The sequence below is a fragment of the Rhipicephalus microplus genome, chromosome X (assembly GCF_043290135.1).
Source record: "Rhipicephalus microplus isolate Deutch F79 chromosome X, USDA_Rmic, whole genome shotgun sequence".
Taxonomy (NCBI): domain Eukaryota; kingdom Metazoa; phylum Arthropoda; class Arachnida; order Ixodida; family Ixodidae; genus Rhipicephalus; species Rhipicephalus microplus.
Window position 1 is genome coordinate 393,086,922 of NC_134710.1, and position 288,358 is coordinate 393,375,279.

General features: G+C 45.6%; 4 protein-coding genes across 8 annotated transcripts; 2 read left to right on the forward strand and 2 right to left on the reverse strand.

Annotated features, from left to right (window-relative positions):
• Positions 1 to 2,416: 2,416 nt before the first annotated feature.
• LOC119161005 (Poly(ADP-ribose) glycohydrolase) lies at positions 2,417 to 124,427 on the reverse strand. Of its 2 annotated transcripts, XM_037413307.2 has the most exons (18): positions 124,187 to 124,427; positions 123,961 to 124,123; positions 123,814 to 123,877; positions 123,647 to 123,721; positions 123,440 to 123,517; positions 123,246 to 123,335; positions 123,037 to 123,171; positions 107,575 to 107,661; positions 106,498 to 106,572; positions 102,076 to 102,168; positions 101,845 to 102,005; positions 74,334 to 74,419; positions 61,395 to 61,531; positions 60,317 to 60,464; positions 39,739 to 39,817; positions 31,459 to 31,567; positions 20,725 to 20,962; positions 2,417 to 2,706 (listed from the first exon to the last, which is right to left on the reverse strand). In XM_037413307.2, the coding sequence occupies exons 1-18, from the start codon at positions 124,281 to 124,283 to the stop codon at positions 2,600 to 2,602; spliced, it is 2,022 nt and encodes a 673-aa protein (XP_037269204.1). In that variant the 5' UTR covers positions 124,284 to 124,427; the 3' UTR covers positions 2,417 to 2,599. The 2 variants fall into 2 exon arrangements, with proteins under 2 accessions (XP_037269204.1, XP_075736275.1); XM_075880160.1 differs by lacking the exon at positions 20,725 to 20,962.
• On the forward strand, positions 57,260 to 58,269 carry LOC142777039 (zinc finger BED domain-containing protein 4-like). The gene has a single exon (XM_075881342.1). The coding sequence runs from the start codon at positions 57,400 to 57,402 to the stop codon at positions 58,267 to 58,269; it is 870 nt and encodes a 289-aa protein (XP_075737457.1). The 5' UTR covers positions 57,260 to 57,399.
• A 9,997-nt stretch (positions 124,428 to 134,424) lies between the features above and the next one.
• LOC142776452 (uncharacterized) lies at positions 134,425 to 135,402 on the reverse strand. The gene is made up of 2 exons (XM_075880158.1): positions 135,085 to 135,402; positions 134,425 to 134,956 (listed from the first exon to the last, which is right to left on the reverse strand). The coding sequence occupies exons 1-2, from the start codon at positions 135,221 to 135,223 to the stop codon at positions 134,652 to 134,654; spliced, it is 444 nt and encodes a 147-aa protein (XP_075736273.1). The 5' UTR covers positions 135,224 to 135,402; the 3' UTR covers positions 134,425 to 134,651.
• A 33,506-nt stretch (positions 135,403 to 168,908) lies between these two features.
• On the forward strand, positions 168,909 to 209,293 carry RpS24 (ribosomal protein S24). 4 transcript variants are annotated; one of them, XM_075880163.1, is made up of 6 exons: positions 168,909 to 169,019; positions 169,410 to 169,478; positions 183,631 to 183,840; positions 187,189 to 187,305; positions 198,992 to 199,054; positions 209,215 to 209,293. In XM_075880163.1, exons 1-5 carry the CDS (start codon positions 169,017 to 169,019, stop codon positions 198,995 to 198,997), a joined length of 405 nt encoding a protein of 134 aa, XP_075736278.1. In that variant the 5' UTR covers positions 168,909 to 169,016; the 3' UTR covers positions 198,998 to 199,054; positions 209,215 to 209,293. The 4 variants fall into 4 exon arrangements, with proteins under 4 accessions (XP_075736278.1, XP_075736279.1, XP_075736276.1 ...); XM_075880161.1 differs by lacking the exon at positions 168,909 to 169,019 and adding an exon at positions 169,099 to 169,182; XM_075880164.1 differs by lacking the exon at positions 198,992 to 199,054.
• Positions 209,294 to 288,358: the final 79,065 nt, after the last annotated feature.

The following is a 288,358-nucleotide window of genomic DNA, read 5'->3' on the forward strand; positions in this document are numbered from 1 at the left end:
TGCTTTCAAGTGTGAAGTACGCCCACTGGCTTTGTGGTCACACGCATTGGTTCAGTCACAATCACTGCAAGTCATTTCGAGCAGCCTTTTCCCTTCATTACTACCGTTGTTCCTAAACTTTTGCCGATTACTTCATTTGTATCTAAGCTACCCTCATTTCTTACACTGAGCAACAGCACTGTTCGAGCTTTGATGCGAGTCACTGTTTGTGAATGCCTTTGATAGCGTGTGATGGTTATGCAGCAGCTTTGTATACTTCGACGGTGCTGAGTGAGTCTGGAAAGAAAAGGTTAAGAATTATAGGAGTGTTTTTATGGAGATTCCACAGCTGCCAGCATGCACTTCGAGTGGTTGTAAATAGTGATGCAGTTTGGTTCTTGTACATAGCTTTTTTTTCTTCCTGATACAGTAACATTACAAATACAAGTTAAAGTGTTAGATCTGTTGAGCGTGCAAAGGGAACAGAAAACATTATGGCCTTATTGTGCAAACCTTTGCACAAGTGGAACATGCGTGAGTGCATGTAAAATTTTTTAAAAGTTTGGTCAGAAATGTCGCATTAGAAAAATGTTCAATTAATTTGACCAAATTCTCGGCCAGTGCTTAAAAAAAACGGTATGTCGTCCAAACCATACCAAGATTGTTGTACCAAAACTGTGTTGACTGAGTGTAGTTGATAACCAATGAAAATGTTCTACGGAATACAGGGTGCCAACTCAACTGTTACTCTGCCTTCCAAGCTGGTCTGGGCTTGCTTCCTTTTTTTTTTGTTCATACAAGTCAATGTGTGCAAAAGCCTTAAAACTGTGTTAAAAAAGAAAAGAAAGGGGCACCATTCATGTTATGCACGATATTGTAAGCAACACAAATACTGCTCTTGAAGTTCCACAAGAACAGCTAATATTTACCTCGAGTGACTCTACCTTCCAAGTGTGAACGACGTGCTGCCTGCATTTGAAGTCTGTGTTGTTGGTAGGTGGGGTGTGTGTGTTTTTAATGGCCAGGGTGCTTAGAAAGAGTCAATGGCAACACAAAGCACCATGGTCAAATGTAGCCAAAAAAAAAATTTAACACATCACTGATGTTCCAGTGTAATTTTGCCCATGGCCCCCAGTTAGCCGACCCTCATAACATGCCAGAATTACGGGCTGCACTAAAATTATACAAAACAACAAGTGGGCTAAACGAAGGAGTCCCTAATGGAGTCAACTACGAGGTGCAACTGCCAGAACGTTGCCAAATGTGACCCCATTGCTGCAATTGTCATTTAAATAGTGCGATAGCCCACCGACTGGCCCTAATAAAGGGAAGAGCGAAATTTGAATTCGTGAGGCTGACATAGAAATAGCAATAATTTTTCAGAAGGAAAAAATGCCCCAAGCTGACAAGAAGGGGCGTTGAGGCAGGATATAATCTTATTACATACGTAAATGGGAGGAAGTTTCGGATGCTAAAAATAGCACTGAGCAGTAAAATATATTTTGATGCCATTAAAACGGAACCCCTAGAGAAAAGAAAAACACCAAGAATGGGAAGGAAGAAAGGTTCAACTCTTGGTTTTTGCATGCAGATAGGTTGTTGTGCAAGTGGCATGCAATTTGCAACTTTTTTTTTTTTTTCACGGTAAGGTAGCAACAGAATTACAGGTGCAGTGGTTTGTTGCCCAACTTTCCTAGGGCACTGCTTCCGAAAACCTGTGCATGAGACACTAAAGACTTTTCTTTGAAATCTGAGCAGTGCCAACACAAAGCATTGTATTTGTGAGCTCAGGGAGCATGGGAACACTGCCTTCATTGTTGGTATTGTGTAGAAAGACTTGCTATACTCTGCCAGAAAAATACTGTGTGACTACTTTTGGTAGACAGAGTATTGTTTTAAAGTCAGTAACTCTGGTGTTTCCAGTTTTTTTTTTTTCAAACCTGTTTGAATGTGCGCGAGTCTTGAAAGGCAGCTCTCAACCAGTGCTGCATTTATGAGTGACAAAGAGAAAGACCGCATTCATAGCATTGCATTTTCTTTTCATTTGTTTTACATTTTAAAGCACACTATTTTGCATTTTTCACTCCCTTTACTAGCAGAGTGGCATCCACTGAAACAGAAATGTTGTAAAGCGATGCTATACCCTACTTCGTTGTTTTTTTTTTTTTTTTTTCAGATATCATCACCTACACTTGTTACGATATGAAAAAAAAAGTGTCATTCACTGGAAACGTGTGCCATATGTTTCATAGCACATTCGGATGCATTTTATTTATTAATAAAATAAAAGTCGGTTATATGAGGTTGTTTTTTAAAGTGATTAAAACCGCTTCATCCAAACCTGCATCACTACACAGAAACACATACATATAGTACTTGCAAGGTCTGCTCACGCAGCTCACTTGCAGAGAAAACCTTTTGCAGAAGGAAAAAAAGCTTCAATGAAAACATTTATTTACAAACACTACGCAGACTCGAATGCACACATAAAAACAAAGAATCATGGTGGAAAGGCCCAAAATGAGAAAGCCCAGAATCACCAAGTGGCTGACAGCAGCTGTAGGAGTGCGTTTTTCAAACAATGCACTGCCAGGCCTGGTTTCACAACACGTACCCACATCTAAAGGGCACAGCTGCGGCGCAGATATTCGAAAAGGCGGAATTTGCCCATTCCTGCTTGTGGTGGCTGGTGTTGGCTGTACTGTACCAGAAGCTCATAAAGGCCACCTGGGAAAAAAAAATCATAACTTAGAAACCTATCAGAGACAGAAGACTTGAACAAAACAACATAGCTAGCAAAGTTGTGAACATTAGAACTAAAAAATCTCCCAGGAATGACAAAAGGTGACAGCCCACCCTTCAAGAAAGTTTACCTTCACCACAAATGTCTAGCAGTATACAGGGGTACACACACAGTTCATCGACAATGATTTACCCTTACAACGAAGTACAAAGCCAACGGCAAAATTAGTGCAACAGAGGCCAGCAAGCAATGCACCACATGTAGATCAGCGACTTATCCATTGATTCAATGATGCCATAGGACTGAAAAGGACGGAACAGAGGAAAATGACGCGACACGTACATATCCAGTCGTCGTCTTTTGTCTCTTCGGTGCTATGGCCTCACTGAATGTACCCAGAAGCCTATTACACATGTTGCCCTATCCCACAATAAACTTGTCTAACAAACTTGCTCAAAACAAGCATGTCTTTAATGTAATCGCATATTAGGCAGTATAGGTGCCATTTCCATGTCTTTCTTGTGTGCATTCTTAGTAGCCACGGACTGCCCCTTGCTTAAATGCCTTTAAAACTTTTTTCTTCCGTTTGCCAAATTTATTTTTCATAACCCTCAGTACTACCTTCGAAAGACTACAAACTAAACCCAAACACTTAAGCTTTACAAAATATTTGAGAGAGCTGGCAGGTGCAAGATGACCATGTGTGAACGTAATTGCAGTCGCCAAGGGTGGAAGTGGACTTCAGTGTTTTGGAGCAGCTCAGGGAGCAGGAATAATGACGTTTTGGAGCAGCTTTATAGAGTCAAACATTGTGAATCAAAATTATTTCTGGTAAAAAATAATTCCACTGCTTTTTACCAAACATCAGTACTAACTAGCTTACCAGACTTACCACCCACAAAGGTGTGTGCAATCGTGTGTGTGTGTGTGCATGCAATACAAAACATACTCATTTATTACTCTGCCTGAAACAGAAAGAAAAATATATTCTGGGTGGTAAAAACATGGAAATATTTTTTTATGCAAATGCATCTACTGCAAGTAATCTTCTCTAACTTCTGAAGCTTTGTACCTGATGTGTGAAACAGAGTATAAATAACTGCGTCACATTTCACTTGGCGGAAGTTTGTTATTCCCATGCTAATTAAACACACTACACTGCTCATCTGTGCTTGGTCTGGAGCGAAGTCGGGACGACCAATTCACACAGCAAATCTGAGCGCACGGTGCAGTGAGCCGCCCAGCACCGACGGTGTGGGCAGCATAGGCGCCGTGCTGCACGAAACTAAATAGGAGATGATCAGAGTCCACCTGACCACTCAGTGTTTGAATGAAACTGTCAGTTGTCGTAGTATAGAAGTGCACATATGTATCGCGAAGGGCCGATAGTGTCCTTTTTGTAGCTATTTCAGTTGCTGCATATCCTGGGCCCTGTAATAGTTTCGAAATGCTCCTTGACATTGCCACTGCACGCCATAAAACGATCGTGCAAGAGTGCCAGTCCAGTATCTTTTCCGCACTTAGGCAAAAAGGAAGCACTTTCTGGTGGGTGCTTCCGGAAATATCTACTGTGGTGCTGTATTTGTTTATTGGTTGCGATGGGGCGGCGCGTCAAGAGATGCACATTTTTACTTGTAAGCGCGCACAGCCGTTAAGTGCATGATCATGCTGCATTCCCAGCTGGTATAAATTATTGAGGTTTCACTGTACTACCAGATAATTCACAGTTGCTCACACTGGTGCCACCACTTTTGTAGAGAAATCACGGTGATAACAGCGATGAGATGAGCCTTAGCAAGCCCCACAAATGAACAAAATTACAACGTGATCGAACTGCACTGTATATGGATGCGGCCACGTCCTTTGTGTAGCCAATGCTCACTGTTCCTCGGTCAACGATAATAATCGGCTAGACTTGGCGGTTTACACTTTGAATGGACAATCATCACGGAAACTGTCATTTATGCGCAGCAGGTCATAAATGGCGCAGCACTTCCACCCCTGAGTCACACATGAACAGAGTGCACCGAAGAGAAATGAAGGCAGCTTTCGTAGCTGACTCACCTCATGTAAATACTTAACCACTCCTACATGCAGCCTAAAACCTCTTGTACCTTTCACTACAAAACACCTGCATTGCATGTTAAACAGCTTGTCAAATGTACTGACCATGAGTGTAGCAAATCAAATAACAGTTCATAATTACAGAGCTCAACACCAACAAAACAAGATAGAGTCTGCAATGGATATTGCAGAGTAATGTTGACCAATATGGGTTCATTAGTGTTTACCAATTAGTATTATACACCAGCACTTTCTGCATTATGTCCCCAATGAAATGATGTGGCCAACCTGGCCAAGACCCATCGTGGTGGTCTAGAGGTTGTGGTATTTGACTGCTGACCCGATGGCTGCAGTATTCAATCCCGCCCATGGCGGCCGCATTTCGAAGAAGGCAAAACACTGGAGGCTTGTGCACCTCAATTTAGGGGCCCGTTAAAGAATTCCAGGTGGGCGAAATATCTGGAGTCCTCCGCTACGGCATTTCTTATGATACTGTCATGGTTTGGGGACATAAAACTCCAAGAATCATTATAGTTAATAAACCCAGTAAAGAATCAAGCCAGCTTTAGTGAAACACTACCGCAAACGACGCTGCCATTGATTTCCCATGAAGAGGTCATGCAAGACGGTTGAGATGGTAAATAAGCCAGTTAACTAATTAAACGAACGCTGTCACGAATACGTGAACATAATATTATACCTCTTACAATGCAGCTGGGGTCCCCAAGGGCCGCTTGTTAAAGAGACGGCCAATTCTTTCACTCAACATCCACAGATATTTGCTATAGCTACTATGGCATTTTTCGCATGCACTCACAGACACGATGGCCAGTGCACTGCACCTCTGCAGACGTCAAGATCACAGAGTAAGATAAAAGAGGAGTGCCGACTCCGCTCGTCTGGAAAAGACACATCTTGCAACGCCGCTTGATGCTTCGCGGTTCGTCAGCCAGGTGGCGCTACGAATGAAGGAAAGTGGCTGAGGACAGGCGCTGCCCTCGAGCAGAGCCGCAGGCGGGGGCTCCATTCGTCGTTGCCAACGGCACAGACACACGCTTGGTCGTGTTCATGGGTCTGCTCGCCTATCCGTTTTGTCTTCTGCTCCGTGCATGCCTTACGTCTACCAATTCTTTCCAGTAAAGAGTGTGACTATTGCAGTTTGCGGATTGACATTATGAGAAGATATAACCCCAATGCATCGTTTTACTTCTTTTATTCGAAACCGGCCAAATGCCTGACATTTTTAACGTGAACCACACGTAATTATACAATGCCACTACAACGTACATCATTATAATATATACATAAACTTAATACTTGAGGTAAAATTGCAAAATGTGAGCTTCGATCTGGGCACAGAGAGTCTCTGTTGTCGCTTAGAGCAGTAGAGCTGCTTTCACCACTTTCTGCTGCACATTGTTCATTGGAAGGCTCCCCAGAGCTGTTGTCTTTTCTTAGTTCATTGCCAGGCGACCAAGTGAAGGAGTCCTCTTGTAGGCAAGGCTGAGAATTTTCATTATCTGGGCAAAGACAGGTGCCCACTTTATATGCGGTTGTGGACAATTGATTGATTTGACTCATTGATATGTGGGGTTTAACGTCCCAAAACCACCATATGATTATGAGAGATGCCGTAGTGGAGGGCTCCGGAAATTTCGACCACCTGGGGTTCTTTAACGTGCACCCAAATCTGAGCACACGGGCCTACAACATTTCCGCCTCCATCGGAAATGCAGCCGCCGCAGCCGGGATTCGAACCCGCGACCTGCGAGTCAGCAGCCAAGTACCTTGCGGTTGTGGACAAAGCGATGTCCTCTCGCTCATTGGCACAGGTGTCCGTTGATTCCTCAATATTCAGCATCATTCAGTTGAACCACGCTTACTCCAAGGATGGAAGTAATTGCTCCCTCTCAATGTCGAGGCACTTTTTTTACATCTAGTAGAATGTTTCCTTTGTGTTTGCTGAAATATCTATCAAGCATCAAGTGCTTCTGGAAGTGTCGAGCACATATTTTTTCTTTTAATTTCAGGGGTCGCATACTCGCGGGCACTTTTTGACGCCACTCATCAAGTAGCAGCAGATCAGATGGGGCCGTGAAGAGTGGAATCTTCTCCCACCCTTTGCCATTATGAGACTTGCAATCGGGAACAAAACACTTCATTGCCCTCAGTCCGGTTACCCCGCGTCTTCACACACAAATACGAAAATATTGTCGCGACGTGAAAATAAAAGGATACAGGACGCGGGTGCGATCAGGAAAGACAAGGTCTGTATTGACAGAACAAAGGAGCAGCCGCTTCGACGTCGTCTTTCTCGGAGCAACCGTGCGTGCAGCCCACGCTCATCACTTCGTCGTCCCACGCTCATCACTTCGTCGTCCTCTTTCCCGACCTTTAGCCATGACATTAGCCTCCCTTTCAAGTAAGCATCATCCCGATGCTTTATAGTCACAGTGGTTCGTATCCGCTGGAAACACACGAGTTCATTCGGAGAAATAAGGTTTCATACGAACAACGTGCACAACTTCTGGAGCACACCTTCGACACCTTAATGAGTGTGCAGTATCAGGAACAACCTCATAATTAATGTCACTGAGACGTCGCAGAACTTTATATGGCCTGAAGTACCGTCTTAGGAATTTTTCCGAGAGGCCACGGTGCCGAATAGGAGTCCATATCCAAACTTTCTCTCCTGGCTGATATGAGACTAGTCGGTGACGAAGGTTGTACCGTCTTGAATCGTAGTCCTGCTGGCGACCAATACGTAGGCGTGCAAGTTGTCGGGCTTCTTCGGCAAGCTGGGTGATATAATCAGCATCCGTCTCGACGTTTTCGTACTCAGGTGGCAGCATGGCATAGTGGTGACTTCTCGACCATGAAGAAGGCAGAATGGCGTTGTTCTTGTTGTTTCTTTATGAGCCGAGTTATAGGCGAACGTGACATACGGCAAGATCTCGTCCCATTTTTTGTGCTCCACATCGACGTACATGCAGAGCATATCCGCAAGTGTATTGTTGAGACGCTCCGTAAGACCATTCGCTTGAGGATGATACGCTATTGTTCGCCGGTGGGATGTGCTACTAAGTCTTAAAACCGTCTGTAATAGCTCGGCTGCGAATGCAGTTCCCCTGTCAGTTATTACCACTGACGGAGCGCCATGCCTCAGCACCACATTTTCCACGAAAAATCGGGCTGCTTCACTTGCCGTGCCCCTCTCCAGAGCCTTGGTTTCGGCGTAACGAGTGAGGTAGTCGGTGGCTACTATAATCCATCTGTGACCTGCCGATGGGGTGGGAAATGGGCCCAAAAGATCCATTCCGACTTGAGCGAATGGAGTAACAGGCAGATCAATAGGATGGAGGCGGCCTGCTGGTTTGACGGGTGGGACTTTTCTGCGCTGGCATTCAAGGCACGTCCGAACATAGTGTTGAACGGTCGCCGCAAGTCTTGGCCAGTAGTATTTCTGCCTCACTCTGCACAGCGTGCGCGTGTTACCCAAGTGGCCGGATGTTGGTTCATCGTGGCATGCCTGTAGTACTTTACTCCATAGAGATGTTGGCACGACAAGCAAGTAGTCGTTTCCGTGTGACGTGAAGTTCATCTTGTACAAGACGTCGTTGCGCAAGCAAAATGACGAAAGCCCTCTCGCAGACAGTCTAGATACAGCTGAAGTGTGACCCTCCAAAAAATGAAATATGGGTTCTAGTTCCAGGTCGTCTCGTTGCAGCAGTGCGACAGTAGCCGTGTTTACAACTCCGACAAATGCTGTATCATCATCTTCTGCCGTTGCACGTTCGTATGGCGCACGAGAAAGGCAATCGGCGTCTGAATGTCGCTTCCCCTATCTGTAGACCACCGTCATGTCAAATTCTTGAAGCTTCAGGCTCCAGCGCGCCAACCGTCCTAAAGGGTTTTTTAAAGTTGTCAGCCAGCAGAGGGAGTGATGGTCGCTGACAACATTAAAAGGACGACCATACAGATATGGGCGGAATTTCATAACGGCCTACACTACGGCAAGGCACTGTTTTTCTGTGGTGGAATAATTTTCTTCCGCACGTGAAAGAGTTCTGCTCGCGTAAGCTATTACTCATTCGGCGCCATCCTGACACTTCACGAGTACAGCTCCTAAGCCGACATTGCTAGCGTCGGTGTGCACTGTTGTCAGGGCGTCATCATAAAAGTGCGCGAGGAAAGGTGGCTTCTGAAGGTGTTGCCGCAGCTCGTCGAATGATTTTTGCTGCTCTTCATTCCATACGAATGCCACGTCTTCTCTGGTAAGGCGGGTCAACAATGAGGCAATGCGCGAGAAGTTTTCAATGAAGCGTCGGTAGTACGCACACAGTCCTAAAAATCGTCTGACCGCCTTTTTGTCAGTTGGCGCATGAAAATTCGTAACGGCAGCTATTTTTTCAGGGTCAGACCGTACACCTTCACTGCTGACAAGATGCCCCAGGAACAAAACAGAAGCTCGGCGAAGCCGAAGTGGCATTTTTCTGGCTTAAGTGTTAGTCTGGCGGAACGAATAGCTTGAAATACTGAGTGCAGTCGCCTGACGTGTTCGTCGAATGTGGCAGAAAATACGATGACGTCATCTAAATACACTAAGCACGTCTGCCACTTGAGGCCCGATAGTACGGTATCCATTAACCGCCGAAACGTTGCCGGTGCTGAGCACAAGCCAAATAAAAGTACCTTAAGTTCAAAAAGGCCATCAGGTGTCACCAAAGCTGTTACCTCCCGGTCTCTTTCATCGACTTCTATCTGCCAATACCCACCCCTTAGATCCATCGACGAGAAATAACGTGCATGCCGTAGTCGATCGAGTGAATCGTCGATACGCGGAAGTGGGTCGACGTCTTTTTTTGTCACCTGATTCAGCTTGCCGTAATCCACGCAGAAACGTGAGGTGCCGTTTTTTTTCTTCACTAATACAACCGGCGAAGCCCAAGGGCTTTTCGACGGCTGAATAACATCATCTTCAAGCATCTGTCGCACCTGGTTTTCGATGGCTTCACGTTCCCGCGGAGCTACCCGGTACGAGTTTTGCCTGATGGGTCTGGTCATGTCGTCCGTTAGAATTCGATGTTTCGTCAGTGGCGTTTGACGGACCCTGGACGTCGAAGAGAAACAATCTTCAAACTGTTTAATAAGCTGCAGGATACTTTGCTTCTGCGCCAGCAGCAAACTTGGGCCAATATCAACAGATAGAGGTACGGGGTGCAGATCAGTTGAATTATCTTTCTCGAGAGTTAGGCAGTCCGTCATCTCGGCGAGCTCTTCCATGTACGCGACTGCCATGCCCCTCGTCAGATGTCGGCGTTCAGAGCTAAAGTTCGTAACAAGGACGTGCGTGTGTCCGCATTTTATGCTCAAGACGCCTCTTGCGATAGATAAACCATGACTGAATAGCAGTGTTGGAATTTGCTCGGCGATATTCTCAGAATTGTTCGACGTGTCACATGTCACAGCCACGAATGCTCTCGACCGCGGCGGGATGGTCACATCGTCGTCGAACGTCACTGGTCTGTACAGGGCTCATCCGAAACTTGACCTGGGGCCATCCAGAACGTAACCGATCTCTCAGGAATGTTGATAATGGCGCCGTATTCACGCAGGAAGTCCATGCCCAAAATCAGGTCTTTGCAGCACTCCGATAAAATTATGGAAGTAGCGACGAAATCTGAACTGCCGATATTAATTTGAGCAATACATTAATCCGTCGGCGCTACTAATTGACCCCCTGCGGTTCTTATGTTCGGGCCCATCCATATTGTTTTGACTTTTTTTAGGCAGTCGGCGAGTTTACGGCTGATAATAGAGAAGTCCGCGCCAGTATCTATCAGCGCTGTTACTGGGCGTCCGTCTATACAAATGTCTAGATGGGCGCTTACGATTTCCGTTGATGTCGGTGGCGTCGTATTGTCCTTGGTATCATCCGTCGTTCGATCCGTGGTATCATCCGTCGTATCGCATCGTAGTGAAGATGTTGGGGGTGTGATAGCATCTCGACGGGCGGCAACCTTCCCCCCAAAGGTCGCTGCTGTTAGTTTCCCCGACAAGGGCTAGGGGATCTGCCCCGGGTCACCTCAGCGTAACTGCGCTGCTGCGGCGAGTTAGGTGCAGGAGAAGGAGAGCGGGGTCGGCGATACGGCACATCAGGTTGCTGGGCTAGCGGGCCTGCACTGCTGTCACGGCGGTTGTCGAAATAAGCACAAGGGGAGGTTTGTAGAAAGTTTTGATGTCTATGGTCGTGGTATGAGCAAATGTGGAAAACGTGGCCGGCTTCTCCGCAGTGGAAGCAAAGTGGTCGACGGTCGACGGTGCGCCACAAGTCCGTCTTACAAATGAGTGGTCGACTAGTGGGCATTCTTTGCGACCAAAATGCAGATGCCGGCAGAGTGTATGTCGGCGAAGTTTGCATAGGTATGTTAGGCTGTGAATATGGCAGCGGCGAATTAGAAGCTGGGGCCCACGGCTCGTTGTAAGGCCCTTGGCTGACGTCGCAATAAGCCAGTGGTGTCGAGTTGTACGTCACTGGAGGGGGTCGACGGACAGCCGGTGCATGGCTCACAGACCGCTGGTCTGAAAGCGATTCGGGCAGCGAAAATGCCTGGCGGAGTTCTTGCCGCACAACTTCTGCAACGCAAGCAACGGTATTTTCTTGCGGAGTCACCAGGAGGTTTCAGACCTCCTCACGAACGACCTCACGAATGAGCTTCCGCAGAGAACACTCACTGCTCGCAGTCAAAGCGGAGAGGCTGGAAGATGTGTTGTTTGGTTGTGGTATCGGCACCATTGCTTATACCACAATATCTTGCCCCTTTGAGTATAAATACGCACATTCAAGACATTTTAAACAAAGGGTGTAACATAAAAATGTCCGTCCAAAACTGCCGCTCAGGCGTCCAGGCGTGGGAAACAAGCGTACATCTGCTCTGCCGTTCTTTTTCACTAGAATTTTTCGTGTTTTGAATAAATATCTGTAACAGTGTTTTGCATATGTGTAAAAAAAGTAATACAATATTTTTATGTCATATTTTATTATGAGTATACATATATACCTTTCGTTGTTGTCATACTGAGACAGCCGAGCAAACGGTTTTCTAGCAGACTACACACTCCACTCTCGCCACTTCCTGCTGCCGCTGATTTTTGCCAGTTCCGGCATGCGCTAATTCACACAGCTGCACAGGTGGCATTACGCGTTGCGATACGTGCCAAGAGAGGTGAAAACATGTGCGAAAGCAGGAAGAGAAGCGGAGGACGAAAGTAAAGGAATGAGTTAGACCACCGCGTGCGCATTGCACGATGTGTCCCACATGTGAAAGTGTGGGGAGGCAGCGGAGTCAGCACTCCTCTCATATCTTACTCCATGGTCAAGACCTCAAGCAAAAGGATGAGTAGACAAACTTATTCATTGGCGAAGAAGTGCTGCCATCTGATGGCAAAGAACAATATCCCTGTTACAATACTGCAGTCCCCAAGAATGAGCTATTCCGGTATAATTGTGGGAATAAAGCTCTGCTGATGGTGGCAAGAGTACGAAGAATACAGGGTGCGGCAGCGCTTCATTCAGTTTAGTAAAAATGACAGAAAAAAAAGCAAAGGCTTCCAGGTCGTGGCAGTGGCCCTATCCGGCTGCAAATTAGCATTCTGTTTGTACAAGGTGAACTAAGGAACTTGTGCAATGAAGCTGTCACAGGTATTGTTGTAGCAATTTTCAGTTACATTGTGGTCAATATAACTCAGCACTACCACCCACATCAAAGTCCTCAAGTTTAAATTTTTCTTGCTTTCAATCAATAGTTAGCGAACAAAGGCCAAACACCTCGCATGAACAACAGCTCCATTACATATTTTTCTTATTTAGCCAGTAATCAGCGATTTTATTTTCCTCATGGCATGTTCTACTACATAACCATTGGCGCTTCATTAGGAGCAGATATAGCTGTTCCAGCAAATAGCAGGCAGCAGTATAGCCTACATGACAGCTCTGGAGTGGCTGTATGACCAGAAAGTCAGTGAGCATATGCAAAGAGTGAGCTGATGAATGATCGCTAGGCATACCAAATAAACATATGAATGGTGTGAGAACTCTGTTATACAGCTTCATCGTATTTACATACACTTATGAAGAATATTCTTTAATGAAAAATATTCACGAGGACAATAAATACTAGCGAGCCCTTAGTACGAAATGCACTCCACAAATTATTAAAATGTCACAGCGCCCCACTAAAACCTGGATGGCATTTCAAGCCACCTGTACACGTGGCTTGGGGTCACATTTTTCTCAGATCTAGACGCTGCATTTTTGCTGCAAGTTGCACTTGCTGAAGAAAAACAGCGGTTGTAGAGCTCTTAGAATGATTTAAAGCCGAGGGTTTTATCGGGACTGATGTCCCCCACCCTCCTTCCAAGTCAATAGAGATAATTGATGAAGCAGCCCACAAAAGGACCCAATCATGCACACATAAAATGATGCAAATACAGGTGCTGTACAGCACCGCAGCCTCATGTCACTGCAAGCACCACAGCCCCAAAATGGTCTGTTTCAGCACTGTTACAGGTGTTGGCACCAGAGAAAGAAAAATAATTTTGGTGCAATGTTTGCAAAATGAATATGCATACCTAAAGAGGAAACTATCAACTTTATTACGTTTACTGCCATTCTTCAAAAACAAAAGCACAACACACTGTCTGCTCTAAGAGGCAATCTGCATATTGCATTGACTAAACAACTCACACAATGTAAGCATGTCATAAGCCTGGAATGCCATGCAAAAACATGCAATGCTGTTTACTTACAAAAGCTTTGCAGCCTGATTGGGTTGGTGCAGCAGGTCCCATGTTTAATTTTATATATGAACACATCAGGCTGGAAATCTCTTGACTCTTTTGTTACCACGCAAAAGTGGTTATTTTTCATGTCTTGGGAAGGTCATTTTTCGAAGTTTGAAAAGTACTCCAGCACGCATTGCAGAATACCCAATTTTGCGCAATGAAATGCTCTTTCCAAAAAATACATGTTGTAGAGCAACAAAAATATTTTGGAATGATAAAAATGTGAAAAGTGTGTAATTTCCAGTTGCCAGCTGCTAAGAAGTGCAATAAAAAACCCCATATATGCAAAAATATTCAAAACAAAGAAAATTCTGAATATACACTTTGAAGATAAATGACCAGGAACCAGTATGTAACGTTCAACTCTGAGACAAGACGACGATGAACACTTGGCTGGGCCTCGCCATGACGAATGACCCCTGGCCGTTTATTTGCTGGGCTTAAGTAGCCGCCCTCACAGCGGGAAAGGGGAAAGAAAGCAAAGGAAGGAAAGTAAAGCGCACGAAACGGTGGAGAGGAGGAGGAGACAATATCGCCTAGGGCGAATGCTGATAGCAGATAGTCCAGTCTGTTACATCTTCTCTTCACACATTTTCAAAACACTGATTTCTTTTGCACTCATTTACTTGATGGAAGGATGGCCCGTAGTGAAGGCGCTTGGAAAGGGGAAAGAAAGCAAAGGAAGGAAAGTAAAGCGCACGAAACGGTGGAGAGGAGGAGGAGACAATATCGCCTAGGGCGAATGCTGATAGCAGATAGTCCAGTCTGTTACATCTTCTCTTCACACATTTTCAAAACACTGATTTCTTTTGCACTCATTTACTTGATGGAAGGATGGCCCGTAGTGAAGGCGCTTCGGTTTGCTGCGCTGGCGTCCTGACCTGCGCAGGCCAGCCAGTGGGCTTCCTGGAGTGTCTGGAGAAATGGTGGCGTTATAATCTTCCTCTGGCTGAGCTGGTTGCGCCTGGCGACTTCCCAGTGGGTCGTCCGGCGCGGTGTTGCCTCGGTGTCCATCACTGAACTTCATCGGGGGCCTCGCGTCGGGGTTCGGATTACCCTCGGGGCTGACCTCGTCGTTGAAGTTTTCGTCCGTTCGCAGCAAGTGTTGTGGGTTCCGTCTCAGGAGCCCATGGTCTTCCGTTCTTACCACGTATGATCGTGGTGCAGTCTCTTGTACCACTTTCGCTCGGCGTAACCAGCTTCCATGTTTGATCCGGACCACGTTTCCGGCTTCCAAGGGTGGTAGTGGCCTGCCTCGGGAAGACTGTCGCTGTTTCCATACGGGTATGCCTCCGTGGACGTTGTATTCTGGAAGAGTGGCGTGCAGGCGACGACCTTGCAGTAGTTCTCCGGGTGAGTGACCGCTGTCAAGGGGAGAAGATCGATAAGCCAACAGACCAAGCCATACATCACCCCGGGACTCGTGGGTTTTCTTTAAAATACGCTTCACGATCTGTACCCCCTTTTCAGCTAAGCCATTTGACCGTGGGAACTCTGTACTTGAGGCGATATGCTCGAAGTCATATTGACGCACGAAGGACGCGAACTCTCGCGATGCAAATTCAGGCCCGTTGTCGGCGCAAACTTGGTTGGGAATGCCGTATCGCGAGAAGATAGCAGATATCTTGTCGATTACTTCCGCCGCCGTGGTACCTCTGAGTTTCTCGACGTCAGGAAAGTTAGAATGGGCATCAAACACAACTACGTAGTGTTCTCCAGCGAATGTAAATAGGTCTATGCCTACGCGATGCCACGGTCGGTCAGGCGTTGGCTGTAGCAGGAGGGGTTCACACGGTTGACTGTATGCGTACTTTCGACATACGCTGCACGTTCGCGCTCGTTGCTCAATGTCACTGCTCAATTCCGGACAGAAAACCAGTCTACGGGCTCTAGCTTTGCACTTGTTCATACCCAAGTGGCCTTCGTGAATTCGATCAAGAATTTCCGCACGCATTGATTTAGGCACCACAACTTTGCAACCCTTTAGCACCACTCCATTGACCACGGATAGCTCTTCCGCATACGGTTTCAGTACACCGTCTATTGCCATGCCATCTTCCATTTGTTTCATGGTGCGGCTGAGAAGCGGATCTTCGAGGGTTTCGTTCTGCAGCCGCAACATAGTCACTTTGCTTATGATGCTGGTGACTACTTGCGTTGTGTGGACGTTCACGTCCTCAACTTGGTCACCTCCGCCAGTTGGTAGTGCGGTACGAGACAGCAGGTCTGCGAGTAACAAGTCCCTACCAGGTACAAACTGCAACAAAAAATCATATTTCATAAGACGGATGAAAAACCGCTGTAGCCTGGGTGGCATATCTGCAATGTTCTTTTCGGCAATCGGAAGTAATGGCCTGTGATCAGTTTCTATCGTAATGCTTCGTCCATACACGAACTGATAAAATTTTTCACAAGCGAAAACAATTGCCAGTGTTTCCTTTTCTATCTGGACGTATCGCTCTTCACTCGGCGTCAGCGCTCTTGAGGCGTAGGTCACTGGGCGCCAGTCATTCCCGTGTCTTTGCAATAAGGCAGCGCCAATACCTGTTCCTGAGGCTTCCGCAGTTATCTTAGTGTTTCTTTTTTCATCAAAAAGAGCCAGCAATGGAGGATTAGCGAGCGCTGCGCAGATCTGGTCCCATTCGCGCTCATGGGCTGTTGTCCACTCAAACACCGATGCTTCTTTCACCAGGCTACGTAGCAACGCCGTTTTGTCGCTCAAAGCTGGCAGGTATTTCCGAAAGTAGTTCACAACCCCGAGTAATCTGCGCACACCCTGTTTATATTTTGGGGCTGGCATGGCACGGACGCTTTTGATTAAGTCGGGGTCAGGACGAATTCCGTCTCTTCCGATAACGTCGCCAAGGAATGCAACCTGCGTGGTGCAGAACACGCATTTAGCTGGATTAAATGCCAGCCTTTCCTCTTGCGCCCGCCTTAGTACTGCGATGACGCGTTCGTCGTGTTCTTCCTTTGAGTCGCCCCACATTAAAACGTCGTCTACGTAGACACGCACTCCCGGCAGCCCTTCGAACATCTCTGTTAGAGTCTTCTGGAACACCTTGCTGGCTGAGGAAATTCCGAAAGGCAGACGCAAAAAACGGTACCGCCCAAATGGTGTCGCAAAAGTGCATATTCGTGAAGTGGCCTCATCTAAAGGTATCTGATGAAAGCCAACATTAGCGTCAAGCCGGGAGAAGTATTGTGCTCCTGCCAGCTCGCTCTCTATGTCCTCTCGTGAAGGCATAGGATAGTGCTCCCGCTTAATGCTCCTGTTCCCTGCTCTAGGGTCCATGCAAATGCGAAGGGTACCATCCTTCTTGTGCACAACTACCAGGGGGCTCACGCAGTCAGTTCGTTCATCCACCTTGACGATGATTGAGGTCTTTTCCATTCGTTGCAGTTCTTGTCGCAGGCGTCCTTTCAACGCTATGGGTACTCTGCGGGCAGGCTGCACGACTGGAACAGCATCCTCTCGTAGCACCATTTTGTAGGGTCGCCTGATGCAGCCGGTGCCGCTGAAAAGGTCAGGAAATGCAAGCTGGAATTTCGTTTGCTCATCGCCTACCTTCACGGCGTCCGGTGTCACCGGTACCAGACCAAACTGCTGGCATGTCTTTGGGCCAAGGATGGCTTGGCGCCCCTTTTCCACGATAAAGAACGAGATTGAATGCTGTGCTTCGTTTATCTCGAGATCTTCGGTCGCCACGCCAACGTGTTTGATTGTACTGCCGTTGTAGGCGGTGAGGACAGCGGCGCTCTTTCGCGGAGTGCTTGCGTGGGCGATTCGGTTGAACAGGGTTAGGGGCAGCAAATTTGCCTGAGACCCGGTATCTACCTTGAATTGTATCTCCTGACCAGCTATTTTTCCGTGAACCATCCAATCCGCTCCTATATCTCCGGTTCCGTAGTGGTGATGAACAGCTGCAGCTTCTGCTTGAATACCAGCCAGTTTTTCCTGATGTTGTCGGACAGTTGCAGCGGTTCCGGGGGCTTGACGAAGTTCATTTCGAACGTCAGAATCCTACTTCTGACACCATGTAACGTGTTTAACTCTGAGACAAGACGACGATGAACACTTGGCTGGGCCTCGCCATGACGAATGACCCCTGGCCGTTTATTTGCTGGGCTTAAGTAGCCGCGATCACAGCGGGAAGGGGGGAAAGAAAGCAAAGGAAGGAAAGTAAAGCACACGAAATGGTGGAGAGGAGGAGGAGACAATATCGCCTAGGGCGAATGCTGATAGCAGATAGTCCGGTCTGTTACACAGTATAAAAATAATAAACTTTGTACAAGAACGTTTATATTCACATAGACAAAACAAATCAGAACCGAGGTGCTGCCTTATTACTTATGTCATGCAGTGAAGACTTACTTGGTTTCTCATGAGACACAAGTAAAGTCATTCACTTTTCTCAGTAATTTTTTTTTTATAAGAGCCTGAAGGTGTTCTAATATGATTGATGCCTGTGATGTGAATAATTCCTTTATAAATCAGATGTCTGGTGAACTTCGCTATTTCGTCCAGCGGCACCTCTTCTCTTTTATTGAGCAACCTCACTCCTCTGAGGTAGGCATTCCTATATACATGTATGCATCACGGTGCAAATATACTTTAGGTGAGTGAATGCCAGGACTACCCGCTGCCCAACAATATTCTGCTTCGCTAGGAGTCTGGGAGATGCCGCTACAAACTTTGCCCCAACTTCCCCTCGTCCCTTGTCGGTGTAGGAAAACCCCATGATGTAGGAAAGTAGCAATGCTCATTTATCGTCACCACAACACCCTCGCCACACCGTCAACCTCCTCCCTTATCACCCCCTCTTTCGCGACACCGCTCTATGCGTGTCGCGTGGTTGATATCACGCGATTACCCGGTTTTCTCAGATTTGGAAACTGTCGCCCACGTGCCGGATGTGCTTTGCGGAATTCGCCAGCAACCCACAATGGTCCTCAGTCCGGCAAGCCATCTATCGACACGCCGCAATCGAGAACATAATCGGTACCTCCCCGCCAAGCGCTCGCTTTGCAGCGTTCGCTCACCTAAAGTATTCTTGAACCATGATATGCAACCAAATATATTTCTTAGCCTTTTCACATCATATTACAAAAAGAACAATATCGCATGTAGTTCTAAAATGTTTCATGTTGCTCCATAGTCAGGGCCAAGATGTGCTTTGGGAACCTTCTTGTCGTTAGGGAGAAGCCCTGCAGTCTGCGCCAGCACAACCTGCTCCAGCGAAGTGTGGACCTCGCACATTACCAGAGTAGATACAAGATTGTGCACAAAGGTGAGCAGCTCGCACTTACGGCAGAGGAGACAACTTGAAACCGTAATTGAAACAAATACATGAATGGCTGCAGATATATCAGGCTGAAACAAAACATCGTCGCCATAAAATTTAAAGCTGAGGTGCTGTCATGCTCGAACTCTAAGCTCACCCTCACTCAATTCATGTGGGACTGCAAGACAGTTTTGAGCGGTGCGTTTGTTTTGCAGCGCTGGCGCGCCCCCATGCGCGCGTGGAAACGATGCCACAGAAGTGGCTAGTGACACTAGATGTGGCCCTGTGTCTTATATGACGACACAAGAAAAACTTAAGCTGCTGGAAGCTCGCTGAGAAGGCCACCTCGAAACTTCAAGTATGCGGCAGACCTTCAGAAATAATTTTTGTTGAACAAATTTTCCCTAACTCCCTGCAACAGTTGAATAGCTGGCCTAAATTTCTGGCAATTTTTACTTCTGAACAATGTCAAGTTGCGAAGCTCACACTTTATTTCAACATTTGACTTTCAAAAGTTGTTGTGACTACAGAACTTTGGTGTTATTATAGCATAATCATCAGAGGCGCGCACTTTTGTCAAGTTTACCAGCCTAGTGCATTTTTTCCACAACACACGCACATTGGTTCATGCAAAGGTCTGTCAAAAATCACTATGTTGACAAAACGGGTAAATTCAAACTGATTATGAAATTTGAGTGGAAGTTGAGTCGCAGGACTAGCTACTAGAAGGTGCAGAGTGCACGAGAAACAAATTTAACATGCCAGAATCGACGAACCAAAGCATCGATCACTGGTGATCGATTTGAATAGGCATGATAACAAAAGAGTTAAATGGAAACCTCTTGATAAGATTTTCTGCTTACATGGAACTGCCTCTAATATGGTTGGTCTCTTAACTATATTTTTCACCCCTGTTTATCTTTCAATAAAGAAACTCTTGTTAAAGGGACACTAGAGAGAAACAATGACTTGGTGTAGATTGATAAATTGCACTCCGAGAAATCTAATGCCATAAGTTTGACTGTCATAAGTTCATTAGAATAAGCGAAGAAAATCAAGGTTGAAGCTTCATTCTTAAATTTCGCATCGAGATCTCCATGTGAATAAATAACAAAATGTATTTTTCGTATTTTTGTGACATTGAATAGATGATATTTTCTAAAGCTTCGTATTCTAGGCCTATGGCACTCACACATGAAAATGTACTTCCTTTTTATCAAGTAGAAGCTATGCAGTACCCAGTTGACGCCTTCAAAACTTACTACATCCCGGAGTTTGGTACGAAAATTTCAGGATGGCATTTCCACCCGCATTTTCTTTTTGCATTTTCTCGCTTACCAAGTATCATGTCGTGGTAGAGTGGTGTTTTCGAGATTATGAAATTGCACTTTACTTGTACGCGAAAAATCATTTTGCTCTTTAGTGTACATCTAAACATAGTTTTATGGTCCCTTCAGGCTACTTTTAGGGGGAGTATACTGCACAGGATGCTTCGAGAACTGAGTCAGAAAAATTTATAAATTTAAGCAAATGCTATATTCGTTTGCTGGCTTCATAGTTACTATTCCAGTAATGGCAGACATCTTGACATCACTCGAGACATCAATTATACCACTAATTAAAAAATCAAGTTATTTAGCTTCTTGGTTACATTAATGTTTGTATTTAATGATGTACGCATATGAACCAAGAGTCATTCAAAATGTGCAAGTACTTGAAAGGCCAATTTTCTTGCGCTGTGTTTGTTCCTCAAAAAAAAAGACAACGCTGGCTATATGCACGACATATCATTAAACGTAATGTCCTTACCCACAGTCATCTGACAGTTGGTGAGTAAATGATACGCTGCCCGCAGTCTTAGACACAGCTGCTTATCACCAAAGGTAAAGTACACGAGGTCCCGGCCTGCAACGGATGCTGCCATAAGCTGAATAAGTGCCTTCAACTGTGGGTCACCACCAAAGGCACCACAGCCCCAGTTTCCCGTGGCAATGGCTGCACGCTGTGTGCGAGGTATCTTCGGTGGACTGAAGAAACCGCAATATGCCTGTAAAGAGAGAACTACTTACTGAAGAGGACTTTCACGGAGTCAAATTATTTTTAAAAATTAACCAGAGTCAAATTAAGGGAAGTTTACAGCAACACTTGCAAATATAAGCTTTGCTGTGAACGCGTCTTTGGTTTTCTCTACAGCTGCAGAATATTAAATGAAACGAGGCATATGCAAAATAATTTTCTAGTTGCTTAGTTACATCTGATAATCTATATCGCATAGAGATAATATCCATGCTTGCATAGCAGTATATATGGAGCGTGAAACTGCACACAACCCATTGTGAGTTATTTAATTGACTACAGGACCACAGTGGTCTCACACTGTGAAATATCTTCAATGAAGCAGAAATTTTCAATTTACTTTCTTACATCTGATTATCCATTCAGCACACACTCTTATATACAGATCACATTCACACTGACATGGCAAGTATATATATATTGCCGCGACAGGTTGGCGACGTTCAAGTAGCTCGCCGCAATCATCGTGGCAAGAGCACAAGCAAGACCCGGCTGGCATGTGCCACGCGTTCATGCGCTCCGGCAACGAGGAAGAGGAAGATAGTTGGATCTGTGCGACTCGACTACTCAGGCTGGACGACCATAGTCTTTAGAATCGTGGGCACAAGTTCGCCCTAATAAATAGGCTTGTTTTTTTAACCTGTCTGCCTCAGCATCGCTACATTTTTGGTGGAGGTGCTGGGTTATGAATCGAAGCCCCGTGAGCTCAAGACAGCGTAGCCCTGACAACCAGCGTATCAACCTCGTGGAAGTGACTCCTGTACACCAGAGGGCAAGTCGCCGTCTTTGAGGTGACTCACCTGAGTTCGGTCCTCTTCACTTCACACCAAGGGGAATTCAAACGATGGATGCCACCACTATGACTAGCCAGGTAACACCGGCACAAGTGTTCATTAGCAAACCGCACCAGCCGCCAGTATTCCACGGCGACTCGTACGAGGATGTTGAAGATTGGTTGGACCTGTTCGAGAGAGTGGCGAGCTTGAATGGATGGGACGAAAGAGAGAAGCTCCGTCGCGTATACTTCGCCCTAGAAGACTTCGCAAAGACATGGTTTGAGAATTATGAAACCTCGTTGTCTACCTGGGAAGTATTTCGACGACAAGCGGTGGCTACGTTCACGAACATAGACCGGAAAGAAAAGGCGGAGGCTGCTCTTCAATCGAGGAACCAGCTCACGAACGAGAGTGCTGCTATGTACAATGAGGACATGGTCCGTCTGTTCAAGCGTGCGGATTACAACATGGCTGAGGATAAGAAGGTGCGCCATTTAATGCGTGGAGTGAAGCAAGAGCTGTTCGCCGTTCTCGTCCGCAACCCTCCAAGCACAGTTGCTGAGTTTTACTCGGAAGCGACAGCCATCGAAAAAACACTGGAACAGCGGGCTCGGCAGTACAACCGGAATCTTAACTGCGCATCTGCACAGGTATTCTCCGGAGGCGTGCGAAATGACGTTGAAGCACTACGAGACCTCATTAGATCAGTTGTTAGAGAAGAACTGAGCAGACTGCAAATGCCCCAGACTCCAACTGCACTATCCGTTACGGACGTTGTTCGTGACGAACTGAGGCAGGTGATACGAGAGCCGGAGCGTGAGCTGCAGCCGGTTCGACCTATCCGAACACACTCTGAGGTTGTCAGACAACCCACCGTACACAGCAATGCAGCAGTTGCGATAGCGACGACTCCTCTCCCACCTGCGGCACGCAGCGCACCTCATCCACGGGAACCAACAGCTACCTATCTGCCCCCAGGAGCACGTAGCACACATCACTATGTGGAGTGTAGGCCCAGGAAAAGTGACGTCTGGCGTGATCACGAGCGCAGGCCTCTGTGTTTTCATTGTGGGGAAGCGGGTCATCTGTACAGATTCTGTCCTTACCGACAGACTGGATTAAGAGGCTTCCAGTCATATGCACCGTGCCCCCGAAACGGCGAACGACCAGTGGAGATTGAGGAGTACTTGTCCACGCGCCAGAACTCGCCAACTCTATGCCAACACCGGTCACGGTCACCATCGCCTACGCGCTACCGGTCCTCCAGCCCACGTAGACCTTCAAGGCAGCCTGGTCACCGCTCTCCAAGTCCACTCCCGGAAAACTGAAGCAAGCGACCTGTGGAGGTGAGGTCGCTGATAACGTCAGTTACGAAGATCCTCCAATATGGTTTGAGGGTGATGACAATGTATTTCCGGTAGATGGGTGCAGCAACGAAAACGTTACTTCAGATTTGCGGTTGAGAATGGAAGGATGGGAGTTGAATGCCTTAATCGACACCGATGCTGATTATTCAGTGATAAGTCACAAGATGGTGAAAAAGCTAAACAAAGTTGTGACACAGTGGAGTGGATCGCAGATACGCACGGCAGGCGGTCACATTATTACGCCCCTTGGCAAATGCACTGCAAGACTTGAAATACGGGGCTTTATTTACGTGGCCGATTTCATTGTGCTGCCAGAATGTTCAAGGGAACTCATTATAGGAATGGATTTTTTGCGAGCTAATGGCGCCGTAATTAACCTGCGTAGATCCAGCGTGTCATTTTCGACTGCACGAGCTATACCTGTGGAGGAATCTGAGGAACGACGCCTAACTGCTCTACGCGTTGTTCATGATGACGTAACTGTGCCGCCACGCTGCAGTATAATGGTGCTTGTAGGAAATGACGCATTGTACAACCGCGAAGGCATAGCGGATACAAATGTAGGGCTGTTTTTGAACAAAGGTGTCTGCGTAGCTAGGGGTCTTGTTCACTTGACGAAAGGCCGTGCAGATGTCCTACTCACAAATTTCTCCAATGAACTTCAACACATTGCTCAAGGCACGGCTATTGCCTATTTACACGACTTCTCTATGGCGACTGAACTATGCAGCTTAACGACATCAAGCACTCAACCAGTGGCCCGCAGCATCGACACATCCGTGACCGTCAATCAGAGCCTTCCGGACAGTCAAAAGAAACAGATTTACGCCTTGGTAAAAGAATTCTCTGATTGCTTTTCAAGTGCCTCGAAGGTCCAGCGCACGTCAATCACAAAACACAGAATTATAACGCAAGACGACACGAGGCCTATATGCCAGCATCCATATCGGGTGTCACAGAAAGAATGGGAAATTATCAAGAAGCAAGTGGAGGAGATGCTTTCGGATGATGTCATCCAGCCTTCGAATAGTCCATAAGTGTCTCCCGTAGTGCTCGTTAAGAAGAAAGACAACACACTTAGATTCTGTGTCGACTACAGAAAACTGAACAGTGTAACTAAACGAGATGTCTACCCCTTGCCACGTATCGACGATACACTAGATCGGTTGCGATCCGCAAAGTTTTTCTCCTCCTAAGATCTGAAAAGCAGATATTGGCAAATAGAGGTCGACGAGCGGGACCGTGAAAAAACGACATTCGTAACACCAGATGGCCTCTACGAATTTAAAGCGCTTTCGTTCGGCCTCTGTTCCGCACCAGCAACGTTCCAGCGAATGATGGACACTGTCCTTGCCGGATTGAAAAGGCAGTCATGCCTAGTGTATTTGGACGACGTGGTGGTATTCTCTGCAACGTTTGACAAACATCTAGAGCGACTACGCACAGTATTGGAAGCCATCCGGTCAGTAAAATTGACAATCAAACCCGAAAAATGCCACTTCGGCTTCGAAGAGCTGCGATTCCTTGGACATGTCATTAGTTCCGATGGTGTTCGTCCTGATCCCGAAAAGACAGCCGCTGTTCAGAGGTTCCCTACACCCAGAGACAAAAAGTCAGTGCGTCAATTTTTGGGTTTATGTGCCTACTATAGGCGATTTGTTGAAAATTTCTCAATGATTGTGGATCCTCTTACAAAACTGACGAAAGATGACGTGCCTTTCACATGGGAAAGCGAACAACAGAAAGCTTTCGACGAATTAAGAAAACGACTACAGTGTTCACCAATACTTGCCCATTTTGATGAGACAGCCGACACCGAAGTACATACCGATGCCAGCAATGTCGGCCTCGGCGCCATCCTTGTCCAGTGGCAAAATGGTCAAGAGAAAGTGTTAGCCTATGCCAGCCGCAAACTATCAAAAGCTGAGGCTAACTACTCTGCAACTGAAAAAGAGTGCCTCGCAATCATCTGGGCAATAAACAAGTTTCGACCCTACCTTTATGATAGACCATTCAGAGCTGTCAGTGACCACCATGCTCTATGCTGGCTGGCAAATCTCAAGGACCCGTCAGGTCGACTAGCAAGATGGAGCCTCAGGCTGCAGGAGTATGACATTACGGTCGTGTGCAAATCTGGAAGGAAACACAGTGATGCCGATTGCCTGTCACGCTCTCCCGTCGATCCAAGTGTACCTCAAGAGGAAGACTTCCCGTTTCTAGGCGTTGTTGACGCATCCGAAATCGCTCAACTACAACGAGATGACCCGGATTTGCTGGCGCTTATACAAAACCTGCAGGGTCTCGATGTTCAAGTCCCTTGCATATTCTTCAGAGGGCTCTCCGCGTTCTGCCTTCGAGGAAGTGTCCTTTACAGGAGGAACTTCGAACCTAATGGTGAAACGTTTTTACTAGTCGTGCCTACAGCCATGCGAGACGAAATTCTTCACGCATGCCACGACGAGCCAACATCTGGACACATGGGTGTGAGCCAAACATTCGCCAGGATTCGCCTGAAATACTATTGACCTAAGTTGCTCACATCAGTGCAGCGCTACGTGAAAACTTGTCGTCAATGTCAACGGCGCAAAACTCCACCCGTAAAACCAGCCGGCCTTCTCCAGCCAATAGACCCTCCAGATGCCCCATTCCAACAAGTCGGCATGGACTTCCTAGGACCTTTCCCGACATCATGTGCAGGCAAGAAATGGATAGTCGTAGCCACAGACTATCTGACCCGTTATGCTGAGACTGACTCTCTGTACAATGCGACAGCTGCCGAAGTCGCCAAGTTCTTTGTGAACAACATAGTGCTCAGACATGGTGCGCCCATCGTCGTTATTACGGATCGGGGCACCGCATTTACTGCAGACCTAATGCAATGCCTGATGCCCATGACAAATACCGATCACAGAAGAACAACGGCGTATCACCCTCAGTCAAATGGCTTAACCGAAAGCCTCCACCAAACTCTGACCGACATGCTATCAATGTATGTTGATGTTGAACATAAACAGTGGGATGAAATATTACCCTACATAACATTCGCATATAATACAGCCGTTCAAGAAACAACCCACGTTGCTCCTTTCGAACTAGTATTCGGCCGAAGAGTGACCACCCCACTGGATGCCATGTTACCCCTACAGGACTTAAGCAGCTATCCACCTGACTTAGATGACTTTTTGCAAAGAGCCGAAGAAGCATGGCAAATGGCAAGATACCGAATACGCCACCAACAGCACGTCGATTCTAGTCGGTACAACAAGCGACGCAGTGACGCACTTTATCATCCCGGTGACAAAGTGTGGATATGGATACCAGTGCGCCGCCGCAAACTCTCTGAAAAGCTTCTTTGCCGATACTTCGGCCCTTATGAAGTACTCAACCGTATCAGCAACGTCACTTATGAAGTCAGATCCGCGGGACACGTGAGCTCAAGACGCCGCAATACCACGGAAGTGGTACACGTAGTCCGCATGAAGCCCTATCATGACAGATCGTCGAAAAACGAGTGAGAGTACGCATGTATCTTTTCACTGTCTTAAGCATCGGGACGATGCGTCTGAGGAGGGGGATAATGCCGCGACAGGTTGGCGACGTTCAAGTAGCCCGCCGCAATCATCGTGGCAAGAGCACAAGCAAGACCCAGCTGGCATGCGCCACGCGTTCGTGCGCTCCGGCAACGAGGAAGAGGAAGATAGTTGGATCTGTGCCACTCGGCTACTCAGACTGGACGACCATAGTCTTTAGAATCGTGGGCACAAGTTTGCCCTAATAAATACGCTTGTTTTTTTAACCTGTCTGCCTCAGCATCCCTACAATATATATATATATATATAGAGCGTTAATTTGCACACAACACATTGCCATGCCTGAGTATGGGCCGTGCCATAGTATGGACCATAAGTAGGCTTGTGCAAATATTTTAATGCTTCAAATATTTTAACAAACAGTAAAGTATTCAAATTTATTTTGATTCAAATTTAAATTATTGAAAATTTAAAATTAAACAATGAACGAATAGGTGCACAGTAGTCCGCATGTAACTCCCTGTAAAAGGTGGTTTCACAGCAGTGTATGGGTACTAAGCCGTGAAAGCTCGGCTTAGAGAGAAATCCGCTCTACCGTGAAGCCAAACTTTAAATTCAAGCGGGCCCTGCAACACTTTTTGAGCATGGTCAGAAAACGCTGCCGATCGAAAGTTGAGGCTACCAAGAACACATGAGCCAAACATTATAGTGCAGCACGCGGCCTGCAATGCACATAAAATTCTTAATGTCAGTCAAATATTGCTCTCTTTTCTCGACAAATGACGCCACAAGCTCAAAAATCACACATCACAGCCATTGCATCAGACATTGGCTGATTTGAGCATGGCGCGCTCTGTTGTTACAGGGGCTGCCACGGGAGGCTGCAACTTGTCCACGCGTACTTGCGTAATCGCACTGAAAAGCTGTGTACTCGAAAAAAAAAAAAAGAGAAAAAGTGCTCAAGATTACGAGACGCTAGTGACATTTTTTTCCCCATGCCATCCCTCTCTCCTTGACTTCCAGCGCTTTCGTCGGGACGAGAGAAGAGAAAATGCAATCGCAGCGTGTGACAAATCTTTGCAACTCTGCTTGTACTGGACGGATTCTAAAAATTTTTGTGGCAGTGAATTCATGAGGCAATAAGCTTCTTTAGTGAATCCATTCCATGGCTACTTTAAAGGTGTTGCAGGGCCCTTTTGAAAGAACATATTACCCCCAAATCAATCACCAATTTGTTAGGCTTAAAAGCTTGTTACACCGTCTTGTATGCTTCAAGTATAATATATTTTAAAAGTTACGCATTTCGCAGGTTATCACTTGCATCTTACCAAAAGTCAAATCCTTATACTCAAAGTTGTTTCGACTTTCTTTGAACGAAAAATAAAAGACGTTTGTACAAAGGCATTATTTCAATTTTTTGAAATATTGTGCAAGTTAGTTAGATTATGATAAACGTGCCCATTTTTTTATGTTATATATACTAATCAAATTCGATTTGCAATTATTCAACCAAAATCACTATTCACATCAAACCTAAAATGCCCTATTCACACAAGTCTAATCATAACCCCCCTTTTTTTTTTTGGACAAAATTATTGACAAAAAAAATTATTTATGCAATAGTCTCCCTCACCTTTTTAAAACACATGCCAAATTCAGCCACATGGCCATGTTTACTCTGCAACCTACGAACCCCAGTACGAAGCATTTTCTTAGCACTCGAAGTGCAATGACTTGTTAATCTAGTGCTGCTATGAAGGCATTTGTTTCTACTAGGGGTGTGCGTATAGTCAAAGTGGTGCTTTGTCAACAGCGGTTATATAAGACTGTTATATAAGTATTAAGCAAGTTTCAGTACTTAACATTATTGTGAATGTCATGGTAGTGCATTGATATCCGTCATGTCATGTAGTGGATTGATGATGCTGTCGTTTCGGCTACTCTTAAGTGTTATAAACAAAAACGCTTTCATCCTGCAATCAACATTGTGCCAATAGTCCTGTAAGGCTGTACACATCTGGGAGATTCTGGGGTGAAAACAAGTTACCCCTTAGTGTTCCAATGTATCATTCATTCGAGCATTGCTTTTCATTGCTGATTATTTGAAAAATATTAGAATGTCCAGTGTTTCAAATGTGCACTATTCAATTCAAGTACCGAATTCAACAGAACATTATTTGATTTATCATTTGAAATTTTCAAATATTCGCACACCTCTAGTTCCTATGCCTGGCAAGCAATCACTTCTGGTGAAATGTTCACAAGATTATAACAAGATGCGTCAGTGTCTCTAAAAGACTATGTTCCTCCACTGCATTAGCACTGTTGGCACGATGTAAGACTGCCCCGGTCCGTAGCCAGTCAAGCACTTCACAAAAGTACCTCTAAAAGCCATCATTAAACAATAAGGCCGTTGCGTTAGCTCCCAAAAACAATGGCAACGTGATCAGAATCAGACTGGGAAGCGTGCTGTCACATCCAACAGTGATGACGACAACAGACACAGATCTAAAAGGCATTACTCTACCTAAAATGTGTCATAGGTACCATCTTCTAACTTCAAAAAGAGATCTCGCAAGCTATGCTTTTGCTCACAGGAATCCAAAAAACATCATTAGTGTTGTGTGCAATGATTCGACTGAGATCATTAAGCTGGAAATAAAACAAAAACTGCTTTTAATATCAAAATTAAAGGTCTGTGTTATTACACAAGTGCGATCAATGTGCAATGAAATAACAGTCTCATTAATGTGAAAAAAATGTGTATAAAACAAAACCAAGAAATTTCCACACAAATTTCTTTATGAAAGAGCAACCCTTACATGAGTCTTCAAGGTGCTCAGGTACAGTTGTGTATAGCCAACATTTCTACGAGCTTGAGGATAAGTAGAGTTCCGCTATACGGTTCGACAAAATTTCAACTACAACAAATAGTTTTCAATTCCCCGTTAACAACTCATAGACGCTCATAGAAAATATTGGGGAAAATGTCTCGTCCCAACGAATACTTTTCCTGAATAGTACTTCCGTTTTAACGAAGTTTTTGCGAGTACTGCGGCATAATGAAAAAAAACTTGCCTAGAATTGCTGCGAAATTCCGCTACCAACTAAGCCATTTCTCGTTGACTCGTAACACTCGAGGGTGTGACCGCATCGCAACCCAGATGTATTCATTGGAGGCACACTTTCTGCCGGCCACCACATGCGCATTGCGGTATTTTTCGTCGTTAAAATGCTCAGCGACCGACCCTTCTCCTTTCAAAAAGAGAAGGGTCTCTCCTTTTGAACAGAGAGACCCTTCTCCTTTCAAAACCGCATGCGGAGAGAGAGGAAAAAAGAGAAAGCTGTCATGGAAAGTCCTCCTTTCTCGGTGCAGAGGGTAGCAGCCATGGTAGCAGCGGAAACGCAGTCATTGCTGTCGTGAGAGGGAAATCGCTTTGCACCGCGGCACTGCTTCTCAGTAATGTGACCCGCTGAGCGCTTCCTCAATCCTCTCCGCCGGCTGTGCGAAGAGGACGGCTCTCTCGGCCGTGTGGGGCATGGCTGTAAGGTCGGCGCGGGAGTTTTGAAAGAGTCACGCCTAACAAGCGTCGAACTCCGCAGAAAACAATATACTTAACACACTACGGTCGTTTTTTTTTTTATTGACTATTTGATAGACTGTTTGACAGACTAATTTAGTTTGTTATATTCATTTACCAGTCAATTTTACTTCTTTACAATGAGGTTTAAAATTCAAAGTACTCAACGCAGCTTTCAAAAGAATTTCATTTACTTCGTTATATCCATTATTTCGTTATATCCCATTACATTATAACGAAGTTTGAGTGTATTTTGTAACCCTTTTCCTGCTCTCTATAAGGAATGAGCCGTTCTGCGTTCCTGCCTCTTCTTGGTATGGCCACACAATTACCTCTTCACTTACAGCAAAAGGTTGAGCGCCCTCACAATGCATGCATGCACAGACGACTCTGTCACATCAAGCCTGCTTGCAATTGTCGCACCGTCTTTCATGACAAATTGAAACTAGGCTTGTGTGAAAAGTGAATTTTAGGTTCGGAGCATTTTCGAAGCGAATAATAATTTTGGTCAAAATAATTTTGATTAGAATTTGCATAGTATACAGCACATGTTATAAAATTATAAAGGAAAATGGGCATATTTGTCATGACTGTGCAAGCAACTTTTTTTTTAAGAGAAGTGGAAACAACTGAATAGTGGCAAGACTTGATTTTTGATAGAATGAAAGTGATAACCTGTAAAATACGCTACGTCTTAATATTTACTATGCTTAGAGCATATAAGCCAGTACAACAAGCTTTTAAACGTAAAACATTATAAATTATGTGAGGGAAATATGTCCATTTAACTTTGATCTGGGGCTTCGTGGCAATACGGATTTCCAATAGGAGTTTTCAAAGCTTAGCACTCCACTACAGTGAAACCACCTTTACAAAAGTTACACGCAGACTAACCTACATTTATTTGTCCCTTTTGAATACTCCAAAATTTTCAATAATTTTAATTCAAATCGAAGCGACTTCGAATACTCGCACAAGCCTACTCAAAATGATGAGTATTCTTGGCATTGATTCCCATGCTCCATGCGTGGGCCTCTGAAGAGAATGATAGTCGACTAGAACCGTCAACCCTCAGTTGGTCATTGGGCATAATATGTACCCCTGGAACTGCTAGCAAAAAGTGCCTCTAGTGCTCAAGGGGACATAGACTCAAAAACAGACTAAGTTAAACAGAGGAATTTAATAGCACAGAAAGTGTTTTGCAATTAGTTACCTTGTTCAGTTCCCTCCTAATGTGCTTGGGTTTGTACTGCTCCTGGGACTTTGCAAAACAAAGTGCGTCCATGGCGACCACCTCTGTGTATCTCCTCTCCCAAGGGTCCCTGGAGAAACACAGCAATGCTCAGACAACCACAAGGCGAGCATAAGGACACGCAAGCACAAATAAAAAGGCACTAAAGAGAAAAACTATTTTCTTGTATTAGTAAATTATTACTCTTTTACATTTCCAAAACCACTATGCTCACTGTGAACAGACGGTCGGTAAGCGATGAAATGTTCAAATAGAAAATGCAGGTGGTGATGCCACCTTCAAATTTTTCCACCAAACAACACGATATCATGGATTTTGACAACGTCTACTAAGTCCGTTGCAGTTCTTAGACAGTGAAAACGAAACACATTATCCTCTGTACTTTATACAATACTACTACTACTACTACTACTACTACTACTACTACTACTACTACTACTACTACTACTACTACTACTACTACTACTATATTACAGTACATTATACTCAAGTCAAGATGATTAGTTAAAATACCAAGAACAAAAAAAACTTTTCAGGGCAAAATCCCCAAATTATCAAAAATGTACTATGAAATCTGCGATGTCACGTGCAGAGTTTACAGCACAAACTGTGACCTTGATTATTGCCTCTAATATTAGACCTATCATAGTAAAATTAACAAGATTAAAGCTCTCGGAGTAGAAATTTTTATCCAGTGGCCGTGGTTAACCAATTCATTATTTTGATTTATTGGCCCTTTAAACCGCTGCTATGCTTTGGTTGGAATCAACAGTAAAAGTTCCAACAGACAAGCCCCTACACAAGGATTTTTAATGAAGTTTTGGCTGCTGTGAACTGCTTCTCAACCACCAAAATGTTACGCAACAAGCTTATAAGGGGGCCATCCACTTCACACAAACCTTTGCATGACTCAGTTAGGTTGTAACATATGGAATAATAAACTGAACCACAGCAAAACTTCCACCCACCCTAGTACATAAGCATTTGTGCTTTCCTACTTCGCTGAAATGTGGTCATTATGGCCGAGAATATAGATCGTGGCCAACAGAACATTGCCACAACCACCGAATCATAAACAAAGCCAAAGCTTGGTGCGATAATAAGTTCTTTTAACATGTACACATCGCTCGCTTACATTATCACACAACATGATCAAAGATGCCAACTAATTCTGCATGCACGGTGGTGAAGCTTGCCTGTCTAGTCAAGATGAAGCATAGTGAATCTACTAGTTGATCACGCTGGCTTAACAATGTGGCTAAACAAATACAAGCACTAGATATCCCATGAGATAACCGCTTTCATCTGCCGACAGAAAGCAGGGCAAGCAAAGTGATTCAACAAGATAACAAAAGGAGCTGTTATTTTTATGAGCTAACACTCACACAAGAAACACCCGAGTAGATGGAATAGCAAATGAGAAATTGATTTAAGACAATGCACGTATTTCTTGAAAATAGGCAAGGGTCAATAATAAAAGCAAACAAAAGGAACGCGGTATTCACTGCAAGCAATTGTCAGCAACATTAGCAAAGAACACGTTTGTTCCCAATGCATGGTAACAAGCACAATCTACAACATATTGCTTGGAGTTTGTCCAGACGTAGTGAACTTTTCTTTTTAGAACATTCTTTTTTATTATTGTTAAAGTATCTATGAATATCCTGAATTCAAGTTTATCCTCAAAAACAATTCAGTTGTTAATACTCTTAGATTTCACCTCTTACATAGTTTTTCACACCTTTATTGTATTTAGAGCACAGGTAAGAACATTTACAATAAAATGATGCCAGTATATAGCAGGTTTGCTAAGGTTTTATGCGCCAACATCCACCCCATTTCACAGGTAAGCATAAAATAATGAGAAGTGTTCGAGGGGCTTGTTTTTTTTGTTGTAGTTGTTATTGGAGATGACTAATGAAACCAACAGGCAGTTAAGCTAATAAAAGCATAGCAGATATTACCTATTGTTTTTTCTAACTGCAGTATAATGACTCTTGCCCTAAACTGAAAGAAACTAAAGTGAATGAAAAACCACACCCTTTCAATCACTGGGATCAGAATCCACAACTCTCGAACTACGCATCTGATGCCCAACAAATCGAGCTAAGATGGAGAGGATCGTGTCCTCCACCTTGTAAAGTATATGTTGTATTTACTCGCGAAATTCTCGTACTTTTTATTCGTGGATGAAAAGTGCGAGACTGCGACAATTATGTGAAGAAAATTTTTCATGAAAACTTAGAGCGCTAAAAAAAGAAATGAAAATGAAGCTGCCGCAAATTAAATTTGTCATGCCAGCAACTAACACAAGCTTTGAGAAGTACAGTGTAGCCCATTTATAACAAACCCACTTACAGCAAAATAGTGATAACGAAGTGATATCGATTTTCCATTCTAATTTCTCTATTTTCAGTGCCCTTTACGCCCAATTTTAACGAAGTATATAAACCAAACTCAGCGAATATAGCAAAGCATTTTTTCGAGAAAAAATAAAAATGCCAAAACATTTTTTTAGCTTTTGCATGAATCAAAACAGTAAAGAAATCGCTGATTCTTGGCTTCCAACAGCCTTCCCTGTCCTCCAATGTGTGACCCCAGCATCATTCGACCTTTCACTCGGCTCTTTTATGAAGGCTTGCTTCACCGCATCACACGGTCACCTGGTGGCCGTCGTCAAAACAAACGAACACTTCCTATTATTATTATTTTTTTTTTTGTGCCAGGCCGGCCGACTGCCGGGTAAAAGATTGCTGGTATTTTATCTCGTCACACTGCATACTATATCCCCTGGCTTGCTTCACAAGAACGCCACCCCACGCTTTGGGCCTTAGAGCCATCCTGGAGTAGCTGCATATGCTAGCTTTAGGTAGCAGAGTTGCGCCACTGTTTTCCGAGCACTGCTCATTTGGCCTTTGAGGATTTCAGCAACACTATTGGTAGAACACCATCATGTGGCCATAGGTGGTTCTTACGCACTGCAGAGCAGCCAGCACTACGAAGACGACACCGATGCTCCGCAGATTCCAGGCAGCTGAAGCGCAGTTAACATCGGCTGTTCTTGTTATTCTCACCGCGCTTCATCAGTACTGTAGCCACATTTCCTGTTAGTCACGAGAAATGTTAGCAAGTGCATTCTGTGTTGAATTGTACTACGCACAGCCTATGTGATTAGACGAGGGTGCTGCGAATTAGTGAGAAAAGAATAAACGCTCCGATCCTTTTTATCTATCCCTGTCGCCACAAAACTTGCACTATTTGTATTAAGGTACGAACACACTGGCGGGAAGCATGCCGCGGCGGCGTACCGCTCGTCGGTGCCTCCGTTCGGCAGCCAGCGGCACGCTGTCCACATTGGCGGCGCCGCGAGAAAAGCGAGGCTAGGATAGACATGTCGAGACGCGCGCACCCACCTGCTAGTTGCCGCCTCGCGGCTTGTCTTCTCTGCGTCAGACGGAGAGAGAAAAAGAAGTGGGTGAGGAGGCGCAGCCGATGTGAGAACGAAGGAAAAGCAGGCGCTCATTAATGGTTTGCTTGCGCGGTAGCCAGCGGCAGCAGCAAAAATAGCCCAGTGAGCGATTCAGTCGGCGGCAGAAATTCCACGATGCTCGGCAAGAAATTCCTCGACGCTCGGCGGGAGAGAAAAGCGGCGCGCAGCGAGCGGAGAGTGCGACGCCGCCAGTGTGTTTGTACGTTTACCTACAGATGCAATGAATACATTTCACACACAGAGTTGGTCAGCATGTGTCGGCTGCATATGTGCGAATTGGTCTGATGGAAAAAAACGCTACAAATAAAGGAAGATCTCGAAGTTAAACTAGAATTATTTGAATCAGCAAGCTGTCGCACCTATCGGGTAAATTTAATGCCATTAATTTAATGCCATTAATTTAATGCCATAAATTTAATGTCATTATTAAGTTAGTGAAGAGTGGCCGATTGCAGGCTGACGTGAGCAAGGAGTTCGGCATTTCCAAGCAAACAGTTTCCGATTTCCTGAGGAACAAAGACAAGATCTTGGAAGCGGCCGAAAAACCATCTGGTGCCCAAAAGATGAATGCAAGCCAAGGTGTTCATCCAAAGCTTGAGAACGCTCTCGTCGTGTGGCTTAATTCAATGATTGCCAAGCGGTTGCCAGTCTCAGGCTGCATCTTGAAACAAAAAGCGGAAAATCTCGCGCTTCAAATGAACATCACGGATTTTAAGTTCAGTGATGGATGGCTGAGAAACTTTAAGCATAGGAATGACCTCAAGTTCAAGAAGATGTGTGGCGAAAGCCGCGCCGTCGACAGTGCAGTTATTGTGCAGTACCGCAGTGAAAAACCCGCTGTCGGCTGCATGCATTCTTTTTTAACGGCTCTTTTCAGAGCTACCCTACTGATGCTTTGGCAGAGTTCCGGAAGTCTGGTACTTCGATTTTGACCCTTTTGATCTGAGAAATATCAATGAAATGGTGCATTTTTTGCTTGCATTGAGAAATATTAGCAAAATGGTGCATTGTTTTTGCTTGCATTGAAAATTATCAGTAAAATAATCCGTTTTGTTTTTTCCTTGCATTCACGTTTTCGGACTGCCCAAATTTTCGGACGGTTTTTTGCTCCCAAGAGGGTCCGATAATACGGCAGTTGACTGTAATTTAAAAAAAATCACAGGTGCCACATTCTTGACACATACGCCGAGAGAGGGATATCTACAATGCTAATGAAATGGGGCTGTTTTTTCAGTTACTGCCGGCAAAAACTCGTGGTGAAGACTGATAAATGCGTGGGAAGAAAAAACAGCAAGAATCACATCACGATGTTGGTGTGTGCGAACATGGATGCAGACAAGCGGCCCCTATCGGTGTTCGGCAAGCATAAGAAACTGCGGGGCATTACCAAGGTGCTGTCAATGCTAGTAGCGTACCCACACAGCACCAAGGCATGGATGACGGACTTTGACAAGGAAATGAGCTGCTCGTGCTGCCGTCGCCAGTAGCAAACCCAAAACTCGTCGACTCTGAGGTGCTTACAAAGGCAGCCCTGTTGTCGTTGTTTATTGCATGATTAATCACTTTCAACATGAAAGCAGCTGTGTAACAATCGTGTCGCCCCATTGCGTAACCACCGACCGGACACAACGTTCAATACACACAGCAACGCGTACTTGCCATTTTGGCTTGGCTTAGATTAGACTGAGGCTCGTGCCATGACCTCTGAGATCGGTAGCGCAGGCCGTTATCTCGAAGGCCACGCTTGTGTGTTGATAGTATGCAGCATGCTTAAGAGATGGCACCAGGCTTTTGTGCGCTATCATCATCAGTGGTTTGAAAGACTAGACGACATTTATTTTGCAATTTCTGAGGGTGCGATAATTGCTTGCATATTTTTGCTAAGCAATGCAGGGGGTGCGATAATTATGCAAGTGCAAGGAATGCATGAGTAAATACGGTATTTGCAGACACTAAAGCCACTAGCAAATAGTGTCTCAACGGTATCAACGCTGAGACCTTTGACGTAATCAAGAAGTGCCACCTCAACCTGCAGATATTTCCCAGTCGTTTAGGCTTGACCCGCCATGTTGGTGGATTTCAGTTGCTAGTGCTGCCGTCGCCAGTAGCAAACACAAAAGTCGTTGACTCTGAAGTGCCTGACAGCGGTCCTGTTGCCGTTCTTTAGGGCATGATCAATCACTTCCAGCTTGAAAACAGCTGTGTATTTTCCGTATCAACCTATAGCGTACCCACAGAACAGACTGAACAACATACACTAAGCCCACTACATGCACGAACACACGCCACAACAAATCTTGCTACTCGAGCACTTGCTACTCATGGCTTGGCTTAGATTCGATTAGGGCACTGTGGATGAACTGAAGGTACAGTCACTACACAGGACACTGTAAAACTATCTCCGGAGACGAAAAATGTCATTAAGAGATGACAAAGCATGAAAGCTTCAAATACAACCGACAAAATAGAACTAGTGGAGCTTTCGAAGTTAATCAATAGGCGTAAGGTAGCCGACATCAGAAGGTATAACATGGAGAGAATCAAACAGGATGTAAATAGTGGCCATATTCATACTATCAATCAGGTAATAGAAAAACGCGCGGACTACAACCAATTCCTATACATAGCCTTCATAGATTACGAGAAGGCATTTGATTCAGTTGAGACATCAGCAGTAATGCAGGCACTACACAATGAGGGAATCAAAGAACCCTACATAAACAAACTGGAAGAAATCTACAGTGAATCCACAGCCAACATAATTCTCCATAAAGAAAGCGACAGAATCCCAATAAAGAAGGGTGTAAGGCAGGGAGACATGATCTCACCAATGCTATTAACGGCGTGTTTACAGGAGGTTTTCAAGACCCTAGATTAGAAAGAGTTAGGGATAAGAGTTAATGGACAGTATCTTAGTAACCTACGACTTGCCGATGACATTGCCTTGATGAGTAATTCAGGGGACAAATTACAACTAATGATTACAGAGCTGCACATGGAAAGCAGGAAAGTAAGCCTGAAAACAAATATACACAAAACTAAAGTAATATGCAACAGCCTCGGCAGAAAACAGCACTTTGCGATAGGTGGAGAGACACAGGAGGTTTTAAAAGAATATGTCTACTTAGAACACATAGTAACCATAGAGCCGAACCATTAGAGTGAATTAGAAGAATAAGGATGGGGTGAATCACATTCGGCAAGCATTCTCAAACATTGAATAGTAATCTGCCACTAACCCTCAAGAGGAAGGTGCATAACAGCTGCATCTTGCCAGTACTTACCAACAGAGTAGAAACCTGAAGGCTTACAAAGAGGACTCAGCTTAAATTGAAAACGCAGCGAGCGATGCAAAGGAATACGATAAGTGCAACCTTAAGAGACAGGAACAGAGCAAAGTGGGTCAGTGAACAAGCCGGGGTTAAAGATATCATAGTTCAAATCAAGAAGAACAAATGGACATGGGCCGGGCACGTAGCACGTAGGCAGGATAACTGCTGGTCATTAAGGGTAACTGACTGAATTCCCAAAGAAGGCAAGTGCACGAAGTAGAAGAAGAAAGTTAAATGGCCGATGAAACTAAAAGTTCACAGGTATAACGCGGCAACAGACACCTCAAGACCGGGTTGATTGGCGGATTATGGGAGAGGCCTTTGCCCTGTAGTGTGCATGGTCAGGCTGATTATGATGATCATGATGCATTAGTAGTATGCATCATAGAGTTTCCTCAAATTAACTAGACGGGACTCTGGCACTGCAATCATTCAGCCACCATGGGAATGGTAGGTAGTACACAAATTTGCCTAGTCTTTGTGCTTGTGGGCTTCAAATGTACTTGTAGCTTCGGTTATTATTGTGTATTGGTTTTATTTCGAATAAAAGAACGGACTCTTATGAACTTCATGATCGGATTTGAATTAGTGAGACTGAAAGTTCAAGGTGGTAAAGCGCAACTACAAAATATTTTTGATGGTTGTTTCATCAAAGCAGCTCCAAGCCACACTAAGCCAAAGGGAGCCAAAAGTATGAAGACTAAACTAAGTTGTGTACTTCCCATAATTTCTATGCTGCTTGAGGTGCCACGCATTCCAGCTCCCATAGACACTAGAGCCAAACTTCCCTCTAGTGTATTTGTAAGAAATTCTACTGTGTGCAGGATGCTTAAAAGATGGTGTTAGGCGGTCATGTGCTATCATCATCAGTGTCAGTGATTGGAATTAGCAAATGACATTATTGCTATAATTTTTGGGATGCAATAATTAGTCATGGAAAAAATTGTTTGTTTATTTGTTTGTTGGCCAATGCCGGGGGGGGGGGGGGGGCAAAAATTACGTGAGTAAATACGGAGTGTGCTTTTAACGTTCGCAAGTGTTAGCCAGTGTCACTTGTAGCCCAGGCAGTAAGAGTGGACCCCTCTTTTTGCCAGAGAGCATCACGTGGCGTGTGATCTTCGCATGATGTGACAGCCGACCAATATTGATCCTCACATGCTTCCTTAGGCATTAAGTCTGCCGGGATGAAGCTCTTACTATAAAGATACGAAAGAAGAGACAAAGGGCAATTTCCAGATGAGGTCTTTCACTAATGCCCAATACATGATTAAACAAGGCAGATAATCATGCACAATCCCCTGAGTGAGGGTTGGCCAATTAAACGCCAGCTGTGAAATCTTTCAGCAGTATTGCAACTGGTACAAGCAAACATGAAATATCTTTCATGCCTGTCACAAACAATGGAATACATATATTCACCTTGGAATGTCATCTTTGAAATCATCCTTCCACGTGAATTTGTCAGCATACCCACAAGTAGCATTGAACTGCTCTGCACCTGAAGCATAAAAGGTGGAAAATACAAGTTTATACAAAAAACCAACAAACAATGCTGCAATTAAGTTCTGAGAAGAACATCAAAACAGCCATTGATTGATAAAACAGTAAAAAAAAAGCTTTTGTACTTTTCTGATAGCAAAGCATAGATAATTAGCTGACCACCAAGCTTTCTTGCATTGCCTTTTTAATCTAAACTACTTTAGCTCACAACGTCCTAATGATGTAATGTACTTTCCCAGCATGTCTTGTTTTTTCAAAAAATTTACGCCACCGAAGACAACCATAACTATGATTGCTGGCAATTATAACAACCAAATGAACACTCTGCAGGAAGCTATCGTGGGAGTATGATAACACACTTACAACAAGCAAGCTACTACTTTACTCATTAGTCCAAGTAAACTGTTTGGTATATCTTGTTTATTTCTGAATGCAATCATATAGTATTTTGATTGTTAATAAATGATCAACTAGCCTCAATTGCACAGTGTAAACACTTGTTCACAGAGCCACTGAAAAAAAAAGACATCAAACCATTAAAACAAAACGTAATGAATTAGGTTTACTTGAAACACATACTTGTGGTGCATGTTCTTACAATAACTTATTTTACATTTGAGTTTCGACACATTCCTCTGCCCTTAATTGAGCAAACAGGTGATCTTGCTGGCATATTCAATGTACCTCATGAGAGTTCTAAATGGGTGTTGGGCTTAAGTGTAGGCACAATCAGGTTTTTTTAAATGAAAATCACTATGTGGGGTTTAACGTGCCGAAACCACCATATGATTATGAGAGACGCCTTAGTGGAGGGCTCCAGAAATTTAGACCCCCTGGGGATGTTTAACGCGCACTTAAAAATCTGAGCACATCAACATACAGCATTTCTGCCCCGTTGGAAATGTAGCCACCGCAGCTGGGATTCGATTCCGTGACCTGCGAGTCACCAGCCGAGTACCTCAGCCACTATACCACTGCAGCAGGGCATTTTTTTTTTCAAAAAAAAAAAAGGAAGAAAAGTACAAAGAAAATACATAAACATATCAATGGTAGCCAGTGAGCGAGTGAGTAAGAGGAATCAAGGAATAGATCAATCAGAAACTTGATTTGTACAAAATATCTTATTAGGAGATCCCCTGGGTCCATTGCAGTGACGTGATCGACCAGAGCCACTTCAGCGCAGCTTCTGGAGCAGCTAAAATATTGCAGAGGAGCAGTGTAACAACCTCTTGAAGCAGTCCCAAACGTTTTCTAATGCAAATACTTGTTGCTGAGCTTGATCAGTTGTATTGCATGTTTAACAAAATGAACATATGCACAAACACATGCATATTTACTTAGAATACCCCAAAAGATAAAATTCTGTTCCTAATCACCATTTTTTTGAAGACGGGCCTAACTTTCTTTGGAGGTAGGAGCCGCAATTTTGAAAGTGCTTGGGGCCTGTGTGCCTAGATTTAGGTGCACATTAAGGAACCCCAGGTGGTCCAAACTTTCAGAGCCCTTCACTACAGCATCTCTCATAATCATGTGGTTGTTTTTGGACGTTAAACCCTAACAATTATTATTAACTTTCCTTGAAGCCACGACCTTAAGCCACCTGGAATTTTCTCAGAATCCACTTTCCCAGATGCTTCAGATATAGTACTGGATGCACAATCTGTAAATAATTTCTAAGAACTCTGTTTATTATCCAGAAAGAGTATTCTGCAGATGTTCATACCTTCAGAACAACCTAGGGCTTCGCTGTGTGGTGAAGTGAGTGATATGCGGGGTTTAACGTCCCAAAACCACCATGTGATTACGAGAGACACCGTAGTGAAAGGCTCCAGAAATTTCGACCACCTGGGGTTCTTTAACGTGCACCCAAATCTGAGCACACAAACTAGAGCATTTTCGCCTAAATCGAAAATGCAGCTGCCGCAGACGGGATTCGATCCTGCGACATGCGGGTCAGCAGCCGAGTACCTTACCTACTAGACCACCGCGGCGAGGGGTGTGGTGAAGTGCTCATGGTAGTGCTTTAAGGAGTGAATCATGAGGATCCCAGTTCATAGACTGTTGATAATATACAGGGTTTAATAATTGGTCCTTTTTGTCAAGAAATTTAATTTATGCTCCACAAAATTTGCAGTAATGCGGTGCTTCGCATTTAACTTTGGCAAGTTTTCAAAAACGAAGTGTTGCTCCATTTGAGTAACATGACTATAATACCGGAATGCTGGGACACCATGCCTTCTCAGCAACATCACACGGACTAGTGCAGTGAGTGGTATTGTCGACCAAGTCCAGTGATTATACAGTCAGATACAACATTAGGAACCTTGCAAACTTCTATAGAAGTTTATCACAACAAATAGTACAATTTGTTTACAGCAAACTAACTATAATGAAATAGTACATTCAAGCACACGCACTGCTCAATGTAGCTTGGTCTGAAACAGTTGGAAGCTACCTCACTGAGCATTAATGTCAAACAGTAAGGCCTCGTAGAAGTAGTATAAAACTTTAAGTGAGCACCATGGGTGAGTGAGTGTAAATGGCAGGATTAGGTCTAGCAACTACTTTAACCATGGAGTTTCCTATTAATACACTAGAGAGAACTCTGGCACCAGTGTCTATGGGAGCTGCAACACACAACGCTTCAGCCAGAGTAGAAATTATGGGTAGTACATGGATTTGTCTGAACTTGTTTTTTTTCGGCTCCATTTGGCCTTGTGCTGCCTGCATCCACGTTGTCGCAAAACGAAGTTCAGCAAACATTCAGCAGCTCCACTTCACCATAACCTTATTAGGCTTACCATTCAAATCTGGTCTCCAAGTTCGCGGTGGCCCCCTTTTTTTTTATGCGTAACGAACACCTAAACAGCACAATAAACAAATCCACAAGTGTGGTTGAAGCCATAAACACAAAGATCAGGCAAATCCGTGTACTACCCATCATTCCCATGGTGGCCGAACGAACGCGGCATTTGAGTTCCCTCTAGTAAACATTGTAGGAAAGTCTACAACTTCAACGACATTGTGCACATTAGTATGCTCCAACGAGCCCTTGAAATTACAGTGGTAGCTTAGAGTTTGCAAGAACACTCAGTGTTCTTTTATCCGAAAGACAGCTGAAAGAGGTAATAGCGCAGGCTCGGCACAAATTATGTGATTTCTGCAAAAATGTACCAGAATGCAGCGAATTTTACCTCGTGGGCCCAGTTGGCATGATTGGCACAGCTATCTTTTCATTGCAACAGTCAAGAAGCTCGTGCTATGTGTACAGCCTAGCACCAAGATTGTGCATACGTACGAAATGCAGAGAAAGCAAGAATAATAAAATAAGTGTTGGGAAAACTACACTTCAATCATACAATACTCATACACTAATAAATACATGTTAGTATTAACAGAATAGTATAAGCAGCCCACTTCGACAGGTTCAGCTTGAAAAGTAGTGCATGACGTGGCTGCTATGCTGGCATGGCATGCAACTCAACTGATGTCAAATGACTTTGATGTCTCCGAGGCACACCAAACAATTTATTGTGTGGTGTCAACAATCGAGATTTGGGTTTACTATAAAGTCAACGCAACAAAAGCACATCATTCCCATCACACCTGAAGTACTCAAGAGAGAAATACCTGCTGGCAAAGTCATGGCAACAATTTTTTGGGATAGTGGGAAACTTCTACACGATTTATGCCACATAGAGTAACCCCGTGTTTTGCAGGAGCCTATTGCAGGAGCCTTTGCAGGAGCCTATCATATGAAATGGACAGGAAAAGGTGATGGCAGGTACGATCAGTTCATCGAGATAATGCTCCGTTAATTCTATTGCTATTCTAATGCTCCGTTAATTCTTGAACTTAAAATTCAAGAAGTTTGGCTTCAGCAGCGGATCCGACTCATGCCACAGTCCTGGTCAAGCTGTCTTTAAAGCGTGTGTCTCAAACTCTACACAAAAACTTCTGCACTTACACTGCTCTATCTTCAACTGCTGAAGAAACAGCATAGCTGCAGAGGTCTTGTTAGTCAAATGCAACAATTTTACTGTGACATTTGTTAAAAACACAAGACTGGGTTCAATGTGGCTGTTTATCTACCCTTTCCTGTCTCTGCCATATCGTTATTACTAAGCTGTCACCATTCACAGATCGTGTTTTCCTCCTCAGCTTTGCCATCACTTTACGTAGAAGAAAAGTGCAGCGTTGGCAAAAAACCACTATCACCCGCCCATCCCCTTATCACTAGTTAGCAAGCCAGCCCCAATGTACTCGGCTGTCATTCGTGTCTCACGTGGTTTCAGACTATAAAAAGACCATGTATCAAGGAATAAACTGTTCAGTTCATGTTGCCACTACGTTGCGTCACTTCAGTGGCGACGAGAGTGGGACCGAGGCCGCCGAAGTTTGACGAGGCAGCGAACAGCTGGGATGCCTACCGGGTGCGTCTCGAGGCCTACTTTGAAGACAATGATATCACGGACTCCTCAAAGCGCCGGGCACTCTTGGTAGCCTCACTCAGTGACAGCGTGGTTCGAGTCAATCAGGGACAATGCTTGTCGACACCCGTGAACAGCCTAACGCACGAAGATGTCTCAAAGGTGTTGGGAGAACACTACAAGCCGCAGGTGAACGAGACTGCGGCAAGTCACGCATTTTTTGTGCGGAGACAACGAGACGGTCAAAGATTTTGTCGCAGACTTGCGACGTCTTGCAAAAGACTGCAACTTTGGCAACTTTCTGGGCAGAATGTTACGTGACCGGATAGTGTGTGGCATACAAAAAACGTGCCTCATTCCGGTATCTCAATATGATATAAATAGAATTTTAACAACAACAAAACGTGAATTATGCCTGTCTACCTGGTTCACAGAAAAAACAACAACAAAGGAATCGATCCTATATTCTGTTGATCCTAATCTTCAATATCAATTAGACCGTGACCTCCCAAGCCGTATCGACACACTCATTCATCGCCTACGACTCGGAACTGCTTACACAAAGCACTTCCTACTTCATATTCATCGTGCAACATCGTCAGCATGTTCATGCGGCCACGACGACGAGGATATCTGTCACCTCTTGTTCGACTGTCCGAAACACAACACACACCGAAGGCGACTAGAACAAGAACTGCATAGGTTAGATCCTGAGAGACCATTCGGGTTGAATAAAATACTAGGTCCATGGCCATCCAAAACAAACGGCAAAGCAGTGAAGGTGCTGCAACAGTTCTTCAAGAAACGAAGATTTGTGACGAATACTGAGCGGACAAAAGCTAAAAGTGAGCGTGTCGTCTACGTATTTGTTCTGCTCATATAGGAGAACTTTTGCTCTCACCCATGTAGGACTGTATATATGTATGCATGCTATTTTTTTCATATTTTTATTTGTACCAATTAAAAGGAAAGGGGTAGCCGTCACCAAGTAACAGTGACAAAAACTCCTTCGTTTATTTTCTATTTCAATATAAAAAAAAAGGCCAGGCGGTTTCCGCTGACCCAAAGGAAGCTGACTGTGCAGGAAGCTGAGGAATTCGCCATGTCATCAGAAACAGCTGACTGTAACGTCCGGTCCATGAAAGATGTAAACAGCGGGAACGACGCGGGTAACGTGCACCTGGTTCAAAGGCGTCGTAGCAGCGGACAAAAAAGACGCAGCGGGTGCGACACAGGCGCACCGCGTCAGTCATGCTGGAGGTATGGCTCCAACCACTCAGAACACGAATTTCATCATGTTGGGAAGGTGTGCCACAAGTGCGGCACTAAAGGACACTTGGCTAGGATGTCCCAGCGCAGGCGCAGTGGCCGGCAAGGATCGTACGTGCTCAGAGAACTTTCGAACAGAGAGGACAGTAAGGAGGAAATGCTTTTCGCCCTATCTGCCCAGAACAACATTGGCCAGCCAGATACACGGCCCATCGACCGGAGCCTTCTCTGGGGCAGCAGGACACTGCGAATGCTGATCGACACGGGTTCATCAGTTAGCGTGATTCCAAAAAAGGTCTTCAGGAAAAACCGTAAGTGGTGGCCAAGACTAGAAAAAATGCCACTTCGGCTATCCTGCTTCCTCGGTCCTCTTCCAGTGGTCAGCAGAGTCATCATGAGCGTCGAATACGACAAGACTCGCGTGAATAGTTCGCTCCTGGTAGTGGATTGTGACGGTCCACTACTGTGCGGCCGAAACACCATTCAGGCTTTCCGTGAAGCGGGCGTGTCATTTTTAGAAGAAAGGACTCTTCCGAGTGTCTACGCCCTGCAGGCGGAAGTTGACTTGAAAGGCCTGCTGGAAAACTTCTCAGACTTATTGCAAGATTGGCTCGGCTGTTTTAAAGGTCCGCCTGTCAAGCTGTACAAGGAAGAAGGGGCCGTGCCTCGGTTTTTGAAGGCCCGCCCGGTGCCTTCGCGCTTCGCAAAGCAATCTCAGCGGAAATCGACCGCCTCATGCAGCAAGGTGTCTTAACTCCGGTGAGCGTTTCCGAATGAGCTGCTCCCGTCGTACCAGTGGTGAAGAAAAATGGAGACATCAGATAGTGCGGTGATTTTAAGCTCACCGTGAATCCGGCCACTCACCTGGAACAATACCCTTTGCCTAAGGTGGATGATATTTTTGCCGCGCTTTACGGGGGAGAAGTCTTCTCTACACTGGATTTGAGCAATGCCTACAACCAGCTCCCGCTTGAAGAAGCCAAGACGATGACTGTCATCAATACGCACCAGGGCTTGTACTCGTACAACCAACTAGCCTTCGGCATCTCGTCAGCTCCCGCATTGTTCCAGCGGCGCATTGAGTCATTATTCCTGGACTTGCAAAAAGTATGTGTATACCTAGACGACATCATAATCACCGAGAAAGAATGGGACACTGCCACGCTTAGACAGGTTTTCCAGAGACTTCGTGACAATGGCCTCCAACTGAACAAAGCCAAATGTCGGTTCCGTGAAAAAGAAGTGCAGTTTCTGGGGCACAAGATTGATGCGACCGGCCTTCACCCACTGCGGGACAGCCTCGAAGCTGTAACAGCTGCTCCAAGGCCAGCATCGGTAAGCCAACTCAAGTCATTTCTGGGGCTCATAACCTATTACTAAAAATTTTCGCCGAATAAGGCCACGACCTCGGCTCCGCTCTATCGCTTACTGGGCAAGGAACAATGCTGGCATTGGGAAAAAGAGCATCAAAGAGCGTTCGAAAAAGCGAAGCCCGCCTTGTTAAGGCGAATTTTCTGGTTCACTACGATCCGCAGAAAGAGTTGCGAATGGAGTGTGATGCTTCATCAGATGGCTTAGGGACAGTATCATCGCATCGCATTGATGGCGTGGATCACCCGATAGCTTTTCGTTTCAAGAACGCTGACATCAGCAGAACACAATTATTCTCAAATAGAGAAAGAAGCGCTGGCCTTGGTGTTTGGAATTTGCAAATTCTGCGATTTCTTGCTGGGGAACCGTTTCACGCTGGTGACAGATCATAAGCCACTCACCGCGCTTTTCCACCCCAACAAGCCCATCCCGCAGATGGCGGCAGCTCGAATTCAGCGTTGGGCGCTTCTTCTATCAGCTTACCATTACAATCTAGAATACCGCAAGGGAACCCAAAACGGTAACGCAGATGCCCTCAGTCGCTCGCCTTTGCCAGGAGACCATGAACGTGGAAGTCAAGAAGTGACAGAATACGTACTGTATACGCAGGGTCTGGACGCAAGTGCACTTCCGTCTAACCGAATCATTACTTTAACCAAGGAGGACAGCACAGTTCAGCAAATCCGGGAGTGGATCGAGCAGGGCTGGCCATCACGTCTTACAGGACAGCAGCAGCATCTGCAACCGTACTTCACGCGCTGACATGAACTTGTCGTGGGCCATAGCCTCGTTTACTGGGGTGATCGTGTGGTCGCGCCAGAGGCAGCCCGTCACTGCCTACTCAACGAGCTGCACGAGACCCACCCAGGTGTTGGGGCCATGAAGAGGCTCGCTCGCACGCTGTTCTGGTACCCAGGATTAGACAAAGATATGGAAAGGTTGGTGCAAAACTGTCCTCAGTGTGTGCAACGGTGGTCCATGCCGGCGGCGCACGTGCCATCACTTTGGCCTAAGACAGGAAAGCGGTGGTTCCGAGTTCACATGGATTTTGCAGGTCCTGTTGATGGGTACCTAATTTTTGTCCTAGTTGACACGGAAACAAAGTGGATAGAAGCAATGCCGCTAAAAACAGCTACCACAGACACAACTATTCACTTGCTTAGAGAAATTTTTGCTCGTTTTGGTATTCCACAGTGTGTGGTTTCTGACAACGGCCTCCAGTTTTTGAGTGCGACGATGGCAGAGTTCATGCGTGAAAATAGCATACGCCATGTCCGGACGGCACCGTACCACCCTCAATCAAATGGACTAGCGGAGTGAGCGGTGCGAACAATAAAAGAGGGCCTCAAGAAAAACAAGCACGGCACATTGCAAGAAAAATTGTCTCATCTTCTGTTCCATTACAGATCTACGCCTCTCGAGAGTGGCAAATCACCAGCTCAACTGCTACTAGGATTCGAGCCCCGGGCAAGGTTGTCCGCCCACTTTCCAGCAGAGGCAGTGCCTGCAAAGGCCGAGGCTACCCGAGAACGACCTTTGTCGGTCACAACGCCACCCCTTTTCCCACCCGGAAAGCCCATCTGGTCCCGCCAATTTCAACAAGGGCAGGAATGGCTTCCAGGGACAGTAATAGCAACAGACGGCAAACGGGTGGTGAAAGTGGAGATCCCCCTGGGGACCCATTGCCGGCATGTCGACCAGCTGAGGGCACGGCTGACGTCAAGCACGCCGGAAAAGAACCCATCGGCAACCGGCACAAGTCCAGCGGAAACTCAGCCGGCCCTACACGCTCGAGAAGCCAGTCCAGCAACCATTGACTCCAGTCCAGCGACCCCTCAGTCGCCAGTCTCGACGCGAGCAACCAGGGTGCCAGAAGCAGTCCCAAATCTACTCCGTTGTTCAACGCGAACACGACACCCTCCAGAACGACTGGGCATTTAAAGGGGGAAGATATGCAGCGTTGGCAATAAACCACTATCACCCGCCCATCCCCTTATCACTAGTTAGCAAGCCAGCCCCCATGTACTCGACTGTCACTCCTGTCTCACGTGGTTTCAGGCCATAAAAAAACCATGTATCAAGGAATAAACTGTTCAGTTCGTGTTGCCACTACGTTGCGTCACTTCAAAAAGCGTTGTGCTACTTGTGCCTCTAGCAAAAAAAAAGACTAACTAACTGACTTAATGATCAAATGCAATAATCTAGGGGTTCTAAGATGCATTTCGATCCACGTAGAAGAGTGTTATTATATTCTGCCCGTATCGGAATGAAGTAACGGTGGCCATGATTTGATCCCTTCACCAGGATCTCAATACCCCCAATGCCACAGCCCCTGAGCTAATATGGCAGGTGGCTAATGCTCCATACAGGTATAAGCCATCTTCTGAACAGCTGTAGGAGTAACAAACAAGTTAACTCTTTTGTTACTGCACGAAAATGGTTATTTTTCGTATGTCTCGGGAAAATAGTCTTGGCCAGTTTGAAAAGTACGCCAGCACGCATTGCATCATACCAAATTTTATACAATTAATTTCTCTTTCCAAAAAAAATATATGTTTTATGGCAACAAGAAGATTTTGAAATGAATAAAAATGTGAAAAGTCTGATATTTTTGGTTGCCAGCTGGTAAACAGTGAAATAAAAAATGCTAAATATGTTAAAATATTCGAAACAAAGAAAATTCAGAATACACACTTTGAAGATAAATGACCCAGGAACAGTATAAAAAACAATAAATTTAGTACAAAATGTTTCTGTACATATAAACAACGAAAATCAGAACCGAGGTGCTGCCTCATTGCTCATGCCATGCAGTGAAGCATTGCTTGGTTTCTCATGAAACACAAGTGAACTCATACACTTTTCTCAGTATTTTGTGTGTGATAACAGCCTGCAGGTATTCCACAATAGATGGATACCCATGATGTAAAAATCCCTCTAAAAATTAGACGTGCAATTAACTTCGCTATTTCATCTAGCATCACCTCTTTCTTTCTTTGAGCCACTTCAACCCACATATGTCGGTATTCTAATGTATAAATCTAAGCATAATTCCTTGCATTTTTGCACATCGTATTAAAAAAAGAACAATATTGCATCCAGTTGTAAAATGTTTCACGCTGCTTCATAGTCAGGGCCAAGATGTGCTCCAGTCGTATTCCTGTCATTAAGAGAAGCTCTGCAGCCCGCGCCAACACACCACGCCCCAGAAAAGAGTGAACCTTGCATGTAACCAGGGTAGCTATAAGATTGAGCACAAAGGCCAGCAGCTAGGCACACACGGCTGAGGAGACAATTTGAGACCTTAAACAAAAGAAACCCATGAACGGCTGCGGATGTATCAGGCTTACGCAAAACATCGTCGCCATAAAATTTGAAACTGAGGTGCTGTCATCATCGGACTCTAAGCTCGTCCTCATTCACTTCAGGTGCGAATGCAAAAAAATTGCAAGCAGCAAATTTTTTTTTTTTTTTTTTTTTTTTGCAGTGCAGGTGCGCACCCATGTGCGTGTGACGCCGCTGCCATAGGAGCGACTACTAGATGCAGCCCGCTGCATAGGAGCGACTACTAGATGCAGCCCTGTGTGACATATAACCATACACACGAAACCAAAGCTGCTGGAGACTGGCTGAGAAGGCCACCTGCACACTTCATTTATGCAGCAGACCTTCAGAAATATTTTTTGTATTATAGATTTTCCCCTACCCATAGTAACAAATCTCTGTTGAATAGTTGTCATGAATTTCCGCAATTATTCAACAACTCAACATTGTCAGATTGCAAAGCTGACCCCTTAATTTATTATTTTGACTTGCAAAGGTTCTTTTAATTACAGAACTTTGATGTTACTGTAGCATAACCACGAGGGGCACACACTCCTGTCAAGTTCGCCAGCCAAGTGCATTTTCTCAACAACACACAAACATTGGCTTGTACAAAGCTCTGTCAAAACTCACTATGTTGCCTAAACTAGCGAGTTCAAATTGATTCTGAAAGTTAAGTGAGTGAACTAACTACTAGGAAGTACTAGATGCACGAAAAAGAAATTCAACATGCCAAAACTGACAGTCCAAAGCATTGATCACCGGTAATAGATATAAATAGGCATAGTATTGAAAGAATCAACTCCTGTTGCTGTTGCAGTGACTTCAGTCAGAAAAAAATTGTTAATTTTCGACCATAACAAGAAAAAACACTATCTTTGTCAAAAAAAAGTGGGTTAGTCGCATCAAGCTATCAGAGCAGTACTCTGCAGAATGAGGTAAAAATGTTACACACTTCTTGCAGCAGAGAAACAAGGTTAGTATTTGCCTATGAACAAACACCTTTGTTACTGCATATTCATTTCTTTGGCTCTTAAGCAGATCAACAAGTAATGCTTGTAGTATAAAACTTTTCAAAATAATGCAGTCGCATGGCTAACCACTGGCTTCTCCCATGTTCCTTCAGAGTTAAGCTGATGGCTATGAACAAAAATGAGCTGGTGATAGGATGTGAGAAAGCACTTTGATCTTCATAAGTCATGTGTCGTGTTGGAAAACTAATGTCCTGTGCAGTAATTGAAAAATCTTAGGTTGGGTGAAAATTGCAAAGAACTGTGCTTGAGCACATTTAAACTTCGATAACATGATGAATGCTAGCATGACAAATTCTCTTTTTTTAAGGGCCCTGCAACAGCTTTCGAAGTTATCATAGAATTACCTTACTACAGTAAAACCTCATTATTTCCTACTCGGTTATTTCGAAATCCTGCTTAATTCGAAGTATTTCCGTGGTCCAGTATTTTGCAATGTAAGTTTGAGCAGATAATTTAAAGCAGCGGTTAGCAACAGTCCAGTTATTTCAAAGACTTTGGGTGCCGTGTACCAATTCCCGATCCTGATTTCCCCGCAAAACAGCGAGAACAACAGCCCTTAAGAACCACTATACAATGTACTGTAGTCATACTGATGAGTGGCAACTGAAGCACGCTAACCTTGATACTTCCCATTCAAAAAATAAGATAGTAAAAAAAAGAACGGTCGCGTGATCAACTGAAATGTGCGCCTGCGGGAAAACAAGTAGCCTTGTGCGAATGTTCGAGTGCTTCGAATATTCGAGTGAATATTAGAGTATTCGAATTCGCTTCGACCCGAATTTAAAGTTTCAGATATTTCGAAGTATTCGGGGTGAACGAATTTCAAAACTGCGTGCAAGTTCTATCAGGAGTTCCGGTTTCGTTTGGCAAGCCGCAGTGCCATTGACGTCAGGCCTACATCTCGATTACATCTGGAGCCAAGACAAGCTAAGCTACATTTAGAGCGTCGTTAGGGCGGCTAGATGGGGAGGTGAGATGAGCGCGGCGCTTTTCGCTTGCCGGAGAAGGCCCTTCGGCACGCTGATGCCACTAGGGGCGCTGATGGCAGCGGCGTGGGTAGTGAGTGGCGCATTTCGCAGGGTTTTCCTCGGGTGCGCTCTTTTTTTTTTCACAGGCGATAGCTGCTTTACAAGTACTTCGTCAATCGCTGATTGCGCTGGGTTTCTCTGAAATGCCTGAAGGTGTCAATGACAAAAAAAAAAAAAAAGTAGATCTAGCGTCGCTGCATTATACTTGTCTGCAAAACTTAATGCTTCAGCTCAGCCTCTTGAAGAGACCCAAGGGTGGCAACGCGGATCACTTAGTGGTGGAGTCTCTCTATCTGTAAAAAAAATGCTGCAAAAATGCTGAAGACTTCGAAATACTTCCATCTGATGCACTAGCAGTGTCTGTCGCCCATAAATTGTACACCGCTGAGCAGCGGATTGTCACCCTGAATATTATGTGGCAAGATGTGCTGTGAGAAATCTGGTACTTCGTAATAATTGTGATGAGTGCAAGAACGGCTGTTTGTTGCAGAGTGTTGGTGGTTACGCGTTGTAAGTAACAACGCTACTGGTACACTGTAGCACGTTACTTCGGCAATTAGTATTTGACACACTCGTTATACATGTAGAAATGAGCTACTGCTTAAATTGTGCGAGTTGTACTTGTCAGCAAGTCATTCCTGCAACACGGTAGTGCTATTTATCAGTTCTGTTCCCAAAATAAAATTTGCTTCTGCTGATAGTACAGGTCGCAGAGCATTAAGTTTGCAGTACCTGAAAAAGCAAGGCTCACATTTCCATCAAACAGTTGCAATTCTAGCGAGCCCTGTGTAGGTTAAAGGGGCAAAAATTATTTACACTGCAAGTACCTCCGATTGTTGTCCACTAGCAGATGCAAGCTGTCAAAATTACTGTAATTCTTTTGAGGTCAGTGATCATATCTTTTCGGAGAAGGTTGACGAAATTTTTTTTTAATAAATGCATGTAAGGAGAGGTTGGTGCCAATGCGTGGCGCCGGCTACTCCTCTTCTCTTTCACGATGAAATAATATTTCGGATTTTTGTGACAATGAGAGATAGATTTAACATGTGCCACGGCCTTATAAGCCATCACATGCAACTCTCCGGTGCACATTAGGCCACTGTGTTACACGTCCGGCATCTCGTGCAAAATTTCCTAGTTTAATTCACCTAAATTAGCTATAGTTGTTTTGGTCAGAGACTTTATTCCTTTTTTTTCAATAGGCCGAGGGGCACGGGAATAAAAGCTCGAGGAATCGACAAAGTACTGACCCAGTCACACGTTGGCAAAGCAGCAATACACGACATTCATACATGTAGAATAAAAAATAAACTTTACAAGCATAAAATGACATAAAGTACGAATACAAAAGGAATGAAACAAAGCTCCACAAATAGCGAGCGAGGGAATACATATGTATCATGACTTGGCATGAAAATGAAAAGCAAAAATTAATAAGTAGAGTAGCAAAAATTAATAAGTAGAGTGACGAAAATCCGGGAGATGTACTATATTCGGGAAAATGAATGAGCTGGACGAAGCATCTAACGTGACGATTTCGATTATGTAAAATTACATATATCTACAGCGCCATAGTTGGGTATTAATTGTAACGAATTAATTACACATATTATTATAATGAAGTACCAGAAATCATCAGGATCAAAACTGTACACTGGTACACAGAGACATCACAGTAAAAGATACAATACAGTAATAAGAATTGTGGAAAAAATGCGCAAAACAGCCAGTTGTTGCGACGTTTCTCGCAATATTTAAATAGATTCATAGGAAGTTCTCAATGGCAGAAGGAAAGACGAAGTATCAGTGTCTTCATGGTTTCAGGTGGTCAACAGATAAGGTAGCCTGTAGGACAATGTTCATCTTAGATAAGGTAGCCTGTAGGACAATGTTCATCTTAAACGCTTCTAAGGATAGGTAAAACCCACGTTTAATTCTTTGTGCCTAGTGAGACAAACACTTGGGTTTATGTTTATCTTAGCAAGATTAATTACGGTACTAGAACCATGTTTAACAAATGCTTTATGACATGTCAAATATAAATACGAGGTTTATAAAATGATATTCTGGCTCCTACAGTGCAAACGCATTGATTCAAACTTCTGATCTTGTATAATCGATAGAGAACACCAGGTGGTCAAAATTTCTGGAGCCCTCCACTACGGCGTCTCTCATAATCATATGGTGGTTTTGGGACGTTAAACCCCACACATCAATCATAGAATATATTCGAAGAAGACGTATGTTAATTTTATTTCGGTAACGGTAATCCGTTGCCTTTCTGGTAGGCAACATAGGATGGTAACGCGAATATTTATCATTAGCGTAGCGAGTAACCTGCCTGGTTACTTTTCTTTGGTAATGTATACAACACCACTTGTTTCTAAACTAAATGCACCAAGAAATCTCTCGGTCCAGGCAGAAGTGGTATCTCAGTGGAGCTTTGCAGATCCATCAAATTCCCTTAGTGCAATGTTATTGACTCGCTCGATCCCACTTCTTTTTTAAAAAGTGTAAACCAACCATAATAATAAAAAAGAGCAAGCAGTAAAGCTATGAGTGTTGTAGTGAATGAACACCTGACATGCATGAAAATAAAGTGTTTTTGTAAAAACTGTTCACATGTGTGCTGCTGGAAACATGGTTATTGCGTTATTTGTGTGTAACTGTGATCGATTGATCGATCGATCGATCGATTGATTGATTGATTGATTGATTGATTGATTGATTGATTGATTGATTGATTGATTGATTGATTGATTGATTGATTGATTGATTGATTGATATGTGGAACTTAACGTCACAAAACAGCAATATAATTATGAGAGACGCCGTAGTGGAAGACTCCAGAAATTTCGATCACCTGGGGTTCTTTAACGTGCACCTAAATCTGAGGATGAGTAACTGTACGCCACGAAAACTGTTACATTCGGTGGCCGATCTTGAACGCTAAGTGAGTATTCAAGTTGCGGCTTGCGCAAGATTATGCGTTCGGAAAAGCGAAACGGGGCTCTGATACCAAAGTTTACACTCATGGTTGAATGAATTTGGTATGTTCAAATTAATATCAAGCCTTACAGTGATTAACATCTCTCGGCGCACCTGCAGCTCCACCGCCAATAACCACAATATCCTTATAGGCAAACTCCGGCAATTTTTCGAGGTCAATGAATTTCAATGAAATTCGCTAGGTACGTTTCTATCTACATTTTCGTCATTTATACGAATTTATATGCTTGAGAGATGCACTAATTCTTTGCAAATGAATTTCAAAGATTTCCTCGCAAAGCTCACTTCGCTTGCCAGGATTATTGGCAACATTGTCTGGCTGACGTCATGTTTGGCATGTCAACGGAAGTGACGCAGCTGATGCCAATGCTACTTTGGCCGCTACAGCGATTATTGTGGTGGCCACAAGGTGATGGCGGAGGTGTCTAACACGGGTATTGCAGAGGAAAGCTTTCTTCCTTCCTGAGTGGTGTTTGGCCAGTGCTTCACTTGCTTGGCTTTCACAGTTTTGATACTACGCGCCGGCGGGACCAGTATACGGCCTCCGGTTCTTAACAAATAGTACGTTGTACGCAGAAAGGGCACCCGTTCGGGTTTTAGTTTCGCACATTTTTCCTTATTAAAATCATTTGCGAATTTCCCGAGCATTTCAGCTATTGGTCTCGTGACAAGAGTATCTCAGGAACATAGAAACACTATTACCTTGACATGGTTGAAAAATCACCGAAGTTGGCCTTTAAGTCAATGAAAGTGGGCGTCGAGTCTTGCTCGTAGGCCATTTCAAGAATGGTTTTCAGAGATGAGACTTTAAAGGGCTTAGGTGCCACGTACTGCCCTACACTTGCTCGATCAAAATGATTTTATCGAAAACGGGTCACCAACACACAGCGTGGGAGCAATTTTTGTGGAGAGCGGCGCGTGCCATCTCGTTTGTCTCCTCCGCATGTTTACCCGCGCCGGTGCGTGCAGTGCGCCAAGCGGCATCGGCGCACTTCGAGGACCGGTTTCGGCAGCCGCTTTTCACACCTCCCCATTCTAGCCACCCTAGCGTTGTCGTAGCCATCTTACACGTGCACGTTCGTCAAGGCTCCCGTTTCATTGTTTGGTTAGCCTGTGGCACGCGTGCAGTGAGCAGCTGTTGATCGCACTCCACGCTTGAACTTCAGTGTGCATCAGTTACTTCCAAGTGACATGGCCAACGCGTCCATGGGTGCCAACCCATATGGAACTTTTTTTTGTAAAGGTCCCGCCTGGCCAAGAAGCTCAGTTTCTGAAGTGCCACTCCATTCTGAAGACGACGACTCTGGTGACACATTTAAAGAGGCACCTGGATGTTTTCGTGACATATGAAAAGGAATGTTGGGCACGGAAAAGCGTGAAGTCTACTGCTAAGCCTGACGTGCAGGAGCCCTCAGTAGCTGACCGGTTCAAGCCGAAGCTGAAACATACGGCGCCAAAAGCACAGCAAATGACAAAGGCCATTGCCGGATTCATAGTGCGCGGGATGCATTCCTACAGAGTTGTTGAGGAGCAGGGCTTTGTGGCCGTTATGAACGCTGCTATGCCCGAGTACATTGTGCTGTCGCGGACAACGTTTTCCCGAGCAATAATCCCGGAGCTCTATGCTTCGAAGAAGCAAAACTTGATGAACAGCCTTCAGGCGGTGATTGACGGTGGAGTCGAGGCAATTTCAATAACAACGGACAGTTGGACATCGCGTGCTAACGAAAGCTACTTGTCGGTAATATGCACATCACGGACAGCTCATTTCAACTTCATGTGCACGCACTGGCATGTACAGAAATGGCAGACGCTCACACAGCCGGAAACTTGTTGCTGTTTCTAAAAAGTGTGATGGAGGAGTGGGCACTTCCCGATCCAGGTACTGTACCAGTGTACGTAGTTACACATAATGGAAGAAATTTCACTGCAGCAATTACACAGTCGCCTTGGATAGGCATAAAATGTTTCGGGCACACACTGCAGTTGTGCGTGAGTGATGTCAAGCGGGATGTACCTGGATTTTCCCAACTGTGCACGAAGGCCAGGGCTATCGTTGGCCGCTATAATAAAAACTCAAAGGCTCGGGCGCGCCTTGTGTAAGTACAAAGGGAAATGCAGCTGAATGCCCTGGAAGTGGAGCAAGATATTCCGACGCGTTGGAATAGCGAGCATCAGATGATGACTAGGCTGCTCAAGCTTCGCAAACCAATCACCGTGAAGCTTTCAGAGTGCGATGCAGTTGATAACTTCACTGCAGCTGAATGGAAGCTGATGACTGCCGCTGTGAAGGTACTCGATCCACTTGCTCAAGCCACAACAGAGCTATGTGGGTACAAATATCCCACGTTGTCTCAAGTAATTCCACTGCTGAAGTGCACTGGCATTGTACTTGCTCGGCACACAGCTCAATCAGATGAGTCATCAGCAATTGCTTCAAGTCTGGCATGCAGCATCAAGGCAAGGTTTCCGGGTGTGAAGACATCTGAGAATACAGCCCTAGCGATGTTGCTAGACCCAAGGTTTAAGGATGCCTTCTATACAAAAAGGGCAGAGAAGAAGTGGGCCTGCAGTGTTCTTACCAAAGCAGCAGAGGGAACCCTGCAAGTTTTAGGCTGCAAAGCATCAACTGAGAGTGATACAGGTTTAGATAGCTCCCAAGATGCTTCTGTGTGGGGGGCGTTTGCTAGTATTGCATCAGATGGTTCTAAGATAACTGGTCCTTCCATCAAAGATGATGTTCAGAAGTACCTGAGAGCTCCCCTCCTTTCTCGCTGTGAGGACCCACTCGATTGGTGGAAGAGCAAAGGCAGCCACCTTCACCCGTCCCTTGTAAGGGTAGCCCGCAGATACCTCTCAGTGCCAGCAACCCAGACAACAAGTGAAAGGTTATTTTCGACAGCGGGTGCCATTGTGACCTGCAGGCGGAAGCACCTTCTTCCCCAGCATGTGGAGCAACTAGTTTTTCTCCATGATAATTTTTGACTTTCATTTTGTTAACTGTAGAAGGCAACACCTTTTACTTACATATAGAGCTGTGATACTTTTTTTATTGAAACATGTTATCAAACGGTCTTTTTTTTCTGTGTGATATAGCATTTTAACTAGTAGAGGGTGGCACCTTCTTCACTGCCTGTGGAGCTGCTAGTCTGAATGCCATTATTTTTTTACTTGAAATATATTACCGAATGGTTTTCTGTGATGTTTTATGTATATGTGTATGTTGTAGGTTTGTTATCAGTGTAGAAGGGAGCATCTTTTACAACTAGTCTACATACAAATTTTCTACTGGTTAAGATATGTTATTACAAGATTATCTGTGATTCCTTTGTATGTTGCAACCTCAAAAATAAAGAATTTTTGCATAAACCAACTTTGAACTGCTCAGTTTTGTTCTTCGGACACCTGACAACTATTCGAATTCACTTCGAAAGTATTCGACCCCAAGGGCTATTCGCTTCCAATTCACTGCGAACCAAAATATTACTATTCGTACATGCCTAAAAACAAGACATGCTTCACTGCAATACAGTGTGGACGCACGAACAGCATGTCGCATGCTTCTCTATACGTCAGCGCGTCATGATGAAGCCATTCTTTCTTGGAATATAAACAAAAACAATAGTAATAGACAGTCTGGTAGGATTCAGGATGTATGTGAACCTTTGAGTGCCGGTTGCTCCACCAATTTTGGCACTTGCACTGCTGTCCGAGTTCTTGCCTGCAACGCCTACTTCGAAAACTCGGTTTGAAAGCTTCACCAAACACGTTTTGCAGAAAAAACACGTCGCGAATTTCGTCACACTGTTCATTATTTAATTCTTTATTTCACTACAAAGAATGGGTTAATGGTCACATCATGACGTGCTGACGCAGTGAGGTGCAGGCGACATGCTGCCCACGTGTCACTGCTGTATTCCAATGAATATGTCTTGTTTTTCGCAGGCGAGCATTTTAGTTGAACCATGACGTGTTTTTTTTTTTTTTTTTTTTTTTTGCAGTTGCAGCAGCGAGGCTTAATGTTTTCCCTTGTTTGTGACGAAATCGTGACCTGGTATTGCTGAAAAACGTAACCATTGGAGCCGCAAACTAGCCGGCACAGTAAACCACCAGCTCTGATTACTTTGAATAATTTCAAGATTGATTATTTCAAAAACTTGTTTAATTCAAAGATTTCTCACGGTTCATGTGACTTACAATTAACGAGGTTTTGCTGTTTTTGTCTCCGTTTCCCCATAAATTTTTTATTTGGAAAGATTTTTAAAATCATGTTAAGTGAAGTTGTCGTCTCAAGCGAGCGTTTTCTTCTGAACGCGCTTGAAATTATGCAGGGAAGGCTATGGTAAGGGCATGACACATCACCCAGAAGTTTGTCACTGTGAATTATGACCTTACGCATTTGCCCCCCCCCCACTTTTCTTTGCTGTATTGACCACTTCTTTAGGGTTCAGACATGCACAGCACTGGTACGTGACAGAACCCTGTGGGTAGCAGTGATACCTACGCAATGCAGTACATGGCCTATGAGATCATCCACTGACATACCATTCATGAAACTCGCCAAACCTGCAGCATCTGTTTGCTGCATAGCTGTGCCTAGTAGCTTTGCATAGTTGGGACAACATCGCTAAGGAGAAGGCAAGCAATTTTTCGCTGTCTTTTGCATGTCACCTGCTGAATACAGTGCATATATTTGGCCCATATGTTCACAGGTTCCCTGTTTGAAAGGTGTTGCACAAACCTTTTTAATGTTTATTATACCTTTGTTACAAGAATGTTGAATACTATAAAGAATCATTTACACTGTTCTACAACAACCAACTCCAAAAGTGGCCAGAAAACAAGATCAGTGGAAACTGTGCCAGTTTATGAAATACTATGAATCACATCTCCCTTTCTATATGCATGTAAGGCCACACATTCAGGGTTAAGAGTCACTATAGGGTCCATAACACAGCTGAAATGCTTGCAGTGCTTCTGGAGAGAAAGATAACTTGAATAGAAAACTTCAACAGAAAGATAATATTCTCACCAGTAATGACAAGGACTTCCCTAGATCCAAGAGCTTCGGTAAACAATCGAGACACGATCAGCTCGGGGCACATCATGAACCGGATCTCTTCTTGCACGCAACCGCCACCCAACACACCTCCACCAATGAACTTGTTTGCGAAGTCAACCTTCAGTTATGGTAAATGAAAGCACAAACATGAATGTTACTTTATGTCGGAAAACTGATTTTTAACCACCATCCCAGCCCCGGAAAAAAAAAATTGCTTTATTTATTATTTCTATGGTGCATGCCAGCTGTGAATTAGGAGGCTGTTTTTTTTTTTAACATTACCATCACCAGCTTCACAGGTCAGTTAACACAAGCTTTGCTTGAATTGCTATGGCCAGCAACATAAAAACCAACAAACTATTTCAGTAAAAGCAGTAAGCTATCACGTTTGCATTTCCAATCGAAAGGTGGCCCTATTTCAACATGATTCCATTTGGTTAGAATTCTACCAGCAAGACTCACACTCCAAAACACCCACATAGAAGAGTGTGAAGATTTGTACAGATCACCTCTCCAAAGTGGCATGGCTTCTACATGCAGTACATAATCTGTATGGAAGCATATGTAAAGCTGATTGATATGTGGGGTTCAACGTCCCAAAATCACCATATGATTATGAGAGACGCCGTAGTGGAGGGCTCCGGAAATTTAGATCCCCTGGGGTTCTTTAATGTGCACCCAAATCTGAGCACACGGGCCTACAAAATTTTCGCCTCCATCGAAAATGCAGCCGCTGCAGCCGGGATTCGATCCCGCAACCTGCAGGTCAGCAGCAGAGTACCTCAGCCACTAGACCACTACGGCGGGGCATATGTAAGGCTAAGTAAAGCTTCTTCTCAATTACTCATAGCTGCCTCCCTCTCTATTATTACCTTATTTAACAAGTTATACAGACAATGACAACAATCGACAAAAATCATGTCCCACTGACCGCTTAAGCTTAGCTGCAGTTTAATCAGTAAACCTTAACTTTGACTGGTCGCCTGGTGTATATGCTACAAAATTGTATTGTGTTGCCTGATATCACAAATCAGTAAAACTCACTCACCTGCAGCATGCCCTGCCCCTCGCGTTCAATGAACCCCGACTCGGACACAAAAAGATTTCCCAGCTTGTGTTCAGAACTGCTCCACTCATAGGGCTCAGTCAGACACTTCCTGTGAAATGTCAGCATCCCAGTAGGCTCTACATGGTTGGAAAATAGATAAAGCATCACTGAACAGTAACAAGTCAATCTCTTAATTACAGTAGATCAAAGAACAAATAAACACACCAAAGAAATGTTAAGCACCCCTGGTAGAACCCACTAATTAAATTCTATAAACACTCATAGTAATGGCAATCCAGTGAAATGCACAAAACTGAAAATCAGTCTTTCAATTCCTGCCTTAGCTTCCAGTCACGTCGCCAGGTTTGGACGTTGAATGTTAGGGCGTCACTAATCATTTATTGACAAACAGGGATTACAATAATTTAAAGGAACCAAGCATTTCACTTAGTAAGCTCTCTTTTTCTTTTTTTCTTTTGCCACAATACTGTTCAAATATGTAAACAAAGAACTCAGAAGCTCGTGACATCATGTAGGAGGGTTGTTCATTTTCTGTGCCAGTAACTAGCCTTTTATACATAAAAACAAAAAGGCAGGTCACGAAATCACATCGCATGTAATGAATGCCCAAAAACGTGGCAAGTAAACGTTTAAAAAACTTGAACCATGTCCCCGAAGGGAACCATTATGGGATGCAAAGCAGCAGCATTGCACATGGGTCGCGTCACGGTTTATACAGCTCTAGTGCGGGTGCTGCAGTAAGCGCTGGAAGATTCCTTTCAAGCGATGGCTGGTGTAGCTCTTGTAGGTGACACATACAGAGATGTTTCAACGCGTACATTGGGCGCACCTCAGATTTATTGCGCGTGAACCGACTAGTCGGCGGTGTAGCGAGCTGAGGTTGCGGCAGCTGCGGGTGCCGCGACAGGCGAGGGAAACAGTGACATCAGCGCGCACTGCGAGGAGAGCGTGGCATCAATGTGCAGCAGCAGCGTGACCTACTTGGCACTGTGCCAACACCTGCGGCGCCGGCCGCGTTTGTACAGAGGGACAGCATTACACAGGCTAGTCAAAGAGCTGCTTCGAATGTAAAAACCCCACATGATTGAAATTTCCCGTGTTCTCCGCTGTAAAGTGCCTCATAATCACATTGTAGTTCTGTAATACAATAACCCAATAATAATCAATAAAGCAATCAAACATTTATTTAACATGCCCAAGAACAACCATAAGGTCCTTGTGCAGGTGCTTGCAAAAAATAAAACAATAAAATAACAATACGATACAGTCTTCAGAAAAAGAAATCAACTAAAAAGTGCGAAAATCCAGACTAAAAAATCAATGCTATATGGCATTAGTAGAAAGACAAGATGAGAATCATGGAGTGTGAGTGACTAATACTGATATAGAATATACACAACTATGTGGAAGGCTTCCTGAAGGAAGGAAAAGGAAAAAATCTGTACATTGTACAAAACCATGTTAAGACTGTGCAGAGCTGAGACAAAAACAATGACTGTGGGCTACGAAAAACATCAAGATCAAGAAAATTAACACTATATAGACTCTGTATTCTGTGAACGACAGAGTGTTGGAAGAAGCTGTCGGGTACATGAAACAGTAGATTCTCACTGGTCGAACAAGAGGGAAGTTGAAACCTTAACAGGTTGGTTGTTTGACAGAGGTCTAAGACGTTGCCTCTGCAATTGACAACTGTATTATGCTGCAGTAGAAAATTGAACACCAGAAAATCCAAGAGCAGGCTGCACTTTTTCTCAACGAAATGATTATAATGAGAAAAGGTAAGCGTGCTCCAGTGAATTCCAGGTGCACCAAAGTCACTAAGAACAATCATTCTGTGCCTACTATGAGACGAAATCACACGTTCAATGAAAGACATGGCATCATGAAACAAGGCAGAGGAAATGCTGGGTGCTAAATAGATACATCCAATCAACAATTTTTCTTGGCGCTCCAGGCGGATATCTAACCAGATAGATTCTACAAAAGATTCCAGGTCTTTCCGTCTAACCGATTTTAGTGAACTGTCAATGGCAATTGGCACGCCACCGCCTTTCTGTTTGGTTGCACTGAAATCTCAGTCGCTGCAGAAGGGGGTGAAGGTCAAGGGGAAAAAGTCAGATGAGAGAATATCAGGGCCCAGCCAGATTTCAAAAATAGCGATAATAAGAAAAGAAGACGAAAAAACATTAGCGAAAAATTTGTTTGTCTTGGTACCTAGACCGCAAGCATTCTGGTAGAGAATGTCTATTACACAACGCTTTCGACACCAGCCACAAGCTCAGAGGGATAAAGCATGTTGTCGTGCAGTACCCCATGAAAAGGCTTCAAGAGGCATCCCTGAGGCCACATCGAAGAGTCATTCAAGCGCTGTAGAGTTAACTTGTCAACCTCGATGTAAAAAGAAGAATAGGTCTGAAATTCAGTTTGAAAGTGCTGGCAAGAGATGAAAGACAGATCCATTGAATGAATGAAAGAAAAAACTTTTTTTCAGTCCTGCTTAGCAGCGGTGGTGTCCTGGCTCAACTTTGAAACAAAAATGGCTTTGGGCCACGGCGGCCGATGTGGCGGTTGAGCAACAGAAAGAGCCGAAGTGGTCATTGCCCCAAACGAGGCAGGTTTCTTCTTTCCTTCACGTGGAAGAAGAGCTGCAGAAGAGGCTGTCGCAGGAATCACGGTGCGTGGCTCGGACGTGTCTTCAGCTGGTGGCGAATTCGACGGGAAAAGTGGATTTAAGAGAGGTCGAGTGCACAGGTGGCTTAGAAATCGCAGGTCAATCACCGTTCTCCCCCACTGGGAGGGCCACAGCTGCCTTTACTGGCACCGTCGCAGTACGGTTCGTCGGCACCCCAAGCAGGAAGCAAACCTCTCCCCGAAGGGAGGCGATGAAGCGGGCCTGCTGTTTCGCACTCCGAGACTCATCCTTACGCAGGTGCTCGTTTTCTACGCATAGTTGGGATAACTCGTTGCTGAGGAATGACATTCCCTCCAGCGCGTTGAGGAGGAGATGGCACAGACCGGCAAGAACACCACTCGCAAGGGCACAAGAGGGTGGGGGGAATCGGTTTGAGAGCTGCATTGCTCACCGCAGCAGGCCGCCGAGTCGTCTTCACTAGGCTTACCATCAGCATGGCTCGGATCCCATAAATTGCGGCAAAAGTAGCGTGATCCAGACAACAGAAGTTGCAGCTCTTCAACATGTCAGGTTACACACTTTGCATGAAGACGTTTAGAGCAACTTTCACAATGGGAAAAACTGTTGCGTACCTAAAAACGGGCAGGAACACAGCAAGCATGCGTCCTGGCTCGAAGCCATGGTGCAGAAATAATAATAATTATTATTATTATTACTAATGTTATCATTGAATCTGGCAAGGTGGGCTTTTGATACTCTATAAAAATAGTCAGTCTGTGTAACACTTATGAGCTGAGCAAGTTCTACATGATTTCCTTCCATAGTGGCATTTATTTTTAATGCTTATTGTGCAACATTGTGTTTCTCTTCCTACTACCTCTGAAACAACAAGAATTCAACAGGGCTAGTTGACACCACTTTTGTGCATTGTAAAGATTACAGTGCTAAGCCATTTCTAGAACTGACTTAATAAAAAGCTCACTTGAAGTTGCAGATTACCAAATGCTCTCAACCTCCCTTCCCCACCTTTTTTTTTCTTTCACATTTATGGGAAAGATATGACAATGTCCGCCATAAGGTGCTTTCCATTATTACTACACACAGCATGCGACACTGTAAAATCTATGCAAGTCACTCTTACACCAGAAAGTATGTTTTAAAAACGACGCTCTTTCTTTGATTACATGAATGTAAAATTTTGGTCTGTCTGTCTATCTCCCACAAGATTCAGCCATCCGTCCAAAGTTTAGGCAATTGCTGAATACCCACCCATTTTGAACAAGTGGTTGCGTTCATACTTATGAACATTGTTAAACAAAAAGCAAATGTTACGCTTACCCAAGGCACAACTTCAATCCCTATATATTAGGTGGTGTGTTCCTTTACTAGAAAACACATAAATACAAAACTCTAAAGACCCTAGTGTTTCTAAAGTTGTGCTGAAAATGCGACGCTATGCACGCAAGAAGGCCGGCTGAAGGCTATCGTATCTCGACGAAATCTGCAGCAAAGCAAGCTGAAATACGGCGAATTTTTTTTAAATCTGCAATATCTTTTACAAAATGACACCTTCTCAAATTACCCTCACACCTTTCGGATGCAAGTTTGCATTGACTCAGATACCATAACTCACATTTTTGTTATTCCAACAGGCACCACACTATGTTCTCATAATACGTGCGGTTGATACACTGTGAATATTGGCCAAACAGGCGCGTGAATCCACTTAATTCGCATAATATACCATAATTACTCGAATCTAACGCACACCTTTTTTACGGTTACGAGAGTTCATAAATCGCATGCGTGTTAGAATCGAGTACGAAAAAAAAATGAATGCGGTTAATCTATTGCCATCGGCATTTCTAAAATGGCCGCCCCTACATGCGTCAGCATGGCGCGTCGGCTATTTCTGCCTATGTGTTTCCCATGTGCGGCACTTCGTACGTGTGCTGAGGAGTTCCTCATCTTGTAGTGCATTAGCATCGACGGCGCGGAAGGGCCGACTCCAAAAACTCGAGTGCACCACGATGCCGCTTTTAAAAGAAAAGTCATCGCGTGTGCAGAAGCGGAAGGAAATCGGGCCGCATCGTGGTCGTTAGGAGTTCCCAAAACGTGCGTGCGGGACCGGCGGAAACAAAAGCAGAAGATTGTCGTTAGCAAAGCTTCACGCAAAGGCTTCACTGGACCACAGCAGGATCGGTTTCCGCAAATTAAAGAGCTGCTCGGCGAGTATGTGCTTGAGCAGCGAGCGGCACAGCGGCCCGTGACGACAGAACTGCTCCAAGTGCGGGCTATGCAATTAGCCTTAGAAAAAGGTCTAATGCGGAGCCAGTTTAAAGCGAGCAGGTGCTGGCTAACTAACTTTATGAAGAGGAAAGGCTTTTCCCTCCGAAGGGGAACATGCATATGCGAAAAGTTTTGCGGAGGAGTACGATGAAAAGCTTCACAGTTTTCAAAGGTTCGTCCTAAACTTGCGGCGCAACAACGGCTACCTGCTTGAGCAAATCGGGAATGCCGATCAGACGCCTCTTTACTTCGACATGCCTGGCACCACAACCGTCGAGAAGAAAGGGGCGAAGCAAGTTCGCGTGCTGACATCGGTCCACGGTAAAACTACAGTGACGGCAATGGTCTGTTACACGTCAGATGGGCACAAGCTTCGCCCGTACCTCATATTTAAATGGAAGACGCTCCCGAAAGGAGTCGTTTTTTCGAGTGGTGTGATCGTGCGGGTCAGCGAGAAAAATGGGTGCGCGTTGCAATCGATGTCTTACGGTTTTTTTTTTTTTTTTTTTGTCGTGGAAATCGGTTGCGCGTTACAATGGAGGGCGCGGTAGAATCGAGTAAATACGGTAGGTTCAGATTTTCGATACCTTCTGTGTAATAATTGTGTAACATTTGGTAACATAAGAGCATGATAGTAAATTTTACATTGCGCTATATAAAGTACAGAAAAAAGATTTTCTTGTTACCACATGTCATATTTTTCTTCATAGTTAAGGAGTGAGCAAAGTAGTAAAACTCAACCTTCTACCCATTCCCTCTGTTCCCTTGAGCAGAGCTCTCTCAGCTGCGTAGCGGCTGAGAGAGCTCTGCTCAAGGGAACTGAAAGAAAGGTTGGTTGCATGGTGTCTGTCTTGTCGTGACTGCTGCTGCTTGTGAAGGATGGAGACCAGTGCCTTTCGTTAAGTTGCAATAACACGACTTTATGTACAGAAACTTATGTACAAATTTAGAAGACTGCGCCACCGTTGGGATCGTCACATGTTGCCTCGGCAGAGCCGATAGTGCAGAGCACTCTTTGCTGCGACCAGAACGACTGTAAGAAAATGGGAGCCAAGTTTTAACCCCTCGGTTGCCCCTCCCAATTCTTCTCACAGCCAACCAAAACAATTCAGTCTGTTTATAGGACAGACTAAACAAACTTGTTTCAGTCCTTTCCTCTCGCTCTCTTATTCAAGCACTCGACCTCTCAGTCGGAGAGAGAGAGACGAAAGGACCGGCCTGCACACGACCTTCCGCGAGCTGTGTAAATGCACACGATGGAGGCGCCATTCAGCTGCGGGCCCCTGCCATTACTGCGAGCTGGCTACACTGTCCAGCGTGACAGCCCTCTCGCAGACTCAAATCAAGATGGATGGGTGTCGATACACCGGATGTCTTCCCGTCGCCCGCCAGTGCTCTGCTGGCCGACGGCCACTTAGCTGGTTGTTAAAAGCAGCGACCGACCATGGTCTTCTTACTAGAACGGGCGTCCTTATGCCGGGATTATCGTTTCCCGAGAACCGGCTCCTTGGAAAGCGCACCCTTTTGTGACTAAGACTCACCCCCCCTTTCCTTCGACGCCAGACCTTACACGCCCTTCCTAAGATTAGTGCAAGCGCTCAAATGCAGCTACGTGAATAACAACATAAAGGGATAGCGCCGAACGTCTCCAAACCCTCCCACCACACTTCGCAGTTCCCTGTACGCCAGAGGCGTTTCTGCAATAAGCACAGAATCCTCTCTGCCTAAACCTCGGGACCCCACCAAACGGGCACCACCACAAAGCAACCAAAAAAATAAAAACGACACGAGGTCACTGGGTACACAAGTACAATCGATAAAGCAAGCAAATCAAAGAACAACCAAACTCCTGCATGCTTCTAGTCATACACATACACAAGAAACACTCCACTAACGTACACACCCTTCCACACATGGTGCTCGTCAAGTCAATCAAAGAATGCTTACACACGCACATACACACACAAGAAAAAAAATACCCTTCACTGAGACACACACACATTTCAACGCATGGTGCTGTTCAAGTGTCTCCAGGTTGGCGCACGTCACTCTTAACTAAAGGAGTGTCCACCACGTGCCTAGTCCTCTAGTGTCTCAACGGCCCCTGAGGCACCACTGCCATTTCTTGAGCGACCATTAGGTGCTTTCGACAGTGTGCATGCGTCGGCAACAATAGTGGGTGGCGGCCACAGACCATGGTCATCAGTGCGCTGAAAAGCTATAAATTGAACGCTCCTGAATTCCAGCTGACTGACAAGGAATTAGGGCAGTGAGTTGGAGAAAACCTGTGCCGTGCAAACGCGATCGATGCCTGAGCGTGGCTCTTCGCCCGACGCGATCGGTAGACCTCAGAGGTGGCCATGGACAAGTTCCCTATGAGCCAATATGGCTTTTCTGGATCTACTCTTATCCATGGCGCCGCCTCACACAGTGTGGCTCTGTGCCACCAAGATGCCCCCATCCACCCATGCAATTTTGTCCGCAACCCGCTCTCCCGTTAGCTCAGAGAACGGCCAAGCTACCTCCACGTAGTTTAGACGTAGCTTAGATAGTGTCCACACGATCCCTGAAATTCGATCGGCTCCGTCCCTATAGTTGGCACACTCAACCTCTTGACTACCGCAAGCTCCTCACCGTCAGGCACCCAACAGGGAGAACCTGCAACACGCCCTAAGTAGCTCTCCAAATGACTCTCCACGCAACACTGTTCCCACTAGAGAAGTCTTCCCACTTTCCTTTTTACGCTTCTATGTGGATGCGAGTTTTTTCAGGTTAACTTCTCTTCTTCAAGAACTTCTAGTTGCCGCACCGAAGTTGCATTAGGTTGGCCGCCAAACGACACCTCGTGCTTACTGGAATTCTCGCGGACTCAGTTGCGGTCTCGTTCTCCAGCATCGGCCGACTGATCAGAAACCGAGCAAGTACCCTCAGCACACACTGCTGCCGGCCGCGGTTCATAATCTGCATCCCTAAATTCCACGTCTTGCTCGAACGATACGCCAACTGACCCAATTTTTGGGCAACAAAGGCGCTATTCACTCATGTCCCCCTGCTCTCAAGGCTCCACCGGCTCCTGTGCCACGCACAAACGCTTGCAGTGTCACTCAACAATGCCTTCTGCGCCCTCCTCGGCTATCTGCGGTTTTACCTCGGCATACACCTTTTCGCGGAACTCCTCAGGTGCGCCTGTATCATTCCTGCCTGCCGCTCGCGATCCATCAGGCGACGCGCGGCTGCCCTGGGGTTGGTCGTCGTCCTCGCTTTCTACGACAACATGTGTGGTCGTACCCTTTATAATAGCGGTTTTCCCCTGGCTTTCAGGGCTCTCTACTTCAAACTGCCGCACTTTGCTCGTGTTCAACGGGCCACTTTGCAGCGTCAGCTGTGTGCCGCCCGTCTCCTCCGTGCCTTTCAATATGCTCTCGGAAGTGGACTCGTCTTTAGGCGATTTCCACGCTTTTTCTGACAACAGGCAATCCGCTCGTGCTGGCAGTCGGTCAGTTAATGTGAAAAGCATGAGAACCGTCCCCTTTAGGTCAGTGCTCACGCCGCTTTCACTAGACATCGTGAACGGGACCACCGCGAGCTTCGCCTTCACTGTACAACCAAACGCACATGTTAAAAGGACACTAAAGTCAACTATTCAGTCGACGTTGATTGTTGAAATCGTGGTTCAGAAACCTCGTGGTGTTACTTTTGTGCCAAGGAAAGGCGTATTTTGAAATAAAATCACCTTTTAGTGGTCAGCATCGCGTTAGCGCACTTCAAGTTACCCGCCTCAAGAAGCGGACCGACTGGTCAGTCTCACGTCACTGTAGCCGTGCACAATGTTGCCCGGCTTTACTGCGCTAGCAGCAGCATACCGAAAGCAGTGGGAGCCACAGCAGCAAAAACGACCATCGATCAATTTCCCTCCATTGACTCCGATTGATTGATGATTGATTGATATGTGGGGTTTAACGTCCCAAAACCACCATATGGTTATGAGAAACGCCGTAGTGAAGGGCTCCGAAAATTTCGACCCCCTCCATTGACTCCGAGAGTGCAGATGCTTTTGTTTCAACTGTACCCCACTAGATGGCACCACCTGTCCTGTGTAACCACGCGAAAATTGAATTTTCGAACCACTCACGCCATTCCTCATAGTAACATCTGGTGGTTCTTTTTTCCATGAATCAAACAGAAACAAACAAGCAGCATTTTATTGCGCCTCTTGATGCCCGCAAAGTTCTTTATTTATTGCAGTTAGATCGATTACTAGTGATTAATTGTAGGCGGTCCGTCTTAAGTCATCGGGATCATTTTGAAAGTGTCCTACTGTGGCCCTTGTGTTCTTGTGCATTTACCTTAATTTCTTGGTAAGTAGGGCACTGTTGTTGATAATATTGTCGTTTTAGGTGTTGTCATACATTGAGCGTTCACTCTGACGTAAATTGTTATTTGACTTTAGTGTCCCTTTAAGTTAATAGTGCCTTGCGGCTTCACCATCTCCGGTGGGATAGCGCTCTCCCTCAACACGGTGATATCCACCCCCATGTTCAAAACCGCTCCGATTAACTATCCTTACAGTCGAGTGACACGGCGATAAGGTCCCCGTGCGCTACCACCGGCTCCCCCATCATAACATGCACCACTAAACTCTCGCTCTCAGCGCCCGGAACCCCTTCAGTCAGCTGTTTCTGACGCTGAGGGCAATTTCATTTTCGGTTCCCTATGCTACCGCAACTGTAGCATGCCCTGGACTTACGTTTTCGCTCCGCGCCTAGGCTTTCTCCGGCACAGCGGCTCTTCGTGGTTTCATTTTAAGCTCTAGCCTTGCTCGGGTCTTGTGAATCCGCCGGCTTTTGATTCGCCTGTCTTGCCGCACTGTTCGACCCCTGCGCTTCCTCAAACGTTTGCAGCAACGCGGATGTCTCTGGGGCGCTCATCCACGTTCTCCCTTCATGGAGTGTCACATACCGCACGGCCTCCTCCGACAAATTTTTCTTCAATTGGTCGGCAACCAAAAAGCTTAACCAGGCCCTCGAATGTCGACACCCGCCTTGCCTCAAGGTAAAAGGGGAGGTAGCTCTCTAAACGTGTCGAAAAAGGTCTCCACCCTTCGTTCGCACGCTTCCCTGACCTTAAGAATCTTCTTAGAAACTGCCCTGCCGAAAGTTTGAGCTCGTCAAGCACCGTTTGCTTGATTATCTAGTAATCTTTATGCTCTGTTGGGCTTAGCAGCGTGGACGAAAATGGGACTCTTTCCGCTACCAACGAGAAAACCAAACATACCCAAAACTCCCCCAGTACCTCGTACGCTTCTAGGGCACTTTCCACGGACTGAAACCACACCAGTGCTTCAGCCTCGGCTGAAAATTTGGAAGCACCCCTGTGAGGACATTCGAATAGCGTCTCAGCTCGCTACATGGATCCCGCCTGCTGATCTCAGATCCACTCAACCAAGAGCTTCCACTCATCATCTGCGACAGTTTCTCCATCTCCAACCACAACTCCTGCAGTCGACGCTCCAGCGTGAGATTTCCGAAACGATCATCTCTCTGGCTATCTCACACACTACCCTCTTCCGGGCTTGCCGCATCGCTCTCGTCGCCCGACTCACGACTCATGGCCTACGCTCGCCTGTCCAGGTTTAAGTGGGTAAACCTCGTGTCCATAGGACGCCTTAAAACTCACGAAAGGCAGCAGCACCCCTGAGATGTAAGAACACCAGAGGACTCACCACTTGTGAAGCTGCTGCTCGCTGCCCTCTCGCCTTGCCTGCTGTCAGCTGCTCGACATCACCCGATGTCACCTGAGTTGTCACTGGATCGGTGAATTGGGATGACCGCTGCTGGACCGTTGACTTCCTCGGGTCGATGGCTGCCGCACTGTCGCCTCCTCAGCTCGGTGGCTTGCTTCTTCGTTGGAAAAGCCGATATCTTGGCTTCCGTCTTGCGTGTCCTCCGCAACACGACGAACTCCTTGGCATGCAGAGCGCTCCTTGTCGTCGTTGTCTCAATCTTATCTGACCGCGCCAGCAAAAACTCAACCTTCTACCCACTCCCACTGTTCCCTTGAGCAGAGCTCTCTCAGCTGCGTAGCTGCTATTGCTATAGAAGGGAGTAGAAGGTTGGTTGCATGGTGTCCATCTTGTCTTGTCGTGGCTGCTGCTGCTTGTGCAGGATAGAGACCAGCGCCTTTCGTTACGTTGCAACAACATGACTTTATGTACAGGAACTTACGTACAAATTTACAAGACTGCGCCACAGCTGGGACCGTCGCATGTTGCTTCGGCAGAGCCGATAGTGCAAAGCACTCTTTGCTGCAACCAGAACGACTGTGAGGAAACGGTAGCCAGATTTTAACCCCTCGGTTGCCCCTCCCGATTCTCCTCATGGCCAACCAAAACAATTCAGCCCGTTTATTGGACAGACTAAACACACTTGTTGCAGTCCTCTACTCTGGCTCTCTTATTCAAGCACTCGACCTCTCAGTCGTAGATAGAGAGACAAAAAGAACAGCCAGCACACGACCTTCCGGGAACTGTGCGAACGCACACGATGGTGGCGGCGTTCGGCTGCGGGCCCCTACCATAACTGCGAGGTGGCTACGCTGTCCAGCGTGACAGCCGTCTCGAAGACAAAAACTAAGATGGATGGGTGTCGATACACCAGATGTTTTCCCGTCGCCTGCCGGCACTCCACTGGCCGCCGACCACCTAGCTGGTTGTTAAAAGCGGCGACCGATCGTGGTTTTATTACTAGAATGGGCGTCCTTATGCCGGCATTATGATTTCCCGAGAACCAGCTCCTTGGAACGCGCACTCTTTTGTGACAAAGAAGACTGACCCCCCTTGCCTTCGACGCCAGACCTTACAAAAGTCTTCCGCATCGCCTGCTGTGTGTATGTTCAGCGTCACGCTCTTATGTCACAAAATAGTATATCACTAAAAGAAAAGGGGTAAATATAAAAATTCTGAATACTAATTGAATACACTGCATCAAACATTGAATAAATACATACAGAAGCATTCAACAGTAAGCTTCTGAATTTTAGCATGCTGAAACGTTGAAGTTAGGGAACAGCACTAAAGGTGAATTCAAGAGCTCGTCTAATCCTCAGGAATTCTGACTAATCAACAATTCTCACTGTCTGGCTAAGCCAACCTGCGAATTATTACATAGCATCAAACACCCTCTAAGTCAGATGAATTTGATCATACACTATTTGTCAGTCAGCATATTTACTAGGATCAGCAATGCAGATAGCACTGCATAAGTAATAGCTAATGAACAAGACAAAAGCTGCAAATTAACTGAGGAGGACTGAGGGGTAAAGTGTGTCACAACGCCGATTTAAAACACGTGCCCTTTGTAACCTACAGGCTCATTTTCCTGCAACGCTCAGCCCTTCGGTCGCTCGCTTTCCTACATGTGGTGAATTCTGTAGTGACTGAAGCATGCTAATTTGAACAAAATCAGAAGCACATTCACAAATTAAGATAAACAGATACAAAGAACCACTCCTACACATGCAGCAATTTATTATGATTCTTTCAAATGTCACTCAATAATATGTATATTTGAAAATTGAAAACAGTATTTCTTTTTCACAAGAATAACGACCTAAATCTATTGTACCTCATCAGAACCAAAGGCTAGTGCTGCAAATATATGTTCATGCAAATGCATAATTACATGTTCTGATTGATATGTGGCGTTTAACGTCCCAAAGCCACCATATGATTATGAGAGACCCCGTAGTGGAGGGCTTCGGAAATTACGATCACTTGGGGTTCTTTAACGTGCACCCAAATCTGAGCACACAGGCCTACAACATTTCCGCCTCCATCGTGAATGCAGTTGTCGCAGCTGGGATTCGATCCCGTGACCAACGGGTCAGCAGCCGAGCACCTTAGCCACTACACCACCGCGGCGGGGCTGGTTACATTTTTTGACAAACCTTGGAAGCACTAGGAGACACATAAGAATCATATTAGCCAAGCTACTGACCTTGCTTCGTAATTCTTCGGAAGTAATTAACGATGCACTTCAGCTTCTCCATCTTCCGAGCTTCGTCGTAAGGTCCAGAAAATAACCTGAATGTAAAGAAGTAATTTTAAGTCTCCTACTGAAGTATGTGTGAGTGTCGTGTGCATGTGCGTGAGATGATAAATTTATGTATCAGCTTGAAGATACTGATCTATCAAGTTTAGTTCACAAGAAAAGAGATCCTAAATTTAGAACTACAAGCATAGGAATTTCTAAAGGAGCACTACAGAACTGCAGCTATTGCATCTCTGAAAGGCTCGCACTGTCATATGCATGGAAGAGTGTAACTTGGAAAAGTGCCGGTGTGTTTGCAAACACTGAGGACAGACTACTACGCACGCATAAATTTCACCCTGTGGAATAATAAAGCAACTCCCAACGACTGTCCTTTTACATCCTCACTACCCCTAAGAAATGAATTACACCAAAAGCTCTTTTACTCAGGGTACACAAAGTCTGGTACTTGAATACAATAGCCCAAAAGTCAGGACCAAAAAAATAGAAAACACAACGACGCTGTGTTTTCCAACCTACATTTCAAGTACTATGCATCTTAACAAACTCGGCCAGTCTGCCATCCCATTACACAAAGCCTTTTAAACAATGCCTAAACAACCGGGGACACCTTGAACCGGTTGAATGAACATGACATGTACAAAATGGTGCTAATATCACCCCTCATGAACACAGCAGCATTGCACGGGGTGAAAAAGCAACAAATAAAACACAAAAAATGCGTCTTATCTCTGGGCTTTTCCAGCACCCTCTTCAGACGTTGAGAGTTCAACCGAGTCAAACACGTGACGTCACTAGCGTAAAAGCTGTTGAATGATCTAGCTATGAGGGATGTCAGTTGTCTAGCATGCTCGCTCTTCACCGTCACTTGCATGCCTTGCATGCGCAATCATCTGATCTGACCGCCTGCAGCATGTTTGGCATGGCGTAAGTGGTGGAAACTACATGTAGCAAATTAAAAAATATATTTAATTCTCATGCAAGTTGATAGTGTTGTCATGAAAAAGTGTGCCAGCATGATGTTAGCAATTATGTAGTGTTAGGACATACTACAGAAGCATGCTGCAAGAAGAACAGTGCCTGCGAGAAGAGGAACAAAGGTGAGAAAGATCATTCCAATTGCCATCATGCTCAGAGTGATTACAAAATGCTAACTTCGAAACAGTATTATTTAGTTATTTATTTATATGCAACATATTGCAAGTCTTCAATCAAAGACTGGGTACATAGAATGTATCACGAAAATAAATAATTATGTATATTACATGTGATCAACGAAAAACTACAGAAAGCCAACATAGTAAAACATTATAAAACACACTGCAGTAATACATAGAAAAAAATGCAAAAATAGCAGCAGTAGACAAATGTCAGGTAAATACACCAGCTAATAAGAGATTCTGCTGCATAAAAGGACATATAAAGGAATGTGCGCTTGAAGAGACGAGTGCATGTAAAGAATGAGGTTACAATATTCTATGATTGATTGATTGATATGGGGGGTTTAACGTCCCAAAACCACTCTATGATTATGAGAGACGCCGTAGTGGAGGGCTCCGGAAATTTAGACCACCTGGGGTTCTTTAACGTGCACCCAAATCTGAGCACACGGGCCTACAACATTTCCGCCTCCATCGGAAATGCAGCCGCCGCAGCCGGGATTCGAACCCGCGCCCTGCGGGTCAGCAGCCGAGTACCTTAGCCACTAGACCACCGCGGCGGGGCTACAATATTCTATGACCGTATATTCTTGTTCGACTTAATAGCAGTTCTTGCATGAATGGCTAAGGGTAGCTGAGTGTGTTAATTTATTTAAGGCATGATACATTATTAGACGAAACATACCTATTATACGTGCCACAAGTTAAACGAGCAGCTTTTCTTTTGGTGACCCAAGTTCTTTTTGAATGTCTTTTTTAAAGGAAGATGCCACTCGGAGACACCTTTTTTTTAATATTCACCTTAGAGAAATTAAACTTGAGCTGTTCATATAACTTTTCATGCTGACTTTAAATATATAATTGGTTTTCTTGCAAGTTGCTTATTTAAACTTTGCTACATGACAAAGTGAAAACCTTAACTCTTTTGCCTCCCCCCCCTCTTTTCATCACTAAACTTCCATAATTTTTTACCGTTCATAGTATTTCAAATAAAGTTTAAAATGGAAGTAACTAATTAAGAAGCCCATACAATATATGTAATATACGTGAAAAAGTCCATATTTTTCGGACCCTAGTAAAGATTTACATAAAATTTTTATTATATGATTGAAATGTTAAAATTTAAACTAGATAATTTCATTCGTCATACTTTGAAAGAAATTTGGGCAAAGTTTCATGCTGATTGGAGCAACAAAATTATCCGAAAAAAGAGGGGCACATTAAAAAAAAAGCAAAATCTGTGTTTTGAAAACAAAAAGAGTTCTAAAGTTAAAATTAAATTTTTATTTATGAAAGATGTCATTAAATACGATGAAATCTGCATACAAAAGAGAACAATCCTTCTTCTAGTGGCCACTGCAGCTAAAATTCACCAGCACCATAGGTTTCTGCCTCACGGCTCTTTCGAGCTGACTCCTCACAGACATTTCGCGCTCAGAGAGGGCCATGAACTTGCCAAACTTTTTCCACTCTATCTGGCTGAGCCTTGTGCCGACTGCAAGCGGAGGAGAAGTTCAACAGGACTGCGAAATCTAAACTAAGTCCAGTGTCGAGGGACAGAACAGTGCCAATGCCATTTTGTGCCTGCACTTGTGCCCCGTACCGTCGTACATAACGACAATGTCGTCCCCACTAACTTCCCTCGCCTCGCAATATTGGCACTGACGTCATGCATTGCCGCATCATGGACTTTCCGGCTGATGGCAGTGAATGACTTTTGATGCATTAGCTTTTACAAGCCAACGAGTGCCGCAAATCGAACCAGCTGCTCGTAGCCCATTCTCACAGAGTGAGCCACCACAACAGCTTTCACGCACGAGCTACAGCTTTCTTCATCCATAACGAAGATAAACACACGAGAAAAGTGTTCAGGTACGCTGCTTGACAAGACATGGACCCCGCAAGCAGGCTTCACAACACATACAGGCGTGCAGCAGCTAATGGCGGTTTTCGATTCGTACCACGTGATTTAAAAGTCAGTCGCCGCGCTCGAAAAATGCGGCAAAAGTGTGCTTCCTTTTATTATTTCTTGCGCCGCATCAGTGTGGGAAACAGTTATTTGAAGAGTTACGCTCAACTTTTTGCCTTATGCAATCGACAATGGTGAGCGGCGGCGCATTGTCAGCGGAAAGGTGCTCAAAGGCTGCTCACTTTCAGCTTTTTAACAGCCACCTTGTGCTCTTTAGACACAATTTTAAAACATTTGTAGGCGAGTCTCGACATGGATTTTTTTTTTTTTTTCAGAACAGTAGAGATACTAATCGTATCAAAACAGGTGAAGATATAGAATCGGTAATTTTTAAGAAAACTCGCGTTTTTTGACTCGCATCTCCCCTTAAAAGGAGTCTTAACAGCCACATATTTCGGCTGAGGCTTCACAAATTTCGAGTGCACCGCCTTACCTACTCGGCCACGACTGCACTGAGAGGGAAAGTACAGGAATTCAGAGTTCAGCTTCAGAATAGATTCGAGGCACTAAATGAGATAACTGACGTTAGCATTGACGCAAAGAACGATAATCTGACTAGTATCATTCAGGAGTGCGCAATAAAAATCGGGAATACAGTCATTTTACAGGACACTGGCAAGCTATCCCAGGAGACGAAAAACTTCATTAAGAGACGTCAAACAATGAAAACATCAAATGCAACCAACAAAAAAGAACTGGCGGAGCTTTCGAAGTTAATCGATAGGCACAAGGTAGCCAACATAAGAAGGTATAGCATGGAGAGAATTGAGCACGCTGAAGCATAAAAGCTGTGAAGGCAAAAGTGTGCATAAGCAAAAATCAGATTGTATGGATTAAAGAGGTGGTGACATCAAGTTTTGAGGCTAAAACAAGCCACTCCTCGGTTTCCTCTGTATTCTAAGACACTACACACGAATGGTCGGACACAGCAAACAATTAGAACATATTTTAATTCATCTCCAAAGTGTACCTAAATGATCATTCTCCCGACCAAAGCCCATTGCAAGCGCGTCTAGAAGTGTCCTAGCTCTGTAGGATGGGCAACGAAAGTTGCAGTAACGTCACACCACTGTAGTGAGCGTAGGCATGCGTAGGTTTCCCCTTCAGGGGGCATAAAGGTTCATCGCAGCGCACTCTCTCCCTATTATGCCAATGCATGGATCTGACTTCACGCCCCCTATCTAGTATGTCAATGTGTGGGGCTGTGCTTGCACCCCTCCCCCCTCGTAAATGACTATGGGAGTGGCCGCCCAGCGTAGGCATGCGTAGGTTTCCCCTTCAGGGGGCATAAAGGTTCATCGCAGCGCACCCTCTCCCTATTATGCCAATGCATGGATCTGACTTCACGCCCCCTATCTAGTATGTCAATGTGTGGGGCTGTGCTTGCACCCCTCCCCCCTCGTAAATGACTATGGGAGTGGCCGCCCCCTTACCCCTCTCCCGTGTGCACGCCTATTGTAGTGAGGTCAGTGACTTTCAGTGACCTCCGCCACAAAGTACTGGCAAAGCATCGCAACCTCTACACGCTTGTTTCGCAGGTACTTGTGCAATACGTGTGTGAAAGAAAGCCAGCGAAAGCAGACGATAATCAGCACGACGTGCGTCACAGCCTTGTGTGGCCACGTGACCAAGCTACACCGCTATCTTACAGCCCAATTCGGCACCCAGAAACCAAAACCGAAAACTGTCCACACAGAAAAGGTGATATTTATTTATTTAGCATGTATTTATTATTTAGCATGTATTATTTATTCAGCATGTATTTAGCAAGGCCTGTTGTATGATGACAGAGAGAGTGAGAAAAACTGGCCACCCTGTATACGAAGTGTCTGATGATCACGAGGGTATTATAATCCTGGAAGAATGCCATCATCATCTTAATCCATAAAGGGACATCAAGGACTTGAAAAACTGCAGGCCGATCAGCTTACTGTCTATTGTTTACAAGCAAAACTGACAGCTAATGAAATTATGACGACATTAGAGTGTAATCAACCAAAGGACCAAGCAGGATTTCAAACAGGGTACTCCACAATAGACCATATTCATACTATCAATCAGGTGATAGAGAAATACGCGGAATACAATCAAACCCTGTACATAGCCTTCATAGATTACGAAAAGGCATTTAATTCGGTCATTATCAACAGTCATGCAGGCACTGCAGAATTCGGGCATCGACGAAGCCTATATAAGCATACTGGAAGAAATCTCCCTCCCAAGTACTGACCGAGCCCAATGCTGCTTAGCTTCGGTGATCGGACGAGAACCAGCACATTCAGCATGATATGGCCGATGGCTGGAAGAAATCTATAGTGGATCCACAGCCACTACAGTCCTCTATGATATGTGGGGTTTAACATTTCAAAACCACCATATGATTATGAGAGACGCTGTAGTGGAGGGCTTAGGAAATTTGGACCACCTGGGGTTTTTTTACATGCACCCAAATCTGAGCACACGGGCCTACAGCATTTTCGCCTCTATCAAAAATTCAGCCGGTGCAGCCGGAAATCTATCCCGCGGTCTGCGGGTCAGCAGTCGAGAGACTTAGCCACTAGACCACCGCGGCATAACCACAGTCCTCCATGAATAAAGTGACGAAATCCCAATAAAGGAGGCTGTAAGGCAGGGAGATACAATCTCTCCAGTGCTATTCACCTCGTTTTTAAAAGAGGTTTTCAGGGCCCTAAATTGGGAAGACTTGGGGATAACAGTTAATGAAAAGTATCTCAGTGACCTATGATTCACTGATGACACTGCGTTGCACTCAGGGGATGAATAACAGATCATGATTACAGAACGGGACATGGAAAGTAGACGAGTAGGTTTGAAAATTAATATGCATAAAACTAAAGTAATGTGCAGCAGCCTCAGCAGAGAACAGCGCTTTGTGACAGGTCGTGAGACACTGGAAGTTGCAAAGGAATATGTCTATTTAGGACAGGTAACCTCAGAGCCGAGGCATGCGAGTGAAATAACTATGTAGTGGAGCATACGCACTAACGCGTATGCGCCTTCAAACAGAACAAAAAACCCCGTGCTCCGATTGGGCGAGAACCTGTGCCACCTTTGCCAGACTTGCCGTACGCCCATTTTCCGTCCGACCTCGCTGCGACTCCTCTGTTTGAATAAACATCATCGCTTTTGGTGGAGGCTGCTGAGATCCCTAAGCAGACCTGGAGCTCCGCTCTCCCAAGTTGGCCGAAAGACCACCGTACAACATGACTGACGCAGTCGCCAACCAGCCCATCCCAGCACAGCCAGCACCATCGGCTGCCCCGTCGACTTGCCCCAGCGCTACCCGTCAGCGAGACCCACCAATCTTCAGTGGCAGTGATGAACAAGACGTCGCAGACTGGCTCTCCTTGTATGAACACGTAAGTGCCAGCAACAAGTGGCACAACGACTCTAAGCTTGCCTATGTTATCTTTTACTTGGCTGACGTCGCTAAGCCATGGTTTACCAACCGCGAAATTGCCATCGCCAACTGGTCTACCTTTAAGACCCTCGTGACCGAAGTGTTCGGCCGACCAGAGGTCCGCAAACTCCGCGCTGACCAGCGTCTACGCCACCGAGCCCAGCACCCTGGCGAGACTTTTACTAGTTATATTGAGGATGTGCTCGACCTCTGCAGGCGTGTTAACCCATCCATGCCTGAAGAAGAGAAAATTCGACAGATTCTCAAGGGCATCAAGGATGGCGCATTCCAGATGTTGCTGGCGAAAAGCTTGACCACAATGGCAGTCCTCGTAAGCCTTGACTGTTTACAAGGCGCCGAGTACTTTACATCCTTGCATCTGCGTTATGGGTATTGGCAGGTGCCAATGGCTGAATGTGATCGCCCTAAAACAGCCTTTGTAACGCCGGATGGCCTATATGATTTCAAAGTCATGCCATTTGGGCTCTGCAACGCACCTGCCACATTTGAGCGCATGATCGATACCATCTTGCGTGCCCCTAAGTTAAAAACTTGCTTGTGTTACCTGGACGACATCGTAGTCTTTTCATCTGATTTCCCGACACATCTTGTTCGCCTCCACGAGATTCTGACGTGTCTAACTTCTGCAGGCCTACAACTTAACTCCAAGAAGTGCCACTTCGCAGCACGGAAACTGACCATCTTGCGACATGTCATAACAAGAAACGGTGTTCTTCCGGATCCCGATAAGCTTCGAGCTGTCGCTGACTTCCCTTTGCCCACATCACTGAAAGCTCTACGAAGTTTCGTCGGTCTCTGCTCCTACTAACGTCGCTTCGTGCGCAACTTCGCGTCAATCATCGCACCTCTCATGAGTCTGCTTTCCAACAGCAAAGGTATATCTGCATGTTCACCTGCATGTGACAACGCATTTCGCCAGCTGCGCCGCCTGCTGACCTCACCACCTATTCTTCGTCACTACGACCCCGCTGCTGCCACAGAAATTCACACCGATGCAAGTGGCATCGGTCTTGGTGCAGTTTTGGCACAACGGAAAGGCACCCAAGCCGAATACGTAGTCGCCTATGCAAGTCGCGCTCTCGAGAAGGCTGAATTGAATTACCCCATGACAGAGAAGGAGTGTTTGGCCATAATCTGGGCATTGACGAAGCTTCGCCCGTACCTACTACGACCGTCCTTTCGACGTGGTCACAGACCACCACGCTCTATGTTGGCTGTCCACCTTGAAAGACCCGTCCGGACGCCTGGGCCGTTGGGCACTTCGATTGCAAAAATACGACATCCGTGTTGTATATCGTTCAGGGCGCAAGCATGCGGATGCCGATGCACTTTCGCGATCGCCATTAACACCAGATGTGGCTTCTCTGTCACCCCTTTTTACCACCTTGTCACCAATCGACACCACTGACATGCTTTCGGAGCAGCGTAAAGACCCATACCTTGCATTGTTACTCGACTACCTTACCGATCCGTCTGCTGTCCCTTCCACGAGAGCGCTACGCCGACAAGCAGCCCACTTTTCCGTGCGAGACAACATTTTGTACCGCCGCAACTATATGCCTGGTGGTCGGAAGTGGCTCCTTGCTGTCCCAACTCATATGCGCTCTGACATCTGCATAAATTTCCATGCAGATCCCCAAAGTGCTCACGCAGGTGTCCTGAAAACCTACGAAAGGCTGTGCCAACGGTATTACTGGTGAGGAATGTATCGCTTTGTGCAGAAATACGTTCAGTCTTGCACCACTTGCCAACAGAACAAGACACCTCCGCGGCATCTTACTGGCATGTTACAGCCGCTCCCATGTCCGGCTCGCCCATTCGACCGCGTGGGTATCGACCTCTATGGCCCCCTCCCATATAGGCGCTCTGGAAACCGGTGTCATCAGTGTCAATGATCATACATGCAACGCTGAGACTGCAGCTCTACCAGCAGCGACCGCCCGCGAAGTTGCACTCTTCATTTTGCGCAGCTTCATTCTCCACCATGGGGCTCCACAGGAATTACTCAGTGATAGGGGTCGAGTGTTCCTGTCGGAGGTCACCCAAGCTATTCTCGCTGAATGCAACATCATCCACCGGAAATCTACCACATACCATCCACAGACGAATGGTCTCACTGAACGGTTCAACCGCACACTCGGCGACATGCTCAGGATGTACACCTCCTCCGACCACACTAATTGAAACGCTGTATTACCTTTTGTTACCTTCCCTTACAACACCGCGACGCAAGCGACTACCGGGTTTTCCCCAATCTTTCTGTTGTACGGCCGCGAACCATCCCACCCACTCGACACTATGCTACCGTACCGCCCTGATGCATCTGAGTGCTGCCCGCTTTTGGAAGTCGCCAGATACGCTGAAGTGTGCCGTCAGTTGGCTCGGTCTATGACAAGTGAGGCTCAAGGTCTACAAAAAACCTGACATGACGACGTTCATCACATAGCGCCTACGTTTCGTACTGGCTCCCTTGTTTGGCTTTGGGTGCCCCCGCAGGTTCCTGGCCTTTCTTCTAAGCTTCTGGCCCGGTACCATGGTCCATATCGTGTCATTGACGCAACCTTGCTGGTGAATTACATCATCGAGCCCCTAACACAATCGCCAGATTTGCGCCGTCGAGGACGCGAGACCGTGCACGTCGACCGTCTCAAGCCCTACTACGACCCCCTCATTCTGCCTACCCCCTGAGTCGCCAGGATGGCTACTCTTCACCCCGGGGGTATTGTAGTGGAGGATACGCACCAACCCGTATGCGCCTTCCAAACAGAACGAAAAACCCCAGGCTCTGATTGCGCGAGAACCTGTGCCGCCTTCGCCAGACTTGCCGTACGCCCATTTTCCGTCGCGACCTCGATGCGACTCCTCTGTTTGAATAAACATCATCGCAACTAGAAGAATAAGGATGGGGTGGATCACATTCGACAAGCATTCTCAAATGATGAATGGTAATCTGCCACTAGCCTGCAAGAGGTAAGTATATACCAGCTGCATCTTGCCGGTACTGACCGACGGAGCAGAAGCATGGGGGAATATTCTTGCTCAGTGCCTGGAGGCTTACAAGGAGAGTTCAGCTTTATTTGAGAACGATGCAGTGAGCGATGAAAATTAAAATGATAGGTGTATCTTTAAGAAACAAGAAGAAAACAGAGTAGGTATGCCTGAATAAACCAGATTTAAGGATATCATAGATGAAATCACAAAGAGGAAACAGACATTGGCAAGGCACGTAGCGCATAGGTAGCATAACCACTGGTCATTAAGGGTAAATTACTGGATTCCAAGAGAAGGCAAGCGGGTTAGGGGGAGACAGAAAGTTAGGTGGGCAGATGAGACTAAGAAGTTAGCAGGTATAATGTGGCAGCAGAAAGCACAGGACCGGGTTGATTGGCGGAACAAGGAAATCTTTTAGCCCTGCAGTAGGCATAGCCAGGCTGCCGATAATGATGATGATTCACAAGTTAGTTATAAATGAGCAATTTCACATAAGGTAGTGACTTTCTAAGTTGGTAGCAAAGTAACACAAGTAGCAGCATGCAGCAGAATAAGCTTTGATGATGTGGTCAGACCACTAGAGGCAGTAATAGTTATACCTAAATAGTACTGGACTTGAACTTTCACAATTACTCCAAAGGGCAGTCATGCAGTTTGTAGGTAGTCAAGCAGATTCTTTCATTATTAGCCACCTGTAGGAATGCTTATTTATGAATATTTAAGCACACATGCCACTTGCTACACCATTCGAAAGTACACCAAATATTGGCCTATAAACATGTCTAAACATGAGAACTATTAGTGATACTTTTGATTAGAGTACACTCGTTAACAAGTAATCTTAAGTAAAGAAATTGCTTAAAACTGTGATGCCATCATTAATGTAGATTAATGATAAGGTGATACAAAGGATACCTCTTTGAGGTAGTAGTCTGGAAGTAGTAAAGCCAGAGCAGCGGCGTTTAACTTGAACGTGTTTTTCATAATAAGAAAGGTAGAAGCAGATACAGACAATGAGATCTCAGAAAGCCCAACATTATGGAGCTTATATATTAATTTAGTGAAAGAAACAGGTTGTATACATAATTGCAATCTAAAAATACCATGTCAGCCTGCGCTGCGTAGTCAAGCGACAAAACTAACTCGAGAACCGTTCACTACAAGTGAGAGTTGATAGACCCTTTCAAAATCCATGATGGAAAGGTGTAGGTCACCCTTTCCTATCAAAAAATTAAACAATGTACTCTGATATGATGCCCCACGGCCGGTCTGAAGGCGTGCGCTTATTTCCTTTACGTTCTGCACACAGGGGGGGAGAGGAGGGGGGCTGTTTACACCTACCGCCGCAATCTCGTGGGGGTGCTCCGAGCCAACTTGCCACCAACCGTTGCGAAGCTAGCGCGCCCAAGTCATGCTCGGGTTCCTCCCTGCTGTTGTAGTTCTTGGTGGTACCAGTGTGATGGAGACATGGTAGCAAGCACAAGCGTATATATGACAACCCTGGTTTTGGGAGAGTATCAACGCGGTCATAGCACAGCGTTCTTTCTTTTCCGTTTTTGGTAACTTCAAAAAATGAGTAAAACGATGAATATTCTGTTTTCGCACATGTGCCACCGTTCGACATGTTCAGAAGGCTCGGCCACATGATCCACCACCGACCGGCACAAGAAATGAGTCAAAAGTGACAGAAAACTTATTTTTTTTTTTAAGCAAAAGAGCATTGAAAACATTTACTTCAAATGCACATACGGGCAAAGACTGTCCTTGAAAATCATAAAGTTTACACGTTTTTGTCAAAAGTATAATATTTCGTGCTCAAATATTAAAATAAGTATTTCCAAAAGGATAAAGTCAAGACATAATAGGGATGGCTACTATTTTCCCTAGGTAGTCACGAACCGCAATCACAGTAGCATGAATAATAATAATAATAATAATAATAATAATAATAATAATAATAATAATAATAATAATAATAATAACATTGATAATGATGATAACAATATTAATAATAGTGTCAATAACAATAATATTTAAAATAAAAACACACAAGGTAAAAGCATAAAACAGTGTTTATTGATATAGTTTTAGGAAGTCACTATAGCGTAGAAAAAAGAAAACAAGCCCAAGTCAATCGCAACACACACCACCCTGAGTGCCTGTATACATACAGAGTCCCAAGCCCGCACGAGCCCAGATGCTGTCTTCAGTGTGCAGGCGAAAAGATGAGAAACATTTTCATATGAAATAAGGCAAGCCTGAGACACAGGGGAACAATAAAGTTTCGGAGAATCACAAAATATTCTTCTTAGTATTACCATATTTTGATTGCACCTGAAAAACTGAAAAAAGAAAAAGGCCCTGCTGGTAAAACACTGTCATGACGCTTTCAGCTAAAGTAACCAGACTGTTGACAGCATGAAATGCTTCCGTTCTCACAAGTGAACATTGCCGCGCACTCACTAGTGTACATAACCACGCTTTGCGAATCCATTCGTTTATGCATGCCGTCTCTACTTTTCCAAAAGTGCTAACAAAGCAGCTCCGAAGTAGTGAGGTTACGCTAATGGAGAGGACGGTGTGAGGATGCCTAAGCTAGTCTATAGAGTGTTGACTTGACATGAGATCAAAGGAAGTGCACAAAACAGGGCTATTCAGATATTACAGAGGTTTAGTGCAGGGAACCTTAGCTACCCACACTCTTGCGTTACTTTGCGCCCCCAGCTGCACCCATGGAGAATATGAAAACCGTAAGCGACTTTTCTGCCCTGGCACTAAAATCCTATACACATGCAGCAGTGCCCATATGCTCAGCTGCTACAATGTGGCCTGTAATAAGACCGCTATGGCAACCGAAGTTATGATGGTTCCAAGAAAGAGCTTGACAGCACATGGCGAAGCAGATTATTATCCCAAAACCACAATGTGATCATGAAGGATGCCGTAGTTGAAGGCTCCGGGAATTTCAACCATATGGGGTTCATTAATGTGTACATAAATGATAAACTAAACCACACGAGCCACAAGCATTTTAGAATTCATCGAAAATAAGGTTTCGAGCCTTAAAAAATTGGATTTTCGTAGAGATGCGTGTGCGTATTCACTGCCCAACGCATGAGTATCAAGAAAGTCAGACTGTCCTCACACGCACCTCTACTACTCTCATCGCTTCTTACAGGCGCAAGGAGTAATTAGCACAAGAAAGTGACCGGTACAGATGACTTACAATGAAAAGAATGTGCGGCAAAACATGCTTTGACAGGTTGGCTCGCGATGCCCTCACTTAGAGCACGCCGTCGTCACTGTATAGAAACAGCTCCATTGTACTCGCGGCAGCTACTTAGGCCGTAAAAGGAGGGAGCGAGCCCGCGCCTCTAGACTGGCCGTGGATGCACTTTAGTATGTTTACAAGCAATGGAAGCAAGTGAAATTGGCCAGCGATAGACACGACTCAGGCAATGCATCAATAATCGGAAAGAAAGCACTCCGTCCAAAAACAGGCAACATAATTGAGCCAGAATATGCGGGAGAGGTTCGATACAGTGGCAAAGAAAGGACCTGACTACTTTGCTCAGTCCATGGAGTAAGACGAAAGAGGAGTGCTGACACCACCACTCGACGCATTCACTCCGGACAAACTGTGCAGTGCGAACGTGGCCGTCTCCCTGGTTCCTTTGCTGTCCCCCTTTTGCTCTTTACAGTTTCACACATGCTCTCTCCTCTCCTTGCACTAATCACAACACATAGCACTATCTGTTGAGGCGCATGGAAACCATTCTGCATCTGCGTTTATGAGCACAAGCGCTGACTCACGGAGGTTGGCGGCAGCAAACTGCAAAACAGGTAAGCAAGCAGGCGCTGGAACGCGACGAAGCATGTCTGTGCACTACTGCTATAGCAACACCACAGAACCCCCTACCGCAGAACCGCTTAATGACTGGTGCCTCTCCATTCGTAGAGCCATCCGGTGAACACACCGTAAAGCAGAAACCAATGTTGCGCAATGTGTTCTTTGCTGATGAGTGGGGTCCGCACTCCTGTCTTATATCGTATTTACTCGCATAATAGGCGCACTTTTCTTTTCAGAAAATCCGACTCGAAGTTGGGGGTGCACCAATTACATGGGGTAAAGTTTTCGAAAATTTTTTCGACTCGGTTCTTGTGCTTTATATTTGCACATTTCTCAAGTAAAAAGTGACTTTATCGTTTACTAATTATTTCAGCATAAAACAAACATAGCCTTTTTTCTCGCTCATGGTGGCCTTTTTTTTTCAAGTTTTATTTCGACAAACACATTGCTTAGGTTGTTGCACTTCAATTTTTTTTATTCACTCGTCGATCTGCCTTCTTTTTCTCTTCAGGGCACGGGGACCGCGTTCCAACTGTACCGCTGGGGGGGTAGAATCGTTCCTGATCACAGCCAAGTTCGGGGTGCGCCTATTATGCGCGGAGTTAAAAAAATTGAATTTTCCGTGGACAAACTAGGGGTGCACCTATCATGCGAGTCCGCCAATCATGCGAGTAAATACGGTATTACTCTGTGGTCTTGTCCAACTAATGAAGGCTTGAGCTGTGCGACAGGCAACAAGTATGAACGAAAGAAAAGGAATTTTAAGGGTTTGTTTTTCAAAACGAGAGGAATAATAGAATAATAATGGCTTGTTTCTTCTTTGCCAGAAAAAAGAGCCCTTGAAATTCCTCTTAATTCGTTCATTCATAACGAAGGTCTTGTTCTGGCAAACAGCATGCCTTGTGGGAATCAACGCTAGCCCACCGCCTTTGCACGGGCTTTGCCGCCTCTTTCTGCCGTTCTCATGTCCCAACATGACTCCCCTTTTCCGCTGTCTGCCGCGCTGGGGGAGCGAGGAGTGACGTTTAACCCTTCTCACCCCGTAGCGGATGTCGACTTTGGCGCCGCGCGCAGAGTCTTCCGGGATGCGTGCGTCAGGAGTGAGAGAGGTCTCTTTGGGACAACTGAGGGTGAGCACGCATCTCTTTACCGTCCCTTGACTCCTATTGTTTGGGGCTCGTCAGACTTCGCCAACGGCGCTTTGTGCTTGCGGCGAACGCTCACTTTTTGTTGCCCCTTTGCGAACGCTAGGCCGAAAAGCAGTGCAGTGTCCAAGTGCGTGGCCAGGCTACGCCAACCCGCATCTCTCAGAAGCCAACGCGAGCACGTTTGCCCTCGCTCGAGCAACCAGGCCTTTGTCCAGGTGTCTCCATGAATCACTTTTACCACACAGACGTGCTCGTGGCATCTCTGTGTAGTACTTCTCGCCCGTGGCGTGGATAAGCCCATTTCCTTTCCCGCCGTGCCTTTATAACGGGCTCTGTACTGCATTTTTGTAGTTGCCACAAAAAATTAAGTTTTGCGACCTTGAGCAGTATCATGTTCTTACGACGGCGACGGTTAACGCATGCCCTGCTGCTCGCTAAGACAGGACCCACGCTAGTGGCCATACTCCTTTGGGATATGTGTACACTACACTGGCGCCCAATGTGCGTCACTACACTGGCGCCCAACTTGGTATCAAAAGCTCTAAGCTTTTGACTACTCTTAGCGAGTCCGTTCGCCTGCGCGATTCGGGCTCATACCAACATGCCTGCTTCGTTACATTTTTGTCCGCTCACCCGTTTAGGCGGATGCCGCGTTGCACAAAGAGTCCATCGCCTTCATCGACGGGCAACCTTCGGCACCCGTCCGCATCGTCATCCCCTTTTGTGGTGAACCCACAACCAACAGACGCGCTATCTCGTGCCCCCTGTATCTCTGCCGAGAACCTTGATTCCGGTGTGACAGTTGTTCGCAGTGCCTTAGCACATGCAAGTGTCGGGAGCGAAACAGCGGCAAAACGGAGGAGTCCCCATGCGGAGGACCTTGGCTGCTATCTAGGTAAGTGGCGCACCGCGTAGCGGCCGAGCGGAGGAGCTTTCCAAAGGCCACAGTGCCGAAAGTGAACCCGTGACGCCATGCCCGCGGCAGTTGCTGCAGTCTTGAGTGGGAGTGATATAAGACTCCCCCTTTTGAGAGAGTGGGAATCGCTTTCGGCAGCAAAGAGCTACTGAAGGCTCAGCAAAATGATCCGTTTCAAGTCTCGGAGAGAGGGAACGCCGTATAAGCTGCTTGCTCTGCGGCGGGCGTCCATAACGACCGTCTTGAAGAAATGCGGAGCACCGTTACGCTGCTTGTTGTGCGGCGGGCGAGCATAGGGCGCTGAAGCAGCATGTGTCGCTAAGTCCTCAGCGGATTCATTTTGCTGGACCATGACAGGCTCCTGGTGATCTATATAGCCATCGGCTAGAAGTCTGCAGATCCGTTTAAGGTGGCTATGCCCAATAAAATATGAGAGCCGCACTGTTGTGATCCTCTCACTACGAACTCATGGCCGGTCACCTGAGTGGCTCGGAAGTTTTTGCCGGCTGAGCAACGTTGTGACCTGGCCCGGCACGAAGCGTGACATTTATCGCTATTTCGTGCCTGCCACAACTGACAAACGGTGGAACCAAGGGTTGGCAAGCCGCCCGGTCTTATGAAGAGATTGTCAGTGAGCGTCCGTGGCACATACTTGCTGAAAGATCCCCTTTTTGAAAAAACTCATCCGTGCCCACATCGCAGACTTGAAGCCCTTTGTCACGGTCTGATGAGCTCGCGCCAGCGCCCTGCGTCACTTCTTGTAAGCAGCAGGGCACACCCGGAACGGCGGACCGCATTTGACCCCGCACCGGTATAATCTGAGAAAGCGGTTACTTTTGTGATTTCGTGCCGAACAGAGGACTTTTCCGCAACCGAAGGCCCTCAGTTTACTGTCTAGCCTCAGTATGAGTTAGCTTCTTTACGGCCTGCTCTCGTAAAGAAGTCGACCTCGCCCAACTTGCTGCCAGTGTTTTTTTTTTTTTTTGTAAGTATTAATTTGTATTTTATGTTTTTATTTTCTTTTGGCCACATATTGAGTGTCATTTCGTGCTGTGTTTTACTTTTTCTACCGTGTTTACTTTGTCTAAAGGCGAAGAAAGTTGTCACCTTGAACACTGGAGCATATGCGTGGAGCATGGCCTCCGAGATTACGGGCACGCGGCTTGGTTCTCTCTGGCTGTCCCAATCGCCGCGCTCCCCAGCAAAACCAGCAAGTATCGCCCCATGTGCCCGGCAACCGCTAGGGGGCGCGTTTAATATGGGTTCCTCGAGGGGCGGATACCATGAAAGAAAGTAGAGCATGCGGGATTTCAGCGTGTGCATGTTTTTTTTTCTCACCTGTGAGCAAAAATTACCGACATATCTTCTGGCTGCACTGAAGGCAATTAATTTTTCTCTCTTACTGCTTTTATTTTGGTCCAATTGACGAATAAATGAATGGCAACTGCTGAATGGTTATTGTATAGATCATTGCGAGTAGGTATTATTTTGTCTGTGACAGAGGCATTCTAGCATTCCCCCTTTCTGGAGGCGCATATGTGGGTGAGAACTGGGCGAGTTATTGTCGTTGAATTATATTGCCCTCCTATCGTTAGAGATCACTTTACCATTTTATTGTGTACCAATATTTATCAGGTGGTCAACCGAATGCTACTCACGCTCTAGATAATTAAGACTGCTGATTGTGCCCCTTATTCATGTGATAAGTAATTTTGCCGGAAAATTGTGAAAGGCTACGATTAGCCGATCTACATTTACTTTCTACGTCCTTCACAGTGAAAGTGCTAGAGTTATCATCTTCTTATTTCGTCATCTGTATTTAATTATGTTTTGGTAGCACAATGACAATATCAGTATCGTGTTCTTTTACAGATATCTCTACTGCATCCAAATCAAAGGGTTGCACATACGGCTGAACAGCATCTTTCAGAAAACCAAGTATTTGTCAAGGTCGACTACTGGAGAAAACGCACAGTGTTTCATACAAGATACACAGAATTCTGAAAGCGTGTGGCGTTCTTCTTCAACAAGCAAAAGATCTCGATGCTCGTTCTTACATTCCCTAACATATCCACTGAACACCATAGAACTCACAGTGCGCATGGGTGACCATAAGTGACCAAAGCGCACCTCTTAACCGTGTAATGTGGTCGTCGCAGAGCCGGTGACGTTCAGTCTAGACGTAGTCTAGACCTCCTCCCTGTCTCGGCGCAGCGCAGGGTACTTGGAAAGAGAGAGAAACGAGAAAAAAGGAAGGCAGGGAGGTTAACCAGATGCTAGTATCCGGTATGCTACCCTATAGTTGGAAAGAGAAACTGGGGAAGAAACTGGGGAAGCTTTGTGGGCTAGTGCGAAGCGTTGTACGCTTTGAGAGCGCGGCTTTCGCGCCACACTTCACGGTGTGAGCACATTGCGAGAAGAGAGCAAGACAGTTGCTGATGCTGAGCGCTGAGTTTGATTGGCTCAGCGACCGTTTCTCTCCAGTGGGTGCTATTTCTTCGTAACGCGCTCATGCTACGCTGTTCACGTGATTACCTTGCGAGCATGCGTCGCTGCCATTCTGCATAGAAGAGAGAAAATTTTGGAGTGGAAGTCAAAACGAATGTTTGGTTCAATAGTAGCGATTTATTCATTAAGCTGCCGACTGGTTACGATTTATACAATTGATACTATGTCAATGCTGTAGTTTTTTCCTGCTATAGAAAGTGATGTCAGGTCTTGTTTCTTCCACTTAATTTCAGAAATATGTCATACTGCTGCGTGCCCTTCTGCACGTCAAATAGGAAAAAAAAAACTTGGGCACAAGACGTCAGCACGCACAGTGGTGGTGTCAACACCGCCGTCGCCGAATTCGCGAGTAGGTGCGACTATCAAATACTCCACATTTAATAAAAACTGACAGCCCAGTCCACAAGCTAAATCAAAATGCCGCATTCTGCGCTCACGGGTTACGCGCAAATAAATGGGTCACTTTCTTGTTTCTTCGTGGAATTACCCCTGATTTAGATTGTAACGCTGTTTAGAGAAATATTGAAGGCACACTGACGTAATCCCAGCTGCGATGCGTAGTGCGACGTGGTTTTCCTGCTTTTAGGAACAAAGCTCTTTATAGCATCACTTGGTCGGTCATCATTCTATTCAGCGTAGCCAGTATATCCACGGAGTGATTGATATGATGGGTAGGGCAAAGCGTTCGTGCATCTGATGCGTGCTGTAGTGTGATAGGAGTCGATCGACGCATAGACGAATGCACAGACTGACGGATGAACGGACGGACGCTTCGCCCCACAAATCATTTACTCCGTGGTTATGCTGTGATTTTTTTTACTTATTTCTCGCGCACCAAACAGTGCTTTGCGACTCGTTAAGAAGACCCACTGAATGTGCCTCATCTATAGGGGAGACCAGTTGTGGCGAGCACAGCTGGATGGCTGGCGTGCCAGCCTAAGAAGCGAAGTACGCTTCTAAGAAGCAATAAAACCATGTCGCGGCGCAACTATGATTACATTAGGAGGTATGCGAAAATTCTGGAAACAGCGTTAAAATGAAAAGCAGTGCTAGTTCAATAAGAGCCAGAAGAATCTATTCAATCGAGTGTAAAAAGTGATCCATAGACGTAGAACGTGGCACTCTTCTGACCTCGCTTGCGGATAGAGCAGCCATTTTTCTTTTCACCAGTGCCCCCCCCCCCCTTCTATACAGCACGCGAACTTCGAAGTATAGTTTTGAGCACATGTGGATCTCTTGTAGAGACGACGCAATTTTAACTGCTCTAATATGGGGGGTGCCAATCTACAGCAAAATAACCACCCCACTTTAAAATAAAATGCCCCAGCGTTCACTTTGCCTCTCTTACTCATTGACCCTACATTTATAAATGAACACAAAGTTATATAAAAGCACAAAATTTTTTTTTCTTGCCACATAGAAGCTTCGCTGACAGTGCAGCAGCCTTTTCAACCGAAACAAAAAGCGCCGCGGTGCGGAGAAAAGCGCGGGCCACGCCCACCTCTGGAAACCCGCCCTGTCCGTGTGAATGGGAGGGACAAAGAGAAACACGCCGCGCGCCCGCAATCTAGGAGGCCATGCGTGGAGAGAGGGACGAAAGACGCTTCGCGCCTTTGCTCGCGCTGGCGTCGGCGGTGTGTGTATGTGCGTGCTTCTGTGCATATGCATGTGCGTGGCGCTTCTGTGCATGGCCGTGAAGAGTGCGCGTCGTAGCTTCGTTCCTTCGACGTGGACACTACAGATGCTCAGGGCCCTGACCCAATGACGTCAGACGATCCGGCTGTGCTCTGCTCTTGGCCGTCGCTGAGAAGCCCTGCTGACTTTTCCACCATGACTCCTGCGCGAGGCCAGCTGACAGCAGCTATTTGCTGCCGGCCAATACCAGGGTCTTGGCAGCCAATTCCAGCTTGGCCTCCCTGATCACCACAGAGGCCCGACTTCCCAGCAAGGTTCCCCCGTTTTCCATCGAGAAATGTCGGCCTTCCGAACCCCCACCGAAGTGGCGTTCGTCGGACTCGCAGTTGAATCGTCATTATGAGCCAAGAGCCATCAGTGAGCCCCTTCCGTGACTCCGACCTCGCACACGGGCATCACACCCAGCAGACATTGTCCCGCGCTTCCGCCCCTCCGCACGGTGGACGTTATCCCACCTTAGAACCACGAACACTAGCCCTACTTCCCTGTGCTCCCTTTCACAAACATTTTTATAGTGTCATGTGTTTATTTTCTTATTTATGTTTTCTCCTTTATCATCAATTTCTTAGTGGCAGTTTACAGGGCTGAACTGAGGTTAGCTGTTGCTCATAGCAGTGTCATTTTAACTGCATTGGGTGACATCTGGCTGCCTTTGCAGACCAGTAAAGGGCAAACTTGAGAGAGGATGTGGGAGTCGAGGCTAGCCCGCCACCTTTGCGCGGGATTTGTCGCCTCTTTTTGCTGTTCTAATGTCTCGACATGACTCCCCTCTTCCGCTGTCTGCCGCGCTGGGGGAGCAAGGAGCGACGTTTAACACCTCTCACCCGGTAGCGGACGTCGACTGTGGCACCGCACACAAAGTTTTGGGACGTTTTGCGCACGTGCGTTGGGAGTGAGAGAGAGATTTCTCAGGGATGACTGAGGGTGAGCACGCATCTCTTTTCCGTCTGTCGACTCCTATTGTTTGGGGCTCGCTGGACTTTGCCAACGGCGCTTTGCACCCGTGCCGAACGCTCACCTTTTGTTGCCCCTTTGTGAACGCTAGGCCGAAGAGTGGTGCGGTGTCCTAGTGCATGGCCAGGCTACGCCGACCCGCATCTCTCCGAAGCTAATGCGAGTACATTTGCCCTCGCTTGAACAACCGGGCCTTTGTGCCGGTGTCTCCGTGAATCACTTTTACCATGGAGACGTGCTCGCAGCCCCCTGTGTAGTACTTCTCACCTGTGGCATGGATAAGCCCATTTGCTTTCCCGCCGCGCTTTGCAACGGGCTCTGTACTGCATTCTTGGTGTTGCCCCAGACAATAAAGTGTTGCGACCTAGAGCAGTATCCTGTTCTCGCCACGGCGACGGTCAACGCGTGCCCTGGGGCTCACTAAGACCGGACCCACGCTAGTGGCCGTATTCCTTCGGGATTTGTGTACACTACAGCCTTCAGGTAGTATATGAGGAACTATTGATCAGCTGCCAGCTCATAAAAATGATTACATGCTTCATGATGCCGACTCTTCACGAACACTATGCTGTGCCCAACAGCCCTCAAACATTTCGATTCCGCCTTTCAGCTGCTCACACTTAGGGGAGAAGTCTTTGGACATCTACCACATAGTGTGGGCCTGCCCGTGGAACCCTGCTCTACCCCCTATCCCCAACTCTACCCGGGATGAGTGGAAGGCGACCCTGCTTTGCTGCTTTAACCTTCAGGCCCAAAAAACCTTGGTTCGATGAGCCGAGGCAGCAGCCAACGCCAATGAGGTCCCATACTAGGGACCCCACCTACTAGTTGTGGGCACCATCCATCTAATAGGCAGTCGCTGGATACCTTCTTTGTTTGTTTGTTTTTCCACCACCCATGGCTGCTAGCATAGCTGAATAAACACTGGTGCACACCGGCGACTAGCTGCGGTCTTGCGACCATTTGCGACTGATGACCAAGAAGCGACTGGTGTCCACACCGGCAGAGGCTGCATGCGAGCGACAGGAAGTTGCAAACCCGGAAAGTCACATCCAGATCTCATTATCAGTGAGAATTCTGGAGACCGGCGCCGATCAGCTGATCGCCGCTACTTGAGCGAGCAGAGCGAACCGAGCACGCCACATTTATTGTTTTCGTCCATTCTTGCACAGCGTTCCCAGCAGCATCAAGGAGTTCAAATCAAACGAAGAACAAGAAATTGTCATGGCACTGACGCGCTATGCCATGGTGTTAGTACTGTCAGCACAGAAGTGCCCAAAGAAAAAAAGCCGGTGGTGGGTGTGACCGTCCCTTCGCTCGCGAGAGTTGGCCGGCCATGCAAGCCACCTATCTCCCAAGCTGCGCTGAGACGACGAGGAGTATTTCCGAGAATGGTACGTATTCAGAACGAATCCTTGAATATAAGGGGGCAGACTGGTCTTAGACATTTTTTGTTTATTTCTTTTGTGATCTTGATCAAACTGCACAGGATTATGCAGTTTTTTTCTGCTGATTTCAAATATTTCATCAGTTTTCCTGTAACTCAACTTGTTCCTGAGATAACTTTATTTATTTATTTATTTTCCAAATACTGTTAGCCTTTCGGCTGTTACAGGGGTGGGACATACTCAGAATGACAAACATCAATACATTGAAATCATACAGCAATTTAAACAGCAACACTTGAACTTAGAAATGTTACATGACATACATTGGAAACACCGGCATTGAGGCTGAAGGAAAAACAGTGCAGTCGTAGTAAGCATACAAATAAATTGCAATAAATTAACATAGTAGACCATGCTTACAGAAAAATATCTCTGAGCCTTTCCTCAAAATTTTCCAGTGAACCACAATGAACCAGTGGTAATGGCAAAGCATTCCACTGACTAATTGTTTTTGGAAGAAATGAATTCGCATATACATTGACACGCTGTTGTGGCACTTCGTATGTGTAATCGTTTACACTTCTTAGGTTTCTTCCACGGCGTGGCATTAAGTATCTTGTTGTGTTTATGTTTAATTTATTTTTTGACAATAAAAACAAGAACTTCATCCTTGCCAATTGCCGTCGTTCCGCTAAAGTGGGCAGTTGAAGAGAGCGAAGCATTTCTGTTTCTGACTCAGTCGAGGAGTACTTTGTTCACCCCCTATTGTTTGAGGCTGCCATAGAAAAAAGTGCTTAATTAAAAAGTGATATTTAAAATGTTCCAACATAGACTAATGACTACGGAGTGGAAGTATGCAAGAGTTTTTTTTTTAGGCTTTTCTTGGTTATTTTATAGCAAAATGAACTATCCATTTTTAAAAGCAGTTGGAATTGTATTACAACTTTGATGAGTAATTAATTTAAAAGACTTGCACTCTCAATTCTGCTCCCATACTTGCGTTCTATACACATACAGGTTTCATCTCCCACATACAGGTTTCCATTGCAAAAAGAATTATCATTTTACCTGCATAGCTGCAAAGATATTGAGGCCTCAAAATTGAACAGTCGTAAATTTACTCTTTTGAGAAAAATGGAAAAAACTGAAAACACACAGCTTCTTCAAAAAGCAACAATCATAGTGCGCATGTTTTGAAATCCTCATAAAGGTGCTCATAAATTCGTAGCAGAGCTTCTAACACAGGTGCCCGCCAATCATAAAGAAGCCTCGAAGTCTGTTCCCCATTTTTTTTGCAGGTCCTACATGTTAACAGCACCAAGAATCTGGACAGTTAGAATGAAATTACAAAAAATACCACTTCCTGGAGTGTGAAAATTTGCAGAGAAATAGAAAAAAACTTGCAGAAACCAATTATGTCAATTTTAAAAAATGAATTTTTTGTCACTTTTTGGTCCCGAAGACCAGTCTGCCCCCTTAACTTGCTACAGCCTACAATGCAGCACAAACACGTCTCGAACGCGGTGTCTTTAGTCGGTGCCAGGCATGAAGCACAACCGTATTCCAAACGCGCTATATTGAAGACGGTGACAAGTCAAGTTCAAGACAAAAAACGATTCTGGTTACGGGAGAAAGATAGTGCACAATCCTTTTTCTCTTTATTTTGATGGTGTTTAGCTTTTTGCGAATGCCGCCGCATAATTTCTACACTTTACTCAAGCTGCTCCGCCCCACCATCTCCAAGCCAAGTACTCTGTGGTGGCCATGGTGCCACAAACCCAGAGGAACGCACTCGTTTTGTATCTGGCGGCAGAAGGCACACAATTAAAAAAAAAACAAAAAACTGGGCATCCTGATTAGTTTCAGTAGCTTTGCGACTGCAGTTGCGCGACTGGAAAATCGGTCAGAAAGTGACTAGCCAAAGCAGTCGCTTTGCGACCACTCACGACTGTTAGCAACCAGTCCCAAATGGTCGTGCGACCACTGCTAGTTGCCAGTGTGCACCAACTTTAACACTTCCATGTTTAAATGCACATATAAACTCAATAAAGTGGACGGGAGTATGAACGCTGCTGTGGCTTGGTGCAATGAATGCTTTATGCAAAAATTGTAGGTCTGGTCCCTGCCAGCGGAGAGTTTAGCTTTTCGTCCACTTTAACATTTCCCTCACTAATACAAATGACATCCCCTAAACTCTCCTTGGTTTCTCGCCTATTATACTTATAATTTACACCGTGTACTGTCGAGCCCGCTTATAACAAACCTGAGGCTGACGTGGCATCCGTTTGCTGTATCCCGAAGTTCGTAGTAAATGAAACACAGCTTCAAAAAAGTTGCGAGTGAAAACACAAACTTTTTTTGCCCAAAAAAAGTCTGTGACACATGCGTTTCGAAGAGCAGAAGCATTAAGAGCAGTCTCGAGTTTATTTCAAATGGCAGCATGCCCGTTCGCCGAGGCCCGTGGCATAAGCTGCATGAGGAACTGGCTCCAAAATTTCGTTGTCCTCGCAATCCGATTCCTCCAAATTGCTCTTGCCATGTACTTCAATCACAATGCCCAAATCCGTGCACGGTTCTACGGTATCGGCATCATCATCGGCCGTAATGAAACCATCGCAACAGAACAGACTTCCCACCCGCTCTACCATGTCAGAGTCGATGGCGCGCTGCCACAAATTGCCGCCGCAGTAGTTCTGTTCAGAAGCTTCAGGCTCAGCATTGGGCCCGATGTCGATGACGAAGTCGGCCTCGCGAAAACAGTTTCGCGTGCATGTAGCCATCACCGCCGCCCACGAAATATTCACCATCTCCACAGCTGAATACCGAAACGCCCGAAGCGGTAAGTTGGCTGCCAGATGATCAACAGCTACGAGCAAGCACTCCGCAACACGGCACCTAACGCACGGATTACGCTCAAGCCAAGCGGTCACATTTCCGACGTTTTGTTGAGCAGCAGGGAAAAGCATGCAAGTCCTCCCATCTGCCATCGTGACCACACATGCACGCCAAGAGCGAGCAAGACGTGCACACGCGACGCATATACAAGAACGCGTGGAACAGCTCTGGGCCCGTTTCTAGTTAGAAAACGAAACTGATTCGAGCCAGCGTGGCTGGCATTGCACAGCCGTGGAGACGGGCGAAGGGGTTGTGATCAAGAGAGGAGAGCAGATTTGCAAGAGAAAGGCAAGGAGTTGCGATAGAGTGAAGAGAGGGGAGGATACGGCGGGAGGGCAAGCTTGAAACCAAAACACACGGGAAACAGGCAAGTGGGGTAGCTTACTTGAAAGGTCCGCGAAACGCGCAACTCGCGCGTAGAATAACTTGGAAAAGAGTGCCTGCGCGTGCAGAAGTCAAAGCACAGCGGCCTGGATCAGCCCGCGCAGCGGTGTTGAAAGAATCGGCGGCCATGGTCAAAAAATTGTTTTGTTGCGCCGGCGGGTTTGCGCAGCCTCACCGACTTCGATATTTCGCGATTCGTTTCGCACAAATGAACAGCCGTTTTCCCGCTTCTGCACGCATGTTCGTTCTAAACGAAAATTCGATTTAAGTGGGGCCGTTATATGTGGACTCGACTGTATGTGACACAGCGAAGCAAGAAGCATTTATGCGATGTGGTATCATTGACACAATGTTAATATTGTCTTGCAGCCTCGAATAGCTCATAAGAGGAAAAGTGTGTGCAGGTTTTCGCTCGAGTTTTCCAGTGTTCTTTTGACATACATCAATACAGAACTTGGTAGAACCACTCATGAGTGCGTGACTTTGTGCATCTATGTCTTGTTTCCAATGCCCAAACATAGTGAGAGGCCTCTTAGAGGTACTCTGAGATGGCATTTCCAACTCTCTATATTTTTTTTGCATTAAATGAGTACTAGACTTCGAAACTTATAAAAGATACTGAAAAGCCACAGTGTGTTCTAAGAGACGCACTCCTGAGAAATGAAACGAATTCACACAAAAGCTATACACAATACAGCAAAGGCTTGTTTTTGAACTAAGTTAATTCGAACTTACGGCTAATTATAACTCACCCCTTGGTCCCAGCAAAGCCCTGCATATTTCTATAGGGTAAAACTCCCAATAAAACGAATGCATCAGTGTCCGTAACTGTTAACTCAAACTGAGAGCCCCCGATTTTTATCCCATTTTCGCAGAATTCGGTGACCCAAGTGGTCACAATGGGTTACTGAACAAAATCAACCTAAATTTACTACAGATGTTCAACAACAAAAAAGCAGCAAGAATATTCAGTTAGTTTGAGCGAATGAGACGAGCGAGTAGGGCGCGGGCCACACGGTTTGATGTACGAATCCTTGTTTATTTTAACATGTTCATGGTGATTTAGGTATAACATTTTAAGCCTTTCTCGATGGCGTCGTATCTATAGAGGTTCAAGGTTCGTGTCTTGTAGTGAACCACTTACGGATGTGTGACAATGATAGGAATTGAAAATGAATCTAATTTTCGTTGTATGCTCTCGATTTCACTTGTGGTTGACTGGGTGTAGGATCCCCAGACAGCACCAGTAGTAGCATATTCTAACAGTTGCCTAATGTATGCCTTTGGAAGTTCACATACATCGCAAATTTCGCCAGACTCTCCTTTAATACTTTCTTTGTATCACTACTACTTTCTTAGTAGTGATATCTTCCACTGAAAAAAAAAAGTAAAGAATGAATAGATAAATGAAAATAAAAAAATTAAGCAACACATTGCAATATTACTGAAAAAAAAAAATGTGTTGAATGTGAAGTTTCACACTCCTTTCTTGACTTTCCCTCCAAACACCTTTCATCTACCAGCCCTGCCGTAAAGTCTTAAAGTGCCTACATATGCATGATGTGGTTCAAATTGCACTCAGCGATGCATGGATATTAAAGGATTTTTGCTTCCCTGAAAAGTGGCACACACCCACTGCAATATATCCCGTGTAGCCAAGTTGGACCAACTTTTGAACCCAGTTACATCAGCAAGATAACCCTATGCGGAGCCTATTTGAGCCTGAACCACCCAGTGACCCAAACAGGGCTCAATGAGATCAGATACGCATGAACAGATGAACTGCACTCGCGTATTCAAACACGACATCCTTTTGCATGCCAGTATAACAACTGGTACAGGCAATGTCTCTTAATAACCCCATGATGTCACAACGAATCTGGTTTCTGAAAATAATGTGGGCCCTGATCTACTGGTTCGAGTCCAAATTATGCCAATATAACCCGAACTGAAAACAGTGGGAAAAAAAGTATGCCCGTTACTTATCCCTAAATTGTCCTGTTTGAATTCACAAGTACCGTCCAGCAAACCAGGTGAACTTCTCAAACAGAGCTCATCATATTAAAATGCAATGTCATTAGCGTTCCTTTGGCTTCCCCACTAGGGCAAAACAAGCAGTCACAAGTTGTCACAACATCACAAATTCATTATGCTTACCTAGTGAAATTGATGTCGGGGTAATTAACGTACTCCGAGTTGCCTTTAAATGTATTTCTTCTTGGAAACGTGCACAAGAATGCATTTGCCAAAAGGCAACCAACTTGCAGTTGACTCATCGACAGCAACTGCTCGTCACCCTGTCTGAGAAGGGGAATTGGCTGGAAAAATGGACGCAAGAAATTGGGATTGTCAGCACTAGCAACACAAATGGTGCGAGGGTAATCTTACATGAGTAATTAGTGCTGGAAGGCGAAGAGCTAAGGCAATTATTTTGGGCAGCAGCACATTGAAGAAACTCTCGGACTCTCTGGGATCTAGTTCCTGGGAAAAAACAATAAATACCATAACAATTTATGGCAGCCATAAGCAGCCATGATAATGGCATATGGCAAAACAAACACACAAGAAAGGAAAAGACATGGCAAGCACAGTCACTCAATAAGAAGAATGTGGCATACATATATAAAGAAAGCATCAAAACAAGAACTAAAGAAACAAAAAAGAAAAAGTTTGTAAATGCTGACATCTCATGCAATTCTCCTGCCATATTTCAAAATTTCCTCAAGCACATCCTTGAGCACAACACCAAAATAACTAAATTTACATTATTGGGTGGCATCGACAATGATTCCAGTAAATCTAAACAGCATCTGAAACCGTCCTGCCTTACAGTTCAAAACGTTTATGCCAAGAACATGGCGCTGATTGATATCAAGGCCAAGGGTAACAAAATTTTATTTTGCCTGAATTGATTGATATAGTAATAATTTCTAGCATTTCATGTTCTAAAACCTCAATATGATTATCAGGCAATTTGTAGGGATGGGCCTGGGAAATTTTATACCACCTGGGATTTTTTTTACTGTACACTTAAATTTAAGTACACAAGCCACTACCATTTCCGCTCCATTGAAATACAACCGCAACGGCAGGGACAGAACCCGCGACTTTCAGCTCAGCCCCTGATTCAGCTTTGTGTACAGTTGCCGAGTACTACAACCCCCACCTCAGCAGCGACTGAACTTGTTAAAAATAAGTATAATATGCGATAGAAAGAATTTTGGAAAAGCTCCAAGGCTAGTAAACGTCCACCCTTCTTTCATTAACGAAACCGAAAGAAAGCGGTAGGACCATGGTTAGAATTGGTTGTGCGGCAGTTAGTTTGATTTTATTTACTTTGTGTTGTAAGCTTGGGGAGGCATGTCAACCGTTGGCAAGCAGCATTGCTTTAATGGCACTTGGTAGAAGCGTGTCCGACCGGATTTGCCGTGATAACGCAGACAGTATGGCGCCAGTATGGTACCCCGCGTAGTTCAGCAGTGCCAGAGACTGCCGAGCATTTCGAGTTCCTGCAAACAAAGGAAAAAGAAACCGACCCCCGCGTGTGCAACAAAAGGGGTGCGACTGATAACACCATTGTGACCTCCTAATTACCTCAAGGCACTTTCAATGGGCCTCTTCCAAGACCCATCGCGGCGCGGTGACTCCTCACATCAGTGGAGCTGCGGTCCAGCCACATGCTGTGTTCACGCACGCTGTTTCAAGGCAGCGCATGTCGCGAAAACCCAGAGATAGCCGAAAACCTTTTGTCCCAGTCCGGCTTAGCTGGCATGTCTTCAACTTAGTGGCATGTCTTCAACTTCTCTGCCTTAATCCTTGCAAATGAGCTCATAAATGGAGCCACGAGCAGTCAGCGAGCAGTTCCTCTCACAGCGCACAGGCGGATCATCCCCGTCATCTAGAAGTTGACAAGTTACAAGGAAGCCATCCTATGACCACATTTCCCAGTACGTGTAGCTCAGTCTAGATAATTGTGCACCACGGAGCTTGCCCATGCCTCTATGACACTTTCTAGTTTTGTTTTATTTATATTTTGGTCGTGTTATTTGGGGAGAGGGCATGAGCCCGCACGCGCATGAAGGCAGCATCCTTGTGGCAGGGTTTTGATTGACCAAATGTCCTGTTTGTCACCTGTTTGTCCTATCAAAGGACAAACAGGCGACGATTTGCCGAGAGTTGTGTAAGCGCGGAGCACCGAGGAAATAAGAAGAGGCCCCGGAGCTCTGCCAGCAATTCTGAACCAGGCTTGAGGTGTTAGGCACCGTCGGCTCCATAGAATCCCGTACAGTTGCCCTGCAGAAGTTGGTTAATTTCCTGTTTTTCATTTCTTTTTTTGTAACTTTGATGTTCGTACTTATGTAACTTTTGTACAATCTGTAAAAACAAGTTTTTCTCAGCCTACTAGAACTTCTCCAGTGTGTCTGCTTTATCTTCAAGCGATCAGCAAATCAATCGCCGCTATTTGCATAGCGGCAGAATGTTTCTTCTTCCACTTTGCTATACCATCTTGGGTGGTGCGTCTCGGGCACCGAGTGGCGAGAGTTGGTTCCTAAATCGCAAAGAAACTGAATCTTACTAAAGCATGTAAGCAGATGACACGTACAACTCATTAGATGTGATGCACATTGCGGTGTACAGTTACCGAGATTTTTCAGTGCGCCATGGGAGCTGTCCAACTTGCACAGACACAGGAGATCCACACCCCAGGGCCACATATACACGTTATTTACAAGCTGTACACACAATGCGGTTCACTGGCAACGTGTGATAACAACACATAGTGTCATGCAATGAAGCTAAATGCCAAGTCAGATAAATGTACATTTGCCACAACCGCTACTCTGGGAAAGAGCAATGCAACAAGAGCTACTATGCCTGCAGGTGCCTCCTCATTCACCTTATTTAGGGTAGCTGGCTAGCCCAACTCGACAAAGCCTTCTTTCTCAGTTTATACTGAATATACACACATGCGTCAACAGCTGTAGCAGATTGTCCACATTCATACCAGAGGTGTGCCATTAATTAAAAGCCTACCTTTATAAACCTCTGCATCTAGTCTGGCCGCTACATAGGCTGCTACGTCTATGCACACTGCGAAAAGTAAGCTTCATAAAAGTGATAAGTTGTACATTGTGTTACCAAAGACCTCCCAAAAGAAACTAATTACTAATTAGGATTTCTTGCACTGCCGAAGTCTCTATGACAGCACCAGCACACCATAGGACAGGCTTTTTGTAGCCATTCCTCTTCTAATAGACCTTTTTCAAGCAATCCCAAAATGCCCTGTGGGCGGAAAAGTGTGTACACCAAGCAAGCCGACTGTTCTATCGGTCATTCGTCACTCACTGCGCCGTGAGAGTGCAAAACACAAAGAACGCGATGCCGCTTACTGACTGCTGTTAAAACCTAAATACTACACATGTCCGAAGGTGCCTGGATGTATCGCTATGTATGAAATGTGAAAAGAGTAATGCATTTAGTCAGTGTATAGCAGTTTAAGGGGAGATGCTGCTCGAAGACACTTTTTTTCAATATTCACCCTAGAGCAATGAAACGAGCTGTTTATGGAACTTTTTACGCTGATTTCAAATATACAATCAGTTTTCTTGCAAGTTGCATACTTTTAGCTCTGCAACATGACAAATAGAAAACCTTAACCCTTTTGCCCCCCCCCTCTTTTCGTCCCTTAACTTTCATACCTTTTTACTGTTGATAGCTCATAATGCTTCAAATAAAGTGAAGAATGCAAATAACTATCTAGGAAACGCATACAAAATATGTATAGAGGTCAAAAATAACAAACGTGAAAAAGTCCAGATTCCTCCAACCCTATTTCTCATACGCGGAACGTTAAGGAGCACTAGAATCATTGTGCACACAGGCACACGAGCGGGTTTGTCACGTGGTATTTTTTGTATTTTGCGGGCATTTGTAATTAACAGAAAAATACTAATACCTAACAGATATAAAGTTCTAAACTGTCTAATCAGACGTTCGCAAACTGATATACAACTTTCTCAATGAAATTTTTTATCTATCTTCGTTTCTTAAAAAGTTCGTTGATTAAACATATCCAATAAACAATATTTGAGAACACTGAAAATTGTCTGACTAACTCCAGGCAATGGTGAGCAACATGCATTTGGTCGCGTCGTGATTATGTGTTCTGGCATATTTTAAAACTCTGGCTAAAGTTACATGGGACACCCTGTATAGTACCACGATGTTATGGTATGCAAGCTACAAAATTCGTGATAAACTGAAAGCAAGCAAGTCCTTGGAAGCACACGACTGACCAGTCGGCTTGTTCAGGAGCGCATCATGATATGATACATATGAAAGTAATGGAGGCATCAAGAGGGAACTTTGATCATGTCCAAGCTCAACTACAGCCTTTTCCTCTTACCATGCCAGAGGACACGGTTGTTGTATTGCTTATGGGTAAAAGCCAACTAGAAAATCTCACTCTGTCCAATTTTTTGTAAAGACAGTGCTCCTACACTGCTAGCGTATGGCTTAGCATGCTGCTGCTACTACGTGACAAAATTATACAGATGGAAATTGCCCCAATTAACAGGTGGCAATCACTGAATAATGTTAACATTGAAAAATTAAAAAGAAGTGCTTTAACTACTATTTTGGGCTATCATATAGCACTTCAAATTAACATTGTGCAGACTAAAGCTTCCCTTTAAAACTGAAATACTGTAAAGGCACAAGCTTGCTGTCGACGTGGTATATTCTCTCGTATCTGCCAAGTTGTAAATCAATCTGCAAAGCACCCTGCCATCAACCTCAATGCCGCAGTACCTCGTTAAAGAACTTGTGAAGGCACTTGAAGTTCCAAATGGGAGAAATCCGTCCATTGTACTGGCGAATGGCTTTCTGAAGGTAGAAAAACGCAACACTCCATGAGCACAGAAACTTATGACACTAAAAAAAGGACTGGCAGAATTTTCTATTTAAAACTGTGACAAAATGATGCACAAGGGCGCCTGCTTAAATGTGCAAAGTGAACCTGTATACGTGGGAGAGCCATCTAGAGACACGCTTCGTAGGAATAAACTTATCTCTTACACCACTTCAAAAATTATGTTGTATGAATTGAAACCACTTGCAGTTCCCCTCGCATTTATGAGGCTTTGAAGGAACACAAAAGAGAAAAAAGAGATTTTTCAAATATTAGTAAAACACAATTTCACTGTCCCGAAAACACTACTCTTACCCCGAGACGAAGCTTGGTATGCGAGAAAATGCGCGAAAAAAAAATATATACATATGCTGGTGGAGACGCCACCTTGAGATTCCTGTACCAAATACCGTGATGTCATAGATTTCGACGCCGTCTACTCGGTCCCACGTGCTTCATAATCAGTGAAAATGAAGGACACTGTCATCTGTGGGTACCACAGGCCTTGAATACAAAGTTTCAGAAAGTTTCATCGAGCCTCTGTCGCAAAATATGAAAAAACAATTTCAAACTAGGGACGTCATGCGCAGAGATTTCGGCACAAAATTTAAAAAAGTAACTTCAACCTTGACTCTTTCCACTAATAATTAACTCATGATAGTAAAACTTGCGACATCACGGTTCTCAGAGTTCAGTTTATTCGTTTTGATCCATCTGAACACTTAACACGGTTGCAACATAGAAATTCAATCCGCCAGAAGCGGTTAGAACATAAAAACTGCCGAAAGGTGCATGCAACACGTGCTTGGTACTGGCGGGCAACCATAAAATACTAAACAGTTTAGCCATACGCAATAAACGTGTGCCGAGGCATTTGTTTATAATAGCAGTTAGATGTTCTGTCATTCTAAACTTGCTTTCTTTACAACTTTCATTCTAAACCTACATTTAAGAGCACGTATAAATTTGAAGCTTACCACAAGGCTGTAAGAGTCATTGATAGGCCCCAACAGTGTGTTTTCGATCAGCTCCCATCGGCTCCCAAGTTTTGTAATTCCATTGCTCTGTGATGGCAACAAAGCAAATGTAACCAGCAAAACAAAACAACTGACAGAAAAAGAATCAGAAGTTAAAGATAGTCACATTCAACTCGGGCATCTGTAAACACTGAAAGACTGGATCCTGAAAAAATCGTTTATCAATGTCACATACCCTCATTACTTCGAACAAATATAACAAAATGTGCAACAAGATTCGTTGATAACGCATGCTCGGAATGTGTGCTAAAAAGCTACAGTGTGAGAAGAGTATTTTTTTTTTGCCAACAAGATATTCTCTGTGCTCACAACATGTTGACAAACTATGACACCCCATTAAAAAGAGCTAAGTCACTATCAACATCACCAGACTGAAAGCCCCATTACTTCCTTCATTTGCTGTCAAATATCAGTCACACCCACTTCAGTGTTAATTTTCTTGTCATGAGGCATGGACACCGCCAGAGACCTTCTTTTGCGCAAGAAAAAGATCTGCTGGAAAATACTACACCATCAAGAATGCTAATATCCACTTGCACATGGCGCATTGTCCGGAAGAGGTCCTATATTACCTACCTTAAAGAGTATTGAGATGACGTTTCTTACACTTCCTTGAAAGCACCACTAACACCAAAATTTCAAACTTGAAATGTTTGTGTTGCTGTATTCTTTTGCATGCATAGACACCTATGACCGAGAATGAGTAGTAAACATAGCCTTGAACATATCGAGCGAAGGTTCTGCAAGTTAAAGATTATGTTGGCAATGGTGGCATAGTTTGCAAAAGAACCCAGCACCGTCGAGTGTCTGGATAGGCGGGTGCACACAAATGAGAAGGCTCACTGGTCACGTGCGTACTCATACACATCATTTTCCAAAAACTGATGCTCTCTCAATGGCGCACTTGTCTGCAATCAGCCATTATGACATGGATACATGATCTTTCATAGAGCTCATCTGTCATGTCACGTTACCATATTTCACTGTTGCCTTTCATTGTTTGGCACATAAATGACATTGTTGCCTGTAGCATTAGAAGTGTTACAAAGTTCGTAAAGGTTTCCAAAGGGAAAATTCCAGGATATTCAAGGGCTTTCCAGGACCTGTTTCAAGTCTTTCTAGGACTCAAAGCGGCATGCTAAGTTAGAATTCTTCCCTATAAAATTTTCAAAAGTGACCCAATTTCATTGCATTTATAATATATGAATATCGTAGTTATAAAAAAAGCGTAGTATTAATAACTTCTCGCACCCTCTCCATCGGGAGAGAGCACAATTTCACGTCTTAAAGTTACGTGCTGATGGCCTTCCACACACATCTGTAGCCAGTCCTTAAAGGGGCCATGCCACAATATTTGTGGCTTCAAACTTCACGCACCAAGATTAATTTATTCTCTCTATATAATTTGTTGCCTTTTTGATATGACACTTTTAAGTTCCTGTTTGTGGGGACTGAGTTGTGCAGTAACATAGCAGTATAGCTGACTTAGTCACGTTATCACAAAGCTTTGCACGCGACGTGCTGGATATTGTCAGCTCTCACACACATGTGCCACACAAGCACCTGCAAAACAAACTCGCCGCTACCTGCAGCCGCGATGCTTTACTGTTATGTACGGGACAGAAGTCCGTAAGTCACTCAGCTGACTACAGATCTGGTGTGACGTCACTAGAACTTTCTGTAGAGTTAGTCTGTGCTGGACGCGCTCGCGATCGGCCTCGATTAGGAGAATGAGCATTTAAGTACACTTGGGAAGTGACTTAAAATATATTCTTAAACCCACAAGGTGCTTGCTATAGCCTTGAAATTTGATGGCACCACTCCATCAAGAGTGCCGGCTTGTGCACAGTTGACACTCGCAGCACGTTGCTCAACAACCAAGACGTAACAACTGTGACAGTGGTTAATTTACACTCATCCTGCGGATACATGAGTGTTCTTTTCTAGCACCGTTCTTGGTTTGTTTTAGCAGTACGCTTCCAGTGTGGAGCTATGACAGTCGTTCATCAGCACTCATCCTGTGCGCTTTCTTTTCGTGCGTCCTTCGTGCCTGAGCGGCGCGTTGCATGTATGGGGTTGCTTAGCCTTCTTCGTGTGACATCTAATTTCTTGCCATCAAATTCACTGTTTCACCCTCGTCACAGACTAACTTTTTTTTTTCACATGCACTTTTGCAAAACGGGATCACGCCGCATTACTTCTTCAAAATTGGGGAGTTTGACAGGTTCACACACCTATGTACTACATTTAAGAGGTCGCAATGTCGATATGAGAGTGCACTGCACAAGTAATTCAAGGATTTTCAAGGATGGAAAAAATTTCAGGACTTTCAAGGGCCTTGAAAGTGCACTTTTAAAATTCAAGCGTTTTCAAGGATTTCAAGGACCTGTACGAACCCTGTGTTGTATTGCTAAGCACCTTCGTGAAGGTCTGGTAACCAGCATGGAGGAAGGAAAACGGTTAGGAGGGAGCATTAGGCAATGTGATAGAAAGAAAGAAAAATACAGTAGACTCGTTAAATGGAACCTGAAAGAAAGTGGAAAATGTGTTCCATTTAACAGGAGTTTTGTTCACCGAAAAATGAACAGGGGGGTGCGAAATACAAGTACTAAATCAGAAACAGTTGTTCTACTTAGGCAGCAATTCCATTTAACAGATTTCGGTTTACTGTGAGTCTACTGTGGTAGGTTAGGCATGCACACACTAAGCTTCGCTTGCCCCCATTTTCCTGTTCACATAATTTTTTACAATACAGCTCGGAAAAAAGTTGGCACAACGTAACCACATCATTCATCCCTATGACACATTTAGTGGCTGATGAAGCTTTCTATGATATTTTGCCTGTTGCGCAAGTATCCTTGACATCACAGACATACAACTTTCCGCCAGAGAAAGGTAGGAGGGAGAGGGCGAGGGGGCTGCACGCTACACAACTTTGAGCAGCCTTCAACATCAGGCTGCTTACACCAGTTGCATTTTAGGGAACATTACGAGGATTTTTTTTTGTTCTTTCAAAGGGGCTAACTTTTCAATCCTGAAATAGACGTATCACTGGTCATTGGGTGCTATATGGCCTAAACTAGACAGATGGTCCACCACTTGGCTTATATCGCAGGTACACAGTTTCATTCCTTACTCCATGGAAGGCCCTGGTTCGAAAAGCATGCGTTCAACCCACTGAATTTCGATGGCACTCCACAGCAGTGAGGTGCCAGTTGGTTGTACTTTTGGGTGAAAGTTTTAAAGTTGGAACAAAATTGGTCATAACTAATAAGATTAGCTATAATTATGTTTCCCTTTCGAGAATTTAGATTCAAATTTGTGATTGTCAGGTGCAGATGTACTTGCTAAAGCATAAAAGTCACAATAAAAATTTGACTGTCAGAGGCGACTGTCAGTGGTCCTCCAATGTCCCAAAACTCAAGAGACTATTCGAACTACTGGCAAGCACCAGTGTTTCAAATAACATATTGAAACAGTTTTTGTACAGTCAGTTGTAGTTTTGATTTTCAGGAGGGAAGTGACTTATGTGGTGATGCCAAAGGTGGTCATGTAAAAACAGGACGCAGTGTTGATTCGGTGTTCATGCCAGCTCACTCGTCCCCTCTGGTGCTGCTACTTGTAAGGCCTGGTGAAACAGCATAGCGATCGACTGATGAGCTAGAGCGAGTATTGAAACATTGCGATGCCCTGCTCCTGTGCGACCACTTTCTGAACCAAGAAAAACAAAAATTCTGAGGTTTTACTTGGCAAAGTCAAGATATGATTACGAGGCATGCCGTGGTAGGGGACTGCAGATTCAAAGGACCTTCTGGAATTCTGTAATGTGTACCTAATTTCAAGCACACGTCCAAGTTCGCAATTCACCGCAGTGAAATACAGCTGCCAAGAATAAAACTCGCACAGTTGTGGTTAGTGTCCGAACACCAAAATCACTAGAACACTGCAGCGGCTCTGCATCAGGACGATGGAGAAACAAACTGACTACAGAGAAGCTACCACAAAAATTACTAAGAATGATTCGAGACTCGCCAGTGCTTTTTGACATCAAGGCTTTTGTAAACGGAAAAAACTTTTTGAATCTCGCCATCTCCACGAAGTAAATGATGATGAAGGAGCTTGCTCAGAACTGATTGGTATAACTCGTGAATCCTCCGTGCAAGTCCTCTAAGATCGTATAAAGATGTGACATGTTGTTGTAAGTGTGATTCTATATACGGGGTTGTAACAGCCGAAATTGAATTTGGAGCAATTTTTGGAGCAGCAAAATGTTACTTTTGAAGCACAAAAATCCTAATTTGAAGGAGGTCACGAGGGGAAAAAAACAATTTTTTATAAGGAAAGACCTCATTTAGAGCAGTATAAAAAATAAGTATCTAAAAAAATGCACAAACAATTCTACATCCTTTAAATCCCGCAGAGTGAATATGAACACTGCTATTTCAATAGAAGTAGTATTTTGAACCATCCCACTCAGCAAACAATCATAAAGTGCACAATGGCATTTGCCCCACCTGTCAAATCCTTTGACAGACTCTAAAGATTAAAATGTGGGTTTGCCAAGCTGGTGACCCTGAGGTTGAGAGATTCATAAAACTGAGGAGTAGAGACCGTGAAAAAAAAAAGGTGGTGCACAGTTTTCTTTGGTATTGTAGGGCTGCAGCAATATCATACAGTGTCTAAATAATTGCCAGTAACATTTTTAGATGTCAGCAATTATATTAGTACTGATAATTATGTGGCATATACATGCATGAGTAATTGAACAAACTGTGCTATGTCCCATTACTATAGCACTAACAGCCCCTTCCATACCTTACAATGCTTTTCCGCAGGCCACCAATGTACTGCGGCAAAGGTGGCTTAAGTGGCGTTCTGCATAGGTTATAACAAGGCCAAGAAGTTTTCAAACCTCTACACTCCCCCCTCCCCTTTTTATTTTGATGATGGAGTTAGGTTTAGGCCACAACTTCTCAGCTTGCTTGCAAGATGCATTTGACTAGGTAAGGTAACACCAGATTGCGCCCATTGGCCCGGCGACGGCACCGCATATCTATCGTATGTGCCCTTGCTATGGTAACCAACGTGGTCGCCAGCAAAGCCGGTATTGACAGCACATCAAGTTTGTTCTCGCGCAGTAACAGCGGCATACGCTGGCAACTTTAGTTCCTAACATGCCGTAACTGCGTTTGCTGACCCGCGAAGTGTTGCTGGCTACAGCAACGCATTTTTGTCAAGTTGCGCCGTCCCGCCGATAAATATCTGCACTGGTTAGCGGACCAGTGGGCGCGCGGCTTTGTTACTATTATCTGAGCGATCACCTTTCACAAGGTCCTGGTTTAGCAGTGGTTTAGGGTTAGTCTCTGTGCGCCTGAATCTCTGGATTGATTGATGATGCAAAAGTACAGATGAGCATTGTGGCCTCCATTTCTCGCTAAAATTAGTGCAACTGAGACAAGTTTGAGACTGGTCAGGCATTTTAGTGCAGCGTGGCACAATTTTGGCACAGCTTGGTGCGAAAATGGAAAAATGTACCAATTTGGCACAATTGGCACAGCTGTTGCACCCCTGTATATACACTTATGTATACACAAGATGTAATGATTTACATATCAATGCACTCATATACAAGGATTACATTACTGATTACAAAGCTATCCGACGTGTTTTCCTTCAAAGATTACAATTATGTGGTCAGTAAAGTATGTGGCAAGAGGATCTTCAATTAGAGGTTGCCGTTGAAAGTTGGAGAATGCAATGTCGATAGAGGTCCCAAGTAGAGGTTTTCTTGCCGCCACTTGCGCGCTACCTCTCCTTCACAAACTCTCACTTCGCGGTCCGCCTGTCACTGAGCCTTTTTCACAGCACAAAGTGCACATGATGCCTTGCAGATGTGTAGTGGGTACCTCGCTTATCAGCAGAATGACGAATGGCATAGTGGGTGCTTGCCTGCTTCATGAAAGTTACGGAGGGCACTGCACAGCTGTGCCTCTAGCAAACGCACCAAGAAATGTGCTCTGAGCATGAGGAGCTTGGCGGGCGAGCTTTTAAAAGATTAGAAAGCATCACACCAGTACACCTATAAAGCTATTTAACTAAATTATGTACCTTTCTATGAGGTAAAGTTATGGGAAGTGTTAAAATGGTTGGAAAAAAGGTCTATGGGCCAAAATATTTGTAGGACTGCATATCATGCCGTGTCCATCACAGGCAGAACTTTTGAGCCATCTACAAGAAAGCATTGGCCACCTGCATAGCCAAGGCAATGCTGAAAGTGACTACTATACTCGGCGACAATTTATCTTGACAATGTAGCGATCGCTACGGAAGTGGGGCTTCCACTCATTCATGCTCCTCTGAAGTAGTACGGCAGCTTACGCTGATTTCGGTTTTGCTCACTCACACCATAAAAGCGTTTAAAAAATAATACGCATGAAAATGTGAATGGGAGAAACATTTAAATTGTTCAGTATATGGTTTAGGGTCATACTACGAGTATATTTATTCTTGGAGAACTAAACAGCACGTTTGCAGCCGCACGATTACCTACTATGTCATGAACACCATGGTTACTTTTAAAGACTGCCGCACTGAAATGAAAAGAAAGGCCCACTTGCAAAGGGAAGAATTACCATATTTCTTTACATATGACTTCCTGCAACTGTTTCAGTCTCATAAAAAGTCAAGCAGCATTTATTTTTGTGAGTCAAATCAGAAAATTATCAGTAAATATAAGAACTGTTTTTGGGCGAGGTAGCAGGGCATGCACTTCGGTTCTATAGGTTCTCGGGTGCTGTCAAGAAAAGTTGTCACCGAGTGTAGTGATCCTACCGCAACAGAGATCATGTAGTAAAAAGTGAGCTGTCTACGAGCTGAAGGACTTGAGCCAGCATGATTGCCTTATTTTCAGGTGTGTGGCGGCAGGGAAAGCACGGTAAGGGCCTCAGAAGTTCCTTCCATCTTTCCATGCAACACAATGAAAGTGACTACTACGAAAACTACTAGTGAATCCTAGAAAATTTTAGCGAGTGGTTAACCCAGCTGACAGCTCTCGCATTACCCTAACTGACACAAACGGTGAACCTATACCTCATGAAGAATGTGCTAGTGTGCTAAACAATGTGTTTTCTGATGCATTCTGCAACAATCCCACTTGTCTACCCAGTTTTAAAAGCCACGACTACATACCGATGTACCCTCTGCAGATTGACCCTAACGGAATAATTAAAATAATTGACTCCCTTAAAATTTCTTCCAGTTCCGGTATAGATGGTATTAATTACAAATTCCTGAAAAGTACTAAACAAAACTGTTTTATTATCTTAGCGAACCTTTTTGAACAATCCTTAGAACAAAGTAAAATCCCTGCTGATTGGCAAGTAGGGAAAGCGGTGCCAGTCTTTAAATCTGGAGACAGAGAGTCCCCCTTTAATTACAGGCCAATATCTATTACTAGCATACCATGTAAAATTTTGGAACACATCATTTACTCTCGTGTTGCCAACTTTCTCGAATCCAATTCATTTTTTGACCCTGCATAGCATGGATTCCGGAAGTATTTTTCGTGTGAAACCCAGTTAATTTTGTTTACTCACAAACTTCACTCTATTCTTGACAACCGTTCATTTGCTGATAGCATATATTTCGATTTTGCTAAAGCATTCGACAAAGTTCCACACACAAAACTCCTATTCAAGCTAAGAAATATTGGTCTCGATACTAGATTATCAAATTCGATTGAGCGTTTCTTAGTACATCGCCAGCAATTTGTCACAGCTAATGACACCAATTCATCTCTAACCCGGTTATCTCAGGTGTCCCCCAGGGCACCGTCCTTGGGCCGCTACTTTTTCTTATCTATATCAATGATCTGCGAAAATGTATCTCATCTTCAATACATTTATTTACTGACGATTGTGTCATTTTTTAGGAAATTATTAAAGATAGTGACATACACGCACTCCAATCTGACATTAATGCGTTATCCCATTGGTGCAATACATGGCAGATGGTTCTCAACACTACAAAATGCAAATCAATGAGAGTTTCTTGCATCACTACTAACGCACACTCGTATTACCTTGATGTAACATTCTTGAAGCGGTTACTCAATATAAATACTTGGGCATTCATATCACTACTGACCTATCTTGGAATCTTCACATTGAAAGCATCACCAACAAAGCCAACCGCATGCTTGGCCACATAAGACGAAATTTTAGTTTCGCCCCTTCTTCGATAAAAGTGCTCCTTTTCAAATCTCTTGTACGTTTGCAACTCGACTATGCATAACGATATGGATGTACTGAAATTCTTAGTCATCAACTCGAAATTATTCAAAACAACGCCACACGTTTCATTTTTTCTAACTATCAGCGAGCAACCAGCGTATCCGGAATGAAAAGTAACTTGGGTCTAACATCTCCGACGCCACGTCGCAAAATTGCACGGTTGTGCTTATTCCGTTAAAGTATTCTCACACAATATGCTTCGCCATGCTTTACTTACTCCACCTTCATACATATCCTCGCGTTTAGATCATGTTCATAAAGTTGGCGTTCCCTCTTGCAACACTACGGCTTTTTTCCATTCATTCATTCCCCATACCTCTAGTGACTGGAACCACCTTCCTTCTAACATTGCTACAATTTGCAACCCAGATGTGTTTCGTACCGCTGTGTCTAATATTAAATTTTAGGCCATTTGATTCTGCATAACGTTGCATTAATATTTGTGAAATTCACTTGTCCAATGTATGTATGCTAACCACGGCCACATTTTTTTCGTTGCAGCAGGAATATTGCAACCTTTCTGAACCGTATAACTTGTTTTGTAGAGGTTATAGCTACTTCTGTTCTGCTGTTTGTACTGCAGTTTCCTGACTTGTTGTAATATACTCAACCACTCCTCTTTTCAATGCGATTGCCTTGAGGGTATTCAAAATAAAAAATAAAAATAAAAAAATAAAAATGGCAGAAACTCAACAAGGCAAACTACACTCTGCTTCAGTAGTTCTGTGCAGCACTGTGGAAGCTGCAGTCCTTCTCGACCTATCAAGAGGGCGAGTGCATCTAAATGCATCATTCCGCACCCTGTCATCTGCAAGCACTGCAAGCAGTGAGCTGGCCAGCGCAGCATCGGAATTTCCTTCCTCAGACCGAAGTTGTGCATGACTCTCCAATGCACCCAGGTCGAAGTCATACAGCTGTTTTTCTTGATTGCGGTGCCAGTATTCAAAAAAATGTACCGTCAACCCAAGTAACGTCTCCTCATGCTGGCACCTGGACAAATGGTGCCACCTACTGAGGATTAAAAAAACTTTCAAACGTGCAATGTATGCCCTCCAAGATTGGCAACGCCACTCGCGATGGCTACAGCATTAATTGCTTGGGTGTGGCTCTCAAAAATAGTGCCGAATGGATTTGAATACTGTGCTGTCGAACGTTAAGGACATGAATCTAAAGAGAATGGAAGCATCAGCTCGGAGCTTAGAAGCCACAGAGTGCACGGTGGCCACTTGATAGATTCGAGGTGGGCAAACTTCTTCCCGCACTTCCTGCAGTAAAGCCATGTTTCTCATACCTAATGCCGGTTCTTCAGGGAGGATGTGGAGTATGTGCCGACTAAATGTAAAATTTTAGGCAGTGTCTAACTAACAGTTTGTACTTTAGAGATGAAACCTTGATATATATGAGGCACAGTTCAGTTTTTTTCTTCCACCATTTGCATGTTATAACACGAACAAGCGAGAACTCTTTATTCCGTATCATAGCGCCACAAAAATTGTTTTCTTTGAAAAATGGGAAAAATTGCCAGGCAGATCGCATTTCCAAAATGCAGAGAAGAGTTCAAGTAAATGTATTCAGATGAGACTATTTGTAAAGATCATGAGGAAGGGCAACGGGTTCTGAACATAGGCACTACATCCCGCTTCGCAAAAATCTGTGCTCGAAGATCGTATAGCCTTGGCTCTGCTGCATGGAACTCATGAAACCGAGTATACACCAGCACAATACAGTCAATCCTTGATATAAATTTAATGAAAGTCTCTATATAACAAATTGTTTCAATTTCTAATCATTGAAAACAAACAACTTCTTTTCACTATTTAACACGGTAATTTTACGACACAGTCTCGATATAACAAAGCTTCTGACTATTTCAGGCATATTTAAAGACTATGGCTTCCAACTTGAGCAAAAATCTAAAGTTTGCCAGTGCAGAAGGCCACCTGCACATGTCTTCTTGCATGAAGTGTTCAATCAGCAGTAACCACAATGCACACTTAGTACATTCAAATTGTGCATGCAGGAAATGCCGGTGTGCCATCTGCCGTGGTCAATGACTGAAAGGCCACCCACAGATCGGAATACCAGACGCTCATTTCAAAGACCAGGTGAACACGGCGTGTGGCAACCCGACATGATTTGATCACACTGGTTTGGAATGAAAGCAGCAGCTCTCGGTAAACATACTGTGCTGTACCAAGGTGCTGCAAGTCATTTTACAGCTGGAAAAGCTTATGACCTAAGATGCTCAAGCAGTCGCAGCTGAATCATTTGACGATAAAAAAATAGTTGAGAGCTTAAAAATGAAACACATGCCAAACAAAGATTTTCATGAGCCGACAGACATTCAACCTGTGGCGAGTGATATTCATCATGCCTCTTATGTCTTACATTCGAAGCTCACATTCAAAAAAGAACAGGCACTCATTGCAAAGTGATTTTACGAGCCAGCCATAACAACACACATAAAAAAAAAACTTTAGATGAAGATGACCGACTTGTTTAAGCTAACCTGAACTGGAATGCTCTAAATAAAAGTGTCAGCACTTGACAGCCCTCTTCCAATCCAATGCAATCAAGGTAAAACTACAGTTAAACTCCGCTAAAATGAAAAATTCACAATTCTCCGTCAGCAGTCTATAGGAGTCAATACATAAATATTGTCGCCACAACGAACACTTTTTGTTCAATCTTCCCGCTTCAACAAAACTTTACGACGCAATTTCAGGCTCAGGTACTTATTGCTAAGCAATAAACCCAATCTTTAACATTCCGATGCATTTTCAGAGCCTAAAATTGCGTCAACAAAGTCTAAAATACGCGTTGGCATCACCAGACACCGCCGCTATAAAGGCGTTGTTCCAACAAGCACGGGCGCCACCATGGCTCGATATCAATGACAATGAGACTGCCCAGCTTTTGCCACTGGCTTATTTCGAGCCGCAGACGAATCCAAAGCTGACGCTCAGTTCATGGTTTCCTTCACACAGCTGCTAGGTGAAACCGCGGAACCATGGAGTTTCCCAAAATTAACTAGAGAGCACTCTGGCGCTGCGATCGTTCAGCGACCATGGGAATGATGGGTAGTACACACATTTGCCTAGTCTTCGTACTTGTGGGCGGCGAATCGTACTTGCGGCTTCGTTTATTGCTGGTTAGGGTTTTGTTTTGAAAGAAAGAACAAACCCTTTTGAACTTAGTGACTTGATTCGAAATGGTAAGCCCAAGAGAATAAGGTTGTGAAGCGCAAATGGTGAACATTTGCTAATTTATGTTTTCGTGAAAAAACAGCTCCAAGCCACACGAACACACACAGAGCCAGAAGCAGGCCAGTAGTATGAAAATTAGACAAATGTGTGTACTACCCATCATTCCCATGCTCGCTGAAGCGCCGTGTGTTGCAGCTCCCATAGACATTAGAGCCAGAGTTCCCTCTAGTGTATATTAAGAAACTCCATGCGCGTGCCTTTTCCAATGCCTATCATTATGTTCGACAAAGCGCCTTCGGCGCCACGCTTCCTGCCTATCTGACAACGGCACGTTCGCGCTTGGCCAGTGTGGTAACTAATCAGAGCGGCTGTTCGTCCGCATTATCAACAAAACCAGCTAGTCGCGAGTGATGAATGATAATATTGGCATAGAATAATGCAAAAGTCGCTGCTCCACGATACCCTGTTTTCATATCGGTGTTGTCGGAGCTGTTGGTGTTAACGTGTTAATGCACCTGTTTGGTTCGCTCAGGAAGGTGGTTTTAGGCGTGTTTCAGCGTACTTTTCACCATGGCCTCGCTATGCATGGGTGAGAATGACGTCGTGACGCTGCTGAGAAAGAATAGGAAGCAGAGGACATTTTTTTTTTTTTTTTGAATTTTGAGAATAAACGTTCCTTTGTTTTGCTAGCTCAGATCAGCTATATTTTTTTGGATTTCGCTTCAACGAAATTTTTTCAGCGCCCCGTCAGTTTCGTTGTAGCGGGGTTCGCCTGAATAGCTTGAGGAGACCAAAAAGACTGCAGAAGGCCAAGAAAAAACGCAGGGAGTCACTTGAACAAGCATTTTACGAGTGTCATAATAACAAGATCCCCAATATTTGTGTCAATAGTTTTGACACAAAAAGGCAATGGCGGTCATAGTGCAAAACTTTTGGGACCATTCAAGGTGACGAAAATGACTACAAAAGACGGAATACATAAGACCACCAGCTAAATGACAAAAGATGTCATGGAAATAGCTGCAATCAGCAAAGTATTCAGTGGAGGGACAACACAAGACCATGGAGAGTGTAGTGACACAAAGGCTACAAAGAACTACTTTGACAAGGAACTGGGAGCAGAGAATGAGGAAGAGTAAAATTTTTTGTCTTTGTCAATGCTGGAATGTATGAAAACTGCAATTCATTGGATTAGAGTTTCTCTACAGCTGTCTTTAAAATGAGAGAACTATCTAAAATGGCTCCAAAAGCTTAGTGTGGTTAATCCCTACATCGGAGATTTCTGGCTATGGTGTGAGCGAAAAGCCACAATCAGATGACAAATGTCTCACTAATGCTTTGCCTTGAGAATCGTCTGTGCTGTGGGTGTTGGCATTCCTAATCACACAATTAGGCACAACCTTCTTACAATAATTTCTGTACAGGTAGCTACTAATAAAATGTTAACATCAGAAATGACCTTGAAGTTATGGTGTTCTTTCTTTCACTGCTCGAAAATCAAAACCATGATTTAACAAAATTAGAGATATACAGTAAAACCTCATTAATTTGAACACTGTTATTTCAAAATCCAGCGTAATTTGAAGTATTTCAATGATCCCGTATTTCACAATGTAAGTTTGAACAGATAATTTGAAGCGGTGGTAAGCACTAGTCCAGCTAATTCGAAAACTTTGGGTGCAGTGTACCAATTCCCGATCCCCATTTCACCATGAAAACAAGAGCCCTTAAGAGCCACTAGACAATGTACTGTACAGATACTAATGAGTGGCAGCTGGAGTACATCAGCCTAAATACTTCCAGCACGAAAAATAAATTTTAAAGAGTGATCTCATGATCAAGTGAAATGTGCGCCTGCGGACACAAGACGTGCTTCATTGCAACACAGCAGCGATGCGCAGGCAGCGTGTCACATGCTTCTCGGTACGTCAGCGTGTCATGATTTACCCATTCTTTCTGGGAATAGAAAAAAATTAATAAAGGACAGTCTGGCGGGATTCACAATATATGCGAACCTCCGAGTGCTGGTTGCTCCAGCAATTTTCGCACTTGGCGGAGTTCTTGCCTGCCACGCCTACTTTGGAAACTTTGTATGAAAGCTTGAATAATCACGTTTTCCAGCCGAAACATGACAAATTTCGTCGCACTGTCTACTATTAAATTCTTCATTTTACTCATAAAGAATGAATGAATAGTCCCATCATGACGTGCTGATGCAGCGAGGAGCAAGCGACACGCTGCCCGATTGTTACTGTATTGCAGTTAAGACTTTTTATTTTTAGCAAGCACGCATTTCAGTTTATCACGGCGTTTTTTTTTTTCTGTTCTTTTTTTTGCGATTGCAGCAGCGACCCTTAGAATTCTGCCTTGTTTGCTGCATGTGACCTTTTAGTGCTGAAAAACATTACCTAGGAGCTGCAAACTAGCCAGCACTGCAAACGACCAGCTCTGATTATACTTTAAATAATTTCAAGTTCCTTGCATCCCACTTTTGTATGTTCTATTAATTCAAAAACCCACTTAATTCACCAATTTCTCACAGTCCCTGTAACTTCAAATTAATGAGGTTTTCATTTAAGCTGTCTGCTACAAGTATGAGTTTCATTATACTTTTAGCATTGAAATAGGAGTTTCACGTATTGCTTCAGCTACTTTAACATGTGCATGCACTGCATAGCATTGAGGCCAAGCACCAAAGCAAGCACTTCCACATATGTTCTTACATGCCTAAACGATCAGTGTCAAAACTGAGTCCATGTAATACCAAAGTAATGGAGTAAATACGCAAAAAATGTTAGCGAAGAGTGACGTTCGCAACGAGATATACAGAGCTTCACTGGGCTAAATGGCCCCAAGAGACCACTACTTCGTCAGTTACCTCCCGCAAGTGTTTGCTTTTTTTTTTTTGCACATTTGACCATGTCTCGATGCTACAAATACTCCCTCAAATTACATAATGCACACGAGAAATTATACGCCCAATGAAGTCTGCTTACTAGAGTGCACTTGCTACCAATCAGAAGTTACAACTTCTGATCTCCTATTGGTGAATCTACAGCTGGAAAAAAATATTAATGCCACTTGCCACAATAAACAGCAAGTAAAAATTTCACTTTAAAGAGCAGCTCTTACAGGTCACCCTTGACTTTTGAGGATCAAGCAGCGACTTTTGCAAAGGGTGTGCTGTTTCACATTTCCCCATTCGGAAAGCTGTTAGTGCAATAGTACTCTAGTAATAGCACACTCACGCACACATACCAGAACATTATAGAAATCATTACAAGGATTACAAGCATGGTATATTCACTGAAAAGAACACCAAAAAGAAAAATAAGCTGAATGGCATAACTTGAAAACTACGCTGAATGGCATTAGCAAGTTATGTGAACAATACAAATAAAAGCAAGGCTTATTTGTGGCAGAAGGCTCAGCAAGCCACAAAAATACACAAAGGCAAAATGCAAGGGGTGCCACTGCATATATATTTCCGCACCAGCTACCATTGTGAGATGAATTACTATATAACGGTGGCTGTTTCAACCTAGTTAATATGGTTAAATACAGACACGTTATTTGATCAGTTTAGTAATTGGCTTCCAGAGAAGCCAAGTACTAAATTGAACTCGGTAAGCATTGGGAGCTTTTACTGCCCCACATTGGGCCAAATATGGTAAAAATATTTAAGAATGCATGGCATACATTGACAGACTGTCACGAAGATTTTTGGAGCAAAAAAAAAAGTGTTTGGCCTCGACTATGCCTTCTAGTAGTTAACCTCTTCGTTCAAAATTGACAATACAACATTGAAGGAATTTGCTATCAATCTGAACTAAGTTTTTCTTTAGTGTCCCTCTCAAGTATATTCAGCTGAAACCGCATAAAAAGTGTAACAAAAGCATAATTACTCCTTGTTCGAGAGGGTACTTGCTCTGAGGAGAACATGGCATCCGGACGTGCACACCATCCCACTTGTCAACAGGAACAGCTGGGTATGGTATTAGGGGGCATGGCTTTACATCACCGTTTTCACTCCGCACAACCTGCCACATGGAAAAAAAAACGCAAAAATAAACCATAAGCGATGATGCGGACTTTAGAAAAAATTGAAGCCAACCTTGCAGAGAATCGTGTGATTACGGCTCATAGGTGGGAAATGGGTTTCACAATGTGGCATGCGCCTGAAGGTTTCCGGGATGGCATTGTACTGCAAAAAAAAATTATAATGTAGCTGCATGCTGGGCTTCGCAACTCCATAGCAAGAACAATGGCGAAATAAGAAAACTTCTAAACAAATGGTCCTACACTTACACTAGGAATACTTTCCTCAGACCCTGACGAGTGCTGCGAGCTTGGCGTAGCTTCACAGCTCTCAGGTGTTGTACTGTCCTAGAAGTATATAAGAGGTTTCGCAAATCAAGCCCACGGAATTTCAAACCTTGTACTACGGACAATTAAGTAAACAAACGAGAGAACATCAAAGAACTAGGGAGTGTAAAAATGGTGACTTGATCTTACGTCCGGACTGTCGGTTTCTGAAGAATAATGTTCTTCTTCACAGTGTTCGGCACTCTCACATGGCATATCACTTGCCTGCAATGAGAAGCCATAAAAGGCAGTACTATTGGTAATGTACTTGAAAAGCTTCTGCACAACGATGCATGAGACATTAAAGTAGAGCTTACGTTAAGAGCCGTTTCTTCTGAACAAGAAGCTAACTTCGATTCTTGAGGATCAACAGCATCAAACCTGCAAACACACAAGAAAAGCATTTGTGAGCGTTGTACACGGCTTACGTGGTGTCAGAAGGCATAAACATGCAAGTGGCATACTCGGGGAACAGTTCTTGTGATGAGTTGACATCTTCCAAGTCGTGCGCATTGAACTTGGTTTCCACATCCGGCGAATCCTTCGCAGCCTCTGTACTGCTTTGGACATCTGAGGACTGCATGGTTTTCCCAGGACTTGACTGTTTTCGTGAATTTGTTTGTGCCTCTGTAAAGGAAATAAATGGTTCGTTTCCTTTCTGCAGTTCACCGTAATTTAGGGCAACTGCACCATTGGACGACGGATGTTTTTCCAGCGTTTCGAAAACAAACCAGTCCAGTTTGGATTGCTTAAAGCGCTTCTTGCTGGGTCCTACGCCATCGCTCATCTTGCTTCAGGACATGATCAGCGCCAGGTTTCGCACCTGCGCTGTGCAAAAGCGCTTCTCACGGACCAGTTGTAGTACTCCCAAATATTCCAAGGCCTCGATCGCGAAGTACCTGTTACGCACGTTACTGAGGCCCACGAAAGAATCAGCGGTTTTTAACGAGCGACTTGTGCTGACTACATGTGTTTTCTGCCACTATGACGCACCTCCTTGAACGATTATAAGCAAAAAACGCAAGCGCGCGCACTCAACAACGTAGTCGATGGGCATGTGGTCACAGAACAGAGAACGGAAACTGTCCCTTTGGGCTGTTGTATCATAGCCTCCTAAATTTTTATTGATGATGATGATGACCTCTTATGGATGGCGCTCACCCACAGAGGGGAGTGGGCCAAGAACCAGGCGGCAGGATACTTAAATAAAACTAAAATGAACATAAAGCCAATCTGAAAAAGTAGTTTAAAAATAATACTACCAAAAGAAAACAAAAATGTTTGCTGAGCAAGCGGTCAAACTATCTCTTGTTTTTGATAGACATAACTACGAATTATAAACCAAAGATCTGAAAAGGTTGGGGTTCACTAGCACGGTAATCTTTTAGTTGCGTTGATGTAATCAAACACAGTGGAGCATACATCCCTGTGGCAGTAACCAAATGAAGTTCTGCCAAGTGATAAAATTACTGGTAGATTTACTTGTATTCCTAGCTTTTGTAATGGGGCTACTAAAGATATTTTTCTCTGATAAGAATAACGATGGCAGAATAAAAAGAAATGTTCAATTATTTCAATTTCGTTGCACCAAATGCATAACGGTGACGCCTTGAGTCGAGCTTTGTTAAGGTAATCATTTAGTTGTGGAACTGCACAGCGCAATCTGGTATAAGTGACCTCTAACTGGCGAGATACACACCACTGTTTATTCCAGCAATAGCTCAAATGCTCGAAATCTTTGAATTTATCCAAATTTCCTTTTCCCCATTGCAGGCAAGCATTTCGGAACCTTAGCGCTGTCACGTAAGCCGTATCTGGCAAAACTGGGATGGTGGGCCCACCCAGGGATACTGCTGCTAAAGAGTCCGCCATTTCATTCAAATATAATCCGCAGTGGCCGAGTATTCTTAGCAAATGCAGTTTTTTTTACGTTTTTCGGTACTAAATGCCGAAACGTATTCATCAGCTCTGCATTTACTGCCACAGAAAGTGCATTACAAACTGATAACGAATCTGTAATGATAACTGCTAATGATTCGCTTGAGGGCGATTTGCGTAGGGCAAGAACAATGGGCAGTAATTCTGCAATGAATACAGGGGTATAATCTGGGAGTCGAATCGAAAAGGACCAGTCCAAAGGAGAGAAGATGCCAACCCCAGCCTTTTTTTTTTAACACAGATGCATCAGTCGCAATGATATTGCTTATGTCTGGGTGAGCTAGATAATCTGCTAACTGGTCATTTAAATATCTATGCCTGCCGGATTATCGGAGGTCGCTTGGAAAGCGGCCGTCGTGGGAACTATGGTGGTAGCGCTACCTAAGTAGAGGTGTCTTCAAATAAGCTTTTACGTTTTTGGAGCTTATATGCGACAAAAATTACGTAAAAAGTTTTAAAAAGGCGTAAACGTAATTATAATTACCCTACGTAAGTGACGCCATTATAGATAACAGCTGTTTTGCGCTCATTCAGTAGGAAACTCCTTTAATACAAGGCATAGCCTTTGAGTTTAGTAGCAAACGCTAAAATTGCCGATCTCAAAGGCCAAGTACAAAGACCCTTACTTCTACGTAGGTAGCGCCGCCATAAACAACGGGCCTTTCGCGCTCATCCAGCAAGCAAAGGAAATCTAGGAGGCTATGGTTGTATCAACATGCAAAACGTAGCGGAGGCGTACTGCTGAACTGCAATACCGCGAGGCGACAAGGCGCTGGTATACTATCATCATCAATAAACAAGCGCAATTCTTGTTGCAGATCACAAAGGAAGAAAAGGTAGGAGAGGGCATGCTCAGCCGGCGCGCGGTGTGAAAAGTGTGGAGGAAATCATGGAGTTTCCCACGGAGGACGTTTTTCCTTCCTCCGTAGAGTTTCCCAAAATTAACTAGAAGCACGGAGGAAGGAAAGGTAAGGAGAGGGCATGCCCAGCCGGCGCAGGGCGTAAAAAATGTGGCGCAAATGACATCATGGCGGCCATATTCACTAGGCACAATGGCGGCGTTGTTATGGTTACGTGTTGTGCAGTGGAGCTGGTCTAGCAGTGAGCGGCCGCGGCTGGCGGCGGAATGTGTGCCTCCCCAGGTCTCGTGCTGAGCCGTGGCGGACAATATCTGTGCTCTGCGCCGCGTTATTGGTTACGCAGTGTTCTCCTGGCTGTTACATTACTCTTAGCAACGTTTACCAATCCCTTTGTCCATCACGGGGTTTCAACAGTGCGTAGAACAAGTGCATATCCAAGTGTCGTGCGGCGGATGAAGCAGTTAGTGTTCAGCGAAATTGCGTTGGGCACCATCACGAAGCTGAATGACGACAAACGCCTTGCAGGTCAGTGACGGTTGAGCAGTGCTCCTGCTTGTGACAACGGACGACGCGGTTGAGCCCATCAAGACGCCGTGAGGACCATGTGCACATACGTAGTTTCGTGTTGTGTGTGTACAGTAACAACTTGCATGTGCGTATTAAACCATCTTTTCTGTTCCGCTTGGTACACTCTCCACCAGCATTGCATGTAATCTCAACGTAACAGCAACCACGTTCAACTGTCACTAGCACCGTGCTCAAAGTCAACACGGAATGCGTTGACACCGGGGAGTTTCACGCGGAACACGGACACAGTGGCCGGACGCTGCATCGGCCGCGTGGCGGAAGGCAACCGTAGAAGGCGCACGACCGATCGTGTTGTCTGTACAGTTGCTGAATTAATGACGTGAAAGCACTCGCCGTTGTCAGTGCATCTAGCGCGCGTTCTTTCGTAGTTGCTTCGTTGTCAGTGAGCTGTTACTCTTTGTTATTACTCGGACGAAGCGATTTCGCTGAAGGTGTCGCGCTGGCTCTGAGTGATGAGCCCAGTTCCATTAGTTTCGGATCGTCACGACACACGCGCTGCGCAGCCCACGTGCTTTCCGAGCCGGAGAGGGAGTCGCGCCTTCTGCTTCGCATTCATATGTAAACAAGAGAGGAGAATTTGCCTACTCAATATGGCCGACTTCCGGCTTCATCGCGGCTTCACAACGAGTGACGTCAGGGCCTCTCCTTACCTTTTCCTTCCTCCGTGGCCTCTCCTTACCTTTCCTTCATCCGTGACTAGAGGGCACTCTAGCGCTGCGATCGTTCAGAGACCATGGGAATGATGGGTAGTAGTACACACATTTGCCTATAATAGTCTTCGTACTTGTGGGCGGCGAATCGTACTTGCGGCTTTGTTACGATTAAGTTTTGAAAGTAAGAACAAACCCTTTTGAACTTAGGTACTTGATTTGAAATAGTAAGCTTAAAAGAATAAGGTTGTGAAGCGCTAACGGTGAACATTTGCTAATTTATGTTTTCGTGAAAAAATAGCTCCAAGCCACGCAAACACACACGGAGCCAGAAGCAGGCCAGAAGTACGAAAATTAGACAAATGTGTGTACTACCCATCATTCCCATGCTCGCTGAAGCGCCGTGTGTTGCAATTCCCATAGACACTAGCGCCAGAGTTCCCTCTAGTAAGTATTGTCAGTGCCTTCTCTATAAGTTATAGAGAAGGCAGTGGTATTGTGGGAAACTCTATGGAGGAAATGACATCATGGCGGCCATAATCACCGAGCACATTGGCGGCGTTGCTATCGTTACGTGTTGCGCATTGGAGCTGCTAGGTCTAGCAGTGAGCGGCCGCGGCTGGCGGTGGCATGTGTGCCTCCCCAGGTCTCCGTGCTCTGCGCCACGTTATTGTTTACGCAGTATTTTCCTGGGAGTTACTGTACTCTTAGCAACGTTTACAAATCCTTTTGCCCATCACGGGCTTTCAACAGTGCGTAGAACGAGTGCATGTAGTACCCATGTGTCGTGCGGCGGATGACGCGGATGAAGCAATTAGTGTTCAGCGAAATTGCGTTCGGTACCATGACGAAGCGGAACGACGACGAACGCCTTGCAGGTCAGTGACGGTTGGGCAATGCTCCTGCTTGTGACAACAAACAACGCTGTTGAGCCCAGCAAGACGCCGTGAGGACCATGTGCACATACGTAGTTTCGTGTTGTGTGTGTACAGTAACAACTTGCATGTGCGTATTAAAACACCTTTTCTGTTCCGCTTGGTACACTCTCCACCAGCATTGCATGTAATCTCAACGTAACAGCAACCACGTTCAACTATCACTAGCACCGTGCTCAAAGTCAACACGGAATGCGTTGACACCGGGGAGTTTCACGCGGAACACGGACACAGTGGCCGGACGCTGCATCGGCCGCGTGGCGGAAGGCAACCGTAGAAGACGCATGACCGATCGTGTTGTCTGTACAGTTGCTGAATTAATGACGTGAAAACACTCACCGTTGTCAGTGCATCTAGCACGCGTTCTCTTGTACTTGCTTCGTTGTCGGTGAGCTGTTACCCGCTGTTAATACTGGGACGAAATGATTTCGCCGAAGGTGTCGCGCTGGCTCTGAGTGATGAGCCCAGTTCCATTAGTTTCGGATCGTCACGACACACGCGCTGCGCAGCCCACGTGCTTTCCGAGCCGGAGAGGGAGTCGCGCCTTCTGCTTCGCATTCATATGTAAACAAGAGAGGAGAATTTGCCTACTCAATATGGCCGACTTCCGGCTTCATCGCGGCTTCACAACGAGTGACGTCAGGGCCTCTCCTTACCTTTTCCTTCCTCCGTGGCCTCTCCTTACCTTTCCTTCCTCCGTGACTAGAGGGCACTCTAGCGCTGCGATCGTTCAGAGACCATGGGAATGATGGGTAGTAGTACACACATTTGCCTATAATAGTCTTCGTACTTGTGGGCGGCGAATCGTACTTGCGGCTTTGTTACGATTAAGTTTTGAAAGTAAGAACAAACCCTTTTGAACTTAGGTACTTGATTTGAAATAGTAAGCTTAAAAGAATAAGGTTGTGAAGCGCTAACGGTGAACATTTGCTAATTTATGTTTTCGTGAAAAAATAGTTCCAAGCCATGCAAACACACACGGAGCCAGAAGCAGGCCAGAAGTACGAAAATTAGACAAATGTGTGTACTACCCATCATTCCCATGCTCGCTGAAGCGCCGTGTGTTGCAACTCCCATAGACACTAGCGCCATAGTTCCCTCTAGTAAGTATTGTCATTGCCTTCTCTATAAGTTATAGAGAAGGCACTGGTATTGTGGGAAACTCTATGGAGGAAATGACATCATGGCGGCCATAATCACCAAGCACAATGGCGGCGTTGCTATCGTTACGTGTTGCGCATTGGAGCTGCTAGGTCTAGCAGTGAGCGGCCGCGGCTGGCGGTGGCATGTGTGCCTCCCCAGGTCTCCGTGCTCTGCGCCACGTTATTGTTTACGCAGTATTTTCCTGGGAGTTACTGTACTCTTAGCAACGTTTACAAATCCTTTTGCCCATCACGGGCTTTCAACAGTGCGTAGAACGAGTGCTTGTAGTACCCATGTGTCGTGCGGCGGATGACGCGGATGAAGCAATTAGTGTTCAGCGAAATTGCGTTCGGTACCATGACGAAGCGGAACGACGACGAACGCCTTGCAGGTCAGTGACGGTTGGGCAATGCTCCTGCTTGTGACAACAAACAACGCTGTTGAGCCCAGCAAGACGCCGTGAGGACCATGTGCACATACGTAGTTTCGTGTTGTGTGTGTACAGTAACAACTTGCATGTGCGTATTAAAACACCTTTTCTGTTCCGCTTGGTACACTCTCCACCAGCATTGCATGTAATCTCAACGTAACAGCAACCACGTTCAACTATCACTAGCAGCGTGCTCAAAGTCAACACGGAATGCGTTGACACCGGGGAGTTTCACGCGGAACACGGACACAGTGGCCGGACGCTGCATCGGCCGCGTGGCGGAAGGCAACCGTAGAAGACGCATGACCGATAGTGTTGTCTGTACAGTTGCTGAATTAATGACGTGAAAACACTCACCGTTGTCAGTGCATCTAGCACGCGTTCTCTTGTACTTGCTTCGTTGTCGGTGAGCTGTTACCCGCTGTTAATACTGGGACGAAATGATTTTGCTGAAGGTGTCCCGCTGGCTCAGAGTAATGAGCCCCGCTCCATTAGTTTCGGATCGTCACGACACACGCGCTGCGCAGCCCACGTGCTTTCCGAGCCGGAGAGGGAGTCGCGCCTTCTGCTTCGCATTCATATGTAAACAAGAGAGGAGAATTTGCCTACTCAATATGGCCGACTTCCGGCTTCATCGCGGCTTCACAACAGGAATCTTCGATTTGGCTTGCACTAGTTCAGAAAAGTGCAGGTGCAGAAAAAGCGGTGCCAAGCGGTGCAGTGAGCGTGCAGCGCCGGTCGAGCAAGTGCAGGTGCAGCCTCAACCACGCCTCGGCACTAGCCGACACTAGCGCGCGACGGCTACAGCCAAAACGAAGGCGTGAGTTGACGTGAGTGCAGGCCGGAGAACACCTTGTAGTGTAAGCCTAAAATAGCCGCCTCCGCCGCCTTGTCCGATCAATACACGGCCGTGATGGCACTTCTTGTGACTGCGATGGAATTGCTGGACTCGAGCAGCGACGACGATTCCGTCAGCGGTGCCGTTTGCAGTGACTGCGACGATGAGTACGACGATGCGTGCATCTTGGTCGCGTGCGCGTTGGTGCGCGACGATGCCAACCGTGTACCCGGGTACGAAAGCATTATCGGCAGGTACCATGAGTATGAATTCAAGCGCCTCTTCAGGCTGTCCAGGGAGACTTTTGATAGTTTCAGGGCCAAGTTCAAGACTTCAGCCTTCTACCCAAGGGCAGTGCAAGGCCGCCAACAAATCAGTGCCGAAAAAACATGCCTCATAGCGCTTGTGTACCTAGGCTCACAAATATCTATGTACGCCATAGGCGACAAATTCGATGTTACCGAGTCGTCTGTTCATGTTTGTGTGACACGGGTCGTTCACTTCTTACACGCTATTAGCGATGAGATAATTTGCTGGCCTAGTAGCGCGGAAGTGACCCGCATAAAGAACGGCTTCCTCGCCAAAAGTAAAGGCAAGGGCCCAAGAAACACCATCGGCTGTATCGATGGATCACACATCGGGATACTCACTCCAAGCGAATCTACGCAGTCTTACTTCAACCGGAAAAAGTGGCCTTCGATAATCCTGCAAGGAATCTGCGACGACAGGAACAAGTTGCTGAACGTGTTTATTGGGTTTCCAGGTTCGGTTCACGACGCCCGTGTCCTGAGGGAGAGCCCCTTCTTTGCACGCGCAATTCAGGAATGTGAAGACAATTATATACTGGGTGACAGTGCATATCCACTGATGCCATGGCTCATGACCCCATTCAAGGACAATGGAAGTTCTTTTCCTACGTGGAAAAAGAGCTTCAATAAACGACACAGTCAACAACGAGTGCTTATTGAGAACACCTTCGGCCTGCTTAAACAGCGTTTTAGGAGGCTCTACCTTGTTGATGCAAAAAGTGTGCAACAGTGCTGCTATATAGTTATGGCTGCGTGTGTGCTACACAACATGTGCAACGATGAAAGGGACTTCCTTGAGGAACTTGCAACGCTTCCCCAAGAAGAAGATGTGGGCAATGATGAAAGTGAAGGAGATTTTGATTGCAGTCTGCCAGGCTACAGTCAGTCTCTGCGAGAGTTCATTGCAAAGGAACAGTGCTAGAAGTTCATCTTTGCTTCGCGATTTATTCAGTGTGCAAATGTTTTGCGAAGTGGGGTGCCGCGTCTAGAAGCAATGTTTTTTTTTAACAAATTAGATGGAGTAGACACTGCTAGTGTTATAAAAGTTTATTGCCCATATTATAACCCGTCCTTATTTGAGAGTACGTCGATCAACCGATCGAATCGCTGCATGCGCTCATCATGCCGCTTTGCCTTTGCCTCTTCCCATTTTTTTCTTTCCTCCAGTTGTTTCACTGCTGCCTCCTCTTGCTTAGCTCTCGAAGCTTGCATTTTTTCTAATGCCTCCAAGAGCGGCGTGACTTGGGACCTACTCTGGCGCTTCCTTTTTGGCGTTGTGCTGCTCCGAACTTTGGATGCTGTGTTGCACTCGACTGGGACTGCTGCATCTTGAGGTGCTTCAGTGATGCTGGTGCTGTTGAAAGTAATTGTACAGGTGCCATGTCATTTCCAGGCTACAGCACAAATTAAGTAATTTTTACTTACTCTGGACTTGCACTAGGCAGGATTGTTTTTCCAGGCTCCAAGAGCAGCCTTGGATTTACACTATGTTCTTTTTCCAAGACTTCTGCCAGCTCTCTGTAATAGACACTATGAGAATCACTGAAGATATGAAGACACAATCGTAACTTACTCTTCATATTCACAGTTCACACGGTGGTGACCTGAAGAATTGTTGTCTTTTTTTGACTTTTTATATGCTCTGTCCAGCGACTTCCATTTGTTTTCCACTTGTGTGGCAGTCACGTTGCACAAGAACTCCGTATTGATGGCCTCAGCCAACTTCTTCCACAGAAGCCTTCTTGTGCTAAACAAAAAAGCAAAGCACAGTTAGTAGGAAAGAAGGAAGCGACGTAACGTGACCCAAGTCTTGCAGTAGCACATGAACCTTTCCTTAGTACTTCATATGTGTAGCTTTCAGGGATAATTGCTAGGGATGTTCGATTATTCGAAAATTTTGGATAATGAATCAAACAGCACTGTATTCGGTTCCTAAGTCGAATCGAATTGCACATATTCTAAGTAACAAATATTCTTTTAATAATCGGCACTGGCGGGAGAACCCCAAAACAACGAAACAGCTACAAGTCATTCTTTCAATCCCTAATGTGACCTGTACGCAGCCCAAGCTTTTGCAAGACTACCTACACTATATTGATTGTCGAATGAATGCGCTTCTGAAAGCTCCATTCTTGCTCAATTTTTACTGCACTTTAGCTGTATCGCATTTATCAGCTCCTGTCTTCGTCTTGTAATAACCAAAGGTGGGAACTACGAGTGCTTGCAGCTTCACGACTAGCAACAGATACAAGTTTTGCGTTTGCGTAAATTGTTCTTGCAGATGTAAATTTCAACGCCCATTGTTATCCGCTTTTAGTGCGCAGGCCATGTTGTGATGACGGGTTGATCTGCTCCGTTACATATTTAGTTGTATCTGCAATGTTTGGTTGTAAATTGTTTTGTTTTTGTGTCCCAATTTTATTTAAAGTGAGGTGACAAAGTCTCACGTTGATAACGCTAGTCAATGCCGTAGTTGAACCTACAATTACAAAATGTTACGAATATTCTAGTTCCTGCTGCATACGAGATTACCTTAGTTTTCGTAATTGTGGTATTTTGAGTAGATTCAAACTGACTGTAATGGCCTTTGTCGAAAGTTTGTGACTATTTGTTTCAAATAAAATGTTCTGTTCTAAGGCTGTTTTGAAAATGGTCTACTTACTATTCAAACAGTATTCAATTACTATTTGTATTCTATTTGGTGCCATTACTATTTGACTCTTACTTGATTAGGTTCCGAAATTCACTATTCACACACTTCTGATAACTGCGAACGTTCTTTTTGTGCGGGAAGCATTATGTTGGAGAAGTTGAACATTGTGTAAATCACTCTTTTGGATCATAAAGCTTCACTAAGGAGACAGCCATATTCTAACCTGTCTTTGCATTGTAAAACATGCAGCTGCGCAACCTTGTTTGCTGACACGACGGCGCAGTCTAGGTTCAAAGATAGGGTAGCACGTGTCAAGAAGCATATCTCTTTTAACAATGAGCTGCACCATCTTGAAAAGTGGCAGTGCGAGAGAAATGCGGACAGACAGTGAAGACACAAGGACTGCAGGGCGAGACTTGCTAGAGATGTGCCTCAGAATAACAACATGCAATTCCCTCTAGTGCAAATTCTCAAGGCAGCACTACACTTGCAACATGGCTTGAGCTTGGAGGTGCTGCACCTTTTCGGCAAGACAGCGGTTGTGCAATGCCCAACACAAAAGCACCGTCGCTGTTTTTGAAGATCACTTGACTTAATGAAACATTACGAATGCCTTCGTTGTGTATATATGTGCGTGACTATACATACTGTTTGTGTGTATATGTAAACGTATATGTCACAGTCAGGCGCATAGCCAAAATTTTTTTTCAGTGGGGGGGGGCAGTAAAATGTAAATTGCTGGCAGTAAAATGTAGGCAACAATAACCATCGCCATTGTGAACTTCATGCGCCCTTATCTTGTTGGTGCTTGCCTAGAGTGAAACGGAATAATAAAAAGCTGCAAATAATTTTGGACATAGGATGACATACCGAAGTGCCCTGGTTTTTCCCACCAAGTCCTTCATTTCCGAGTATTTGGCGATGAAGAACCTTGTTTTTCGGGCGCTCCAAAGCTCTTCCACATCTTCAGCCGACGCGGCTGCTGCTGGAAATGCGGCTAAAGCCCCATCGCTGTCAACGTCGCCGTCGCAGGCAGGAGAAGGCGTCGGCGGTTGTGCCGGAGGGGGGTCATTTTCACGATTCCCTGCCATGAACCGCAACGTAACGCGCTTGCCGTCTGCAAGGGCGAAAACCAAGATTAAAAATACCGACATAGCATAAGCAATGCTACGAGGCTGTTTGCTGACCGACTACGACTCCTGGCCGCTAACCACGTTTTTTGGCAATGCATGCAGCCTGACTTACCTGATGCCTCATAGACGTAACCGTTGGCGTCCGTCATAAATGACCCGTCGGGATTGTGAAGTGCCTTAACTTCCTTTTGAACGCCCTGAACAACTATTTGCAACGTCGTCTGCTCTGGCCTTGGGGGGACGCCCGCCATGCTGCACTACTCTGCACCTGCTTTGGAGTGCGTGCACGCCGGTACAGAACTCGTCAGGAACTAGGCTTACACCTAGACAAAACGAGGGAGCCAGTGCAGAGGGTGCGACAGAGGGCGCGCGCTGCTCCGGCAAAACGAGGACGAAGGTGCTGCACCCTTTGAACTGGTTCAGCCGGTGCAGCCAAAACGAAGAGACCAAACGAGTGACGTCAGGGCCTCTCCTTACCTTTTCCTTCCTCCGTGGCCTCTCCTTACCTTTCCTTCCTCCGTGACTAGAGGGCACTCTAGCGCTGCGATCGTTCAGAGACCATGGGAATGATGGGTAGTAGTACACACATTTGCCTATAATAGTCTTCGTACTTGTGGGCGGCGAATCGTACTTGCGGCTTTGTTACGATTAAGTTTTGAAAGTAAGAACAAACCCTTTTGAACTTAGGTACTTGACTTGAAATAGTAAGCTTAAAAGAATAAGGTTGTGAAGCGCTAACGGTGAACATTTGCTAATTTATGTTTTCGTGAAAAAATAGCTCCAAGCCACGCAAACACACACGGAGCCAGAAGCAGGCCAGAAGTACGAAAATTAGACAAATGTGTGTACTACCCATCATTCCCATGCTCGCTGAAGCGCCGTGTGTTGCAACTCCCATAGACACTAGCGCCAGAGTTCCCTCTAGTAAGTATTGTCATTGCCTTCTCTATAAGTTATAGAGAAGGCACTGGTATTGTGGGAAACTCTATGGAGGAAATGACATCATGGCGGCCATAATCACCAAGCACAATGGCGGCGTTGCTATCGTTACGTGTTGCGCATTGGAGCTGCTAGGTCTAGCAGTGAGCGGCCGCGGCTGGCGGTGGCATGTGTGCCTCCCCAGGTCTCCGTGCTCTGCGCCACGTTATTGTTTACGCAGTATTTTCCTGGGAGTTACTGTACTCTTAGCAACGTTTACAAATCCTTTTGCCCATCACGGGCTTTCAACAGTGCGTAGAACGAGTGCTTGTAGTACCCATGTGTCGTGTGGCGGATGACGCGGATGAAGCAATTAGTGTTCAGCGAAATTGCGTTCGGTACCATGACGAAGCGGAACGACGACGAACGCCTTGCAGGTCAGTGACGGTTGGGCAATGCTCCTGCTTGTGACAACAAACAACGCTGTTGAGCCCAGCAAGACGCCGTGAGGACCATGTGCACATACGTAGTTTCGTGTTGTGTGTGTACAGTAACAACTTGCATGTGCGTATTAAAACACCTTTTCTGTTCCGCTTGGTACACTCTCCACCAGCATTGCATGTAATCTCAACGTAACAGCAACCACGTTCAACTATCACTAGCAGCGTGCTCAAAGTCAACACGGAATGCGTTGACACCGGGGAGTTTCACGCGGAACACGGACACAGTGGCCGGACGCTGCATCGGCCGCGTGGCGGAAGGCAACCGTAGAAGACGCATGACCGATCGTGTTGTCTGTACAGTTGCTGAATTAATGACGTGAAAACACTCACCGTTGTCAGTGCATCTAGCACGCGTTCTCTTGTACTTGCTTCGTTGTCGGTGAGCTGTTACCCGCTGTTAATACTGGGACGAAATGATTTCGCCGAAGGTGTCGCGCTGGCTCTGAGTGATGAGCCCAGTTCCATTAGTTTCGGATCGTCACGACACACGCGCTGCGCAGCCCACGTGCTTTCCGAGCCGGAGAGGGAGTCGCGCCTTCTGCTTCGCATTCATATGTAAACAAGAGAGGAGAATTTGCCTACTCAATATGGCCGACTTCCGGCTTCATCGCGGCTTCACAACGAGTGACGTCAGGGCCTCTCCTTACCTTTTCCTTCCTCCGTGGCCTCTCCTTACCTTTCCTTCCTCCGTGACTAGAGGGCACTCGCGCTGCGATCGTTCAGAGACCATGGGAATGATGGGTAGTAGTACACACATTTGCCTATAATAGTCTTCGTACTTGTGGGCGGCGAATCGTACTTGCGGCTTTGTTACGATTAAGTTTTGAAAGTAAGAACAAACCCTTTTGAACTTAGGTACTTGATTTGAAATAGTAAGCTTAAAAGAATAAGGTTGTGAAGCGCTAACGGTGAACATTTGCTAATTTATGTTTTCGTGAAAAAATAGCTCCAAGCCACGCAAACACACACGGAGCCAGAAGCAGGCCAGAAGTACGAAAATTAGACAAATGTGTGTACTACCCATCATTCCCATGCTCGCTGAAGCGCCGTGTGTTGCAACTCCCATAGACACTAGCGCCAGATTTCCCTCTAGTAAGTATTGTCAGTGCCTTCTCTATAAGTTATAGAGAAGGCACTGGTATTGTGGGAAACTCTATGGAGGAAATGACATCATGGCGGCCATAATCACTGAGCACAATGGCGGCGTTGCTATCGTTACGTGTTGCGCATTGGAGCTGCTAGGTCTAGCAGTGAGCGGCCGCGGCTGGCGGTGGCATGTGTGCCTCCCCAGGTCTCCGTGCTCTGCGCCACGTTATTGTTTACGCAGTATTTTCCTGGGAGTTACTGTACTCTTAGCAACGTTTACAAATCCTTTTGCCCATCACGGGCTTTCAACAGTGCGTAGAACGAGTGCTTGTAGTACCCATGTGTCGTGCGGCGGATGACGCGGATGAAGCAATTAGTTTTCAGCGAAATTGCGTTCGGTACCATGACGAAGCGGAACGACGACGAACGCCTTGCAGGTCAGTGACGGTTGGGCAATGCTCCTGCTTGTGACAACAAACAACGCTGTTGAGCCCAGCAAGACGCCGTGAGGACCATGTGCACATACGTAGTTTCGTGTTGTGTGTGTACAGTAACAACTTGCATGTGCGTATTAAAACACCTTTTCTGTTCCGCTTGGTACACTCTCCACCAGCATTGCATGTAATCTCAACGTAACAGCAACCACGTTCAACTATCACTAGCACCGTGCTCAAAGTCAACACGGAATGCGTTGACACCGGGGAGTTTCACGCGGAACACGGACACAGTGGCCGGACGCTGCATCGGCCGCGTGGCGGAAGGCAACCGTAGAAGACGCATGACCGATCGTGTTGTCTGTACAGTTGCTGAATTAATGACGTGAAAACACTCACCGTTGTCAGTGCATCTAGCACGCGTTCTCTTGTACTTGCTTCGTTGTCGGTGAGCTGTTACCCGCTGTTAATACTGGGACGAAATGATTTCGCCGAAGGTGTCGCGCTGGCTCTGAGTGATGAGCCCAGTTCCATTAGTTTCGGATCGTCACGACACACGCGCTGCGCAGCCCACGTGCTTTCCGAGCCAGAGAGGGAGTCGCGCCTTCTGCTTCGCATTCATATGTAAACAAGAGAGGAGAATTTGCCTACTCAATATGGCCGATTTCCGGCTTCATCGCGGCTTCACAAGTGACGATAGTTATAGCGCGAAAATAAAACGACGACACAGAGACAAGAAGGACACGAAAGACACGAGCGCTAACTTTCAACTTTCGTAACTAAATCGAGCTTCGCGTCTGTCATTATCGCCAGGTGACCTAGCTGGCCTCGACTAGCAAAAACAATGTCAATCAAGTAAAGTTTGCATCGTTTATTGCGAGTGTCTAAGCCGGTACAACCAATGTATACAGTCAGGTCCGAACAAAACAAGTCACTCATACATATCAAAAGCTTTCAACCCATGTGTAAAGACTTTCGAAAGCTAACAAGCATATGCATATAACTGAACATCGAGATTGCTGAATGAAAGTCGCGGCGTTGGAGTTTAATAGCGTGGCTTCAGGACAAGGGTCCGATTCTGCCGTCAGATGCGGCGCTTGCCGTGTAGTGTTGATCTTGAAGTGAAGTGAATGCATGATGCGGAATCCGGAAGGAAGCTTGCACATTGCCGATAGCTCGAAAAGTGATAGCAATGTAGTTTTGCTAAATTTGTTAGATAAGCAGTTGCGGATGCGTGCAGTTCTGAATCTTTCTCGCTCTGCAATGCTACATTGAGTACTTCACAATCGTGCAATGTCGTGTCGACAGGGTAGGCACTAGTTTTAATTCTCAGCCGTGAGCCCATATCATAGATAATATGTATTTAGGTAATGGGCCTAAAAATATTTCGGGCTTGCTACATTTATTGTTAGAGTTATGTTACACAGTTACTACAGCTAGAATTCCTTGTCGCGGGTAATGACTGGTCTGCTGAGTATGCAGCGAACATGTATGCTTAAGGAATAGTTATGAGGTGTGTGCTTACAGATCAAAAAGGCCCAATTCTAAGAAAATAAGCTTTAGGCATGAATTTTACAATTTTCTTCTTTGTACATCTATGTTGGTGCTCTTACAGTACCAACAGCTGTGAGCACAATCTATCTGCTCAGCTGTGAGCACAATCTCTTTTTTGCATAGACATATCGATAGAACTTGAGCACTCTCTTGCAAGCAAGCACTCCTGAAATCAATTGGTGGTACGTGATGTGAATCTGTCCAAATACTGGATCAATAAAGGTCACATTTATTACACACTTGCTATTGTATTTACTTTTTCAGTATACTTGTGCTTGAAAGCTTAAGTTGTTTTCTCCCAGCTGCTTTTAGAGGTTAGGACTAGAAATATGTACTATCTTACAGTGTGGCTGTGGATAAGTCAAGATCATGTATGTTTCAACTACCTGTGCAATTTCCAAGATTTTTTTTTCATGACGGTAGTGCACAAAATTTCACTTTCTAGTGGTAGACACTAAAGCAATGACAATTTAAACAGAAGCAGATGTGCTCAAAGAACTCTGGGACGTTTCCCTGCTATAGGAAAAAAAAACAGTGCCACATCCAATGAACACAATCTTGCGCTTCACGACAGCATTCACGTCTTTGATGAAGCTGGGCTGCAAGTGCTCATCATCTTTATGATTTATTATTTTAGGGGCCCTTTGAACATGTGTGCAAAGCTGAAGCAATTGAGTGCAGCCTTATGAGCTTTGGCACATTTTTTGTAAACTTGTATGAGCTAAACACAGTTAATTAAGACAGAACAGTTCTGGGTGTAGCTCGTAAACTGTCACAAGGCACAGCTAAATGTCGGAAGGCCTGTTAATGCCCCTCACTGTGGGGGTGTTCGTTTTATAATGCAATTAATAATTTCTGACGATTCACATGCCAACTTTGAAGTGATCATGAGTCTTACAGTAGTGGGTAAATTTAGATTGATTCTGGCTTCCATGGGTTAAAACAAATGACATTGTAGCCTCGCAGGAGACAAGACTGCTTGTCAAAACATTTGCTCTGACACTTCATGTTCACAGATTTTTCATATTTTCATGCTTCCATCTTTTAAGGGTCAGTTTAGTTCACCTGCACCAATCAGAACTGGTTCACAGCTGTGCACGAGAAGTTCAGAACTTGTGCAGCACCAGTTCAGCAGTGCAGCATCACAAGTGAATGACAAGGTGGAATCCTCGTTTTTGTTTGCTTAATTTAGTGAGGTGCAAACATCTTGGCGAAACACACCCCGTTTATAGAGGTGGGTACGGCACCTACGTCTAATGCTATGTCGTTTGTTAAGCTGTGCATGCAGCTGCACTAAACCAGCGCCGTCAGAGTAGGAGGTACAGGAAAATCATGAACTGGTTTTAGTGCTGTACCTCTCCTGTGCTTTTTTAAATGAATGGCACAGTTTAGAAGATGCCATTGCTGCACCACTGAAACGAATGGCGAGGTGCAGCACTTTGTAAAATGAATCATGTGGTGCAGGCGAATTGAACAAACCCTTAAGCACACAAGCGTCTAATATTTCACTCCCATCGAAATATGGCCACTGTGGCTGGGCTCAAACCTGTTTTGTTGAGCTCAGCAGTGCCACACAATCTAACTAATAGTGTTACAGTTTCAACGTTATTGAAGTGTAGATTCCATGCTTGTGGCCAATATAAAGCGCCCTTCCACGATATGCGTGGCAAAATATTCACAAATACAACATTGCATGTGTGAGGTTCGAGATGACTTGTTGTAGTGGACATTAAGATGTTTCAATGTGCTTGCAGAGTGGACATTCGGGGGTAGTCATCCGGTCATTGCATGGCAGTCTGGAAAAACAAGTAACATCACCAGATATCAATGCATGAAATCAATGCATTGAATTTTCCAAAGTAAACAAATAAACTCAGTTAACTAGTAAGCAGCAGTATTTTATACATATATGTAATCGCACCTAATAAGTGTATCACTCAGGGCTGCTTCTTCGCAAGGCATGTCATGTAACAAGTTTCTTGCCCATTGTACACAGCTGCTTCCATGTCAGGTGGGCCAGGAGGCTGTGACAGAAAAAGAAGTATTTCTTATTTATGTGACGCTTTCTTTGTCACACTATAGCAAAACCACACCATATACTTAAGTGATGTTTCTCAAATGCGACTGCGATAAACTATTAACTCGTAGGTTTTTCGTACTACATGGGCTAGCTACAAAGACACATGCGAGGCGACAGTGATGTATTTGCCTTCTTTCATCACAACGTCCTGTTTGGTGTTACGTGGCGATAGAATTTTAGAATTAACTATTCAGTCAGCGACTCGTTCCCACGTGAAGCCACACCACTAGTAGTTTTTCCGGTGACAGATTGAGACGTTAAAAATTTTTCAAATTTAATAGTGCAATACGCTGCCACCGTGTGACGCCTACGCAATCATTGGCAAAAAAAGACACAAAAAAACTACATATGTTGAAATGAACCAACTAGCCCAGCAAGCAACCGTCCTTAAAAAAACTGAAATGGTTTCTACTCACCGGCCCGGGCTTGCAACGGGTGTTCATCCGATGAAAGCTTCAACGGTCGCTTTGTTCTCCGGAAGTCACTTGAATTCCCTTCGCGAAAGCATTTGGACGAGTCAAAATTAACAGAACGAGAAAGAGTGTGTCGGTCGGCAGAGGCTCGAAATATTTACAGCGAAACGAAAGTGCAAGATACATCCGATTGTACCGCGAGCCGTTACGTGCCGTCTACAGTGGCTAGAATAGAAAAGTGTGATGAACGCGCCGGCTTGCGCATAATGCCTTGGGAGAAAACCGCCAGGTAGGGATAGCACACGTTTGCGTTGAATTCGGCGGATTCAAGATCCTGCAAGGTCGGTTGGTGCAGAAGCAGCGTGCAATCAGAGATAAGTTTCTCTTCATTTCTTTGTGTTTGTGAACACCGTTATTATTTTTTTTCTCTCCTAATCAATAATTAGCGTTGCGAGTACTGTAGGCGTGGGACACGGGCAACGTTTTAGTGACGTTGACCACGTGAACGAGCTAGGCGGCTGTTTTGAAGAAGGTCGGGGCGCCCGGTTATTTGTTAAAGAGCTAGAGCCGAACACGAAGGGGACCTAGTGAGAAGCTACTAGCGAAATTGAACACGTATGTGTGCGGTGTAGGCAGCAGCTTCAAACAGTTGTTGAGGTACGAGAGTTAACGGAGGCGGCTGGATAGTGGGATTAGGGTTGAACGTAGGCCTGTCGGGCTCTCGGTCCGATCGTCGGGCGGGCGATGGCTAAGGAGGCTAGGAAAACCACGAGCGAGAGTAAGCTGGTGCAGTGCGAAGAATGCAAGTGCTGGTGATACTTAGATGAGACAGCATTCACGAGTTTGGCCGACGCGCAGAAGGCGAGTTTCGTGTGCAGGCTGTGCGAGGCACTGAAGGCGGCCGTGCAGCACATGGAGGTTAGCATCAAGGGGCTTCTGGGGGAGCTTAGGGCAGAACGGGAGCGGGAGGAGGCTACTGCCAGCCTATTAGAGCAAATGAAGGGCGACCTTCGAAAAGAACGGGAAGGCCGGACCGAGCTAGAGCAGCGGGTAAAGGAGCTAATGGCACTTTGTCCCGGCCCTGAGCGGTGTGATGGAAGGCGTGGGTAGCAGAAAAGGCGACAGGCAGGAAGGAACAGGCGAGAAGGGAGGTCAGGGGGCCACAGTGTCTGGCCACAGCACGGAGGCTCCGAGAACATACAGCTCGGTGGCGCAGCAGTCTTCAAGCAGGGCAGAAACACAGGACAGACAGCAGAGAGAGAAACAGGTGAAGCAAACAGGGACGCCATCACAAACAGGAAGCCAGCGATTGGAGCGTAGAAGGGTCCTAGTGGTGGGGGACTCTAACGTGGCCAGGGTTAGGGATGGCGTCTTCAAGACAGTGAAGGAAGATGGGAGAGTCAGGGTGGAGGCCTAGTCGGGCAAGAACATGGTGGATGCACTGGCCAAAGCTCAGGGGGTTGCAGAAAACAGCATGGAGGGCGAAAATCTAGTCATTATTCATGCTGGGCTCAATGATGTGTTAAAGGGCAAGAATCAGAACCTTCAGAGAAATATAGAGGGTGGGATGCGTAAGCTCCAAGAAGCCTCTGGGAGTGTGCATGTGACCATATGCACAGTCCCAGAGGTCTGGGGGCAGTCTCGTGGGATAGAAAGGAGGGTAGTGGAGGTCAATTGTGTGATCAAGGGTTTGAGCCGGCAACTCGGATACAGCGTAATGGAAGTTAACCAAGACGTGGACGAGCCCAGCGCTCGCCCCTTTGCACAGGATGGCATTCACTACAGTGGTGCGATGGGCAGGAGGGTCGGTAACAGAATGGGTCGCCAAGCCATAGCTTTTTAGGGGTACCCAGAGCCCTGAGGCCAACAGTGTCGCCAAAGACGAACCTAAAGGGACACAAATATTCAAGCCACACAAAGTCCGTGGGAGGAGAAATCGACGTAAGCACAAGGGCCGACCTAAGTCAGACGTAGGCTATATTAACATGCAGGGTGGCAGGAATAGGTTAAAATGGGAAGAGATAGAAGAGCAGTTGAGGCAAGAGGAGCTGATGGTATATGGGGTTGTGGAGACACATTTTCGGGACATGGAGCAACCACCCTGCGATCCGGACTACGTATGGGAATATTGCAATAGAACAGAAGGCACCAAAAAGGGGGGTGGAATCGGTGCATTTATACACAGAAGCATGGGTTGGCAAAGACTGAAGCAGGGATGCATGGAACATTTATGGTTAAGAGGGAAAGTAGCTGGGCAGATGACACTCCTTGGTTTGGTGTGCTTGTGGACAAAAGCAAAGGCCAGGGAGGAAAACCAGGCAATGGTGGAGTGTATATCAAAGAACATTGAGGAATTAGGAGGAGAGTGCGAGATAATTATAGTAGGAGATATGAATACACACATAGAATATATAGATGGGTATACTGACTCAACAGGCAAATCGATCATGGCTATGTGCAAAAGGCATGATTTGGACATTTGCAACAGTACTGAGAAGTGTGAAGGGCAAATAACATGGGATGTAGGAAGGCTGCAGTCAACGATAGATTACACACTGATGTCACATAATATGTATGATAAGCTCAGCGGAATGCGCATAGATGAATGTGGCTCCAAAAGTCTGGGTAGTGATCACAAACTTATCAAGCTAAGTTTTGGAAGAGCAGTGAAAGTGGGAAGGAGGCAAGATGAGCAACTACAGGAAAAATTTTATTCAGAAAAGCAAATAGAAATAACTATTAAACAAATTGAGAAAGTAATCACTGAGGGTAATAAAACAGTGTGGACATACACAAATCTAATTAGACTGTTTGGACTAGAGCTTGCTAAGGCACGTGACAAGTCACCCGGAAAAGAAGACACAAGCCCAAGAGTTGGTGGGATGAGGAAGTTAAGAGAGCCATAGCAAAACGTCTGGAAGCCTCTAGGGAACACAGACATGCTAAGCAACGCGGTGAACCGACTGATGATGTTGAAAGAAGATGGGAAATCTTTCTAAGCTCTAGAAAGAAAGCATCCTTCCTGATCAATTAAAGGATTAGAAAAAAGGGTGCTCAGTGGCTGGCAGAAGTACATAAAAAGGACAGAAAGGCAGCTGCGAAATTTTGGAACCATCTAAACTCCCTAAGAAATGAAACAAACCTAGAGCAGAGGTTTATAACTACAGCTCAAGGTGCTAGGATTGAAGGGGACGAAGCTAGTGAATATATAAGAACAAGGGTGACAGACAAATTTCAACAAAGTGCCTTATGCACCACAATAGACAGGGATGGATCAAGTGGCACAATGGCTCCATTTTCACGATAGTGGGAAAGGGCTGAGATGAGGGTTCCAAGTAGTACATCAACAGGCCCAGATGGCATTCCAATTATGCTGATAGACATTGGGTCGGAAGCCTAAGCGGACTTTGAGAGAGGCAGTGAGCAGAACAATAATCGATGGTGAAGTCCCTGATGGATGGAAACTTAGCAGGATAGCATGATCTATAAAGAAAAGGGGGACAAAGCTGATATAAGCAACTACCGTCCTATACATCAGTGGTCTACAGGCTGGCGATGCAGATTATAAAGGAAAGACTGCAGGCATGGATAGAGGATGAGGGGGAGCAGGGGGAACTGCAGATTGGGTTTCGGAAACACAGGAGGTTTGAAGACAATCTGTTCTCACTGATGCAGTGCATCGAAATAGCGGAAAAGGAACGCAGGCCCTTGTGGCTAGCATTTTTGGATATCAAGAGAGCGTACGATAGCGTGGTTCAAGAGGACTTGTGGGGAATACTAGACACACTAGGTTGTGGAAGGTGGAGTCACTAATATTTTAAAGAAAATCCATAAAAGTAATAAGGTAGTTAAAAAGTGGGAAAAACAGGTATCCAAGCCCACAGAGGTGAAACGGGGACTTAGGCAGGGGTGTCCACAGTCACCTTTGTTATTCATGATGTACCTACAAGGATTAGAGGCCAAATTAGAGGGAAGTGGACTTGGCTTCAACCTCTCTTTAGTCAAACAAGGAAAACTCATTGATCAAGCACTACCAGCATTAATGTACTCAGATGATATAGTGCTAATGGCCGACAACAAGGAATATTTGCAGAGATTGATAGACATCTATGGTAATGAGGGAGGTAGGTTAGATTTTAGATTCAGTAACGAAAAATCAGCAGTCATGATTTTGAATAATAATGAAGGTAGTGAGCTTAGAATACAGGAGGTCACACTAGAGATAACAGATAAATACAAATATCTGGGCGTATGGATAAGCAATGGGACCAAGTACCTAAGGGAACACGAAATATACGTGATGACTAAAGGTAACAGGAATGCAGCAGTGATAAAAAATAGGGCACTGTGGAATTACAATAGGTATGATGTTTTTATAGGAATATAGAAAGGGGTCATGCTTCCTGGGCTGACGTTCGGCAATGCGGTCTTGTGCATGAGATCAGAAGTTCAAGCAAGATTAGAAATTAAGCAACGTGGAATAGGTGGGCTTGCTTTAGGAGCTCATGGGAATACACCAAGTCAGGGAGTACAAGGTGATATGGGTTGGACATCATTTGAGGGCAGGGAAGCTAGCAGCAAGATCAAATTCGAGAAGCGATTGAGGGAAATGGGAGAGGAGCGGTGGGCTAGGAAGGTTTTCAGCTACTTGTACATGAAGAATGTCGATACAAAATGGAGGAAGCGAACCAGGAAATTGACTGGTAAATACTTAGAAAACAGCAGGTGGCCAAACCAAAAAGAACTATCGGTTAAGAAGAAAGTAAAGGAAACGGAGACTGACATGTGGAGAATCGGCATGATTAAGAAGTCCGCACTAGAGATCTATCGAACTTTTAAGGAGGAAATCGCCAAGGAAAGGATCTGTGATAATACTCGGGGTAGTTCTCTACTGTTTGAGGCCAAGGCGGGAGTATTGCGAACCAAGACATATCGGGCCAAATACGAAGGGGTAAACACAGTATGCAGTGTGTGTGGAGAGGAAGAAGAAACTGCCGAACACTTGATAATGTTCCGTAAAGGGCTTCACCATAGTTCAGGATGATGGCGCAGAGTTTTTCAAAGCACTGGGGTTGAGAAACAGGGAGGGCAAAATAGACTTTAAGCGGGTAGACTTAACTAGAAGGAGGTTATCTGATTGGTGGCTAAAGTCAAGGCACGAGTGAAAATTAAATCCTTCACTGCAAAGTACGAATCCTCAACCTCACTATTTAAAGGAAAAAGAAAGATAAATCTAATGATTAGTTCACTAAGTATTACGGCTAGGTGACGTTAGCCGCCGCCCGATCTAAGGGGTACAGCCACATTCATCTATCTATCTATCCATCCGTTAACTGATTGGTGGCTAAAGTCAAGGCGCGAGTGAAAATTAAAACATTACTGTAAAGTACCAGTCCTATACTTCACTATTTAAAGGAAAAAAAGATAAATCTAGTTGTTGGTTCACTAAGTATTGCTGCTAGGTGGCGTTAGCCACTGCCCGATCGAAAGGGTACAGCCAGTACAGCCACATTAATCCATCCATCCAACGTCACCCAACTTTCAAGCCGGCGATGTGCTGCGCACAGACGGGAATCAGCCACGCGCGCGGGCAATCTAAAACATTTAAAATAGATTTTGTGGCTCAAATGGCGACGGTAAGACGGCACCACTGTATTGTATACGCGATCGTGCACGTAAAGTGCACGATCGATTCCAGTGCGCACACAACTAACACGCAGCGAGCGCACACATTTCAATTCATACACATTTAGTCCGATAACTAGAAAAGTCCATTGTCCTTCCGTATGAACGACACAACTTCTACAAACGTGGCACGATGCTTACAACACTAAAAACGAAAGTTCGCGTGTGTTCTCAGTGGACACAATGAGTAAGAACCAACGGAGCGTCAGTTGAGAGCTCCACATGTAAATACTATGCATTATTGATCAACAGTGAAGGGAAGATAAGTGAAAAGTGCCATGAGGTACATACGGCTATGCACGCGATTCGCACCGAGTTTACACTATAGCTGGGCATCGCACAGCTTTTTTAAAAACACGAAAAAAAGCAGTACTCCTGAATTGACTCGCTGCCGGCAGACAACACCTACCAGCTTCCACTCCGCCGGCGCCGCCACAGAACACCTCTTCCAAGACTGCCGTGGCGAGCGTCTGTTTGTCAATCGCGAAGTGTTTATCTACTTTTCCGCTAGGAGTTAGTGCGGGGATACAGTGCACTAGAAGAGAGCAGTGGGCTTACTCAACAGCTACTCTGACGCTTTTGGCGTCACATAAGAGAGATGGCGTCACAGGCACCTTCAATGGAAGCTTCACCTGCAGAAGCTGCTCACCGATGGCCGCTCGTAAAAGTTGGAACGTGCATTTATTCGATATTTGTAATAAACTTGCATGCTTTGACTGCCCTCTTATTATATTAGGAGCTTCTGGTGCTCTCGCTTGACAGTGTTTTTTTTTTCTTTTGCGATACAGCTGCCCGAAAATTAGTCCGATGGCAGCCGGTGCAGTCTGTGCATTTTCCTTTCTAGTGCGACGCAGCTAACGCTTTTTGTGTGTGTGTGGGTGGGTTTTGGAGGATGTGTGCTCGAGTTAGTAGAGTATTTCTGATAAGCAGTATATTTGTTCAGTCCACATCGAGTTTCCTCGAATATAACACCTCGTCGAAAAGGATGATGTATCCCACAAATTATGTTTTAATAAAGTGACCAAACGTACGGTTCATGCTGTGTAGACCAAACCTAAAAAGAATTCGCAACAAGATTATGCCCGCCCTATCACGACATAATTAGAAAACAGTGCACGTTCACTTCCTAGAAAAGCTTTATCATGCAGGCGTGCTGGCTGGGTGTGCGCCTTTATTATAAAGTGAAATTGTAGTGCTTAAATAACTTTTGTTCTGCTTCAGCTGTAGACCATGGCACAACAGTTTTCTGGGGGTTATTAATAATCATAATTATGCAGATACACGTAAGATAGGCATATGTAGAACGACATAGTGAAAAACTAAATAAAGATACACACGAAGCTTCTGCTACTGACATGAAGCTCTTATTTGCAAGAACTGAAGTACACCATCTAGCCAATGATTTACACAACTTATTCACTTCATGTGTGATGGCTCATCTTCAGCTGCTTGGCCCTCTGCCGCTTCCCGGCCTAATTGTCAGTGTTCAGTCCTTTCAAATTGAATGAAGACGTGTGACAACGTAAAAAGTAATTACTTTCGCTTTGAGGGTTGCTGCATGCACACTGCAACCAACTTCAATCGAGAGTCTGCACTGAACAATCGCCAGTATATCCATAATGCTGTCAGAGTGCAGCTTACGCTGGCAAAAACATTCTGTGAAAATATCCTCGAGCTTTTTCATGAAGCTGTACAGCTGACTTGAGGGATGAAGGAGGCCTCCTCGGTCACAAAAGTTGGTCAGCCGAACAAGTTGAAAACAGCCTCGGCGTGGATAATGGGTGAGGTATGCGCACTTTTTTTTCATCGATAATATGCCCAGACGCGGTTGCAAGAGGAGTTCGCAAACTGCGTTGGTGTCTTCCAGAAGCTTGTCCGCTCTGTGCTGGTTCTTCTCGCATTTTTTCGGCCTGTTTTCATCCTTCAGGACGCCAAACAATGACAGGTCCTGCTTACTCTTCACGAACACGTTGCCTGTTACACCCAAGCGCCTAACAGTGGTTTTGCCGTTGTCGCGGCATATGGTTACAGTATGCACTGCAAAGCATACTGTCATCTTGCATGGTGCGTAACGCTCAAAGCTGGTGGCGAAAACTCGGCGCAACAATGTCCACAACCACACAACGTGGCTCAAACTCTGTTGCTCTGCAGGACTTGACCGGCTCACAACCGGCTCAGCAGCAACGTCCCTCCCAAAATTCTTTTATTGATGGCGATGGCAGCGCCGCCGCTCGTACGACCAGATAACCACAAACGTGCGACATTTCTGGAGCCACCCCTCTGCATACCTCCGCCGTAGAGTGAGCCCACTGCCCCCTTCTAGTACACTGTAGCGGGGGTTTGCGATGCGGCGGCTAGAAGTGTGCGCTGGGACTTCAGCGCGCCGCCCACGCCAACTGATCGGCGCGCCGCCGCCGCCAATGTGTTTTTTGGGCGCGTCGTTTAATTTTTTTTAGTAAACCTGGCTTTCTTTGGCAGTTTATTTTGTCACCAGTAAATTGTTGGTCCTTTCTTCATTCTGCCCTCTAGTAAACGCATCGCAACCGATTTGCCTGCCGGTTACAGTTAAATACCTGGGTCAGAAAAAACGCAGGCCTGCGCGGAAGGCGCAACACAGTAACAGCGAAAGCTAGAAGAGCGGCCCTTCAGAGCCTTCAGGCCCTTCAGAGCAGGCGTGGCGTCGACTGCAGACCTTGTCTTACCCCAATCCATACATACTGTCCAAGATGAATGATGACACATACGCACCACAGCGCAGGTTCTGCGTCACCAAAACATCCGCGCGGTACCACATGGCATGGGAATACCCACACAATATACCTTTACAACACAGAGCACATCACAACACTGTAAGGTGGGAGGCAGCTCTGTCCAACTCGGATCAGAAGACCCAAGAGGCCCTCGTGAGACGAGCGATGACAGCGGCCCGTGCCAATGGGATCCTGGACTAAGGATCCCCCTCACCGACATTCCTTCCTCGGACACAAATAAATGTTTTATTCTCTCTCAGAGCCTTTTATAAACACTCATTGGGTAACTGCTGCAAGCACACTTGCTTGATACTCACCACGGCATTAAAATAAAAATTTCAGGGTAGTAGGCCGGCATCCGCTATGCTATTTTTTGTCATTTTTTCTGAGAAACGTGGTATCCGATAACATACGCAAAGGAATTTTGTGCCAATTGTTCATGCAGGGGCTGACGATGATGAGGAATTATGCCTGAAGTAGGTATGTGCCACAGTTAATAGCTGAACAAGAACAATATCTTGTAATGGGTTGGAGCATTGGACGACCCACTCGTTACGCTATTCGCATTGTGTGACGACTGGTTGTTCTTTCACGGCCGCTGGATGAAAGATCGCACAATGCGCTCTTTCAGCCAGCGGCCGTGGTTGTTTTGATTTTTTAAAACGCTATATAAGTCGTATTAACGCGATTGCTTTGCCGACATCAATCAAGCCTGTCTAAGGCAAGTTTGCCAAGAAGTCCCAAGCATCGGTGTGACTCAGTGGGAGAATACTGGGCAGGCACCCGTGGACCCGGGTTCAAGCTCCACTGTGTCGTTGCTGCTAGGTCTTTTTTTTTTCCCTATGTGGTTACCGACACCGGTGGCGGCGGTGGACAACTGCGTGTGACCCGAGTTGTGATCTCATATCAGCTATCACTCTAAAACTTGTTCAGTACTCTAATAACGTAGAAAGGTAGGATTTGACTCAAAATAAACGTTAATTTGAAGCTACTTTCAAGTTCACTGTAATTAAGCGAATACAGGTTGGTACCAGTGCCAACGGCGGTGTTTGGCGAAGACATATACCAACATATTCTGGCTGACGATCGAGTCTACATACTCCCTTTCACACCATATGTAGTAATAAAAGGTATGGAAGGTTGGTATTGGAATAACAATACGACTGTGAAAGCGAGTGAAGGAAAATTTATAGTTCAAAGGGTAAGATCGGCGCTAGTTCATGTAGAAGGCCCCTTATGTAATGCCCCTTCAAGAAAGGGGGTCCTTTAAGGTAATGAACTGAACTGAATGCGTTTGAAAGCAGCTGCTTATAATTGCTTATAAACAAGCAAGAGCCAGCTGTTTGTGGCATGCGTATTTAGAAAAAAGTCTGCTAAAGAATTGGCACACAGCCTTTAATGAAGAGAGAAAGAGACGATCAACACAACAGATAAAGTATGCTCTATCAAACAAACGATCCAGTTGGCAGGTTCAGCAAGGTCGACCATTGGGCGAAATCAGGATTACCATAAACTTGTGTGAAGTACTGCACACAACATGAATGCATGCGGATAAAACAACAAGTACGTAATGTCTTGTGTATCCTTCGCTTTGTCATGCACTCGCCAGACAATCAAACCGAGTAATCTGCGCCTTACTTCACCCGTTTTCTATCAACTAAATTCGAGTGACTAAATCTAGATGCCGATTTTTCTCAACGGTGTTTGAAACAGTACATCACTAGCGCAACTTGCTGTGCGAGTTGCTTCAGAATATTCGGAAGAGGAATCCAACGAAAGATGCGAAGACAGCAAAAGAGAACAACCACACTGAACGAGCATTGGACTTCAAACACAATGTTAATTGCAGAAAGCCTACTCACACACAACCCAGCAGCGCTTGCATAAATAGGCTATCTGAGTCATTTCGCAGTTGCACACCTAACAGTGGACAGGTGTTAAGGTGTTACAAACAGCACATTTTCATGAAACACTAGAGCTTCGACGCTACCGTGAAATCAATATGTAGCCACGCGAATCCTTCATCTGTAAGGAAAACTCATGAGTGATTTACACATGACGTTTTGCCATGTTTTGTTTTATTTTATTTTGAAGGCTTTAAATGATTTACGTTCAAGCTTATTTTCATTATTTTGCCAATGACACTTATTGATTTGAAATCAGGGACGCACAGACATTGCAGTGCAGAGGTGAGTTTCCACCAGTACCTGTAGGGAGTATGATGAGGTGTTCACGCAGTCTGTCATTGAAGCTGATCGGCTCTTCTGACCTTTTTAGACATGACCACATGAGAAGAAAATTTCGGAACTCACGTACGTCTGCACTGCAAATGGTGTATGTGCGCGCCCATGATTTTAAATCAGGGTGTCATAAAAAAGGGAATTGAGAAGTAACATTTAGTATGAAAGTTGTGAAGCCCATCAAACTAGTAAAAAAGGCAACGTGACATATGTATGCGAACCCCCAATTTTCAGTCAACGGGCTCACGTGGCGTTGATATTTTGTCTTTGTGGAAATGTGCTGTTTGCGACACCTTGACATGCTTAATTCTTGGCTTTGTATTATTAATATGTGCAGCGTACTAGGCCCAGATAGCCCATTTATGATAACTGATGGTTCATACGTGGGGGAGGGGGGGGTTCTTTAATGAGCATTTAGTTATTAGCCCAGCACTTGTCTTGTCTGGTTCTTTCGCTGTTTTCGTGCTTTTGGTTGGTTTTTATAAAGTATAGTTCTCTAAAGATCATCACTTTTATTGTCATGCGAGTGACGTAACAACCATCCTCACACCCTTCCTCTTCTCCCGATAACTTCCCATCGTGCGCATATACAAAATGAATTCATCAACGCATGACGTGATCTATTTCACCAATCATCAACAAACTATACAGACCGATCAACCTCCTTTCAGCATGCCGTATTAGATATTGAGAAAGATAATCTGAATTGTGCGCCCCGCCACGGTGGTCTAGTGGCTAAGGTACTTGTCTGCTGACCCGCAGGTCGCGGGATTAAATCCCGACTGCGGCAGCTGCATTTCTGATGGAAGCAGAAATGTTGTAGGCCCGTGTGCTCAGATTGGGGTGCACGTTAAAGAACCCCAGGTGGTCGAAATTTCCGGAGTGCTCCACTACGGCGTCTCTCAAAATCATATGGTGGTTTTGGGACGTTAAACCCCACATATCAATCTGAATTGTGTATAGTGTTTCACCATATATTATCGTGATGCGAGTAATCGAATAACTGATAAAACTGCCAAGTAAAAAAAAAACCCTCTATATGACATATTACGAAACGGCATTAAACTCTGTAGAGATATGTCAGCGGTTCTAGAGGCTGTTGAATTGTTGTGTCCGGTCGTTCTGGCACAGAAAATTCGCAAAGATGGGGTCGAGGCAGCTTGAAGATACTAAGTTTCCTTCAGTAGAAGGAAACCGCACGTTTATTTAGAATAATTACAGGACAAGCATTTCGCTACGGGATGGACATATCACGAAACCAGACGACAATGTCTCCACTGAGCCCACGCCCGCCTGCAGGTCGACGTTTTTGACTAGGCATTGCCACCACATTTTACCTAGTACGCCAACGTGTCTTTTTTTTTTTAATGTGAAAAGGCGGCTGGGGCATAGGTTGCACTAGTAACTGGATGGATGGATGGATGGATGCTATGAGCGTCCCCTTTATAACGGGGTGGTGACAAGTATGCCACCAGGCTCGACAAAAAAAAAAAAAAACCTTTTTTTCTTTTTATGTTGGCCTAATGCCTCTACTTCGATAAATTCTATCTTAATGGAAAAAAAGGTAAATTTTCAGCTTAAGTTCTCTGCCATTTACGGCACACTGTCCATATTTTATTTTTCCAATATTTATTTTTGTCCTTTCTCTCTAATTTTGTGCCACCAATACTCTAACCGTCTCTTACTTATTTCAATCGCGGGTGTGTTCAGCTTTCCATTGTTGTCCCTAAAACCCAAGGCTTCCTGTAGGCTCGTGCCCAAACGTACACCTGGGTGGATATCTCCACATTCAATCAGAACATGCTCCGCCGTTTCCTTATCTTTCCCGCAGCATGTGCATTGTTCTTCTTCTTTACTGAATCTTGCTTTATAACTACGCGTTCTAAGGCAACCCGATCTCGCTTCAAACAGTAAAGCGCTTCCCCTTGAATTATCGTAAAATGCCTCCCTACTTATTTCATTTTTGCCCTTTCGGTAATTACTCAAAGCCGGTTTTTTCTCCATAGCTGCCATCCAGTAAATCCTCTCCGCCTCCCTGACTTTTCCCTTAACGCTCTTTGTTGACATACGGCTTACAATACCAGCCGTATACTTACTAGTGAGTCTTCTAGTTCTTTTTCTCCACTGTGTGTCCACGCTCTTCCTATACAAATAACGGAACACCTTCTCTGCCCATCTACTCTCCTTCATATTTCTTAGCCTTTCTTCGAACCTTATTTTGCTCTGCGCTTCCCTCGCCTCAAAACTCCGTGCCACCGCGAGCGCCTCTGGCGGCAGCGGGGGTCGTCGTTGTCGGGAGAGAGGTGAGCAGTCCCGCCTGTTCGCGCTTTGAGTGTGAGGCAGGTTAAGGTGCGGTTCTCTCGCTGGGAGCTGCATAATGAACGTCCTCTTAACGTCGGCATGGCTTCTAGTCGAAGTAAGAACAACTGCTACATTGCTGGGTGCCACAGTACCTATGGCACCTCACCGGGAACGAAGTTCTATTGTTTCCCAAATTTCCACTGGACTATTACTGCTGTTAAGCCGTGCAACGAAACTGTGACGTTGTTTTCTTTTTCGAAAGATGCCCTTGCAGTTGATTCTGTTTTAATTTCATATTGCACGGATGGCTCGTTGAATTCTTTCGGTGATATCAGGAGCTTAGCACGCTCTTCAAGACTCTTCGTGCAGGCAAGTATCCTGTATGCCTGAAAATATAGAAGTTAATTATTTGTTTCGTGACAAAATGTTCCTACATCACCTTGGTCCCTGTTATCCGCGGGACTCTTTCTTCTTTCCACCTTCTTTTATCCTTCAAAGTTGCTTCAGCCAGAGAAGGTACATCAGTTGGTGAAATTTTGACCCGTGCCTTATATGTGTCCAGCGCGGCTCCTTAAAGGCTGTACAAAATACAATTTTAGCATACTCATTATCAAAGTGTCGTGCCGAAGCTTGGAGTGAGAAAAACTAAAAACCTTTCAACGAAGTTTTTCTTCTTTATCACAACGTTGTCACTGTCCATTTTTCCCACAGAATACGAAGGAAACTACGTGTTTGTTATCTGCCGCTGGAAAATTTCAATCTTATCATTTGCTTTCATCGGTTCGTCATGTTCCTCCCTTGCACATGCCTCCACTGCGAGCAGGTCGTTAGCAGCGCATTTGATGTCGCCAAAGTGGCGGGGAACATATTACACTGGAATGGGAGTCACAACAGCTGAAATGTGGCAAAAAATTCAACAGGTTTGACATTTCTTGTGGTCCCATACAGCCAACTACAACAAGGGCGTTACAACTTATGACACTTTTCAAAAATCTAACTTGGCTTTCTTGCAGCAAAGTTTTTTTTTTCGCCAAAAAAAAAAAAAAAACTAGCCTGCCTGCTGGATATAACGTCGTGCGCATGGCCAGCTTCGTAGAGAAGTTCACCCTTCGTAATATTTGCACCTCGAAAAAAGTTTTCAAGGTCAAAAACCGGCTGTTATGACCAGCGGTACTGCGCTCGGCGAAGGCATCGCATTCAACTGCTCGCGCGAGCTCTCCTGACGCTAACAAGCAAGTTGCCGCAGAGGCGCTGCTGAGGCGGCACGATGGTGGAGGCTCCTGGCGACTGCAATATGCCGCTCATGCAACCAAAAAAAAGGACCGCCACTCGCCATGCTCAATTATCGGGAGTGGTTGTCATCCGCCATGACACCGCTCTCCTCAAGCAGGGCGTTGTGGTCGGGAACCATTGCAGTAGTTTTCGTCGAACACCTTGCCTCGTCGGGCTTCATAGCGCCCCACTTCCCGTGTAGAGAGCACATATTTGGACGGTTATGAGCATGCTCACAGCCCTCCGGCGACCTGTTCTTTGTATTAAGAGGAGGAAGAGGGAAGGGGTGATTGCTTTCTCGGTGACTCGGCAACGTGTTCCGTGGACACGTACATGTGGGCGATTCCATAGCTACTCCACTTTAAGAAAAAAAAAACTGAAAAATCTTTTTTGACACTGGCGATGTAAAGTACTGTATTTTAACCCCTGCCCCCATCCCCCGCAATCCCCCACTTTTTTTTTTTGCTTGAAAGAACTCTTAGTAGAAAAAAGGTGCATTTTTAGGGGGTCACGCATACCTACAATCGCAGAGGGAATTAGGTAGCGCTTGGAGAGCCTTCGTTGAAAAGCTGCAGGGTTTCAGACACTCGTTGTAAGGCCGCAGGATTGAGTTGAAACGAAAAGGAAGCTAAAAAAAGAAACAGATTGAACTTCAAGTACGCGTGAAAGTGGGTACAGTAGGCAAGCGGTAGTACACGATTTCTCATGGCGTGAAAAAAGTTGCCGAATCATCGGCGCCATGTTGCTTTAGCAATTTTGCGAGATTATCAAAAACCGCAAATCAAGGAGCAGGTACTACTGGCCATGTAATAGATTAACCGAATTACTGGTACATGTGTGGAAAGAAGTGTACTTTTAAAAGCTCATTATTTTGTTAGAAGTCTTACGTATCGCATACCATTTCCTTGTTGTAGGAGGAAGAAGAAAGGAAGGACAAGGATGTTAAAGGAACATTATTATTGTTCCTATCTAATTTCGTTTTATGTTTATTTTTTTAGCAAGCGTTGTAAAAAATGATCTATTATGAGGTACAGTGTGGCCAATCCCCCATGTGGGTATGAGCCAAGATCTCCTAGGAGACAAGACAAGATGTTAGCCATTCCTTGTACTGCGACAGAGTGTGCATAGGCCAAGCGGGACGCTCAAAGAACCTGAAATGTCCACCACATCAGCGGGAGGAGACTCGCCTGCTCGACTGCAGAGTGTGCGGTTGCTCGGTGTTTAACAATACCCAGCAATGAAATAAATGCGGGAGGGAACTGATGGAGCATATATCAAATGCCACGATATGCAATAGGGAACTGACTCAAGTATATAAACTGCAAATAAAAAAAACATGGTCCTGATCGTGTACCTTTAGCGTTATCACAAAAAGACGCTGATAATTTTTTATAGAAATGTAATTTAGAATGTATCATGCCCTGCATTAAATCTTAATGGTTTTACGGCACATGGGCACGTGTTGGTTATTAATTATGTGATTGTACGATGTCCAGTGTTTTCATCTGTACTAGCTGCATGACGTGTAGCGCATGTGCGTCTTGGTTTTCCTTTCGAACCATGTCGCTTCATTGAAAATACTGACGTCCAAGCTTCTGTGTTAAATCCTCTCGTGTGCGCGCGTCCTTTAAGGCTGGGTTCGTCGTTCTTTCAAATGATATGCCAGCAGGTTGCCGCCATGAACCTTGTGAAACATATTCAAACACAGTACCAAAAAAAAAAAGAATGCTGCACATATGTCGGAACAATAAACATACATTCAACATACGTACCGCGGTGGCACGATGTTCTGATGCATGTTCGATTCCGGCCGTGGTAATCGCTATTTGACGAACGCTAAACGGGAGGTCAAAACTTCCCCGGAAATTTATAATGTACTGTACACGACGTGAGATAAGTACCCCCCTCGCCCCATTTTTTTTTTTTTTTGCATTTTCAGTCTGGTCGAGTGGTAGAATGCTTGCTTCCCGCTCAAAAGACCCAGGTTGGAATCGCACGTGTGGACGGTAAACATTTTTATTCTTAATTTCACTTGCACTGCTGTATTGCTTGGCTTTATTTTTTATTGTAGCTCCAGTTGCTACATGCGGTTACAAGAAGTGACGCAAAATATGAAGTAAAGAAGAAGAAACTTCACAGCGAGCGTACTGGGACTTGACCGGCGGCTACCCAGTCAAACTGGTAGGTGTTCTGTGACCCAGTCACACGCGCTGTGAATGTACGCGCGCTGCCGTTCCTGCCTTATTACCAGGGCCAACTACAGCTAGGCTTATATTGCGATGCTTCCAACCATCCTCTTCAATCGCGTCGTAAGCATGCAGCATTGCAACGCTCTCGTCCACCGAAGCATCCGTGTTTACAGGCCGATGATGTAGCAGGCGACACAGCAAACACGGCTTGCTCTTGCGTGACATCAATGATGTGGCGGGGGCAGCCTCGGGCTGCCCGACGTTTGCCCAAAAATTATGCCTCTCGTCACGCTGACGCATTGTTGACGTCGTTTCCTGTCCAAAAGGAGTCCTCAGGCTGCCAGAAAAACGGAAATCGAAGAGACTGTACTATGCTGTTTGAGAAATGGAACATGTGCCGTTGTCATGTCTGGACGCACAGAGGAAGGAAAAGTTAGAGGTGTGCACCGAGACGTCGGCGTGCCCTCACCGACATGTTTCGCTGCCACAGACGCCAACTGATCGGCGCGCCACCACCACCTGTGTTTTTTTTTTTTTTTTTGGCACGTCATTTGTCTACGACTAAAATTTTTTCAGTAAACCTGGCTTTCTTTAGCAGTTCATTTTGTCACCAGAAATTGTCGGTCCTTTCTTAATTCTGCCCTCTTGTAAACGCATCGCGATTGATTTGCCTGCCGGCTACAGTTAAATAACTGGATCAAAAAAGCAAACTTGTTCAGTACTCCTCATATTGTAATTAGTGCTGGACTCAAAATAAACGTCAATTTTAAGCCACTTTCCACCTTACTGTAGTTAGACGCCAAAGGTGATGTTTGGCGAGGACTAATTCTATCAGGTATATATATATACCAACATATTCTGGCTGACGATAGAGTCTACATACTCCCTTTCGCACAATATGTACGAATAAAGGAGATGGAAAGTCGGTATTGGAATAACATTCAATACGACTGTGAAAGTGAATGAAGGAACATTTACATTTCAAAGGGAAGATTGACGCTAGGTAATGTAGAAGCGCTTCTATAAAGCAGTTGCTTGTAGTCTAAACGAGCAAGAGCCAGCTGCTTGTGGCAGGCGTATTTGCTCGGAGTCGCACAACATGGAAGTCTGCCGTGCAGAAAATAGCAAGTGCGGCAATTACCAAGGTCATCACGATGTGTCTTCGAAGTAGTGCTGAGATATGGAAGAGGAGATGAAAGGGCTGAAACAGATGTCCAGGGCCCCGCCGCGGTGGTCTAGTGGCTAAGGTACTCGGCTGCTGACCCGCAGGTTGCGGGATCGAATCTCGACTGCGGCGGCGGCATTTCTGCGGTGGAGGTGGAAATGTTGTAGGCTCGTGTGCTCGGATTTAGGTGCACGTTATAGAGCCGCAGATGGTCAAAATTTCCGGAGCCCTGCACTACGGCGTCTCTCATAATCATATGGTGGTTTTGGGAGGCTAAACCCCACATTATCTATCTATCTAGAAAAAAGTCAGTTAAAGAATATTGATGAGTTCTAACAGACAATAATCCCAAGGAAAGTATAGGGGAAGTGATCAAACCGAATGGTAATGTAAATGTGAAGAAAGAAAAGTGGGTGAAAAGATGACTTGGCATAGGCAGGAACCGAACCCCCTGTGACCTTCGAATATATATATATATATATATATATATATATATATATATATATATATATATATATATATATATATATATATATATATATATATATATATATATATATATATTGCCACATGGTTTGCTTGGCTGAGATCGAAGAGTGAAAGAGGACAAAGACGATCTCTCTGAGCCGCTGCTTGGCTAGTCGACTCAACGAGCCCATTATATCAAGTTGTCGTGAGTAACGTGACAAGACTGGTGGAGTTGCTGGGTACATCTCACGACCCACCCGATGCCCAAGACCCCGTCCAGCAACCGGAACACAAGCCCTACACCCGTGGACACTCCTGTTCATAGAGTAAGCCGCCACCAACGAGGCCTACCGCCTGAGACACCAACCACTGACGCAGCGACTATGACTCCGACACAAGATCCCTTTCAAGCTCCGACACCTTCCACGCCGATATACTGCACCGTCCAGAACCCGCTCATGCCTAGCCCCTTTCACGGACAGCAGCATGAAGATGTTGACGACTTGCTGAGTGAGTTCGAACGTGTCGCAGTGATAAATTACTGGGATGATGCCGCGAAGCTCCGGAACGTGTACACTTGCCTAAAATACGGTGCCAAGACGTGGTTTTTGAACAGGGATGATGTTCTGACATCTTGGCGCGAGTTCCATCGTCGCCTCCTGGAGACCTACAGGAGTCCCGACCGCCGCGAACGGGCGGAGCGTGCACTGCAATCACGCATCCAGATGCCCAACGAGACTGTCTCGATGTACGTCGAGGACATGACACGGCTTTTCAAGCGAGCGGATCCTGCTATGGCAGAAGAAAAAAAGTTGCGCCACCTCATGCGTGGTGTGAAGAACAACTTTTGCTGGTTTGGTGCGCAGTCCCCCCAAAAGTGTTGCTGAGTTCCTTACGGAAGCGGCAACAATGGAGCGAGTACTGCACCAACGGTCTGCCCTGTTTGACCGTCAAGTGAATGCTGCCTCAACTCCCGAGATTTTCGCCACCCCTGGGAGCAAGAGCCCCGAATGGATTCGCAAGATCATCCGATCTGTCGTCCGGGAAGAAATTGAAAAAACGTACGGAACAAGGCAAATCGATGTTGGTTCTATCACCAGTGTCATCCGTGACGAGGTCCAGCAGGTGCTGCACGCCCATCGTTTTCCGCCCACGTCGGTTGATCCGGAAACGGCTTCTGTGTCTACTGACAGTCGCCGTCGTACGTACGCGGAAGCCTTGCGATCTGCCACGCCTCGTTCTGGTCAAGTAGTCCCGACCCAGCCAGTGCCGCACGTCCCGATCCAGACATTGCCATACGTCCCGATCCAGACAATGATGCCGTCAGTCGCGATTCAGTCAGCGCACGCTGATTTGGACATCGATAGTCGCCGTGCACCGACGCGCAAGTCTGATCTCTGGCGTACGCCAGACAGACGACCCTTCTGCTATCATTGCGGTGAGGCTGGTCACATTTACCGCGAATGCCCATACCGGCAACTTGGACTGCGCGGATTTTCCGTCAATTCCCCTCGTCCCCGAATTGGTCAAAGGCCAAGAGATATCGAAGAGGATCTCGCGCAAAAGCGTGCACCCTTTACACGACGGCAATCGCGGTCACCATCTCCGAGGAGACCCGCAGCCACTGGGCCACATTTCGGGGTGACGGCACGGGAACGCTCCCCGAGCCCTCGTCGGGAAAACTGAAGGCAGCGGCCTTCGGGGGCAAGGTCGCTGGGACTCAAAGTGCGGAAGACCTCCCATCGACGCTTGCACGCAACGCCGAAGGCATTTCGTCAGAGAATCACAGTACCGAAGAAACGCCGACATCCACATCTGAACCTAGTGACCGCGTGTCACTCGACATACCTGTGCTGATTGACGGTCTTCAGGTCAGTGCATTGGTAGACACTGGTGCAGACTATTCGATCATCAGCGGGAGGCTAGCGAAAGATCTCAGGAAAGTGATCACGCCGTGGAATGGAACGCGAATTCGAACAGCTGGAGGACACGTTGTAACACCGCTGGGTCGCTGTACCGCAAGAGTGAAAATTCGTGCGTCAACGTTTGTGCTCAGCTGCCTCGTTCTTCGCGACTGTTCGCGTCAGCTGATTATCGGCATGGACTTCCTTCGGGAATACGGTGCCATCATAAATCTCCGTGAGCGCATCGTGACCTTCTCGACTCAAGGCGCAACAGATCGATACGCTGATAACTGCCGTAGACCTGCGCTGCGTGTTGCTGACGACAGTGTGACGCTGCCACCTCGAGCAACTGTTCCCATCGAAGTCACTTGTGAAGACTTCCAAGACGGCGACGTGGTGGCCGAAAGCAACCTATCACTTCTGCTGCTCCAAGGTGTATGCGCCGCCCGAAGTGTTGTGCGCGTCCGTGACGGACAGTCAACGATACTAGTTACGAACTTCAATTACGAGCACCGGCATCTTTTCCGCGGAACCACCCTAGCTTATGGAGACCCTGTTGCCGACGTCACGGAGTGCTTCGCGTCTGAGGAAACGCATGAGGATGAGGAATTTCTAGACAGCATCGACATTAATTCGACGCTGTCAGACGGGAGAAAGGCGGCGCTTCATGACCTTTTAAGGGAGTTTCGATGTTGCTTCGCCTCTTCTTCTAAAGTCCGTCACACACACCTCACGAAGCATCGAATTATTACCGACGATGACGTCCGCCCTATCCGGCAGCAGCCTTATCGCGTTTCTGCCGAAGAACGCGAGGTTATTCAGACACAAGTAAAAGAGATGCTCGATGACAGGATTATTCAACCATCCAGCAGCGCTTGGTCCTCGCCAGTCGTTCTAGTAAAGAAAAAAGACGGAACGCTGTGATTCTGTATTGACTACAGGAAGCTTAATAGCGTCACAAAAAAGGACGTCTACCCGCTTCCACGGCTCAACGACTCCCTCGACAGGTTACGACGCACGAAGTATTTTTCGTCCATCGATCTAAAGAGTGGCTATTGGCAAATTGAAGTGGATGAACGAGACCGAGAAAAAACCGCGTTTGTGACTCCAGACGGACTTTACGAATTCCGAGTTCTTCCCTTCGGCCTCTGTTCTGCACCAGCCACTTTTCAGAGGATGATGGACACAGTTCTCGCTGGCTTGAAGTGGCAAAGCTGCCTTGTCTACCTCGATGATGTGGTCATCTTTTCCGAGAGCTTCGAAGAACATCTGAAGCGTCTGAGAAAAGTTCTGGAAGCCATTCGCACAGCTGAACTCACGCTGAAACCTCAAAAATGCCATTTTGGCTATGAAGAGCTGAAATTTCTGGGACATGTCATTAGTGCGGATGGAGTGCGACCTGATCCAGACAAAACTGCTGCTGTCGCCGCCTTCCCTGTTCCATTAGATAAAAGAGTAGTACGCCGTTTCCTCGGCTTGTGCGAGTATTATCGCCGATTTATCGCCAACTTCTCGAAGATAGCTGAACCTCTTACGCGGCTCACCCGAGATGACGTGCCCTTTACTTGGGGCGCAGAACAAGATACAGCGTTCACAGAGTTACGACAGAGAATGCAAACAACCCCTGTTCTTGCCCATTTTGATGAAGACGCCGCTACAGAAATTCTTACAGATGCCAGCAACGTCGGACTTGGCGCTGTCCTTGTACAACGACACGGCGGCGTTGAGCATGTGATAGCTTACGCCAGTCGTACTCTTTCTCGAGCCGAGACGAACTATTCTACGTCAGAAAAAGAATGCCTCGCAGTCGTGTGGGTGACGACCAAATTTCGGCCTTACCTCTACGGTCGTCCCTTCAAAGTGGTGACTGACCACCACTCGCTCTGCTGGTTGGCAAATCTCAGAGATCCATCCGGCCGTCTCGCACGGTGGAGTTTGCGTTTGCAGGAGTTCGATCTTACAATTGTGTACAGGTCAGGGCGCAAACACGAAGACGCCGACGCCTTCTCGAGCACCTGTGGGGAACGCTGTCAGGAGCTCCGAAGATGAAGATGCCTTTCTCGGAGCAGTTAGTGACTCCGAATTTATGTCAAAGCAGCGGGCAGACGACGACTTACGCCCAGTCATTGATTCCCTGGAAGGCCGCAACTCTCAGGTCCCTCAACACATTGCTCGCGAACTGTCCTCTTTTTGTCTAAGAAGACGCATTCTTCACAAGAAAACTGCCCGTGGTAGCGACAAAGCCTTCCTACTCGTTGTTCCTACCGACATGCGTGATGAGATCCTCTTTGCGTGCCACGACGAGCCCACGTCAGGACATTTGGGCTATTCGCGAACTCTCGCCAGAGTACGCCAACAGTACTACTGGCCGCGACTATCAACTAGTGTACATCGATATGTGAAAGGCTGCCGTGAGTGCCGGCGCCGCAAGACTCCGCCTGTGAGACCCACGGGCCTACTCCAGCCGATCGCACCGCCACGGACACCGTTTGACCTCGTGGGAATGGACCTTTTTGGGCCCTTCCCTTTGACGTCCTCTGGGAACAAATGGATTATAGTTGCGACGGAATATCTTACTCGTTATGCTGAAACAAAAAAGTTACCCCGTGGCACGGCCTCTGAAGTCGCGCAGTTCTTCGTGCACCAAATCGTCCTACGGCATGGTGCCCCGTCATGCGTGATTACGGACAGAGGGACTCGTTTACAGCACGAATGATGGAGGAGAGTTTTAAACTGAGCTGCACAAGTCATCGAAAAACAACGGCTTATCACCCGCAATCCAATGGACTGACAGAGAGGCTTAACAAGACCATGGTGGACATGCTGTCAATGTACGTGGACGTGCAACACAAAACCTGGGACGAGATTCTTCCATACATCACGTTTGCTTACAATACGGCAATGCAAGAAACAACGCGATTTCCGCCTTTCCGACTGGTTTACGGACGCAACGTGCGAATCATGCTCGATGCTATGCTTCCGTGCGACCAAAGCAATGAACTTGCTCAAGACGCTGAGCAATACACTCAATACGCCGAAGAAGCTCGTCAGCTAGCGCGCATAAACACCAGTCACCAACAAGACGCAGACGCACGACGTTACAACCTCCGCCATCGAAATGTCACCTACCACCCTGGGGACCAAGTGTGGGTGTGGATCCCTGTCCGGCGACCAGGCTTATCCGAAAAACTCCTAAGCCGTTATTTTGGACCGTACAAGGTTCTTATACGAGTCACAGATGTTACCTACGAGGTATTTCCGGACGGCGCAGTGTCTTCTCGTCGACAGCTTCGGCCCGAAACCGTGCATGTCGTTCGGCTGAAGCCCTACTTCACACAGTAGCCCTTGTGGTTTCACGTGCTACGACATGCCGTGACTTTGCGTTCCTGCTGCTGTTGTGTTCTCCTGTGTTTTTATGCCGTTTCTTTTTGCGCTTGGCGCAAGCGTTGACGAAACTTCCTCATTTGCGCTGCGAGTACTGGCACTCTCCCTCTTTTGGTTCTCTATATCTGCGTGTGTATACCTTCATTTTTTTTTATTTACGAGCATCGAGTCGATGCTTTCAAAGGGGGGGGGGGGGGGACTATTGCCACCTGGTTTGCTTGGCTGAGATCGAAGAGTGAAAGAGGACAAAGACGATCTCTCTGAGCCGCTGCTTGGCTAGTCGACTCAACGAGCCGATTATATCAAGTTGTCGTGAGTAACGTGACTATATATATGCCGGCTGACAAGTGCGGGTAGCTTAGCCCCCCACTAGCGAATTAAAAAGTTTTCTTGGTACGCCATTGACCGTGCAGCCTGTAAACGCCGCGAATGAAATACCTGAAGACGAGCGTCACATGTACCAGCTGAAGCAATTTAAATGATGAATCCGTCATTTTGATAATTGTGATTAACGGCAGCTTATATATATATTCCGTCAACTTCGAACTGAAGTGGTCATTTTTATGAGATGGCGCTTTGCCCTGCCCTTGTTTTCCGTATGCACGTTCTATGATATGGTTGCAATAAAATCACGCATAGATAACAATGTAATACGGACGACGGTGGGCTAAGTTTTAATGACGGTGACTGAAGCTGTAGACATTCGCTGTACGTAGGTACAGTACAGTGCGATCCACTTTTACGGGGGAACACGTGAGCGCACGGCCGGTGCTCCGCGGGGCGCTAATGGCGAGATTTGAAAACGCGGAGCATGCGCACAGAATCGCCCTGCACCGTATGCTACTTCCCCGCCCTAGCGCTCGGCGCGCGCTTACGCCGTGCTATGTTTTAGTGGTTAGAAGGAGGAGCAGTCTATGCTCGTTGCATCAAGAACCAATTTCCTTGTCTGTTGTCAAAGACAGCCAACTTATTCGAGCATTGTAAAAAGCTTACGACTAACAATTAGGTGAGCATTGACAGTGACAGGCTACGCAAGTGATGTGCTTCGTTATCGATTTCATGGTATTCCACAGCTGGGGGTGTAATTCTTCGCTGAACGAATTTTCGACCGTGTCAGCTCTTGGATTTCACATAACGGGAGTACCTGAGGATGAAATGCTTCTCATGGTTGAGCTCTACACTAACGAATCCAGTCAGCGTGCTGTCGCTGCCGTAGTAAACAAGCCACTGAAGACCGTGATGGTGCTAATGTGATGAGCTGTAACGAGCCTGCATCTGCGTCGCTCATAATCATACTGCTGTTTAACAATGTTAAACTCCAACATTTATATGAATAAGCGTCTATTACATGCTTCTAAATATAATCGCATGACTTTTTGTTGTATATATTGCCCTTTTTCGAAATTCCACCGTTGTGGGCGTGAATCGCATCGTTTGAGAACTGGTGAGATACTACATCAAGAAACAACCTGAACCTTTTGTGTGCCTGCTGGTTACCAGCATACCAGACGGCGACTTGAATTGCTACGCGAAAGAACGAAAGCGCTCTGCAAGCGCTGGGGTGGAATTCGGAAAGTAGCAGACCAAACCCGAGAAGCCTTTGCTCTTTTATTCACGTACGCCACGTTTACAAATCTCGCCACTAGTTCTCGCCAGGCGCGCCACTGATCGCGCGTTCTCTCTAACAGTGGACCGTACTGTACATGTCAATAATGGTGATATTTCAGCGCTTGCAGGGACTTTCACAGCGCACTTCCGCAGTTGCACATGGTTCTTGCAGCATTATCTTACTGTCACAGCACACAGATAGCAAGTGAACATGGGCATGCTATACAACACGCCAAAGCATTGAGCTTAAATATCCTCTGAGTGGCTTGCATTGAAAGCGAACGCGGGTTGCAGACGACCCCTGCTTTACGCGCGCTTTTTGATAAAAAAGAAGCCGACATGGACAAGTGGATGGATAATTATGGCCGTATTCTTTGAATCAGGCGGCGGCTAGCGTCATTAAGCCCTAATACCTAGTGAACCAAAAAATAGATTTAGCTTTTTTTCCCTTTTAAGTAGTGACGCTGAGGACTGATACTTTGCAGTGAAGGGTTTATTTTTACTGGTGATTTTATTTTAGCCACCAATAAGATAACCTCCTTTTAGTTATTTCTACCCACTTAAAGTCTATTTTTCTCTCCCCCTCCCTAAACCCCAGTGCTTTGAAAAACTCTGCGCCATCATCCTGAACTATAGGGTGAAGCCCTTTACAGAACTTTATTAGGTGTTCGGCAGTTTTCTCCTCCTCTCCCCACGCACTGCATACCGTGTCTACCCCTTCGTATTTGTCCCGATAAGTCTTGGTTTGCAATACTCCTGTCCTGGCCTGAAACTGTAGAGAACTACCCCGAGTATTATCATAGATTTTTTCCTTGGCAATTTTCTGCTTGATAGTTCAGTAGATCACTAGTGCAGACTTTTTATTCATACCAATTCTCCACATATCGGTCTCCGTTTCCGTCACTATTTGGTTTGGCCCCTACTCTTTTCTAAGTATTTACTGGTCAATTTTCTGATTTGCTTTCTTCATTTGTATCGACATCCCTCATGTACGAGTAGCTGAAAACCTTCCTAGCTCAACGTTCCTCTCTCATTTCTCTCAATCGTTTCTTGCTGCTAGCTTCCCTGCCTTCCCTGCTCACAGGTTCGGTACAGCAGCGGCGCGGCGCGGCAGTTCGCCACAAAAGCCTCACGAGAACCACACTGGTCCACACAGAACATCGCAGCGGCAGAGGCCAGTGCTTTGGCAATTGGTGCTTGTAGCTCTAATGCTTGTAGCGCTCGCAAAACATTAAAGCACAGTCTTCGAAATTCAGCTTTTCTGGGCGAAGTTGCAGAGATTTTTCCAGGCAGTAAGTTATGGTTGCAGGGAAAGACGAGAAAGAAAAAGTTCGCCAAGAAGTCATCAATTCTGGCAACGCTGGTCGTCACTAGCCTCCAAACCAGGGTGCCCGAGACCATGACCTACTACACTCCTGACCTGTTCAGATAGCGGGGTTCCTATGGGAGCGCGTGTCCCCGCTCTCGTTCAATCGCTCGCCGTAGGTGGCGCTACCTATAACCTGTTCGTCTGCTTCTTTACGGTTGTTTTGTAGGCGCTGGTATAAGAATGCCTGCTTTCTGTGGTGAACTGTCGGCATATATGTGACTATTTCTTCCCATACATTGCTGGTCAAGTAAGCTGTTCAGTGCGCTTAAGAATTTATAGCACACTGGTTGACAAACGTGGAAACCCGTGGATTTACATGATTTTGGACAGCCTATGCGTTGTCGCGTGCATTTTATTGCAAAAAAAATTCTGAATGTCTTTTAGTATTATTATTTCTGGATATTTCTAAATTGTGGATCATAAATTCGCACTACGAGTGCTTTGTTGGTTAAAATTTGACTACAAAGAGTGAAGGTGACGTCAGCGAACAGGTGCTGCCTAGCGCCACGCCGCTCGTAGGTGACGGCCCTAGCGGCAGAAGGTATGAACTAGAACGTGGGCGCTGGAAGAGGTGCTCTCTGGGCAGGTCAGGAGTGTAGTAGGTCATGCCCGAGACTACAGAGGTGGAATCAGCCACCTAGCGTCGACTCCAGAACCGGCTTCCTTCCGAGTGCCTTCACTAATCGGGGTCTTTTGAGGCGCTGCCCGTGTGCTGTCTAAAATGGTGAGTGTGTTGTGTTAAATAAAATCAGTTTTAATCTTGGGTTGAACTCGGCAGAAATCGTCAAATCGATCGTGTTGACGCATGCTATCAACATATGGGTTGCTTAATTGTTGTATTACAGTACGGAACTCCCGATGTTGTAAAATTTCCGACTCCTTCTCGTGTATGGTTACCCGGCTTTCTGCTGCTGTGAATGTTAAGATTTATGTGTGCGTGCTAACGTGTAGGTGGTGTTTGCGATCGACAAAATGAATTTAATGGAGGTGCTTTCGATCAAAGAACTGATTTTCTTCAACTGGTATTGTAACAACGCGTTTTTGCGTTTGTATTGTCAGTATAAGCGAACGCATGGCGTACGATGCCTAAGCCAGTTGGCGTTTTTTGTTTCAGGCTGACTCGTCGGTTACAGTGCGGACCCGTAAATACATGACAAACCGGCTGCTATGCCGAAAACAAATGGTAAGCGGACTTCTGCTTGTAAATTAGTCGTTTCTTGACAGCCTTTCGAAACGGCGAAGTGGTGCCGTTGACTGCTCGCATGGCCTCAATGCTTAGCCGTTAGCGTGGTGAAAAGCACGTGTGAATTCCCGAGTTCTCGGCGCGCGATCGTAGTGGCTGCGTGAACTTTCGCCTCTTGACTTGCATTGAAGTCGTTCACTGCATGTCAGGTTGACGACGTGAGCCGCGGTGCATGTTTCTAGTTCAAGATCTAGTTTATCGGAGAACTTTCTCAATGTCCAGCGCATTTTTTTCGGGGGGGGGGGGGGTTGCTCGAGCACTAAGTTGTGTTTATCTGATCTATTCAAGTCAGCATGAGACTACCGACTGGAGCCCGCCGTTAGTAATTTTCTGTGGGCACGTAGGTGGCCCGAGTAAAATGGCAGGTATCATTGCCGAGACGAGAATTGCTTAACGCTGGTATCACTTCAGCGAGCTGATCGCGTTTCTAGATGTAATCGCGTTTCTAGCCCGAGCAAATTGGCAGGTATCACTCAAGTGAGATATTCGCGTTTCAAGATATTTAGTTACATATGTACGTTTTAAATGGCTACTTCTAAATCCAGAACATGTTACCTTGACGCCAACTCTGGCGGCTGTGTGAGTGCCGTGTATCATCGCAGTCGGCCTTGTCATGAACGTTTTGTGTTAGAGCTTTGAAACCGAAAATAAAAGTAAAAAGTGTTAAATTCATAAAAGTGGCGACTAATACATGCCGCGAGTGTATTTTTTGGTGCGTGGAACGTAAAACATGATGAGGAGAAAGAAAAACTGCCTGCAGGTAATTTGCTTCACGAATTCGTTCAGTATTCCTAGAGCAATGTGCAAGTAATTGCTACTTGTTATTACGCAGCAAGGTTGTAAGGCTCTCACCCAGTGCAATGCATTAAAAGTTGGTGAGCTATTCATGATTATGTTAGCCTTCGTCGTGTGCAATTTTCGTACAGTCGTGCACGATTGAAGTAGAAACTAAGACATATTTCTTGGATATTGTTTTCGTCTCTAAGTGTAAAATTGTCATTATTTGTTTGCATAGTTAGTCAAGTGCCAGCATTTTGTGAACTCATAATTATAGACACGAAAATGCACTCTCGAATTATTGCAATTTTTTCTAGCTTTTATTTTTGGGTGCTTCATTTGTCCATGAGAGTATGTAGTGCGTATATTCGTGAAGGCTGTACTGCTGCAGCTTGTGCAGTGAGAGCAGTTTCCTATTTCGTAAAAAAAAAAGAAACATGACTGCTAAATGTTCACAAGGGCTAAAACAACTGTCTGTACAGGTTTAAAAGCCTGTTATAGGGCACAAGCACTGATCTGGGAGGCTAAAATTGATTTTTATGTGTGCTGTATTCATTGTTCGCACAATTCTTGAGTTCATGGCGAGGAGACTACTCTCTTTGTCATTATTGTTCACTAAATTTCCCGCTTTCTAGGGAATTTCAGTACTGTGTACCTTCGGCACGTGCCGGCGCACCATACATATAGTGCCACATATTGTGTAGTGAGCATGCGCAGACCAAAATGCACGCAAACCGCGATACATATGCATGTATGACATGTGCACATGTACTGTATACTCTGGCTGGTTTAGATTGGGGATGCATGGCATGCTTCGTCTTCTGTGTGCTATGGGTGAACGAACGTCGGACAGGGCACTGCATGCAAGGCTGCTCCATCTGGTTTGTGGAGTGCGTATGTCCTTCCAACTGAGGTACGCCAGGCAGTAGGACTCTCAGAGTACGTCATTTCACCATTATTGAGGTGCGATTGCCACACCTACCGAACGATAGGGGAGAAAGCGTGAATGTTTGGTTATCATACTCCCAGACGCGCCCACTGTTCGCTTTTAGTAGCTACAGCAACGGGGCCGTACTACAGCCTGATGGGGTTTGAAGTCTGGCCATAATTTGGCTATCATAATTGGATTGGCTCAAATTTGCTGTAAACAACACATACTTCTATTTTTATTGACCAGGTGGCGCAACAGGCTTCGCACTCATTACATGCGCGACTATTACCGTGCACTAAAAGCGCTATCAGGGCAAGCGATGCGACATAATGCAAAGCCCTTGCAGGATGTGTACATAGCACTATTTTGCAGATTAAAACTCTCTACCATATGCTCGATGAAACTTTTTGTAAGAGTGAGCTTCAGAGTGAATCTTGGCATAAACACTGGAAGGGAAGAGTACCCATTAGACAGAGGTGCAACAGCTGCGCCAATTGCGTCAATCTGATACAATTGCTCATTTGTGCACCGAGCTGTGTCAAAACCGTGAAATTTATCGAAATTGTGCCATGCTGCGCCAAAATGCCCGACCAGCCTGAAAATTTTCTCAAGTTCTCATTTTGAGCGAGAAATGGAGGCCACTTTGGTCACCTGTAGTTTGTGTCATCAATCAATCCAAGCGGTCAGACCCTAACCCTTAAATGTGGTGTAAAATAGTTGTTAATTAGGCCAAGACAGACGCTCGTGGAATGCAATCGACCGGATGGAGTAACAACGCCTTGTGCCCAGCGGTTCACTGACTGCAGCGGATGTCTACCAGCGGGATGAAGCAAGTTCAAGACAAAAATGTGTTGCGGTAGCGAGCAACATTTCACGGGAAATATGAATTTTCTAGTCTGCGAACGTGGCCATGGCATGTCAGAAACCATTAGCAACTACAGCTGGAAGCGTAGTGTCTAATGGTTTCGTACGCTGAATTCGTACGCTTCCAGCATTAGTTCATTCCATGACCACGTTAGTTGCCATAGCAACGCTACTTGCGATAGATATCTGGTGCCGTCGCCAGGCCAACGGGCACATGCCGGTGTTACTGTATCTGGTCAAACACGCCTTGCAAGCGAGCCGAGTTGTGCCCTAAACCTAACCTCTTCAAAAAAAAACAAAAACAAGCGGGGGTGGGGGGGTTGGGTTGTGGTTATAAAATTTCTGGGTCTTGTTGCAGAACCTATGCAGAAACATTCGCCGTAGTACATGGGTGGCCTGCGGAAAAGCGTTTTAAGATTTGGAAGCAGTAGTCTCTAGACACAGCACAGTTTGTTCAATTACTGATGCATGTATACGCCAAATGATTGCAAGCAATAATAGGATTGTTGACGTCTACAAAATTTACTGGCAAAATGATTTGGAGTATTGTATGACATTTTGGCAGCCGTAAAAAAAACCACACAAAATTGTGCGCTAGTTTTTTTTTCCAGTTTTACGAATCTCATTGTCACCATCTAGGGAGATCGACATTTGAATCCCCAGACTCTTAAACAATTTGACAGGCGTGGCGAATTCTAATGTGGACCTCATTATTGTTTGCTGAGTGGGGTAATGAAAGAAAATACTACTTTTGTTGAAATAGCAGCGTTCATATTCAGGCTGCATGATTTAGGGAATTTTGAATGGCTTGTACATATATTTTTCCCCCTAAATTTAAGCCTTGTTTCTCAACCTGCTTCAGATTTGGTCTTTCGTGATAAAAAAAATGAATGTTTTTTTCCTCTGTAACCTGCTCCAATTTGAATGCTCCAAATGTGACATTTTTATGCTCCAAAAACTGATACAAGTTCTATTTCGGCTGTTGCACCCCTGATTAGAGGGTACTATTAGTGGGCTCGCTAGGGTGCTTTTCGGTATGGTGTTTGTGATTATTGGGCGCGAGGACATACCGTGGTGCCACCATGTGGAAGCATCCTTGCGACGTGCATGGTTGGATTGCTCTGCCGCCCTCCCGTGTACAGCCCGCAGCTGCTTCTGTCTCCTTTTTTTTATTATTCTTGCGGTACTTCACTCAACAAAATCAGTAAAATACTGCTGGAGCTTCTTCCTTGACTTTACGAAGTGCAAAATAATGGCCCGGAAAAGCGTTGCGCTTTTCATAATGCCCGAGTGGCGGCGCCGTCTGCTATGGTCACCAAAATGAAAACCACGAGGGCTGAGCGCGCTGGTTCGTCATTCCACGTAAACGCGTCATTCCGCGTAAAATGTATCTTTGATGCAAGAAATGCACGCAACCACTCTATTTCATTCATTGTATATTTGCATCTGAATACGGGCCGCGTTTGACATCACAAGCATGGACAAATTTACATATTTGTTTAGTGCACATAGCCCTATGAAGCATAGCGCAAGCTGATTCCCTGCTTTGTGGGAAGTAGCACAGCATTTTTACAGCCGCAACCTTTCTGTTATGATTGTGGGCAAACGTGAGAATCACACACACACGTGCCTCAGTCAATATTGACTTTTCTCTGCAGCACGATCCTTTATTGCACTAAATTTCTACTGTGGTCACATGTTTCACATTCAGTGGCTATAAATCCACACATGGGTGAAAATTAATTATAAATAAATGTTCCAGAGTTTCTACCGAGGGGTAAACTGTGATAAAAAAGAGATCTGCCAGCCTTATCATTTTGCACCCTTGAAAGAGCATGCTGTGAGGTATTGCGTAGCGTGATCTAAACGGTAATTTCATGTTTTAGTCAAATTGCCAGTGTCCGGCTTTCTTTTTTTTTTTTTTTCACAGCTTCATTAATAGGCTGTGTGATATTTCGCAGCAGCTCTTAGCAGATGAATCAGTTTTCGAAGCTGACCACGTTTTCGCTTGTAGATCAAAACATTCAGAGGAAGTGACAGTGGCTATGGACCCGTTCTACAGACGTAATCTATAAGCGAGGAACCCTGTGAGCTGAAGTCGCAGACCGCAAGGACATTGGCAGAAATTTTTTCAGAGGGGGCGTCACCTTGATTAGAATTGGGCCCGGGCAGGCCGATGTGGTAGACCGTTATTTTGTGTACTGTACACCATGGGAAAAAATTGGGGTGGAGGCACAGACTTGGTGTGCCACCCATGGGTACACTACTACTGCCGGATGGAAACCAGTGTAGTTGGGTACACACATGGAAACAGACATTCGGGGAGGAGGGCAGTAGTGGCACAGGCAGCTGTTAGGTTACCTTGGCGAGGGAAGTAACCTTCGTCAGACTGGAGCACATGTACAATGTAAGAAGGAAGTTTTGTCGATCGGGCTGGCCGAACACACAGAAGCAACTGGCCATGAAATAGACCAGAATAAGGTAAAGTTATCGAAAATAAAGGGAAAAAAACTGGACTTCCGGGCTATATCTTGACTGACAATTTAGACAACGGCGCAAATTCTTGAATAGAATGACGGCAACTTCCCCCACATGTACACACATACGTCCTATTTTAAAATGTACATAATGGGACTGTTTGCACATTTATATTTCGTTGTGAACGAGGCCCCCCATGTGGCAACTGAAACGTTCTGCTTTTATGTGAGCATTCATGGTTGGTGTTCATAACAACCGCAACAGAGGAAGAGAGAGGTGACAATGGCTTAGCCAGCGATTGTGACAGTGCCCTCACGTATGTAGTGCATTGTGGCACGCTGCCGGTAACATTTACTGCAACTTTCCGGATTGTGCAGTCTGTAGAAGTCCGCACATATGAAGCGAGAGCAAAACAACGCTTTTAAAAAATGAAAAACACCTCAAAGTCACGGTAAAAACAACGCATCCATCCGCCAGCTTTCCTTCGCCAGAGCGAGGCGAGGTCACGCGATCCAACCATGCACGTCGCAGCGATTGCAGCACTCACGCCTCCAGTGGTGGGCCTCGCGCCCAGTAAAGCTCTCTACATCTTGGGGAGACTCGTTTTAGGGCAATGCCCCAACCATTATTCATTTGGTTGCACCCCCGTGCTTGCACTTAGTTCTAGTGAGCATTTTTACTGTAAAAATCCATTTGTGCAAGCCTAGAAAAAACTGTAAACTTCAGGTAGGCTTTCTTGCCCCAAGAATTGGGCGTATCAAAATTTGAGTTGGGTGATTTAATTTAGCATGCTCTGAGCACTCTAATTCATGTGATTTTACCCGACGTGCCATTGCTGCCAGGTGCACTGTTTTTACTATTGTGACTTGTGTTGAGTTGAAATGGAAGTTTTCAAGTGTCCCAGCCTTTGCGACTGCATACACTGCATGTGCGTCTGACACGATCATCAGCAAAGGCTGAGTCATTGCTTGCATCTTCCAACGTGTCCTGGCAGCGCAAAAACTAAAATTTGGCCTTTATGTGAAGGGCATAGCATGACTTACACCCTTGTGACACATGCTTTGTTAACCTCGGTTATAACGAACCTCGGTTAATGTTTATATTTTTAATCACAAAACTGGGTGACACTTGACTTCCTTCATGACCCAAACTACGGATAAATTTTCTCGTGAAGCAAGTCACTCGACTTTCAGTTTTGAGATTAAAAATATAAACAATTAACTGAGGTTTGTCGTAATTGAAATTAGCATGCCCATGTGACAAAGGTATTAACAGCTTTAGTATGCTTGATAGGTCTTTACCAGGAGCATATTCAGTGGATGCAAAAAACTAGTTAATGCCAGGATTCAAGGTAGTATTTATATTAAATGGAGGAAGATGGGGAGAAATTAACCTAGTTGAATACCATCAATAGAATTGCTTCGCCTAGGCCTTCCACGGGGGTGCGCCAAGGCCTTGCCTGTTTGCCGCCTCATGGGCTTGCTATATGGTATGGTACTTTTGCTCATTTAAGCTTTATTTTGTATTCAATTTGTGGCACATCAGTGGACTTGTCCTTTCTTTTACATGGCATGGCATTACATTTCCAAGAATGAGGGTGCAGTTTAATCCAGGACAAAGTGGCTCCATTTTCTGTTCAGAAAGGCCTCTGTACCCCTAAACCGCTTCCGATACTTTTTAAAATTTCAAGTGAACATGCGCATCGTGTGCAGGATGCCATTGCTATCGATTCTACACGAGGCAGTGCTTCAAGCCACCAATGCATTACAAATTTCAAGGAATAATCCCTCCTCTTAACCTCTGCATGCTGTCGAAAAGCTTATCTCTGGCGCGCAGCACAAATACACTGTGATTGGTCGTGCAAGAGCCTTCGACTTTCGATTAGTCCGTAAGCAGCTGTTCATGAGCTTATCTCTGGCGCGCAGCACAAATGCGTTGTGATTGGTCGTGCAAGAGCCTTTGACTTTGGGTTAGTCCGCAAGCTGCTGTTCATGTTGTTTGTTATTATCCACCATGTTACCCTCATGCGAGAGCATGTTTGAGAATCTGCTACTGCGGCCCGTAACACAAGGTCTCTACCGGCACGATTCTTATAAGCATGGGCTGGTATGGCAGCGGCGGTTCACCAACAAGCACACCATTGACTGAGTCGATAAAGGGATGAAGTCGCAGCAACCGGAAGTAAACTGTTTCAGCGAGTCGGCAATGACGTATGCTGCACAAGATTGGGAGCGGCACTCAGCGAGAGAGCAAAATGGCTTTTCGAGAGTGTACCGATGGCGGGTAGCCAAGGAAAGAGTGAAATGAGCGATTGCTGCAGTCAATAATCAAATGCGTCCAACTCTGCTATTACAGCACCATTTCGAAAAATTTTCATGGCTCCATGGTTGTACACCTGCGCACAACTTCCCCACCACTACTGAATTTCGACCTCTGGGTGATTTAGTAGCCCTTTAAGTGTCGTGCATGACGAATCCAGGGAGTCCAAAATACAGTTTCCCTCTGTGCTGATCTTGTGTTGTTTTGCAATGAGAAATGAATTCAAAATTTTCTCTATGGTTAAAATGTTAAAGCTGAGAGGGAATGGTTTGCAGCTTGTCCATAGATTCGTGGATTTTTTGCATGTGATCATAAGTTCTGTACATCAGTAGGTTGTTGTATGCTGAACCCTTGGTGCATGGAAAACTCTGGTTGGGCGACTTATATGCCTAAGTTGTCAACAGTGGTGCCAATTTAGCGGATTTCCCGCTAAATCTGGCGGATTTTATTTTATTTCGACGGGAAAAAAATCAGTCTAGCGGCTAGCGGATTTTCTGACGGGCTATTTTTGTACATAGCGGATTTCTGTCGGATACCTCACGCAGTGGACCAATTCAAAATCGCCCTGCAAGAAACCATTCCCGTGTTCTCTAAAAATGCGGAAATTGTTTAACTTCAGAGGCTTCTGTTCACTTGCTCCGCCTATCTCAGACAAACAAATCCGTGAGGTTTCAAAGCGGCGATCGCTTTCTGAGTAATAAACAACGGACGAGCTGCGATGCACCAATCTGTGGACTCTGCGCGCCCCCTGCCGCTTGCCGTGCAAACAGTGAGTCCGCTATCGTGCAGGGAGCGGGCTCGCTGTTTGCACCGCAAGCGGCAGGGGGCGCCTGTAGTCCCGGTGGGAAGCGAGGCGATTGGCGAAGTAGCCACCCAGTTGTTTTTTTGCGTTCGAAGTTGCAGAGAACAAACGAGGACGTCCGGCTGCTTTGTGTCGAAAAACGGTTCTGTTTATTCTCCGTGTAACCTGACTCCCCTTCCTCTTGAGTTATGCCGAAAGTGGTATATTCGCAGAAGTTCAGGACGGAGTGGTTAAAGGATCCCTTACTCAGCAAATGGCTGGAGTGCAAAGCGTCTGCTGATGGAAAACAAGTTGCGGCGTGCAAGCACTGCGGCTGTCAACTAGGCAGCAGATATTCGGACCTGAAAGCTCATGCGAACACCAAGAAGCATAGGGAACTGGCTGGCAGTTCTTCGATCCAGAAGCAACTGGGCTTCACTTCAAAAAGGCAAGTCCAACCAGGGAATGCCGCTGAGGGCAGAACAGCTCTATTTATCGCCGAACATTCTTCAATTATGACTGCCGATCACTTGTGCCAACTCTATAAGAAGTCGTTTCCTGACAGCGAAGCTGCAAGAGCGTATCAAATGCGCCGCTCCAAGTGCGCTTCCGTGATTAAGAACGTTCTTGGCCCACACTTCAAGGCGGATCTGGCACAGGACATTGGCGACAGCTATTACAGCTTGATCATAGATGAGTCGACCGACATCAGTGTCACAAAATTCCTTGCCATTTCTATCATCTATCACAGTGTCACCAAGTCAAGGATCATGACCACATTCCTTAACTTGTGCACCTTGGAAGTGTGCACGGCAGATGGAATTGTGGCGGCCGTGAAATCCACTCTGATGGAGTACTGTCTTAAACTGGAAAGGATGAGAGGCGTAGGGACAGACAACGCTAGCGTTATGACGGGTATCAATAATGGCGTTCATCGGAAGTTGAAAGCTGAGGCTCCCCACCTCGTACTGATACGCTGCGTCTGCCACTCTTAGCAGCTAGCCACGTCGGCTGCTACGGCGGAAGCATTGCCGAGAATCTTAGAATACTTAATAAGCGAAACGTACAACTGGTTCGCAAGATCCCCTGCCCGGCAAATGGCGTACAAGAAGCTCTACGGTCTGATGAATGACGGCGATGAACCACTGAAGATTGTGCAAGCGTGCAGGACGCGATGGCTATCCCTCGAAATAGCCGTATCGAGGATCGTAGACCAGTGGACTGAATTGAAGGCGCACTTCGAGATTGCAAGGCGCACTGAAAAGTGCTATGCGGCTGAGGTGCTGTATGGTATGTACGAAAACCAGATCAATCTGGGGTACTTGGTTTTTTTGAGACCGATTCTGACAGATGTTCAGAAGGTTAACAAGGCATTCGAGGCGAAAAATGCGGATCAAACAAAGCTGCTGAAAGACCTCATGACTTTGCTTTCAAGCTTGGTTGAAAAAGTCGTAATTCCGACAGAGCAGACTGACGTTTTGACGTGCAGACTTGAGGACCACTTGAATCCCAAGCCATATCTGGGCTACCTGTTTGAGACGTACGATGACAACATGAAAGCTCAGAAGACCGACGAGTTCTCTGTTGCAGATGAAGCTGTGATGCGAGAAAGCTGCATAAGGTTTATTACCACGCTAGTAGATCAAATCAGACAGCGACTTCCCAACAACATCACAGTTCTCCAGAAAACATCACTCTTATCGGTCGAAAACGCTTTGTGCGTCGTGAAGGAGCCATTGATTCCTCTGCTGGAAGCAATGGCAGTGCCCCCTGAAACGATCGAAAAAATTCAAAACCAGTGGGGCAAAATCACCCTCCTGGACTGGAAGCAAATATCGTCCACGCAGTCGTTCTGGTGTGAAGTTCACTCCTATAAGGACGCCTGTGGCGAAAACCCGTTCGCCGAGCTGGCCGGATTTGCCATGTCGATGCTCGTGCTGCCGTATTCAAATGCCGAAGTAGAAAGGACATTTAGTCAGCTCAACATAGTAAAATCCAAGCTGAGGAACAAGCTGAAGCCTGAAACAACAAATGCCATCCTCGTCGTAAGAGCGGGGCTGAAGCGACACCAGAAAAGTTGTTTTGATTACGAACTTCCCGCGGCAGTTGTTAGTGCAATCGGGACATCTGCAACGTATGTGCAACCAAGTCACCTGTCTGGTCGCTCAACAAGTACCAGCGGTCCTGTGGAGATGGTGTCGGACGACAACAGCGGCGACGAAGACCTCGATGTGTTTTTCGTTGACCTGTGAGTTTTTTTTTATCAGTGTGAACATTTATAACTTTTAGCCTCATCTGTGATGAGGTTCACCAATGACGACGACCGCAGCACTGAAGCCTCAAGTGTTCTAGTTAGACTCCTTGAACGACTATTCGCGGCAATATGTTATTTCAGCTCTCGAAGTTTTGGGGAGCTTTTGAGAATGATAAAGGTATTTATCATACGAAATTGCAGTGTTTTTTGAATAAAATAGGCCCTAGCGGGAAATTTAGCGGATATGTTTTAGAATCTAGCGGAATCTGGCGGATTTCTCATTTCTTTTTAGCAGATGTCTGACGTTCAGCGATGGCAACACTGGTTGTCAACTGCAGTGCTTGTGACCTTGCTTAAAAAAAAAACGCATCCAAGCAGGGTGTTAGTTTCATAAGCCTGGTGCAGTGTATTCTTGTTTCTACGTGCTTGAAGATACATTTATTTCATGCAATAGCACTCGTGATGCACAAGTGCCTATGGGCAGTGGTAATCTGGGCACAGTGTCTGCAAGTTGGGGATCATGTCGGTCAAGGTTGCTCTGTGCTAATAGTTTTGTCCTAATGATTGCACCACAGAAATTGATTTGAGTTTTTATATCTTACTCAAGGGAGCAAGTTTAGTGTCACTTTGAGTGGGTGTGCTAATGAGGGGTTAAGGTTGCTTTTGTGTAGGATGATCAGCATGCATTAGGTGCTAAATTGATCTGTCATGATGTGCAGATAGAGTACATATTCGATTTTATCTTGCAATGACCAATTTATGAATAGTTGTTAGTCAAGCCTACGGACTGCAGACTGGCTTTCCCCTTAGGCACTTCCTACTTAAAGCATTGCTGGTTACACATGCAGCTTGTAAGGCGTTGGTGCTTTTCATGCAGTGACTTTTTTTTTAGTATTCTGTGTAAAGAGCATGATTGTGTACTCTACTTTTGACATGCTAAAGCTGCAGGTTTGTTTTAGTGCTAAAAAAATTGTGTGGTTTAAGGTTGGGGCGCAGATTATATGTGGGCTGTACGCGAGAAAAATGGTGTCCGTGTAAATGATGACTCAGCGTTTTTATGTCCAGCCGTGCGTAGAAGTCGGGCACTGGAAGCCTTTAGGCTGCCTTGGCCATAATGGCGTTTTTCAGCATGACACCAATACCCCTGTCACACGACAAATCTAATGTCAGATAGAGCAAATGTCATTCGTTTATGGTGTCATTTGTTTGCTGTCACACGGGGGAAGCAATGCCATTTAATGAAAATGACATTTTCAGTCGAATGAGTTATCCAAACACATTTGCATTCGATTTCGGGCCGAATGCATAGTCGATGCCAGGGACATTTAGGGAGAGAGCTGTTGACTTATGTATATGTATCTGTTGTAATTTGTAAATACCTTATTTTTTTTACAAAATTACCTTGTAGTAGCACATGCGAAAGGTTGCATATTTCTAAAGAAGAAAGCTACCCTCAACTATAGTGGCTGGACGTTGGCCATGCTTCATTCATGCTCCGTTGTCGTTGCCTGTATCGCCGGTGTCGATAGTTCGATTGCACGTGTTGTGGTGATCAAGGTGGTTACTGCACGAAATTTCTGCCATCATGTCATTTCTGTGGCTGGGGATTCGGTCATGCACCCATGCTACAACTTCACCGCCCTGTAATATTGTCCACCATGTTTGTTTTTGAGTGACTCTTCGCTTGACTTCGTTTGTGTCGTGTAACTGCGTCAGGTTGTGTAAAATGGTTGTGTTTATATGCTAGGAGCACTTTTTTAGTGACAAAAATTCACTTTTGAGAATAGGCGCATGTTACATGCAAGTTTTAATGCATTTTTATTTTTCCCAAAGTCACGGCTCAAGAGGGCTAAAGTCATGGTCATCCTTTTAAAATGACATTTGTTTTCTTCGTGTGACAGCATACAGGTAAAATGACATTAGGTCCACTTAATGTAATTTGTTGTAAATGACATTAGATCTGTTGTGGGACAGCGGTATAAGGGTTCCTTGAATGCTGTGAGTGGTGGTGACATCTGACTTTTTGTTACCATGCTCGATATTGTTGATAATCATCAGTTTGAGGTTCTTTCATTTTAGTACAGTCATTGAGTTGTTAAAGGCAGTTTAAAAGTGGATCAGTGGCTGCCCAACATGAGAGCTGTGGTGACAAAGAATCATTGGTTGAAATATTGATGACAAGTGATAATTTCTAGTTCGCTAAAACCCTTTTGCAATAAGAGCCAACTTCTCAGACATCTCGCACTGTCCAATATTCAATAGATATGTTCTATTTCAATTTATAGTAGCCGTAACTTTTTCCAGGCTTTGACATTAAAACATTGTTGCATTTGAAAATAGTGCAGTATAGAAGATATTTGATTTAGGTGTTATACTTATAGAATAGAAGCTCGTTATTTTGACTAATATTAATATGGAAATCTGATAAACTAGACTTGTTTCCTGGTTCTGGCCACCACACGATATGGATTATTTATAGGCATCAAACATTAATTCAGTCACATTTAGCTTCCACCGACCTAATTCACCGATTTTGGGAGCACTGAAAATGTGCGGTAAGAGCGAATAAGGTGTTCGCAGACAACTGGAACGATGCGACGTTAGTGACCACTGTTTTGTCCATATGTGGATCGGGCGCTGTGCAGTTACATTTTGACTTCATACAATGGGTGCACAACGTCGCGAAACTCGTGAATACGGCGGAAGCGGTTGAAGATGAAAAGCTTTCAGCTATAGTGAATGTAGTGGCATATAACTCGTTTGCCGTATCGTGAGGAAGAGACAACCACTTGCCAGGCACCTTACCTGTGAGAGAACTATTGTGTTCGTGTGTTGCGGGGGGGCAGTACATAAGACAGGGGTGCAAAGCTTGTTGTGAATGAATAAACATTGTAGCCTGGTACTGTGTTTGTTGCGTTGGGAACAGTCTCAGGATGACGGAAATCGTGGCTTTCACGTGGCTACTATTAAAAAGAAGTGCAGGATTTACATATTCATCTAGAAAAGGACTGTTGATGTATGTGGTATTTGTTTTCCTGGTACTTCTGATTATTTGGCATTAAACTAATTTGAACATATTTTTTTCGGTTGTCTGAAATCCATATTAACTAGCTTTTACTGTTGTCAGGTTTATCTCCAGAATATGTGTGACACACAAATTTTTCTTTGAATTTTGCATTTCATTGACCAAAGGAATTGTTAACCATGCTGTCACATTGCAGGTATGAGCAGAAATTTGTGCACAGTGCCAATGTCAACTATCAAGAAATATCTGGATTATGCCCCTCGTAGGGGCAGTCACTAGAATTAAACCTCTTCGTCACATGACCCTTTCTCCCCAACACAGTTTACATTCTCGAAATAGTGAGTGAAATTTTTTTGTGCGAAATAATTGAAGTTCTTTCAGTGAACAAATGCGAGAGAATGGTGAAGTGTAAGCTTAAGTCTAATGTAGAAAGATTTCATCGTGTAGCTGTGAGTCATTCAGTCAAAGCAAACATGCTTAATTGTGTTCAACTGAAATTCCCCTCAGGTATTTTACAATTAACACTTGCTGGCATTGTGCAGTGTGGCTAGCTCGAGGCTTTTATCTGGTGGCTGTTTTAGTATCAACAGACAATGGTCAGTGTGCAGGGCTAGCCACTGTGGCCCCTGGAAATCCAGTGTTCTCTTTGTTTTGTCTGGACAGGTGGTGGACATCATCCATCCGAACAGGGGTACAGTCTCCAAGAAGGAGGTGCGTGAGAAGCTCAGCACCATGTACAACACAACGGCCGATGTTGTGTTCTGCTTTGGCTTCCGCACACAGTTTGGCGGTGGCAAGACGTCGGGTTTTGCCTTGATCTACGACACCCTGGACTACGCCAAGAAGTTCGAGCCCAAGTACAGATTGTGCAGGGTAAGTGTTTGTACGAAGATGCACAGCTGATATGCAGAGCGACACATGTACATGCGTAGTAGCTGACAGCATAATCTTAGCTTTATGGTTCAGCTAAAATATTGAAAAAGACTACAGGCAAGTGCAGCTGAAACTTGAAGGTTTATTATTGATGCGTCTTACATATACAGTAGAACCTCGATTATATGTTTGGGACCATGTGAAGCAGTCATGTAAGCTAGGTGCCACGTAGTCTGAACTCTGTGAACACTTAAGAATATACGTGGTGGCACCCAGTCTTGTGCAAAAGTTAGTACAGATTGCCTCAATGAGCCCACAGTGCAGACCTCTGCTGCACAGAAGGAGGTAGATTAAATTGAGTGCCGAGCATTTCCAAGCATTTTATTGGTGGTGTTAGCAAATTTTTTTATCCTAAAAAACGGTGTACTAAAGCACGTCTCTGATCAAATGGCTTCTAAAATTTTCTTTGCATAAGAATTGAAACCACATTGGCAACGACCTCCTTTTAGAGGGGGCAGGGTTATTGCCATTGCAAAATGGCAGCAGAGCACATTTTGTTGAGTTTCCATAAAATAGTTTTTTTGAAGTGCTATTGGTCATGTGCCACTTGTCTTATGAAGCCTGCTGAACGTAGCCCAGTCTCATCCTTTTTCTTGCTTGAGGACTGTGACCGGGAGTAGTACAAACAAAGGGAGATACTCGGCTACTTGTTGACCAGAAAGTTTGAAGGGGGAAGGGGTGCAAAACTGGTAAATGTTGGCACCTTGAAGACAAGCTTACTGACAACTCGAGTTACTTCATGTAGACTTCCAGGTTACAGCCCTGGACCACGTGGGGGTTTGCATATGTAGAAGGGATCTTACAGGCAGGAAAACTGGATTACAATAAAAATAAACTTCCTGGAGAACTTTTTTTCATTATAAAAAGGCAAACTTTTTTATTAAAGAAAGGCAAATTTTCTGATCAATTAAATGGCATATTAGTTTTGTTCAAAATGTGGTAGTATAACACTGAAGTTCATTTTAACTTTGATCCTGCAAGTTTTCAATGCAAGCTTGATTCATAGTGTTTTTCATGGACTGTACCAGAGGGTTTCTATAAAATTAAGGGTCTGCGTAAATTCTAGTATAATCAACGTGTTCGATGAATTATTTCTACGGAGTTTCACTGGGTTCAAGCAGGTTTGTCATAAAATGTGGGTCATTGCATGACTGGGGGACGTCTTAATTGGGATTCCACTGTGTTCGGGGCTAACGAACTGAAATCGAAAAAAAAAGCACTCAATAGGAAGAACCTAAAAATCTTTACAGTAAATGCCAGCGTGGTTGAGAATGACGGGCATCTTTCATACGTACAGTTAGCTAGGAATTGGTCTTTGTGCAGATCTGTGGTTGTTCAGTTAATAATCATTCAGTGCAATCCGTTTTTCATCTGTGCTGTAACCTCATAACATGAGCTTCAACAATACAGTGTAACCCATATCATACCTGCCAAGTCTCCTAGATTGTCTGGGACTCTCGGATTACGACAGTTTCTTCCGTTTATATGGTTCTCATGAAAATCTCTCTGAAATCGAAATTTCTGTGAGTTTCTGGCCGCATTGACAAAAATGCAGGTCATTCTGCTCCAGGCTTTTTGTGAACCGTGGCAGATACTAATTTGTGAAATCCCCCAGCCAAATTGTCCATTGGGCCAAAATTAGAATTTTTCTGAATCGCGGTATAGAATATAGAAGATTGGACGTTGCGAAGATTGCACTCAGCACCGAACCAAGGTCTTGGCAGTGGACGTGATACGAAGTTTGCATTTGCGACTGGGAGATTAATGATGAAAAAAGCCAGCGCCAGGCTTATGCAACGTGCGAGAGTTGTTTTGACAGAAATAGATTTTGGAAGTTATTTTGATGACACAATATTTCGGGAGTACTTTTGCTACCCCTTTGAGACTCTCAGCTCAGTGGGAAACTACATTCGTGTGTTCGGCCACTCCAAGCCATTATAAAACCAACACCAATGCCCCTCCCCCCCCCTCCCCTTGCGGATATCTCTTGGATTCAGACAGAATTGTTGAACTTGGCAGGCAGGTATGGTACTATACCTGTTTAACTTTTTTTTTACCAAATTTAACCTGGGGACATGCAGTTACCTTTTTTTTTTTTGAACTTGCGATATATAAGGGGCATTTCATTCGCATCATAATTTTTTCTCTCTCCCCCCACCCCTGGGACGGCATCAGAAATATAACTTGTCAATATGGTTGATTGGGCGAATTTGTGATACATGATTGTTTGAAATAAGAGTGCACTACTAAGACGTGGACATGATAAACAGGGACATGGGAGTGCGTGTACTTTCCTCTGCACCAGACAAACTTTCTCAGCTAGCTAGGCTGACATGTGCTGCTAGACGCAAGAAACAGCTTTGCAAAACAAAGCACAGAAACCGTTTTGTCAATTGCATTAGCAATGTTGTTTACATGAGCATGCTTTTGTGCGGTGCGACATGTGCTGCTAGACGCAAGAAACAGCTTTGCAAAACAAAGCACAGAAACCGTTTTGTCAATTGCATTAGCAATTTTGTTTACATGATCATGCTTTTGTGCGGTGCCTGTTATATTGGACAAACTGCTTTGCTGCTGAGTGTGCACAGTTGCCAGAGGAGCAGCAGTTATCTTGTTGGCTTAATGCAAGGATTTTGAGCTCTTTTTTTTTTTTTTTCTGCGGTAATCTTCATGGTCCCTCACGAGGAGGCAGCAGCCAATAGCATTGTGCAGTGCTTAGTGTCTGCTGTTGACGCTCAAGGTTCCCATCATGATACGTTAGTGGTCGGCTGTAGGTTGTATTGGCATATTCAAAAGCTACTGTCACAATGCTCTTTTGCTCCTATAATACGTATCTGTGAAGGCATTGCATTTGTGCCGAGTCTGAATCTCTAGTTTATCAGTCTTTGCACTGACTCGAAAGAATTTTTGCCATGATCATCCACACAGAGAGTTAAGGGGTGCAATTAAGCACCGTGCGACCCAATAGTACACACCTACAAGCAAAAAATAAGCCACAATGGCCTAGTGAATGAAGACTTGGACTTGGTTGAGGATTTGTTGTTCAGTTTTATCTTCAGTATGCTTAAGTCAAATGCACATTGTAGCCAGGTAACTGAAGTAGTTCATTACTAGCTTGGTTGTTAGAAATTAGTCCAAATAATCTGAAGCATTTCAAGAAATGTTCTTTTTTTGTGTATTATGGAAAAAAGTTGTAGATATGGAGCATTTTATGCCAAATTCTGCATTACTGCTGACTTGGGTTGATGATAAAGGCACATCATGCTTAATGCTTATGTGTTTCTGCAGAATGGCCTTGGTGAGAAGGGCAGAACAGGCCGCAAGCAGCGAAAAGAACGCAAGAACCGTATGAAGAAGGTTCGGGGAACTAAGAAGGCCAAGGTTGGAGCTGCAAGTGGGAAGAAGGTAAGCTCAGGGTCATCATTGTCATGGGATTATGATCCCTGTGAATCTAACTTAAGGAAATTTTTTTACGCTCAAGTCTTTGTGGTGTGCGAAATAGTGCAGCATGTGCTAAAGGTGCCAGGGAAGTTTTCATGAGATACATTTCTCAGCTGTACGGTCAACTGATAGAGATTCTAAATTTTGGAAGCGGAAACTATGTGCCATTTTTTGAATTTTCTGCTGGGATCTCAAGTCTGAGGGCATCATTATGACCGCCTTGTAACCCTGAACGAGGTGCTCATCCCGTGCATTGAACTTCTACGAGCAGAAGTGGTTTTCCAATATTTAGTGTACAATATATGCTTGGTACAGTGGACCCATGTACGACACATTCAAATATGTTTGACCATTTAACCTCACCGTAAAATCCCGAGCAAATGCCCCTCTTACAGTGAAAGATAATCCGACAAGATTTAGAGGGAAAGCATTTGCTCAGTCGCAGATCAATATTCAAGAGGGTGGTAGAAGAGTCGCCAAGAATAAATGCAAACCCGGACTTCTAATTGAATGCTTTATGGAATACGGACTCATTAAATGTTTTTTATTTGCCATCGATGTGCGAATAAAGCGGTGAATATGGTGGAAGGAAAGGGGTGTGCTTGTTATTCATTGGTGAATACCGTATTTACTCCCATAACTTGCACACTCCTATCATTCAGCCAGCTTTACTGAAAAATTGTGTACTCGCATACCATATTTACTCGCTAATGAACGCACCTTTTTTTTTTTCTCGAAAAATCTGAGTACAGTTGGGGGTGCGTTTATTATGCGACAAATTTCGTGAAAACCTTTTTTGGTGTGAACAAAAAAAAAACATGCAGTAATGCAAAAAAAAAAAAACGTTTGGTCACTCAGCTTCTTTGTTGCATTTCATTTATCTTTGGTGGCTGAAGGCACTGTCTTCTGGAAGCTGTTCCCGCGCTGCCCATTCACACCATAAAAGCGTTTCGCGACTATCTTCTCGCAATTGTTTTACCGCAACAGTGGTATCTGCTGTGATCTCAAGGGGCGCTCAAAAGCGTGTGCTACGGCGCCTCTAAGCGCTCTGCCAACTTCGTGGCAATCTCGCACGCCGTCCGCATCGCCGCTGTTGACATTGTAGCAAGCAACCGACATTGCAGCAATCTGCCACCAAAGCATCAAAACAAACTGTCGATAACAAGATTAGCGACAAAATACGACTGCCTCGATTGCAACCAAAGCGAGAATCTGGGACCATGTTGCGAAAACTAGTAACAACCTTTTGTGGGTGACCAGCGATTTTTTTCTGGTCAGAAACCTGTGACGCGATGGCGACGAATGGCTCTTTGCGACAGCCATAGCGACAGCAAATCCTGTCGTCGTCCATCGAAAATAGCGTGCATGTTGTTGGGCCGTAGAGTTGTGTATTTGCAGGAAGCAACAGTGGGTTGGCGCGAGAAGTTTCGTGACATTCGATTGCTATGTGCTTGGAAGGGCCAGCGTAGGGGCTAGTTGGTTGGACATGGTTGACACTCGCGACGTGCTGTGTGTTTGTCCGCTGCGATGTCTCTACACTTGCACTGTTCGTGAACACAGTTGTGGCGCATAGATATTTAAAAAAGACTGGGTATGTCCCGCGCACAAATAGGAAGAAAAACTACCGTATATACTCGCATAATGATCGCACTTAAAAAAAAAAAAATTGACTCTAACTTCGGGATGTGATCATTACGCGGGGTAAATTTTCCGCGAAAAAATATATCTAAGCACCGAAAACGAAAAAAGTCGCTAATCAGAATTCTTATGGTAGCTATCATGAACATAACCTAAAATAAAACTTAATTAAGGCTTACCTTTGTAATAAAATGCACGCATTATGCAGGAGCTACATGCATGGCACACTTCCGTTTTATTTTTTACCTCTTTGACCCCCTGACGTTCATTCAGACTCCGAAACATCACTGGCGTCAGTGTCATCGCTGCACGATTCCCTGTCGGAACCGGCAGTGTCTTCACTGTCCCACAGAGGGTCATCTTCCATTCCGTCGAGCGCGTTAGAAATGCCAGCGACAGTCCATTCCGCTGCATGAAGCGTGTCGTCCAGTCGGAACTGGCGCGGAAGTCCTTTGTGGCTATTCCCAGCCTCCGGGAAACTGCACGCCTGCATCCGTATCATGTCTAATGACACTGCATAACCGTCCTTGCGCATGTCCTTCACGTATTCGAGGACTACCTTTTCAATGTCGGGGAACTTGCCAGATTTGGGTCTGCGGAAAGCCCATCGCCGGCTGTTAGTAGCCATGAGCATGTCGCGCTGTTTTTTTCGTCGACGCCGAAATGTCTGCCGGCAGCGCGGTTGCCGTGCTCTAGCGCATAGTCAAGCGCCTTCAGCTTGAACGCAGCAGTAAAGCTCGCATACCGCCCCATGGTGAAACGGCGCTTCAACAGACGATCACAAAGCACACACACACAAAAAAAAAAGGTGGTCTCAGGAAAAAAAAATGCTGCGGGATGAACACAAGTCGACCAACAGGCTGCCGCTGCTGTAACAGTGCGGGATGTCAAAACAAACATGGCGGCTGACGAAGCGAAGCACTCCGTGGAGCAAAGCAACTGCATTTTTGTTCTTTTTTGCGCCACGTATGGAGGTTGTGAGTACGTCACGCACGTCAAAACAGTTTCTTCTATCTAAATAAGGAATGCTTTTATTTAAGGGGGGATGCTACACCTTCCAAAAACTCTTTTATTTTTGCAAGTACCTCAGTCAAATTTGGAGAGCCTAAGTAGATTTTACTGCTGATTTCAAAAATCTAATTCTTTTTTTGCTGTGACAATTAGTTTTAAAGATATAATGAACTGCGACTTTTTCAATTAAGGCCTAATTAGCTAATTAACTGTAACTTGGATATTGATGTGCAACCTATAGAACCAATTCGGTATGTTCACAGTGTGCAATAAAGTATAAATCATTGTTCTGGGCTATTTCGAAGCAAAGTTGTGGGATGTTGAATATGACATGAAAAATTTCCCCATCTACACTTGAAACAAAAGATCCATTTAGAGAATTTTCTCCAAAAATTATTACAATAAAACTTACTTTACGACACATCCCCTGCATTTATCTTCGAAACAAAAAAGAAATCGTAATGATAACCCAGATAGAACAAGAGATATTGCTCCGGCATAATGGGAAGCACATGAAAATTGTCGTTTTGAGAAATCGAGAAAAAACGTGGGCACACATTTTTATTGCAGAAGATGCAACAAGACAACCTCAAAACGCACCAGAAGCATAGTCTGAATGCATTCTGTGCTCATGCCTCCTCTTCACTAGCTTCCGGAGTTCCAATGAGGCTGTTCTTTTCTTGTTGGAGACAATGCTGCGACGATGGTCTTTTTCTCTCGCTCTCCTGGCACCAGTACTTGTCGCATTCATGTCCATTTCACCTAAGATTGCCGTTGCAGAATTCAAATTGCCCGTGTTGAAGCGCAGCACTGCTTCTGCAACAGCTGCTTCAACAGCGAACAGGGACGCATGGTGCTCCTTGGGGGCCAAACTCCAGATTACCGAATGTAGGCTCTCGTTGGAGTTCTGCGTTTTGCCGCGTTCGCACCTCTGAAGCAGGGCTCTTTCCGAAAGCCGGGTATAAACCGGTAGTAATGCCTCTGCCACGTCTTTCGGTAGATTGTAGGCATGCCTGGGGTCGGGCTCACCCTTTGCTTTTGCGGCATTGTGCCGACACCATGAAGTTTCACCAGCTGGGCACAGACTGTGGTCCGAGCATTCATCAGTGGAGGTGACGTGGCGGTATGTGGCCATCACAGCCTTTTGCATCTCGCCCACGTCACCTTCATGCGATTTCAGAGCCCGGCCATAATATGTGCTCAGCCTGGTGATCAGCTCACCTGTGAGCCTGCCTTTCCCACCAAGGCCTCTTTTCCCATCGCACTTTGGTTTCTGCACCAGGTTTCTCAATGCGGTGCCCATCCGTTTCTGTACATGATTAATACAGTCTTCCTTCTGCACGTCAATGTAACCATACACCTTGGCGTCTTGTATGGCGCAAAATGTCCTAGAGTCTCCATCAGACAGCATAGTTGTGTAGTGCAGGCCATGGCGTTCAAGCGACCTCTGAAATAGAATTAGAGCCGCCTCCACTTCCATTTGCCCCGCTTTGCTGTTCGTATTTTTTTGGCATTTGTGGTTAGCCTTCCATTCTTGATAGCCTTCACTACTAGGCTTTGGGCCCACCTCGCAGCCTAGGCAAAAGTTGGAAAGAACGACGTAGTCCAACACGTAGCCACTAAATAATTCGATAACTGTGCCCACGCCGATGTGGGAAGAATGGCCTCGCGTCTTCCACGTGCCGTCGTAGCTAACGGCAATATTGCCCCAGTGGCCGAAGCACAAGTCATCATAAATTGTTCTAACCTTTTCCGCACATTCGCTCATAGCGGACTCAGCCGCTCGCGTTGCAGCGGGTGCCAGCGTGTTCTTCAAATGCCGCTGAAACGTCTTGTGGTGCATACCGCGGTGTGAGATGCCCATTGTTGCGAAAATATCGTTCATTTTCGTTTGGCCGTTGCCGGTAGCCACCATCGCCCTCGAAGCGAGATTTACTTCAAACGGATTGCACGTTTTCGTGCCGTTCGCGCGGGGCGAAGTCCATTCATTCGCGATCTCGCCGCACCTTTCACACTGCACTAGCACTTTCACGGCAAGTCCGTAGTCCCGATCCCCTCTGACGATCGTAGCCGGTCCGTGGCAGGCTTTCCAACACAAGGCACCCATTATCGCGTTTAGGATATCTAGATGCATAAGCAGATAAGGAGCAGCGTGGTCCGAGTCCTGTGCGGTTGCCTCGCTACAACTCGCGGTGAAAAAGTCAATTTTCCGTGCAGTTGCTGGCGCCGATGAAAGCCGGTCGAGCGTCGCTTTCTCCCGGGCATGATTTTCTTCAACTTCGGCGTTTGTCACCACCTTGGCGTCGATTCGTAGTCGTCCGGAGTTCGCTTCACCGTCATCGTCGTCGGAGGCAACGCGCTCGGTCGCACCATCGCTGAACGGCCGCAGAGCGTTGACACATCGTTCGTCGGAGTCAACCAAGGGCTCTGATGACTTCGTAGACTTTCTCCCACGACCTTTGCGTTTCCTGCGACCAAATGCGTGCACGGTCCGATACTTTTTTGCGTTTCCAGGCATGGCGATACGATCAGAAGCTTCAGAGTGCTCTGCCGATTTCGAGGCGTCACAGCGGTAACCCTTTCAAAATGGCGTCGGGTCGCGTATGCAGGCGCAAGCCGCGAGCTTCCAGCCAACCGGAAAGCGCCATTTCAGTCACGTGCGTCGTTTAGCCAATGGCAGTGAGCGCGGCTCTTCGTCTTTGAGGCCCCGTTTTTCGAGCCGGGGAAATGCTCATTGTTGCTTACTGAATAAAAAAACAGCTGAAAACGCGTTCTTTCAAAGAAGACCAAAATGGCGCCGATCGAGCGCGCAGTTCCCGCGTATCGTAGAGCCGAAACCTGCGCTATTCGCCCTCAATTTAAAGGGCAGGACGCCCGTTTTCGGTTTTTTAAAGTTGAATAACGATAAAAGTTGATGGTATTCGGCTATGAAATTTTGTAAATAGGTGCGCAATGATGTCGGGAACGCGAAAAGAAGGTCCGCGAAAACTCGATTTTTTGGCTGATTTTCGGTCCCGAAGTGCCGCGTCCCCCCTTAAATCAGTAAATTTATGGCATTAGCATAGTGATGCCTGCTTTCAGATCACAGAAACAATGATAAACGCGTTCAGCTAGACTTGGCACATGACATGTCGATGCGGCAAGTTCAGGGTGCGATCATTACGCAGGGGGGGGGGGAGTTGAATATAGACGACAAAATTTAGGGGTGCGATCATTAGGCGGGTAAATATGGTATATGGCGCACAGCAGCAGGTGAGGGGGAGCGGGTGTAGGTGGGCGAGGGCAGTCGGCATAATAATAATAGACGAAAGAGATCCAGCGGGCAAGGAGGCGCCAGGTGTCGGTTAGCAAGACTGCTGCGGACGAATTAAGGGGGTGCGTTTTTACGCTGGAAAAAGAAAAATTTCAATTTTGAGGAGTGATGTGGAGGGTGTGTTTATCATGCGAATACGTTCATTGTGTCAGTAAGTACAGTATTTTGTGCTCAGTGACCTGCCCGAGCTACTTTGTTGGCTTGCGCACGAAAAGCTTGGTGAGTGTGGTTATACAGTGGACTCCCATTAAACAAAACTCGGTTTAAACGGAAAAGCCGCATAAATGAAACTATCTAGATACCGTACTTACTCGATTCTACGGCGCCCTCGATTGTAACGCGCACCCGATTTCCACTGCGAAAAAAAAAAAAAAAAAGTAAGACATCAATTGCAACGCGCACCCATTCCTCTCGCTGGCCCGCACGATCACACCACTCGAAAAAACGACTCCTTTCGGGAGCGTCTTCCATTTAAATATGAGGTACGGGCGAAGCTTGTGCCCATCTGACGTGTAACAGACCATTGCCGTCACTGTAGTTTTACCGTGGACCGATGTCAGCACAAGTACAGTATTTTGTGCTCAGTGACCTGCCCGAGCTACTTTGTTGGCTTGCGCACGAAAAGCTTGGTGAGTGTGGTTATACAGTGGACTCCCATTAAACAAAACTCGGTTTAAACGGAAAAGCCGCATAAATGAAACTATCTAGATACCGTACTTACTCGATTCTACGGCGCCCTCGATTGTAACGCGCACCCGATTTCCACTGCGAAAAAAAAAAAAAAAAGTAAGACATCAATTGCAACGCGCACCCATTCCTCTCGCTGGCCCGCACGATCACACCACTCGAAAAAACGACTCCTTTCGGGAGCGTCTTCCATTTAAATATGAGGTACGGGCGAAGCTTGTGCCCATCTGACGTGTAACAGACCATTGCCGTCACTGTAGTTTTACCGTGGACCGATGTCAGCACGCGAACTTGCTTCGCCACTTCTCGACGGTTGTGGTGCCAGGCATGTCGAAGTAAAGAGGCGTCTGATCGGCATTCCCGATTTGCTCAAGCAGGTAGCCGTTGTTGCGCCGCAAGTTTAGGACGAACCTTTGAAAACTGTGAAGCTTTTCATCGTACTCCTCCGCAAAACTTTTCGCATATGCATGTTCCCCTTCGGAGGAAAAAGCCTTTCCTCTTCATAAAGTTAGTTAGCCAGCACCTGCTCGCTTTAAACTGGCTCCGCATTAGACCTTTTTCTAAGGCTAACTGCATAGCCCGCATTTGAAGGAGTTCTGTCGTCACGGACCGCTGTGCGGCTCGCTGCTCAAGCACATACTCGCCGAGCAGCTCTTTAATTTGCGGAAACCGACCCTGGTGTGGTCCACAGAAGCCTTTGCGTGAAGCTTTGCTGTCGACAATCTTCTGCTTTTGTTTCTGCTGGTCCCGCACGCACGTTTCGGGCACTCCGAACGACCGCGATGCGGCCCGATTTCCGTCCGTTTCTGCACATGCGATGACTTTTCTTTTAAAAGCGGCATCGTGGTGCACTTGAGTTTTGGGAGTCGGCCCATCGACGCCGTCGATTCAAATGCACTACTAGATGACGAACTCCTCAGCACACGTACGAAGTGCCGCACATGGGAAACACATAGGCAGAAATGGCCGACGCGCTATGTCGACGCACGTAGGGGGCGGCCATTTTGGATTTGCCGATGGCAATAGATTGACCGTAATTTTTTTGTTCGTACTCGATTCTAACGCGCATGCGATTTATGAACTCGCTTAACCGGAAAAAAGGTGCGCGTAAATGTACCGTAATTCGAGTAATTACGGTACATTTGGTTGGTCTCCTATATATTTAAGGATAAAAGGTTTTGGTAATCAGAACAATTTTTTTTTCAGCTTACATCGGTTGAATGAAACTAAAACGGGCAAAAACCGTACACGGCCAAAGTGGCCACGGCAGTCTTGCAACTATGAAACTAATGCCAAAGCTAGCTTAGCCAAGCCAATCCAGTGATTGCACATGTCAGCGTACGCCGAGCAGCAATCGACGTCTCGACGTGAACTTGAGGACAGCCTTGAGGAACCTATAGCCAAAGTTCAAGATGGGGACCAGTGCTCAAGTGGTGTGTGATCCCGAGCCCATTTCAGTGGCTGATAGTGCAGCAAGAGATGCTGTCATCCTATTGCTGCGCTGCGTTGAACACGATGGTGGCACAGAGTTCCTGCCCAGCTTTTCAGCAATGCACTCCTACTATGTGAGAAAGTGCTTGAACAAGGCCAAGCAAGTTTTCACATCCTTTTTTTCGAGCCAGCAAAATTAGCAACATTTTCCTTTTTAATTAACTATAGTAGCATCAAAATGTTTTTTTTGTTCAGTCAGCCATAGTTGGTGCTTTTAAAGTAGTCATATTTCATTCATTTTGTGGGCTTCCCTTAGATGAAACTTCTCATAAATGGAACCAAGTTTCTTGCCCCTTTGAGTTCCGTTTAAGAGGAGTCCACTGTACTTAAAAAACAAGCTGCTAGTTTCAAGTTCCTTCTTTTGAAGGATTCACCCGAAATATGGCCCCGAGAATACTCTAACCGAACGCCCCAACTGTCGCTGGAAATGCTCAAGTGTAAGCCTTCCTCTAACTCCCCATCTCCTTCACTTTGAGAGTGCATGCTCGCAACACGGCACGGGCAATTTTTTACATAGGAGGCGTGTGAAAGCTTATCGTTGTTGCGCCAACTGTTTCTGCTGTAGTCTGTGCTGCTATGCATGCTTGGCTATTTCGGAAGCTTAGGTAGGTTACACTGTCTGCCCATCGCATTACTGTTCTCTCGTGATAGCCTACAATAATTATATTTAGTGTGAAATTGAGCTCTCTATAAAGTTTGCCAAAAAAAAGCTGGAACCGTGTTGCTGCCAAGTGCTTCATCGGGAAGTTATTCGTGGCATGGCGATTGGTACGGGAGAATGCAGAAGAGTTTGCACTTTTGCTAGTACATTTTCTGCCGTTGAAGATTTAAAAAAAATTATATGCAAAAGATTAGGTCCTCTGGTATCGCAGTGTCGTGGAACCTGGTTTCTCCCAGCATTGTTCAGAAGAGCTTTAAGAAAATGGAGCATTCAAAAGTGCTCGACGTAAACAGGGGACATTACGCATGATCGGATCAGGCTGGTTAAAGTACATGCTAATTGTATGAAATCAACAAGCACAGTTAGTTTGTGCTCCAGTCAATTATAGGCCACATGCATTAGGACTACAGTCGAGCCCACATATAACGGCCCCTTGTTAAAACGAACTTTCTCTTAAAACGAACAATATCCGCGTGACCATGAAAATATACATTGGTTCAATGGCACAGTTGCACTTGCAACGAACGACTCGCAGCACGACCGATCGGTTACAGTGGAGTCGGTGCTCTGCTGACTTCCCGGGAAACCACTTTCAACCACCGATCAGGCATCGGCGAGGGTCCCATAGATTCTTATTGTTAAACGCCGACCCTGCCTCTGTGCCCCTTTAGTTTCTGCTCTCTCCGACCGCTTCTTGTAACGCACTCCTCCGCCCTTTGCCCCCCCCCCGACTCTGAGCACCCCACATTGCAAGACACGACCCATGTTTTTACACTGCCACTGACCTTTCAAAGACTGGTCGGCCATTTCCTCTGTTTTTGATCGCGAGGTTGGCGTTCCCAGCCTGAAGTGACCAGACCATTTGGCAACATTCGTTGGCCATCGACTGTATCCGATCGTCTGCGTCTAGTGCACGCGCGTACGCTACCCCACCGACTCTGATAATTCGCGATTATTTCGTGTTTAGGACGTGTTCTCGCTCACTTCGGTTCAGCATGCCCTCTGCACGTGTGCGGAAGCGTGAAAATGGCTGTTAATTTGCGCAGAAGGAATCGCGAAATATCGAAGTCGGTGAGGCCACGCGAACCCGCCGGCGCATCAAAACGAGTTTTTGACCACGACCGCTGATTCTTTGAACACGGCCGCGCGCGCCGATCCAGGCGACTGTGCTTCGACTACTGCGCGCGGAGGCACTTTTTGAAGTTTTTCTACGCGCGAGTTGCGCTAGAACGGAACGACGACAAAAAGACAAGGACACGAGCGCTCATGTCATATCAACTAGCCCAAACTGCCACACTTCCGAGTTGCACCTTTCGCGGACCTTTCAAGCAAGCTGCCCGACCTACCTCGTTCCTGTGTGTTTTGGGTTTCAACGTCGCCCTCCCACCGTGTCCTCCCCTCTCTTTATCGCAACTCCTTGCCTTTCTTTTCTCGCAAATCTGCTTTCCTCTCTTGATCACAACCGCTTTGCCCGTATCTACCGCTTCGCGATGCCAGCCACGCTGGCTCGAGTTAGTTTCGTTTTCTGACTAGAAATGGGCCCAGAGCTGTTCCACACGTTCTGGCATGTGTGTCGCTTGTGCGCGTCTTGCTCGCTCTTGGTGTGCGTGTGTGGTCACGATGGCAGACGGGAGGACTTGCACGAAATGCAGTAATTATAGAACTTGAAAGCAGTATTCTTTTTTTAGCACAATTGCCATGTTTATTCTTGAAATAACTTGTTCGATATGATATGTTCAGGTGGAATATCAGTGAAGGTTCGTAGCAGTCCTTGAACCCCTTGAATTTTGGAAGGGCATTTTCAAGGCCTTGAAAACCCTTAAATTTGTTTGAGGTCCTTAAAAGTCCTTGAATTTCGACATTCGAAGTTTCTTAAGCCATAATTTAGTGGATTTTTTGCTTGCCTGGCAACTATGCGCTATCAAGCCAACAAACAATCCAATCCGATCTGATTCTCTAGCCATAGTGCAGTGTTATTGTACAGTGTGTACTCTTCTAGTACACTGTAGTTGTGATAGCGTGCGCGTGATTACAGCAGCAACGGAGCTAAGCCTGGCTTTTTTGTGGAGACTGTGCAAGTGTGCGCGGGTAAGTGCAAATCCAGCCGCCTTGGTCATCCATTACGGCGTATAGAGAGTGGATTGCAAGGGATAGGTTCAACTTTCGTAAGGCTAAGTCTTCCCATGTAGGAAGAGCTTCGACGTGCCATCAATGGGGGAGTCTGCTCTTAAGTCACATGAAGAGTATGAAACACTTTGAGAACACAAAAGTGGCTACAGTCTATGGTAACTGGAGTGCGTTCATAGTGCCAACCATACAAATAAAATAAAGTACAAATTTTATGTTGTAAAAAGTGGTGTTGTCATTTTCTGCAAATTCAAGTGTTATTTTAGGTCCTTGGAAAAGTATTTGTTGGGTCCTTGAAAAGTCCCTGAAAACCCTTGAATTTTGTTTCACATAGGTGCTATGAACACTGTCAGTGTATTTGTTTTTTTGCTTGCTTTGTTGCAGTCTTAATTATCTTAATTTAAAGATACAACCAAGAGTAAAACTTTCTGCTGGTCCAATTTTGCCACCTTTGTTGTTGTTGCACAGTGATGTCTTCAAACGTTGCAGAAAAAAACCAGCTCCTTTGTAATCTTGTATGTTGGGTGTTGTGTATGCACATTTAGGCTTCCTTGCACTGCATGTTTGGCACTTTCCATCGTGTAAGGTGTTGGGCTCAAGTTGAAATGCCCGGTTCGGGGACACTCTGGCACATAGGTTATGAAGGAGCTGATTACCTTTCAGAATACTGCAGTGGGTGCACCTTCCTTACATGACATTTTTTTCTCTTGCTTGTCTTGCAGCGCTAATGGGGCTCTCACTCGCTCTGCTCTCTCGTTGGCTTTGGCTGGTATCGTGCCTGCAAGGTGTCTGCTGCCTTCTTTCTTTTTCTCTGCCTCTTTTAAATGGTGCTGCTGCTTTTGTCTTCTCTTTCAGCATTGAGTGGGCCGAGTTCAGCTCTTTGCACTGGCTGGATGTCTTGGGTGTGTCACTAGCGTATAGGGTATTCTGCCAATTTTGCATACGGTGTCAAATAGCTTTGCTTGCATGATTGCTTTGGGACTTAGTTTTTTTTTAATTACATATGTGATGCTTGGCACAGCTTCAGTGTTGTTATAAGCTCACTGTGGATCTGCATGCATTTATGCCTTTGTAAACTTTTGCTGCAGCTGTAACTGTGCTATCACCGTCAAATGAAACCTGAATGGCGGCAAGCATTTGTAATGGTGTAGTGTGTGCCGTCCAGTTATCACTATTGACAGGCATGGGCACACTGTTTGACAGCACTGTGCATATGCCTGCCCATGCTGATAACCAGATGGTGTGCACTACAGTTAAACCTGGATATAAATAAATTGACGAATTCGCGGAAAAATTCATTATAAAGAGGATTTCGTTATATGCAGGTTTGATACAAAAAACGTGCAAATTAAACAAAAGGGGAACTGAATGCCGAGCTTATTCAAAACACTTATTTAGCGCTACAAAACAGCGTTAATATTGCGATAGCAATTATTTCGGCACTCTTGGCTGGGTTTTTTCTTGGCTGCCATGTTGAGTAACAAGTCCAAATTGATAACATGCTTGCCCGCATTGTAACTTTTTACAAGGGAGTAAAAGCGCGCGAGCGCTGCTGAAGCAAAGATTAAATGAGCCGGCCCATTTTAATTGCCTGGAGGGCGCATACAATAACATCCCTCACGTGTTAGAACTGCAGTCGAATGCTCACAGAGATTAAACCACCAGTCTTGAACAAGCATGAAAAAACGGGCGAAGGGGGGGTTGAACTTTGATTTCAAGGGCACAATCGCTGGCGCGCGCACTATCTTTGCAAGCATCAGTGCGCTTTCAACGCGTAGACTGAAAAACGCACCTCTTCCTGGAGCAGTAGTGTTTGCTTACACCAGTGTTTTGTAGGAGTTCCGCGATATCGGATCTTCCAAAAGGGTTGCCTGGCAGCCTTACTTTATTGTATTGACATTCATTCATTGCATATAATATTCAACGCGTCCTAACATTGTTGCCAGAGCTGATTGGCTAATCTCGAAGGCTACGCTCCCACGAACTCGCGGCGCAGTGTTTGCGTGATGTGTCGACCTCCGAAGGTGCGTTGTCACCATGGTATCGGAGAGTTATTATCAGCGCCTAATTGGACATCTCCTCGGTAGTGTGACACGGCTGTCCGCATTCAAACAAAAAAAGAAAAAAAAGCAAAGCTGGACGTCCTAGGGGGCACACCATGTGCGTGTAGTGAAACCACGCATACACGGCGGTGAAAACGAACGCCGGACACGGACACCTCTGAAAACTATGCGGTAAAGCGCCCTACATATGCAGCGCGGCCCTGCACGTGACACTAACTAAAAGCGTAGCACTGCCAAAGCAAAAGTTTTTTCTTTTTCGGTTTGGAAGAAGGGCGAGGGTGCATCCAAGCGGCGGAAAGAACGGCGGCATTGTCGGCTCGGGCACAGGCCCACCTTGCGCTCATTCTCGCATGGGAGTTGCCGGGGCCACAAGCGCGCTGTGCGCTTTGCCACTGTTTCGCTTTTCGTCATTGACGGGGCAATCGCGGAAGATGCTTGCTTGGGCCAAAATGACGAAATTCCCGATTGTTTGTGGCCAAAATTCATTACATCAAGAATATCTCCCACTGTTACTTTCTTCTATAGAGGTCCCAAATACATGTGTTTCTATGGGGCGGCAGCGGGGAACTGAAAAACTTTGTTGTATGGGTGTTCATTATAAGCATGTTTAACTGTATATCATTGCGAATGCTTGCCCCTGTTCAGGTTTCATTTGACGTCAAAACTACAGCTATTATTGCTGTACACATAAAAAAAGGCTGCTTTTAGCAAAGTGATTATTCTGTTGAGTCTGCCTTCTGGAACTCATTAAAGCCGTCCTGAATGGTTAAAAGTGGAAAAGCATAAGAATGCTTCAGATACAAAAGAGAAATTCAAAAGGCAACAAGATTTATCTTGAAAAAAGATTTGCATGGTATTAGTTCGCATGGTATGATCTTACTGTTCGTACCCATAGAACAACTCTTAAGTCCATTTGGTTTGCCTGCTCAACATGAGTCATTTTACTGCAATGCTCCATAATTGAGAAATTGTGGAGCTCGAGTTCAATGGTGCAGGCATGGTGTGACACCAGAAACAAATGACCAGGTGCTGACGTGGTGCGTGTCAACTTTTGTTAGGGGTACCGGCACAAAATCTTAGCTGAGATAGCCTGCAGGATTGATTCCCATGAACATATCTACCGAATCTCAGCAACAAGTATAGCTAGGAAGGTAATTATGCGAGTTCTGATGTTCGCATGCATAGTCCAGCACTCTACGCCATATCTCAGACGTTGACACCATCAAAAGTGACTTGAACGTCACCACAGCAGCCTATTTAAGCTCGCACAGCTAGCAATCGCATCATAGTAGCCATTGCTCTTTTGTTGTGCTTGTGCTGGTTGACTACCATTTGGTGGCTGCTCGCATGTCCACGACCATGCTGAATGTTAGGAAAGTGTAGAAATCTTGGTCATTGCCACCAGATGATGACATCGCACAGCACATACGGCGAAAGAATGAGCAGTTGATGGAGGCAGCGTGAGAATTGCTTCATAGTTCTGTGTGCACGTGCTAGACCGCGTTACTTGCACCTGGCAGCTGGTCATTCTCAGAGCTCTCCCTAACTGAAACTGAGACTGTTTGGAAAAAAAATGGCAGATCCCACGAACAGTGGGACTTATGATACACGAAGCACAAATGGAGGTTGATATGCCGCTTTAAAATCAGCACAATGTTATGAGGTGGACGAATGTACTACACACTAAACACAGGTAGAAATGTTATGCACACTCAGGTATCTAGATAAGATGCAATTATGTCGTTTAAAGTCGTGTAAGGACGGCACCATAGTCGTGTAAGGACGGCACCACTAACGTTTGCAATACCAGCACCAGCAGTAGTTAGCTCATACTATTGTACATCAAGCTAGCGAACCAGCTGCAAGCGCATTATGATCGTGACTTGTAAATCATGCCGACTATGACACATACATGTCGTGATTCGCATGTTAACACCTGTAATTCATGTCCCCCGCAGGTCGCGGGTTCGAATCCCGGCTGCGGCGGCAGCATTTCCGATGGAGGCGGAAATGTTGTAGGCCCGTGTGCTCAGATTTGGGTGCACGTTAAAGAACCCCAGGTGGTCGAAATTTCCGGAGCCCTCCACTACGGCATCTCTCATAATCATATGGTGGTTTTGGGACGTTAAACCCCACATATCAATCAATCATGTAATTCATGTCCGCAGTACAGCGACGTTGCTCGACGCCTACAAAGGTGTATATCAAGCTAGTGAACTGGCTGGAAGTGCACCATGAGCGGGGCATGTAAATTATGCTGTACGTGACTTTCATGCCATGATTATCATGAACTGGTTCAGGTGGTGCAAACAAATTGAATGGCCCTTTTGTGCTCTACGCCCCGCCACGGTGGTCTGGTGGCTAAGGTACTCGGCTGCTGACCAGCAGGTCGCGGGATCGAATCCCGGCTGCGGCGGCTGCATTTTCGATGGAGGCGGAAATGTCGTACCCTCGTGTGCTCAGATTTTGGTGCACGTTAAAGAACCCCAGGTGGTCGAAATTTCCGGATCCCTCCACTACAGCGTCTCTCATAATCATATGGTGGTTTTGGGACGTCCAGAGAAAACTGGAAGCGTCTATAGCTTTCGCAGTGCTGCAAGCAAGCAAAGGCCACAGAACCGTCTGGAATCCGTGTGTGAGGCTAGCGGCGGAAAGCAGTCAGTCTCAGTCGGATCCTTCGCTTGCGTGCAGCACAGCGGAGGCTACGGATGCTGCTCGTCTTTGCGGTGTGTTGCCTTCTTTCTTGATCCTTTGCAGCGAAAGTTTACAAAGATGTAAACTTCCACTGGCGCCGCCAGGCCTATGGTACAGTTTGCAGTTATAAATGATGCAGACACCAAAATACTGTTACTGATGTTTTTATGTAGATTTTTTTATTTTACGCATTTTGAACATTCAAAATCCACAATAAAGTAATTGGACCCATTTAAAATCTTATGGCGCATTTCACTGGTAGATTCGGAGCGGCCGCCGAAATCCTGGAACGAGCACTCGGATTTGCACCAAGCCAAATCTGCGAGTGGAACACGGGAATGCCCCGCCTGAGGTCGCGCTAGCAATCGTTTACATATACGTCACTAAACAAGTTCTGGAAACTTCCTCGACATAGTCGATTATCTTCAGCCATAGTGCTGAGACTTTGGCCATACACACGGCGGGAAAGCACGTACGGCTCGTCGTCCTCGCTGCTGTTACTGCTAGCAGAAATAGTGCTCTCGCTTTCGCTCAAGCAAGAAGCAAACCAGCAGCAGCACGTCCAGCAGCATAAAACAATGCCATTTTAGAAGTGTGAACAAGTGCACTGGGCACCGTTTAAAAAAAAAAAAAAAAAACCCCGCTGAAGGCAACATCGCTGCTCCACTGTACCGAAAATGACGGCAACACATTTTCGGAGTTCCAGTGAAATCGGGCTCTGTAATATGGAGCACGCAGAATGCTCAGTCACGGAGTGGGTTGCTCCGTAATCTGCCAGTGGAACACGCGAACTTGCTCTGAATCTACCAGTGCAACGCATATTCTAGGCCGTGGAGCAAGAAAACTTACTCCCGCTCAACGAGTGGAATTCGCCTTAGAAAAACCGACGCTCAAAGCATTGCACATGCTCACTAGACAGTGACAGCATTGGGTGGCATGGTGCCTTCTTGTATTGACGTGGCACATTATGTGCCACTCTGGGAAAACCTGGAAATCTCGGGCAATTTCGGAATGCTGACTTGGTAGACACCTTGAATACATGCATTGGGTCAGTGTAATGCTTAAGTCGGCAAAACTTGTGGAGTTCACTGAGACTCGCTCATGAAATATAGTATTTTGAGCTTTGGTCTCGCTCGGACTTTAGCTCACAAATTTTCAGGAGCCGGACTCACTCGGTCTCACACTGTAGAAAATTTTCAACTACACTCGCTCGGACTCAAACTCGCGAAAACATTACTGACCCACACTCACTCAGACTCGTGGCTTGATGCGAATCCGAGTGAGTCGACTCATGAGTTCGTCAGCCTAAAATTAGCTTCGACCGTGGTTTCAGTGCTCTTTAACACCAATATCTCACGTAATCGGTGCTCATCTTGGTGACGTTTAACATGATATTTCAAAAACGAGTTCCAAACCAGTAGAACTTTTTTTTGGAAGAGATGACAGTGTAAGATATAACTTACCTCCAAGATTTGGTGGGGGTGAGGTCAAGGCACCCCCCTACATATTTCATGCCTTCAAATAAGGGGGGGACATGGCACATAAAAAAAGAAAGCTTATTTCTATATCAATTTTGATGAAACTTTGCTGTTTGTATATATGTGTGCTGATTTCAAATGTGCAATTTTTTTGTGTAGTTTTCAAAATACTAAGTATTTTATGTGCCTTCTGGGGAGCAAGCTTTTGTGTAAACTAAAAGTTAAAGTAAATAGGCATATCAAAATAATGTGGAATCAAAGCTGACAGCTATACAACAACAATGAATGTTCTAAACCAATTATAAGAAAAGTTATGGAATGTTGAACACTTACCAGTGAAATTCTAGCTTGAAATTTACTCGCACACATATGTTCAATATACCATAACTTTTGTTCAAATTGATTTAGAACATCCATTTTTGTAGCATTGCACACAGTCCTGATTCCAGATTATTGTGATTTGTGAACTTACTTTGTAGCTCTCTTAGTTAAAAAAAAATTCTTGGTGCCAGAAAAGCACATTAAATATTTTTATTTAAAAAAATACACCTTATACAAAAAAATTGCATATATAAAATCGGCACACATATATACATAAGCTCACCAAGTTTCATCAAGATCAATCAAGAAATAATTTTTCTAAGAGCAGTGTCTCCATTGAATTGATGATGTAAATGACACTGCTTTGAAATACCTGTGAGAAGATGTGAATATACACGTGAATCCTGGTAAGGCTGTTGGTAATGCCGACGATGAGCAGACAGGACCTTAGGTCGGGAAAAGCAAGTGGAATTCACTCAGACTCAAGTGATATATTTTGTGCTTTGGACTCGCTTGGTCTCACGCCCTAAAATTTGCTTCAGCCGGACCTTCTGACTCAGTCTCGCGAAACTAATTCGCTAACTCACTCGGACTCGCAGCTCGGTCAGAGTCCGTGTGAGTTCGCCCACCTATGGTTTAACACTTCGAATGCAAAATCATCTTTGCATTGAGGGCTGTCAAATGTAAGCATATGCAGAGCGGATGTTGTTTGATTGTCAGTGTAACTCTACTATTAATTGGGCGTTTTCGCTTTATGATGGTACTCTGAGTTTTGCCATGGGTTAGTTGATAGCATTTATAGGATGTACATTATGAAAATTTTCCTTCCGGTTTCTGTTCGTTAACTTAGAAGGGGATGTTGGCAGAATTTTGCCCAGGACAATGTCTCTCCATGCCAGTATTACTTGGAGCCAATGGGTGTTTCAGCCGTTTCATACAGTCAAGAGTTGATACTTTTTTTTCTGGTTAGTTTTATGAGTCTTGAAATTAATATACTGTATTTGTGAGATACATGTAAAATATTGGTTTTGGAATGCTTTTCCAGTGTTTGGTGCCAGAAAAAAAATGTATGAAATTTAAAAATTTTAAGAGATGCCCTTGCAACCTAGAGCTTCGTGACTTCCTTCTGTATATCATGTTGCTATGTAACATTTCTTGAATGAATGAAAAGAAATCTCGAAAGGGGAAAAAAAAAAGCAGTGACAAGCAAGGCAGTAGAAAGAAATCTTGGATGCCCTGGTGGGCTTCTGCTTACATCTATTGGTGTCTACAGATGATACATTAAGAGGTGGTATTTACCCAAAACTGATGACTTTGAATATATGCTGCTCTATGTCGTCGATGCCATACTTACAGGAGAAGCGAAAATTTCACTTTCAAAGTCTGACAATGCGTCGGAAAACGAAGACATCCCCCCTCTTTTTTTATTTCCCTCGAGCATTACTGTTGCCTTTGCGTATTCTTGCTGAGAATGTCTCTCTATAGTTATAGTTATCAGAATGAGAGTAAACTTGCTGAAATCAAGTCTCTTTTTCGCAGAGATGCATACTCTGAGTGCTTATAAATCTTAACTGTGCCATCTGTTCAATCTAAATATAACTGCAAGATCCGCCGAGTGGCCTAAGTGCAGCACTGCCTAATGCTTGTTTTAGCATAAATCAGTCTAGTTAATCTTTAGTAAGAGTGGTACATATCATGGACGATCTAAACTCATCTACAATAGGGGCAGAGTTCATCATGCATATGCTTAAATTTGGCTAATTTGTGGTGTTAGTAGTTCATCTTTTGAAGGCTTGTTCTGAGCTAATATGAGAACCTTGACATCATTTTGAGTTCATAAAGGGGGCTGCGCTGTAGATCAAACCACTTTGGCTTTAACATGTGCTGCTTTTGGACTACGGAATTTAACTTGTAAAAGACATGCTTAGAGAGGCTCCTTTTTCTTATTTTACTGCTTGTTCAGTTATTTGTATTATTTGCCCATCTTTGAAGGAGTTGTATTGTTTTGAGTGAGCTGGCAGTCCTTTTGCAGTAAGTTCTAACGTTATCCCTTTTGTGTGAACAGGCTGGGAGTTATATTCGTGGTTTATTCATTGCTAACCAAAGGCAGGTATGCCAATTGCGCTAATTTGATACAAATCCCCTTTTCTGCGTTGAGCTGTGCCAAAACGCCCGACTAGTCTCAAAATTTTTTCAGTTGCACTAATTTCAGCAAGACATAAGAGACCACGTTGGTCATCTGCAGTTTCGCGTCATCAATCGATCCAAACGTGCACACCCTAACCTCAAACCACCATGTCAGATATATTCCCTTTAAGTTGGGGCACTTGCTAGGTGCGATCGACCAGCTAAAGTAACAAAGCTGCATGCTCATCGGTTCGCCGACCGCATCGCATACCTTCCGGCGGGACGATGTAGCGTAGCAGTGTTAAAGAAACTCTTGGCCTTGCTGCGACCCGTGCAGAACGCTGGTGAAGTCACCTGCTTCGCACTACACCAGTACCCTGCGGAAAAATGCATTATGATTGATTTGGAAGGGGCTTTTAGCACCAGTCATGAGACACGGCCCATTTTGTTCAATTACTCATGCATGTATACGCCACGTAACTGTCAGTACTAGTATGATTCTTGACTTGTAAAATTGTTACGTGCAATCATTTGAAGCAGTGTATAAAATTGCTGGCGCGTTTCAACTGCGGCATTTTTTTTGGCATTCCCTACTCCTCAGTTTCACGAATCTCCCGATTTTCAAGGTCGCCAGCTATGCAGATCTACATTTGAATCCGCAAAGTCGGTCAAAAGTATTTGAAAAATGCAGCAATTGCTCATGTGGACTTCATCGTTCTTTGCTCAGAGGGGTGGTTCAAAATACTTCTATTGAAATAGCATTGCACGTTTTCTTTGCACGATTCATGTGATGTTGAATGGTTTGTGCATACTTTTTTTTTCTAAATGCTAGCCTTCTTTTTTTGCGCTGCTTCGAATTCGGTCTTTTATGATAAATTTTTTTTCCCCAGAACATGCTCCAAATATACATTTTAGTGCTCCAAAAGAAAAAATTTTACTGCTCCAAAAATTCCTCCAAATTCTATTTTGTCTGTTAACCTCTGCGAAGAGAAAAGCTGGGCCTCGAGGGAACCATTTGTCGAATATTTTTCTGAATGCTTTTGAGTGTAAACACCATGATTCAATATTTGTACCTCCTCGATTTTATCCAAAGGTTGAGGTTTTAACTGGACATAACAGCCTAAGGGATCATGGGCACTTTGCTTAATAAGTTCCTAGCAAGACTAAACATTTTGTGGGGGCGAGTTTTGAGTAGGTACAGAAAGACATGCAGAGTGGGATCATAATGCTATTGAAAAGTCTTTGCTGCTAAAATTCTTTAGTCTTGTTAATGCGATAGAGTTCAAGACCTTGTTTTACTGAAATTCTGTCTGTGCCGGTGTGGCTATCGTAAGTTGTGAGCGAAAAATTCTGGTCTTGTGAGTGTCCAAAAAATCAAGATGCAAATGAAAAATGAATTATAAAAGTTTCTGTGTCTGTGTGAGGATCGTACCCAGGCTGTTTACGTGGCAAGCAGGTGTTCTACCACACGGTTGCACCTCTGCTTGGAAATGCAGTGGACATAGTGTTTAGTGTTTATGCTTTACAAATGCACACATCCTGTATATGGGCTTCACAGTACAATATGTACTATCGCAGTAATATTGCACGGTACAAGCAAGTCTTCATTATCATCAGGCATCAGAACATGTGACTATTGTAGCGACTTTGTGGTTTAAAGCTAGCCGCCCATTACAAAAGGCACATACTTTACTGTGTGTTTTTGTAAGACTGCATTGTGGGTGCATAGAAGATTTCACGCACATAATTGCTCGAGGTTTAAAGTGTGCTGACTATTACACAGAATGCAGCCATATGTGAACACTGACACAAGCTACTTTCAACTTTATTGATTACAATGTAGTAATCTACAATGTAAACTTCTCAGGTGACATCATGCAATAAGATGTTTGCACTATGTGGTTGAAAGCATGCACCATGGACAAGATATATCTATCATGTTCAACTCTTACAATACTAAGCGTAAGGGTCCCAGAATTATTTCACAATCCTCATCCTATTTCACTGTATGTAGAGTTCCTGTCCAACATTGTCAGTGTGGTTGACTGGTGTAGAAGCCTTATGAGCTAGCGAAATGGAAGAACTAGTGCAAAGCAGTAGCCTTGAAATAGTGGTTTAATACTGGCTTAGTATTGTTCACCCATGCTGAACCGAACTGTAAATGTAGCATGCTGCCATCGTTTTGGAAATTCTCACTCATATTTGTACAATGAAGCGAGAGTACTCTGTGTGAAATTAACTCTAAACTTTTTTTTCTTTCAGTAACTCTGAACCACAAGAATGGCTGCCACACCATATGTACATTTTGGGCATCTCCAATAAATGTGGATGGAGCACCACACGTCTTTTCTACTTGTATAATAATGTGTATGGTTAGCATGGCAAGACTCTGTAGTCTGGTTATGAAGGGTGACCTTGATGCTGCAATTTCTACGAAAACATGGGGCCCGCCTTCAGTTGTTTGCCCCAAGATAATTTTCTCAGTAAGGACCACTGTTAGAAAATTACTTGTGCACACACAGCAGTCAAGATGAACTGAAACATTCTGGTAGTGAATATGACTGAATGCTGTGCATTTGAATAGTAATGTGTAGTGTGTTTGCCTGTGAAGTTAAATTTTATATAGCAGTGAACTGTTGGCTAGCTACTGGAAACGCAACTCATTCAGGCTAACGAAAGTTTAATAATGATGCTGCAATGATGCTAGGTAGAATGGCAGTGTTTGATACTTGTCATGGTAAGGTAAGAGAAGTGCAACACTGTTTAATCTAGTTATAATGAGTAGTACGGGCAGCAAAAAATTTTTGTTGCATAGCGCTTTGTTGTGCAGCTACAGTTTCGTACGATGTTTTGTATATGTATGCTTAAATTGCACGTAATTTGAGCAGCGGTACCAAGTGAAATGATCAACCTTGTTATGCTCGGTGCCAAGGGTTCTCAAGCATGTTGATCCTAGGGAATCCGGCGAAGCTTCACTTGGTGCGAAGGACCCCCTCCTTACCTGCTTTCATGGATGCATTTTTTATTCGGTTCAGGCTACACTCGCGTGCCATTAATTCAAAACCAAAGATATCCCTTTGACTCGGGGACCAGTGTGCTGGACATGACGTAAAGCAGCTCAGAAAAGCAAGCAGTGCTTCAGTCGGAGCCGAACCACTTTAGCAGTCGAGCAGTATCTTATTAAACATAGTTATTCCTCCAGCCCAATTTTCTTATGGGAGGGGCTTACGAGTAATGGCTTCAATCACGTAGAAACGCACAATGGAGTCAAATGTACCGAAATGATTTAGGAGTTATCTTCGCACTTATTAAATCGTGCGAGCTTTCTTCTTGAAACATTGTTGTAGAAACGTAGCTTTTGTAATCGGAAGTTTGCTGGCAGTGGGAGGAAGTGTGTCTGGTACTTGTAAACGAGGATGCCATCGACGCACATCGTGCTTAACGTGGAGCGAAAAAAATAAAACGATAGGCTGCGTTACATCACATTCTTGAAGTCCAGACAAAAAAAATGAAACGGGGGGGGGGGGATGCTGGGAATCTACGCATGCGCAGCTCATGTCCCCTTGTTCCAACAGCTGCACGTGACTCCACTTCGCACCCCTTGCCATCCCTCCGGACGGCATTAACATCCCCATTGCGCATGCGCGACCCCTCCTCACCTATAATTCTTCTCGCAGTGTCGACGCAGGGAGCATGTAACATACGCTTGCTCCCTCATTTCTAGGCATTCCTTGCCACGGCGTTAACCACTGAGCACTTATCCTCAGGTACAGGTAGTTATATGCACAATACTGGAGGTACCGGTGCGTGATAACAACCTGCCAAGAGCGGTTGTCAACGCAAACCAAGAGATATGGCGGATGAGTAAATAGAAAGGCTTTGAGGTGGTGGAAATTAACAGAGAGGTGCATAGGTGGGGTGGTTTTCAACGAGACAGAATTCACTTCGATGGGCGGCCGGTCATGAGGGGGGTTGGCGACTTGCAGGACGCGCAGTAGCTTTTTTTGGGGGGGGGGGGGGGGGGGCGCAAGAGGGCCCTTTGGGGTGCAGGATAGCTAGCGACTAAGAAACAACCGGGGAGACTCTTTTACAGGTAGTATGGTCAGATACGATTCCAAAGCGGCACCAGTATCTAAAATAGGTAGAGTACGGGGCAGAAATAGACGTAGCCGTGAGCGCCGACCCAATTCAGACATAGGGTATATTAACATGAAGGGTCGTAGGAACAGGCTGAAGTGGGAAGAGATAGAACGGCTAAAGGAGGAGAGGCCGATGGTATGCGGTTTTGTAGAAATACATCTCAGGGACATGGAACAACCTCCTAACAATGCGGACTACGCGTGGGAATATTGTAATAGAACAGAAGGCAGCAGAAAGGGGGGGGGGGTGGTATTGGGGCATTCATTCATAAAAGTACAGACTGGCAAAGGGTCAAGCAGGAGTGCAAGGAACATTTATGGCTAAAAGGGAAAGTGGCAGGGCAAATGACGCTCCTTGGTTTTGTGTACTTGTGGACGGGAGCAAACGCCAGAGAGGAAAACCAGGCAATGGTAGAGTGTATATAAAATGTCATTCAGGAGTTAGGAGGAGAGTGCGAGATAATTATACTAGGAGATATGAATGTGCACATTGATATAGTTGCAACAGTACCCAGAAGTGTGAAGGGCAAATAACATGGGAGGTAGGAAGGCTGCAGTCGACGATAGATTACACACTGATGTCGCATAGGATGTATGATAAGCTCAGGGGAATGCACATAGATGAAGGTGGCTCGAGAAGTCTCGGTAGTGATCACAAACGTATCAAGCTAAGTTTTGGAAGAGCAGTGAAAGTGGGAAGGAGACAAGCTGAGCAACTACAAGAAAATTTTCATTCAGAAAGGCAAATAGAAATTGCTACTAAAGTTGAGAAAGTATTAACTAAGGATAATAAAAATGTGGACATACACGAATCTAATTATACTGTTTGAGCTACAGCTTGCTAAGGCACGTGACAAGTCACCCCGGAAAAGAAGACACAAACCCAAAAGTTGGTGGGATGAGGAAGTTGAGAGAGCCATAGCAAAACGTCGGGAAGCCTCTAGGGAACAGACAGATGATGTTGAAAGAAAATGGGAAATGTTTCTAAGCTGTAGAAGGGATGCATCTCTTCTTATCAATGAAAAGATTAGAAGAAAGTGAGCTCAGTGGCTGGAAGAAGTACATAAAAAAGATAGAAAGGCATCTGCTAAATTTTGGAACCATCTAAACTCCCTAAGAAATGAGACGAGCCTAGAGCAGAGGTTTATAACTACAGCTTAAGGTGCTAGGCTAGAAGGGGACGAAGCTATTGAATATATAAGAACAAGGGTGACAGAAAAATTTTAACGAAGTGCTTTATGCACCACGATAGACAAGGATGAATCAAGTGGCGCAATGGCTCCATTTTCACAAGAGTGGGAAAGGGCTGAGAAAAGGGTTCCTAGTAGTACATGAACAGGCCCAGATGGCATTCCAATTATGCTGATAAAGACATTGGGTCGGAAGTCTAAGCAGGCTTTGAGAGAGGCAGTGAGCAAAATAATAATCGATGGTGAAGTCCCCGATGGCAGGAAACTTAGCGGGATGGGCATGATCTATAGAGAAAACGGGGACAAAGCTGACATAACTACAGTCTTATAACAGTGACATCAGTGGTCTACAGGCTCGCGATGCAGATTATAAAGGAAAGACTGCAGGCATGGATAGAGGATGAGGGGGTGCTGGGGAAACTGCAGAAAGGGTTTCGGAAACAGGAGGTTGGAAGACAATCTGTTCTCACTGACGCAGTGCATCGAAATAACAGAAAAGGAACACAGGCCCTTGTGGCTAGCATTTTTGGATATCAAGGGAGCGTACGATAGCGTTGTTCAAGACGACTTGTGGGGAATAATGGATACGCTAGGTGTGGAAGATGGAGTCACTATTCGTTTAAAAAATATCTATAAAGGTAACAAGGTAGTTATAGCGTGGTAAAAACAGGTATCCAAGCCTGCAGAGGTAAAACGGGGGCTTAGGCAGGGGTGCCCCCTGTCACCCTTATTATTCATGATGTACCTACAAGGATTAGAGGCCAAATTAGATGGAAGTGGACTGGGCTTCAACCTCTCTTGCGTCAAACAAGGAAAGCTCGTTGATCAGGCACTACCAGCATTGATGTACGCAGATGATATAGTGCTAATGGCCGACAACAAGGAAGATTTGCAGAGATTGGTGGACATCTGCGGTAATGAGGGAGATGGGTTAGATTTCAGATTCAGTAAGGGAAAATCAGCAGTCATGATTTTTAATGACAATGAAGGTAGTGAGCTTAGAATACAGGATGTCACGCTAGAGATGACATATAAATACAAATATCTAGGCGTATGGATAAGCGATGGGGCCGAGTACCTAAGGGAACACGAAATATACGTGTCTACTAAAGGTAACAGGAATGCAGCGGTAATGAAAAACAGGGCACTGTGGAATTACAGTAGGTATGATTTGAGAGGAATATGGAAAGGGGTCATGGTTCCTGGCCTGACGTTCGGCAATGCGGTCTTGTACATGAGATCAGAAGTTCAAGCAAGATTAGAAATTAAGCAACGTGGAATAGGTAGGCTTGCTTTAGGAGCTCACGGGAGTACACCAAATCAGGGAGTACAATGTGATATGGGATGGACATCATTTGAGGGCAGGGAAGCTAGCAGCAAGATAAAATTTGAGAAGCGATTGAGAGAAATGGGGGAGGAGCATTGGGCTAGGAAGGTTTTCAGCTACTTGTACATGAAGTATGTCGATACAAAATGGAAGAAGCGAACCAGGAAATTGACTGGTAAATACTTAAAAAACAGCAGGTGGCGAAACCAAAAAGAACTATTGGTTAAGAAGAAAGTGAAGGAAACGGAGACTGACATGTGAAGAATTGGCATGATTAAGAATTCCGCACTAGAGATCTATGGAACTTTTAAGGAGGAAATGGCCAAGGAAAGGATCTATGATAATACTCGGGGTAGTTCTCTGCTGTTTTAGGCCAAGGCGGGAGTATTGCGAACCAAGACATATCGGGCCAAATACAAAGGGGTAGACGCGGTATGCAGTACAGGCGGAAATGTAAGCCCGTGTGCTCAGATTTGGGTGCACGTTAAAAAACCCCAGGTGGTCGAAATTTCCGGAGCCCTCCACCACGGCGTCTCTCATAATCAAATGGTGGTTTTGGGACGTTAAACCCCATATATCAATTTAATCAACGGTATGCAGTGCGTGGGGAGAGAAAGAAGAAACTGCCGAACACTTGATAATATTCTTTAAAGGGCTTCACCCTATAGTTCAGTATGATGGCGCAGTTTTTCATAGCACTGGGGTTTAGGGACAGGGAGGGCAAAATAGAGTTTAAGCGGGTAGAATTAACTAGAAAGAGGTTATCTGATTGGTGGCTAAAGTCAAGGCACGAGTGAAAATAAACCCTTCACTGCAAAGTAAGAATCCTCAACCTTACTACTTAAGGGAAAAAAATATAGTTTTGGTTCATTAAGTATCACGGCTTGGTGGCGCTAGCCACCGCCCGATCTAAAGGGTACAGCCATATATCCATCCATCAGAGAAGTTGGGGGGGGGGGGGTGTCTCACTAGTTATTCAGGACCAAATAATGTTCGTCACTTCCCCGCGGCGTTTACACCGCCATTGCGCAAGCGCGCACAGTCTTCATTTTACGTCCCCCCCTCCCGCCTCGCAACGCGGACGCTGGCAGTATCTGCCAGTGTTTGAAAAAAAAAATGTTGGACGATTCAGAGTACGACGTACTCTACTATGGTAGAGCATTAAGCTGTCCCAGTAAGCGAAAACAATGGTATGGGTGTTTTCGGCATGATTGAAAAAAAAAAAAAGAGTGCTCGCGTTGAACAACCGTTCACGGGTCACCCCGTATAGACACTGGATCTTGACCTCCAAGGTAGTGCTGGAGGGGGATTTCTCCCATGCGTCGTTGAATAAAAATTCGCAGCCTGCTCGTTAACTAAAAGCGGACTGCAGGCTTCTGTGTCCAATCGGAGTCCTCTGTCTCTCACTGTTCATAAGCAACGATTTGCATGTTCCAGTAGGAAACACCAGTCCATCGCTGCGTGCTTTGCGCCTCCCCAGGTTTCTCCTACGCAACGCCAGGATGAGTGTCAACGTTGCCGCCTGTGTAAGTGTTAGCGCCCGCTGCTTCGCACCTACACATGGTTCCCTTAAGCGGAAAATGGTGGTTTTTACCCCCTTCGTGGTGCTGAACGCTATGTGCGACAGCTAACCATGCGAAACTTTCCCATCGGTCAAGACGAACCGTTTTTGTGTTTTATAAAACGATTAACCTTCTGACAGGGCTAAAAGCAACACTTTGTCAAAAATGATAGGAGAACGTGTACCCATACATGCAACAAATCAATCCCAGTACACTGGACATGATTCTGCTGTGAGATACATAGTACTTAGTCTCCTCTTTTTGCATACTTTTCATTGGTGCCTTATTTCAAAAGATTTAAAAAAAATGTACCCTGAAAAAAGTTCTGGCCTGAAAGGGTTATGAAAAAATGTATTCAACTGAACTCGCTTTCTTTCCGCTAAATTGATACAAGGCTCGGCAACACTCGGGGCCACCCACATGTGTCACATGCTGCATTCTTCCTATACCGTGGCTTATTTTTCAGATAGACTAGTGTAGAGAATCTGAATGGCTGCTCACAAGCGTATTTTTCGGCGCCTATCTACAAACGGAATAAATGCACATGGGGTTGATGTGGATCTAAGGCTTATTCGCGGGGCCCGTTTTCGGCTAAAGTCTGCTGCAGGGATTGAATGTGCAGCTCGCGCGTTTCTGTTATGGACTGACATATGCTGCATTACTGTCGGGAGTGAGCGATAGAAGTTCCTTCAATCGATCGCACCTCGGGTTATGCCGTCCCATTGACTTAGCGAGTGTGGAACGAGGAAAAATTTCGACGGCTCGCGGAACACCAATGAGGTCCGTGCGGAATCCCCTTGGAGAAGCCATGCTCTGTGCAATACTGCAGCAACTCAGAACTGGTATGCACCTGGCAACAATTTGAAAGCCTGGATCACGTTGACGTGAATCGTCGCCCCCTTATTCCATCCAGACTGACGGCACTTGATGGGTGCGGCAAAAAGTTGCCACAAATATTTGACGAGAGAGAGAAGAAACATTATGGAAGTGTCCCTGCTGGGGTCAAAGGTGGCGGGGGGCCGGGAGACGGGCCCCTCTGTAACCCCCTTCTTCAGGCGGCGGCCAGGCCTTGAATCCTGGAGGCGTCTTCGGCCAGCCGGACAGCCCAGAGCTGGTCCTCCGGGCACGTGCTGAGCAGCAAAGCCTCCCACTGCTCGGCCGTTGTGGTTGTGAATGTAGGGTTGGTGTTATGTATATTTGAGCGAGTAGCTGCGGGACAGGCCGATATGATATGGTCGAGCTCGGCGTTAGTTGCATCGCACGCTTTGCATTGTGTCGTGTGATCAGCGGGGTAAATACGGTTGTACAGTGACGGACAGGGGAATGTGCGTGTCTGTAATAGACGCCAGGTAGTGGACTGCTGCTTACTAAGGCACTTGTCTGGTGGTGGGTATTTCAGTCGGGCCTTGCGGTAATACATTAGAATTTCTCCAAAGGTAACCATTCTGTCCCTTGCGTTGTCGCGAAACGAGGAGACCATCATCTCTCGCTCAGCAGCGTCAGGTCGCGAGGGGTGGTGCTCTGTTGGATGACGCGCCCGGCGGACGAGAGCTCGGGCGGCGTCATGAGCGTGTTCGTTCCCCGCGAGCCTTGAGTGGCCCGGAGTCCAGATGATCTCAACGTGGCGGCGACGTAACAGAGGTGTACTTGTGAGAATGCGGAGCGCCGGTTGGGAGACCAAACTTTTGGTAAGGTTGCGGATGGCAGTCTTGGAGTCGCTGATGATGCAGGATGCTTGGGTTGAAGCGTAGGCTAGAGCGATGTCTGCTTCTTCGCCTTCTTCGGGTTTGTTTGCGCGAATGGTGCCAGTTGCTGCAATTATGTACTGCGGCCCGGTGGCGACAGCGAGGGCCATGGCCCGATGCGTAGTATATTCCGCTGCGTCTACATACGCCACGTGCGTGGCTTTCGCGTAGCGCTTACCTAGTTGCTTGGTGCGGTCTACTCGTCTTTCCGGGTTATATTCAGGGTGCATATTGTGTGGTAGGGGGGAATCACGAAGGTGTCGCGAATGTCCGAAGGAATTAGGAGTTTCTGGCCAAACTGGGAGACGTAAGGTATGCCGAGTGCGCACATGAGATGACGTCCTGTAGGAGTTTGGCCTAATCGTTCGTAGTGCGATATACGTTGGGCTTCAATGAATTAGTTTGTACTATTGTAAAGTCCTAGGTCATTAAGTTTCGCATTGGGCGTAGACATGGGGAGATTCAGCGCACACTTGTAGCAGCGCCTGATCATTATGTTCAGTTCCTTCTTGTCGGTGAGCATAAGTTTCATAAATGGAGCAACTTAAAAGATTCTGTTTATGGAGAAGGCAGTCACCAGTCGTATGAGGTTGGCCTCATTCATGTCGTGCTGTTTATTGGCGATGCAGGAGATGAGCCTAGTAGTCTGATGGACATGATGATGCAGTAGTTGCATTGTTTCCGAGTTGCCGCCGTTCTGCTGAATGCGGAACCCCAATACGCAAATGGTAGGGACTGTTCGTATAGGGTGATGTCGCACATGCAGATTTGTCGTGGGAAGGTCTCTCTGTTGTAGGGAGATGTAGGTTGATAGACAAGTTACTCTGACTTTTGGGGCGAGCAGGGCAATCTTCGTTGTTCAGTGTAAGTTGTAATTATATCAATAGCCAATTGAAGTGCATCCGGTATATCTCCGTCACTACCTCTGGCAATCCACAAGGTGACATTGTCCGCGTATATGCTATGGTGGAGGTCGGGGATATCTTCTAGAATCTTCTAGAAGTGGTGGAAGGTGAAGCATGGCCAGGTTGAAAAGAAATGGAGAGAGGACCGAACCCTGTGGTGTCCCTTTCCCACCGAGAGTGATTGAAGGTGCAGGCAAATTGTTGACCGAGAGTGTGGCTGTCCTGTCCGTTAAAAAGTTGCGGATGTAGCGGTAGATACGGGTGCCTACGTTGAGCGTGGTGAGGGCGTCAAGGATGGATGAATGTAGCACATTGTCAAAAGCCTTGGTGAGGTCTAGCCCCAGAATAGCACGTGTCCCTTACCGAGAGCCGTCTTCACCGTCGATAATGTAACTTCAGTTTCAGCATTACGTATTGTGTCGAAAGTTTAGGGCGGATTCCGAACATTGTATGCGGGTAGAGGGCATGCTTTTCCGTGTACCTTTGTAGTGGAGTGTGAATAACGTGCTCGAGTATTTTGCCTACACAAGATGTGAGAGATTTCGGCCGAAGGTTCTCGATAGTGAGTGGTTTTCCTGGCTTAGGTATCAGAATGACTGTGGTTGTTTTCCATAGTGTTGGTATTTCTCCCGACTCCCAAACCATTCGCAGATAAGATGAGAGCGCTTCAAGTGATTCTTTGTCAATGTTTCGTAAAATTTTGGACCTATTTTGGCAGGTGTTTAAATGAGCGGCTGAAAGAGCGGCTCACAACGTCTCTTCTACAGTATTGGGCCACCTCGGCATTCATTGCCGAGACTGCGGCTGTGTCCCCGACTTTCAGCATTGTACCGTCATTAGGCGTCATCGGGACCAGATGATACGCGAAATTTATGAGGCTGCTGAAATAGAAAGGCTGGGCAGTGCATGTGTCAGCAGGTCTTCGATTGCTCTATCACAAAAAGAAATAGATTTCCTTCAGAACGTTGGCACACGTGTTGTTCATGGCGCGTTATCACGATGATTACTCGGTTGTTAGGGGAATTCTGTTTTCTTTGATTTGTATCTTCTCTTTTTTGTCAGATACTGCTCAAGTATATATTGCGTGGTACCACCAAATAAAACTTGTTGTAAGTCAGTGCCGCTGTTTGTCTCCTTCTTTTCTTGTCCCTCGTTATTGGCGTTGTTTCTTATGTGGAGCTCGGACGTGTTGGGCGGTTATGGCAGTCAAGCGGGGCACGGATTAATTGGTCGAAAAGTCCAGTAATCTAATTGAACCAAGCTCCGAGTTGCGTGAACCCAGTGCACGGCATGCCCTTGAGGGCTCGGTTGTGCATCCTAGGTTTCCATTTCTAGCCGGGCGGCCTGACTCCTAAAAACTGGCAGATATCGCAGGATAAGCTAGAGGTGTAATTCGGGATCCCGGTGCACTATCCTGTCTGCTGACTGCGAGTGTAACGATCGCTTAGACCTCTCCCTGTTTGCAAACAGTGTGACGTCACTGTGACCATCCCGTCCACAATTCTTCTTGACGGAGCAGGTGCTGGTTGGCAAGGAAGTTCCGCTGGTGGAATCCTTCTCCATGGCAGCGCTACGTGTTTCTGCATTCCTTCGACGGAAATTTCTGGGAACGGCAATTTTTTTTAAAGGAAAGGGAAGGGTCGCTGCCTATAATGCGCGATTCTGTTAGACTAAAGGTACTGATATAAAAGTTTTGAGATGTTCTTTTTTACATTAAATGATAGGTCAAGCCCCCGAGAGCGTACGAAACGTACCGGTTAGCGTTAGTGCGCCCTGAAAAATTAATTACAGCATTCTTTTAAAAGCTAGTTTCGGTTCCTACTGTACCTTGAAGTCACGATCGATGAATGAACATATGGATTGATATGACAAAACCCTTCAGATCGGGCGGCAGCTATCGCCACCTAGCCGTAGTACTTAGTGAACAACTATTAAATTTATCTTTTTTTCTCTGTGGGGCTCAGAACGCCTGCTCTGTGTTAAAATAAAATAGAAATATCTAATTTGCTTACTGCAGTTCAGAATAAAATGAATTCACAACCAAGCCCTGTTTAAAAAAAGAAACAAAAAGCCAAATTCAACCCGGCTGAAGATTCCTCTCATTTCCATAATTTTGCTAGTCGGACAGGTTTCCGTCTGGGTATGGCGGCCTTTAAACAGTGAAGTTAAGGACTGGCACTTTGCAGCGAACGATTTAATTTTCACTCGTGCCTTGATTGTATCCACCAATCAGATAACTTCCTCCTAGTCTCGTAGTTATTTTTACCCGCCTAAAGTCTATTTTGCCCTCCCGGTCTCTATACCTAAGTGCTTTGAAAAACTCTGCGACAAGCGCCAAGTCCTCTACAGAACATTATCAAGTGTTGAGCAGTTTCCTGCTCATCTGCACACGTACGCACTGCATACCGCGTCTACCCCTTCGTATATGACCCGATACGTCTTGGTTCGCAATACTCCCGTCCTCGCCTAAAACAGTAGAGAACTACCAGAGTATTATCATAGAACCTTTCCTTGTCGATTTCCTGCTTAGAAGTTCGATAGATCTCTAGTGCGGACTTCTTAATCATGCCAATCCTCCACATATTGGTCTCCGTTTCCTTCACCTTCTTTTTAACCAATAATTTTTTTTTTGGTTTGGACCCCTGCTGCTTTTTAAGTCTTTACGCGTGAATTTTCTGGTTCGCTTTCTCTATTTTGTATCGACTTTCTTCATGTACAAGTAGCTGAAAATCTTCCTAACCCAACGCTCCTCCCCTATTTCTCTCAATCCCTTCTCAAATTTTAACTTTTTGCTAGCGTCCTTGCCTTCAAATGATGTCCATCTCATATCACCTTGTACTCCCTGATTTGGTGTATTCCCGTGAGCTCCTAAGGCAAGCCTACCTATTCCACGTTGCTTAATTTCTAATCTTGCTTGAACTTCTGATCTTATGCACAAGACCGCATTGCCGAACGTCAGACCAGGAGCCATGACCCCTTTCCATATTCCTCTCACAACATCATACCTATTGTAATTCCACAGTGCCCTGTTTTTCATTACCGCTGCATTCCTGTTACCTTTAGTCGACACGTATATTTCACGTTCCCTTAGCTACTCGGCCCCATTGCTTATCCATACGCCCAGATATTTGTATCTATCTGTTATCTCTAGCGTGACTTTCTGTATTCTAAGCTCACTACCTTCATTTTCATTTAAAGTCATGACTGCTGATTTTCGCTTACTGAAACTGCAATCTAACCTGTCTCCCTAATTACCGCAGATCTCCATCATTCTCTGCAAACTTCTTTGTTGTCGGCCATTAGCACTATATCATCTGCGTACATCAATGATGGTAATGCCTGTTGAATGAGTTTTTCTTGTTTAACGAAAGAGAGGTTGAAGCCAAGTCCACTTCCCTCTGATTTGGCCTCTAATCCTTGAAAGTACATCATGAATGACAAGGGTGACAGGACACCCCTGCCTAAGCCCTCGATTTACCTCTGTGGGCTTGGATACCTGTTTTTACCACGCTATAACTACCTTGTTACCTTTATAGATATTTTTTAAACGAATAGTGACTCCATCTTCCACACCTAGCGTATCCATTATTCCCCACAAGTCGTCTTGAACAACGCTATCGTACGCTCCCTTGATATTCAAAAATGTTAGCCACAGGGGCCTGTGTGCCTTTTCTGCTATTTCGATGCACTGCGTCAGTGAGAACAGACTGTCTTCCAACCTCCTGTGTTTCCGAAACCCATTCTGCAGTTCCCCCAGCACCCCCTCACCCTCTATCCATGCCTGCAGTCTTTCCTTTATAATCTGCATCGCCAGCCTGTAGACCACTGATGTCACTGTTATAGAACGGTAGTAATGTCAGCTTTGTCCCCCTTTTCTCTATAGATCATGCTCATCCTGCTAAGTTTCCAGCCATCGGGTACTTCACCATCGATTATTATTTTGCTCACAGCCTCTCTCAAAGCCTGCTTAGACTTCAGACCCAATGTCTTTTTCGGCATAATTGTAATGCCATCTGGGCCTGTTGATGTTCTACTTGGAACCCTCTTCTCAGCCTTTTCCCACTCTCGTTGTGAAAATGGAGCCATTGCGCCACTTGATTCATCTATGTCTATTGTGGTGAATGAGGCACTTCTTTGTTGAAATTTTTCTGTCACCCTTGTTCTTATATATTCAATAGCTCTGTCCCCTTCTTGTGTAGCACCTTGAGCTGTTCTTACAAAGCTCTGCTTTAGGCTCGTCTCATTTCGTAGGGAGTTTAGAAGATTTCGAAATTTCGAAGCGGCCTTTCTATCCTTTTTATGTACTTCTGCCAGCCACAGAGCCTCATTTCTTCTAATCTTTTAATTGTTCAAAAGGGATGCTTCCCTTCTATAGCTTAGAAAGATGTCCCATTTTCTTTCAACATCATCTGTCGGTTCACCCCGCTGCTTAGCATGTCTGTGTTCCCTAGAGGCTTCCTGACGTTTTACTATGTCTGTCTTAACTTCCTCATCCCACCAATTCTCGGGTTTATGTCTTCTTTTGCGGGGTGACTTGTCACGTGCCTTAGCAAGCTCTAGCTCAAAAAGTCTAATTATATTCGTGTACGTCCACACTGTTTTATTATCCTCAGCGATTACTTTCTCAATTTGTTTAGTAGCTATTTCTATTTGCCTTTTTGAATAAGTTTCCTGTAGTTGCTCATCCCTTCCCCTTCCCACTTTCACTGATCTTCCAAAAGTTAGCTTGATATGTTTGTGATCACTACCCAGACTTTCGGAGCCACATTGTTACGAAAAACGGCGACGCCACCACGGTCCCGAAGGCGCCACTGCTTCGAACTCCGCCGGGAAGGTCACCAGCCGTTTTGGTAGCGTAGGTTTCTCAGCTCGCGACTGCTTCTGCGCAGAGCTGATAGACGAGCGGACGAGACGACGGTGAGTTAAACAATGTTTATGTACAGCATATATACAGAGGCGTTACAAATTCGGCACTGGGGCCGACAGAGACTCGAAGAGCCGAGTTCTCCTCTCTAACACATAGATCTGCTCTCAAATGAGTCCGCTCTGACACACATGTCAGCTTTCACCTAGGACCCCCGATCGCGACGCGCCGCAGGGCTTCTTTTATATGCACCGGGTCCAACTCCAATGTCCAACCAGAAGCGCCGCTGGTCGTCAGGGCAGACTCCTTCAATGGGGTCGCCGCTGGGCCGCGTCATTCTTTCTCAACGAATCTGGAGAGGCTGCGCCGCAGGTGGCTGCACCCAAGGACGAGTGACGTCGCCGCGCATTGCGTCAGACCCCCAGACAGGAAGACGCCGGTTGTTTACTCGACGGGCTCGCTTGCACGTGCGCTGACTCACTGCACGTGGGCGCCAGAAAGGCGCCGCGCGTGTTTACGCCGTTGAGTTGTTCGCGTCAGGCGGACTGCGGGCTGGCCTTGACACAGATTGCCTTTTCCAGAGGCACGGACGTTCGCTGTCGACTCGCAGGCATAACAGCACCCCCGCTGCCAGACAATGCGCCGAAAAGACGAGCTGCTTCCATGGGGCTCGGATGACAGGCGCGCTCGTTCGCCAGGTCCCTCCAGGTTCGCTTCCAGGGCCATGGGGAGAATGCAGCTCCAGACTCTGTTCCGGGAACACATCCCATTCTTCCGGACGGACCCCAGCTCCACTGGCTTGTCGCCACAACTTGTTGACCAGCTTCGCTCGTCTCTTATGACAATCTTTGGTTTCAGTACTTGTCGATGGTTCTGCAACTTGCCAAGACGGTTCGACAACAGACAACACACGACACAAGCAAGTGTCCTCGGTCACCCGACAGAACACCAGACAAAGTATAGTACAACATAAACCTATCTACGTGTCTTTCTGAATTTCGTTCCCTCTACATCAAGAGGCACATGTGGGACACAAGACTCTTAAAATAAGAACCCGAATTTTCACACGTACAACAACCCAACGAATTAGAATACCACATAAAGTTGGCCCCTTGAGATCACTCTGAACGAGAGCGCTCAGCCCAGGTCGTGATGAGGTCAAAATTTTGCCTCGTATTGCCAGCCAAAAACCGAAAGGTTGAGAAGGTACTAGCTAGAACGCACTGCTCAATGCACCTGCATTAGCGTTTAGCTTTCCTTTTTTTTAGCGAACGTCAAAGTTGCGCTGTGGAGCAACATGCTCCACCTCAGTAACCGGCCACTTTTAGGCGACGATACCTATGCGGCACCAAGAGCGGCTCACACTTGCGACGTTGCACAGGGGAACAACGATACGGCTTGCTACGGATTGACTCCTCACCGCTTAGCTCGATATCGTGTTCGATAACCCTCGTGTTTCCGGGACGGTCTGAAAACAGGTCTCCAAACTCGGAAACAATCTTTCTCAGGTCCTCCTTCTGGACTTCACTTAACCTAGGCTCTAGGTTTATCTGCTCCCAGATTACTTTCGATCTCCCTTCGATTAGCTCACAAGAACTAAAAATTTCTGCTTCCTCTTCCTCTGAAGCATTCAACAGCTGATTTGCGACCGTTTGATGTTGAACTTTGGGTTTCATCAAGTTGTAAATTTTGTTCTGCCGCCTTCCTAATTTAACTTCATATTTCGTATCGGGAAGCTTCGATATTACATTGGCAGACCCTTCCCAATCAACCTCAAGCTTGTTCCTTTTGGACGGCTGCAGCAGCATTACCTGACTTCCTACTTCAAAAGCGCGCTTCTTCACCGATTTCTCGTAGTGCTCCTTCGACAGCACTTGTGAAGCTTTCATGTGGCTTTTCACTGGCGCTTTAATCGAGAGGTCCTCGCGCTGCTTTTGAATGGGCGTCTCTCGATCATCCCTCGACAGCTCGCCCCAACTTTCTGCTACAGGCGAGAGCGTTGCAGCCCTCTCGCTCTGATTCAATGGCGCCATGTCGTCTCCCCCTACGCATACCGCGCCGGTCGCTTCCGCGATGGGCCGCTCGCGTGACTGCTCACATGACTCACGCGGAAAATTTCCCTTCTGGGGTTCCGTCGACCCGCCGACAAGGTCACTTGAGAGTTCACCGCATTGAACAAAATCAAGCTTCCGCGAAAGCTTCCGCGCTTGCGATCGCGTGAGGGCCATGCACGCTAAGTTGGGGAAGAACGATTTGCCCTGCTCTTTGAGAAGCTGCTCTGAGTTGTTGGAGAAAAGATAAGGAAAACGATCGTTTAGCGCGGCAGACACAGCCGCTTCGGTGCGAAGCTTACCGAACGGGCCTTCAATGACAATCGTGGCGATTGGTAAGCGAACACTCTGCTCCTCGGCGACTTGCCTGATCCACGTGCATTCTCCTGTAAAGTCATCCGGAGACACCAATGAAGGATGGACAACGTCCATGATTGCCGCTGAGTCTCTAAGTGCTCGGCACGTTTTCTCATTCACCCTAATTTCTTGGAGATAAGGCTCCAACAACCGCATGTTTTTTTCTGATTCTCGGATTGTTGCGAAGGCAAACTTTTCCTGACAGTTTCTCGCGATGTGCCCTTCCTTTTTGCAGTTGTAGCAGATTAGCGGCTTCCGTGATTCAAATGCCCGTGTGGTATCAGTGCGTTGTTTAGGAACCTCACTCGATTTCTCCGCTTCTGTTTGCCCTTCCCCTACACTGTCTTTCGTAAGAGACGGGTCCTTCTTGAAATTACGGTGCGGAGCGGGTCTCCGTTGATCAGGTTTCTTTGAAAAGCCCTCTTTTCTCTCATCCTTTTCAACGCGCACTGCCCAGTTGTGCAACTTTCGGCGAGTATAATACTCCTCAGCTAATTCTGCTGCCTTGTTTAGCTGTACTTCACCAAGTTTGTCCTGCAGCCAAAGTTTGACATCCTCCTCGATGCAGCGGTAGAAGTGCTCCAATGCAACGTATTCCACCACTTTATCGCGGTCGTCATAAACACCTTCGCCCTTGAGCCATTCAACTAAATCGGCTTTAAGACGAAACGCGAAGAAGTCATCGTGTGACTCATTCCCCTTTTTAGCATACCGGAACCTTTGCCTGAAAGCCTCGGGTGACAACTTATAACGTCTTAAGAGCACTTCCTTAACCTCGTCATAGCTCTCAAACGCTTCCCTCGACAAGCAAGTTATCGCGTCGGACACTTCGCCGGGAAGAAGAGCTAACAGGTTCCGCGCCCAAAGAGACCACTCCAAAGCGTTTCGCTCACAGACGTGTTCAAACTTGACGAGATACTTCGCCATGTCCTCGCCTACTACGAACGGTGGCAGTTGGTCCCGAATTCTAAAACCGCTGACCTGAATCATCGGAGAAGCTACGCTAGGCGCCTGCGAACACTGTAGGATTGCCAATTCTATTCGTTTCAACTCGAGGCGCTCCTGTCTCTCGGCCTCCTCGCGTTCGCGACGTTCGCGCATTTCAGCTTCTTCACGTTCGCGAGCTTCGCGCCTTTCAGCTTCTTCGCGAGCTTCGCGCCTTTCAGCTTCTTCGCGAGCTTCGCGCCTTTCAGCTTCTTCGCGAGCTTCGCGCCTTTCAGCTTCTTCGCGAGCTTCGCGCCTTTCAGCTTCTTCACGTTCGCGAGCTTCTCGCCTTTCAGCCTCCTCGCGGCGTGCTTTGATATCCACCCAGGCCTCGACTTCCTCAGCCGACACTCCCTCATGCTTCATGATCTCAAGGATCGCTTGCTTTCGTTTCGCACGGCCCAAAGTAATGCCGAGTTCCTCAGAAATTTCGATGAGTTCCTTCACTTTAAGGTTCTCCATCGTTCACACTAGCCTCTTGCTGTTTGCCCCTGTTAACAATTTACTTGCCGTAACCACTATAAGTCAACTAGCAAGACGCGCAAGCAATTTTTCACAGTCCCGTGTTTACACCCTCCACATTAACTTTGGTTTCAAAGGGCTTCGACTTGGCCTGAAACGATCAAAGCTCACTCTAATGCTTCACACAGCCCTTCTCTAAACTACTATAACCTGAGCTAGAGTAGTCTGGTGAACTGAGGGGAAAACATCAGGCACTCACCGCATCGATGTCGCTGACGCCGGCCGATCCCGCAGCTGCCAACCACTGTTACGAAAGACGGCGACGCCACCACGGTCCCGAAGGCGCCACTGCTTCGAACTCCGCCGGGAAGGTCACCAGCCATTTTGGTAGCGTAGGTTTCTCAGCTCGCGACTGCTTCTGCGCAGAGCTGATAGACGAGCGGACGAGACGACGGTGAGTTAAACAATGTTTATGTACAGCATATATACAGAGGCGTTACAAATTCGGCACTGGGGCCGACAGAGACTCGAAGAGCCGAGCTCTCCTCTCTAACACATAGGTCTGATCTCAAATGAGTCCGCTCTGACACACATGTCAGCTTTCACCTAGGACCCCCGATCGCGACGCGCCGCAGGGCTTCTTTTATATGCACCGGGTCCAACTCCAATGTCCAACCAGAAGCGCCGCTGGTCGTCAGGGCAGACTCCTTCAATGGGGTCGCCGCTGGGCCGCGTCATTCTTTCTCAACGAATCTGGAGAGGCTGTGCCGCAGGTGGCTGCACCCAAGGACGAGTGACGTCGCCGCGCATTGCGTCAGACCCTCAGACAGGAAGACGCCGGTTGTTTACTCGACGGGCTCGCTTGCACGTGCGCTGACTCACTGCACGTGGGCGCCAGAAAGGCGCCGCGCGTGTTTACGCCCTTGAGTTGTTCGCGTCAGGCGGACTGCGGGCTGGCCTTGACACAGATTGCCTTTTCCAGAGGCACGGACGTTCGCTGTCGACTCGCAGGCATAACAACATTCATCTATGTGTATTGCCCTGAGCCTATCATACATCCTAAGTGACATCAGTGCATAATATATCGTCAGCTGCAGCCTTCCTACCTCCCATATTATTTGCCCTTCACACTTCTCAGTACTGTTGCAAATGATCAAATCATGCCTTTCACACATATCCATGATAATTTTGCCTGTTGGGTCGGTATATTCATCTATATCGTCTATGTGCACATTCATATCTTTTAATATAATTATCTCGCACTCTCTTCCTAATTCCTCAATGTCCTTTGATTTAAACCGATATGGTACGAGCAGCGCCACCTGACGGTAGCATGTGCACGCGCAAGTTTTTCAGACGTATTCTCGTCCACGCGTTGCGTTGAGCCGTCTGATGCCCGCCGCACGTGCGGCAACTGTCGCGGTAAGGAGGCACAATGTTGGGATGTCATGACTTCTTGTGGCGCAGGTTCTTCGTTGACAGCCCGAAGTCTGTCAGCAACTGCATGTTGTGCGTGTACGCGTCAGAAGGGAAGTGGAGCGCACAGAGTTAACTCTGCTTGGTTAGTTTGCGCCTCAGCTAGTTTGCGCCTCGGCCATGGCACACGAACTCAACCCACGCTTGTCTCAGCGCCACATCGGATTGCAATCGGCAGAAATTGCACATATCAGGGGTTTTCAGCCGTGTACTTCTTTACGTTGAGGTGTTACCGGATACCGGTTTGCGTTTACCGTCACCGCAACGCATGTTTTTGAACGTGTTAGCTCCACAGACGCAAACGTTTCCGTACGTATAAGTAACGTTCACCTTTATGTTTTTGCAAACCATAACTGGTGATGCTAACTGCATTTAAACTATATTTAACTTAGAGAGGATTGCATCACTGCTGCGGCAAGATCACAAGACGTTTTTTTCCTATCGTGTATGGTATCCTCATATGCGCAAATAGGTGAAGAAAAAATCACCAGGATTAGTAGACGTCAAGTTATAGTCTCGATCTCAGTAGGTGCGCTGTGATAAATCTGACTTTAATATGGAAATAAAATATCAGGATTTGCCGAGCATCATGCTTATAGAATTGTATGTATAGAGTGAAGTTGCCTCCGAAAAAAGGGGTCAGTACCCCTTTAACATGTGGCATAGGTGGCAGATATCAGAAAATAGTTTTCCTCTTCGAAAGCAAACGTTCGGCATGTTGGCGGCGACGGGCGCTTTGAGAAATATTTTTGCGGCACGGATGTGAACGTACGCAATTTCCGTCGTGGCATATGCACTGCAGTTTTAAGTGAGATACACGTTTGGGAGCAGCATTAGTTTGAGTTGCCGTGCGTGATGTCACGGATGAGTTTCTCACTGACTGCGCAAAATTCCGATCGGAGATGAATGAAAAAAAAAGAACAACAAGAAAACAATAAAATTGAAGCGAAGTTCCCTGCGGCGTTCCTAATAGCCCGCTGAAAATTTATGCAATTTTAATTCCCATAACTTTATTATGTACATAATCTCTTGAGCAAACACCTTGCTGCATCTGATGTATACTTACATTGCTCTATTAGACCTCATATACAAACTGTAGTGCGCATTGTCTCTTTATGAAGATCGAGCCGTAAAGGCACGAAGTATACGTGAAACAAGAATCTCCGCTGTTTACATCGAGACATACGAAGCCTGCGATAATACGAGTTATACCTTTATCGGGTTAGAGTATTCGCCGTGGCGAAGCGTATATGCTGATTCGGCAATGTTTTACGTGTGTATACCTGATGTGTAGAAGTATTTTTCAGCCCGGAGATTATGCAATTTTTTTTTCTGCACGCAGCGCAAATGCTGACATGTATTCATTCATAGATGATCACGTCAAATGCATTTTTTTCATCACTGAAATGTTGAAAAGGTTGATTGGGAGAGTTGGGCACTTATGATGCTGTGAAGTATGAGCGTGACATGTCCGTGTCTTTCCTGTCCCTGGCTATCTATGGCGCTCGAATTTAAAACCATCGTAGAATGTCGAATCGTGAAGTCCTCTCGATAACCACTTACTGCCACCGGCCCACAGCTGCCAATGTTTCCGCAAACAAGACGCATCGTTAATCACGTAGTCCACACCACACACACAATAGAGAGCTTTAGTTCTGCGTACGTTGCGTACGTGGCGGCGTTGCGTACGTAATGACGCCACGTTCTGCGTAGTGCGCATGCGCAGACCGCAACGCGCACGTATCGCGTTACGTTCGCAGCCGCTGCGTACGCACGCATTAGATGCGTGCGTGCGTACGTATGAGGTGATCGCGCCGCTCTCGAACACGTTCGCGACAGCGCGAGACTTCGTTTTGCAAAATGGCGGCATCGAAGGCAAGCACCGGCCGGCTCTACTTTTCCACCGCGTATGATTTGGCGCTTCTGCGCGAAGTAAACGCGCACAACCCATTTCAAGATCCCTCGCGGTGGGGAGGCATCGTGAAGAACATGAACCTTGCTCTGGGAATAGTGTTTAGTGTGCTTTATGTGGCCTAAAATAAGGCCATAGTCTGGCTATAACACTTGGATTGGCTCACATTGGCTGTCAACAAACGTACTTCTATTCTGATTGACCAGATGGCGCAACACGCTGCACGCTCGTAACGTACGCGGGTACTACGGCGTACTAAAAGCCGATTAGTGGCAAACGACACCACAAAACGCAAGGCGCTTGCGTGATGCGTACGTAGCACCGTTCCGCAGTACTAAAACTCTCTATTATTCTGCCCCGCTGCGGTGGTCTTGTGGCGCAATGCGGACCACTAAAACGTGATTTTATTTCAAAATAAACACTTCCTCGGTACAAAAGTAGCACTACGAGATTTCTGGACCGCCATTTCAGCAATCAACATCGACTTAAGGTTTGGCTTTGACTCGACGGAGGCTTCAGAATTATCTCTCGGATGTGCACGATGTGATCGGAACAACTAGAGGGCAATCCTAATTAGCACAGCTATTTCAAGAAGCAGCCCCTCAGGTACTCACGTTTTTCACCTATGAACATCTGAACAACATCTTCACGTGTTCTTACTGGAGGTTTATTGCAGTGCTTTGCATTATCGAACAACATACCCCAGTGTAGCTTAAGTGCTTAGCTTGAATGTCTGACACATAAAACTGGGGCACATATGTGTCGTCGGAACTTCCAGTAAGAAACTGCTTGATGTTGACGTGCTGCCTCGTATCAGAGAGATATTGGTCTCCTAAAGAGGAAAATACCGAGTTCACTACAGTGTAGTACAACTGGCAGTGCAGGCCTTCAGGAGAACGAAACACACGAACTCTAGATCAATCGCAGTGTTGCCACGGTTGCTCATTTATGAGTAAATCTACCGATTTTTAAAATTTTCTGTCGGTTGAGTGATAAGGTGTCCTGATATACCGACTTTTTGTATTTTCTACAGAAACATTTGCAAAAGCTGCAACTTTTTCAATGTCGAGTTTCATTTGGTGTGGTGACGGACCACAAGAAGAGGGAAAGCGATTAGCTCGCTTAAATGACATTGCGAAATAACTGCTAGGAATGCGTTAGCGAGTATTTTCCGAACAGCTTGGACATTTCAATAGCATAAAAAAGTATTGCTTCTCACATGTTCCTGCCTTTCCTTTTTGTCATTTTTCCCTTTTGATCCGTACGTCATAAAGTTAATTTTGAGGGCTACCTTCGCAGGAATGTGTAGGGGTGAACGAACACTAAACGAGCCTGCTAGCCAGTGTTTGCGTGTGAGGTACTCTTGTACGAAGGCCACTCACAGATTTTTGTAATCGCATTGTCATGTCGCAAAAATTTTACTGCACATCTGTGAGCAAATGAAGTTTGCAAATGAGCAACCTTCGACCACAGCTAGACTACCCGAACAAATTATTTGTTTCAATGCTACACTCCCCTGTTTTTCCTCTCTGCCACCTCTCTTTTCAAAATAAACACAACTTGCTTACATGTGTGACATACAGGCAGTGCTTTTCGAAAAACCTTCATGGCTCCGAGGCACTCTTCCTGCAATGTAGAGGGGTGAATGCCAGAAAGGAAGAAAATCATTCTATGCACGAAAGTCAATGGAAAGACATTGCAACACGATGGGGACATTGGCTACGTGGTATAAATTTCCAATAAAAATAGCGCGCAAAGATTTAGATGAAGAATTGGCAACGGACATATTCAAATTTAATACTTACATGATAATGAGAGACACCGCAGTAGAGGGCTTCAGAATTTTCGACCCCTGGGTTTTTTAAACGTGCAATAAATAGAAGCACTCACGATTTAAAACACTCTTGTGGGTCTACCCGTCTTCTTCACCCATCCACCCGTCTTCTTCAGAAGGTGGCTCATGAAGTTTGTTTCCCTGCCCTAAACACTAAAGCGTCGACGTGCCGAGTTCTATCAAAACCCTTTGTATGTTTAATTAGTGTGGAGTGGTGCTGGGTTGACACAAGCAATTTTGGAGGCATCATTTTCATTGCTTCATAAAATTCATAAAAGATATAGTACTCCACAGTATAATACTAATACCCGCACTGAATTTGTGATGCAAAAACTAAGCGCAAACACTAAAACCTAAAATCGATCAATTTATACGTAACAAATCTGCTACCATGCATGTATTTCCGTGTCGTGGCAACACTCGTCCATCGTCGTAAGCCGTCTTTTGTTATTTTCTTTCTTCCAATTGATGTGGAGATCCACAGATCTTGAGTCTCAAGTTGACGAGCTTTGGCAAACTATCGTACCAGAGCAAGAAAAACGTTGCCCTAGTTCACTAATGCTCTCTCTAAAAGGTTTAAAATGCTTCTGGCTTCGTCAAGCATTGCGCTGATGTAGCAGATTTATTGCTAGAAAAAGGCCTGTGCTAAGTCATAACTTCCATTTTCTGTGACTGCATCAATAGCCCAGTAAGTGTAACACCAGCAGTGTACAGACATTGCCTTGAAAGTACTCAATCATTAATATCCCACTGTTGCTTGCTTGCTTAAAACAAGCAACCAAAATTTCTGTGCACATGCAGACTAAAAATGGGGGCAATACTGAAAGCCAAAGAAATAATAATGAATTTTTATTCACATTTATAAACAACTGCTTTGACAACCCTTTTTCATGGAACTCCCAGTGCTGTGGAGCCCCAAGAATGAGGCAAAGTTTAGGGGCATGGTGGGCTGGCCAGGGCCCTAAATAGTATGGGGACTGGTCCACACAATAATAACGGCCGTCAGGGCCATAAAAAATAAATAGGACTTGCATACTATGCAAACACTTTTGTGAGCGGTGTTGCCAGAACTTTTTACGGGGATTGGGGTTGGGGCAACTCCCTTGAAAAATGACGTTTTGGAAGGAGTGCCTGGGGAAAGCACTCCTTCGAAAACGTCCTTTTCCCCTATCTATGTCATATCGAAAAAAATGAGGGGGGGGAGGAGTACAGGCCCGGTGTGCCACCACCTGGCTGTCCCCGAGTTTTGTGTTCCACTCCGGTAAACAGCACCGGACACAAGCTCTTCAATACAGTCGTAACTTTTTCATCATGCCTTCATGCACACCGCTACAGCCCCTGTTCACAATGGTTTTACAGCACATAACATCACCGGGATTTTCACATTCGCCATTCTTGTGCCACAATGACATGGGCCCATTTGCTCCTCAGTTTCAGCTTTGGAGCTTCTCCTAGCAGCCATGTATCATTCTGATCATTCAGCAAATTTCACAGCAGCAGTTGTGTGATCAATCCATGGCCGTTTTTGTTCATATATTGTCACAGGGTCGTGACGTGGACAAAGGAAGCAGACTCAATGCTAAGATGAAACTGTTTATTTGGCCGAACTTATGGTCAGGAAGCTGAAGGTCAGATTACAGCCATACTTGGGCACTGAGAGCGGCGAACAGAGCGTCGGCTGTCGATCAGCTGACAAGTGGTGAAGCGTGGTGGCATTTATACACGTGTCGTCGAATATTCTAGCATTGTCGCTAGCGGCCACGTAGATTCCGGAATAATCGGAAATGTTTGTGAAGTAGGCGTGATCTTAATGAAATGATCTACTACAGTCCCGAAGCTTCTCGAACACTGCAGGCGTGGTTTGCGCTGAAAATTTTGATTGATTTGGTAGGTTTAACGTCCCAAAATTACTATTTGATTATGAGAGACGCCGTAGTGGAGGGCTCCGGAAATTTTGACCACCTGGGGTTCTTTAACGTGCACCCAAATCTGAGTACAGGGACCTACAACATTTCCGCCTCCATCGGAAATGCAGCCGCCACAGCCGGGATTTGATCCCGTGACCTGCGGGTCAGCAGCCGAGTACCTTAGCCACTAGACCACCGTGGCGGGGCTTGCGCTGAAAATTACGCACAGTGTAACGGGGCGATAACAAGACTCGAGGAAGGAACCGGCATTATATATATTTAAACAACACGGTTCCGCTGACGCTTTGTTACAGAACAACAAGATGGGTTCGACAACGAAGGCGAACGATGCCAAGACTGATGATGGTTATTTACAGATAAAAAAAGATAAAGTGCACTACTTGCTTACACAATTTTGCCCTGGTGGATAAAAGCGGCCAGCTCGGCCGCGAATTAATGCTGTGGAACGCAAATAAAAGGGCTATAGACGCGACACGCGCACGACCTCTGTTCTGCGGCAGTGTTCAGTGGAAGCATGCACAAGTACAACACGTTAGTTTACCGGAGAGGTCTGTTCAACTTTGTACGGGTCACAGTATGACGAGACTCGAACTTGTCGCATAAACCAGGTGTTTGTGCAGGCGTCTGTTGGAGTACATCGTCGCCAGGTTGATAGAGAACGACACGGCGAGTGGCAATCTTTGCGATCTTTTTGGCTTGCTTCTGTGTTTACACGGGCACGATGACTGTGACCGTTTTGTCACGCGTTGCCCAATGCAAACGAATGGTGAAGAGTTGGCGGGGCCAAAAAAGGAAGAAACATCGAGTGACGACGTTGGTTGGCGTCCGTATACTAAGATAAATGGAGAGCAGTTCATGGTACACTGAACAGACGTATCATACGCAAATGTGATAAACTTGAGAATATACAACTGCCAGGTTGGATATACATGAACAGCACGGCGCACAGCGTGCGATGAAATCTCTCCGTTAAACCATTGGTCAGTGGGTGGTAGCTGGACGTTGTCATGTGAACTGTTTTTGAAGCTTGGGGAACTGCACTAAGCGTGCTTGAAAGAAATGTCTTGCCTCAGTCGCTCAAAAGTACGCGAGGGCCCCCCATGACGTAGGTGGATAGCGTTCAAGAAGGTTGCTACTTCGGAAGTCGTTCCTGAAAAGATCGAGGCCGTCTCGGCGTAGATCAACCGCGGTGAAAATCCATCGCTTGCCACCTGTTTGGAAGGGGCCCGAATAGGTCGATTCCGATGACAGAACGGCTTTGCTGGGCAAAGAAGTGCTTGTGGAGTCCTGACTTGGGCAGTGGTAGGCCGCTTGTGGAATTGGCAAAGTGCGCACGAGGGGTTACATTTAACTACGCTCGTTGGAATACCTGGCCAGAAGAATCTGCTGTGGATGCACTCGTGTGTTTTGTGGTAACCAAAATGGCCAGTGGTCAAGTTATAGGAAGGCCGCCGAACTTGAGCGCGTAGAGCGCGTGGTACGACGGGAACTATATCGATGGCCTTCCGGATGAAAAATGAACCGATTGGGTACATCGTCTTCGAAATTGAATAGCTTGAGCTGTTTTCTTAGTCTGGCATTACGGGAAGACCAAGCACTGGCTAAGCGACCAATGTCAGTGCAAGAAGAATCTGCGTGATGGCGAGTGGCAAGCTCTGAAGGACGGGTCGAGGATGAAATAGAAGTAATTGACGAGGTGTCCTCGTTGCAGCCGATCTGGCGAGGCGACGTGACGTGTTCTGTCTTTCGGTCTTGTAAATGACGTCAAAGTCTTATGCTTGTAATCTGAGAATCCAGCGGCCAAGGCGTCCGAACCAGTTTTTGATTGTCGACAACCAGCATAGAGGATGTTGGTCGGCGATTACAGTAAAATGTTTGCCGTGCAGGTAAGAGCAGAATTTTCGGATAGAAAAACAACAGCCCTTCTCAAGAAGCTCCAGCGCAGGGGGGATGTCTAATTTTTTATAGAAACGAAAAGATTTGTTGTGTTAACAGACTAATATTGATTGTTATAGAAAAATTGAAAATTAATAAAAAGAATAACGTAAAGAGAATATGAAAAAAAACTAATGACGAAAATAAGTAATGAGTACGTACTTGTGAGATTAGCACGGTAGCCGTTTTGTTTCTTTTTTATGGTTATGTACTGCTCCAATAGGTCCCTGTTGCAATGACCCAGTGCCGAAGCCCCTAGGGAGAGTAGTATGAAGCTGGTTTCTTGAAATAAAGTTTATCCCCTCCCCCCCTATTCCGCTGCTGCGCGATTCATGCCTGATCCTCCGTGGCAGGTTGAGCCATTCCTCCTGGGTCCTTCCAACCAACCAACCAACCAGCACGTGGTCTTTGTAATAAATCTGTGCCATGTTCAGAGAGCGAAGGAAGACGGGGCTTTGCTTTCATGATGCAAGGACATCCAATACAATATGGTTAATTTATCCTTTCACCATAAGTATATCAACTATTTGTTAATATCGTTACCTTTAAGAAGCATTGCATTGAGAAATACCAATATTATCACGAAAATTTCTGTCCTTATTTAAATTATCTTTTTCGCATATTTTCCCCCTCTCCTTTTTTGATAATTTCTTTCTCCTTTTATTATTAAATTGTAGTGAATTTATTTGTTTCACAAATTCCACTGCCGCACGCCACGTGGATGATACCTCGTAGTTGGTAGTGCCATTGTTCCGGGAATCATAATCATTATCATCAGCAAGTGAACGTTCATTGAGGCTCCCGTCGCAAATTGGTTGCCGTTTTATTGAGCGACAATGTACGCCATGGAGATCGAAAATATGGAACCGCAGCGATGTTCAGATGAAGACGACCTGCCTACGGCTGCCAAACAGGCGAAGATGATCCAGGACAACGAGGGCCACCAGATATCAACTGAGCCTAAAAAACACCACCGTAAGCACTTGAACGAGGTCCAACATTTCATGGGGAGTTTAGGTGAAAATACCACGGGGCCCAATACGGGAGACCCTTTTCACGCAAAGCCACAAAGAGAGCCAGAGTCTTCCGATGCTTCACCAGGGCAGCCAACTCTGAACAACACGTCTACTCCTGGAGACTCTGTATGCTCGCAGGAGGAGTACGCCGCGGAGAACTTTCAACTTGCCGGCTATTGTGACAACACCTTCTACGTCCCGGAAAAGGCGCCAGGAATGAGTGAATTATGGCACACCTAAACACCTGGCAGCGTGCACTCTCACCGTTACTGAGGAAGTTGAATTTGCCATCCGCTTCTGCAACCCATCGGGTTCTGGTCGCATCATGCAATCCAATAAACTGCAAGAGTTTGTTACCAGCAGACATGCAGGCCGAGTTCTCTGTGTCTGTCACTTTCTCAAGTCTTAATTTTTCTACGCATCGTCCTTTCATTGCGTCATCATCGTACCTAGAAATATGTTTCGATACTTGTGACGTTAGCGCTTATTTATCTTGCGCACGCTGATTGAAATCGCTCATAGAGAGAGCTAGTTTTTGTGATAAGCTGAAAAACAAACTGTTCTGGAATAATGTTAATCCTAGTTGAACATATGTTCATGGAGGAATTATCGAAATGGATATAGTAGTAGTTGACGAACTGATAGCGATCTAAGCAGAACGTAGCGAATGTCTGCTCTCCCATTTCTCATCAAAACAAAGTTAGTTTTCTGTTGGGGTACACAGCATCGGTACTTTCATGGCGACAGCAATTTTACGGATAATATAGGCGAATTTTCCTATGAAATCCAAACACATTAAAGACAGAGAATATTTTTAGTTTGCCGCATGTTATAGGTACGAGGGAAGGTGCGTGAGGTCAGTCGACGATCATGGCTGAAGCTGAGAAGAATCGTGTCACCCGCCATCTGTCGAGCGAAAGCCCTATGGAGGGTCCCGAACGGTGGAGAGCAGAGGCTTTGGGTACGGGGATCAGCAGGTGGGACGTCTCTTTGTACACTTTGTGTTCTCACCGCTCAACTTACGGTGAAGCAATACACAGTGCGAAGACCGTGCTCGCGGGAGCGGCCACGTTCTCTAACGCCAGTGTTTTGTTGATTTACGCTAGGTTGGATGGTAAAAGACTCAGCTGCTAGCCTTACTTCGCATAACATTTCATTTTTTATATAAAACGGCACTGTATAGAGGGAACGCTATCGCATCGGTTCATTTGCAACAGTTGAGTTTGAATAATTCGTCTTGGCTTGCCGATTTATTGTTCCCTCAGGATGCCGAATACATGGAAAACTGGCGTCAAATATATTTTCTCGGATATATACCTGTTTTTCGTTACATATATGTACAAAAATCATTTAGATCCTTCTGCTATATTGCCGCTTTATGTGCCACAGGTGAGAACAAGGAAGCCGCGCGAACTCTTTTGTTCCGGGCAAGGACAAAGAAGACGTGGTTGTCTTCTTACACAATGTATAAGAGCCTTTGAATAATCAGTTTCACGAATACTTGACTGAGAAGTCTATAAACAACATTATTGCAACTTATGCATCTGTATTAAACGAAAAGGTTGGAGTAGGCGTGTTCTGTAGTTCTCTCAACTGGCCTTTTACAGTACGATTACCAGAGTATACTTCTATATTCATGGCTGAATTATTTACTATAGTTCTGGCACTTCACAAATTTTCTGCAAGCGAATGAGAAGCAGTCATATTTACTGATTTCCTCGTGGAACGTAATGTATTCTCTGCAGCAAAAAATTAACATCATTGAGTATGATTTGAAGTTCATTACCAGCAAACTTGAGAAAATTTCCACTTGGTATGGGTACATGGCCACTGTAGGATTCTTCTAAATGAGATGGAAGACTCGTTAGCCAAAGCAATCTTAAGTGGACCACTCTTTACTTTATTTTCTGATTTTGCTTATGTAACTGAACTCAGATATAAAATGCCTGTTTGCACAAGGAAATAGACAAATTATTATTAAATAAAGTTAGAGGCTTCGTACATTTAAGATTTAGCTGGAATAAGTAGGGGTGCGTATCCAGGCAGTTTGAAATTACAATCACGGGATTAGGCTGACGAATTTCCTCCTGAATTATTACTTACATAAAGCTGGACCCACAGCATCTCCATTATGTCGATTCTGCAAGGAAATAGAAAGAACAGATCATTTCGTTTGATTATGTCGCCGATAGTCTGATCAAAGAAAAAGATACTTTATCGACCCAACTGAAAAGCAACGTTTAGAAATAAGTATGGCAGTAATATTATTTTTTGAAGGGATTAAGTTAGGTTATAGCCACAGGGAGGTTTGCTTTGCTGTGTGTGCGTACATAATGGAAAGAAAAGGATTGCCTTGTTGGTATATTGATACTAATATTTTTTTTTGCTCCTGACCGCTAGCTTGTGTAGCATTTTCATGAAACATTTATGATTTGTTTTGTGTTTTATTGAAACTCCATTGGACACTTTAAAATACATAATCAACTAACCCAAAGGTTCTGCCGCCCGGAATTCGGCCGATCTTCCTGCTGTAGACGAGTGCCACCAAATGCAAGAGGAACAACTCCATCATCATCTTTGTCAGTTCTCCCCTTAATCGTCGATCCCGCGTCGTCACACTGGTGGAGGTGCGAAGTAAGCTTCATGCTTTCACTCCTTCGCGGAGCCGACCTTAGAGCATGGAATAACCCCTACGCGTCGAAACACCGGTGCACCATTTCAGTCGACGTCTACTAGGCCTGGCACCCGAGCTTAATCCCCTGCCGGAAGGTTCCAGCAATCGACCTCAACGACCATGGCCACCGCTTCTCCATCGCGCCAGTTGACATGGCAGAATCCTGTGATTCTCGGCTGCTTCCTAGGCGAAGCCTATGAAGATTGCCAAGACTAGCTGTACCAGTTCAAACGGTCTGCCAAGTACAACTAGTGGGCCACTCCAGAAGACAAGCTTTCGAGTGTCGACTTCTATCTAAAGGACAACGCCCAGACGTGGTACATAAAGCGGGAAGGAAGCTTGGCTACCTGGGAGTATTTCCGCACCCATCTGCTCAACACATTCACTAGTGCTGCAGAAGGAAGAATGCGCAACTTCTCCTAGAAGCTTGCATCCATAACCCATACGAGAGCGTTTGTTCATTCGGCGAATATAGCAATGCTCTCGTTTGGGTTCTTAGCACGGTTCGGCCCACATCACCAAAATATCATCGCGATTAATGCGTTTATATTTGCCCCACACTCCCAGGGTAAGTGTTTGAGCGTACTGTAAGCTATACGGCAGACTTTTCAGATCTTTTTCATAGTAAAATACGCTAACAAGTTTGGAAGGCTGCGTTTAGTAAACAATTTACTAAGTGCAGGTTCAGTGTTCAGTAAGAAAGAATATGAACGTTTGCCTCTTGTTACAAATTCGGGTTCGATGGCATCCCACCGCTGCCACCACTGTTAAGAATTCGGGTATGATGGCATCCCACCACTGCCACCAGTGTTAGGAACTCGCTGTGTTGCGATGGTAGCGGTAGCGAAGGACAGTGAGCAGTAGAACAGACTTCGCTGAAGCCTTCACCCACAGGCGGAATATGGAGGTAATCGTTGTGAAAACAGCAACAGGTAAGAACGTTTACTATAGCAAGTTATAGTTCGTTAAAAGCCGGCCCGCATGACGACGTAGGCTGGGGCAAAATCTTTGAAACAAGGGGCCGGCATGGCTTTAAATAACATTTTCGGTCCTTTGTCTGAGACCAGTTACCACTGCTCGGTGGAGGAGACGCTGCTTTGCCCGGAACTGCACCATGGCTCGGCGCAGGAGGTGACGCTTTCCCCGGAACTTCTTGGTGGCTCGCCGTCTTGCGCTGGGAGGGGGGAGAGTTTGCCGGAACTGCCTAGTTCTCGTGAAAGGAAGCGCTCCCGAACAAAGACCCGAGGTTTCGGAGGTTTCCGGAGGTTTTCGATGGGCCTCTATCCCTAACTTCTCGTGATGCTGCTCAGCGTCTAGCTCTGTCTGACGCACTTCGGGGTCCTGCACCTTCTGAAGGGGCCTCAACGTCAAATTCTTCAAGACTTTCCTCAGTGTCCCGCTTTCTCTGACGCACTTCAGTGGCTTGCGCATAGCGACGGGCCTCAGCCTTTTGCGCTTTCCGTCTTTCCTTTCCATCTAACACGAACCCTAGGTGGTCTAAATTTCCGGAGTCCTCCACTACGGCGTCTCTCATAATCATATAGTGGTTTTGGGACGTTAAACCCCACATATCAATCAATCAATTCCCTCTAACACTTTTCGGCGAGCGTCACTTTTAAGTGCTACGTGACGGGCCTCAGCCTTCGTAGTTCTACAACACGCGTTGTCCTCCAGCGCTCTACGACGTGCCTCGTTCTCTCACTCTTTTCGGTGGGCGTCTACTTCTGGCGCCTTACGACGCGCTTCAGCGCTGTCTCTATTGCTCCGACGTTCAGCAGGATTTGAAAAAAATCTTAAAGCATATCCAGCATGGCCAACGTTTTTTGCTACCTCGGCTGATAAGCAATGCAAAGTATGCGTGATCATGCTAGGCAGCAACGTGACAAGTCTCTCCACCCAAAGGTTGTGGTTAACATCAACATTAGGGCAGACAACTTCAAAGTCATCGACAAAATGCGCGATGTTCTCGCCTATCCGGTAGTTGTGGAACTGGCATTTCGCTTGCTGCCACTTGAGTGCTTGAATTTTTACAATCAAGCTCTCTCATTTAGAGTGCATGCTTTCTTCTTTTGTGACTTTACTCGGCCTCCCTTTGTGCTTGTGTTTGAGCCTCGAGCTCTTCACGACGTTTCGCTCTTCATGACTCCCCTCGGCCTCGCGCTGTTCGTGATTTATAGCCTCTCGTTTTCCGGCCTTCTGCTTTTGCTCACAAATGAGCTCCCAAAACTCGCCAGTTTTCTCGGCTGTCACATTCTCTGCCAGCATCAGCTCGAGAATCGTTTCCCTTGTTTTAGCGGATGGGCGGAAATTCCCACGGTTTTACAAACTTCAAGGAGGTCCTGCACCTCATAATGTTTCATCGCGATCTCGTCCATCGTAATGCTCAACTACTCGTATTCACAGTACTATAAAACTAATCTCATGGTTTAAAGCACATGAATAATAAATTACAGCCAACAAAACATAAAACACTGTTCTATTCTGCCTGTGCTAGATAGGTCTGGTGAAATGAGCAGTAAACGTTTGGCACTCACCCAACAAAAGTAGCCGACGACGGTACAACTCGTGGCTGCCTTTGAACAGTGTCGTGGGTGTCCTCGGGCCTGAAAAAATCCACTCCAACTCGGAGCCGTTGAGATGGGGGTGGCGGGTTTCACAGCAGTGAGTCGTTTAAGACAGGGGTAATGTATCCCAGCGTATCCAAACGCTGATATGAGGTCGGTCGTGCTCGAGATATCAGGGGTTAAATCCAGCGTGCCATACGTAGGGTAACGTATCCCGAAGCTTTCAACCACTGTTACAAATTCGGGCTCGATGGCATCCCACCGCTGCTACCACTTTTATGAATTAGGGTTTGTTGGCATCGCACCACTGCCACCGCTGTTATGAATTCGCTGTGTCGCGATGCGGTAGCCAAGAGCGGTAAACAGCAGAATGGACGTCGCTGAAGCCTTCACCCACAGACGGAATAGGGAGACAGCCGTTGTGAGAACAGCAACAGGTATAAACGTTTACTATAGCAGGTTATAGTTTGTACAAAGCCGGCCAGCACGACAACGTCAGCTGGGGCAAAATCCTTCCAACATGAGGCCGGCACAACCTTAAATAACGTTTTCGGTCCTTTCTTTGAGACAAGTTCCCGCTGCTCGGCGGAGGACACGCAGCTTTGCCGGAACTGCACGGTGGCTCGGCGGAAGAGGCAACGCTTTCCCCGCAACCGTACGGTGGTTCGCTGCCGTCTGCGCGTGAGGTGGTGCTGGGAGGGGTGGGAGGGGGGACAGTTTGCCGGAACTGCCTAGTTCTCTTGGGAAGAAGCGCTCCCGAACGGGGACCATGCTTGTGACATAACACTGTGAACTTCTGGCACTGGCGGCAGCATCAGTTCAGGGCCCCGTCCTGAATAATATAAGACCCTGTTGCCCATATGCAATTGCATGATTTCGAAATTTCTGTGCACGGCAGGAACGCACCAACTCTTCTGTACTAAACGGCGCAGATCTCCAGCACCTTAAGTTTCAGTGGTCGAGCACAGGGTGTGCAACAAGACAATTTGAAGGGACATTTATTAAGTTGTAATGTAGGGTTCAACATTTAACCTTTTATTTACACAGACCTGGTTTTGTTTCTTCCCCGCAATGTTACTAGTGTAAACAAACAGAACTATAGGGCACTTTTTCACAGGATGCCGCAAGTATCAAAGTTTAAGGTGAGAAATTGTGACACAAGCTTTTCAAAAACATGGGATTGAGCTATCTGAAATGACACTACTCTCGCTAGGGGCTTCGGTACTGGGACATTGCAACAGGGACATATATGGAGCGGTATATAACTATATAAAAAACGGCTACCATGCTAATTTCACAAGTACATACTCATTACTTTTTTGTCATTATATGCTCTTTACTGTAATTTTTATTATTACTATTTTTTATTTTTCTATAACCATTCATAATAGTCTCTTAGCACAACCAATATTTTTGTTTGTTTATATAAAAATTAGACATTTCTCCACTTCTCCCCCCCACCCCCCCAAATCCTACTGCCGCACGATGGCCGATCACCCTTGGCGGGTTGAGCCATTCTCTTGGGTCCAACCAACCAATCAACCAACCGGCACGTGGTCTTTGTAGCGGATCTGTGCCACGTTCAGAGAGCGAATGAAGACGTCGGTTCAGGCAAACGACCAACTTGCTTTCACGAGGGATATCGGCCAATGATTGAGGTGTGCTTTATTTTATAGGGATTTTTTAGTTTCCTAGAGTGCAATAGTTGATCGAAAAGTATTTTTTGTGCAGTTTTAACCAGACAGATTGCCCTATTCTTCGCCAGGACGCAGAGCTGCCAGTCGATGTTTTCTTGCGCAACAGCATATTGTCTTTTCCTGTGGCGCTAGTTCCTACCAATGAGGGCACCATTCGAATGAAAAACCCGAAGGCGATACAAACGGAATGACGGTTGGCGATGGTCCACTTCCAGTCCATCACCGAGCTCCGCCAGTTCAGCAAAGGGGGTATACTCTGCTTTTCTCTGATATATTGCACCGGGCACCGTTCATTCCCTGGCCCACACCTTCGGAAGACAGTAGGAGCTCCGCGAATAACGATGGGCAGATCTCCTTGCGTCACACTATCAAGGAGGTATATCTCCAGCTCCGGCTCGACAAGCGTCTTTACCCTCCCCCTCATCCAACACTCACTGCGCTCGAGGTTCTAACTCTACGGCACATCCAAATGAACTGCCTGATAACTCCCTCTCGCCTTTTCTTTTATAAATATAGGTCTAACCCCTGTTGTCCTAATTGTCCCTCCCCATACGCTGATCTGTCACTTTGACTGTTTTACTGCCCAACTGCTCAGCGATTCAGCTATTACCCTCCCCCGTCCCTTTCCATCACCTCCTGGCTTGACTGGATCGGCGCCGAAGGAAAAGAAGAACAGCGTCGACTGATCGCACAGGAGGTCGAAATGCTCGGCCTGTAAATTTGGCCGAATAAAAGTCTATTACTACTACTACTCCCCTGATCAGTCCTGCGTGCAAGAACTTCTAAGAGGCACAATGTTCGCATCTAATCCGGTGAGCGCGTTTATTCACCCGAATTTAACATGTTCCAGAGGTCTAGTTCATGGCGTTGACGTCAACATGATACCAGCTCAAATTCTTGAACCGTTTTCTCGAGCAGGCGTTATTTCAGTTTATTGGTGCGCACGTGTTGCTGACAAGAAGAAAATACCAGCCGAGTACGTCATAGTGACATTTGTGGGATCAGTCGGACCATCAGAAATTAATGGATGACCTATCATTTACCGAGTCGAACCTCTCTCCCCTCACCCTCTTCAATGCGTTAAGTGCTAACGTTATGGACACACCATAAAAGGTTGCAGGTCTGCTGTCAGGTGCAGAGTATGTGGAGAAGGGCACGATTCTAAAGAGTTGCAAGGTGGCAATGAAAAGTGTTGTTTATGTCAGGGAGCTTATGCTGCAGGCTTTTCAAAAAGTCCTGCAGAGGCTTGAGAACTGCAAATTCCTGAAATAGCAGATCGTAGGCGATGCTCTCGTAAGGAAGCAGTAGCTGATGTTCTAGCACGAAACTTGGACTATGCTAGCATTACAGCCCCTCATATATCAGTATTGGAAGGGTCGTGTTCTGCTTCCATTGCGGAAGCAAATAATAAAGCAATGAAAAAGACAATGGAACGCCTAGCTTGAAGCCTTTATGAGACATTGAATCATATACTCACGAACCAGATGGCCCACTTATTGGACACAGCTGAAAATACCAGCCCACATACTCACAACAGCGAAAGTTAAGGACCTTCAAATGTGGTAGTCTCAGATAAATTGTCAGAGGGTGCTCAAGTTGAGAGTGCATCTGTTGTACCGACTCTGGGTTAAAGCGAAGCTACCCAGAGTCAGTTCAAGTCAGACGAAAGCATGTCGAAATCAGATGAAATGGAGATGAACCCTCTATCACTAAAGCACTCAATATCCCCTTTGAACAAGAAAGGTACTCAACCTAGCGACTCAAAGTCGAAGAAATACCAAAAGGACAGCCCATCTAAAACGGTCTTTCTAAAAGAAAGTAGCTTAAATAAAGCAATCACCGAAACTACTTTAGCCAAACCATAGATAGGGTCACTCGAAATTCTTCATTGGAATTGGCTTTCCTGGCTTTCAACACACCTGGCTTTCAACACATCAGACTTGTCAATTACGTAGATATTGTCACGGGGTCGTGACGTCAACGAAGACAGGAGACTTTATGGTAGGATTCAACTGTTTTTTTGGATGAAGCTGTGCCCGGTAAACGGAAAGTCTGATTACAGCAGCAGTCTTGCACAGATAGCAGTGGATGGAGCGTCGGCCGTCGATCATCTATTCACAAGCGGCGAAGTGCGTCGGCATATATACTCTGGCCATGGAATGTTCTAGCGTTATCGTTGGTGGTGACGTAGGTTCCATAATAATCTGAGCAGTTCCTGGAGTGGGCGTGATCTCATCGAAATGACCTACTACAATCCTGAAGCTTCTCGAAAACTGCAGGCGCGGTTTGCACTTAGAATTGTGTAGTGTATTGGGGCGATAACAAAACTTGCTCACCTCGGGCGCAGAATAGACAATATACATCGCCGACAGACCCCTATGGTATCGAGTAGCGACAGCGATGCCCCTCCCCGAGCAAAGTCCCAAAGACTAGCTAGAATCCCACATGGGAGAGGGAAATCGCCTGGCAGAGAGGCCGGCAATAGATCCTGACGCGTCACGAAGTGTAATGCACACCTTAGCGCAAGCACGCTTGAGGTGCCCCCTCCCCACCTTCCCTCGAAGCAGAGGCCTGAGATCATTTTTATGCGCAATCTAGCGCAGGTTAATCCTCGACGCACCCCCCTCTCCTCGAGGCACCGGTTTGAAACGAAGCGATATGGCTCTTCGAGTTGCTACATGGAACGTCCACGGGTTCCGTGATAAGATAAAGCAGTGCGAGCTTCTGGCGGTGGCCCAAGCACTTGAGATTGACATCCTCTTTATTCAGGAGACCAACTTCAGGTCCCCAATCGATGTCGCTGTCTTTAAAAGGGCCACGTCGAAGCTTTTTTTTCCATGACGAGTGCCAGGTCATGCGATGTTGGCGCCATCTCCTCAGGGCTCCGACAATATACATCGCCGACAGACCCCTATGGTATCGAGTAGCGACAGCGATGCCCCTCCCCGAGCAAAGTCCCAAAGACTAGCTAGAATCCCACATGGGAGAGGGAAATCGCCTGGCAGAGAGGCCGGCAATAGATCCTGACGCGTCACGAAGTGTAATGCACACCTTAGCGCAAGCACGCTTGAGGTGCCCCCTCCCCACCTTCCCTCGAAGCAGAGGCCTGAGATCATTTTTATGCGCAATCTAGCGCAGGTTAACCCTCGACGCACCCCCCTCTCCCCGAGGCACCGGTTTGAAACAAAGCGATATGGCTCTTCGAGTTGCTACATGGAACGTCCACGGGTTCCGTGATAAGATAAAGCAGTGCGAGCTTCTGGCGGTGGCCCAAGCACTTGAGATTGACATCCTCTTTATTCAGGAGACCAACTTCAGGTCCCCAATCGATGTCGCTGTCTTTAAAAGGGCCACGTCGAAGCTTTTTTTCCATGACGAGTGCCAGGTCATGCGATGTTGGCGCCATCTTTATCTCGGGAAGATTCCGTCGCAAGGCCCACTGTATCTTTGGGGAGGATGGGCGCTCCTTGATGTTCGACGTCTACATCGACGGCAGAAGGGTCCGATTCGTGTCTACGCACCAGTCACGCGAACGGACACGAATGCCTTCTTCAGAGGGCTGCACGACAACCTGCAGGAACCACTACCCCACGTTCTGTTAGGTGATTTTAACTGCGTGGTGGACTCGACTCGGGACACCAGAGGCCCAGGAAGAGGCAGGTCTACTTACAATGCTAAGGAATTAGTCAGAATATTGCGTCATTTCAGGCTCACGGATGCTTGGGTACACCTTCATGACACTCTTTTTGTACCGTCCCGTGTATCCAGGACCACCGCGAGCAGGATCGACAGGATTTATGTTCCAGACTTTCTCCTACCTTCAGTGGTGTCATGCGAAACACCAACCCTATCCTCCAGGGTAGAAAGAATGACAGATCATGCCCCGTTCGTGTTGACAGTCAAAGGGACAGCCAGACCTCGTCACGACGACTCAGCATGGCGACTTGACCCCACTCTGTTACAGGACAAAACCAGCCTGCAAAATATCAGGTCCTTTCTGGAAAAGTCGGTGTAGAAAGCCCCTTCTATAACACCAGATGTCTGGAAGAGCTTGAAAAAAGAGTGGAAGGGGTTCCTGCAGAGTGAAGGATGGATGGATGGATGGATAAATATGGCTGTACCTTTTAGATCGGGTGGTGGCTAGCGCCACCAAGCCGTAATACTTAATGAACCCAGAACTATATTTATTTTTTTCCTTAAAAAGTGAGTTTGAGGATTCGTACTTTGCAGTGAAGAGTTTAATTTTCACTCGTGCCTTGACTTTAGCCATCAGTCAGATAACCTCCTTCTAGTTAAGTCTACTTGCTTAAAGTCTATTTTGCCCTCCCGGTCCCTAAACCCCAGTGCTTTGAAAAACTCTGCGCCATCATCCTGAACTATAGGGTGAAGCCCTTTACAGAACATTATCAAATGTTCGGCAGTTTCTTCTTCCTCTCCACACGCACTGCATACTGTGTCTACCTACCCCTTCGTATTTGGCCCGATATGTCTTGGTTCGCAACACTCACGTCCTGGCCTCAAACGGAAGAGAACTACCCCGAGTATTATTATAGATTCTTTCCTTGGCAATTTCCTGCTTAAAAGTTCGATAGATCTCAAGTGCGGACTTCTTAATCATGCCAATTCTCCACATGTCAGTCTCAATTCCCTCACTTTTTTCTTAACCGCTAGGTCTTTTTGGTTTGGCCACCTGCTGTTTTCTAAGTATTTACCAGTGAACTTCCTCGTTGCCTTCCTCTATTTTGTATCGACATTCTTCATGTACAAGTAGTAGCTGAAAACCATCCTAGCCCAACGCTCCTCCCCCATTTCTCTCAATCGCTTCTCAAATTTTATCTTGCTGCTAGCTTCCCAGCCTTCAAATGATGTCCATCCCATATCACCTTGTACTCCCTGATTTGGTGTATTCCCGTGAGCTCCTAATGCAAGCCTACCTATTCCACGTTGCTTAGTTTCTAATCTTGCTTGAACTTCTGATCTCATGCACAAGACCGCCTTGCCGAATGTCAGCCAAGGAACCATGACCCCTTTCCATATTCCTCTCACAACATCATACCTATTGTAATTCCACAATGCCCTATTTTTAATCACAGCTGCATTCCTGTTACCTTTAGCCGTCACGTATATTTCGTGTTTCCTCAGGTACTCGGTCCCATTGCTTATCCATACGCCCAGATATTTGTATTTATCTGTTATCTCTAGCGTGACCTCTTGTATCCTAAGCTCACTACCTTCGTTGTCATTGAAAATCATGACTGCTGATTTTTCCTTACTGAATCTAAAATCTAACCTATCTCCCTCATTACCGCAGATGTCCATCAATCTCTGCAAATCTTCCTTGTTGTTGGCCATTAGTACCATATAATCTGCGTACATTAATGCTGGTAGTGCCTGATCAATAAGTTTTCCTTGTTTGACTAAAGAGAGGTTGAATCCCAGCCCACTTCTCTCTAACTTTGCCTCTAATCCTTGTAGGTACATCATGAATAATAAGGGTGACAGGGGGCACCCCTGCCTAAGCCCCCGTTTTACCTCTGCAGGCTTGGATACCTGTTTTCCCACTTTATAACTACCTTGTGACCTTTATAGATACCCTTTAAAAGATTAGTGACTTCATGTTCCACGCCTAGTGTGTCCAGTATTCCCCACAATTCCTCTTGAACCACGCTATCGTACGCTCCCTTGATATCCAAGAATGCTAGCCACAGGGGCCTGTGTTCCTTTCCTGCTATTTCGATGCACTGCGTCAGTGAGAACAGATTGTCTTCCAACCTCCTGTGTTTCCGAAACCTATTCTGCAGTTCCCCAGCACCCCCTCATCTTCTATCTATGCCTGCAGTCTTTCCTTTATAATCTGCATCGCCAGCCTGTAGACCACTGGTGTCACTGTTATAGGACGGTAGTTGTTTATGTCAGCTTTGTCCCCCTTTCCTTTATAGATCATGCTCATTCTGCTAAGATTCCATCCATCGGGAACTTCACCATCGATTATTATTTTGCTCACTGCCTCTCTCAAAGCCTGCTTAGACTTCGGACCTAATGTCTTTATCAGCCTAATTGGAATACCATCTAGGCCTGTTGATGTACTACTAGGAACCCTTTTCTCAGCCCTTTCCAACTCTCGTTGTGAAAATGGAGCCATTGCACCACTTGAGTCGTCCTTGTCTATTGTGGTGCATAAAGTACTTCTTTTTTGAAATTTTTCTGTCACACTTGTTGCTATATATTCAATAGCTTCGTCCCCTTCTAGCCTGGCACCTTGGGCTGTAGTTATAAAACTCTGCTCTAGGCTCGTCTCATTTCTTAGGGAGTTTAGATGGTTCCAAAATTTCGCAGCTGCCTTTCTATCTTTTTTATGTACTTCTGCCAGCCACTGAGCTCCCTTTCTTCTAATCTTTTCATTGATCAGAAGGGATGCAGCCCTTCTACAGCTTAGAAAGGTTTCCCATTTTCTTTCAACATCATCTGTCGGTTCACCCTGCTGCTTAGCATGTCTGTGTTCCCTAGAGGCTTCCTGACGTTTTGCTATGGCTCTCTTAACTTCATCATCCCACCAACTTTTGGGTTTGTGTCTTCTTTTCCGGGTGACTTGTTACGCGTCTTAGCAAGCTCTAGCTGAAAGAGTCTAATTAGATTCGTGTATGTCCACACTGTCTTATTATCCTCCGTGATTACTTTCTCAATTTGTTTAGTGGCTATTTCAATTTGCCTTTCTGAATAAAAATTTTCCTGTAGTTGCTCATCTTGTCTCCTTCCCACTTTCACTGCTCTTCCAAAACTTAGTTTGATACGTTTGTGATCACTACCCAGACTTCTGGAGCCACCTTCATCTATGTGCATTCCCCTGAGCTTATCATACATCCTATCTGATATCAGTGCATAATCTATCGTCGACTGCAGCCATCCTACCTCCCATGTTATTTGCCCTTCACACTTCTCGGTACTGTTGCAAATGATCAAATCAAGCCTTTCACACATATCCATGAACATTTTGCCTGTCGGGTCGGTATACCCATCTATATCTTCTATGTGCGCATTCATGTCTCCTAGTATAATTATCTCGCACTCTATTCCTAACTCCTGAATGTCCTTTGATATACACTATACCTTTGCCTGGTTTTCCTCTCTGGCCTTTGCTCCCGTCCACAAGTACACGAAACCAAGGAGTGTCATTTGACCTGCCACTTTCCCTTTTAGCCATAAATGTTCCTTGCACTCCTGCTTGACCCTTTGCCAGTCTGTACTTTTATGAATGAATGCCCCAATACCACCCCCCTTTCTGCTGCCTTCTGTTCTATTACAATATTTCCACGCGTAGCCCGGATTGTTTGGAGGTTGTTCCATGTCCCTGAGATCTGTTTCTACAAAACCGTATACCATCGGCCTCTCTTCCCTTAGCTGTTCTTCTATCTCTTCCCACTTCAGCCTGTTCCTACCACCCTGCATGTTAATATACCCTATGTCTGAATGGGTTCGGCGCTCGTGGCTATGTCTATTTATGCCCCGTACTCTACCTATCTTAGACATTGGTGCCACTTTGGAATCGTATCTGTCCATAACACCTGTCGAAGAGTCCCCCTGGTTGTTTTCCTCGTTACTAGCTCTCCTGCACCCCGAAAGGCTCGCTCGCCCCCCAAAAAAGCTACTGCGCGTCCTGCAAGTCGCCAACCCACCTCATGACCTAGCCGCCCATCGAAGTGAATTCTGTCTCGTTGAAAACCACCCCACCTATGCACCTCTCTGTTTATTTCCACCACCTCAAAGCCTTTCTCTCGACTCATCCGTGATATATCTTGGTTTGCGTTGACAACCGCTCTTTGCAGGTAGATATCACGCACCGGTACCTCCGGTATCGTGCATATCACTACCTGTACCTTAGGAGAAGTGGCGCGCATGCCATGAACGCCTTTCGCCAGTGTGGTTGCTAGTCCTGCTGTATCTTCATTTGAAACATCGTTTCAACCGCCTGAAATCATCACGAGGTTTCGTCTATCAGCTGTAGTTTTGAGTTTTGCGCTCGCTTGCCTCATGACTGCTTCAAGCTTGCGTCCTGGGAACGCCCCTACTGCAACCCTCTTGTCACCTCTTACCCTCTCTTTGATGGCTTCTGTGCGTCGATTTAAATTCGAGTCCCCGGTGATTATCACATGCTGTGACTTTTCAGCTGGAGCGTCCTGCACCTGGGGGCTACTTGCATCTGTGACGCCGGCTGCTTTGTCCCCTCCCAGCCCCACCACTACCTCGCTGAAGCTGGGCCTTACGACAGTTGAACCGGCTAAACCTGTTTTTTTCTAAACTTGCTTGCTCTTCCTTCTCCACCGTTCTAGTTGCCGGTTTTCTACTGTTCTCTCCGTAGGCCGCTTCTTTGTTCAGCTTCGCTAGTGCTTCCTCGGTGGACTTCAGTCTTTCTCCCATTGCCCTCGTTTTCTCTTGCTCTGTCGCCAACGCAGTCTCGAGCTCATCGATTCTCACCAGCAGTTCACTTTGGGCAACCATCATTTTCTCCATTTTTTCCTCGACCTCACATTGCCTACACTTCGCGTCAGCCTCTTCTCCATCCGCTTCTACGCTTGGGTCCACTTTCAAACCCACTCCACATCCTGAACACTTCACAGTCTTTTAAGCCATGTCTTTTTGACACCAATTGTCCCTATACTCGATAACTACTAAACTCGAGCCGTGCACTATGAAAAAAAGAAAGTCTAAGCTCTACTACAAAAATTTGCGTGTTCAATGTACGCGCACCTCCCCCACGAGGTGGCAAAAGAAAAAAAAATTCAAACACGCACACCCGCACTAACTGATAAATACCTGGTGACTGGCCCCCGAAAAAGCCGTACCATAAAATAGGTGCTACGAAGATTTCAACCGCTGCCTTATAATTATAAAGACAAGCTCAAAACATGCAAAAACACTTATCTGCGCAGTTGATCCGGAGCGCTCGAAAAACACGTCCATCCACCGTGACAGCCCGAATCGAAAAGTGAAGGAAGGAACAGAAAGCGCTGCCTGACGGCACAAATGGCCGAAGTGTTACGCAGAATGCGAATCGTTAAAGGCGCAGAGTCCCTTACCTCCTGCACAAGGAACTACTTGGCATCCCTGGATGTCGAATACAAGCGACTCCTACAAGAGAGGACGCGTAAGACGTCAGGAACGCATGGATCGTCGGGCGAAACGGACGTGACGGCTGACTTGCGTGAGGTTTGCGGTAACGGAAGCTCTAGAATAACACAGGTAATGCGTCCGGACGGTTCAACCACGAATGATCAAGCGAAAATAGCCGCCATTTTACGAAGCTATTTCAAGTCCCTCTTTCCGGAAGTCGCCCCTGAAAATGGCTACTCACTCTCTCAACCGGTCGCAGATCTCTGCCGGAACCTCCGCAGACTTGGCGAAGGCGTTTACGAGACCCTGTGTGGTGAAGCGTCAATTGAGGAGGTGTGATACGCAGTCACCCAGATATCCCCGACTCGGCCCCGGGAACGGATGGCATTACGGCCGGAGTTTACGAGGCCTTTCTTGACCTCTTGGGGGAACCGCTTGTAGCACTTGTGAACGAGGTGCTAAAACAGCACCGGAAACCAGCCTCGTTCGGTGTAGGTCGAATTGGGCTGCTGCTGAAAAACTGCCCCCCCCGGCCCTACCATCGTCTTGGCGCCCCATAACTCTCCTCATTGTCGACAACAAGGTTGTGGACACAGTTAATAAAAATCGTGTAAAATGGTTCCTACCAGAAATAATCTCTCCGAGTCAGACTTGCGCTGTCCCCGGAAGATCCATGTTCGCAAACCTTACAGTAACTAGAGATGCCTTTGAGTATGCGGCCAGCAAGAGACTCTCAGGTGCCTTCCTGTCGCTCGACCAGGCAAAGGCATTCGACAGAGTCAGGCACGAATACCTGTTTGAGGTCTTGCGAGAATTTGGCCTACCAGAAGACTTCATCCACGTTATCAAGTTGCTGTATAGTGACCTGACATGCTGCGTGGCCGTCAATGGCATAGCAACGGCAAGCTTTGCCTACACCAGAGGTATAAGGCAGGGGTGCCCGCTGGGCTCCACTCTTTTTGTCCTATCTATCGAGCCGTTGCTGACGAGCCTATCAGATGATGCGCACTTCAGGGGACTACCACTGACTGGAGATGAGGAGTTGAAGGTATTGGCCTATGCCGACGATGTCTCCTTGTTTGTTAGGGACAGAAGCAGCCTTGAGCAGTTTCGACACACCTACAGCCGCTACGCCGAAGCCTCGGGGGCCGGAATCAACGAGGAGAAACGCAAGGCTTTGACTTTCGGTTCATTTCCATCGAATGCAATAGGTAACATGGAAGTGGTCGCTACAGTAAAGGTCCTGGGTGTCTATTTCTCAAGGGAAAGCGTAGCACCCACAAGGTGGCAGAAAGCCCTGGAGAGAGCTCAAAGCGTTGCCGAAAGAGCTAACCACTTAACGCTGACCCTCCGAGAAAAGGCAATTATTGTAAAAACTGCCATGTGGGCCTTTGCGTTCTTCGCGAGTAGAGTGGCAGTGATGCCAGCGGCAACCGCACGTAAGCTGAACAGCATCATCACAGGCTTCCTGTGGGGAGGAAAGCCGGCACCGATAAAAAGAAGCCTCCTACAGCTGCCCGCGAAGGAAAGGGGCCTAGCACTGGCACACGTGCTAACTGTAAGCAAAGTGCTTGCCTTAAAAACGGCACCAGATGGGAGACTACATGGGGAAAAACCTCCCTCTGTACTGGTCCAGTATCAATAATGGCTTTCTAGGAGCCGACAGGCACCCAGGTCCATTGGCGGAAAACCCCTCCCCCTTATACAAGACTGCGGCGAACACCAAGAGGATGCTCGACAAGGAGGCCGCAAAGTGCGACGTCGACAAAGAACCACCGGTCCGTATAGTGAAGGAGGTGACGAGACGCCAGATGTTGGAGGAGGAGAGAAGCAAAGAACGGAAATGGTGAAGGAAACGGGCGAAGCTTGCGGGCGGCCTACCAAAGGAGATCCAAGATTTTGTTTGGAAGAGGAATTGGGGGGTCCTCCCAACAAGGGACAGACTCCACCGGTTTGGGGTAGTCCCATCCGCACGCTGTCCTAACTGCCGTGCTGACGAGTCAGTGGAGCACACACTCCTCGAATGCCCTGCGGCCAGGTCTATCTGGTGACTGGTGACAAGAGATTTCCGCATACGGCCACCGCCGGCTCTTGACCGTAACAAAGGCGCATTCGCTAGGCTCGTGGTGGCTTGCATGCTTTACGTAATATGGCAAAGGGGATGCCTAGTGGAAGCCAAGCACAGGACCATTAGAGCGGCCTACCCAGCGGTATGCCGCATTATACTTTTGGTGTGGCAACACCTCACAAGAGAGCTCGAGACCAACGGCGAGGAGAAGTTCCTCCGCCGCTGGCATACCAGGTTTTTCTTTTTGAAGAACGGCAGACTGTTGAGCCCAGTCACGCCTTATTAAACCCTCCCCACCCAGCTTTTCTTTTTTCTTTCCTTTTTTTGGGGGGGGGGCAAAAGAGTTGCAAACCCACCTTTTACTATGTCTAAATGAGTTAGCCATAAGCTAGTGCATGAGTGTACTCTGCGGGGTGAACACTGTTAAGGGAAAGGGCATGCTTGCATGCTAAACCGTTATATACATGTTCGCCATTGTATAATGACACACTCCAATATATTGTATAAGTATGAATCGCCAGTACCCATCCGCTATTTTGTACCATGTCCACAATCACAATACACGCCCTGTTAATTTGAGCAACAATGTACGGCCACAGCGCCCCTGTCAATATTCCTGATAAGTTTAAAAAAATCAACTATGTGCAATGCTATGAGAAGTGTATGTGTATATTGACTACATGTTATTCGTTGAATAAAAATTCGCTTTGTGCTATCTGTGCAAGACTGCTACTGTAATCAGACTTTCCGTTTACCGGGCACAGATTCGCCCAAATAAACAGTTGAATCCCAACATAAAGTCTCCTGTCTTCGGCCACGTCACGACCCCGTGACATCTGGTGGAGGTGCTGCTTTGTTCATGTACCGGACGCCCCCGTCAAGCCGTGAACCCAGCCCACGTCGCGGAGAAGACACCGACGCCAACCAGGAGCAGAGAACAAGCTGCCGACAGCAAGGTATACCACCGGAGTACGGGCCCCTATAAGACAAGGCGTGGAAGACCAAGGCCATGACCTCGACTGCAGCGACAATGACAACCGCAGCGTCCCAGCCAACGATCGCCATGCATCAATCCAGGGAACCACCAACCTTCCATGGGTCATCGTTCGAAGACCCGGAGACTTGGCTAGAAACATACGACCGTGTGGCCACCCTGAACCACTAGCACAATGAAGAAAAGCTCCGTCATGTGTGTAGTTCTACCTGAAAGACACCGCAAGGACCTGGCTCGAAAATCGGGAGTCCACGCTTCAAACGTGGGAGGTCTTCGGCGACGCATTCCTGCAAACGTTCGTGAGCGTCGCTCGCAAAGAGAGGGCCGCTGCTTTACTAGAGACCCGGGTTCAGCTACCAAATGAAAATGTTGCCATTTTCACGCAAGAAATGACCCGCCTATTTCGTCACGCTGACCCATAGATGCCTGAGGAAAATAAAGTTCGTTTCCTCATGCGAGGGGTCAAACAGGAGCTCTTCGCGGGACTTATGAAAAATCCACCGAACATCGTCCAAGAATTCGTAGACGAAGCGACCACTATCGAAAAAACCCTAGACATGCGCACCAGACAGTATAATCGTCGCCTGACTCCAATTGCGCTGCTGCTCAAGCCATTGACTCCGAAGACTTACGTAAAACGATCCCAGTGATCATGCGGGAAGAGCTGCGCAAGCTGTTGCCTTAGGCGCAGCCTCAAGTTGATTCAATCACCGACATTGTGTGAGGATCGTGCAGTGTATTGGGGCGATAACAAAGCTTGAGGAATGAAACGTAGCATTATAAATATTTTTGTTTGGACCGTCCATCGAAAGGTGGAGGTCTGGATTTTTTTTAATAATAATAAAATAAAACTGAAGGCTGAAATTGTGTATATGCATATGTCACTGGAAAGCGAAATGTTTGCCTTAGAAATCACTTTGACAAGTTGCCTGCCTTTCTTACTAGTCAATGCCTACTTTTCTACAGGGGTTCTAGACACACGATGTATAGACGTTGCACTGGCATCTCGTCGTAGAGATAAAATTCTGGTGGGATGTTTCAATTTCCACCATACCTGTTGGGGTTTCGAACCGGTCATTGTGGTAAACGATTGTGAGAGTGGACAGCAGACAATGATTTATCGTGCCTCAATTCCCGAACACCTATTTTTATTAGTGGCATGCCTTGCTCAGCATTGGATTTAAGTTTTGTTAGTTCTCTCACTTGTTCGTCGTAGACTGTCTCTGAGTGCGCCACCAATAGTGATCACTTGCCAGTAATATTTGATATTGTTTGTCCTGAAACACCATCATGCAGTCAGAACAAAGTATATATAAATTATAATGATCTTAAACAAGATCTAGAATTTGGCTTAACCATTCATTCTGACGAGACAGAAGACACAAAAGATATGAGACTAAGTGCGTTGCTGAGAGTATTTATAAAAAAGCTGAATTCGTAGTTAAGTCTGTAAACAGCACAAATCACAGCCCGTGGTGGAATCGTGAGAGTGCACGGGATTACCGACGACGACAGGCTGCGTAGGAGAATCTTTTGTATAATCAGTGTTCACGTAATTGGTCAGATTGCAAGTTTTATGCTGCAAATTTTAAGCGCACAGTTTTATTAGCTAAAAACGAATATGATAGAAAACATTATGACTATCTTTCTAACCCTCAGAAGAAAAGTGCCCTGTTTAGGTTCCTCAGATCACGTAAAATTCTGCCATCACCAACCAATCTAGACTGTGAAATCATGTCGCCCGATGAGATGAAAAAATGTTTGGAAATCATAGCAAAAGGCCCAGACTGTCGATTCACTTCAAGTAAGTTGTATGTTCTAAGACCTCCCATGGAAAAAGAGATTTTTACTAGAGTTACATTGGAAGAATTAGCTCAGGTTGTTCGGAATTTCCCTCATCAGCTCCCGGTCCAGATGGAATTACAGCTGCGACGATAAAACTATTATTTAAATTATCGCCAAGTGACCTCCTGGACACTGTTAATTATTTGTTAAGACATGCCTGGATTTCATACGATTAGAAATCAGCAAAAATAATTCCGCTCCAGAAAAAACAAAGTTTAGGCTATAACATAGAAAACATACGACCATTTTACTTTACTTCTAATATGGTAAAGCTTCTTGAGAGGGTGATTCATGAGAGCATGACAAGCTGGATGACAGAAAGTAAGTTAATAAACCCTAATTTAATAGGCTTCTGAGAACACTGTTAGATTTGTTGTGCTTACGATCATTTAGAAAGCCACATCTAACTTGCTCGCAAAAGAAAGCAACACGCTGCTTTAGTGACTTTGGACATAGCCAAAGCATATGACAGTGTGGAATTTTCAGGGATATTGGAGACACTTCTAAGCAAGAATTTCCCTAAGTACATTATTGCGTCGCTGGGAGAATTTTCGAGGACAAGAGAATTTTATTGCTTTAAGAATGGCTGCACTTCATCAAAATTTAAACAAACTCGCGGAGTTCCCCAAGGGGCTGTCTTGTCTCCAATATTATTGAACATCCTAATGAGTTTGTGACGAACGATAGCAGACGACGCGCGGTGCGTGTCTCGCTCATTTGCGCGAGGAAAACTAAGTAGATTGGCGCCGAGATCATGGGCGCTCGAGGAACGTCATAACAGCCATGAGATTAGAAGAAGAAGAAGAAGAAGAAGAAGAAGAAGAAGAAGAAGAAGAAGAAGAAGAAGAAGAAGAAGAAGAAGAAGAAGAAGAAGAAGAAGAAGAAGAAGAAGAAGAAGAAGAAGAAGAAGAAGAAGAAGAAGAAGAGGTCTGGCAGTTCCTACCTAATCCTGAAAGAGTGTGGACGTCCTTCTTAGGCCGCCTAGGAACCCAGTATATCCGACAGCCACAACGACACGTGACGATTGGTGCCCAATGGCTCGAGGTGAACTTAGAAAACGCTTACATATTCTATGTGGGGACGTCGCTCCCTACGTGCTCCTTTGGCTCAACCACTGACGTTTGGACAGCGTCAGCTCCGTGATACCAAGATGGCGATGGCCCCGTGTTCTGTCGACGTGTGCGAGCAGCTGGATGACGCCGCCCGGTTGGAAGCCTACCGTTCAGCTGTGTGTGAAGCCGATGTCCTAAGGACCGAGGTGGGTCAGCGCCGGAGCGAAGTGAAGTAATTTAAACTTATTATTCTTAAGAACCACGCCGCCGCCAAAGACGACGTCGCATCAAAACCGCCTCTTGACTAGCAGATGAAGGCAAGTCACGACCTTTTGTGTAACTTACTTGCACCACTAGTAGAGCTGATCGAGCGTGTGTAGTTAAAAACGCACGAAAATTCTGCCGCCGAATCAAGCATGAGTGCAGAAAAGTGCAGTGCGTCGACGAATCTCAAACGTGGATCGAGAGAGCAACAAAGACAAGCCAGAAGCGATACTCTCGTGTCCATGTCTAACAGTGAAGACGCTCTCGACCGACTTTCGAGTTTCGCGTCAAGCTCCTTACGGCATCTCGGTAAAGACCTAAACGTCTGGTTTCACCAAGCTGACTATTAGTATAGAACATTCAGCGTTCCCGACAAGGTCGCCATACCGTTCATTATTTCAAGGATTCCAGCTAAAGACTTTACATGAATGCGTCACCACACGAAGGTGGCTAGTATCAGTACTTGGGCTGACATGAAAGCAGCGTTCCGCCAACGTTATAACATAGACTGCGATGAAACATCTAAGCAGTGAATGTTCGGCGCAACGCAACGCGCAGGCAAGTCATGTACAGACTTCGCATAACGAAAGCTCGACTTGATGGAGCAGATTTTGAAAACTTAAGTTTTCAAAATTATTCCCGTCAGGTTATTACGGCAGTCTTGAATACAGGCTCGAAAGCATAGTACTTGAAGTTAAATTGAATAATTCACGTATATTTGTGATTTCATTTTCATTTCTGGTTTAAATTTCACAGCTTATTTAAAATAACATTCACCAAATTCAATGTGTCATTTTTGGCTGATCCCCCAAAGTGGGTACGTACCATGTATCTAGGATAGCGAAGCAAAAGCAAGGTTGAGCTTGCGGGCGCTCGAGGAACGTCGAATAAAAAAAAAGGGTCTTGCGGTCCGTTCTTGATACTGAAAGAGTATAGACGCACTTGTTAGGTCGCCTCGGAACCGAGTATATCCGACGGCCACAACGGCACGTCACAGAGTTTAATACCTCATAGCCAGGATATGCATGTACACGTGTATGCTGATGACATTGCCTTCTTTGCAGCAGACATTGACATCGATTACTTAAATAAAAAATTGCAGAGGTATATGAATTTGCTAGAGGGGTGGCTAGAGACAATATGCATGCAACTAAATTTAAACAAAAGTGCATTGTTGATAGTTCTGTTAACAGCTCATTTCTCAATTATTATTTGTTTTAAAGAAGAGCCTTTTCCACCAGTTGAGTCGCTTAAATATTGCGGAATGAATTTTAATGGTAAATATACTGGACTGCTCACATAGAAAGCTTGTAAGGAACAAAGTGCCTTAGGCATGATTAGCAGATTGACCAGCAGACGCAATGGTTTACGCTGGGACACTCTGGCTAAGATTTACAAAATGTATATGCGTCCCATACTAGAATTTGGATGTGTGTTGTTCTCAGGTGGCCCTGCTTATAAACCTAAGTCTTTGATTGTTTTGTAGCGATAAGCCCTGCGAATATGCCTGAGGCTCCCTAAGTTTGTTTTTAATGCGAACGATATTTTGTATCAGGAGGCGCGCTTACCAACTTTGCCTTTTCGATTCCGTATCTTGAGGGTTCAGGCTTATTTAAAATTTTATAGCTATTAGTTAAGACGATCAGACTATGTATTCATCAATGAACCAGACTATTTTTTTTCTTGATCATTGGCCGCGTTTTCATACAGAACAAATTAATTTTGTTCAGAAGGAACTAGACAGAATCATAGAATATGATGAGATTTTCCCCTGTAAGCCTAAATTTCAATCACACAGGTTCCTAAATGGCCACTTGCAAGATTACCTTGCACACTTGGAAACAAATAATGTAATAGCCACTGATGCTTCAGTAATAGACAAAACGGCAGGAGTAGGTTTTTATTCTGTTCTCTTGACTGGTCGTTTTCAGTAAGACTACCAGCCTTCACACCAATTTTTGACGCTGAACTTTAGGTAATTGTTTTAGCACTACAAAAACTAATTTTGAAAAGCGACACTGCTTTCATAATTACAGGATCCTTGTCCGTATTTACGTCACTGACAGCTTCATCCTAATCAGATGCTTTAAGGAGATTCCTTGCGCTAATATCTCCACAGCTAAAGCTCTTATATGTATTACGGGTACCTGGACATTGCGGGTTAGAAGTAAATGAAATGGCGGACTCGTTATCTCGAATAACAATAAATGGCCCAATACTCTCTGTTTCTCCGGTGTTGACCAGTGTGACGGCGATAAGATATCGAAAATTTTCACTCAGGCCTGATGCCATAGAATCAGTAATACCACGCACTGAATTTAGACATTGAAATATCAATGAAAAACCGACTGGTGTTTTACTAGACAACTGGAAGTGGTGCTAACAAGCTTACGATGTCGTGTGCCCTCTTTAAATTTATATTTACACAGGGTTGGTCTGGGAATATCTCCCCTATGCAGCTTTTGTGCAGATCTGGAATCAAAGCGCGTTATTTTTATCATGTCGCTGTTACAGGCTAGTACGAAAACGTCTTCTTGTCATCCCATTGGCTTACCTTGGGTTGCCCTTCACTATTGAGAATATACTCTCATTTCGGGCTTCGGTTCTGGGCTACAGCCACAGGAACGCCTTTGATGCCGTTTGTGGTTACGTTCACGAAACAAAACGAATGCTCCTCTAAATTCCCATATGTATAAGTGTTAGTATAGTATTATTAAGTAAATTCCAAACATCAATTTAAACGTGTTCAAAATAACTGCAATTTCAATTCCAGATTTATATTATTCTGTCTGGTTGGAATGGCAAAAAAGGAATTATTGCTCTTTTTCTGTATTTAAATTGCTTCATCCTCCTTCCGTTAGGAGTACGTATCATTTGAAAGGACTCAAATATTATGTCCTCTATTCTTGGCCAATCCCCCTGAGTGGGCTAGCGCCATAGTGGTGGCATCATCATCACCATCTTCACGTTGCAAGTGAACGTCCACTGAGGCTCCCGCCGCTAATTAGTGGCCGTTATCTTGAACGACAATGTACGCCATGGAGATCGAAAATATGGAACCGCAGCAATGTTCAGATGAAGATGACCTGCCTACGGCTGCTAAACAGGCGAAGATGATCCAGGACAACGAGGGCCACCAGATATCAACTGAGCCTAAGAAACACCACTGTAAGCACTTGAACGAGGTCCAACTTTTCATGGGGAGATTAGGTGAAAATACCACAAGGGCCAATACGGGAGACCCTTCTCACGCGAAGCCTCAAAGAGAGCCAGATTCTTTCGATGCTTCACCAGGGCAGCCAACTCTGAACAACCCGTCTACTCCTCAAGACTCTGTATGCTCGCAGGAGAAGTACGCCGCCGAGAACTTTCAACTTGCCGGCTATTGTGACAACACTTTCTACGTCCCGGAAAAGGCGCCAGGAATGAGCGAATTATGGCACACCTAAGCACCTGGCAGCGCGGACTCCGACCGTTACTGAGGAAGTTGAATTTGCCATCCGCTTCTCCAACCCATCGGGTTCAGGTCGCATCATGCAATCCAATAAACTGCAAGAGTTTGTTACCAGCAGACGCGCAGGCCGAGTTCTCTGTGTATGTCACTTTCTCAAGCCTTAATTTTTCTACGCATCGTCGTTTCATTGCGCCATCATTTTCCCCAGAAATATGTTGCGATACTCGTTACGTCACCGCTTATTCATCTTGCACACGCTGATTAAAATCGCTCATAGAGAGAGCTAGTTTTCGTGATAAGCTGAAAAAAAACTGTTCTGGAATAATGTTAATCCTAGTTGAACATATGTTCATGGAGAAATTATAGAAACAGATATATTTTACGAACTGATAGCGATCTAAGCAGAACGTAGCGAATGTCTGCTCTCCCATTTCAAATGAAAACAAAGTTAGTTTTCTGTTAGGGTACACAGCATCGGTACTTTCATGGCGACAGCAATTTTACGGATAATATAGGTGCATTTTCTTATGAAATCCAAACACATTAAATCGAGAGAATATTTCTTAATTTGCCACATGTTATTGGTACGAGGGAAGGTGCGTGAGGTCAGTCGACGATCATGGCTCAAGCTGAGAAGAATCGTGTCACCTGCCATCTGTCACGCGAAAGCCCCACGAAGGGTCCCGAACGGGGGAGGGCAGAAGCTTTGGGTACGGGGATCAGCAGGTGGGACGTCTCTTTGTACACTTTGTGTTCTCACCGCTCAACTTACGGTAAAGCATTAGACAGTGCGAAGACCGCGCTCGCTGAAGCGGCCACGTTTTCTAACGCCAGCGTTTTGTTCAATTACGCTAGGTTGGATGGTAAAGGACTCAGCTGCTAGCCTTACTTCACATAACATTTCATTTTTTATCTAAAGAGGCACTGTATAAAGGGAACGCTATCGCATCTGCTCATTTGCAACAGTTGAGTTTGATAATTCGTCTTGGCTTGCCTATTTATTGTTCCCTCAGGATGCCGAATACATGCAAAACTGGCGTCAAATGTATTTTCTGGGATATATACCAGTTTTTCTTTACATATACGTACAAAAAAACCATTTAGATCCTTCTACTATATTGCAGTGCGTATGTGCCAGGGGCGAAAACAAGGAAGCAGCGCGAACTCTTTTGTTCCGGGCAAGGACAAAGAAGACGTGGTTGTCTTCTTACACAATGTATCAGAGCCTTTGAATAATCAGTTACACGAATACTTGACTGATAAGTCTATAAACAACATTATTGCAACTGATGCATCTGTATTGAACGGAAAGGCTGGAGTAGGCATGTTCTGTAGTTCTCTCAACTGGCCTTTTACAGTACGATTACCAGAGTATACTTCTATATTCATGGCTGAATTATTTACTATAGTTCTGGCACTTCACAAATTTTCTGCAAGCGAATGAGAAGCAGTCATATTTACTGATTTCCTCGTGGAACGTAATGTATTCTCTGCAGCAAAAAATTAACATCATTGAGTATGATTTGAAGTTCATTACCAGCAAACTTGAGAAAATTTCCACTTGGTATGGGTACATGGCCACTGTAGGATTCTTCTAAATGAGATGGAAGACTCGTTAGCCAAAGCAATCTTAAGTGGACCACTCTTTACTTTATTTTCTGATTTTGCTTATGTAACTGAACTCAGATATAAAATGCCTGTTTGCACAAGGAAATAGACAAATTATTATTAAATAAAGTCAGAGGCTTCGTACATCTAAGATTTAGCTGGAATAAGTAGGGGTGCGTATCCAGGCAGTTTGAAATTACAATCACGGGATTAGGCTGACGAATTTCCTCCTGAATTATTAGTTACATAAAGCTGGACCCACAGCATTTCCATTATGTCGATTCTGCAAGGAAATAGAAAGAACAGATCATTTCATTTGATTATGTCGCCGATAGTCTTATCAAAGAAAAAGATACTTTATCGACCCAACTGAAAAGCAACGTTTAGAAATAAGTATGGCAGTAATATTATTTTTTGAAGGGATTAAGTTAGGTTATAGCCACAGGGAGGTTTGCTTTGCTGTGTGTGCGTACATAATGGAAAGAAAAGGATTGCCTTGTTGGTATATTGATACTAATATTTTTTTTTGCTCCTGACCGCTAGCTTGTGTAGCATTTTCATGAAACATTTATGATTTGTTTTGTGTTTTATTGAAACTCCATTGGACACTTTAAAATACATAATCAACTAACCCAAAGGTTCTGCCGCCCGGAATTCGGCCGATCTTCCTGCTGTAGACGAGTGCCACCAAATGCAAGAGGAACAACTCCATCATCATCTTTGTCAGTTCTCCCCTTAATCGTCGATCCCGCGTCGTCACACTGGTGGAGGTGCGAAGTAAGCTTCATGCTTTCACTCCTTCGCGGAGCCGACCTTAGAGCATGGAATAACCCCTACGCGTCGAAACACCGGTGCACCATTTCAGTCGACGTCTACTAGGCCTGGCACCCGAGCTTAATCCCCTGCCGGAAGGTTCCAGCAATCGACCTCAACGACCATGGCCACCGCTTCTCCATCGCACCACTTGACATTGCAGAATCCTGTGATTCCTGACTGCTTCCTAGGCGAAGCCTATGAAGATTGCCAAGACTAGCTGTACCAGTTCAAACGGTCTGCCAAGTACAACTAGTGGGCCACTCCAGAAGACAAGCTTTCGAGCGTCGACTTCTATCTAAAGGACAACGCCCAGACGTGGTACATAAAGCAGGAAGGAAGCTTGGCTACCTGGGAAGATTTCCGCACCCATCTGCTCAACACATTCACTAGGGATGACAGAAGGAAGAATGCGCAACTTCTCTTAGAAGCTTGCATCGATAACCCATAAGAGAGCGTTTGTTCATTCGGCGAATATATCAACGCTCTCGTTTGGGTTCTATAGCACGGTTGGGCCCTCATCACCGAAATATCAAATATCACCGAAATATCATCACCGAAATATCAATGCGTTTAGTATTTGCCCCACACTCCCAGGGTAAATATTTGAGCGTACTGTAAGCTATACGGCATACTTTTCAGATGTTGCCATGGTTGCTCTTCTCATAGTAAAATACGCTAACAAGTTTGGATGGCTGCGTTTAGTAAACAATTTACTAAGTGCAGGTTCATTGTTCAGTAAGAAAGAATATGAACGTTTGCCTCTTGTTACAAATACGGGTTCGATGGCATCCCACCGCTGCCACCACTGTTAAGAATTCGGGTATGATGGCATCCCACCACTGCCACCAGTGTCAGGAACTCGCTGTGTTGCGACGGTAGTGGTAGCGAAGAACAGCGAGCAGTAGAACAGACTTCGCTGAAGCCTTCACCCACAGGCGGAATATGGAGGTAATCTTGTGAAAACAGCAACAGGTAAGAACGTTTACTATAGCAAGTTATAGTTCGTTAAAAGGCGGCCAGCATGACGACGTCGGCTGGGGCAAAATCTTTCAAACAAGGGGCCGGCATGGCTTCAAATAACATTTTCGGTCCTTTGTCTGAGACCAGTTCTTACTGCTCGGTGGAGGAGACGCTGCTTTGCCCGGAACTGCACCATGGCTCGGCGGAGGAGGTGACGCTTTCCCCGGAACTTCTTGGTGGCTCGCCGCCGTCTGCGCGGAAGGTTGCGCTGGGAGGGGGGAGAGTTTGGCGGAACTTCCTAGTTCTCGTGGAAAGAAGCGCTCCCGAACAAAGACCCGAGGTTTCGGAGGTTTCCCGAGGTTTTCAATGTGCCTCCATCCCTAACTCCTCGTGATGCTCCTCAGCGTCTAGCTCTGTCTGACGCACTTCGGGGTCCCGCACCTTCTGAAGGGGCCTCAATGTAATTCTTCACGACTTTCCTCAGCGTCCCGCTTTCTCTTACGCACTTCAGTGGCTTGCGCATAGCGACGGGCCTCAGCCTTTTGCCCTTTCCGTCTTTCCTTTCCATCTAACACTTTTCGGTGAGCGTCACCTTTAAGTGCTACGTGACGGGCCTCAGCCTTCATCGTTCTACAACACGCGTCGTCCTCCAGCGCTCTACGAAGCGCCTCATTCTTTCTTTCTTTTCGGTGGGCGTCTACCTCTGGCGCCTTACGACGCGCTTCTATGGCTCTGGCATTCAGCTCTGTTCTATGGCTCTGTCTCTATGGCTCTGACGTTCAGCAGGATTTGAAAAAAAAATATTATCAAAGCATATCCAGCATGGCCAACGTTTTTTGCTACCTCGGCTGATAAGCAATGCAAAGTATTCGCGATCATGCTCGGCAGCAACGTGACAAGTCTCTCCACCCAAAGGTTGCGGTTAACATCAACATTAGGGCAGACGACTTCAAAGTCATCGACAAAATGCGCGATGTTCTCGCCTATCCGGTAGTTGTGGAACTGGCATTTCGCTTGCTGCCACTTGAGTGCTTGAATTTTTACAATCAAGCTCTCTCATTTAGAGCGCTTGCTTCCTTCTTTTGCGACTTTCCTCGGCCTCCCATTGTGTTTGTCTTTCAGCCTCGAGCTCTTCACGACGTTTCGCTTTTCGTGACTTCCCTCGGCCTCGCGCTGTTCGCTATTTATAGCCTCTCGTTTTCCGGCCTTCTGCTTTTGCTCCCAAATGAGCTCCCAAAACTCGCCAGTTTTCTCGGCTGTCCAATTCTCTGCCCGCATCACCTCGAGAATAGCTTCCCTTGTTTTAGTGGACCCGGCGGATTTTCCCACGGCTTCAAATTTTAAGGAGGTCCTGCACCTCGTAATGCACCATCGCGATCTCGTCCATCGTGATGCTATACTACTCGTATTCACAGTACTCTAAAACTAATCTCATGGTTTAATGCACATGAATAATAAATTACAGCCAACAAAACACAAAATACTCTCCTAACATCTGCCTGGGCTAGATAGGTCTTGCGAAATGAACAGTAAACGTTTAGCACTCACCCAACCAAAGTAGCCGACGACAGTACAACTCGTGGCTGCCTTCGAACAGAGTCGTGGGTGTCATTGGGCCTGCAGGAATCCGCTACAACTCCGAGCCGTTGAGATTGGGGTGGCGCGTTCCACAGCAGTGAATCGTTGAGGACAGGGGTAATGTATCTCAGCGTATCCAAACGCTGATATCAGGTCGGTCGTGCTCGAGATTCCAGGGGTTCAATCCAGCGTGCCATACGTATGGTAGCGTATCCCGAAGCTGCCAACCAATGTTACAAATTCGAGTTCGGTGGCATCTCACCGCTGCCACCACTGTTATGAATTCGCTGTGTCGCGATGGGGTAGCCAAGAGCGGTAAACAGCAGAACGGACGTCGCTGAAGCCTTTACCCACAGACGGATTAGGGAGGCAGTCGTTGTGAGAACAGCAACAGGTAGAAACGTTTACTATAACAGGTTATAGTTTGCACAAAGCAGGCCAGCAGGACAACGTCGGCTGGGGCAAAATCCTTCCAACATGAGGCCGGCACACCCTTAAATAACGTTTTCGGTCCTTTCTTTGAGACCAATTCCCGCGGCTCGGCGGAGGATACGCAGCTTTGCCAAAACTGCATGGTGGCTCGGCGGAGGAGGCAGCGCTGTCACCTATACGGTGGCTCGCTGCCGTCTGCGCGGAAGGTGGTGCTGGGAGGGGGGGGGGGGAGGGAGTTTGCTGGAACTGCCTCGTTTTGGTGGGAAGAAGCGCTCCCGAATGGGGACCGTGCTTGTGGCATAACACTGTGAACTTCTCGCACTGGTGGCAGCATCAGTTCAGGGTCCCGTCCTGAATAATATAAGACCCTGCTGCCCATATACAATTGCACGATTTCGAAATTTCTGTACACGGCCGGAACGCACCAGTTCTTCTGTACTAAACGGCGCAGATCTCCAGCACCTTAAGTTTCAGTGGTCGAGCTCATGGTGTGCAACAAGACAATTTGAAGGGACACTTATTAAGTTGTAATGCAGGATTCAACATTTAACCTTTTATTTACACAGGCCTGGTTTTGTTTCTTCCCCGCATTGTTACTAGTGTAAACAAACAGAACGATAGGGCACTTTTTCACAGAATGCCGCAAATATCGAAGTTTAAGGTGCGAAATTGTAACTTCAGCTTTCCAAAAACATGGGCTTGAGTGCTCTGAAATGACAATTTTCTCCTTAGGGGCTTAGGTACTGGAGTATATCAACAGGGACACATATGGAGCGGTATATGACTAGATAAAAAAAAACGGCTACCATGCTAATTTTACAAGTACATACTCATTACTTATTTTTGCCATTATATACTCTTTACTTTTTTTTAATATTACTAATTTTATTTTTCTATAACCATTCATAATAGTCTCTTAGCACAACATATCTATTTGTTTATATAAAAAAAATAGACATTTCTTCATTCCCCCCCCCCCCAATCCTACTGCCACACGATGGCCGATCACTCTTGGCGGGTTGAGTCATTCTCTTGGGTCCAACCAACCATTCAACCAACCGGCACGTGGTCTTTGTAGCGGATCTGTGCCACGTTCAGAGAGCGAAGGAAGACGTCCATTGAGGCAAACGACCAACTTGCTTTCACGAGGGATATTGGCCAAGGATTGAGGTGTGCTTTAATTTATAGGGCTTTCATAGTTTCCTGGAGTGCAATAGTTGATCGAGAAGTATTTTTTGTGCAGTTTGGACCAGACAAAATGCTCTATTCTTCGTCTGGACGAAGAGCTGCCAGTCGATGTTTTCTTGCGCAACGGCATATTGTCTTTTCCTGTGGCGCTAGTTCCTACCAATGATGGCATCATTCGAATGAAAAACCCGAAGGTGATACAAACGGAATGACGGTCGGCGATGGTTCACTTCCAGTCCACCACCGAGGTCCGCCAGTTTAGCAAAGGGGGTATACTCTGCTTTTCCCCTAACCAGTCCTGCGTGCAAGATCTTCTAACAGGCACAATGTTCACATCTAATCCGGTGAGCGCATTTATTCCCTCGAATTTAAGATGTTCCCGAGGTCTAGTTCATGGCGTTGACGTCAACATGATACCAGCTCAAATTCTAGAGCCGTTTTCTCGAGCAGGTGTTATTTCAGTTTTTTAGTGCGCACGTGTTGCTGACAAGAAGAAAATACCAGCCGAGTCTGTCGTAGTGGCATTTGTGGGAGCAGTCTGACCATCATAAATTAATGGATGGCTTATCATTTACTGAGTCGAACCTCTCTCCCCTCGCCCTCTTCAATGCGTTAAGTGCTAACATTATGGACACACCATAAAAGGTTGCAGGTCTGCTGCCAGGTGCAGAGTATGTGGAGAAGGGCACGATTCTAAAGAGTCGCAAGGTGACAATGAAAAGAGTTGTTTATGTCAGGGAGCTCATGCTGCAGACTTTTCAAAATGTCCTGCAGAGGCTTGAGAACTGCGAATTCCTGAAATAGCAGATCGTAGGCGATGCTGTCGTAAGGAAGCAGTAGCTGATGTTCTAGCACGAAACTTGGACTGTGCTAGCATTACAGCCCCTCATATACCAGTAATGGAAGGGTCGTGTTCTGCTTCCATTGCGGAAGCAAATAATAAAGCAATGAAAAAGACGATGAAATGCCTAGCTTGAAGCCTTTATGAGACATTGAATCATATACTCACGAATCAGATGTCCCACGTATTGGGCACAGCTGAAAATACCAGCCCACCTACTCACTGCAGTTAAAGTTAAGGACCTTCAAATGTGGTACTCTCAGATACCTTGTGACAGGGCGCTCAAGTCGAGAGTGCATCTGTTGAACTGACTCTGGGTTAAAGCGAAGCTACCCATAGTCAGTTGAAGTCAGACGAAAGCATGTCGGAATCATATGAAATGGAGATGAACCCTCTATCACTAAAGCGCTCAAGATCCCCTTTGAGCAAGAAAAGTACTCATCCTAGCCACTAAAAGTCGAAGAAATACGAAAAGGACAGCTTAACTAAAACGGTCTTTCTAAAAGAAAGTAGCCTAAATAAAGCAGTCACCGAAACTACTTTAGCCAAACGATAGATAGGATCACTAAGAATTCTTCACTGGAATTGGCTTTCCTGGCTTTCAACACACCTGGCTTTCAACACATCAGACCTTTCAATTACGTAGATATTGTCACGGGTTCATGACGTGGCCGAAGACATGAGACTTTATGGTAGGATTCAACATTTTATTTGGGCGAACCTGGGCTCGTTAAACGGAAAGTCTGATTACAGCAGCAGTCTTGCACAGATAGGAGTGACTGGAGCGTCGGCCGTTGATCATCTATTCACAAGCGGCGAAGTGCGTCGGCATATATACTCTTGCCATGGAATGTTCTAGCGTTATCGCTGGTGGTGACGTAGGTTCCAGAATGATCTGAGCAGTTCGTGGAGTGGGCGTGATGCTATCGAATTGACCTACTACAGTCCTGAAGCTTCTCGAAAACTTCAGGCGCGGTTTGCGCTTAGAAGTGTGTAGTGTATTGACGGCGACAGGAACAGAAAAAGTGCCCGCTTAAAGACACATGACACATGCTCAATTACTGGCGGCTGGTCGCGGGCACCAGCGCCACCAGCTGTTCGTTTCGCCGCTGTTGTGAACTGCAAGATTCGAAATCTTCCTGCCTCTTCAAAAATACTGCAGTTAGTGGAAGACGAAACTGCATAACAAAATGGCCACTTCTGGAGCATTTCAACCAATTTTTCCGAACTCTCAGGGCATTTTTTTCGACCTTTCAAATACATGCGTTGCGGAATGAGTCGATTATCGCGACGGTGATGGCTTCACTTTCGTATCCCCTTTCACCTTTCTCTGAGCTGCTTCATCATCTGAGGAATCACTAGACTTTATGCTGTTCACGCGTCGACGATGGCACATAGGCTTGGACGCCGTTCTTCCATACGATGGCGTTCCGCGTTCTTCCGCAGCCAAAATTTGAATGCTTTCCACCGAACCCCTTATCTGGTTAAAGCACAGAAAACAGCATATCATATCATCGAGTTGCTTGAATGCTTTATCAAAAAAGTGCTTCTTTGCCTTGGGTGACAGAGTAGCCATGATAGCTTTGGCCCTTTTCCCGTTGTAGTACAGGACAATTTCACTGCTCCATCAGGTCGAGCTTTCGTTATGCGAAGTCTGTACATGACTCGCCTGCGCGTTGCGTTGTGCCGAACATTCACTGCTTAGATGTTTCATCGCAGTCTATGTTATAACGTCGGCGGAATGCTGCTTTCATGTCAGCCCAAGTACTGATACTAGCCACCTTCGTGTGGTGACGCATTCATGTAAAGTCTTTAGCTGGAAGCCTTGAATTAAAGAATGGTATGGTGACCTCGTCGGGAACGCTGAAGGTTCTAAATCAATAGTCAGCTTGGTGAAACCAGACGTTTAGATCTTTACCGAGATGCCGTAAGGAGCTTGCCACGAAACTCGAAAGTCGGTCACGAGCGTCTTCGCTGTTAGACATGGGCACGAGAGTACCACTTCTGGCTTGTCTTTGTTGCTCTCTCGAGCCGCGTTTGAAATTCGTCGACGCACTGCTTCAACGAATAAAGGCATCTTGGACTCTGGAGCTGTCAAAAGATAGATTACGGCACCAATAGTTGACAAACTCAAATTAAGCATAAGGACTTCGTGTCTACGTTTGGAGGGAGCAAGCAGCCATCAGCTACAAAATTTATATCAGGATAGTGCTGTTTTGACAGTGAACAACCAAACACTGCAGCATGACTTTGTTGTTGTTCCCCAGTTACCTCCCGAAGGAATATTGCTAGGGGATGACTTCTTGTGGGCTTCAAGAGCAGTCATCGACTGGGGCTCGGAGACCTTCGCGGTATCGGTCCTCTAAAGGCTACGCAAGGTCTACCTGGTTAGGGAGCAACCACTGCCAGCTTTATCGCGGAAGTTAGTTCTTGTGGCCTGGGATCGCATGTCGGAAGACTAAAATCATATAATGGTCATTACTGGGACAAAGCTTTTGTACAACCGCTTTTAAGTCATACTGGAGCCCTTAGGAAGAGCTGCATCGGAAAATACAACGAAGTGTTTGATCACGAACTTCTCTTCTCAAGCCGTCTTGCTTCCATATCAGATGACAATTGGCCTCATTGAAGAAGCGAACAGAATTGAGGACAATAAACTTTCTGGAGAAGACTGCCAACGGATCCTCCAAAATTCATGCCTTCCTTCTCCTGAGCACCTTGATGCGCCACCAGCTCATACGGTCGTCGATCCACAGCACCGTTCAATCGCAACAAGATACGTCAGCTTTAGCATTGGAACGATGTTATCTTCAGAGTAGCTCCAGGTCGTGAAGGATTTGTTGGTGCAACATTTGGTTGTGTTTGCTGTGTCAAGTACAGATGTTGGCTTCTGCACAGTTGACTGACATTGCATTCCAACTAGAAACGCAAGGACAATATCACAACGTCCTCGCAGATTGTAACCAGGACAGCGTGATCTCGTCAAGAGTATGATCTAGGACCTCATTGATGCCAATATAGTGCGACCTTCTCTGAGTCCTTGGGCGTCACATCCCTGTAGCAAAGGAAGACTGGACGACGCTCATGTGCGTTGATTATCGACATCTCAACGCCGTCACTGAGGACATTGTGTACCATTTCCCAAGAATTGAAGATACGCTGCAGGCACTCACCAGAAGCAAGTACTTTTATGTTAAGGACTTGATGTCTGCATTTTATCAGATCGCCATGCATCCAGATGATATACACAGGACTGGCTTCGTTACGCCGTGGGGTCTTTAAAAATTCCTCCGGATGCCATTTGGCCTTAAAGGTGCCCCATTCATATGTCAGCGAGCCGTGGATACGATCATTATGGTATTAAATACGAGAATGCCCTTGTGTATATGGATGACTGCGTAGAGTTTAGTAGGACATTTGAAGAATACATTTCACACTCAAGAACGTATTTACAAGGTTCGAAATAGCAGCTTTGAAGTTCAAGCCACAGAAGTGTTTCTTTTTTTGTACTGCCATCAATTACCTTGGGCACGTTGTCACAAAAGATGGTGTATCTCCTGACCCATCGAAATTGGCAGCTGTTCAGGTTTTCCAGCCTCCCAAAATGTACAGGAACTACAATCATTCATAGGGCTCGCATTGTATTCAGGAAATTTATTGTGAAATACAGCGATATCGCAACACCTTTTCGATCATTCCTGAAGAAAAACGCAACTTTTTCTTGGGAAGAAGATCAACAAGTGGCATTTGAGACATTAAAGCGCGCGTTGTGCTAGCCGCCTGTCTTTAAGGTATTTTTTTGAAAAACCTGAATTCAGTGTCCAAGTACACACAGATGAATCTCGGCGTAGCTTGGGAGGTCTATTTCTGCAAAAAGATAAAAAGCGACGATATTGTCCAGTACTATACTTTAGTCGATCTCTCAAAGGCGAAGAGTGTATTTATTTTTTGACAGATCTGGCAGCTCTTGCAGTAATATGGGCTTCAGAGGAGCTACGACCATAACTGATTGGCCGAAAACTTCTAGTTGTCAGCGACCACCATGCACTGTGCTGGGCCTTACGCTGCAAGGAAGGAGACTAACGCCTTCTTCGTTGGTCGCTGATTCTGCAGGAATTTGACTTTGATTTCATCTATGAATCAGGAATGCTGCACAGCGCACCAGATAGTCTTTCCAAGAATCCCCCTCATTGTTGATGAGGCTGAACCAATTCTTGCAGTATTATATCCATCACTGCGATGCTGTGACAACATGGGTGGGGAGCTGCATCAGGATGTATATTGCGCTAAAGTCCTGGATATGCTTAGGAGGGCGCTGGGCACGAAAAAAAAACAATAGAAACGGGCACAAAAGAAGTTTTTGATGCATAAGGACATGTTGTACAAAAGAGACCAAGGTCCAGTCAGCAGTCGATTTCTCCTCTGCCTTCCTACACAAGGACAAGCTGAGGCACTCCGCGAAATAAATGAAGGACAATAGGGTGGCCACATGGGCATCAGGCAAACATTCGCTGCTCCTAGGTCTAAGTATCACTGGCCGAAGGTCTATGCAGATGTCAGATGGTACGGGTGTCACTGTGAGCTTTGTCAGAGGTTGAATATGTCGACGTTGGTGCCTTATGGTCTATTACAGCCAATAGAAGTCCACAGCACAATTCTCACAATTGGGAAGAACATACTAGGGCCATTCAAAACTTCAAGATGTTACAAGTACATCACTGTAGCCATTGATTACCTCACAAAGTTCGTGGAGGCGAAACCACTCCGGAACATAGAGGCCGCAACCGTCCAGAAGCTTGTCGAACGATGGATCTTCTTGAAGCAGAAATGCCCAGCCACAAATATCATAGACCACGGTACTCAAATGATGGCGCGCTCTAGTAGCATACTTCAAACATCGGGACATCAGGCGTGCTGCCACTACCGCATATGACCCCGCAGCAAACGGCTTACGTAAAAAAGCCAATAAAAATCAAACAGATGATTGCCATGACTACCGCCGGGGGAGAAAAATGGGCCGTCGTCCTCCATTATATTGTATTCTATTCTAACACCGGGTACCAAGCCACGGTTCGGCAAACTCTCTCCTTCTTCGTCTACGGTAGGGATCCGGTGCTACCATTAGAAGTTGTATGCAGCCGCCGAGAGCTTGAAGAGCTCAAAGCAGAAGCAAACTATTTCACGGTACTGCGTGAATGACTGCGAAAAGCCAGGGAGCTCACAGCCTCGCACATCCGACTGGCTCAAGAAAAACACAAGCGACACTTTGACAAGCACCACAAGGACGTCGTGTTTGAAAGAGGACAACTGGTGCTGCTCAAGGCTCCAGCGTCCGGAGTGAAATTAACTACATCGTACACCGGTACTCAGAAGATACTGAACAAACTGTCTCCCGCGAACTACGAGATCGAACTCGCGGAAACATAGGAAGTGACATTGTGCACGTGTAAAAAGTAGGACCATATCTGAGCCCTATTTCTATCATAGAGCAACCCAATGCTTTGGACCAAGGTGCACATGGAAGCCGTGCAGTGTAAATAGGTTTGGTGCTTGTAATAGTTTTGTGTGCCTGAAAGGGAATAGACAGTGTTTTGTTGACCTTTGTTAATAGTTACAAGTAGGACTGCTTAAATTAGATTAGTTGTGTATCGTTTTCTTCTGTTTTAGTTTTTTGTGTTTGAAGTCGGGACGACTAGTTTTCGAACCCGGGCATGTGACGAGTGATAGCAGACGACGCTCGCTGCGTGACTCGCGCATTTGCTCGAAGAAAACGAAGTAGATCGGCGGCAATTTCATTATAAATACTTAGCGAGTGCCATTTTAACCTGGTATTTAAAATTGTTGGTCGTTTCGTTAGGTTAAAACTTAAGTTTTCAAAATTATTCCCGTCAGGTTATTACGGCAGTCCTGAATACTGGCTCAAAGCATAGTACTTGAAGTTAAATTGAATATTTCACGTATATTTGTCATTTCATTTTTGTTTCTACTTTTAAATTTCATAGCTTATCTAAAATAACATTTACCAAATTCTACGTGTCATTTTTGGCCGATCCCCCAAAGTTGGTACGTACCTTGTATCTAGGATAGCTAAGCAAAAGCAAAGCTGTGCTTGCGGGTGCTCGAGGAACATGGAATAATAATAAAAAAAAGGGTCTGGCGGTCCCTTCCTGATCCTGAAAGAGTGTGGACGACCTTCAGAGGCCGCCTCGGAACCGAGTATATCCGACGGCCACCATGGCACGTCACAGAATTCAATCCCACATAGCCAGGATGTGCATGTATACGTGTACGCTGATGACATTGCCTTCTTTGCAACAGACATTGACATTAATTACTTATATAAAAAACTGCAGAGGTATATGAATTTTCTAGAGGGGTGGCTAGAGACAATATGCATGCAACTAAATGTAAACAAAAGTGCAATGTTGATAATTTCTGTTAACAGCTCATTTCTCAATATTAATTTTAAAGAAGAGATTTTTTTCCACCAGTTGAGTCACTTAAATATTGCGGAATGATTTGTAATGGTAAATAAACTGGACTGCTCACAGAGAGTACGTAAGGCACAAAGTGCCTTAGGCATGATTAGCAGATTGACCAGCAGACGCAATGGTTTACGCAGGGACACTCTGGCTAAAATTTACAAAATGTATATGCGTCCCAACTAGAATTTGGATGTGTTTTGTTCTCAGGTGGCCCTGCTTATAAACTTAAGCCTTTATTGTTTTGAAGCGTTAAGCCCTGCGACGATGCCTAGGGCTCCCTAAGTTTGTTTTTGTTGCGAACAATTTTTGTATCAGGAGGCGCGCTTACCAACTTTGCCTTGTCGATTACGTATCCTGAGGGTCCAGGCTTATTTAAAATTTTATAGCTATTTGTTAAGACGATCAGATTATGTATTCATCTATGAATCAGACTCCTTTTTCTTGTTCATCGGCCGCGTTTTCATACACCACTATTTAGTTTTGTTCAGAACGAACTAGACAGAATCATAGAATATGATGAGATTCTCCCCTATAAGTCTAAATTTCAATCATACAGGTTCCTAAATAGCCACTTGCAAGATTACCTTGCACAGTTAGAAACAAATAATGTAATAGCCACTAATGCTTCAGTAATAGACGACCCGGCAGGAGTAAGTATTTGCTCTGTACATTTGACTGGTCGTTTTCAGTAACACTACCAAACTTCACACTAATTTTTGAAGCTTAACATTTGGCAATTGTTCTAGCACTACAAAAACTAATTTTGAACACCGACACTGGCATAATAATTCCAGAATCTCTGTTCGTATGTATGTCACTGACAGGTTCTTATTAATCAGATGCCTTAAGGAGATTTCTTACGTTAACTCCTGCACAGCTTAAGCTCTTAAAATTAATACGGGTACCTAGAAATTGCGGGTTAGAATGAAATGAAATGGCGGACTGGTGACCTCGAATGACTATAAATGGCGCAATACTTTCTGTCCTTCCGGTGCTGGCCAGTATAACGGCGATAAAATATCGAAAACTTTCACTCAGGGCTGATGTCATAGAATCAGTAACACCATGCACTAAATTTAGACATTTGAAATATTGATTGAAAACCGACTGGTGTTATACTAAACATTTGGAGGTGGTTCTAACAAGCTTACGATTTCATGTGCCCTCTTTAAATCTATTTTCAGACAGGGCTGGTCTGAAAATATCTCCCCTAGGCAGCTTTTTTACAGATCTGGAATCAATGGAGCATTATTTTTATCATGTCGCTGTTATAGGCTATTAAGAAAACGTCTCCTTGTCACTCCATTCACTAACATTGGGTTGCTCTTCACCATTGAGAATATACTCTCCTTTGGTGGTTCGGTTCTGGGCTACAGGCACAGGAACGCCTTTGATGCCGTTTGCAGTTACGTTCATGAAACAAACCAAATGCTCCTCTATATTCCTATATGTATAGGTGTTAATATAGTATTATTAAGCAAATTCCAAACATTAATTTCAAACGTGTTCGATATAACTGCAATTTCAATTCAAGATATATATTATTCTGTCTGGTAGAAATGGCAAAAAGTATTTATTGCACCTTTTCTGTATTTAAATGTGCTTTATCCTCTTTCTGTTAGGATTACGTATCATTTGAAAGGCCATAAATTTCATACCCTCTATTCTGGGCCAATCCCCCTGAGTGGGCTAGCGCCATAGTGGTGACATCATCATCATCATCTTCACGTTGCAAGTGAACGTCCACTGAGGCTGATTAAAATCACTCATAGAGAGAGCTAGTTTTGTGATAAGCTGAAAAACAAACTGTTCTGGAATAATGTTAATCCTAGTTGAACATATGTTCATGGAGGAATTATCGAAATGGATATAGTAGTAGTTGACGAACTGATAGCGATCTAAGCAGAACGTAGCGAATGTCTGCTCTCCCATTTCTCATCAAAACAAAGTTAGTTTTCTGTTGGGGTACACAGCATCGGTACTTTCATGGCGACAGCAATATTACGGATAATATAGGCGCATTTTCTTATGAAATCCAAACACATTAAAGGCAGAGAATATTTCTTAATTTGCCGCATGTTATAGGTACGAGGGAAGGTGCGTGAGGTCAGTCGACGGTCATCGCTCAAGCTGAGAAGAATTGTTCCACCCGCCATCTACCGCGCGAAAGCCCCATGGAGGGTCCCGAACGGGGGAGAGCAGAGGCTTTGGCTTCGGGGATCAGCAGGTGGGACGTCTCTTTGTACACTTTGTGTTCTCACCACTCAACTTTCGGTGAAGCAATAAACAGTGTGAAGACCGTGCTCACGGGAGCGGCCACGTTCTCTAACGCCAGTGTTTTGTTGATTTACGCTAGGTTGGATGGTAAAAGACTCAGCTGCTAGCCTTACTTCGCATAACATTTCATTTTTTTATATAAAAAGGCACTGTATAGAGGGAACGCTATCGCATCTGTTCATTTGCAACAGTTGAGTTTGAATAATTCGTCTTGGCTTGCCGATTTACTGTGCTCTCAGGATGCTAAATACACACAAAACTGGCGTCAAACGTATTTTCAAAAAACCATTTCGATCCTTCTACTATATTGCAGCACGTATGTGCCAGGGGCGAGGACAAAGAATCAGCGCGAAGTCTTTTGTTCCGGGCAAGGACAAAGAAGACGTGGTTGTCTTGTTACACAATGTAATAGAGCCTCTAAATAGTCAGTTACACGAATACTTGACTGATAATTCTATAAACAACATTATTGCAACTGATGCATTTGAAATAAACGAAAAGGCTGAAGTAGGCATATTCTGTAGTTCTCTCAACTGGAATTTTCGGTTCCATTACCAGGCTATACTTCTATATTCATGGCTAAATCATTTGCTATAGTTCTAGCACTTCGCAAATTTTCTGCAAGCGAATGAAAAGCAGCCATATTTAGTGATTCTCTCGTGGTATGTAATGCACTCTCTGCAGCAAAATAATTAACATTATTCAGTATGATTAGTAGCTTACTACCAGCGAACTTGAGAAAATTTCCACTCGTAATTGGTACCTGGCCACTGTGGAATTTATCGTAATGGAATGGCAGACTCGTTAGCCAAAGCATTTTTAGGCGGACCACTCTTGCCTATTTTTTTCTTATTTTGCTCATGTAACAGCATTCAGACATAGAATGCCAGTTTGCACAAGGAAATATACAAATTATCAATAAATAAAGCCAGAGACTTCGTACATCTAAGATTCAGCTGGGATAAACCGTGGTGCGTATCTAGGCACTTAAATATTACTATCACGAGATTACGCTGCCGAATTCACCTCCTGAATTGTTACTTACATAGAGCTGCACCGACAGCATCTCCATTACTTCAATTTTGCAAGAAAATAGAAAGAACAGATTATTTTTAATATGTCGCCGTTATTCTTATCAAAGAAAATATACTTTATCGACCCACCTGAAAAGCTAGATTCAGAAATAAATCTGACAATAATTTTATCTCTTGAAGGCATTACGTTAGTTTCTAGCCACAGGGAGGTTTGCTTTGCTGTGTGCGCGTACATAATGGGAAGAAAAGGATTGCCTTGTTGGTATATTGATACTATTATTTTTTTTGCTCCTCACCGCTAGCTCGTATAGCGTTTTCATAAAACACTTATGATTTGTTTTGTGCTTTAATGAAACTCCATTGGATGGTTTAAAATACATAATCAACTAACCCAAATATACTGCCGTCCAAGTTTTGGCCGATCTCCTTCCTGGGGTGAGTGCCACCAAATGCAAGAGGAACATCATCATCATCATCTTTGTCAGTGCTCCGCTTAATCGTCGATCCCGCGTCGTCACACTGGTGGAGGTGCGGAGTAAGCTTCATGCTTTCACTACTTCGCGGAACCGACCATCGAGCCCGGAATAACGCATTCGCGTCGAAACACTGGTACACCGTTTCCGTCGACGTCTACTAGGCCTGGCACCCGAGCTTAATCCCCTGCCGGAAGGTTCCAGCAATCGTCCTCAACGACCATGACCCCCGCTGCTCCGTCGCACCACTTGACATTGCAGAATCCTATGATTCCTGACTGCTTCTTAAGTGAAGCCTATGAAGATCGCCAAGACTGGCTGGACCAGTTCAAATGGTCTGCCAAGTACAAATCATGGGCCACCCCAGAAGACAAGCTTTAGAGTGTCGACTTGTATCTAAAAGACAATGCCCAGAAGTGGTACATAAACCGGGAAGGAAGCTTGGCTACGTGGGAAGATGTCCGCACCCATCTGCTCAACACATTCACTAGTGTTGACAGAAAGAAGAATGCGCAACGTCTCCTAGAAGCATGCATCCAGAACCCATACGAGAGCGTTTGTTCGCTCGGCGAAAATGGCAACGCTCTCTTTTGGGTTCTATAGCCCGGTTCGGCCCACATCACCGAAATATCATCGCGGTTAATGCGATTAGTATTTGCCCGGCTTTCTCAGGGTAAATGTTTGAGCATACCTTGAACTATACCGCAGACTATACCGCATGGTTGTTCTTCTCATTGTAAAATAAGCTAACAAGTTTGGATGGTGGCGTTTCGTAAACAATTTACTAAGTTCAGGATCAGTGTTTGGTAAGAAAGAAGATGAACGCTTGCCTGTTGTTACGAATTCGGGTATGATGGCATCCCACCACTACCACCAATGTTACGAACTCACTTTGTTGCGATGGTAGCGGTAGCCAAGAGCGGCGAGCAGTAGGAGAGACTTCACTGAAGCTTTCGCCCACACGCGGAATATGGAGGCAATCGTTGTGAAATTAGCAACAGGTAAGAACGTTTACTAAAGCAAATTAGAGTTTGTACAATGCCGACCAGCATGACGACGTCAGCGGGGGCAAAATTCTTCAAACAAGGGGCCGGCATGGCCTTAAGTAACCTTTTCGGACCTTTTTTCTGAGACCAGTTCCCGCTTCTCGGCGGAGGAGACGCAGCTTTGCCGGGAACTGCTTGGTGGCTCGCCGCCGTCTGCGCGGAAGGTTGCGCTGGGAGGGGGTAGAGTTTGCCGGAACTGCCTAGTTCTCGTGGAAAGAAGCGCTCCCGAACGAAGACCACGCTTGTGGCTTAACAGCATCCTACCACCAGACATTGCATCTGGAGTTTTGAGCCGTCTAGCTTGTCTCGGAAGGAGGGATGCCGGTTGACTCTTGACAACTGTAGCCGCTCCGCTCTCTCCGCCCGTGGAAACTTTCACAGCACTGCAGAGGATCACTGGAACGACCGAGACGAGCACAAAGCCAGACAACCCTGGCCAAAGCAAGCGCCCTTCGAATGCGGATCAAATCGCCAGACCAGCAGAAAATAAAACATTTCCTCGAGATAGGGCTGAGCTAGTAACAATAGCATCTAGAGCAATGTATCTCAGGAGAAATGCACAATGAAGACGCACTTTTAGCTAGTTTCAGTGCATGACACTGTTAAACCAAAGAGAATTTTTCCCCTTTTTTTCTTCCAAGTGATTCTCAATTGTGACTTAGGCAGATTGTGGACGATCGAAGCTGCTGAGGTTAACTCAGTTTGGAATACCAAGCAGAATACTGAAACTTCAAATTTAATTAGCTAGCACTTCTGAATCTCGCACATTGGCGTCGCTTGCAAGCGTCAGACTGTTAAACATATCTAAGTTAGTCCTCCGATAAGCTCTCATCCAATGCTCGCAGCCAATGAGCATCTCAACAAGATAAAACACGCTGGAAAAAGTAAGAAAATAACACTGAAAATCGAACTTTAGCGTGTTACACACAACAGAGTTAAAAGTTAACGTATACACTGACGCACATACTAACATGTATATAATGCCAAACGCAGAATATATTTTAAACAGGGGCTTTTACTCAGCCTCCTTTGTTAAAATAAAACACACAAAGTGTTACCTTTCGAAATATTACAAAAACGAAATATTCAAACAAAGATATCAATGTCTGCTTCTCCGATGAGTAGGAAAGTAAAACTTACCAAAATTGAGACGCATTCCTTGCTCATCGGCAGACAACAAAGCTAGAAAAAAAATTCCCGAAGCTGATTACAAGATCGATTCTTAGTAATGGCAAGACCGGCCCCTCTCAGACGAAATCTGGGGAGTCGCGCACCCCATAGCTTTCGAGTGATCCTGTCTTGACAAAGACACAACGAACAAAAGTGTTTGCTGATTTCGGCAGCAGCGACTTCTGGCGTACAGCCGCTTAACTCGAACGAGGAGGCATCTGCCCTGCGTCCTTTATCCCGCCCATGCGACCCGTGACCCTTTCGCCATGGTGGAGAATAACAGCCTGTGTTATGGCTCAGGCGTAAGCAATGCTGTCCGTAGTTGCCTCTACGCGCGGTGAAAAAGATAATACCAGGAAATGATCTCGGTGTTCAAATTTCCCTGAAATTCAATTTTTTTTTGACGCGCTTCCCGCCTAATTTCGATCTCAGTGATGGTCTGAGCTTCAAACATTTCCCAGAGGGCCCTTTCGCAATCCTACGCCTAGCCCTGAACCTGGCGTCTCGACTGATGACGTCACGGCACTTAATAGCGGTTTTAGCGCGCTCTACGCCATTCGTTTTCACCGCGTTACGCTTACGCCGACGCCTATTTCTCTCGGGACTTCTCGCAATACTGGTTGCCTCGATACGCTTACTCCCAAGTGTGCTGCCTTTGTCAAATACTGCCGAAACTCCATACTGGTTAGCTAGCTTTCCTCTGGACCATTACTAGCTGCCTGTGCCTGCGACAGAACGCGATTCCCGATACCTTTAAGGCCCATCAACTCGCCTGAAAATCTCTGCAGTTCATAAGGGTTCTCTCCCCCTTTCCAACATGACCCTTGTTCCCAGGACTTCGTAGTCCGCCTCATGCTCTCTTTGACGCGATTCATCCTGATCACGTGCCCGGCGAAGCGTTTCATCTCTAGTACTTTGCGGTGCGCCTCTGCGTTCCGAGGTTTCCGATGGGCCTCCGCCCCTAACTCCTCGTGATGCTCCTCAGTGTCCGGCTCTGCCTGACGCGCTTCGGTGTCCTGCACCTTCTGACGGGCCTCAACGTCAAATTCTTCACGACTTTCCTCAGCGTCCCGCTTTTTCTGACGCACTCCAGTGGCTTGCGCATAGCGACGGGCCTCAGCCTCTCGCGCTTTCCGTCTTTTCTTTCCATCTAACGCTTTTCGACGAGCCCCATCTTCAAGTGCTATGCGACGGGCCTCAGCCTCCGTCGTTCTACAGCACGCGTCGTCCTCCAGCGCTCTACGAGGCGCCTCATTCTTTCTTTCTTTTCGGTGGGCGTCTACCTCTGGCGCCTTACGACGCACTTCAGCGCTCTCTATCGCTCCGACGTTCAGCAGGATTTGAAAGAAAAAAAAATATCTTGTCAAAACATATCAGCATGGCCAATGTTTCCTGCTACCTTGGCTGATAAGCAATGCAAAGTATGCGCGATCTTGCTCATTAACAACGTGACAAGCCTCTCTACGCAAAGGTCGCAGTTAACAGCAACATTAGGGCAGACAACTTCAAAATCATCGACAATTGCGCGATGTTCTCGCCTACCCGGAAGTTGTGGAGCTGGCATTTCGCTTGCTGCAACTTGAGTGCTTGAATTTTTACAATCAAGCTCTCTCATTTCGAGTGCATGCTTTCTTTTTTTTGTGACTTTCCTCGGCCTCCCATTGTGCGTGTCCTTGAGCTTCGAGCTCTTCACGATGTTTCGCCTCCGCGACTCCCCTCAGCCTCACGCTGTTCGCGATTTGTAGCGTCTCGTTTTCCGGCCTTTTGCTTTTGCTCACAAATGAGCTCCCAAAACATGCCAGCTTCCTCAGCTGTCACATTCTCGGCCCGCATCACCTCAAGAATCGCTTCCCTTGTTTTAGCGGACCCGGCGGAAATCGCCATGGCTCCACAAATTTCAAGGAGGTCCTGCTTCTCGCAATGCACCATCGCGATCTCGTCCATCGTGATGCTATACTACTCGTATTCATCATCGTCGTCATCATCATCATCACCATCATTATAATCATCATCATCATCATCATCATCATCATCAGCAGCAGCAGCCTGACTACGTTCACTGCAGGACAAAGGTCTTTCCCATGTTCCACCAGTTAACCCGGTCCTGTGCTTGCTGCTGCCAATTTATACCCGCAAACTTCTTAATCTCATCTGCCCACCTAACCTTCTGTCTCCCCCTAACCCGCTTCCCTTCTCTGGGAATCCAGTTAGTTACCCTTAATGACCAGCGGTTATCCTGTCTACGCGCTACATGCCCGGCCCATGTCCATTTCCTCTTCTTTATTTCAACTATGATATCCTTAACCCCCGTTTGTCCCCTAACCCACTCTGCTCTCTTCTTGTCTCTTAAGGTTACACCTACCATTTTTTTTTCCATTGCTCGCTGCGTCGTCCTCAATTTAAGCTGAACCCTCTTTGTAAGTCTCCAGGTTTCTGCTCCGTAGCTAAGTACTGGCAAGATACAGCTGTTATATACCTTCCTCTTGAGGGATAGTGTCAATCTACCTGTCATAATTTGAGAGTGCTTGCCGAATGTGCTCCACCCCATTCTTATTCTTCTAGTTACTTCAATCTCGTGGTTAGGCTCTGCGGTTATTACCTGCCCTAAGTAGACAGTCTTTTACAACTTCAAGTGCACTATTACCTATCTCGAAGCGCTGCTCCTTTCCGAGGTTGTTGTACATTACTTTCGTTTTCTGCAGATTAATTTTAAGGCCCACCTTTCTGCTCTCCTTGTCTCACTCCGTAATCATGAGTTGCAATTCGTCCCCTGAGTTACTTAGCAATGCAATATCATCGGCGAAGCGCAGGTTACTAAGGTATTCTCCATTAACTCTTATCCCTAACTGTTCCCATTCTAGGCTTCTGAAAACCTCCTGTAAGCACGCGGTAAATAGCATTGGGGAGATTGTGTCCCCCTGCCTTACACCCTTCTTGATTGGTATTCTATTGCTTTCTTTATGAAGCACTATGGTAGCAGTTGATCCCCTGTAGATTTCTTCCAGAATGTTTGTATATACTTCATCTACGCCCTGATTCCGCAGTGTCTGCATGACGGCTGATATTTCTACTGAATCAAACGCCTTCTCGTAATCTATGAAGGCTATGTATAGTGGTTGGTTATACTCTGAGCATTTCTCTTTACCTGATTGATAGTATGAATGTGGTCAATTTTTGAGTAGCCTGTTCGAAATCCTGCTTGTTCCTTTGGTTGATTGAATTCTAATGTTTTCTTTACTCTGTTAGCAATTACCTTTGTAAATAGCTTGTATAGTACAGAGAGCAAGCTGATCGGCCTGTAATTCATCAAGTCCTTGTCATCTCCTTTCTTATGTATTAAGATGATGTTAGCGTTCTTTCAAGACTCTGGTACTCTTCCCGTCAGGAGACACGTCGTAAACAGGGTGGCTAGTTTTTCTAACACAATATGTCCTCCATCTTTCAGCACATCTGATGTTATCTGATCCTCACCAGCAGCTTTGCCTCTTTGCATGCTCTCCAAAGCTTTTCTGACTTTTTCTATCATTACTGATGGTGTGTCATCTCGGTTACTGATAGTTCTTATAGTATTAAGGTCGTGGTTGTCTCGGCTACTGTACAGATCTCTGTAAAACTCCTCCGCTATTTTGACTATCCTATCCATATTGGTAGTTATTTTGCCTTCTTTGTCCCTTAGTGCATACATCCAACTTTTGCCTATCCCAAGTTTCCTCTTCGCTTCTTTGACGGTACCTCCGTTTTTCAGAGCGTATTCACTTCTCTCCATGGTATACATTCTTACATCGCATACTTTACGTCTATAATCAACTTCGAAAGCTCTGCCAGTTCTATTTTGTCTGTTGTACTGGACACTTTCATGATTTGACGCTTCTTAATTAGGTTCTTTGTTTCCTGGGAAAGCTTGCCAGTGTCCTGTCTAACTACCCTGCCTCCAACTTCCACTGCACACTCCGTAAATATACTCGTCAGATTATCATTCATTGTATCTACGCTAAGGTTGGTTTCCTCACTATAAGCCGAGTACCTGTTCTGCCGCGACACTCTAAATTCCTGTACTTTCCCTCTCAGTGCTAGCTCATTGATAGGCTTCTTGCGTATCAGTTTCTGTCGTTCCTTCTTCAAGTCTAGGCAAATTCGAGACCGTACGATTCTATGGTCACTGCATCGCACCTTGCCAATCACTTCCACATCCTGCACGATTCCTACTCGTATTCGCAGTACTCTAAAACTAATCTCATGGTGTAAAGCACATGAATAATAAATTAAAACTAACAAAACACAAAACACTCTCCTAACTTCTACCTGTGCTAGATAGGTCTGGTGAAATGAACAGTAAACGTTTGGCACTCACCCAACCAAACTACCCGACAACTCGTGGCTACCTTAGAACAGTGTCGGGGGTGTCCTCGGGCCTGCAGGAATTTGCTCCAACTCCAAGCCGTTGAGATCGGGGTGGCGGGTTCCACAGCAGTGGATCGTTGAGGACAGGGGTAATGCATCCCTGCGTATCCAAACGCTGATATCAGGTAGATCGTGCTGGAGCTTCCAGGTGTTTGATCCAGCGTGCCAAACGTAGGGTAGCGTATCCCGAAGCTGCCAACCACTGTTACAAATTTGGGCTTGATGGCATCCCTACACTGCCACCACTGTTATGAATTCGGGTTTGTTGGCATCCCACCACTGCCACCACTTTTATGAATTCGCGGTGTCGCAATGCAAGCAGGAGAACGGACGACGCTGAAGCCTTCGCCCAGGGACGGAATAGGGAGACAGTCGTTGTGAGAAGAGCAACAGGTAGAAACGTTTACTATAGCAGGTTATAGTTTGTACAAAGCCGGCCAGCACGACAACATCGGCTGGGCCAAATCCTTCCAACATAGGACCGGCATGGCCTTAAATAACGTTTTCGGTCCTTTCTCTGAGATCAGTTCCCGCTGCTCGGCGGAGGAGACGCAGCTGTGGCGGAACTGCACGGGGGCTCGGCGGAAGAGGACACGCTTTCCGCGCAACCGTACGGTGGCTCGCGGCCGTCTGCGCGTGAGGTGGTGCTGGGAGGGGGGAGAGTTCGCCAGAACTGCCTAGTTCTCTTGGGAAGAAGCGCTCCCGAACGGGGACCATGCTTGTGACATAACACTGTGAACTTCTGGCACTGGCGGCAGCATCAGTTCAGGGCCCCGTCCTGAATAATATAAGACCCTGCTGCCTAACACAATGGCATGATTTCGAAATTTCGGTACACGGCAGGAACGTACCAACTTTTCTGTACTAAACGGCGCAGATCTCCACCACCTTAAGTTTCAGTGGTAGAGCTCTTGGTGTGCAACAAGACAATTTGTAGTGGCATTTACTAAGATGTATTGAAGGATTTCACCTTTAACCTTTTATTTATACAGACCTGGGTTTGTTTCCCCCCCCCCCATTGTTACTATTATAAACAAACAGAACTATAGTGCACGTTTTCACAGAATGCCGCAGGTATCGAAATTTAAGGTAAAAAATTTTAAGACCAGCTTTCCGAAAACATGGGCTTGAGCTCTCTGAAATGACACTATTCTCCTTAGGGGCTTCGATACTAGGACATTGCAACAGGGACATATATGCAGCGGCAGAAAACTATATAGAAGAAACAAAATGGCTACCATGCTAATCTCACAAGTACATACTCATTATTATTTTCGTTGTTATATACTCTTTACTGTAATTTTTATTATTACCATTTTTTATTTTTCTATAACAATTGATAATAGTCTTTTAGCACAACCAGTCTTTTCGTTTATCTAGGAAAATGAAACATTACCCCGTTCCTCCCCCCCCCCCCAAATCCTACTGCCATGTGATGGCCGATCCCCCGTGGCGGGTTGAGCCATTCCTTTGAGTGCTGGTCTGCGAAGCCAATTTTTGTCGGGAGAACCAAGCGGGGCCTCAATCAGTGGCAGGTCCCAGTGGAGACTGGTCCCAGCCGCCAGGGGCCTCAATCAGTGGTCGCATCGTGCAGCGCTGTCCTCGAGATCACTCCCTCGTCCTAGACCCTGATTCTCTGGTCACAGCTGTCCGGGCCGTTCACGTTGGATCGTCACTCTGTTCCTTCAGA

Excerpts from the sequence above, each read along its gene's own strand:
- LOC142777039 (XM_075881342.1), top strand. The coding sequence starts at position 57,400 with ATGCAGCTGAATGCCCTGGAAGTGGAGCAAGATATTCCGACGCGTTGG.
- LOC119161005 (XM_037413307.2), bottom strand. The coding sequence starts at position 124,283 with ATGAGCGATGGCGTAGGACCCAGCAAGAAGCGCTTTAAGCAATCCAAA. Across the intron at positions 123,722-123,813 it reads CAGAAGAAACGGCTCTTAAC|GCAAGTGATATGCCATGTGA; the intron begins GTAAGCTCTACT and ends TTCTCATTGCAG. Across the intron at positions 102,006-102,075 it reads TTCCAGCACTAATTACTCAT|CCAATTCCCCTTCTCAGACA; the intron begins GTAAGATTACCC and ends CCATTTTTCCAG.
- LOC142776452 (XM_075880158.1), bottom strand. The coding sequence starts at position 135,223 with ATGGCGGGCGTCCCCCCAAGGCCAGAGCAGACGACGTTGCAAATAGTT. Across the intron at positions 134,957-135,084 it reads TTACGTCTATGAGGCATCAG|ACGGCAAGCGCGTTACGTTG; the intron begins GTAAGTCAGGCT and ends TCGCCCTTGCAG.
- RpS24 (XM_075880161.1), top strand. The coding sequence starts at position 169,114 with ATGGGTTGCTTAATTGTTGTATTACAGTACGGAACTCCCGATGTTGTA. Across the intron at positions 169,479-183,630 it reads TGCTATGCCGAAAACAAATG|GTGGTGGACATCATCCATCC; the intron begins GTAAGCGGACTT and ends TTGTCTGGACAG. Across the intron at positions 183,841-187,188 it reads CCAAGTACAGATTGTGCAGG|AATGGCCTTGGTGAGAAGGG; the intron begins GTAAGTGTTTGT and ends GTGTTTCTGCAG.